The 217,412-nt window shown below is 40.3% G+C and overlaps 14 protein-coding genes across 26 annotated transcripts; 5 read left to right on the top strand and 9 right to left on the bottom strand.

Moving 5' to 3' along the window:
- Positions 1-8,527: 8,527 nt before the first annotated feature.
- On the bottom strand, positions 8,528-25,889 carry LOC121730647 (PHAF1 protein CG7083). The gene is made up of 4 exons (XM_042119790.1): positions 25,660-25,889; positions 12,980-13,062; positions 10,819-10,946; positions 8,528-9,481 (listed from the first exon to the last, which is right to left on the bottom strand). Exons 1-4 carry the CDS (start codon positions 25,721-25,723, stop codon positions 8,533-8,535), a joined length of 1,224 nt encoding a protein of 407 aa, XP_041975724.1. The 5' UTR covers positions 25,724-25,889; the 3' UTR covers positions 8,528-8,532.
- A 3,969-nt stretch (positions 25,890-29,858) lies between these two features.
- LOC121730515 (G patch domain-containing protein 1 homolog) lies at positions 29,859-37,688 on the bottom strand. Of its 3 annotated transcripts, none has more exons than XM_042119602.1 (11): positions 37,670-37,688; positions 37,445-37,600; positions 37,025-37,215; positions 36,790-36,925; positions 36,148-36,311; positions 34,727-34,936; positions 33,044-33,193; positions 31,893-32,049; positions 31,248-31,632; positions 30,809-31,012; positions 29,859-30,706 (listed from the first exon to the last, which is right to left on the bottom strand). In XM_042119602.1, exons 2-11 carry the CDS (start codon positions 37,542-37,544, stop codon positions 29,881-29,883), a joined length of 2,523 nt encoding a protein of 840 aa, XP_041975536.1. In that variant the 5' UTR covers positions 37,545-37,600; positions 37,670-37,688; the 3' UTR covers positions 29,859-29,880. The 3 variants fall into 3 exon arrangements, with proteins under 3 accessions (XP_041975536.1, XP_041975543.1, XP_041975527.1); XM_042119609.1 differs by lacking the exon at positions 37,670-37,688 and having other exon boundaries at positions 29,859-30,040; positions 30,077-30,706; positions 37,445-37,612; XM_042119593.1 differs by lacking the exon at positions 37,670-37,688 and having other exon boundaries at positions 37,445-37,612.
- A 6,886-nt stretch (positions 37,689-44,574) lies between these two features.
- LOC121730655 (divergent protein kinase domain 2A) lies at positions 44,575-46,314 on the bottom strand. Its single transcript, XM_042119799.1, has 3 exons — positions 45,583-46,314; positions 45,302-45,483; positions 44,575-45,219 (listed from the first exon to the last, which is right to left on the bottom strand). The coding sequence occupies exons 1-3, from the start codon at positions 46,189-46,191 to the stop codon at positions 44,793-44,795; spliced, it is 1,218 nt and encodes a 405-aa protein (XP_041975733.1). The 5' UTR covers positions 46,192-46,314; the 3' UTR covers positions 44,575-44,792.
- Positions 46,315-47,613: 1,299 nt separating this feature from the next.
- On the top strand, positions 47,614-76,141 carry LOC121730631 (transmembrane protein 68). 2 transcript variants are annotated; one of them, XM_042119781.1, is made up of 6 exons: positions 47,614-47,883; positions 72,285-72,423; positions 73,588-73,682; positions 74,455-74,792; positions 75,008-75,232; positions 75,453-76,141. In XM_042119781.1, the coding sequence occupies exons 1-6, from the start codon at positions 47,826-47,828 to the stop codon at positions 75,747-75,749; spliced, it is 1,152 nt and encodes a 383-aa protein (XP_041975715.1). In that variant the 5' UTR covers positions 47,614-47,825; the 3' UTR covers positions 75,750-76,141. The 2 variants fall into 2 exon arrangements, with proteins under 2 accessions (XP_041975715.1, XP_041975709.1); XM_042119775.1 differs by lacking the exon at positions 47,614-47,883 and adding an exon at positions 55,126-55,323.
- Positions 76,142-77,623: 1,482 nt separating this feature from the next.
- LOC121730530 (mediator of RNA polymerase II transcription subunit 25-like) lies at positions 77,624-88,938 on the bottom strand. Of its 3 annotated transcripts, none has more exons than XM_042119621.1 (9): positions 88,559-88,938; positions 85,303-85,461; positions 84,850-85,168; positions 83,993-84,643; positions 83,701-83,914; positions 82,833-83,056; positions 82,472-82,699; positions 82,209-82,400; positions 77,624-77,721 (listed from the first exon to the last, which is right to left on the bottom strand). In XM_042119621.1, exons 1-9 carry the CDS (start codon positions 88,678-88,680, stop codon positions 77,638-77,640), a joined length of 2,193 nt encoding a protein of 730 aa, XP_041975555.1. In that variant the 5' UTR covers positions 88,681-88,938; the 3' UTR covers positions 77,624-77,637. The 3 variants fall into 3 exon arrangements, with proteins under 3 accessions (XP_041975555.1, XP_041975572.1, XP_041975564.1); XM_042119638.1 differs by lacking the exon at positions 77,624-77,721 and adding an exon at positions 80,311-80,533; XM_042119630.1 differs by lacking the exon at positions 77,624-77,721 and adding an exon at positions 80,311-80,536.
- A 17,564-nt stretch (positions 88,939-106,502) lies between these two features.
- LOC121730549 (malonate--CoA ligase ACSF3, mitochondrial) lies at positions 106,503-124,062 on the top strand. Of its 2 annotated transcripts, XM_042119659.1 has the most exons (10): positions 106,503-106,691; positions 111,415-111,568; positions 111,690-111,827; positions 112,537-112,629; positions 112,861-113,106; positions 117,120-117,297; positions 118,589-118,694; positions 122,062-122,247; positions 122,585-122,821; positions 122,958-124,062. In XM_042119659.1, exons 2-10 carry the CDS (start codon positions 111,415-111,417, stop codon positions 123,567-123,569), a joined length of 1,950 nt encoding a protein of 649 aa, XP_041975593.1. In that variant the 5' UTR covers positions 106,503-106,691; the 3' UTR covers positions 123,570-124,062. The 2 variants fall into 2 exon arrangements, with proteins under 2 accessions (XP_041975593.1, XP_041975583.1); XM_042119649.1 differs by lacking the exon at positions 106,503-106,691 and having other exon boundaries at positions 111,226-111,568.
- Positions 124,063-124,151: 89 nt separating this feature from the next.
- Positions 124,152-149,788, bottom strand: LOC121730602 (probable sodium-coupled neutral amino acid transporter 6). Of its 3 annotated transcripts, none has more exons than XM_042119720.1 (9): positions 149,697-149,788; positions 127,717-127,930; positions 127,164-127,284; positions 126,533-126,645; positions 126,315-126,447; positions 126,025-126,187; positions 125,236-125,404; positions 124,924-125,049; positions 124,152-124,844 (listed from the first exon to the last, which is right to left on the bottom strand). In XM_042119720.1, exons 1-9 carry the CDS (start codon positions 149,760-149,762, stop codon positions 124,312-124,314), a joined length of 1,638 nt encoding a protein of 545 aa, XP_041975654.1. In that variant the 5' UTR covers positions 149,763-149,788; the 3' UTR covers positions 124,152-124,311. The 3 variants fall into 3 exon arrangements, with proteins under 3 accessions (XP_041975654.1, XP_041975669.1, XP_041975661.1); XM_042119735.1 differs by lacking the exon at positions 149,697-149,788 and adding an exon at positions 134,592-134,669; XM_042119727.1 differs by lacking the exon at positions 149,697-149,788 and adding an exon at positions 130,439-130,476.
- A 76-nt stretch (positions 149,789-149,864) lies between these two features.
- LOC121730672 (thyroid transcription factor 1-associated protein 26) lies at positions 149,865-152,333 on the top strand. The gene is made up of 2 exons (XM_042119818.1): positions 149,865-150,000; positions 151,615-152,333. The coding sequence occupies exon 2, from the start codon at positions 151,633-151,635 to the stop codon at positions 152,254-152,256; it is 624 nt and encodes a 207-aa protein (XP_041975752.1). The 5' UTR covers positions 149,865-150,000; positions 151,615-151,632; the 3' UTR covers positions 152,257-152,333.
- A 4,028-nt stretch (positions 152,334-156,361) lies between these two features.
- LOC121730621 (ornithine decarboxylase 1-like) lies at positions 156,362-158,738 on the top strand. Its single transcript, XM_042119747.1, has 4 exons — positions 156,362-156,622; positions 156,719-156,836; positions 156,922-157,803; positions 157,896-158,738. The coding sequence occupies exons 1-4, from the start codon at positions 156,436-156,438 to the stop codon at positions 158,056-158,058; spliced, it is 1,350 nt and encodes a 449-aa protein (XP_041975681.1). The 5' UTR covers positions 156,362-156,435; the 3' UTR covers positions 158,059-158,738.
- A 1,110-nt stretch (positions 158,739-159,848) lies between these two features.
- LOC121730504 (exportin-2) lies at positions 159,849-180,698 on the bottom strand. Of its 2 annotated transcripts, none has more exons than XM_042119574.1 (17): positions 180,692-180,698; positions 180,453-180,566; positions 180,080-180,225; positions 179,673-179,865; positions 178,933-179,078; positions 177,419-177,619; positions 175,619-175,786; positions 168,812-168,941; positions 168,424-168,587; positions 168,004-168,193; positions 165,311-165,411; positions 164,888-165,071; positions 163,487-163,643; positions 161,648-161,739; positions 161,277-161,509; positions 161,066-161,163; positions 159,849-160,976 (listed from the first exon to the last, which is right to left on the bottom strand). In XM_042119574.1, exons 2-17 carry the CDS (start codon positions 180,535-180,537, stop codon positions 160,349-160,351), a joined length of 2,916 nt encoding a protein of 971 aa, XP_041975508.1. In that variant the 5' UTR covers positions 180,538-180,566; positions 180,692-180,698; the 3' UTR covers positions 159,849-160,348. The 2 variants fall into 2 exon arrangements, with proteins under 2 accessions (XP_041975508.1, XP_041975515.1); XM_042119581.1 differs by lacking the exon at positions 180,692-180,698 and adding an exon at positions 180,657-180,671.
- A 4,007-nt stretch (positions 180,699-184,705) lies between these two features.
- LOC121729618 lies at positions 184,706-185,759 on the bottom strand. The gene has a single exon (XM_042118192.1). It carries the CDS (start codon positions 185,726-185,728, stop codon positions 184,706-184,708), a length of 1,023 nt encoding a protein of 340 aa, XP_041974126.1. The 5' UTR covers positions 185,729-185,759.
- Positions 185,760-187,655: 1,896 nt separating this feature from the next.
- Positions 187,656-200,413, top strand: LOC121730478 (sodium/hydrogen exchanger 10-like). Of its 3 annotated transcripts, XM_042119530.1 has the most exons (21): positions 187,656-188,820; positions 188,898-189,123; positions 189,282-189,438; positions 189,518-189,692; positions 189,827-190,062; positions 190,337-190,458; positions 190,592-190,718; positions 190,803-190,881; positions 190,947-191,047; positions 192,122-192,255; positions 192,780-192,883; positions 194,743-194,854; positions 195,048-195,223; positions 195,486-195,560; positions 195,748-195,892; positions 196,059-196,330; positions 197,280-197,433; positions 197,809-197,879; positions 198,426-198,447; positions 199,974-200,044; positions 200,266-200,413. In XM_042119530.1, the coding sequence occupies exons 1-21, from the start codon at positions 187,723-187,725 to the stop codon at positions 200,302-200,304; spliced, it is 3,696 nt and encodes a 1,231-aa protein (XP_041975464.1). In that variant the 5' UTR covers positions 187,656-187,722; the 3' UTR covers positions 200,305-200,413. The 3 variants fall into 3 exon arrangements, with proteins under 3 accessions (XP_041975464.1, XP_041975472.1, XP_041975481.1); XM_042119538.1 differs by lacking the exons at positions 197,809-197,879; positions 198,426-198,447; positions 199,974-200,044; positions 200,266-200,413 and having other exon boundaries at positions 196,079-196,330; positions 197,280-197,416; XM_042119547.1 differs by lacking the exons at positions 197,280-197,433; positions 197,809-197,879; positions 198,426-198,447; positions 199,974-200,044; positions 200,266-200,413 and having other exon boundaries at positions 195,486-195,604; positions 196,059-196,109.
- Positions 200,414-201,449: 1,036 nt separating this feature from the next.
- Positions 201,450-203,172, bottom strand: LOC121730700 (death-associated protein 1). Its single transcript, XM_042119842.1, has 2 exons — positions 202,993-203,172; positions 201,450-202,205 (listed from the first exon to the last, which is right to left on the bottom strand). Exons 1-2 carry the CDS (start codon positions 203,042-203,044, stop codon positions 201,952-201,954), a joined length of 306 nt encoding a protein of 101 aa, XP_041975776.1. The 5' UTR covers positions 203,045-203,172; the 3' UTR covers positions 201,450-201,951.
- Positions 203,173-204,596: 1,424 nt separating this feature from the next.
- LOC121730577 lies at positions 204,597-213,628 on the bottom strand. Of its 2 annotated transcripts, none has more exons than XM_042119696.1 (12): positions 213,463-213,628; positions 212,604-212,783; positions 210,832-210,912; positions 209,397-209,512; positions 208,962-209,084; positions 208,684-208,867; positions 208,477-208,597; positions 207,945-208,107; positions 207,601-207,734; positions 205,417-205,527; positions 205,046-205,183; positions 204,597-204,899 (listed from the first exon to the last, which is right to left on the bottom strand). In XM_042119696.1, exons 1-12 carry the CDS (start codon positions 213,588-213,590, stop codon positions 204,597-204,599), a joined length of 1,782 nt encoding a protein of 593 aa, XP_041975630.1. In that variant the 5' UTR covers positions 213,591-213,628. The 2 variants fall into 2 exon arrangements, with proteins under 2 accessions (XP_041975630.1, XP_041975623.1); XM_042119689.1 differs by having other exon boundaries at positions 207,601-207,737.
- Between the last annotated feature and the right edge of the window lie 3,784 nt (positions 213,629-217,412).

Genomic DNA, 217,412 nt, shown 5'->3' on the forward strand with positions numbered 1-217,412 from the left:
CCAAAGTTTTCTGAGTTTTGTAACCAAAATTAATAAATAAATTTAAAATTAAACTTACACCTGTCAATCAATTATAAATACTTTTTGTAATATCCCCATCATTTCTCAACATGACCGCCTCTTCAAAAAATCGCGGCATGCCACAATCCGCTTGGCGAGGGTATACTAGGGGATTTCTGGGGGGAAATCAAATTAGTTCAGGGGTACGTCGCCGAGACCATCTGGCAACACTGAAGTTACATGTTACAAAGATACGTCGGACGCGGGCGTAACATAGAAGCTCGCATTTGAATAGTAGGTGAGTGGTGAGTCACACGCTCCCTGACCTCCGCCTAGCACCAGTTGACCCCGACGGCCGACCTCATTGATCCAGCCCTGCGACCCGCGACCCGCGACCTGTCCTGATGAGACAATTACGGAAGTACCGGGCGTCCGGTGATGCACGAATCACGATTAGCTGCACCTGTGTCTCGTATCCCTGAGGATGAGCGTAGGGTCCAGGATCTACACGGCATACAAGGTGTAACAAAAGTAATACTTTAGGTTTAGGGTATGTACGACGTACGTGTTCCGCGCCCGCACGTCATGAATTTTTCCATAGAAAGGTGAAAAAAAAGTTACTCATTCAGAGCCGTTACTTTCACAGGGAACTCTACATTCGGAAGTCTGTGTAGTAGTTTGTACTTATTATTTGTATAGCATTGCAAGTATAGCATTACAATGAGTCATAGCGAATGTCAATATGTATTTTCAAATGACGCTTACGACGCGTAGCCTGTACTGTACATTGACATAGATAGAGTTGAGAGAAGAGATAATATGTTTGTACATGGTTTGTACGACAGTATATATTAAGTCTATGGTTTGGACCATATTCATTGGTACCATAAACCTGTATATATTAAGAGCTCACCTGACTCTAAAAATCAAACATCGTCCTTCTCTCTTCACACTCACGCCCGTCTTTCATATGCCAGGTGAAAAAGGACGGCGCGGAATCATCGCCGAGTTAGTTTTACTTGAATAAAAGACGAACTATAATGATTATGAAAAAAGTGTTTTGAGCAAATTTAGGTTTTATCAATACCTTTTTAGATATTAAAAAATATTAAAGAAAAGACAGCAAACTTCGAAGATCCAAGCAAAAATGTGTCTAAAACAAGGTTTTTTGTAAAAAAGAAACTATCGAGCATTTTTTGAGTAATCGTGTTTTCGTCTTGAGCATTTAATCTTTATGAACTGAAGTTACTTGTGTCAAAAAATCTGTATTCTAGACCTTACAGATTTTGAGATCTAGGTTAATGTATGTAGTCAAGTTAGGGTCATATGGGCTCTTAAGTCTATGATTGGTACTCTATCGCCAATACTGACAGTGACGACTCACTACTTGGTTATAGTGATACCCATGTCGTCACCAATGGCTCTTGCGGAAGACCGGCGCTGAATATGCCCCTGGGTGTACCAGCACATGCCGAGCATGAGCCAATTTGCGGCTGCTAATTGGAATTATATATTATTATCTTGTAAATCTGCACCATGTATGAATGAATGTAGTTGCAAATAAACTTTATTATTATTATTATTATTATTACTTTATATTAGGCATAGACTTATTTATATGGTTATACCATGGTTATACCCATAGACATAATATATAGCATTATATTATGTCTATGGTTATACCAGAGGTAGGTATTTATATGTCGTACAGGAACAAATTCTGAGGACCGCTTTGTATTAGGGTGTAAACTTCTTGGTATGAGCATACGCCATCTTTAATAAAACATCATTGGCCAATAGCCTTCCTCAATAAATGGGCTAACACTGAAAGAATTTTTCAATTCGGACCAGTAGTTTCTGAGATTAGCGCGTTCAAGTTTGCCCTTTCAAATAATTTTCCCCGTTTTTTCCACATTTTCCTCTATTTCTTCGCTCCTATTAGTCTTAGGTTGGGTTGCACCAGAGGCATGGTTAAAGTTAAAGTTATGGTTATAGTTAAATATGGCGTCCTTTTGCTTTAACCTTAACTTTAACCGGAAGAATTCATAGATGTCTGTTGCGTTTATTTTTTTTATTGAAGCTACAGGAAACGGAATTGAGGGTATAAAAAATTGAATTATCCGTAAAAATCGACAGGAAAAAATATAATATAACACTGTAAAACATAAGTAGTAAATTTTCAGATATACGTATGAGCGGAGGTTAAATGGGACCTTGGACGCCATATTTAACTTTAACCAAAGATTTGACATTTTGCACTGTAGTAATAGTTGAAGTTAAAGTTACAGTTATAGTTAAAGTTAGTTGGTGTAACTTGGGTTACACCAACTAACTTTAACTATAACTTATATTTTATTACGCTATGGTTGGCCATAGCGTAATAAAATATAGCCTATAGCCACGGAGCTAATACAAATTATAGTATATAATATAAATAATAATATTAACACTGGGTTGCACCAGAGGCGTGGGTAAAGTTAAAGTTAAATATGGCGTCCAAACACCCCATATTCTCAAACGACATCTGTCAATTTTTCCGGTTATAGTTAAGGTTAAAGTCAAAGTTAGTTGGTGCAACCCAGTCTTAGACTGGGTTGCACCAGAGGCGTGGGTAAAGTTAAAGTTATAGTTAAGGTAAATTTAACTTTAACTATACCCTTAACTTTGCCCGGAGAAATTGACAGATGACAGCTGATCCAACAAGGTTGTACATGCGCGTGGGCGGGGGCGCTGCTGGTAAAGGAGAACTGTCAAAAATTGCGGTTTTTGTATGATGACAGCGTTAGTTCCTTTTTTCGCCACATGCATTTAAAACCTTGTCGAGCTCTATGGTTATAGCTAAATATGGCGTCCATTTTTAACTTTACCCAAAGATTTGACATTTTGCACTGTAGTCAAAGTTAAAGTTACAGTTAAAGTTAGTTGGTGCAATCCAGCCTACCTAGCATACGCCAACGAGATATCTCACTTTCGAGATAATTAAATTTTGACATTATGAGACGAGTAGTTACTCGTCTCATAATGTCAAAATCTCGACATTGTCTCGACCAAACTCTATAAAAATGTGTTATTTCGATGATAGATCTACGCGAGAAAAAATGTTTGTCATGCTAGGGTCAATAGAGATGAAGAGACAAACCATCAAACATCGAGAAAACATGTAGAGTGAGATATCTCGTTGGCGTATGCTAGGTAGGCAGTCTTAGTGTTATTTCATTAGTCAGTGTTGTGAGTGAATTTTGCAAGACTGCAGCCTTAACAAACAGATTCAAAAACATAAATAAAATAACGGAGTCGGTATGAAATCCTTTATTCATTTTGGTATTTTTTTATTTTCTTTTTGTACCCACTTTATTGGAATAAGTATAAAAATTAATGTCATATCGATCACAATTTAGTTAAAATATTATCTCGGAGTGAACTTCTCTCCCTTAGAGGCCTTAGAGGTCTACACGTGAATACTCCTCGGGCCTCGACTTCGCTCGCCCCTCGGACGGCCGACAGATGCGGTGCACCACCTCGCCCGTCGCCGCCATCGAGTTGAGTTACCGAGTGCATCGAGTGGTCCACCAGGTCTGCTGTCGTCTGTAGACTGTACGTAAACACCTATGACACTCCTGCATAGTAAATGGTCTAGTCGAGCTTCAAAGTTCGACTTCGAACCGAACTACTCTCACCAGTGCAAATTGCGGGAAAGCGGTTCGGTTCACATCTTAACCAGAGTGACGGGCGGAATCGCCACGTGTCGACGTGCAGCCTGCAGGAGTCAGGACCGTCAGCAGACGTCCGCATCGCCAGGTCGACACTCCTGAGTCGTGAGTCGTGACTCGACCGGGCGACACCGTCCGACTGGCGAGCGTTTCAATTACTATAAAGGCGCGATTCCACCGCGGCGCACGCTGTGCACGGCGGCCACGCGGTGGGATCGGGCCCTTATAATTAACAGTAAGCGTCTGATTCTAAAAAAAAATATTAGACAATTTAAAATACTTGCTCTATTCGAGGGCTACATCTAGTGAGAAAATTTTATAAAACATAAGATAATTTCTAAAATGCCAACGTAATATTTCATAATACATATTTAATTCGCCTGCCGTAAGTACTAATTAGTTATTACTATATTTTATTTGAAAATATTCGTCGCGTATGTACACATAATATTATAATCGTGTCCTCTCGAATGCAATTAATAAAATGTTAAACTAAAACAATAATCATTGAATTCAACTATTACTTCGCATCGAAACGAATAACAAAACGGCACTCAACAATTTATAACAACGCGCTTAGCAATAAATAAACATTGGCTACTTCGACTATAACTTACACCGAGCGCGGTCGGCGCCGCCCCCTGCCCGCCCCCGCCCGCCCGGCGTCAGCGGCGGGCGGGGGCGGGCAGGGGGCGGCGCCGACGCGCCGGCTCTCCGACCTTCGCCTTCAGGACAGCCTTCAGGAGGTTCACAGAATTATGCTAGTTAATATTACGTTCAAATAAAATATATAGTTTAAGAGTGGGCGTCGTTTTCTCACTAATCATAAAGTTTTTGTATCACTAAATGCATAATATAACACTCCTACATGTGTAACGTACATACTAAAGTTATATTATACCATTCCGTGCCAGGCCCCGGCCGAAGCACGTGCAGCCTAGTCCCGGGCGGGTCGAGCACCGGCTAGTATTTTATATTTAAACAACTCGACCTTATCACCTCATATTATAAATAATAATATAGTAACATCGAACATTACATAAAAAATTAAATCAAGGCAAGTTTCATATCGAGAAGTCTAGAGCGTGCGCCGCGCACGCAGACCCAGCGTGCGGCCCGTCAGCGCGCCGCAATGGGTAGTGACTCTTACAATTTAGCTGGTATACTTTGTTGATCTGGGATCCCGGGCCGGTGCACGGTACTCGACCGAGGCGGACATGAGTTAAATACAAATAACGTTATGAGTTATGTGACAGCGCCGCGGCGGTGCGGGCCGCGGCGCGAGAACGTAAACTAATAATAATAATTATCGATACAAAAATAGCTCCCGCCGCGCTGGGCATCGCACCGGACCGACCGGCGACCGGCGAGCGATCATCATTACAGGATACTCGATCACCATACTCGATTATGATCCAATTCCATGTTAACGCTAACACAGATAACATTTCGACCGATTTATGTACTTCGTTGCACCGACAACAATTAAAATGGTAGCGGTATTGTTTCTTAGTTTACATATTTTATATAGAATTGGATTTAAGCAAAGTATAGTGGGAGAGCGCGAAAGCTCACTCGGTGGTCCGCGGGACTTCCCTGCGCGGCGCTAGAGGGCGCGGCGCGGGCGCCACCTTACATAAATACTTTTTTTTCATGTATTATTTGTCATTTTTTAACTTTTTTTTGTATGGCACCACAGCCACTTATTACGTCACTGCTTTGATAATCGATTGTGCATAACGCCGGCATTCGACGAGGTTACAGGACAACATTTATATACTTTACAGGCTAGCGTGCTTCGATCACTAATATACAAGATACACAGTCCGCGGCAAAAAACGACCTCACTAAAAGAGCACCAAACGCAACATTCTGGTGGACTTTCGATTTAGTAGTGCTGGAACGCTCTGCTGGGAAACATGTCCCAGTGCTCGTTCAACAATTGTAAAAATCATACGTTTAAAAAACGCAAAAAAGGATGGAATTTCATATTTCCGGTAAGTATTAATTTTATCCTAATATATTTCATACAATTGTATTATAAATATTGGTATTTCGTTAATAAATCAACAAAAAACAGTTTTAAAATTAAGTGGTAAATAAATTAACACTAGGTATAAACCATCTCAATTGCGAATACTCATAAGGTACTTATCGTAGTTTATCATGCCCACTTGAAATGTTCGGGTTATACACTGTGTTTCTGTTTCATTTGGTGGAGTCGCTATTAATTATTATTTATTTTATTGAGGAATATATTTTTTTCAGGTTTCCTCGAGATCCAGTTAGGTGTGGAGATATCAGTTATAGCACGGCAAAGATGCGAACAATTTTTCAAGCCGACTTTAGCGAGCGTTGTATGTTCTAAGCATTTATATTCAATGTATACACGTATATTTTAGTAAACTATAAGATTAAACATATTAGAACAACATAATATTACAAGTAAAAATAATTACTCCACACTTTATACATTAAACTTTGGAAAAATTAAAAAATGGACTATTAAAATTATTACAATCAACAAAAAATGTTCAACAGTTTGACTCCACTCATACTATTGGCAATTATTATTGAAGTGCTTTTTTGGAATTGTAATAATTTAAACTTTATGGACGATGGTTGAATTTAGTTTGAAGCTTGCGTCGTTCGTAAAAATTTATTGCTTTGTAAACACACATTGTACATTGTTTTATAAAAAGATCTTTAATAACTATTATTAAGGTTGATTTTAGATAAATGTATACTTTTTTAAACACTTTTACTCGGCGACAGATTCTCGAGAGGTTTTGTATGGAACTGTGTATCTTGTATATTAGTGATCGAAGCTAGCGTGTTAAATAAATACCGACTACCGACTTTCGATAAACTACGAATTAAACTCAATTAGTGAACAGTCATCGCCCGAGTAGTTACGATGAAATCGATCATAATAATTCATAACAATTTAATCTTCGTCGAGTACGTGAGTTGAGCGTTTTTGGATAACCGCGTTATCTTATCCGAGGATAGAGAACCGCGGTTATCTAATCAGCGGCAGCCAGCGTTGACTCGAACTCGGAAATAGAGGCGTGACTCACCGGCGCGGCCCGAGTGTACCCGGTGTCCTGCCCGGCGTACCGGCGGACCCGGGTGTCCTGCCCGGTGTACCGGTAGAGAGTCCTGCAACCTCCCCCCGCCCCGGCGCGGTCATACTCACAGTACACACACCCCCTCCCCCTTCCCGCGGCGATCACTACGCTCGACGGCACGTAGGTATAGTATAATATTATTTACATTATAATGACGCGATCTCCCTTTTGTATAGTGATGCACCAGCACTACATGTACTTTCAAATTCCATATGTACTGTGTTTAAAGCTTAGTCGTTTGAACAATAATTATTGTTATCGACAAGTCAGTCGAAATGAGGCGTGCGGCGCCATCTAGCGGGCGTCGCGAGTAACCAAATGAGTTTTCGTCGCATTTACTGCCTCGACCGCCTCGCGGCTGACGCGTGAGAGCCAGTCCACATGGCGCGTTGCGTCAGCGTTGCGTCGACGCGCCGTGTAGACAGGCTCTTACGCTCGAGGCGGGGGAGGAGGCCGCCGAATCACAAACTACAACATTCACCATGTCAATAAATAAATTGTAAAATAAATCGAAAACCTAAACGTATTGGAGTGAATCGTCCGACAGAATTTATGACCGTGTGATGTGCACGCACATTTAAATATTACAATTATTTAAAACAAATCCACAAACGTATAACATACACACCACGCTCGCGGTGGCCGGTGGCGCGCGTCGCACAACACTACCCGGCACTGTTTTTTTTTAAACTGGATCAGGTCACACCTCTCGCGCTGCGCGCTGGGACGGTGCCGCATATTTAATATTTGATTTAAATTCAACTTAAACATAATCTCTATCCCGCTGCGTAGGGCGCAGAAACATTTTACATCCTTGTAAGAAAATTAAGTGTTACATTAAACCGCTTCTTTTAGTATGTCCCGCTGCGTCGCGTGTCGGTGTGACCCTACCCGAGCCGGCCGGTCGTCGGGCGCGCGCGGTGCGACACGCACACATCTAGCACACCTCATGATTCGAAAATGATTTATAGAAAAAATACATCAATTCTTTGTAGCTCGCCTAGTATGTACAGCTTACGTCTAATATTATCCGATTTTTTATTATTTTTTCCGCAGATTATAAAACTTAAAGAACACATTTGACTATTCATTTAAAAAACTCGGTTCTACAGCTCGAGCTCCGCCCGCGCCGACCGCCGACCGCCGACCGCCGCTCAGCGACGACCACCGTACCACGACGTTATGTTCTAGTGCGGCCGACTACTAGCACGTCACTCGAGTTAAGCGGCACTCGGCGGCCGGCAAGCGGCACGGGTCGCACGCTGACCCCGACGCGAGTCGCGCCGAGTACTCGGCCGGCAGACGCGAGCGGCCGCTCGCTCCACGTATCACGTTTAAACTAAAAATATTGCGTGTGTTACGACGCGCTTACAAAATTGCCAAATTTGAAACATATCGTTTTGGAATCTTACCGAGCTGGTCGGAAACATTTTATCGAACAGAACAAAATTTATTAGACTTAATCGTAAATGAGATACCGATAAAAAGCGATACTTTTGAAGTAAATCGCTCTTGAAAAGTTCACTCGATCCGCTCGCTCGCGCTAGGCCGAGCGGGCGGCGGGCGCGGGGGCGGGCGCGGGCGCGGGCGCGGCACTACACTATCACTCGCGGCTGAGATCAGTCACTGGCCCGCCCCGCGCCGAGCCGCGCCCCCGGCGCGGGGCCCGGCGCCGCCCCCCGCGCGCCGCGTCACGCGCCGGCGTCGGCGGCGGAGGCGTGCGCGCGCGCGCCCTCCGGCCGGTACAGCGTCACGGACGCGATGTGGTTGTTGGACATCACCTCGAAGATGATGTCCTGGTAGCCGTAGCAGAAGGTGGAGCCGAAGGGGTTGGTGGTGTTGGTGGAGGAGGCGCGGTTGAGCACGACGGGGCGCTCGCACACGCGCAGCGCGCGCGACACCGCCTCCCAGCGGCTGTACGCCGTCACGGTGACCGCGGCCGCCGCCAGCCGGAACTCGCAGCGGTGGTACATGTTGAAGTTGTAGTGGCCGGGGTAGTTGGTGTGCAGCACGAACTTCTTGACGCGGTGCGTGCGCGCGTCGAACAGCACGTCCAGCCCCAGCGTGAAGTAGTTGAAGAAGTAGTCGGAGGCGGGCGGCGGGCGGCGGCGCGCCGTGGGCCGGTGGATGCGCATCTTGTCGTCGGCCTTGTAGTAGAGGCGCGCGGGGGCGGCGAGCGCGCGCGCCACGGCCTGGCAGGAGTCGCCGAAGCGCACGAGCGGGCGGCGGGCGGAGGGGGGGCGCGCGCCGCCGGCGCACACGTGCAGGCGCAGGCCGAGCGTGGCGCCGCCGCTGCGCAACACGTCGCAGCGGCGCAGCTGCAGCTCATGGCCGTAACAGGCGAGCGGCAGGTCGGGCGCGGCGGGCGCGGCGGCGGCGCCGGGCTTGTGCTGCGAGCCGGGGTAGATGGTGGTGCGCGCGACGACGGGGGAGCCGCCGTCGGGGAACTGCAGCGAGCCGAGGCCGTGCGCGTAGCCGGGCTCGAACTTGCTGTCGACGGGGAAGTAGAAGGAGAGGCCGCGGAAGTTGAGCGCGAACAGGTGGCGCGTGCTGTCGTACAGGCCGGGGTGCGTCGCGCCGAAGCAGTGCTCCACCTGCTCGATGGACGGCGTGATCTCCGGCGAGTTGAAGCACATGCCGCTGAAATGTCACATGAGACACGTTATGAAACACCATAAAGCATATGATTATATTGAGGCAATCATCGAACGGTTTTTCCATCATTTATGCCCGTCTTTTGTGGCAAACTTTAAGTTTGTTTATTTACTCATTAACATTTAGCTCTTTTGACTTGACGACTTGTTTCTAAACATTAAAATGGCAATAAATAGATAAAGTTCAACTTAACAGACAAACGCCGACCGAGTCGAACTTAGGTTATGAATTATTTAAAAGGTTACTTTTTTGTAAATTGCGGCATTAAAATATAAAAAACAAACATATCCTAAAATTTGGAAAAGTTTAATCTATTGACCACTAGATGGAGCTCTCGGGTCTCTACACCAGGGATGTTGCGAATATCCGCATCCGCATCCGTAACTGCGGAGCATCCGCATAAATTTGGACATCCGCATCTGCATCCGCATTAAATCAATGCAGATTTTTATGCGGATGCGAATGTCATACGAGTTGCGACCAGAAAAAAAAGCGGCGGGGTCTGTAAATGGCGCATGCCGTTTGCGCGTGACAAATGACCAATGGGAGCGAAAAGCCAGCCAATTAATCGGCCACGCACAATAGAGGGTTCCGTAGTACCACCAGTTTTGATAAGTTTTGTATCGTCAATGAATTTACAATCATAACATGTTTTTCACTAGTAACAACATGATCTCAGTTACATTCAAAGGAATTTGAACGAAAAATTCCTTTGTACTTCTCAATAACTTATGAAGTCTTCTTAGCCATGATAGTTTTCTTTTTAAATTTAGCATATTTTTTACTAACGTGAATTTTTCCACATATTTTTCAGAATCAACCGTTTAGCTAATAGCTGGTAGAAGGAGAGACACAGGACACTAACGATTTCTTCCACTTTAAAACTTTGCATATTTCACAAATGGATCCCTAAATCGGAAAATGATCTTGGAATACTCGTAATATTTTTAAAAACCCTAATCAGCGACACCATGAAAATAATACTTTTTCATTTTATAAACTATATTTATGTAGGAACCGCAACATCCGCATCCGCGGATGTGAACCTCAATAAATCCGCATCCGCATTCGCATCCGCGGGTGTGAAAAAATCGGGATCCGCAACATCCCTGCTCTACACCAATAAACCCACTTTATTTAGAGTCGATGAAAAACGATCAGGAACCGACGACTATACATTAAAGCCAAAGAAACGACTAAGAAACCCATATACCACCAATATCAGCGGCCTGAGATCTGCTGACTGAAGGCTTTATGCCATCTTTATGCAGTGTCTTCAAATGTTTGCCTCGTAAACAAAGCAGGTCGTAACTCGTACTCACCTATACCTAAGCTTAACTAGTTTCATGTTGTATATCTCGATGGTCTTGAGGCGCTGGGCGACGGGGTCGAACACCAGCCGGATGCCGTCCTGCGGCATGTTGATCACGAGGTCCACCGCCAGCGGGTTCTGGAACCACATGGAGTGAGCAAGTCAATTAAACTGCTCCGATCATTGTGCCTACTAATTTTTCACAATAATTTTCATGTATGGCATCGAATGAATCTCCATACTGAAAATCGCGCTATCCTCGAAACCTAAGATAATTACATCGATTAGATAAATAGGTTTTTAATTTTTTATTTACTATGGCTATTTGTTTTTTACCATAAAGGTTTATTTTCTTTCGTTGTTTTTCACCAGATCGTTGTTTCGATTTCATACACAGCATTTTTGTCCAAAAATAAACATAAAACTTACACTAAGAATTTTGGTCGATAAGCAAATCACGGATCAAAGATAAGCTTAGACGAAACCGGGTAACAAAGAAGAATTACAATGTTTTATCTGTTTCTTTGTGTCTCTATATGAGCATGACGAAGGCACCCTTCTGGCACGTGACACGTGACATGACCAACCTTCCGAGAGACGATGCTGATCACTGATGATGAGCAGAACCTCTGCCCTCGATGCATCGCAAGTCGCAACAAAGGGTGTGACTCACAAAAGATGTGCGCACTGCGCTCGCAAGATACGCGTTATTAATTGAGTTAAGTGTAACATGAACGTAACATTAAGTTTAACGATTATGTTGGGTGTGATTAACAGTCGGAGAGGCCATTATTTCCTACATTTTAATTGTTTTTTTAATGGACAGAATAAGAACAACGACCTCGCAGGCTGAACACCAGCGCGCGAGAACACATCGCGTTAATACTTGCCCGTCGATTTCCACTTTGCACACTAGGCAAGGAACTAGCAAGCAGATTAATCAGTCTTCTAGGATAAGGAAGAAATTATGTAAGACACTAGACGTTCCGCGCGGCTTCGCCCGCGTAAATTGGATATTTCACAGAAAAATCAGTCCCCAAAAAAAGCCTATGATCCTTCACGTGGTCTATTTCTTATCTGATCCAAATAACAGAAAAAATGATCTAGTAGTTCGTGAGATAAGCCCTTTCAAATAATTTCCCCCGTTTTTTCCACATTTTCCTCTATTTCTTCGTTCCTACTAGTCTTAGCGTGATAAAATATAGCCTTCTTTTATAACTGGGCTATCTAACACTGAAAGAATTTTTCAAATCGGACCAGTAGTTCCTGAGATTATCGCGTTCAAATAAGCCCTTTAGAATAATTTCCCCTGTTTTTTCCACATTTTCCTCTATTTCTTCGCTCCTACTAGTCTTAGCGTGATAAAATATAGCCTATAGCCTTCCTCGATAAATGGACTACCTAACACTGAAAGAATTTTTCAAATCAGACCAGTAGTTCCTGAGACTAGCGCGTTCAAACAAACAAACTAACTAACAAACTCTTCCGCTCTATAATATTAGTAAGTATAGATTACATAATTTCTTCCTTATCCTGCTGTCTTTTTTTAGAAGTTCTTCTTAAAAAAAGACAGCAGAGAAAGAAAGTTAAGGACTATTTTAGAATTTGTCAATTATGGTGTTAAGAGGAAACGCTAACACTGTTTTTAAATACAAACGTATTCCCCAATTTACTCCCTGGACAATGCGTCTAGACAAATGATTTTTTATACAATATCAGGATCTGTTAGATAGAGCTATATCTCTACGTTCGATTTTTTCAAAATTTACTAATAAATAAAAAAATATGACCCTTCAAAAATCTTTCTTTTTTCTTTTTTTTTGAGATTCTTCGTTAAAATTCTACTGCACCCGCGTTTATTCTTAAGCGTGCACGTGCTATATCTCTACGTTCGATTTTTTCAAAATTTACTAATAAATTAAAAAAATATGACCCTTCAAAAATCTTTCTTTTTTCTTTTTTTTTGAGATTCTTCGTTAAAATTCTACTGCACCCGCGTTTATTCTTAAGCGTGCAGGAGATTGAATATTTATAACTTTAGACATCTTTTATTTGCTCGTAGATACTCCCGCAGCCCGCCCCTACGGGCGTCCCCAAGGAGTAGACCTCATCATATGACCTGCGCAGGCGCAGCCATGTGTGTGTGTGTGTGTGTGTGTGACGTCACTCACCTGGTCGCTGTAGAGCACCTGCACGCCACGGATCGTGCCCACCTGGCTCTGTATTATCGACACCGCTTGTGAAAAGTGCATGCCTGAAACATTACACAGACCATGTTAGAACATTGAGCTGCAGAACAAGCACCAACATTTTATATGTGGAGTAGCGATGAGTTATTACATCACTTTATTACTTATTACTTATTACAAAGCCAACGTCAAAATGAATTTGGTAAAGCTAAACGTGGCTATCAATATAATATTATAGCATCATTGACGAATTTTGCCATGTGCTCTCATTTCTCACTACAATATTAGCGTTTTTTTTTTCCCATTCTTTTAATCTGCAATCAGTATTTAGCTATAAGCAGGTGAGATGTACTACGCATGGCAGGTAGAGTGTTTCTACCACTGTAGATAGCATTACTCATGGTTTACTATATTATAGTTATTTCATTTAAAAGATGTCCTTCCTTTTCAGGCGCTTGTTATAATTACGGCTGACGAGGCCAGAAGCTAAAGCATTCGGGTGGACCTCCAGCCTTTTTTTGTATTTTTCTGACGACCTCAGTATCTCTTCTTTTATGGTGGGTATGCCTAGATTTTTATGAACCTCCGTGTTGGTGATGAGCCACGGGGATTTTGAAATCGTTTTTAGTATGATGTTCTGCATTCCTTGTAGGATTGAGACGTTGGAGTTACTCGCACACCCCCATAGTTGAATTCCGTACATCCATACCGGTTTCAGGATTGTTTTATATACGAGTATTAATGTTTTGTTTTCCAGTGAGAGTCTACTGTTTCTGCCTAAAGCCCAGTTCAGTTGTTTATATTTTATTCTTAACTCCTCTCTCTTGCTTGTGATGTGTTTATTCCAGGTGAGGCGTCTGTCCAAGTGTAATCCTAGATATTTTACACTGTTTTTGTGAGGTAGAATGCTGTTTTCTAGGGAGACAGGCGGACAATCTTCCCTTCGCAGAGTAAAAGTTACGTGCACAGATTTTGTGGTGCTGGCTTTTATTCTCCACTTTTGAGGCCATTTAGTAAAGGAGTTAAGACCAAGTTGGAGCTGCTCAGATGCGGTAACTGGGTTTTTATTGGTCGCCAGAATAGCTGTGTCGTCAGCATAGGTGGCAGTCTCTATCTCTTCTAGTGTTGGGAGGTCTGATGTGTATAAATTATACAGGTTTGGCCCCAGCACTGAGCCCTGAGGTACCCCTGCCAGTATTTCGTAGAAATCAGAGGTGGAATCAGCTTCTTTCACTTGAAAACACCGGTCTGTTAAATAAGATTTAAGTAGTAGAAAGTAGCTATGTGGTAAATACTGTTTTATTTTACAGAGCAAGCCTTTGTGCCAGACCTTGTCGAATGCCTGTTGAATGTCTAGGAATGCTGAGGAAACATATTCCTTGTTTTCTAACGCCTTCCTAATTAGTTGAGCGACCCGGTGAACCTGCTCAATAGTGGAGTGTTTCTGTCTAAAACCAAATTGGTGGTTAGGGATGGTGTTATTGCTTTCCAAAAAGTGCAGAATTCGTTTAGACAGCAGTTTTTCAAATATCTTTGAAAGTATAGGTAAGTATAGGTAGGACTTGACATCTGAAAGGGCTGTGCGAGATAAGACTCTATGTCGTCATCAGTATCCACATTTGTTTCATTTGGGTGAAAAACATTCTTCAGATGGCTAGCATAGAGGTCCGCTTTTTTTTGTGAAGAACGGGCCCAGCCATTTGGCGTTCGGAGTGGAGATTTGGTTATCTGTGGTCTATTATACGATTATTAAATTTCCACAAGTAGTCTGTCTTTGCAGTAGCTGTCAGTGTTTCGAGTCGGTCTTCGAGAGTCCTATCCTGCCAGTCCCTTAATATTTTTCTAAGGTGCGAGGCTTGATTGTTAAATGCAGATTTGTCTACAGTAAGTCTACTAAGTTGCCAAACACGTCTTAGTCTACGTCTTTCTTGGATTCCTTTTTTTATTTCCAGAGGAAAATTATTACTCCTTTTGTTGCAATCTAGAGGTGGAGTGTTCTTTCAACAGGCTTCTGTTTATTATTATTATTATTATTTATTTATTTATTGGGTTATGTGTTTTGTGGCACTGTCTATATGGTCTTCAGTTTTTAAAGGTACATTTAGGTTTATATTATCTTCTATATAGTTTCTAAAACCATCCCAGTCAGTTCTCTTATTATATAGTTTTTCTGGTCCCTGATGTTCAATAATCTTATCGCTAAGGGTCAGTATAACAGGAGTATGATCCGAAGAGCTATCGGCAATATACTGATGACACATTGATGTAGCCTTTGTTATCTGCAATAGCCACTGTCGTGGCTTGAAGGTACGGTGTTTTGTATTCTGGCATGATGTGATGTTTTAGAGATTTCCTAATAATTATTGCTGTGTCAGCGTGTTCAGTGCCATCAGGATGCATGGTGATGTAGCATTCAAAGTCTTTAAATTTCAAACTGGTAGAGGCGGTGCAGTGTGCTTCAGATATGAGTAGAACTTCAAGTTTTTGTTGTTCAATTAAATGCTCTGCATCGTATTTGTTTGGTGTCAGTCCGGTAATGTTAACCTGTCAACTAATTTTGTTATGAGCATCATTAGAGTACTCATTTGTTGTAGTATTAGTTCAAACTTTTTTGATTGTTTATGTAATATCTGCTCCCAGTCGGGGGGTGGTGAAGGGGTCTGGACGTGTGTTTGTTGGCCAATTTTAGTAACATCAGCGTAGCTAGTAGTTTTACTATGTTTTGGAGATTTATTGTTACTGTTGGGCATCTCTGTCTGTGGTTTTTCTACTGCTACTGCTGTTGTTGACATAGTGGGATTCTTTGGCATGGACTTAGTTCGTCTTAGCAAGATTTGTCTATAAACTTCGCATCCTTTGGATGGATGGATGGATGGATGGATGGATGGATCCATCCAGCTGGATGTGGGCCATTACATAGGGCGCAGTGGGCTGGAGTTGACCGATCCTGTTTTTTGCAATCAGATGTTTGTGCTAGTATTTTCGTATAGGTTTCTAGGTTGACACTACTGATTCTGAGTTGATTTTTATTGACTATTTTCAGGAAGAAGTCGTCTTTCTTGGCAATGGTTTATAGTTCGGTTAATTTATTGACATCTTCAATGCCATATAGTATGATTGGAGGTGGTTTGCTAGGACGTGTCTCATAAGTAGTCGCCTCAGAGTCCTTTAGGTCGACCTGCAAGGTGCTAAATCGATAACTATTGTGTTGTTGATAACTATTACATCATCGTTGTCTTCAGAAGGCCTCAGTTGTGATGATTCGGGAACCTTCCCTCCGAGAGAGGATCTTCTTGGTCTGTTTGTAAAGAAACTCGGGTGAAATACTTGCTGCATCATCTTCTTATCTTCCCGTCTAGAAAGCAAAATTTTGCCCCCCCCCCCCAGATACGATGGGGCTGTCTGAGTTTCCCAGAGGGGTCTTCTCAGAGAAGGACCTACCTTCCTGGGGAATTGTGTTTAAATAATTATATAAAAATATTAACGTGGAGACATATTTCTTTGACGTGGGAGAGCCATGCTTCGGCACGAATAGGCCGGCTCGACCGGAGAAATACCACGGGCTCACAGAAAACCGGCGTAAAACAGCGCTTGCGCTGTGTTTCGCTGAGTAAGTGAGATTACCGGAGGCCCAATCCCCTACCCTTTTCCCTTCCCTACACTCCCCTATTCCCTTCCCTACCCTCCCCTATTTCCTTCCCTACCCTTCCCTATTTCATTCCCTACCCTCCCCTATTACCCTATTCCCTCTTAAAACGCCGGCAACGCACCTGCAGCTCTTCTGATGCTGCGAGTGTCCATGGGCGACGGAAGCTACTTTCCATCAGGTGACCCGTTTGCTCGTTTGCCCCCTTATTACTATCGTAACCTCGTCATAGGCCTTGGAAGTTGGAGTAGGTAACAGCTAATACAATATTCAGCCATTGTTTGAAACATTCTCATGTCAATCACCTGTATTTACAGCAGCCGAGGCTCTTGTTTATTGTAGTTCAAAACTTCTATGTACAAAAATGCTGTCCCAAGCCTTACAACTTTACACTCTACACCACTCTTCTCGCTTAAACCCGATTCTGATAATAATGAGATTAATGGGATATGGTCTATGGAAATACTTAGTGTTGGGATTTTCATTCCCTAAAAAAATGTTACGGTTTGATGAATTTCAACGCAAGTCGCAACGAAGTCGCGCGATATTATTTTTTTAAATAATATTTTAAGAATATTACGCTGCGGTCGCGGCAGAGGGAGCTACTACCACATACAGTAAATAATCCGACCGAACTCCGACATGTTGCACAGTGCACACGTCATATATCGGCATCTTGTTCTCAAACGTCGAACAAAAAACGTTTGTTAACTGTCTGTGCCGATGCTGCCGCCTGCCTCTAGCGTGAAAACATTGCAGTAATATTATGATATCCTATTGAGATGAAACAGTATGAACTATGAGATCAGAGTACAAGTTCCAGTCACTGATATAATGAAATAGTAGAGCAGGACACGGTGTCTAGACTCAAGTCGGTCGGGTACGGACTACAGACTACTCACTACAGTGGTCAACTGGTCTGTGGTCAGTGTTTTTTCCCATTTGTTAGCAATACAATATTTTTACAACAAATTTTTTTTTATTCTTTATAAACACCTAGCTTATAAAAAATTTGATTACAGTGCAACCACTTTCTTAATGTCCTAAAATCAATAATAGTAAACAGAACTACGATATCGAGGTACCTACCAAAAAAAAAAGAAGTTGCACTACAAGGCCGGCAGACTTAGAACCCCACAATAAAGCTCGTCAGTGGTTTTAACTCGTGAGCTAAGAAGTATCTCGGCTGATAGCACGGGGCGAGGCGGGGTGAGGCGGGTGCGGCGGGGAGGCGGCGCACGATAAGCCCAGTGGGCAGTGCTAATGACTCCCAGATATCTGTCACGGAACTGGAGGTACAACAATAAACAACTGCGAACTCTCTTCTGCAGCGATGGTGAATCAACTAGATCCACGGGCACCGAAAATCGCCTACAAAACTAGCAATACCTTAAAAACACTCAAGTGTCACGTGATGCTGATCAATATTAGGATAGGACTAATAACAGCCGACCTGGAGGTCAACGACCGCGCGGACGTCAGCTGGCATTCAATACAATCGATATCATTATAATTTTAAATTATTAAAATAGGTCTCATAATCGCGCTGTGAGCGAACGTTATTGCTCTAAAACAGAGTAAGGCGCTTATATTAGTAATAAATCATCACCGAAATGTGACTAAAAGCCGCCGCTATAATATCTACTATCTAGGAGTATATTTTATTAAGTATTATTGAATACATTATCTTAAGCAATTTAGGTACTTAATTTAAACAGAAATGTAACTAACATTTTAGTCACAATACTTTTCACACTGGACACATAGCAATATATATTAAAGCAATAGGCAATAGGAAATAGGCAATAGGCAATAGCGCACTAGCGCACTAACGGCCACCGAAAGTATGGTGTGGCCGCTTGGTGGATTGCAAGATTGGAATTAATTAAACATTGGAGTAGACACTTGTTCTAAAGTATATAATAACATTTTGTGAAATAATTCTGAAATATAAAAGACGTATTTGTAAATGTCACAATGACAGATGTTAGAAAAAATACGTCGGTTAGCATGCGGATTTGGATTGCATAGCATAATGCAATCGATAAATCGAAGTCTATGAAAAAAATCGATTTTATGTCTAATAGCAGCACTGAATCTATTAGGTGTAATGGATTAGCTTAATATTTTACTGTTATTTAACATACATAATATAGAAAAGCTAATGAATTACTTCAATAAATAATATTATCATTTGGAAATTGTTATTAAAGCAAGTAACATTTATAAAAATTGGAATAACGATTGCAATATAACTGCTTTAGTCGAATGAATCGATATAGTTACCTGTTACAATCAGGGCTCGGAACCGGTTTGAAAATACCGGTTTATTTCGGTTAAAAACCGGTAAATATATCGTTCTTTTATTTACCGGTTAAACAAGCGAACGGTTTTTACGTAACCCAAATGGTAAAGGTTACCGGTTACTAACACACAAACGATTTTGAAAACCCAAATTAACCGGTTAATTCTTCGATCGCGCTTCTTGGAAATCTATTTTTATCACTTATCGCGGCCCGCTTAGGCCGCTTAGGAGTTGATAAGACAATTTCGCAATTATTTTCACCTATCTTTTTTTAATTTTAGAATGTTTTTTTTTTTATTTTAATTTTTAATTTAAAAATAAATGTTAGATTTGACATACAGAGATCTAAGGGCTGGGACACAAAAACACGATACGACGTCGTATCGTGTTTTTGTGTCCCGGCCCTGAGGGCCAACGCTAAATCACGGGCGGATACGGGCGCGGGCGTACGCGTCGAAAGACCGCCGCGGGCCACGAATCCGCGAGCGGGCACCCGTCGTGTGCGCCCACCTCATTTAGTGCTGCTAGTATAATTTTCATCTCGAGCGTAAACAGTTGTGTTGAGTAGTGCTTTATGATAATTAATCTCAATAAGCAATAACCTTCATTTGCCTTTATACAACTAAAAAAATCAGGTCAGGGATTATTTTAGGCATCTCTGGGCTCTTAAAATATCTTGTCTACCGATTCATTCCCGTCACAAAACGGTGCATAGTTTTAAAGTTCGAAGGCTAGGCTCGCAAAAAGTCTTTTATCTTCAGAAACCTTCCAGCCTCCAGCCTATTTCACTATCAATATTAATTTTAACAATAGAAATATTAAAAAAAACTATTATAAACAATTAAATATTGTAATTAAGAAAACAACAACAAAAGGCATGGAGAAGCTTTTGGTCAATGAAACATCTGATGAAAGGGGACCTACCAATATGCCTAAAACGTAAACTCGTGGACATGTGTATCTTGCCTATTCTGACCTACGGTGCCCAGTCCTGGTCTTTGACAGCTTCACAGAAGTCCCGACTCGGAGTCTGCCAACGAGCTATGGAACGCAGCATTCTAGGTATAAAAAGGATTGACCGCGTCCGGAATACCACCCTGCGTTCCCAAACGAAGCTCGTTGACGTAGGCAGAAAGGCAGCTAGCCTTAAGTGGAGCTGGGCAGGGCACGTCTCTCGTATGCACCCGGACAGGTAGGCGCGCCTAGTTTCGGAGTGGCTACCGACTGGTCGGCGTAACAGAGGCCGACCCAAGAAAAGGTGGCGCGCCGAACTAGATGCGTTTGATAAAGAGTGGCCAACAACAGCACAGAATCGTTTTGAAGAAAACTTTGGAAGGAAAGAGGGGAGGCCTTTGCCCAGCAGTGGGACACTGTAGGCTGATAATAATAATAATAATAACAATAATTAAGAAAACATTTTGTTTCTAAAAATATACGTGGGAGAGCCATGCTTCGGCACGAATGGGCCGGCTCGACCGGATAAATACCACGTTCTCACAGAAAACCGGCGTGAAACAGCGCTGTGTTTCGCCTAACGTTAACTAGACATATAAAAAAATAGTTTTCTTTTATTTTTAATAATAAACCCCTGTAAAAAAGTGTTCCACAAAGTTTGTTTTCTTTGACTTTCTGAGCATAAAACGGGGTATATCAAGTATCATTATAACGATTTATTTTAAAAGTTTAAAATCAACCTGCGGGATCCCGCAAATACCGGAATCCAGCGGGATTGTGATGGTTCAATCCCGCAAATGCCGGGATTGAAATTATCTTGCGGGATTGCATTCCCTAGTTACAACTGATTGAGTGTGATAGATACTGATAGTCGGCACATCTCTAAAAAAATACACATGTACCTCGCCGATGAAAATCGGTGGGTTACATAATATATTATTGTCGATTGGATTGGACAAGTAAGATGGATAGTAATGGGCGGGTCCGGACCCCCAGGACCCCCCCCCCCCCCCCCCCACCCTCCTTATATACGCCCATGACGTTTTTTGGCGTATGTATCAAAGTGCTACATTAGTTTGGACATATCGCCTATATAAAATAAAATAATTATTAAATATTTATTTTATTTAAATTTTATTTTTAATTATTAAAGTATAAATATAACTAAGTATTTTGTGAACATTTCAGCCTACCTTATGCCATGATAGATATCGAGCAAAAAATTTCAAAAAAATCAAGTTTGTTGTATGAGAGCCCCCCTAAAATATTTAATTTCTTTTGTTTTTAATATTTATTGTTATAGCGGCAACAAAAATACACCATATCTGAAAATTTTAACTCTCTAGCTATTATCGTTCTTGAGTTATAGCCGGAGACAGACAGACGGACAGACAGAAGGACAGACAGACGGACAGACAGACGGACAAACAGACGGACAGACAGATGGACAGACAGACGGTCAGGAAGACGGACAGACATTAAAGTCTCAGTATAGGGTCCCGTTTTTACCCTTTGGGTACGAAACTCTAAAAAACACACTCGGCCAATTTTAGAAGCTCATAGCGAGGCAATGATTGGAGATAGATACAAAGTGTAAAGGACAAAGTTATAGAGAATTTAATTAGCTTTTATTATGTAGTACAAAAGAATTTCGTACGAAGCACCGTTTTTGATGAGTAAGCAAAAAACCAAAAAACGGGACCTTCTTTGCACAGCCCAAACCACTGGACGGATCGGGCCCAAATTTTGCATGCAGGTAGATGTTATGACGAAGGCTTCCGCTAAGAAAGGATTTTGATAAATTCCAACCCCAAGGGGTTAAAATAGGGGATGACAGTTTGTATATAATAATACTTCTTAACGCGAGCGAAGCCGCGGGCAAAAGCTCGTAACTTAATAAGTCTGAACGCCCTGTACAAGTGTACCTACATGATGTGAATTGTGACGTCACATACCATAGCCACAGGCCACAGCCCACAGGCCATAGCTGGTAGGCTAGCACGCGGGCTGTTGTTTTCTAGCGGTAGACTGCTGATTGCTGAAGCCTGCGATTTGCCCATCATTCATCAGTAGCACGGCCTACTGTGTGATACGCTTTATGTATTTAAATTATATAGTGCACAGTATTATAAATGCAAATAGCGCAGAATATTGCTGGTATTTTTCCTACAGCTGCAGAGGGCGCCTGTTGATACAGGTGTGACGTATTTTTACATTGGTCATATTATTATACTTTATCGATATCAAAATACGCATTTACTACAAATAATTTTGCAATAGCTCTAAGGGGGATATTAGATTATCATATATATTAGATCCGAGATCATTGAGTCAATGATATTGGATAATGTAATATAGACGTGATTCATTTCTTCCTTGATCATAGATTTTTGACATTTGCTGAGAGATTGGATCCAATGCGGTCATAGAAATAGGTGTTGCCAGTTATTTAATAAAAAACAGAGTTGTTAATTTCTTTTTCGTTAATATGTTTCAAATAATATAATGTTATTATTTTTCTAATTATATACTTGGATAATCTTGCTGAAATACCAAAAAACAAGCCATATTTAAAATGATGATGTCTTTTGAAAAATTGAATTCTCTGAGATCTAGTAACCCTGACGTCAATACCTGTCAGCGTTAGCGCTCTCCATTGGCTATTGAAACCACATATGACGTAAAATAGGATCAATGAAATATGATAATGTAATACGCAGATATGATCAAATGATTATATATGTTGGATCCCATATATGATCATAGAAATGATCCAATATAAATGATAATGAAATACCCCCCTAAGGGGAATATTAGATTATCATATATATTCGATCCGAGATCATTGAGTCAATGATATTGGATAATGTAATACAGACATTTTTGACATTTGCTGAGAGATTGGATCCAATACGGTCATAGAAATAGGTGTTGCCAGTTATTTAATATAAAAAAGAGTTTTTAATTTCTTGTTCGTAAATATGTTTCAAATAATGTAATATTATTATTTTTCTAATTATATATACTTGGATAATCTTGCTGAAATAACAAAAAACAAGCTATATTAAAAATGACGATGTCTTTTGACAGATCGAATTCTCTGAGATCTAGTAACCCTGACGTCAATACCTGTCAGCGTGAGTGCTCTCCATTGGCTATTGAAACCACATATGACGTAAAATAGGATCAATGAAATATGATAATGTAATATGCACATATATGATCATATAAATGATCCAATATAAATGATAATGTAATACCCCCCTTAGGAAGTTCGCAGACGACAGACTTTTTGTGCGATCGAGTCTGCGGCGCCCATACAGTCGGCATGTTCGCGCCATGCCGACTGTATGGGCGCCGCAGACTCGATCGCACAAAAAGTCTGTCGTCTGCGATCTCCCTAAAGCTGGGATTATTAGGACATTTGTAAATGTGTGTCGTGCACGGGTCGCACCTACTATTAGCCCGTAGTCCGTACCTCGCGTTATCGTCCAAGGCCACGCGTCGATATCTTCGCGAAAATATTACGTTCAAATTACGACATGAAAATAAAAACATGTTTTGGAAAAGTTTGTTATTTTGATAAAATTCTTACCCGCTGACTTTGAAATTCACATTTATATATTATGTCGTAGAAGGTAAGTAGGTACCTGAAGGACTTGTGTGACGACTTACGGGTAGCAGATATTATATTGTTAATACTTTTATACAATACTTACATGTGTTTAAGATTTATATTATATCATACACATAGACTGAGGAACATTATAAACATTTTGTTCCGTCAGTAGGTGTTCGAACCCGCTACCCCTGGCTTGAGTTACCACACGCTCAACCACAGAGCCACTGAGGGCGAGTTATACTCAAGGTTAGTAGTTAAATTACGAACTTAACATTATAATATTATGTATAGTTTGGACTGTACCTACATACTATGTATTACAAGTTACAATTATGTACAAGTACAAAGCAGAGTATAATATTTTGTTACAACAAAGGTACATTATGAATATAATTTTATTATCTACATGTGTAAAAATTACTCGTCATTGAGTAAGTTCATTGAGGAATTGCATAATGGTGCAACAGGTGGTGCAGATTGATACCATTTCTTGAGTTTAGTTAAAATAATAATGTAAAGATACATATTGTGTAGTATTTATCCAACTGTAGGACTATTCATAACTATATGACTGTATTACTTCTAAGATAAAATTTTGAAATACTTTTTATCCATAAATGCAAAAAAGTTAACCAAAATGAATCTTTTTATACTTTGTACGCATATTATTTATGTACATAATATATAATATACTTTAGCTAAATTAATAATAGTAATCTTAATGTTTCCTATTAGCATTTAAATTCATCAGTAACATTGAATGTGTTCAAAGTCAAGGGTATTACATATCATTATTAAAAACAAAATGTTTTCTTACAAACATGACTTATTAACAATAGTGGCTAAGTAGTGACTAGTGTGCTGCCGGCTGGCAGATGCCGGCTGCGTGATGCGTCCCAGACTCTACTATGTTCATGTGGTGCAGCAACCATGATGCCTAGCTTGTAGCAAGCACTAAGTCCAATAAAATTATTTTAATATATGAAAACAATTAAAATTCAGTAGCTAGTATGACTCACTAAATTTTAATTGTTCTGATTTTCAAAAGGCCAGATTCAATGTTTTTAAAATTGACTCATTGATATTTATTTTGAGGAACCACATTTTGTACATGGAGTGGGGTCTGTTCTCAGCCACAACAATTACAAATAAGTTTTTCAACCCTTCTGCTTTTAAAATTTGCACATAATATTTATGATTCTATACATATTTAAAATATGTCTCGTTTGTTAACTGCGGAATATGCAAAGTAGACATTGTTTTCCTTAAAAAATCATATTTAGAGCCACTCAATTGAAAAAGTTGTTGTTAAGTAAGTTTATAGATTATAGGAAGTTGTAATCATTACATTGGACCACAAATGCAAGACGAGTGGTAACTTCTATATTATGTGCAGTATTTATAAGTACTTAAATATTATAAATTATGATTGAGGCAAGTTTAGTCCTTTGATTGCGGATTCTTGGAAATCTATTGTTCTCGTGCTTGGGAGTTGAAGTGTTAATACTGAAACGAGCTGATAGATATTTCACAAGTTGACAGTTACGAGTACTCTGTAGTCTGTACCTATACTCAGAAGTTCAGTTAGGAACGAGCTGATAGATATTTCACAAGTTGACAGTTACGAGTACTCTGTAGTCTGTACCTACTCAGAAGTTCAGTTAGGAACGAGCTGATAGATATTTCACAAGTTGACAGTTACGAGTACTCTGTAGTCTGTACCTACTCAGAAGTTCAGTTAGGAACGAGCTGATAGATATTTCACAAGTTGACAGTTACGAGTACTCTGTAGTCTGTACCTACTCAGAAGTTCAGTTAGGCTATTTACTAAAAATAACTAGGTCGCCTAGCACAACATAAACAAAGTGTTTGCATTGCGAAAACTAATGAATATACATGAAAACAACGCCACTTGCCCGTTTTCATGGTCAAGTGTATCGAAAAAAAATAAACACTACCGCACAAAGACACCACCCGCGACCAGAAAAATCGATGGCCCCAGGCGGAGCCCCGACCGCAGCCCCGCGGTCTCCGCCTCGGCTCGGCGACCTGCAGTTGCATAAGCCCCATCCCAGGGAAATAAAACGCAAAATCTTGACGTAACGTATAAAGTATAAACACAGGAGAGCGCTCACCCAGCACGAACTCCCAGCTCTCGCAGCCCAGCGAGCGCTCGGGGACGATCTCCAGGTCCAGCATCCTGCTCGCCACACTTCACACTCACTTAGCTCACTAACTTTCACTCAATAAAACAGTTTTTAACGTTACAAAAACACTTTTACGATGCCTTTCTTTGTTTGCCAACTTTAGTTTTCGACCATTTTGTATTTGTCAGTGAAACTGTCATTACAAACAGCTGATTGTATTCAGTCAGGGCCGTATTGCGAGATGCAACAAAATAAATCACGTTCGCGGTTCGAGTAATAAAATATAAATTTGTGCAGTGCCGCGTCGCGCGTCGCGTTCTTACAATGTCTGAAAGATAATTTTAGTTTTAAGTTGTTAATCAACCGATCAAATATTTATTTTTCATATTTATAAATAATTTAATACTAATGAATTAGGTAGTTCTTATTTATACATTATAAAATGAAAATGAAGAATGTGAACGACAAAATATAATAATATTATTTTCGTACTTGATGCAAACGTGGGAGAGCCATGCTTCGGCACGAATGGGCCGGGTCGACCGGAGAAATACCACGTTCTCACAGAAAACCGGCGTAAAACAGCGCTAGCGCTGTGTTTCGCCGAGTGAGTGAGTTTACCAGAGGCCCAATCCCCTACCCTATTCCCTTCCCTACCCTCCCCTATTCCCTTCCCATCCCTACCCTCCCCTATTACCCTATTCCCTCTTAAAAGGCCGGCAACGCACCTGCAGCTCTTCTGATGCTGCGAGTGTCCATGGGCGACGGAAGTTGCTTTCCATCAGGTGACCCGTTTGCTCGTTTGTCCCCTTATTTCATATAAAAAAAATAAAAAATAAATAAAACAAAAGATGCTAAAATATTTTTTTTCCATTAAGGGCCAACCCACACGTACCCTAAACGAATACTATACTCACAAGGAGCACGTATCACAAGTCACAACCAAACAAAATGTCGTCGAGCAGTGGTTACGCGTGAATGGTGTCGCTGTAGCTTTTTGTAGTTGCGTTGTGGTACCGACAAAATGCCGACGTGGTTGCGTTGTCGCCAGTGGTTGCGATGTGGTTACGTACGAAAGTCAATGATACGGAAGGGGTGAAGAGCGCGGGCGGTGTGAGCGCACTGTCATTGCATCGACGCAAGGTTGTGCTTGCGATGTGGTCGGCAGTGGTTGCGATGTGGTCGGCCACTAGTTCGCTTGTGGTTGCGGGGCAAACGAGCAAAAAAGCAAAAAGCAACTACCGTCGCCCATGGACACTCGCAACATCAGAAGAGCTGCAGGTGCGTTGCCGGCCTTTAAGAGGAAATACGCTCTCTTCTTGAAGGCTGGCAGATCGTATAGGTCCGGAAATACTGCTGCCTGCTGGTGACAGTTCGTTCCAGAGTTTTACAGTGCGCGGCAGAAAGTTACGCGAAAAACGCTCGGTGGTAGACTGCCACCACAGACTGCTAAGGGGATACTGCGTATACAGTATACTGCCACTAATCATGAGCCGTGTTCGTTTCATTCATGTTTCATTTTGAAGAAAGTGATGTATTTACTCGTAGTAGACAGTAAAGTCTCTCAAGAAGGAGGTGTAGACATGTAGAGGAATGTCATTGTGAATATTCTGCAGGAAATAGTGAATCTGCTAAGTGCAAACATGTCTGTGTTATGGACATACTTACTTACCTATATTTACTTCTTCCAAAATAATCATCTTCTGTGAAATGAAGTGAACATAAATAAGCGTGCGGTATTCTTTCTTTGAAATTCTATGTTCACAAGGCATTTTCCCACTTTTTCTTCACTTTGGGTCTTTGGGAAATATATGAACTCTCCGGTTTTTAAAACTTAAAGCACAAATTGAGGCATTTTTACGAAAATTGATAAATAACTTATACTCTTCTTTACAAAAAGTACAGTCGCTATGATGGGACGCCTATCGGGAGAAAAAGGTAGTTTTGCTCGTCATTGGAACAACGTGTAGCGATTTTATTATATTATTTTATTTACATTATTTTCAGTTCAAAAATTAATTTTAATCTAAATGCTTGGAACTTTATATTTTAAACGTATTTTATATATTTTGTAAAACGTAGTCCGGCCCCGAAAAAGCTGTAACGCATGCGTACCAATCACGAGAGCGAGATTTGATGATGTAAAACTGTTTTCCATACATCCCTTTCTAGCAACATACGCGGTTGTGCTCTATTTCACTCTAATATACGGTTAATATTTTTTATCTCGCTTACTCTTTCGTGAAACAGTATCTGCATTTCTCTCTTTAGTCAGTCGTCACGTATTGACATTTCGTCTTAATTGTTAACAGACTACACTCTACAGAGGTATTTGTTGCTAATTGCTATATAGTTTTATGCACGTAGTCGAGAGGCGAGTCATGTTTATTTTAATGCGTCTTTATTCTTTAATGATGAATGATAATACATATTATTCTTTTAATAGGTAGGTATGTTTTCTGGGGCTTTTCGTTTGTTTGTGTATTTAGTTTAGAGCTGTTTTACCGATTAGATGTTTTGTTTACTACGGCACCGCCTGGTGAGGTTCGCACTTCGCGCTGCGATGGTCGGTCGGGCGCGGCGGTTTCCCGCCATCGCGCGCAACCTTGAAACGATCGCAACACCTACACTTTCGGCGTAACGTTCTTGTGTAATACCAATTTATAAATATAACTACGCATTTTCTGTACGTAAAAGGTCCGTTGTTTGTTGTGATCGACTGTCGACAAGAATGACGCAACGTTTTGCGCGTCGTCTCGCGGGCCGTGGCGCGACGAGCGGGTTGTTGTCCGACGAGCGGTGTTGGCGGCACCATAATACACTGCCGAGGTTAAAGTCTTGAAGAGAAATCTTATTGGTGAACTCTACTGAGTCTACTGCTATAGTATTAGTTATTATTATTATAACATTATGCGGGTCCACACCAAGCGAGCCGCCTCGGCCGCGGCATGCGCCGTACGCTCGCTTGGTGTGGACGTTGTTCGCCCGAGGCGGGTGCATGCTCACGCTCGGGTGAGCGCGCGCGGCGGGCCTCGGCCGCGGCGGCTCGCTTGGTGTGGACCCGCGTAGTCGTTTGCCGCGCGCAGTGTGGACGTCACATGTTTTGGTACCATCGTGTCTTTGTGCTCAACTGAGCGGCTCGGACTGTTCGAGCGAGGCAACCTTGCTATGTACGCCCGTCCGCCTCGCTCTCGGCGAGCATGCCTCGGCCGCGGCTGCTCGCTTGCCGCACGCGGCGGGCCTCGGCCGCGGCGGCTCGCTTGGTGTGGACCCGCCTAGTCGTTTGCCGCGCGCAGTGTGGACGTCACATGTTTTGGTACCATCGTGTCTTTGTCTCAACTGAGCGGCTCGGGCTGTTCGAGCGCGGCAACCGCCTCGCTCTCGGCGAGCATGCCTCGGCCGCGGCTGCTCGCTTGCCGCGCGCGGCGGGCCTCGGCCGCGGCGGCTCGCTTGGTGTGGACCCGCCTAGTCGTTTGCCGCGCGCAGTGTGGACGTCACATGTTTTGGTACCATCGTGTCTTTGTGCTCAACTGAGCGGCTCGGGCTGTTCGAGCGAGGCAACCTTGCTATGTACGCCCGTCCGCCTCGCTCTCGGCGAGCATGCCTCGGACGCGGCTGCTCGCTTGCCGCGCGCGGCGGGCCTCGGCCGCGGCGGCTCGCTTGGTGTGGACCCGCCTATTGAGTTACAATAATAATTGACAATGTTACAATATTAATTGACAATGCTCTATTTCGAAAAGTAGCTATCATCTGTGCCGTGTGCGTGATATTGAACTTGAACACAGTTATGTCATTGCCCACTTATAGTCACAAATAATGGTCACCAAATCTATTTTTTCAGTACTAAATCAACATCCAGGAAGTAGTCACTTCACGGCGAGTGTTAACAAAAACTCACAGTGTGCCGAGTGTGAGTTTTTGTTTCACATTCGATCGTGAGCGCGTTTGGCGTTTGCTAAGATTTTGTATGGAATTTATACAGCGCCACCTAGCGATGCTCACGGGAGTGAGCCCAGCCCAGTGAGTAATCCCATACAAAATCTTAGTAAACGCCAAACACGTTCACGGTCGAATGTGAAACAAAAAACTCATACTCGGCACACAGGACACTGGTTCCAAAATAACCTTAGTAGGTAGCTAAGGTTCTTTTACTTACACAAACTACAAAGAAAAATAAAAATTATAAAACCACAACCAAATAAGCATTCTTTATTTATCCTTCTTTTTATGTTTTGTCTTCTTGTGCTTGGACTTGTGTTTTTTGTGTTTCTTATTTTTATGTTTGTTGTTAAGTTCGGTGGCGTCGACCCACGAGTCCTCGCCGGAGGACTCGCCCCCGCTGTCCCGGCGGGGCCGCGGCCCGCTCTCGACCCCGCCGTATGGCCGGGGCCGCGGCCCACTCTCGCCGCTGGTGATCCTCTGTTTGAGGTCGTCGGGGATCTTGGGGCCGTACACGGCGTCATCTTCCCCCGCATCCGTCTTTTTATCGGTTGGTCGAGCGTCGGAGGGTACCTTTTCCGGTTCAGGTGGCTCGGCGGCGCTTCTCCTCCAGGAGTTGAGCTCGTCGAAGTCTATGCCGGCGAAGATGCCGCGCGGCGGGGAGGTGTTCCGCTCCGTGTTCCGCGGTTCGACCTCGGAGCCGTCCGGGGCTCCCGCCGCCGCCTCCTCGGGCTCGCTGTCGCTCAGGAATATGGACTTGTACAGGTCAAGCCTGTCGAACTTCTCGATGGTGTCCTGGACCTTCTCAGATTTTTCCACGGCCCTCTCGGACTCCTTCAGGAACAGCTCGGCCACCGTCATTCTTTTATTGGGCGCCCCGTCGTCGCCGAGCTCCCGGCCTCCTACGCCCGGTCGAGTGTCGGCGCCGCCTGCCGCCGCGGGAGCCGGGGGTGGCGGCGGCGCGTCCGCCAGGGACTTGGACCCGCTGAACTTGGTCTGCTCCCGAGTGAAGCTCTCCCGGTCGTGCACGGAGCTCTCCAGGTACGAGAATATCGAGTAGGACACGTCGGGCTTGTCCCGTTTCGTCGGCTCGGACCTGCGAAATGAAGTCTCATTAGACTAGCTTTCGGCTGCGACTTCTCTCGTGTTTACTTGAATTTTGAACAAGAGTTCGACTATAATTATAATATATTCTCACCTGCCGCCGCCGATCTCGGGCACGTTGAACCGCTTGCAGACGAGCGGCTCGGGTCGCCAGGACGCGTGCGTGCGCGTCATGACGCCGTACACGCCGCGCCGCGCCGCATCCGCCTGCGCCGCCGTCGCCGCGCCGCACGCCGCACTCCGCGACACCGCCGACAGCGGGTTCGCCGCGTCGTCCGGCTCCGCCGCGTGCGTAAACCTGCAGGGAGAGAGAGATGTCATCCTAGTTAAACATCAATTATCGAATCTAATCGAAGATAACTATAGTTATCGTTATCTTCGATTATACTGCACGATTACAATTAAGTTCAATCAGTAAATGTTACAATTTACAATTAAAATATTTTACTGAGGAAGTGACAGCTGTTGTTTAAATTAGTTCCAAAAGTTTCCGTAACTCTGAGCGAGCTGATAATAATGAATCTGCAGCCTACCTGTCGCTCATGGCGCCGGTGAGCGGGCGGTAGAGCTTGGCGGCCTGCTCGAACTCGCGCATCTCCCTGTCCCGCTCCCACTCGGCGAGCGCGCTCGCGCTGTCCCGCTCGCACGCGCCGCCCGCCAGGTACCGCTCGTAGCGCGCCTGCTTGGGGGGGTCGGCGACGAAGGGGCGGAACACGCGGGGCGGGCCGCCGGAGCCGCCTACGGGGATGAAGTCCTCGCTGGGGGCTGCGGGGGCGGCGCCGGCGGCGGTCAAGTCGACGACCTTGACGGGAGGTGCGGCGGCGACGGGGGGGCGGGGCCGCTCCTCCGCCCGCGACAGCGGCGTTTCGCCCAACAGCGCGCCGCGAGCCGCCGCCGACAGCTCGTGCCTGCCCAAACCTGTCAAAACTTTACCGGTTTTAATTTTTGAACACAAGAGACTACTAATACAAAGGTTTACCCTATAGCGTACCCTAAAAAGGAATCCTTTAATATTTAAATTCGTAAGGCAAACTTACGTTTTCTATACATCTAATTTGAAAGTGTTCGCGGTTTTATTCATAAGTAAAAAAAATATATTTTATTTATTTTAAGTATATAAATCTGTTGCCACGTTATGAAACAGGCGAAGCGAAATATGAATAGCTACCGAGACGTACCCTGGTCCCGCTGCGGCTTGTCGGTGGGCTCGAAGCGCGTGCGCGCGGCGGGGGCGGGGGCGGGGCGGTAGTCGCGGGGGAGCGCGGGCGGCGGGTGGCGGGGCGCGGCGCGCTCCGCCCCGCTCGCCTTCACGAAACCCTCCAACACGTTACCGCTCTGTGGTCGAGGGAATGACCATATCATGTTCTGACAATATAGAAACAGAGACCGCGCTACCCAATAATAATTAATTTGAATATTTTGCAATGTATGTAAAATAAATGTATTGTTTTTCTGAATAAAGGCTAATAATAATAAGACCAGTAGACCAAGCTGAGGGTTATAAATAACTGGGATATAACCAAACACAGGTAATACACCATAAAGACACCAAAAAATATTACTAGATAAATTTAAAAATAGAATCCATAAAATACTCAACACTCACTTGAACTCAAAAATACAATTAAAGCTTCTTACATATTCATTTGGAATAATCAAATGGACTAAAACTGACCTTAAATCTCTGCAAACATCTATTAATACGGCACTAACAAAGCATAGAAAACACCATCCAAGATCCTGTGTTCATAGGTTGACCTTACCTAAAATAGAAGGGGGTAGAGGGTTGATAGACATCACTAATTTACACAACAAACAAATCACACTTCTCCGAACATACTTTTACGACCGCTCTAAGGAATCCCCAATACATAACGCCATATGCCAGTCAGACACATACACACCACTCATGCTAGCCGATCATACTAAACCAATCACAACCACTTCAAATCATCAAAAAATTGACGCGTGGACCCAGAAGTCTCTGCACGGCCGCCATCGTATGGATTTAACCAGCGCCAATGTTAACAAAGTAGCGTCAAACATGTGGTTAAAGAGAGGCGAGCTGTTCCCAGAGACCGAAAGCTTTATGATAGCAATTCAGGACCAGGTCATACATACAAAAAATTATAGAAAGTACATTATCCGGGATAACACAGCAGGGAGCGACCACTGCAGACACAGACAACCTGAAACGATTCAACATATCACCGGCGCCTGTTCATCAATAACACAAACAGACTACAAACATAGACACGACCAAGTAGCAGCAATCATACACCAGATACGCGCACTCAAACACAACTAAAACCATTTAAACTGTATTTACCTTCGCCACTTTACGCGTGTGTTTGTCGTTGTCTGGGGGGGGCGGCGGGCCGATGGCACGGTCGTAGCGCGACATGTCGTCGGCGGCGTAGATGTCCTCGTCGTCCGCCTCGAACGCGCCCACGCCGAACGCCTGACCGCGGATCGACACCTGCATCGACAGTTACTATTATAAATATCTAGAAGAAGTTGGTTATAGTTAAATCTACGTTTTTTGTTTCACAAAAGTTTGAACAGTTTTTTGGAAACATCAGCAGGTATCGCTAACACTTTACTAACAAAAACTTTTAGGTATTAGCCATTAGGTACTACCTATCAGCTATGATCTAACTACTGGCCCAGAGCTTGTTTGTCTACCAAATATCATCAAAATTCATTCAATTGTTTTAACGTAAAAATATGATATCGAATGTACTGTAACTTCTTGGTGGAAATTCATGTTCAATTTATATCTATATTAATATTATAAAGCGGAAGAGTTTGTTTGTTTGGTCACAGAATATATTATATTAGTAGTACCAACAGAATTCCCACTCGTGAAACCCGTTTAAAAAAATAACAACTCTTGCTGCGATACTATAAAGTTCAAATTCCGACCGCGCAGTGCTAGGTGCCTACAATTATATTTGCCTACATGTGCGCTCTCTTTCTATCGCGTAAGAGGTACCCTTTCTGACGAAATCAAGATTGTCACCTTTTAGAAAATAAAATAATCTTCTTATAATTACTATAGTTACTAATAGCAAACTTTTTTATAGTAATAATCAAATTTTAGTAACCCAACGTATATTTTATAATAGTTTTATATTCGATTGTTTATTTGGTTTATTTGCGTTTATTTGCTATGTTTGTGTATTTTTTTAACTTTTTTTGTATTTTAAAGTCTTAAATTACTTTATTGAAATATTTCTTTGACTTTTTTCAATTATTCATATAATGATTCTGTCACAGCGGTTAAATCTGTACGTAGATATATGCGACGAAAAAATCTTGCGCGCGCGTCACCGCTCGCTTGTGAGTCCCTTGTGATCTGCCCCATTAAAGGGGTACTTACAGTTCGATACCTAAACGCGCGAGTGGGACAGGCCTGGTTTGGTTGAACGCGCTAATCACAGAAACGACTGGTCCGATTACAAAAATTCTTTCAGTGTTAGATAGCCCATTTATCGAGGAAGGCTATAGGCTATAAATTTTCATTCTAAGACCAATAGAAGCGAAGAAACAGAGGAAAATTATTTGAAGCCGCTTGTCTCGGGAACTACTGAATGAATTTTTAAGTTATTTGGCACAGATGTAGAGTAGACCAAGTGAAGGGACATATGCTATTTTTTGCGGGAAAATGTACGGTTTCCGTAAAATTCCTAATTTATGCGGGCGAAGCCGCGCGGATCGTCTAGTAATTATACACTTTCCTTTCACTTTTCTACTTTATTGTATAAGATTTATTAGGAAGTTATTATTTACACGACCGGTTTCGACAACACAACACCTAATGATGATGTTGCCGAAACCGGTCGTGTAAATAATAACTTTATAATTTATCTAATATAATAAAGTGGAATAAGTGCAAGGAAAGTGTATAATTATTTAATTAACGTAAAAATGTAACAAATACCCATGTATCCATTTATTTGTTTATGCCCACTAGCTTATGAGTGATATGACATTAGAAGGATATCCATACCCTTTTCCCCTTATCCTTCATCACGAGATGACTGGTCGGGCCACCGTCCCCGCCCAGCACGGAGCGTCGGCTCAGGCCGGTGTAGCCGATGCCGAAGCGGTCACTCTTGCGCATCGCCGCCTGCCGCTCGTGTTCCTCCGCTTCGAATAGGTCCTCGTACTCGAACTCCGACTCCGAGCTCGCGGATGCAGACTCCTGGCTCTCCTGGGACTAAAAACCGAATATTCTATTAATAGGGAATTGATGAAGATTATATATTTTACGTCTTTTTAGGGTTCCGTACCTAAGGCTGCGTTTCCACTGAAGCGGAGCGGAGCTTAGCAGTGCCCGAATTGACCAATCGTGATATTCCAGCGGAATGACAGTGAAGATTTCGAGCATAGTGATTGGTCAATTCGACACCGCTAAGCTCCGCTCCGCTTCAGTGGAAACGCAGCCTAAAGGGTAAAAACCGGACCCTATTACTGAGACTTCGATGTCTGTCCGTCTGTCTGTCTCCAGGCTGTAACTCTAGAACCGCTATAGCTAGACTTTCGAAATTTTCACAGATTGTGTATTTCTATTGCCGTTATGACAACAAATACTATAAACAATATAAAATAAATATTTAAGGGGGGCTCCCATACAACAAACACATTTTTTTGCCAACTTCCGCTCAATAACGATACGGAACCCTTCATGCGCGAGTCCGACTCGCACTTGGCCGATTTTACTATTTTAAAACCTGCTAGGTCTCCATGATGCTCGAGTAACAGTTAGTAGGTTTTTTAAAAGTAGTAGGTTTAAAAAAATAATAGTTTTTTTTTACTTTAGCAGTGAGTTCAGAAATTGCAGCCATTTTAAAGTTATGAAAAAGAAAATATTATGTATATTTAGAAAATTACTTTAGGTAAATTAAAACAAGCTCTAGACAAGGACTAAATAATTTAGTTTAGTGCAACATTAAAATATCTGCAAAGCTTAGTTAGGAAAATATGAAGCTTTATTTTTTTTATATTTTAAAATGGCTCACTTGACCTTTAAATTGTCAGTGCTTTATGTGGAAGCTTCTTTGGGGTATACTAAACAGTAAACATATTACCCCTCCATACTATCTTAATCTGATGACATTTCAATACTCGAAAATAACTTTTTTTAACCCACCATGTGAGAAATCTGATTTCTATACCATGATAACTAGACAAATGTTAGACGCTTATACGAGTAAAAGCTTAATCTGACACGCTCTAGCATGTCGCGAAATCCCTTCTTGGGCTCCCCTGCTATTGACCGAATTAAACTATTGCAACTTGTATTTAGTGCATTGATGACCATAAAACCTTTCAGAGAGTGACAAACAATTACTGTACCTAATTATTCTTGTTGTATGGCTACAAAAACACTAGTTTTATTTTAATATAAACAAAACATAATTATTAAACCTGTCTCATCTCCGGTGGCACGTAACATCCGTACACTTTCTGCTGTGTGGTCTTCCTGCGCGCCGGGCGGTGGGCGGGGCCGGGCCGCCAGCCCATGCGGCGCAGCAGCTTCACCGCCGCGGTCTCGTGCACCGCGCGCACCAGCTGCTCCAACACCGGCTCGCCTGCAACATCATTGTTGTTACTTCACAACTGTTAGACCGGTTGTCTTATTTTTTTGTAGTTTGCATGCAAAATGCATGTCTTTTGGCTCTCACTACCACACTCAGAGACCCATAGAGAAATGTAATAAAATTGATTACTTAACTTCTACTTCTTGTTTTGATGATAGATGCAGGGTTAGGTTAGTGTGCTAGGTTTCCTAAATAAATAAATAAAATAAATAAATAATTATACATTTTCCTTGCACTTATTCCACTTTATTTTAATATATTTATTACAAAATTGTTAATTACCCAATATATAACAATTTTATAATAAATATATTAAAATAAAGTGGAATAAGTGCAAGGAAAGTGTATAATTATTTAATTTACAACAATGTGTTACAGGCAGTACTCAGTAGGCACACCGCACAAGTAATGTGTAAAAGGTGTGGAGTGTAGTTATAGTTTCTGCAGTATTTCTTAGAATTTTATTCACCTGGTATAGGTCCATCGTGGTATCTTTGCCTTTGTCTTTTCTGGCCAGAGAACTCAGCCTGGGTTTGTAGTGTTTGGGGTGCAATACCGAATTCTCCTCTGTCCTCATCATCCATGTAGTCCTCTGGTCTTTGATTCTAAAATAATGTTATATATTTATATATATATACATATATATTTAAAGTTTAATGTAAAATATTATATACCAAGTAGTAGTAGCTAGAAACTTTGATTACCGATATTGCAGCTTTCTCTGTCCTTGAGCTTTTGAAGCTGGCTGGAGTCCACCCTTCCGGAGTTCCCACAGAGTTGCCATATCCAGCTGAGAAACCTCCCGTGAAAGCACCATGAAAGCGTCTCCGACCGTGAGTGTCCACGGCATACTGGTCAGATGGCTGTTGAAATTTACGTTTGGATGGAATTTCATCTGAAACATTATAAAATATAATGCATTATATCATCATTACACTGCATAGTAAATACCATTTGAAACAGAAACTTATATGAGGACATGCACATTGCACATTTTAAAAGGTTGTGTGAAAATTTTTAAAGATCCCATCATGAGAAGTCTGGTAACAGGTGTAATTCCTTAAGAGTGCTCTACGTTGGAAAGAAAAGTAACGTACGGTAAGCAATATTCACAATAATTGTACCTTCATCATACGGTTCCAACGGAGTGCCGTATTTGATAACATTTTCCTCATCTGACTCTGAACCACTCATGACACCTTTTCTTGAACTCAATCTGCACATTTATTCATTCGATCATATCAAAATTATAACATTTTTACTTTATAAGAAACAAACAACTGCACACACAAACTACTACCTATAGGGATACTACCAAGTATCCTGTAGTCTGTGGATACTACGTATACTGCACACCACTGCAAAGTAAATTTTAAATGATTTTAAATGACCAACATGACTTCTTCTACACAGATTACTAGTATATATGTTCTTCTACTTCTTTTTGTTTCTTATTATGGCGCTCGGCTTTTTAACCATGGCCAGTGTCAAGTAAAACATAGCGGGAGAAAAAAAAAACGTAAAATGTTTACAAAAAAGTCGTTTTTCCAGATTATTGTCAAGTCGAAGGTTTAGTAAAAGTCTAAAAAAGTAGTCAGTAAAGTCAACGAGTCAAGTCAGTTGTTTTAGTAAAGTGGTAGGCCCTTTACTAAAACTTTCAATGGAGTTTTGTAGGGAACACAAAATGGCACGTTTCTTGAAGTTGTATTCACCCGCCCAGACTTGTGCACGACATCGAATATTTAATGGTTAATATTCTACCAATAACACATTAAAAACCGAAATGACACAATTTTAGGAAAATAGGTAATAGAAGAACACAACGTCACTCTTTCGTATTCCCGGCCAAAAACCTACTTCTTTTTAAGATATTGACATACAGTATGTCAAGAACGTGAAGAAATTAAAAAGTGGTAACATCGTAATGTCATCTTTTTCAAATCAATCTGAGAAAAAAAAGGTAAGACTACGATGTTGCCACTTTTTAATTTCTTCACTTTTTTGACGGAGTATAATTAATCATAATTTTGGCACCGGCCAAGCACCGGCTCTAACTCTAGCTCTACTGAAAAGCGTGGCAACGTTACACTATTATTTTCTTAAATACACGCATTTAAAAACATCACGGGTCATTATGACCCAACCTGGGAGTCGCCGGGTTAAAACGATACCATTCTAAAATCTGTAGTATCTTCTCCACGAAGCTTCGTACGATAGACGCATGTTGGTAGCTCTAATACCATTTGTGATTAATTTGAATCACTCGATTCAAATTAATCACAAATGGTATTAGAGCTACCTACTGTAATTTGGGAATAAAAAGGAAAGAGGTCAAGCAGTATCTGACCTGATAATCCTTTTTTGCTGGTTTTCGTTCTGTAGCTTGCTTGCTTCGAGGGCCCTCCTTTCTTCTTAGCTTGACACAGATTTTTTCACACTTGGCTGATTTAAATAGTTCTATACGCTATCGCGCATAGTAACGACGTAGAAATTAGGTTAGATTTCTCAGAGGCGCGGCGGGCAGAGGTTCGTTGTAAAAGAGGCTCGTTTTACACACTGGCTCGCGAAGGCAGAACTGCTCTATATATAGTAGGGTTGGATGGGAATATGTCGTTCTCGACGCGTGATTCGAGAACAAGGATTTTTTATTTCGCTACCTTCAATTACACAAAATATGAAAATTTTAAATTCGGGTTCATTCACATGTGATAGGCGCGACATCACAGTGAACTCTCTACAAGGAACACGTACATAACAGTACCACCGCTGTACACCGTAAAGCAGGAATCCCCAACCCGCGTTTTATTTTCTAACATTGTTTTTAACCCTGAAATTTTTTTGTTCCGGCCTTTTGACAGCAAGACGACATGTTTGTGACTCGTATGAAAAAAAGGCCGTGGCGTCGGCCCTAAAGTATTATCATAGCTGGACACCGTTAATCAAATAGTTAACTTCGTTAATCGTTAATCCGTTAAAAAAAAGTAAGCTTCGTTAAACGTTAAAGCGTTATATTTCGGACGAATTAACACAAGTTAACGTTAATCCGTTAATATGTGTAATATGGCCTTGTTGTAACTTATATCATTGCGTTAGTGTACATACAAAACCTGTTTGTTTAAGGTTTTGGAAGTTAACAGGATAGGGACAAAACAAAATACTTCTATAATTATTGTATTCTAGGTAGAATACAATAATTATAGAAGTATTTTGTTATTATAAATCATTTGCATGTTGATAAAGAAGAGTGCAGTATAATTTAGTAAGGTAACTAAATTATACTGCACTAGATGTCCCGCGCGGCTTCGCCCGCGTAAATTAGGAATTTTACGGAAACCGTACATTTTCCCATAAAAAATAGCTCTTATGTCCCTACTCCCTTCACTTGGTTTACTCTATATCTGTGCCAAATATTGCCATAAAAATTGCTCCAGAAGTTCGTAATTTCTAATATTTCCCCCGTTTTCCCTGAGTTTCTTCGGTTGTATTAGTCTTAGCTTGATAATATATAGCCTATAGTCTTACTCGATAAATTAGCTATCTAACACTAAAATAAGTTTTTAAATCGGACCAGTAGTTCTGAGATTAGCGCGTTCAAGCAAACATACTCTCAAGCAATATTAAGTATAGATTTTTTTCAATTATCGCTTGACAAACTCGAGTCTCGATCTAAAAGACTATGAAAAGTACCAATAACAGGGTCATTATAGGCTCCTAAGTCATAACCATGGGACGATGTATGGACTATGGTATAAAATGGTAGTGATGATGATGATGATGATGAATGTAATTTGCATTGTAGCATATGCTTTCCGTTCTTAAAACAACGCCGAAACTCCCAAACTTGTATCTATAAAGAATCAGGAGTTCTCTCAGCACCTTCCGAACCACGGTATACCAGTAGTGCTAGCACGGCGACCAGCGGAAATGCGAAAGTATGGACAAACTGTGGAAATAAACCTAAGGTGCCGTTCCGATCTTTTTTCGTTCCGAAAAATTCAATTAAAAAGCCACTTTATGACAGACTATAGTTCTAAAAATTCAAATAATATCCTACATTATGACATATACTATAGTGTGTCATAAAGTGGCATTTTAATTGAATTTTTCGTTTCGAGTCACCACATGTTTCCATATAAGCTGCTGATGGCGTTTTATTTTTTACTTTATTGTAACATAGAACTAATCATACTTATTAGTTAGTATGTTTTTGTTTATAGTTTTTAATACGTTAGAATATTATGTTTAATAATATAATCACTTGGTATAATAATAATCAATCTATCTTATCTTATAGAACTCCTACTGCATTTCTAATATATGTGACAAGTTGACAACAGAAGGCGCTCTAAAATAAAGGAGTTCGAGTGTACCGTGTTGGCCTATATTCCATCCAGAAAAGATATCAATGCAATCAACATTTTAATTCTAATATATGAAAACAGATGGCGTTTTATTTTTTACTTTATTATTGTAACAGAACTAATCATACCTACTTTACTATATAATATTGTTTTTATTCATATCTAGCTGTTGCCCGCGACATCGTCTGCGTGGACTTTAGTTTATAGCGCGCGGTGTCAACAAAATTTGTGTCAAATTTAAAAACTTTTTAAAACCCTGGTAAGTGGTACCCCTCTTAGGGCCGCGCTACACCGGAATGGCAGCGCTGAAAGTGCTCGCCTCGCATGGCAGCGCCATTCCGGTGTAGTGCGGCCCTTAATTAATCAAAATACCCAAAAACAGCTGTGCAGTGTGCACATAATCTATACTAATATTATAAATGCGAAAGTATCTCTGTCTGTCTGTCAGTCTCGCTTTCACGCCAAACGCCAAAAGTATCTCTGTCTGTCTGTCTGTCTGTCAGTCTCGCTTTCACGCCAAACGCCAAAACTTCCGAACCGATTGTAATGAAATTTTGTATACAGATAGTCTAAAGCCTGAGAAAGGACATAGGCTACTTTTACTTACTGGAAAAAAGGGTTGTAAGGGGGTGAAAATGCGTAAATTTGTTCAAATTAAGTTAGTTCCAACAATTCATAATAGATGGCGCCGTGCGTCTTCTACATCGCGCTGACGCTTGCTCAAAAGTCTTTCTATAAGACGTGGTATCATCTTACATTTAAGTTTCGATTTTTTTCGATTGTTATATCTATTCTACGGTATTAAATAACTCAGTACTTTATCTGTGCAGTGACGTAACCTTAAATCTATCAATGATAAATAGTTTATGGGTAAAGTTGTGTAATTGGAGGGCTAAATAAGCTTTAAAATTTGGAATAAATTATAAAGTTTAATATAAAAAAATTAAATACTTATTGTGTGCACACTGCACAGCTGTATTGATTTAAGGGGTACCAGGGTTTTTTTATAAAAGCTTTTGACACCAATTTTGTTGACATCGCGCGCTATAAACTGAAGTCCACGCAGACGAAGTCGCGGGCAACAGCTAGTAAACTTATAAATTATCTTTTTAGCTAACAAAAATACCGATTGAAACGCCCAAAAAACGTTGTTCAAAACTTGCGTATTTAATGTTAAATCCACGTGTTTGAGGCATTCTTTGACCATTCTTATGGTTTATTATTTAGCGGAACCACAAAACTCAACAATATCTAGCATTAAATGTTCACTTAAAACCTTTATTAACACTTTTATTACATGAAATATTCAGACCGACTCCTTTGTTATGTCCTAGTAAGTAGGACATAACATTACACGCTTTTGACGCTTATACACTGATATAAAGCGCTTATTCCACTTGTCCTATTTAGGAAGTCCTAGCTAGGATCCTAAAAAATTTAGTCAAGTAAAATAACATTTAGAAAGCTAGGATCCTAGCTAGGATCCTAAATCGGAAAAAGGTGGCTCCTGAATGACTAAATCAGTGTTGCCAGATGGTTTCAACCTTTTATCTGTAGTGGGAACTGCTAAATTTGTATTAAAGTCAATTTATATTATGTTATAAGATCTGGAATCCATTCGTAGGTAATACCTTAAGTCTGCTGGTTCCAAGTAGTTCAGAAAGTTCATAATTCATAATTTTACGTGGAGCAAAAATTCTTTCAACCATCTTTTTCGCCTTTTATTTATTTTTATTTTCATTGAGCTAAGCCTATGAGAAGACCAATTTTTTGTTGCGAGCCACTAAGAAGACGTCTGACCAAAATGACAACTAATTTAGTCACTAAATTAGGACAAGTGGAATAAGAAGCGAACTAATTAGACTTCTGAGGTTACGATTGAGATGAGAAAAAGGTTAAACAAAAAGACGTAAAGTTCCTATGCCTCTTCATTGTAATTTCTTACCCTTTAAAATTCTATGGTGTAATACCTCAAAGATAAATAGGAAAAGATAGTAACCAATCAGAATAAGAGTTGGCCAGTAAGCAAAAGTCAAGCCAATCAGCGTTAAGAATGTGCAATGCTACTAAGGGGGGTATTACATTATCATTTATATTGGATCATTTCTATGATCATAATATATAGGATCCAATATATATGATCATTTGATCATATCTGCTTATCCTATTTTACGTCATATGTGGTTTCAATAGCCAATGGAGAGCGCTAACGCTGACAGGTATTGACGCCAGGGTTACCAGATCTCAGAGAATTCGATTTGTCAAAAGACATCGTCATTTTTAATATGACTTGTTTTTTGTTATTTCAGCAAGCAATTTAATAAGCAAGATTATCCAATTATATATTTAGAAAAATAATTACATTTTATACTAGATTTTGTTGAGTTTTGTGGTTCCGCTAAATAATAAACCATAAGAACGGCCAAAGAATGCCTCAAACACGTGGATTTGACATTAAATATGTTAGTTTTGAACAACGTTTTTTGGGCTTTTTAATCGGTATTTTTGTAAGCTAAAAAGATGATTTAAAAATTTAACAATCCCTTCATGCTATATTATAAGGCATTAGTGCTAAAAGTCACATCAAGTAATAATTTGGCTACAAAAATTGCATAGCTTTTTTTTTACGTGTGTTTAGGGATGCATATTACGTCTTGAACTATAGTTTATCGATACCATGAACTAAATGACTTTCTTTTCTGGATTATAATGTGCTTCGAAATGATCGACAAATAGAAATATTCAAGAAAATACACGCACACTACTTGTATAATACTTAATTATAGTATATAGATAGAGGAATAAAGCCGCCACCAGGGAGTTGTTAGTGCCACCACCAATAAAAGTATCACCCACGACACCACACAAGATGTTGTCAATGAAACTATGATCATTGATCAATAATTAGACTCACAAGCCAAGCATCAAGCAATTACTATGACTGAGATAAATATTATCATTTATCTCAGTCATAGACCACAATCTCAAGATTACACACACACACACAGAATACACGAACATACACACACGAAAATAACAAGTACAGGGAAATCCCCCGTAAAGTATCCAGGGTTGCCATTGTCGGAAATTTGAGATGCAATAATAAAATTTATTTTTCATACCCCAATTCTGCCAAAACCTGCCAAGTTTTTAAAACGTCAACCTATCATGCCATAGGCTAGAATGAGACGCCAATCCTGCCAAAATGGCAGGAACCTGCCACATATGATCACCCTGACAGGGAAATCCCCCGTAAAGTATCCAGGGTTGCCATTGTCGGAAATTTGAGATGCAATAATAAAATTTATTTTTCATACCCCAATCCTGTCAAAACCTGCCAAGTTTTTAAAACGTCAACCGATCATGCCATAGGCCAAAATAAGACGCCAATCCTGCCAAAATGGCAGGAACCTGCCACATATGGTCACCCTGCTGGCGCGGGCGGTGGGGTAGTGTGCATGTATAGTAGGTGTACCCGCGACAATAGCGTGCTCGCGCGGCGTTGCCAGCTCGATAAATATCAAAAGCTCCACGATACTTCGACGCGCGTAATTTAAATTAGTAATTAATGCAAAATTAGAAAAATCTTATCAGAACCGGGTCGACCCGGTTCCAGCACTTAGAACCGGTTCCACAGACTCAAAAATATAAACAGCATTATCCAATTATCCGTGTTTTCGCGAAATCCCTAGAATTTTTGCGATAATTCGATTTATCACCGGGGGAGTCAGAAAATTTAAAAAAACACCACACCAAAATATAATATATACTAGTAATCTGTGCACCACACGTAATTAGTGGATATAAAAAAACACCTTATGAATAATAAGTCTTAATTATTTTAACATTAAAATTAAAAGGGTTTCAATCTATCGATAGTTGATACAAAGATAATTATGTAGTTAAAATATATTTATTAATTATTCAGATAATTTAAAACGGCCCGTGTGCATATTTTGTATTATTTTACTACACATAAAGAGATTCGTAATTTTACCTTATACACAAACATTAAATGCAAATAAATCATACTATGGTAATAAGCTACAAATATAATGTAATATCACAGACATACAGACAGACGCTGTTAATTTAAGTTCTTTTTTTCTTATCATCTTGATTTAAATAATTTGTTGTCTGTGAGCATCTCATCAATCACATGCTGGAGTTTGCTCATCGTACCGAACCTATTGTCTCCATAAAGACACATGTGCAGAAGACGGTCAAGGTGAGGTCTGGATGTGTCTACTTCCTTTGGTATAGGGTACAGCAGAGGGTTCTCACTTCCCGCTAGTGTGTAACAGGCAGCCCACAGGTTATGGTCACTCAAGTGTGATTTACAAATATTTTCTATGGAAAATGTAAAGCCTGAGCCTAAAACCTCCCTACTGTAGCGCTCGTACCACTCGGGAAGATCTTTCTTCGGAGAAATATGTTTGTCCAGTATGATAACATCTTCTAAATCTACAAATGTAATCTCATCTTTTTCATTTGCAACTATATTATCTAAAGACCAATCCATGAGGTAAAAACGAAACCTGCAAAAAAACAATTTAGTATAATAATAATAAATCAATATAGATAATAATGAACATAAAGGTAAAAGAATATTCAGTGTACCTCTCATGCTTGAATGTAAAGTCCATTGCAGCATTGAGTATTTTTTGTGCGTACTTAAGTTTTGTGTACCAATCCACATGCATCATTTGGGACAGCGGCTCTCCTTCGTGGGCCACCACCTCCAGTCGGCCGCAGACACCCCCGTATGCAGGCACAGGCCAGCCATATGACTTCGGTATTATCTGCAGAGAAATTTACAAAATAATATGCATAATCTTTTTGTAAAAAGCAATTAAATAATGTGTATTAAAATGACTGTTACTATATTGCACACGGCACACCTGCAAAATAATAGGCTCCGGATTGATACTGAGCATTGTCCAAATGTTTAACATTTCTGATTTATAGTTGCTTTTCTTGTTATTGAGTATTGGTCTTATGGCATCATATACACTGTACGCATAGGGGCATACGATCAAACCATGTCTAGGCTCGAGGTCCGGCCAGGTGAAGTTGTATTGTACAATAGATAGGATCTTTTCATCAATATTCACAGCGTTGAGTAGATCTACCGGCTTGCAATTGGATTTTAAGCCCCATGTCTTACAGAACTCGTTGTCGAACTCCTTCAGTTCAGAGTCAGAAGCTAGCTTCTTCAGGACGATTCGTCGGTTCGACTTCGTGTAGCCGTAGTAAACGTTTTTGACATTGAACACGCTCGTCCAGTGAGAAGTGTCCAGGGCGATCTGACTCGAGTACAACTCCGGGCATACGGACACTCCGTAGCAGGCGGGACATTGGCTCAAGTCGGTTAAGCGCATAACTTGTGGACCCTTGCCGAACAACAGCAGAGATGCGTAGAACGATATCACAAACGCTACTGCCAGAAACAGCAGACGCTTACAGAACCTGCGTCTTACCAGCATGCCTTCGGTAATTTTTTCATTCATTCTCTTAAATAAAATACAAAAGCTTCCTTGAATTACCTACATTTTAGTAAAATTATGTTATGTATCATGTAATTAATATGATTATTGATTAGTAAACAAAAAATAGTGAGTTCGCAGAGGCAAAGTAAAAACTTAAAAAGGGTGTGTTCCTTTAGTCGATGCAGTATGCTCACCACTAACCACTAACCATACCATTTGACTGCTCAATCAAATCGTTTGATGTCTCTAATCAGTGTACTATTTAATGTTTAGGAACACTCAAAAATGTCACTTGACAGCTGTTGTGACTTGCGATTTGACAGAACTTACATTTGTTTTAAGAGTTCCGTACCCAAAGGGTAAAAACGGGACCCTATTAATAAGACTTCGATGTCTGTCTGTCCGTCTGTCTGTCAACTCAAGAACGGCAATTTTTTATTTTATTTTATTTTATTTAGCTAGAGAGATAAAATTTTCACAGATTATGTATTTCTGTGGCCGCTACCAACGATATCAAAATACTTAGATACGACGTATGCCGTCAAAACTGTAGCAATATTTTTGCATGCAAAATGTGCATCGAGAAAATATTGTCGTCCTTTTTTGTCTTACAGTAATAGCATATACTACTTTCTCTTTCCCTCATTTTACGCTTCAATCGTATCGAGAAAATATTGTTGTCTCTTTTGTCTTACAGTAATATCATATACAACTTTCTCTTTCGCTCATTTTACGCTTCGCCTAGATTTTTCTCTTAAAATGGAAAACAATAATTTAAATATTAATAAAATCTTAGTAATTACGTGTGAAATATTACACCTTTGGCATTATTTGTATTCCTCGTTTTGTTACTGCACTGTCGGAAGGCACATGATGGCATTCTGGAGCGAAATGTAGCGAAAAACAACGCGGTAATTAATGAATTAAACACGTCCGGCTGTTACCGCGTCCTAAGGCACACTGCTCTCAGATGAGTGAGCTCACTCATTTCGAGGGTGACTGTATGGAATGCCTTTTTTAACGTTCTAATTCTATGACCGCTACAACATCAAATACTAAAAACAAAATAAATTAAATATATAAGGGGGCTAACATACAACAAACGTGATTTTTTGCAATTTTTTGCTCTATATAAATGTTAGCAATAGATGGCTGAAATATTCACAAAATGTTCAATTGTATTTAAATTTTAATATTTAATAATAAAAAAATAAAAATAATAATTAAGGGGGGCTCCCATACAAAAAACATAATTTTTTCCTATTTTTATTCTATGGTACGGAACCCTTCGTGCGTGAGTCCAACTCGCACTTGACCAATTATTTTAATGTTTTATTTTTTTACCTACTACGGATGTTTTTTTTCTATTAAACATTAGGCAGATCAGCTGATATGTCAACTGTCACTGAATTGTCATTGATTTTTTGACGTTTCGGTCGCAGTTCACCTAGAGATTCGCCAATTTTTAATATATATTTGAAAATAATCTAACAAAACATAGGTACTGTTTTGTTGGCGCGTATAGATGAATAGTACGTATAGAATTAGCTTGTTAACTTAACGTGCCCTCCACAAACTCGGTGGTATTTAAAGTTGACGTTATTTACATGTAAACAAGGTATCGGTGCTGCTCACTGATCTAATGGACAAATAAAATGAGTTTTCTGTCGTATTTCGTCGGTAATTACACAGCAAGCATATACGATGTTATTGGTGAGTTTTCATTTTATCTAATAACTAGTAAATAAAAGTTATTTTGTATATTTGATCATGTTTTACATATTCAAACTGATGGCCATACTTAACGTCCTACTTTGTTTTTAACACGGAGATTAAGGTCAAAACTGGTTTTATTTCCTTATATTTATAAACTCGCAAGTCATTTAGTGGGAAAAAAAATTTATCAATTCTTTTAAACTCAATCATAGTTAGGTACCTGATCAGTAATTACTAATTAGTAAGCATTTTTTTTTCACTATTTTAGGTAGCTAAGCTAGTATTTAAATAATTTACCTTAGAATTAAAATTTAAAACAAATTATATATCATAACTATTCTCTAACAAGTTGATAGATAGTAATGTTGCTAAAAGTGAAAAGATATTTAAAATTTACTTACTTATATGAATACTTTGTATTTTAATGTCTCCATCTACTAATAATATGTCTTATTAGACATAATTGGACCTTGGCGCTATAGTCACTTACAGTTGGCTAAATACCATGGAATATTTTATATATTTTTTTTGTATACTTAACATTATGTTTTTGCCTACAATATGTTTGCTATAAGTAAATATTATCTAGTTATAAACAGGGGTGGTACAGTAGGGGCAGTGGGGGTTAGTGCCCAACTGCCCAACTGCCCGGGGCGGCAACATTTGGAAAGTGGAGAAAACTTTTTAGTGTCATTAAAATTTCTTAAAAGAAATCATTATAATTTAATTAATTATTATTACCAGATAATTTAAGAAATTCGACTGGTGCAATATTTACCAAATCTATATATTGTAAATAATTTTGACACCTTAAGTGAAAAATCTTCGAAATAATAATTAAGTTAATTCAATTCTTTCTTCTCTTTAAAATGATATATTATAACATAACACCCTCTTATATGTCGGGGGTTGAAAACAGCAAAACTTTTTGTTGTATTGTGGCCCACGTGATGTTAAACAATTTTGAAATTCACGCCCACCGGCGAAATAACGTAGTCTACATATGTAGTCGTTAAATTTTTTCCACTTTTAAATTGTCAATTTTGAAGAAAGTTATTTTTTAACCCTAATTTTTGTTGCGGCCCGCGACACCAAGACCAAAACATGTTTGTGGCCCCCATGAAAAAAAAGGTTGGGGACCACTGCTCTAGAGTAGAGTTAAATTAAACAGATTCGATTTGGAATTTAATTATAGCATGTTGTATCAGCTCTATCAGGGAGGAACTCTCGCATTATCTCGGGGCTGTAACGTGAGGAGTCATTATAATAATGGCCGCAGCCTCGGCCTGCGCCCTGCGATATTACCGCATAATGCATATTACTTAGCACGCCACTTTAACTAGAGGTCCTATATAAATTTGCGAATTCGTAACGCAGAAAAATGCGACGCAAATTCAATATTTCATGTCGAGTTTCTTGGCAGAGTATATCCAATATGCGACAATTTTTTTCTTAAAAAAAATATGTAACTACATATGTACCTAACCAGGGCCCCCGCTGCGCTACCAAATTATGTGCAATGTGTGCAAACCAACGGCCCAAAAAATATTTAAAAAGAAAAGTGGAGTATGATACGAAATACTCAACTTTTATTTTTGTTAAACATATCTTATGTTCCTCTTTTTTCTGGGTCCCACACCCGGCGACAGCTGGCTCCCGGGCCGTCGCGTCGTCGCGGTGAGCCTGTGAACCCTGACATCACTGTCGGCGCAGACTCGTCTTCGAATGACGTAAATGGAAATTCTAAAACAGCATTACAGCTAATTTTCACTTGCGTCATAACTCGCAGGATTACGATCTACGGAGCGACAAAGATGTGCGTCGAATGACGTTTCTGCCGAATTCGTCCGCATTGTCTCCGCGCGGCCTTGGCGGTCGGGACGGAACCGATATAAATAAATAAATAAAATATCTTTTTTATTCAAAATGGGTATCATGAATCATGAAAGAACGAAGAAACTACGTTGCCTACTACCGCGCGCCGGTTCGGGAACTACCCCGCCGAGAAGAACCGGCGCGGGCGTAAGAAACTCGCACGGGGCCATCTTTTCCTAAAAAATGGAAAATTACAATTTTAAAATATATATTTTTTTATGAAATAAGGGGGCAAACGAGCAAACGGGTCACCTGATGGAAAGCAACTTCAGTCGCCCATGGGCACTCGCAGCATCAGAAGAGCTGCATGTGCGTTGCCGGCCTTTTAAGAGGGAATAGGGTAATAGGGGAGGGTAGGGAAGGGAAGGGAATAGGGAAGGGTAGGAAAGGGAATAGGGTAGGGGACTGGGCCTCCGGTAAACTCACTCACTCGGCGAAACACAGCGCAAGCGCTGTTTAACGCCGGTTTTCTGTGAGGACGTGGTATTTATCCGGTCGAGCCGGCCCATTCGTGCCGAAGCATGGCTCTCCCACGTATAAATAAACGTATATACTTATATATACATAACAATGTTATGGCTTAGGGGGATATTATATTATCATATATATTGGATCCGAGATCATTGAGTCAATGATATTGGATAATGTAATACTAGCTATTTGACCGAGCTGTGCTCGGTATTCCATAAAACACGAATTAAATGACATTTTCTAAAAATTATTCTTAGCTAGATCGATTTATCGCCCCCGAAACCCCCTATGTACAAAATTTCATGAAAATCGTTGGAGCCGATTCCGAGATTCCGTTTGTTTGACCGAGCTTTGCTCGGTATCCGATGTAAATCGAATTCTTTGAGATCTAGTAACCCCTGACGTCAATACCTGTCAGCGTTAGCGCTCTCCATTGGCTATTGAAACCACATATGACGTAAAATAGGATCAATGAAATATGATAATGTAATATGCAGATATGATCAAATGATCATATATACTGGATCCTATATATGATCATAGAAATGATCATATATAAATGATAATGTAATACCCCCCTTACAGCTATGTAACAAAAATAAAAGTAACCTGCATCGAGCCACCCTATTCCCAAGGTGTGCTATCCTCGATGAAATCATACGATACGAGGTCATGGCTTTGATAAAATAATATTTTGTTTACTAATGTTTCAAATGTCGTAAAAACAATATAGGTGTTAAAAAATAAAAAACAAAAGGAACAAATAAAAAGTTGAGAAGTGTCGAGGGACACTGTATAAAACCGGCCAAGTGCGTGTCGGGCCACGCGCTATATATCTTCTATGTATATATCTAAATATATAAAACTCAAAGGTGACTGACCTACATGGTGATCTATCAACGAACAGCCCAAACCACTGGACGAATCAGGCTGACATTTTTGTATGGTCAATGAATGTATATATTTTATAACGTGTTGTACACTACCAATAACATCATCTCAATTATGTTCAAAGGAATTTGAACGAAATGTCCCTTTATACTTCGCCGACTACATTTTTAGTAGTTGATGGACTAACTTTTACTCAAAATTCAAAAACTTATGAAGTCTTCTTAGCCGCGGTGATAGTTTTCCTTTTAAATTCAGCATAATATTTTCTACTCCCGTGAATTTTTTCACATTTCCAGAAGCAACCGTTTAAAGGAGGGGACGACGACGACGAGTTTCTCCACTTTAAAACTTCATATTTCACAAATGAATCCCTAAATCGAAAATTGAATTTAAAAAAAAAAACCTATCCAACGACACTCCACACAATATCTGCATTCATGCCTGTAGGTCCTGTAGTCTCTGAGCAAAACCGCGGACAGACAGACGGACAGACAGATCGAAACTATAAGGGTTCCTTGTTGACTACGGAACCCTAAAAACCTGTACACAATAAAAAAAAAAGAGAGAGACAGAGAGGAAACACGCGCTACCGCACGGCTTACAACTGTAGCAAAAAGCACAGACATAGATCAAGATAGACACTGCATGTCCCGCGAAGTACATACACATGAGATCAAGATAATATATTATCTATGTCTGTGGCAAAAAGTGTCGTTACAACTTTTTGGTCTTAATTTTTTCCGTCTTTCGCAACGCGCGATAAGGAACATCGTTCCAAAATCTGCATGAAACTTTGCGCTCTCATACTTCAGCCTTCAGAAAGTTAATTCACGGTAGAGTACACTCCTATATTTTTGCGTCAGAGAATGCGCCGGTAAGCTGTAGGAGTTAGGACGGCGAGAGTGGAGTGTGGACTGTGGTCCAGCTGTGGCCCGTGGCGGTACTCCGCCGCGCCGTCCGCGCATATTCTCACGCCGCCGTCGGACTTAATAGCGCCGGCCGATCCTGGCCAATTTGCTTTGTAATTAACTCGCTAGACATAATATGCAGGGAGCTAGACACGGCCGAGTTCCCAGTCTAGATATATTCCTGACTAAGGGCAGATAGGTCCTGCTTCTGTTGCTTTGGGATTAACTGCAGCCTGTCTTGGAAGTCTAGGAACCACTTAACCATAATGTCCGCTGGGATATGTAACCCACTTGAACAGTAAAGTTACGTGTAAGTATGTGCGATATGCGAAATTTGCAAATTCACCAGAAACGCATTACGCAGCGGCCAACAGCAAAGCTCGTGGCCATGACCTTACTTTTTTTTTAATTTTCACCATCAAAGTGAAAGCTCCACCTATCTAGTGTCGTACATCGATGGGCATAGCTGGGAGGTGTGTAGTTGTATGTAACGAGGCAATTTGTCAAGTTTCCCCGCCCCGACGCCCCCGCCGCCGCCGCCCGCGTATTAACCGGCAGCGCATCTCAAACGCTCAGGAAATGCTCATAGTCTCACCTATTCCAGGTAAAACCACGATAAATACTTTCGTCTTTCTTAGAAGCTTCTAGACAGCATGTTTTGGCACAGCGGTGTCTATATTTTCCGTACTGAAGCCCCTCTAACTCACCTCTTTTGCTTTTGAACATTCTCTACCAATTTTACTATAGCGGTCTGGTGAAGGTTGCCGAGATATGTGGGACTTTGGAACTGAACCCCAACCACATCTCCCTCGCTTATTACTGAGTGCTGGGCAGCCAGTCGCCGCCGATAACAATTACAGCGCGCCGCCCTGCTCTACCATGGCTCTAGCACCTACCTCATCTAACTTTATAGTGGTTAACGTTAATGTCTAATGTCAATTTTAATAAGTTTTTAGCACGAATTTTCAATTTGATTCACACATGTGACATGAATTAAAATTGGCCGCAATAATGGTGTGATGTGTTTCTGCTGTCGGATGAGATAAGTCATAAGCTGCCAATCTAAATAGAATTCAAGTAAAACTAGTTTCCGGTGAACACAATTGTCGTAAATCGAGGACTACGAATTACACAACATTATACATTATCGATATTCAACTGCACACATGACCAGACTGATGAGAAAGAATGCCGGGAACTGAGGAGATTTCGCGACACGGACCTTGCAGGAATGTGCAGATCGGAATGTCCTGAGCTATGCCCTTTTGACATCTTCTCGTCTCCCCTTTAGCTATTGCTAGACCACTAGACGAAGATTGGTTTGTCCATTTGGGAGCTACGATGCCACGTCATGTCACATGACAGATCATAATATTATACAACACATAACACGCTGTTGTCGCCGGGAGTAAAACTAAAAAGTCAAAAGTAGCGACACTTTTCATTGACCGAAGTAAATTCGTAAACAATTAATTTACAAACCTATCCGGTGTCGTATTAATTTATTTGTGCTCGAAACGTCTATAAGAAATATATTATTCCATTCATGGCACAGTTTGAGAAATTCCCGAGGTCCTTAATGAAATCCCCATACGTGTAAACACCTGTCGGTAGAAAAACCTGTACCGTAACTGCTCTACTGCTCCTGCCCGCGTAAAAAATATAAAACGTTGCACGCGACGACGCCACGAACGAGCTGGTAAAGGGCAGGCGGGCCAGAGCCCAGACCCCACGGCCCACACCCTACACCCGAGACCGTTATCTACTCATCATTATCGATTTATCGTCCCTATGCCTATGTGCTAGCACTGCTAGCCCCCGGCGTCGGCTTCTGGAACACCTCACGAGCAGTAAGAATATGGTGGTATAGGTAGCCGCTTCGATTCCGGGCGGCGGGCACGTCCGGCGAGTGTGCTGGCTGGTCACGGGCGGTGACTGATAAAGGCCTTCACACGCGAGTCCTTATCAACTTTACTATCATAGACAGAACTACTCCAATTGTAAATTTCAAATACAATTACGGAGCTATTTTTTGGTTGGTACAACCAAAAAATAGCTCCGTAATTGTATTTGAAATTTGAATATATACCTTACAGGCTATGCAAGTATGGTCTACAAATTCTACAATCTGCGTTACACTCTTGCAATGAGCATACCCAATATAATAATTGTACATGTAATTCCAATATTTTAACACTTTAACATTCAGTGTTAAAATTAATATAGTTAATATTGATTACTTAACACTAAATTCCATTATTTTAATATTTTAACAATTAGTGATATCGTAATACAAATTAATATAGTTAATATTGATTAAAATTTTGCAAATTCGCGTATTCACCTTACCTGCATTGTTCTACCTCCTAATTCCTTCAGCAGTCGGTACAGACAGAAGCGTCAGCAGAAATCCAGTTAATTGTAAACAAACCGCAGTGACACTAATTATAAAAAGTCATTGTTTTAACATCGAGTTCGAAGGTGTAATTATTGTAGTAATTACGCGACGCGAGTCGCGAGTCGCGACGGAGCCACCCTCGTCCCTCGGTACTCCGGTAAACACCGCCGGGCGCCGACTCTACATTTGGTTATATAATACTTGACTTAAATAAGTATAACATATTAAATAACACCCGTGCTTTTAGGTTCCGAACGCTACGACTTCCAAGCACGTTTTAGAAACGTGGAGATATGAAATGTGTTTACTAGCGGGGTACTCTCGCGGGGTTCCGTAGACATTAATTACATACCCGTCCGAACTGTCGACCCGCCTGCGCCTGGACTTGGGTCGTCCTTATGTTGCGATCGGAGATCGGTCTTTCGACCCTAGAGATATTTAGGGGCTCATTTACGTTCAACGAGACTATTGACATTTTCGATGCCGCCGAATTTACGTCAGCACACCGTGCAGATCGCCCCGAAGCAGGAGCGATATGCGATAGCGAGTGCTCGTGTACCGGCAACCTAAACGTTCCGGGCGAGCAGGGTCCGCGGCGGGCGGAACCCTGCGGGCGGGCGATAGTGCTGGGGTCAGCGACGCGGCCGCGGCGCTGCGCGGGCGCCGCCGCGCGCCGGCCGCCAGTCCCGCCCGAGCGGCCGCAGCACCGCACACGCGCCGCAGACCGCCCGCCGTCCGCCGCCATGTCGACCATAGTGGACAGCCAGTGCAAGGCGCGCCCGGTGAAGGCGTACATCGTGAGCGACCTGCTCACCAAGCTCGATCTGGCCGCCTCCAGCGACGTCGTCAAGGTGGTCGCGGCGCTGCTCGGCTTCTACATCGGCATGTTCTACCGTGAGTCCACCTTCCGACTGCTGAGTCCACCGGACTGTCGCCGGCTCGTCTGTTTAGCTCCTTCTCAGTTCTCGGCCGAGCCTCATCGTCATCGAGTACTAGATAATGCTCTGAAAATGCGAGAGACATGTATTAGCTCGTAGAGAGCTTAAATCGATCATTCAAATGTTCTAAAATATTTGTAATGAATGCTAAAATGCGATTTAGTATGAAAATATTATGCAATTTTTCAACACCTTCAAACTGGTATGCGAGTGTCGCTTACGAATGGCTTTACGATGTTCATTAATTGCAGTTTTCAAGTGATAATAATTAATATTTTTAAGTTATGTCAACATATAAAACGTAATTTCGAGGGACAAATTATTATAAAATAGAGTTTCGTGATCCATTCTATGTAGTATGTATATTGTATATTATACACTACTTCAAAGAGACCTGCCGTCTGCCGACCTAAGAAAAATTGTTTCTTGTCACGACTAACGTGCATATTGTAAGTATATAAAATAATTCGGGGTTGAAAGTGCAATAATGGGAGTGCTCGGGTGGTTGGCGGTTGCTGGTGGCGAGTGGTGGCAGGCCACAGAACGTGTTACGTGACATTGGCGATTTCACGCGATTCGCGCCGGTTGAGGCAGGTCAGCTTTGGGTACTCGGGGTAATCCATAATCATCCATAATGATCCGTAATCCACGAATGTGCAAAAACGTCACTAGTAGTGCAAAACGTGCAATTTGCAAGCTACGTGCAGCGTGCTGTGTGCACTAGACGACTTCGTATTTAAGGAGGTCATACTATTATAAGTATACCAATTTTTATTAAAACCAGTCTGTACCTACTTATTATCATTGAATAATAACATCGATCAGTAATTTGGAGCCTGGCCATCAGCGTCGCGCCGACTTTTCAGCAATTACGGGTTTTTTAGGGTTCCGTAGTCAACAAGGAACCCGTATAGTTTCGGTCTGTCCGTCCGTCTGTCTGTCTGTCCGCGGTTTGCTCAGAGACTATAGGACCTACAAAGCTGTAATTTGCCATGAATGCACATATATTAATGGTGCAGACAAAATGGTAAGTATATTATAAAATCTTAAAAATATATTTTTTTAATGGGACCTCTCCTACACATCAAGCGGGGATGATTTTTTTTTCGCGCCCAGTGCCCACCCTACCGTGTAGGGTGTCGTTGGATTAGTTTTTAAAAAAAATATTACGAGTATTCATAGATCATTTTCCGATTTAGGGATCCATTTGTGAAATATGAAGTTTTAAAGTGAAAAAAATCGTTAGAGTCCAGTGTCGTCTCCCCCGCCCCTCCTTTCTACCAGTACCAGCTAAACGGTTGCTTCTAGTAATGTGAAAAAATTCACGAGAGTAGAAAATATGCTGAATTAAAAAAGAAAACTATTACGGCTACTAAAGACTTCATAAGTTATTGAGTAATAGTCGACGAGATAAAAAAAAGTATGTATCCGGCGAAGTATAAAGTAACTTTTCGTTCAAATTCCTTTGAACGTAACTGTGATGATGTTGTTAGTAAGCGTGAAACACGTTATAAATATCTTGTCATTGACCAATCAAAAATTAGCGGTACCTACTACGGAACCCTATATTGGCCCGACACGCACTTGGCCGGTTTTTCTGTTATCACCGGGTGCCGACTGCCGGGACCCGGGGGACTTTTTGTGGGCCACGTCGAATTCCGAGCACGCTCTAAATATTGGCAAAAAGTGTACAGAAACCAGTCCACGGCCGCGTATCGATCAGGATTCAGGACAGGGTCCCTTAAATTATGCCAGCGAGAGGGGATCTTAAAAATTGATCGACTTCAATATGTAATTATTGTCCAACCTGATATTGTATTTTTAGCCCGGCGGTTACGTATCTCAAACTGTCATCGAAGAACATGTCGCTGTAGGTAAAGCAGTTCTGAATTATTAACATTCTTCTCTAGGCTCAAATGGGTTAAATATGAGCCTAAAATTTAAAAGCCTGCTCATACTGAGTATTTGCCTGAAAAAAATTTTATACATACCGTCGCTGAAATCGACCTCCACTGTCCACAAACTTATTTATACGAAGTTGAACTTGCAAGTTTTTAGAGCTCTAAAAATTATTGTGCACATTGCTTTATCAACACTTTAATTTTCGTTTATCAACACTTTAATTTTCGTCATTTTTTGGCATTGTTAATGCTAAAACTTAAAAGTTACCGAAAAATCAATTAATCGGCGTTCCCATCAGCACCGGAAATTCATTTCTGCAAGTTCTGCGGCTTGATGCGTGCCCGGTGCCAGTTGCTACAGAACTTGCAGGTGTTAATCTGTATCATCGATCGGTCATCGCAGTTCGCGACTCCTTTGAAATATCTATCTAGAACTCTCGGCGCCGATGAGAACAGACTTTGGAAAATAAGCGTCTTAAATCTTAATCCGGTCTAGACTTTTTGTTGTTTATTTATGGCCACGTGGAGACTGGATCCCGATATCGTGTTTTGATCGGCGTCGGCTGTCAGCATTGACTAATGTCAATTAACGTGACGTCCTCGATCAGACGACAGACGCCTTCGACTCTCCGGCTCCGAACGTGCTTCTATAGGGGCCTAGTGCAAAAGCTTGAAATTGGCATGCCCACCTTTTGGCATACCATAAATTGGCATAGCACAGATTATGCTAATTTTTCTAGGCCTTTTTTCAGTAGGCTGCCGAATTTGAAGACAAATTCGGCAGCCTACTGAAAAAAGGCTGTAGAGCTGCCCGAGTACAGCCATAACGACCTAGGTAGGTACCTAATTTATTTCGGCACTGGACGAGCCGCGCACTCCATGGTGGCAATGTCCATCAAATCTATACTTAATATTATAATTGGGAAGAGTTTGTTTGTTTGTTTGTTTGAACGCGCTAATCTCAGGAACTACTGATCCGATTTGAAAAATTCTTTCAGTGATAGTTAGTCCATTTATCGAGGAAGGCTATAGGCTATATTTTATTACGCTAAGACTTATAGGAGCGAAGAAATAGAGGAAAGTGTAGAAAAAACAGGGGAAAATTATTTGAAATGGCTTATTTGAACGCGCTAATCTCAGGAACTACTGGTCCGATTTGAAAAATTCTTTCAGTGTTAGATAGCCCATTTATCGACAAAAGCTATCTAAGGCTATATTTTATCACGCTAAGACTAATAGGAGCGAATAAATAGAGTAAAATGTGGAAAAAAAATGGGGAAAATTATTTGAAAGGGCTTATCTCATGAACTACTGGAATTTTTCTGTTATTAGGCACAGATAAGAAGTAGACCACGTGAAGGATCATAGGCTATTTTTGTGGACTAATTTGTATGTGAAATATCTATTTAACGCGGGCGAAGCTGCGCGGAACGTTATATCTCGCGTGGTCACGACATCACCTGTAAACGTCTGGACCCATTTTGCTGAAATTTGGTATAAAGATACTTTGAGTCCCGAAAAAGAACATACTATACATTTTGTCCCGAAAAAATGTACGGTTACTGCACAATGTACTTTTATGATTTGCGCGTAAACTGTTCAATCTATTTTGATGGAATTTGGTATGGAGATACTTTGAGTCTCCAGTAAAGGACAAGAAATACTAATTTTGTCCCGGAAAATGAACGGTTCTCGCACAATAAACTTTTATGATTATCGCCTAAACTATTCAATCTATTTTGATGAAATTTGGCATGGAGATGGAGATACTAATTTGAATCTGGGACAAGGAATATTTTTTGTCCCGAAAAAATGTGCGGTTCCCACACAATATACTTTTCTGATTTTCGCGTAAACGACTCAATCGATGTACGGGAACAACTTTAGGTACTATAAACTAAAGTCCACGCGGACGAAGTCGCGGGCAACAGCTAGTCTATCCATAATGCTTAATCGTATAGTACTTCGATTAAATCCAATTTAATCTGAAAGTAAATGATAGGAAAATTTTGTACAATTTAATGTGTCCTTACTATTTTCAAAGTGTTAACATAATGAAAATAATCGACCAAGTGCGAGTCGGACTCGCGCACGAAGGGTTCCGTACCGGTATAGAGTGAAAGTAGACAAAAAATTGTGTTTTTGTATGGGAGCCCCCATACAAAAAACACAATTTAAATATTTATTTTATTTTTTATTGATTACGAGCAAAAAAGGCGAAAAACATCACGTTTCTTGTATGGTAGCCCCCTTTAAATATTAACTTTATTTTATTTTTAGTATTTGTTGTTATAGCGGCAACAGATATAAACAATCTGTGAAAATTTCAGAAGTTTAGCTATAGCGGTTCTCGAGATACAGCCTGATGACATACAGACGGACAGACGTCGAAGTCTCAGTAATAGGGTTCTGTTTTTACCCTTTGGGTACGGAACACTAAAAAGTAGGTCGAAGGTTAAATAAAGTAAACTATGTCTGTAACCGATAGGCGAAGAGTGGAGAGCCGAGAGTGGAGACGAGACGGAAGATTTTTTATGTTGTAAATGTGTTGAGAGGCTATCGGCTGCATGCCTGCACCGTGTGACTCCACGTGATTCTGATATATCATATAATACCGCTCGCTGGACTATCTTAATTGCTACACAATATTCTCCTACTTCACAAAGAATATAAGAAACAAAATAACGTCGAAAATAAGATAAGAGCCCATCGCCGAACTACCCAATACCCATGTAGGATACCTCATCGGATTCGGGAATTCGTTTCTAAGGTATAATTGCACCAGAGGCGTGGTTAAAGTTAAAGTTATAGTTAAGGCAAATTTAACTTTAACCTTAACTTTGACCGGAGAAATTAACAGATGACAGCTGGTCCAACAAGGTTGCTGGTAAAGGAGAACTGTCAAAAATTGTGTTTTTGTATGATGACAGCGTTAGTTCCTTTTTTCGCCACGTGCATTTAAAACCTTGTCGAGCTCTATGGTTATGGTTAAATATGGCGTCTTGATGGCGTCCATTTTTAACTTTTAACAAAGATTTGACATTTTGCATTGTAGTTAAAGTTACAGTTATAGCTAAAGTTAGTTGATGCAACCCAACCTTAGTATATTCCTCAGAATTCTGTAGTCTATACACTCAAAATGTAAACGAAGCTCCTATGTGTGACCCTCATTTAATTCTCAACATATTAGCCAGTATATTTGTCTGTACGTCGGCTAAAATAGTAATTGAACACTAGGGGTGAACCGGGGCTCTTACACATAGTGTAGAGTAGAGTAGACTTAGAGTGCGAGACAGCTTGCTATCGGCCAATCAAATTGTCTGTTTAATCGGTGTAATCAGGCCCTAAGCACAGTATTACAATATTCCATGTGTAATACTGTGCCCTAAGGGATGAAATGTGATCAACCCGCGTTTGTGACGCGTGTGTTGTGACTTGTGACTGTGTGTAACACGAGCCGGAGGTTTCGCCGACCGCAGCCGCAGCGCGGAGTACGGTACACCGTACAGCACGCAGGAACTAGGAAGCTGCGGTCTCTGCGGTGCTCGGGGGCATTTCTCTCGTTTCATTCACTTACGTGAAGTGAGTCCTTGGGCATTTTCAAAAAAACGTGTACCCTTGCAAAAATATGTCTATATTTTTTAAGGTCATTTATTTACCTTTTTTTGAATGTCATATACAAGGAAAAATATTGAACTAATGGAATAAGTTAAAAAGAACGCTGAAAACGTTATATTATTCTGATATTATTGAAACAAAATCGAATTTTCGACGAAACAGATTCCGTTGTGCGACTAAATGTAAAATATAATTTAATACAAAAAAATACAGCAATAAATGGATTTCTTCGTTAATTTAATCTAGTGAAATGCATATTTAATTGTTTATTAAAAAAAATTTTGATAATTTCAAGGATCAACAAGAATAGCAATTATTTTTAATCCATAGTGTGACTATGTGACCCAACCACTAGGTTATTTTTAATTTTTTTACATGAGTAAGTAATATTTAACATATTTAAAGGAGTTTTTATAACACAAAAACCTTTTATTTAAACATTTTTATTGTTGCACTACTTATAAAAGTAAAAAATTCTTTGATTTCATAGATTTAACTTCAATAATTAGAGGGACGAACATCTCATAATCATAAAGATGTGTTCACATGTCTACGAATTCCTAAGTTATTAATGACATCGGATTATATGCACGATCAAAGTGCCGAAATATCCATGCAAATATGCACGAAAAATGGTCGAAATATGCACAAAATATGCACAATCAAAAGTCACTTAATATTAAAATTTATTATTTTTTTGAAGACTTTTCCGGTAGTGACATTAATAAAAGCGCCAATTTTTATAATTTCATAAAATACAGGATTTTTAATTTCTTGAAATAAAGACTTTTTATTTATTTATTATACGCCAATAATAATTTTCTACCAACATTTTCCGATTGCAATCTTAATGCCCATGGAAGTTAAACTACCGAAATATGCACTATCAACGAAAAATTGCCAAAATATGCACTATCGCCTAAAAAGTGATTATATGCATTTGCATATGCAAGTATGCAAATGCATATAATCTGATGTCTAGTTATTATAAATCTGCAAATATCAACGACACAAAATGATTTTCAACTTTACTGATAGAAAAGTAGTGGAAATAAAATCAAAATTTTTAAAAAACATAAAACTTTTAGGTACTTAAATTTTAAATAGTATATTTGTTATTGTTAAGTAAAGTCGACGCCTTTATGATTTGGCTGTAGCGATATCGATTTTTCTCAGCAATAACTAAAGCTAAGAAATTAAAGTTCATTGTCAGTATTTATCATGTCTTTGTCTTTGATTTACCCATAGCATAACACGATTGGTCAACTTTTATAAAACAGAATAATCAATCAAATAGACCTGTGTAAAAAAAAAGGATTCCTATTTTTCCCTACAGAGGAGAGTGATTTAAGCTTCCAAAAATGTACATGGATTGGTTCAAGCATACACTTTAATTTGCCCATAGCTTATATGAAATGTATTTATGGTTTTTAAATTACGCGACAAAACTATTTTGTCGCTTACGCCCTTTCCATTTTTTGCTGTTCCATTGCTTGTTTTCTGTGAGAGGCCGGGCCGGCCTTTCATAGAAAACTAGCAATCTAAAACATATCCAAAACGGTTTTTTACTTTAACGCGGCGTCACCTTAACACATAAGTAATAAAAAATATATTTGTACGTTAATCGTACCAGTTTAAAAATCTCCAATTTTCTTAATAAAATCTGTGAATAAAAAAATAATTTATTTAAAATGTGAACTAAGCCTTATGCTTTCCGCCTGTTGTGACTTGTCCGTTCCATTATATGTGACCATACGAAAAGTCACAAGTCGGAAGTCACGTAATATTACTTTCTTTTACTTTTAAAGTGTTTGTAAATAACCGATAATAGTTATCACAATTTCATTTTTTATACTAAATACTAAACTAATTTTGCAACGTGTCAACAGTAAAAACAGTTGGAGAAAGTATAATAATGCTTACAAAATATGGTCACTTATCTGAACAAATAAACCGTTCCTGAAGAACCATCCAACCTGCGTCCGCGTCTTGTAGCAGATTTTTAACTACTAAATTTAAATTGAAGTTTCTCGATGTACAATGAAATATAGTGCTATCATTTAGTGCCGAAAATATTTTTGTAGTATGTTTATAAAACTAAAAAAAACGGTCACTAAACCGAACATTCCGGCCGGGTTGTTTTTTCATGATTATAATTTTAATTAATTTGTAGTTAAATTATGTTAGATTTTTCAATAACAAGACATTCAATTGATACATTAAGTATTTAAGAATCTAACATATGTTTTTTAAGTAACTTACTTTAAGAAAAAAAATAGTTATTAAAGATTTTGTTACAACTTCTGGGAAGGGGACAGGTGAATTTAATAGGTTTCGGTACTTAAAAACCCTTATAAATCTCATACTAAATAAAATTATATACAAACGTGAATGTATTTTAATAAAAGAAAACTTGTTTATGCTCCTACATTAAAATTACAAAATGTTAGTATGTAATTTTTTACAAATAATCTGTAGCGAAGTCAAGGGACAAGGTAAAAACCAGGGGTACACATTTTTTTGAAAATGCCCCCTTAGTCCTGAGTCGTACTCTCTCTTCAACTTCGCACGCTGGACTCGCTGGAGATGCTCTACCTGTTCAAACGCTACAATTTATGGCTTCTGACGCTTAAGGCGTGCCCTGTAATCTATAGTCTATACTAGCCGTTCCCAAAGTGTGCTCCGTAGTCCGTGTGCGATAAACAAAATGTCATCAGACACCAGCATGGAGACAATTCTTTCAAAGACAAAACTCTTTGTTTTTGGGATCCGTCAAAAATGTAACGCCTTAAGAGGGTTCCAAAAAAGTTTGAGTACCGCTGGTCAATGCAATAGAATTTCGCGTTTTTCTTTAAAATTATCTCTTTATAATGGCGATTTTTGTGAATAGATTTTTTGTTCCATATCAAATTCCACCATAATAGGATTCACATCAAAAAGATTAATTACAATAGTTAATGCAAATTTGATTGTTATTAAGTCGGTACCTACTCGGTAGTTTTCGGCGAAATATTATGCGTACTCATTATATAGGGTGTAACAAACTGTAGATAAATAATACACGTTGACATAAGCCTCGTCAGCAGCGCCTGCCGCGGCCGGCTTCGCCGCAGTCCGTGCTGACGCTGCACCCCTCTGACACACTTGACGGCACCAACCACGTTTTGAACGTGGGTCATGTTTACCACAACGAACGCTAGCGTTTCTTATAATAATATTCCACTCTGAGAGCACGACCAAGAAGAGCCAGCGACCAGAGAATGGATATTAGAAATGATACCGGGCTATAATGGTGGTGAGGTGCTAGTGGACTGGGTAACTGGGTCTATGGAAGGACTATGGCGTCTGCCCATACAACGTGGTAACATATCTGTACTAATATTATAAAGTGGAAGTGTTTGTTTGTTTGTCCGATTTGAAAAAATATTTCAGTGTTAGATAGCCCATTTATCGAGGAAGGCTATTATAGGCTATATTTTATCACGGTAAGACTAATAGGAGCGAAGAAATAGAAGATACTTCTAGCAGACTTAGAACCTTGAAATTTGGCAACAAGGTAGGTCGTTATCCACAATGACAGGGAAAATTATGGACTGGCGTACATAGAGTATGGGAGCCCCCCTTAAATCACAAGTTTATGTTCTGGGGGCACGGGAGTGCCCCTGCCAAGATGAGCCAAGCGAAGCGCGCAAGGGCACTCCCTACCTTTTCTCGCAACGTTTCATCGTATTTTTGAACCCTCGTAACTTTGGTTTGAATAATGCCAGATAGTTGAATTAATTTTTTATTTTATTTTAATATTATTATTAAATATAAAATAAGACATATAAATAAGGACTTTGAGAAAAAATCAAGTACCTACCTGTTGCCATTATTGATATAGAGCAAAAAAGCCCAAAAATCACGTTTGTTGTATGGGAGCCCCCTTTAATATTAATTTTATTTTATTTTTAGTATTTGTTGTTACAGCGGCAATAGATATACATAATCTGTGAAAATTCCAACTCTCTAGCTATTACCGTTCTTGAGTTACAGCCTAGAGACAGACAGACAGACAGACAGACAGACAGACAGACGGCCGGACAGACGGATAGACGGAAAGACAACGAAGTCTTAGTAATAGGGTCCCGTTTTTACCCTTCGGGTACGTAAGTACGTAAGTCCAAAGAATAGTCGTAGCTTAGCATTTTTTTGCAAATATGTAATTAATAAGAATATTTCATTAATTATAATAATAATAATTAGTTACTTAACTATCAATCTTTTTCAAGTTTACTTAAACTTGAAACAGATTGATTAGGAATTTTAGGATAATTAGTATAGTAGGTCTTAAAATATATTTTTAATGCAAACAACATCGGTTTACGGTTAGTTATAAATAAAAAAGAGTTGCTTTTACGAGAAGAATCTAAAAACTCTACACATTAGACAAAATCGGTGGCTTGGCCATTTTGTTATTCGTCAGGGCTTTGAACTTAATAATATACCGTAACCAATGATAAATGGCTAGGCCACCGATTTTAACTAATGTGTAGAGTTTTTAGATACTTCTCGTGCGACTGACACATTATAATATTATTATCAAATATTTTGCCGCCCTTTAGTGTAAACTTAAGGTTTTTAGATTTAGGGCTGAGTATGTACCTAAGGTTAGAAACTTGGCTCTACATGAGATCTCACTATTTTTTAACATGACGAACTATAATATTATTATGTTCTCATCTTAGCAACATTTTTACATGAAAATGTTTTTGGTGGGATCTTTTTATTACTTAATATTAAAGTTGAAATACAATTAAGTATTTTCTGAAATTTTCAAAACCTTACTTTTACCATTATGGATATAGAGCAGAAAAGGGCAAAAAAACGTGTTTGTTGTATGAGACCCCCGATTAATCATTTATTTTATTTTCGTTGGACTATTAGCTTTTATAGCGACAACAAAAGTACATAATTTGTAAAAAATTAAAATACCTAGCTATTGCGGTTCTCGAGATCTATCCTCGTGACACACGGACGGACGACAGACAGACAGCGAAGTCTAGACTCATTAGGAATATGCTCCCGTTTTCATGCTTTGTGTAAGGAAATCTAAAAACTGAAAAGTATAATATAACTTTTAATAAACTTTAAACTTTAGAAAAGATTTTTATGTCTGTGGCTTTGCAAGAACATCAAAAATGAGTTTCGACTTCATAATAATTATTTTACGTACAAAAGAAAAAATAGTGTTAACAAAGTTAACAATGAAACTATGATAATTAAATTCGATTAAAATATAAATGAAATCAGAACTGCGAATTACGATGTACACTCCATACTCGCTCGATAGATGGTGTAGCACTCCCATCGCGGTATCGCTTGTTTGCGGAGTACAATTAGTATGGTTTAAAAAAATCCGGGATAGGTCGTAATATTCAATCGAAAGTAACATCGGTGCACGAATAACCTCCTGAAAGTTCAAAAGTTGTTGGGCTATCGTCATAGAATTTGTACTTTGTAGAAGTACCTACCTGTTATTATCAATTAATTTTACGACCTAGAATATATACCTAGAGATAGAGAATGTGTGCTAAGCTAACTACAGAAAAGTTTTAACGTGACCTGAAAAGAAAAGAAACCTTAAAAAAAGAAATGAAATCCCACCAAAACATAAAATGTAAAAAGGAGGCAGGCAAAATATTGCATAGCCATTCAATATATCTATCGTAAAAAGTTCTCAGATCACATTCAAGCCAAGCCTTCAACTTATTTTGTAATTTAAATCAACATTCAGTAAATTTATCAATAGTTTTCTTTATTTTATAATTATTATAGTGGCTTGGCAATGAGCACTAGAGAAATAATCAGCGACTGATTGGATTTATTGGGTACTATCGTCCACATGCGTCGTTACATACTAAAAACACTTTATATATTTTGTTTTTCTTGTGCTCATTGTCGAGCCACTATAATAATTATAAAATAAATAAAACTATTGATAAATTCACTGAATGTTGATTTAAATTACAAAATAAGTTGAAAGCTTGGCTTGAATGTGATCTGAGAACTTTTTACGATAGATATATTACATAGCTATGCAATATTTTGCTTAGCTCCTTTTTAAATTTTTATTAAAGTTTTGGTGGGATTTCTTTTGTCATGTAGAGTTATGTCAGGTCTGTTATAATAAACAATCTTTTCTGTTAGTATCATCCTGTCCCAGTATAGTTTGTAGACAGGTGAGTCAAGTATGGTTTGTGGTGTGTATATTTTGTAGTATGGCATTTTGTCTGTGATGATGTATGATGATGTATGATGATGCTTGTACTTGCGTGCGAGTGTCTGGTGTATGATAGCTGCAGCTACCAGTCGCATCTGTGTTTGTAGTCTGTTTGTATGATGGATGAACAAGCGCTCGTGATGTGTTGGATTGTTTCGGGCTTTTTATATTATGACAACGTCGCTGCCAGCTCCAGTACTTTGTATCATGTGTTTCCTGTAGTTTTTGGTGTCGATGACCTGATCTTGTATATAGATCATGAACCCTTCCGTTTCAGGAAATAGTTCTCCCCGCTTCAACCCTGCGTTCGATGCTATGGCGGCCATGCAGGGATTTCTCGGACCATAGACTAGACACGTATTAGAAGTGATTTTGATTTGTTTGGAATGATTGGCGAGTGAAAGTGGCGTGAATGTGTCAGATAGGGATACAGGTGCAGTGGTCACGAGTGCGAGTGCAGAGTGGTTGTGGAAGTATGTTCTTGAAAAAGTGACTTGTTTATTATGAAAGTTGATAATGTCAATGAGCATTATTATTACTAATTAACGCTCGCAACCCCGTTGCACAAACATTCGTTTCGCGGGAACGTACTTTTTTCCGAGATGAAAAGTATCCTTTGTCCTTTCCCGGGAACCAAAATATCTCTATACTTGTTGGTTCAACAGAGGATAACGTAGAAATGTGGAAAGGCACTTAGGGCTTAGGCCGCTTAGGTAAACGTGAAGAGGTAACAGACAGACGGACACAGTTTCGCATCTTATAATATTTGTATGCATGGCCATGCATTTGTATTGCATGGATATTGGATAGGTCAGTAATCTCAATTCGTCAGATACCGTACAGCTACCTAATTAGGTAATAAATAATAATAATAATTAATGTATCAATCTGTGGGGCTTTTTACACGATGTTTATATTCTAGAACTTACTAGGTTTAATAACAACTAGCTATTTGACTTGTATTTGATAAAACACGAATAAAATGACATTTTCTAAAAATGATTCCTATCTAGATCGATTTATCGCCCCCGAAACCCCTTATATACTAAATTTTATGAAAATCGTTGGAGCCGATTCCGAGATTCCAAATATATGTATATTTATATATATATATATATATACAAGAATTGCTCGATTAAATATAGAAGATTAGTAAATTTACCGTTTTCATCACTTATGCAATACCTAACCTTACTAACATAATTTTTAAGATAAAATATTCTAACTAACATACTAACACTACCACTAACACTACCACATGCTACCACCCTACCAATAAGAAAAATTGTTACTAACTTAATAACTAATACTTATGGATGTGTTGTCCGAAATAAATGATTACTTATTATTATGATATTATATTTTGAAAGGACACATTTTCTTGGGTTCTAGAGGTCAAGATTAATTTAAGGCGTCCATTGATTTAATGTCCGGTGAATCACATTTTACATCGTTAAGTTCTTCAGTCTTTATAAATCGGTCATATAAATTATAATAACAATTAATGTTGGTATTGTGTCCACAATAATATTATATTGTGTACGTTTATGAATTAAGATTGTGACCACCAGCTGCTGGCATCCACTCGCCACTCGGTAAGTATTAAGTTTCGTTTGAAAATCGCGAGTCACGACTAAATAATGAAGTATGCAGAAGTGAGAAGGCAGGATCTGAATAATCGGCTAAATGCGAGTCGGACTCGCGCACGTAGGGTTCCGTACCATTATAGAGCAAAATTAGGCCAAAAATTGTGTTTTTTGTATGGGAGCCCCCCTTTATTTTTTATTTTATTTTAATATTATTATTAAATATTAAAGTACACATATAATTAAGGACTTTGAGAAAAATTCAAGCACCTACCTGTCGCCATTATTGATATAGAGCAAAAAAGGCAAAAAAAAAACACAAGTTTGTTGTATGGAGGCCCCTCTTAAATATTTATTGTATTTTGTTTTTAGTATTTGTTGTTATAGCGGCAACAGATATACATAATTTGTGAAAATTTCAGAATTCTAGCTATAGCGGTTCTTGAGTTACAGCCTAGAGACAGACAGACAGACATCGAAGTCTCAGTAATAGGGTCCCGTTTTTACCTTTTGGGTACGGAACCCTAAAAATTGTTACAGAGTGAACCCTTCAGGGCCAGAATGTCTCGAGGCCCAACTGCCAAGGCACCCGAAAGCTACGGCGCGGCGCGGTGCGGCCAGTGCTACGGCGCGGCCTACGCATAGATAATACAATATAATATGGCCTACGTGCGTAGCGAGTCCCTAGTGACGCACGACCTCATCTCTCATGACGCAATAATATTTGGGTCTCTTGCTAATTTCTCATTTCTCTGCGCTGGAGTGCGATATCGCGCGGAGATAGCGCTATCGCTCACAAAACAATCTTCGTCCGTGAACTTGCCGCGTTCAATGTCAGCGGGTTTATCGTCGTGTGAGTGTGCATCGTCGTGTGAGTGTGCGCCGCCGCCGCACAGTGTTTTAGAAATCCCCAAAATCCCCAAAATGTCCGATTTTGGGAATTTCTAAAACACTGTGCGCCGTGCGGCTGCGTCCCTTCGCCCTCTCGTCTCGCAGAAACTAATTAAGATCTAAAGAACAGTACCTTTAATCTTTATCTCGATGTTGATAAGCCTCGAAAAGCGCAAAAATAATGTCTCGCCAGTTTCGTCTCACTCCCGCAAAGATTCCGGAGAGTCATTAGAAATTATAGCCCCCATCTGGTCTGGAATAGCTGGATGCTTAGACACAGAATATAATATATTAGTGGCTTAGATGACAACTTGTGGTCTACCGTCTATGTTTGCTAACAGGCTTCCTTCCATGAGTCCAGCGGCCTTATCCCCGAAACTGATATCAATCTGATATCAGATTTTTGACACTTTAGACATCTAAAATAGCTCTATTTTGATGTCTAAAGAGTAAAATGTCAAAAATCTGATATCAGATTGATATCAGTTTCGGGAATAAGGCTCCTGGTTAAAGTTCACCCTGGGTTAAAATTTATGTCTATTTCATAAATCGAATGAACGTCACATCACCCATGTATCTTTATTTAATTGAATCTCATATTAATCATTATCTCATCAACATCATCATGTTTGCATTAGTATGTATTGTTATTATTATTATTTTTATTATTCGTAGACGTAGCCCAGGATGTGTATTGTGTAGGTACAAACCTACTGTCAAACCTTGGCCTCTTAATAAATTGAAATTGGAAGCATCAGATTATTGTTTCGAACATCATTGACCGTCGACAAGCGGCCAGCGGGTCACCGGCACCAGCCCACCCCGAGTCCCGACCTCTCGACCTCCCGACCTTCGCCGTACATTAACGTAACTTTTGCCTCGCATATATGTATAATACACAAAGAAATTAGAGTTGTTATATTTCGAGTTTTATCGTGTTTACTTTATGCCGCAATAATAGTCGGATGGTGGCATTGACATTGGTGGCGGTTGTCGCTGTTATTGTAGCTTATCGCCGCGCTCAAGGTGGCCCGGGCCTGCCTCAGTTTCATTCACAAAATTACAATAATAACGAGTTGGGACTCGATCTGTTGCAACTTGCAAGGAGGTGATAAGTCACCAGCTATCCATCCACATAGTACACGTGGGAGAGCCATGCTTCGGCACGAATGGGCCGCCTCGACCGGAGAAATACCACGTTCTCACCGAAAACCGGCGTGAAACAACGGCGTGTTTCGCCGAGTGAGTGAGTTTACCGGAGGCCCAATCCCCTACCCTATTCCCTTCCCTACCCTCCCCTATTCCCTTCCCTACCCTCCCCTATTCCCCTCCCCTATTACCCTATTCCCTCTTAAAAGGCCGGTAACGCACCTGCAGCTCTTCTGATGCTGCCAGTATCCATGGGCGACGGAAGTTGCTTTCCATCAGGTGACCCGTTTGCTCGTTTGCCCCCTTATTTCATTAAAAAAATCCATCAGTCACCACTCACCAGCTACCTACGGACTAAATCATATGCGAAAAACCCGGGCCCAGCAGTGGTGGCTTATTCGTTAAAAAAAGTGGTCTGGTTGGCATCGTGTTGCTTCCAGAAAAATACAATAGATGAAGAATGAGAAAACCCTTTTTTTTTATGAAATAAGGGGGCAAACGAGCAAACGGGTCACCTGATGGAAAGCAACTTCCGTCGCCCATGGACACTCGCAGCATCAGAAGAGCTGCAAGTGCGTTGCCGACCTTTTAGGAGGGAATAGGTTAATAGAGGAGGGTGGGGAAGGGAAGGGAATAGTTGAGGGTAGGGAAGGGAATAGGGTAGGGGTTAGGGGATTGGGCCTCCGGTAAACTCACTCGGCGAAACACAGCGCAAGCGCTGTTTCACGCCGGTTTTCTGTGAGAACGTGGTATTTATCCGGTCGAGCCGGCCCATTCGTGCCGAAGCATGGCTCTCCCACGTATAAATGAACCCTTGAATATGGCAGAATAACAAAGCGGAGGTGTTTTTGAAAATGCATAAGATTTTGCTTTTGAGTTATTCCAACCGGTTCTTTGAGCTCGAACTAGGCTCGGCCACGCTTCCGCGTGATTCTTCAGTCGGAGAATTTGAGTTTCTTAAAAAAAAAGGGTTGGGTGTATTTGTCTATTTATCTGTGTTGTGTAATCGACACGACTCACGAGTTACGCCACTCGCACCATGAACCGGGGCGTCTCGGGGCGTCGCCGGGGCGAGGTCCGCGATAACGGCATCCCGGTCGATATCTACAGGATATCGGGCCGATAGCGCCGCCCGCGCCGGCCGGGAGGGAGACTATCGCGCCGGCGACTGGTGCAGCGCCCTCAGATAACAGACTGGCCCTGGGCCCAGCTACTATCTAGGCCAAGTTCGTTGCGGATGCCGGCTACGTCGTAATTTCTGGAATAACTTATATGTAGTATTGTTTGGAAAACTTACTAATTTTGACGCGGAGCATTTTTCTTACTTAATCGTGACGTTTTGACTACTTTCCTAGCCGTACCTATTCATATTCTATGCCAGTTGCCACATAACGCAAGTCAGCATAGCACAGTGTTGTTAAATATAAAACAATAGAAACACAATATAACGATTACTGATCAATCTGTCACTCGACTACTCTATTGATCTAATAACAGCTGTCTGTTCCAGTGGAGTACGTGGACACGGAGTACAGCCTGTGGCTGACGTGGGTGCTGACGCCGGTGGTGGTGACCTTCCTGCTGCCCGCCGTCATCATCGTGCTCATCTACGCCAGCAGCGTCATCTACCATGTCTACCGTCTGTACAGGTGACCTACCATCGTCTGCAGCGTTTTCAGCACAATTCGCCGTGGCCCGTGGTGCGCTCGACGGGAAACGAAAAAGTGTGATGATGAGACAGTGAATCGTCTACCTAAGGCGCTTTTAATTATTAGATATCAATTAACCAGTCTCCCATCCAGTCTAAAATCTTATATAATGTGTAATGTCGCTACTCGCCCGCGCCATGTCGCGCTTTGACATCTTCTCATCTCTCGAGAATCGAGATTATCGCGGCGAGTGTACAGTAGCTAAATATCTATTGAATTTATATGCGAAGACATTACCCTAGGTAGGTAATAGGTATCGTGTGGGTATCGATGTATTGTTATTTGTTTTATAATACTTCATTGTAGCGTGTGTTTCCTATCGTGAATATGCAAAAAAAATGTGTATCTAAGGTCAAGCGATTATTTAAAAAATGCTAATGCAACAAATGTCACAAAAACAATCGACGCCGCAGACATAAGGATTTGTCTTTTTGGAAAAAAAGAGGAGAGTTTACTTACTTCTGTTCCTAATAAAATATATTAGTCTTCTATGTATGAGCTAATAAATAATAGTGAAGTGGGTAGAGCATAAATTATGTTGAAGGTCAAGTTCGGTTACTTGATAGTGATTTAACAGGAAGGTTGCATTTTTAAAATTTAGTTTAAACGAACTCGGCGAGTAATTAAAAATAATTGTAATGAGCAATGATTAATGGATGGTAGGTATAATGAGGTCGGTCGTCCCGCGACCGTCGACCGTCGACCGACGACCGTCACTCGGCGGCGGCGTGCCGCGTGATACCGGCCACCAGCGACTGTCGCCCGATCTGGAATGATATCGCTCATATTCTCACTTATCATGTATATAAAAACTATGAAACTACATTTGGTAGGTGTCTGCACCTTCCATTATTTTCTATACTAACCTATAAACCCTACGCAGATAGCTAAGCGTGGCCATAGTAGATAGGGCATAGGCCAAAGAAAAGAAGTGACAGTTTTATAGTCTGTTTTTCTTTTTGTGGTGAGCGCGAGTGGTTATTTTCGAGTTTGCGCTTAAGCTGTGGAACCTAAGCTCCTGGGCGGATTTTGTAATATAAATTTTGTAATACTTCTTTTAGCCTTAATTTATCTTAATAAAATAAGTACTGTTGTCGTTTGCAGGCACCGCATCGTGGACGGCGTCCAGACGGACTGGCGGCAGGCGGCACTGCTGGCCATCTGCGCGCTGTGGGACGCGCACGGCTGGCTCTGGCACGGTACGTACCTACTGCGCACACGCACCTCGAGTATAGTGGTGTGCGCACACGCCCACACCACTATACACTGTACACCTTCACTCGTAGACCTAATTCACTAAGAAAGACATAAAAAGGAGGGAGGGTTTTCGCCTGGTATGAAGTCCGAAGGATTACAGGCTTCGTACTAGAACACACCCTTTTTTGCGCCACGCCTTCTTGGACCACGTTAAGCAATAAGCCCTGCACAAGCTTGGATTCTGGATGAGCGTTGGTCGGTCTACGGTGTAGCAGTAGCTAATTCTTTTTCCCCTTAGGTAGTATAGGTACTTCCATAATAATATAAAGTGTCGAATTTACAATAATTTTAGTTTTTGAAGTTTTATGTTAATTAGTTTGAACAAAAAACTGTTGATATTATTATGCTCTCACGCCGCCGCCGCCGCGCGGTTCACACACGACCAACAAAAAACGCATAATATGAAGATCAACGTGCAAATACTTATAATTATATATAACAACACAATGAAGTGGTATTACAAGTTAAAACACTATTCACGGAGGTTATTAAAGTAATTTGTAATTTATGTTAAATTAAAAATAAAACATAATAGTTTAAAACTAGAATAGTCGCTACTCCCTTTGTTTACCTCACGAGTGACGAGACTGAATGGGATCAATATAAATTATGTACTCGAAGATTATTATGACGTTACGACGTCGGGTCAAAGGTGGTGTCAGACGTCAACTTACCGAGTACAGGGTATTGACCGATCTCTCCTCGCGCGCGCAGGTTACGAGATCCGCGGGCTGGAGCACCTCCCCGCGGGCCCGTTCCTGGTGATCTACTACCACGGCGCGCTGCCGGTGGACATGTACTACTTCATCGCGCGCATGCTGCTGGCGCGCAGCACGCACGTGCACACCGTCGCCGACCGCTTCCTGTTCCGCATCCCGGGCTGGGCGGCGCTGCTGGACGCGCTGTGCGTCATCCCCGGCACGGTGGCGGAGTGCGCCGGCGTGCTGCGCGCCGGACACCCGCTCGCCATCGCGCCCGGCGGCGTCTACGAGGCGCAGTTCGGCGACCACAACTACAAGCTCTTCTGGAAGTCGCGATACGGCTTCGCCAAGGTACTACACTCAATAATGCTCCGACTTCAGATTATAGTCGCTTTCGAGACAAAAGTTCTAATTGGCAACCTTCCTCCAATATCGCGAGAGTGACTACACGCAGAAAACTTGTCTCCCTTTATGACATTAATATGAATACATCGGCGAAATTAACCAGCCCAGTACCTAGTCGCAAATCACGCTTATTGTAGTAATAACTAATGTGGACGCCGCAGGTGGCGCTGGAGGCGAAGGTGCCGATCGTGCCGATGTTCACGCAGAACGTGCGCGAGGCGTTCCGCACGGTGGGCTGGCTGCGCGGCGCGTGCCTGCGCGCGTACGCCGCCACGCGCGTGCCGCTGGCGCCCGTGTACGGCGGCTTCCCCGTCAAGCTCGTCACGCACCTCGGCCCGCCCGTGCCCTACGACCCCGCCGACACGCCGCAGCAGCTCCAGCAGAAGGTACCGACGCGCTCCATAACCCATTGGCCATATCGCTAATAGTCTGGGGATTTTGGAACTTTTCAATCGCTTTAATGATGATGACACTGGTGGTTGCCGATTTGTATGTTAGACTCTTAAAATCGTAAAAATTAAAAATATGTACTATTATTTTTAAATGGTATTTGCTACTGTTGCATTTTGCTTTCTCGTGCGTTATCAATTTTTTTCTTGTGTGCAGGTGGCGCGCGCGGTGGAGAATCTGATCGAGGAGCACCAGCGCATCCCCGGCAACATCTTCTACGGCCTGCTGGAGCGCGTGTGCGAGCTGCCCAAGCCGGGGAGGACCAAGAAAACTGACACCAACGGCTTCTGCCAGAACGGAGTAACAAAGAGCGGCAAGGACGACGGGCGGGAAAGAGACAGCGCGGGCGACGCGAGAGCTAAAGAGAGCGCGGGCGATGCGTGCGAGCGAGACAACGCTGGCGACAACCGTGGCGTAACCACGGGCGGGAGGGAGAAGGCGAAAGTGTCGTAATGTCGCGCGGGCGACCGCAGGACCGAGTGACAGTGACGTGCTCCCGTGGTCGGGCGCCCGCCGCGGCCCGGTGTCGGTGTAGATTGTACAAATACAGCATTTTACGAATTTACGTTGACTTAGACTTAAGCGGTGATATGTAGCTGCGGTGATATAGGAGCATTTTATATTTATTATAATATATGTATCTACTGACTGAAGTACAAGAATTTCCTAACCGAGTCGGGGAAATCCAGAGGAGCGGATTTTTTCAAAGCGGGTGTAACATATAAAAACTGCTAGCGGGGTCGCAAAGACCTTGTGCAATATAATATCTACTTGCCCGTTTTGCACTCACCACAATCCGCGATGTTACAAACCAAATATAAGCCAATATATTTAATATTGTAATGTGGGGGGGGGGGGGGGGGGGGGGGCTCAGGGCGGTACACGCCGCGCTACGGCAGTAGGCGGGACGTGCGCATGTGATACAGTAAAAGACAAAATATATACTTCACAAATAGAAATAAAGTATGTACTGATTTTTTTGTAATACGTTTTATTATAGTACTTATATGAAAATATTTAGGAATAAATGGGCATTCGTGTTGCAGATGTTTTTTTTGCGAGAATAAGCCAAATCATAGTGTGTGAATGTACAGCACGAGCGAAGTCGCGGGCCAAGCCACTAGTGATAAGTTAGTCGTATGGAAACTACTTAGTACCGACAAAAACTACTTAATTGGCCAATATAACATTTTTGTAGCCGATGTAGATTAGCTCTCGTGTAGTTTAACATGTTAACAGTTCTCAAATATGTACTTATTACTGTAATAATAATATGTAAATGTTAGTGTCTATAGTCTATAACTCTATACTCTACAAGTTGTAACAAAACTAAGTGATAATTCTTAAGGGTGTGTACGTGTTCCTTGAAAAGAGTTCACTGTGAAAGTAGTAGCGCTGAAAGACCAATTTTTTTTTCGCTTTTGTATGCAACGCAGTCCCCCTCTAACAAGGAACACATGCACAATGCACATCCTAAAGTATTATAACTAAGTTTCGTTACACCTGTATAGTGAAAAATATTATAATATCTACAAAGAATAATTGCTATTGATAAGAATTTCCGGGTTTACTTAAAGTACTTACCTACTTGTAGAGGTGTAATCTGACGTTTTCACTCGATAGGTCAGTTTGCGTACGCGTACTTGTACTCTGACGCCGCAGTGCGTGCAGTCGTACGCAAGCTTTCTTTCGGTTTCTCATATTCGCATCACTATCTTAACAACAATAAAATGCTATGTATTTTTATTATCTGACTAACTACATATTCTGCTGGAAGGCTAAGGGTCAATTTATACTAGCGCAGTCGAAGCGAATTTCCAAAAACTGAACACAGAAAATTCAACCTTAATTCCATAGCGTAACGCATTTCTGTGAGGCCAATCAGCGTTGGTCGGGCGCAACGCGAATTCGCGCGCCTTTTTAAATTCTCAGAAGTAGTAAAGTGCGTTAACGCTTTGGAGTTAAGGTTGAATTTGTTATGTTCAGTTTTAATAATTCGCTTCGACTCTGCGCTAGTATAAATTGACCCTTACAAATCAGTTTGCTAAGAAATATTATTTTATTGTCTAGGTGGATGGAACGGGCCATATCTTTTAGTTTTAGTATGTGTGCCTGCCTGCCTGGTCAGACAGAGAGAGAGAGAGAGAGAGAGTATGAAATCGTGTGATAATAATGTAAATATTGTACTAAACGTGTGTATCGTGTGGTCGACGCACTCGACCTACTTATGAGTGGTATAAATATATATTTTACATTTACGCTCGTCGTTTTTTTGTTTTTTTCGTTATAAGGGGAAGAGGGGGAGAGGGTTAAATGAAAGGCGCGTATGGTGTCAGTCTATTTATTGGAAGTCGTTGTAGCCGAGCACGTCGTCGAACTGCTGCGGCGGGGCGGGGCGGGGCGCGCCCGCGCGGTACTGCGGCTGCTGCTCAACACACGCACGCTGTAGCGGCCCGCACCGTCGCACGCCCCCAGCCCGCCCGGTACGCTCGCCCGTCTCTGACGTCACTACGCCTCGCGTAGTCTACGACTCACGTTACTGTATGTCGTCTATGGCGACTCGTCGTCGTCGTCGATAGAATGTTTAATAGGACACTGCGAACGTACTGGTCGAGCTGTTGGCGCGTTTTAAACGAGGCCAGGTCGGCGGTTTGGAAATCACATCTCGAACGTAACGTACATAAAATAAGTTTGACTTTAGATTCTGTAGTAGCCGAGCTAGCCCCGCGATGCTTCTCTATACTCTTACACAAAAGTCTCAAACTCTGTACTCGTTATATTTACATAATTTATATTAAAATACTAGTATATATATTTTAACAAAATTCAAAGATAATGGCAGAAAGATTTTAGCATGAAATTATTTATTCACATAAGCAGGGGTGCCATATGGAAACTATACATTATGTGGCAAGCACCAAAATTAATTGAAAAAGAAAGCCTGCTAGTGTTAAACGGAAATTTTACAGGCCAGGGCTGATATTATGTAGTAAGCTCTGAGTTTGAGCTCGAAGTTACAAACAACAGTCGTGGCGTGTAGGTCAGAATGGTTTAAGGTTAAAAAATGAACTTCATAATATAATATACTCTAGTGTACCAAACACAATCGTTTAACTGTCACGCCATTTTTGAAAATTTTTCAATTTCTAATTACTCTCATTAAAAATCATCACAAAAAAAATGGTTTATGTTTACACTTGACATATCGCCCCACACTAATGTTGTGTAAAGTGTTGGCGGCTTTTTATTTGCATCTCTGTTTTATTGTTCGATTTTTGTAGCACCGAACATTAAGAGATTTATTTTTTTTGGTATTGCTACAACACAGCCAGAGAGTTGTGCTTTTATTTTATGAAGTTCATTTTATTCAATACACAAAATGTTTTTAGAGGAGCAGACAAAGTTTTTAAGAGATTAATGATGATAAAATGGATTAGACTACGAAAACAGTAACCGTTGAATGAAACAAATAAAAAATGACCCCCTACACCGGTGATCCATGCGAAGTACAGATCTACGTATCGAACATGTCCATCCACCAAAAACATAATGGCAACATTACAAGTGAAATGTTCTTCAGTCGCACGAGGTCACTTCACCAGCTGACTTGTACAGCCTGTACATACGAGTTACGAGTATATAACTACTACGGTGAAGGGAGCTCGGCGTAAAGGTGGCCATACACGGGACAATTATCGTAACGATTTATATCCTCGATGTTAAAATCGTACGACAAATTGTACGTGTGTAGCAATATCGCAAACGATTTTACGTTCAAAAGATCGATTGGACGATTTTCTTGACGATCGATCGAAACGACAATTTGTCCCGTGTATGGGCACCTTAAGCGTTACTCGTGTACACTGGACTTTCGACATGGTTATATTTTAAATTTAATGTTTGTAGTGTTATTTTTACATGTAAAGGTCCAGTTCACACGAGTGGGTCAGTTTACAGGAGTGCTAGGCGAGCGTTAGAATATAAAGATTACGAGCGACAATATTGTTATACATCAAGGGCCTCTTTCACCACTTCCTGTTGAGTGCCGGATGGGCTATTCACAACTTAACTTGACAGATAGAGTATGGAGCATCTGTCAAATAAAATGTGGATAGCCTAGCCGGCACCTTATCAGGAAGTGGTGAAACAGGCCCTTAATATTATACGAACTGGCACGTTGAGAGTTGAGACCCATTTGAGCCAGCCCGGGTAAAGTATAATATCGTGTCATCCCTGTTGTTACTTGTATTAACGAAAGAGAAGGCAAGATATTTTGACAAGCGATTAGCTGTAAAGGTGAGACGGCACTAGAGCGACACGACACGCTTCAAGTCCATAGAACTGAGGTTTTACGAACGTGAAATCTGACGTTCAATTCATTCAGTGTGGGCGGAAGTTTTAAACTGACACGCCGAGCCCGCCAATGGGTGGTTAGAATTCAAACTTCGATATTATGAGCAAAAAAATGTTCCAAAGAAATTGAGAGATTTTGTGGAGTGACTCCATTCACTAAAATTGATTCCTAACTAAAACGGCCTGCTAATGTGTAATAAAATGTTTTAGATAAAGTCAATTCCGAGACACGTGTTTCTGCGGAACGCGAAGTGTCGCGTCGCGTCGTGTCGCTTTAGTGCGGTCTCCCTTCTTAAGACTGGGCCAAGTAGGCCTGTAGTAGTCCGATGAGAATATGTCATTAACAGAGACTCTTCCCGAGTTGCCATCGCAAAGCACGACAAAAATTGTCGACGAGAAAAATTCTCAAGTAGGTGTCTGACATTAGACCACTGACCGCCATTAAACAAGTACGCTGGAATTATGCCTATTTGAAGCGGAATCAGCTCCACGGAAAGTTGGACGCCATATTGGCGATGATAGCAGTAGTGAGAGTACTTGGAACTAATACTAGTGATGACAACCAATAACGATAAAGCGGCCATTTGCAATTCACGTCAGATTTAGTTCTCTTCCCCCGCATTGGGGGCGCTGATTCCGCTTCGAATAGGCACAAAAAGCAGGTGGGTATCATAAGTCCAGCGTAATTGTATAATGGAGGTCAGTGCATTAGACATCGCTAGCGAGCGAGCGGGCTTAGGGATCGGTTGTTGATATTAAAGATGACAACTCGGCTGAAGGCTCCGTCGTGACAATATAGTCGCGGTGTGCGTGCGAGTTACAGGTGAAGCGGTGTGCGCGGTGGCCGGTCACATGTGCGGGCGCGGGCCGCGCGCCGCCGCCTGCTGCTACAACACACGCCCCGTCAGACCACCGCCCCCCGCCCCGCCCCGCCCCGCCCACCGGGGGGAGGGAGGGAGGGGGGGGCGAGGAGGACCATCTTTTAAAGGACGAAAAGCGACATTTTAATGCATGAATCTCTATTTAGTGCTCCAGAGTATTTCAGCAGCCGCGACACCAGCGCCATCACTGTCGGTCTCCAAAGTGGCGATATTGAGAAGTTGAGTCTCCGTATCGTAAAGTGTCACTCGAAGGACGGCCGATTCATACACACACCCTCCAGTTAATTTCTTGCAAGTCATTTAAACTAAATCGAGAAGAGCAGAATTGAGAACCATATCAGAACGAGCGATGGGGGCATTTTTTGTGACAGCCGAGTGCCAAGAGAACCTCGTAGGAATGTAGCAGTAGCGTCATCGTGTCATCCGAGTGTCGGTCCGCTTTGGGCCCGAAGATGGTCCCCCCGCCCCCCGCCCCAGTGTGAGGTGTTAGAGCTATGAGGAAGCTGATTAATATAAAATAATTTATTCGATAACACCAGATCCTGGACGTTCCGATTCGACACCTGGCATTAAAGAATAAACTGATGAGAAACGAAGATGTCGGTCATGAAGGGCGAGTTCACGAGATGGGGCAAGCTGCGAACAGGCCGAGCGGGGAGATCGTATACGGCTGGATTCATTTCCATATCATCAGCTCAGCAGGCTCAGTATGACCACCATAGAAATGATTTCTTTCGACCGAAAAATATAACTGTAGATTGATAAAGGATTTTTGAGTTGTCGTCTCTTGAATCTGGCCTTATATTTATTTATTCTCTTTATGTACAAAATTAAGACATATTTGTAAAAGTGACAATATATAGGTACCTTTTTTTCTCGTGTAGAAAAAAAATTCTACCGTGGTCTAGCTGGGCGTGCCGATGATGCTAGGAAATGGCTAGCGGCACTAAACAGGCACGCTGCGTCACGCTCGTCCGAATGGCAACTTATTTGTATTTAGTGTTTACAATATTAGGTAGAACATATTATAATATTATTCCTTCACAAATTAATACGTGAGTACTATTGCTTGTAGATATCAAAATGCAAAATTATGAAAAAAGAAACACGGACGCGAGCGTGACCGCGGCGAAAATCTAATATATTTGCCTATGTAAAAATGCGAAATAATGCGGATCCGCCCCAGCCCCCAGTAAGATCAGTGGTTAAGTGCAGCTAAGCTAGTGACAGTGACTAGAGTAACAGACATCCGGCCGCCCGGTGCGCCCCGCCCCCGTCAGACGGTGGGACGCAATCGCCGGGTCTGTTAACGCACCGTGCGGCCAGATGTGTCTATGTAAAATTTAGAAAGAAGAAAATATGAAAGTTTACGGTAAACGGGCCCGCCCACCAGCGTCGAATATCACCGTAACTAATAAACATTAGTTACTAGTTATTAGTATATTTTTTTGTAAATTTTGTGTGTATTTTAATTGTAAAAAACAATTTCTTCAAAAACATATTAATGAGCGGCGACGCCGGCGGGCGCGCACGTAAGGCGGTGAGCGGCGCGGCGTCGCTACGTACAGGTGATTTTACAAGCTCTACATGCCACGATTCCTTCTTGAAATTGAAAGCTAGACAAGATATAGTGAAGGTTAGATGTTTCAGCGCGTCAGTCGGGCGGTCGATGTCGTACCTGCTGCAGCAGATGTCTCAGGCCGGGGTTGGTGGCCATCATCGGCCGCATGATGCGCGGTGCGTGCGCGTGCGGCCCGGCGCCGCGCAGCTGCTGCACCTGCTGCTGGACCTGCTGCTGCACCTGTTGCTGCACCTGCTGCTGGACCTGCTGCTGCACCTGCTGCTGTAGCATGTGCTTCCGCTGCTGCTCCTGTAACGAAGCAGAGGGCGGGTCAGGGGGTCGTCACAGAAGGAGGGGCTAGCGATGGAGTGAGGTGATACCTCGAGCTGCTTGTACTGCTGCTCCTGCTGCTGCGCGGCGTGCAGGTGCACCATGATGTCCATCTGCGACTTGAATTGCGCCTCCTGCTGGTGCGCCGCCTCCAGCGTCTGCTGCAGGTGCTGGATCTTCTCCAGGTTCTGCTGGCGCGCCGCCTCCAGCCCATCCAGCTGCCGCTTGCCGCCACTCTGCCCCACCTGCCCGCCCATGCCGCCGCTCATCATCATACCCTGAAAAAAGGAATGTATTATAATCAATGAAGCCAATTTTGACCAAGTTTCTTTTTTTTTAGTTTTTATTAATTTTTGCATCTCCTAGGTCGGTCGAAGATTCTATGAGAATAAAAATCCTTATCATTCATACCTGTGAGGACTGCTGCTGAGGCATGTTCTGAACGTTGGTCATGGAGCCGCCCACGCCGGGCAGACCGCCCCCGCCCATGCCCTGCATGCCGCTCATGCCGGGCCCGCCCATGCCGGATCCGCCCATACCCGAGGTGCCCATGCCGGAGCTGCCCATACCGGAGCCGCCCATGGCCCCGCCGCCCATGCCGGAACTACCCATAGCCCCGCCGCCCATCGGAACACCTGGGAAAATAATTGCAAATATACGTAATAAAATTTAGTATAATCGACTCACGTCATATTTATAATAACTAGCTATTTGACCGAGCTTTGCTCGGTATTCGATAAAACACGAATAAAATGACATTTTCTAAATATGATTCCTAGCTAGATCGATTTATCACCCCCGAAAGCCCCTATATACTAAATTTCATGAAAATCGTTGGAGCCGATTCCGAGATTATATAGAGATAGATATAAAGATATAGAGAGAGAGAGCTTTGCTCGGTCAAACATTATGGTGGATTACTCGTTTAAAGATATAAGTTAAGATAATATCTATGGACGCTTCACACCACGTCAGTCTGGCCGCATGCTAAGTACTTGAAGGACTTGTGTTACAGGTACCAGACAACGGAAATATATTTAATACTTTTATATTATACATAATATATTTAAGATTTTTGTTATATGATACACATATTTAATACATATCCAAGACCCAGGAACTTTTGAAAAACTTTTTGTTCCGTCGGCGGGATTCGAACCCGCGACCCCCAGCTTGAGCTCCCAACAGCCCACCAACTGAGCCACAGAAGTCGTCAAATATTGCAGTCCATTATTGGGTATGAAACATTAATCGGATAAAACAGCGAGTACATTCTCACCGGGCATGTTGGGCTGCGGCCCGGGGGCGGGCGCGGGAAGCTGCTTGCCCATCTTCTGCTGCTGGATGACCTTACGCAGGCGGTCCACGAACGTGGCCTGGTTGTTGGGGATGAAGCCCAGGTACACCTTCTTCTCGGGCGTGTACAGCAGGATCAGCACCTTGATGTCGCACTGCGGCGGCGACGACATCGGCGAGAAGTGCACGCAGCCCGCCTGATGCAAATGAGATGAAATTATACACTCACACTTTGTAGACACGAAACGACTAGATCGAGTATGGTGAACACTCACGAAGCCGTTGATCATGACTTTGGAGAGCGCCTCGTAGGCCTCGTTCTGCTGCAGGTGGAACAGCACGGACTTGCTGTCCTTGAGGTACTGGCCGCCGATGTTGCTGATGAGCTGCTTGGGCATGAGCTGCATCAGCAGCTTGCTCGGCCACGTGTCCGCCTTCAGCTCCGCCTCGATGTCCTTGGAGTGCGCGGAGACCTGGCACGGCAGGTGCTTCGTGACCTTCTGCTGGTCGCCCGGGCCCTTCGCCTTCTCCATCCACTCCAGCGTGCCGCTCCAGATGTAGGAGCGCTGCGCGCCGGTCGCCGCGCCGGCCGGGTTCGAGGGGCCGGGCTGAATCATCTGCATGCGCTGCATGGCGGGCTGCGCGGGCGGCGCGTACGATGGCTGCGCCAGCTGCGACAGCAGCGCCGAGTTGCCCGGGTACAGCTGCTGGCGCGGCGGGGCCAGCCAGCCGCCGGGGTGGCGCACGCTGGGGGGCGCGCCCGGCGCCGCGCCGCGCGGGAACTGCGCGCCCGCCCGCGGAGCCGCCCCCGCGCCCCGCCCCTGCCCGTACACGTCCGCCTGGATGTCGGGCACGGGCGGCGGCGCAGGGCTAGGCGGCCGCTCCTTCAGGCTGTACCCGCGCAGCAGCACCAGGTGACGCTGATCCTACATAAAATAATAAGTCGTTGTATATATGTCGCAGCCGACTGGTTTAATAAAAGTTACAAGTGTTATTAAAAAGACAAAAATTATGGAGTCACATATGAGTGAATCAAAATTTCAACAAATATTCGAGGAGAAATTACGGGATCATTAGGCTGCGACATATACACATTCTAGTTTATAAGGCACATTAGCACTAGACTGCTCACTTTAGCGTAGTTCCGCTGCTGCGCGGTGAGTAAGTCGCCGCCGGCGTGCTCGTAGAGGGCGGCGAGCGCGGGCAGGCGGCGCGCGGCGACGACGGACAGCTGCGCGCCGCGCTCGCCCAGCAGCCGCGCCGCCTGCTCGGGCGTGGCGGGCGCGCCGGGTGGGGCCAGGCCGCCGGCGTACGCGGCGTACGGCGGCGACACGCCCGCCAGCACCACGTGCATCTGCGCGTCTGCGCGCCCGAGCTCCTCCAGGCACGACGCCGCCGTCGCCAGTGCCTCCGTCACGCACGCCCGGTTCTCCGCGTGACCACCCACAAACCTTCAAATAGGTAAAAGTTCAGTTTAATAATGTTAGCCCAATTTAGCTCTTTAGTCTTTACGCTATAGAGTATATAGACTGTTTCCATCGTTGTAAAACTCGATCTGACTCGATCTGACTGGGTATACACTCACTGTAACTTATCTATAGTGTCCACAACATTTTGGGGGCATGTGAATGGTCCGTAGGTGGCTACGGGCAGGCAGGGGGCACAGTCGGCCGAGTGGTAGGCCACAACTCCGTACACTGATCCACTCTCAACACCATCTTCTAATGCACCACCATGAAAGTATCTGCAAAAGGAAGTGTATATTAAGCTGTTACAAAAAAATATATAAACATTTGCTGTCTTATTAATGAAGCAAGATCAAGAAGAACTCAAACTCCAAAATATTGTCTGGAAGTCTACATGATGCCTATTGCCTACCACCGGTTCGGGGACTAACCCGGCAAGAAGAACCGGCATAAGAATGGCCTACGAATAATAAAAACTAAGGTAATGTAACTCAAACTCAAAATTTTTTATTCAGAATAAATTTTTTCAAATATTCTCTGAACGTCGGGGCTACACAGATGACTACCACCGGTTCGGGAACTAACCCGGCGAGAAGAACCGGCGTAAGAAACTCGCACGGGGCCATCTTTTTCTAAAAAGATGGAAAATTACAAAAAATCATAAACTTATAATCAAAAAATATATTATAAAATAACAGTGTCATTATGACTAAATAAAATACAACGAGTGTACAATTATTATACATAATAATATATAGAAACAGCTCTGCAGGGGGCGACCTTATTCCCATGGTGTACTATCATTCATAAAATCAGTAACTTTATAGTATGCTTTGGTACACAAACGTTCTTTAACAACTTTTTGAAATCTATTAATTGAGAGATTTTGAACTCCCATACTATTACCGTTTTAAATTTGGTTCCTTTCGAACTGTCATGTTATATCAGCGTGATACCGCTGAAGGGCGAAGGCCACCTAAATATTGCAAATGTGTTGAAATGTGTGCCTTAGGTACACATTTCTGACAAGTATTGTAGAACATGTTTTTTGACGGAGTTACTTTTCTTTAGTTTTTATAATTGGTAGTAAGGGCGGTACGCCCACTTTTTACTAAAAAAGTAGGAACATTTTATTGTATTATTATAATAATTATTATGTAAATTTTATTTTCAAAAGTTTGTCTTTTAAAAAACAATGCTGTAACATAAAATTATATACAACATCAACATAGATACTTGTAAGTTGTAAGCCATTTAATAATGTGCCATTTAATAATGTAGAAGTAGCCATGCAAGCAGCCATCCTACTCTTTGGGAGTAGGATGATGTGTCATCGTTTATGAAATCATTGACCTTATAGTGTTACGTGCTAGGATTCCAGGATTTGGAGAGAAAGACTGCTGACTCTCTTGAAGACTTTATTCACTAAGTCCAGGTCACACAAGCACACACTAGGTCCAAACACTAATCACTAGGTCCAATCACTAAGCACTATCATTGTCGTAGGTCATAGCCAAGTCGCAGGTTTCACTGGTTCACTCACTATTGATCACTTGTGTTCACTCCGAAGTCACCTTGATGATAGCTCGAAACGAACTGAATTGCCGGGCCGTCTACCTGCGGCTTTTTATATGGCGAGACGAATTCCAGAAAGTTCCCGATTCACGTAAACAAGTATGGGAACTTTCTAGGAGGCTCGAGCATGTACAACCTAGCGCCATCTAGTTTCGAGTGGGGGATTTATGTGTAGTGTGTCCCCTGATCAGTTTCGCTAGTTTGCCGCCAGATGGCTCTGTGTGTCCGTAACAATAGGCTTTGGCACACAAACATTCTTTGACTACTTTTTAGGGTTCCGTAGCCAAATGGCAAAAAACGGAACCCTCATAGATTCGTCATGTCTGTCTGTCTGTCTGTCCGTCCGTATGTCACAGCCACTTTTCTCCGAAACTATAAGAGCTATACTATTGAAACTTGGTAAGTAGATGTAGTCTGTGAACCGCATTAATATTTTGATACAAAAATGATAATTCTAAAAAAAATATATTTTGTTTATATGTACATTACTATAAAAACTATCAACGAAAATTGGTTTGAACGAGATCTAAAACAACAGATTTTTTTTATCCTACTTCCTACTATCCTACTAATATTATAAAGGCGAAAGCTTATGTCGGCTGTACACTCTCGCCGAGAGCTCTCGGGCGAGAGTCTCGTGCGAGATCCCCTTGCCCGATTGCGATCATGTATCCCGCCAACAGAACAAAAAGTTTTCAAAATTCCTGGATCATGAATGTGTATTAATAAATATGAATTATGAGTATCATATTATAATAAAAATCTTAAATACAGTTTATATTTTATGTAAGTACCCAATACAGTAACAAATGAGAAAACAAATTTAACATTTGCTTTTTTTGACTCATTCTTAACTTTCGTTGAACTTCCTACCATTGTTTTTGTATTGTTTTCTCATCAATATTGTACCCATTATATTTCGTTGACCTAAACAACGTTGTTATTTTATCGCATTCTTTTCGAATGGACTTTATTCCAATGGTAAAGTTTATCTGGTGATTGAAAAATCAGCACTTACTATACAATAATAATAAATTACAAGACCACAGCAACTAATTTTTCCCCATTGATTGGGCACCAGTCACGTATCTGGCAACCCGATTATCTACGCACACAACAATATTTGTGCATTGTTTTATACACACTACAATATTGATATATAGGATATCATGCCAATTTAGAATTATATTCACAAAAGTGGTGATCTGATGAAGTATCCATAAGTAATTGAGGGAACTCCTCAAAATTTATAGGGAAACGAGTGGTGACTTCGGTTTCGTGAGAAGTATTCTAAGCATATGCTACCAACAAGTAAGATTTTGCACCGAGGTATACCTGGTATACCGTGGTCTGGAAGGTGCTGAGAGAACTCCTCAGTATCCTTATAGATACAAGTTTGGGAGTTTCGGCGATGCTTTAAGAACGGGAAGTGAATTATAATTTATAGAAGCTAGACTAAAATTATTTATAATTATTATTATTTATTATAAAAACACTGCTGAAGGGTGGCGTCCAGGACTCCAGCGTTATACTGCACTTTGGCCAGAAATGGCTGAAAAGTTGAAATTGGCAATTTTGAAATAGGAACATAAATGTTTAACAAAAATAAAAGTTGAGTATATTATATTATAGTATCCTACTATATACTCAACTCTTATTTTTACTTTTATTTTAAAATTATTTTTCTTTTTTTTTCTTTTAAAAAAAATTTTTGGCGCCCCTAAAGGGTGACGCCCGTGTGCATTGCACACATTGCAAATTATATGGTAGCGGGGGACCTGAATATAGGTCGGTACTTACTCTAACGTTGGTATGATGTAGTTGGTTTTAAGTTCGGTGATATATGCGCTGTTGGCGGCTGTGTCCTCCACGACAAACACGACTGCTGCCTGCGCCGGCGAGTCCGGGGCGTTCACTACCATTTTCTTACACACACAGCCTGTGTGACACAGGTTCAACTTGCTATAAAATTAAATTCTCCTGTTCTGCTCACTGTCTTTGATCTGCTTTGATCAAATTAATTACTCGTTTTTATAAAGCCATAATAATGTTAAAAATTTGAGTATCATGATTTTATTGTACATCTAATCATTTTAAAAAATTATATTTTTATCTAAAACTAATTTATAAAAGAGAGAAAACCTCTGTTTTATTTTATTTACGTTTCGACCGTGTTTCGACTTTCGACCTCAATCCTTGAATTTCTTCTTCTTCGCCTTCAGGCTTCACGTAAACAAACTTTTCTTCTTCTTTATTTTTTTTTCTTATTATGGCACTTCGGCTATTTAACCATGGCCAGTGTCGAGTATATTCTAGTGGGAAAACCATAGACATAATATATACTGTCGTAAAGACCACCTGACAACTCGAAAATGCGTGACCATTTTTGATCTGTCAATGTGTGCGTGTGCTAGTGATGTATATTTTACTATCGATAGTATAGTATTTTGCTATCGATAGTTTAGTCCGTTCGAGTTATTTTACCTGAGTTTCTATAAGAAATAAATAATATGCAACTTTGATAGATTTGTATTTCAAATTAGGTATCATAAATTTTAATTGGCAAAAAAAGGTGACGATTGAAAAGTAGATACACATTTTCTTTTGGAATGATTTTTCAATCGTCGGATATGTTATGACATGAGGTTCTTATAGGGGTAAATAATATACACTTAACACATTATAAAGTTACTTATTTATTACTCAGGTAAAATCTATCTGGTAAATCAGTCCTTACATTGAAAGTAAACGTTGAAAGTAAACAACACACATAGTATATTATATTTTATTCTTAAATTAAATACATATTATATAATATCATAATATTTTATTACAATTATTTTGAACCGACTTCCAAACAGGAGGAGTCTAGACGTTCGCCTGTGGATATATTTTTATGTATGTTCAACGATTACTCCGCCGTTTATGAACCGATTTTCAAATTATTTCAAAACAAAGTTGGAATAGCTCCTTTAACCAAAATAGTATTTGTTCTAATTTTTCTTTAAAAATTTTCAATGAAATGTTTGCTACATACTCGTATTGTTGAATTTTTCTTGGGATTCCAACCAACACGCCCAATTAATTTCAGCCATTTTCCTCTTATTAGAGGATCTTGAGGGAATCTGTAAAACAAATGATTATGATATATAAATATAAACCTTTCTCTAGTTTTAGAGTCACTCTATATTATAGTAGTTATATTATATTAGCTATATTATACTATACTATATTATATTAGTTAAAATAAGATAATATGTCCTTTTTAGTCCGGCCGCACATTTTCCGAATTTCTGATCACAAAAATTCGGACGCCCCGCCCCGCTCATACATTTTGACACGTCAGAAATTCTTTTAGTATGATGGGTCTACAACAAAATGTATGAACAGAGTGCGTTCCGCCGGGCGTCCGAATTTTTCTGATCAGAAATTTCGGATAATGTGCGGCCGGGCTTAAGGTGATAAAATATATAAAGGTAAATGATTTTTATTTTAGATTTATGTTATTGTAAAATATCGATAAGCATATCGATAAATTTGATTCAAGCACTAGCGTATATGTAAGAAATTTTGATGAAAATTTTTTCTTCAAAATTTGTGTAATATAGGAACAATAGTACCTTTAGTTACGCAAAATATGAAAGTAAAAGGGAGGATTCACAATATTTTATTTGAAATAGAGAACTAAAGACCAGAATATAGCAAAAATAAACACATCGTAGCAATTAGGACATGAAGATTAATTACGGGTGAAATGTATATTTTTCAGGATTATTCCTATGATTTACACTGCAATCACTCACAGCACAAGTTATTATTGTTATATATAATAGTATTTGTTGAAAATAACATACGATTTAAATAATAAATTGCAAATACCGAAAGGGCATAAAAACGATTGACGACTTTTGACGACCTGTCAAATAAAAGTTGTTACAATTTTCATTAGACTGCCTCTCTCTTTTCATCTTGTTATAATTCCATAAAGGATTTTCTTCTCTCTCGCACTCTTTGTTGGTCTTTAGCATTATATTATGTCTATGGGGAAAACAGTATTCTATAGTGCGTCATGACTCTATGACATACAATTTACAAAACAAAGATTTTCAATTTGCTTAAATTTAGTTTTACAATGTGAACACTACATGTTACTGTGATTAATATTAATAAATAAAGTGAAAGACGTGTCATAGTGCTGAAATTTTGAAGATTTTCATTGAAGAAAAATAGTAATACGCGAAAATATCACTGAAATCCTCGCATCCACATTTCCGATTCTGATCGCACAATCGCCATAGTAGCAGGTAATTAGGTAAGTTTTTGTTTTATCAATTTTATTTGTTTATTTCATTGTATAATGCAAATCTAAGTAGCCTGAGTAAGTATTATGTGGTATATTATAACAACAATTTTACTTAAACCTTATGTTTACGTAAACAATGAACTGTCAAAGAAATCTATCATATAACGCGCCTAACAATTATTGATACTTTGACTTAGGTGCTTTGCGTTTTAGACGTAGGTATATAAAATTCTCGTGTCACAGTGTATGTGCTTAACTCCTTTAACACTTTGATGCAGCGTAATATAATATTATAATTATTACGTTTTATGTTTACAGGTAGCAGAAAAAGCGTTTAACGAAATAACCGAAACGACTGGGAGAATTTATGACACATATGACATTTGAAACACTGAAAATAAATACAAGGAGTGGGAATTAACCCTTTATTAGGATATCCTAAATTCAATATTGAAGAGCTGATTATTGAAGATGAAAGTGTCTCTTCACTGTGACACCACTGCTGTAACTACATGGACCTAGAAAGTGGCGATGATTCTGTTTCCGGCTGCATTGTAGAATACTATTTGGATGATCATATTTTATTAAAATAACAAAATCCTGTTTTTCACTTATTTATTTTTTGTATTTTCTTAAATAAGCAGTTCCATGATAAAAAAGGAGTGAGCTTCTCTCAGCTCTCACTGGTCATCAAAGTAGCTCTGCAGCTCTCAGGGAGAGGGTACTTAAATAACAGGTGTTATAAATTCATAATAATATGTAGCACTAGATGTCCCGGTGAACTTCGTGTCACTTATAAACCTTCCCTGGACTCCCAGGAATATTTAAAGACTAAAATTAGCCACATCAGTTCAACCGTTTAATCGAGTTATTGCATTTTTATATAGTCCGTCAAGAAAGTGAAGAAATTAAAAAGTGGCAACATCGTAGTGTCATTTCTTTTTAGGGTTCCGTACCCAAAGGGTATAAACGGAACCCTATTACTCAGACTTCGATTTCTGTCCGTCTGTCTCCAGGCTGTAACTCACGAATGGTAATAGCTAGAGAGTTAAAATTTTCACAGACTATGTATTTCTGTTGCCGCTATAACAACAAATACTAAAAACAAAATAAATTAAATATTTGAGGAGGGCTCCGATACAACAAACATAATTTTTCAAACATTTTTTGCTCAGTAACAATGATGACAACAAGTAGACACTTGAAATTTTCACAAGGCCATAATTATAATATGTGTTATTTAATAATTATTAATAATATTTAAATAAAATAAAAATTTCCCATACAAAAACACAATTTTGGCTGATTTTTGCTCTATAACGGTACGGAATCCTTCGTGCGCAAGTCCGACTTGCACTATATATATATATATATATATATATATATATATATATATATATATATATATATATATATATATATATATATATATATATATATATATATATATATATATAGTGCAAGTCGGACTGGCAAATTTGTGTATTTGATCACATGTCTGGCGCCCGCCCAATATCTGTCAGAACCATTGAGGTAGTATAGACTGGAGAGAGCCTTATATCGGTGTATAAGCGTCAAAAGCGTGTAATGTTATGTCCTACTTACTAGGACATAACAAAGGAGTCGGTCTGCATATTTCATGTAATAAAAATGTTAATAAAGGTTTTTAGTGAACATTTATACACCGATATAAGGCATGCGGCTAATACTACAGACCACAGACTACTTAGAAGAACTGACGTTCTACAGACTACAGCTGATCAAAGCAGCTGATTATCAAAATTGTACTGACAAGTGACAGTTGTGTAATGTGTTGTTTCATGTTTGCGCTCAAGTACCTACCAAAAAAAAATAATAAAGTAAAATTTTATGCGAAAAGTATTGGGATTTGGGAAAAGTGTAATAATGTATCTACAAATATATACTAGTAATCTGTGATAATGTATATATTTTTATCGCTGAAATCAACTTGCGCATTTTGAGTTTATTTAGTCTTTATGTAACTTTATAAAATGATCCACAGGCATTTTCAGTAATTATTGTAAGTATTTTTGTATATTCATTATTTTATTGCAATATTTAAGTATCAAGTTTTTACTTTCTATGCTGATGGATGCTACTAATTACTTTTTCACAATGATATTCTACTTTTTCATACAATATCATTGCTTTTTCAGATATTTTCTTAGATAAAGTAAATAAGCTTTATACATTCTTATTTACGCTTTCGTTCTTTGTTTACGGTTAGAAACTCATCCATACTCAATATTATAAATGCGAAAGTGTGTCTGTCTGTTAGCACTTCACGCCCAAACCGCTGAACCAATTTTGCTGAGTTTTGGTATGGATTTACTTTGAGCCCCGAGAAAGGACATAGGATACTTTTTATCCCGGGAAAATGTACGGTTCTCGCGCGATAAATGTTTTATGGCGCAACGGACTCGTCACTAGTGGCGGTGTCATCGCTCTGCACGGTCCCTATGTCCAATGAGGTTTTTATATATATTTTATATATATATATATATATATATATATATATATATATATATATATATATATATATATATATATATATATATATATATATATATATGTTTTATGGCGCAACGGAGTTGCGGGCATCTAGTCTTTTACTTTAATCCTTCGATCGCGGATCCTTGGAAATTAGTTGTTGTTCTCGCGGCCGCATGTGGCCACTTAGGAGTGTAAGTATCAAATCATTTTATAGTCTAACAAATAAAAAAATCACTTATAAACTAGCCGGGGTCATAGATAATGCGAAGCCAAAGTCACTCACAAGTTACTTCTTTTATTCGCATCGTGTCGCTGGCTCGCTGCTGTTACGACGCCCTCTATAATTTCTGCACGGTCCCTATAGCGCTTTTTCCATTTGACTAAATTTAGAAGTTCTAATTAGGATCCTAAAAAGAAGACTATTTAGAAGCTTCTGATCCCACTTGTCCTAATTTCGTAACTAAATCAGTTGTGACTTGTGAGTTGTGACCAAGCGGCGACTTCGGCCAGACGTCTTCTTAATGGTTCCAGTTCTGTCAAAGCAACAAAAAATTGATCTTCTCGTAGGCTTAGCTGTTGACTCAATAAAAATAAATAAAAGTCGTAAAAGATGGATGAATGAATTTTTACTCCACGAAAAATTATCAAACATGAACTTTCTGAACTACTTGGAACCAGCAGCCTTTAGAAATTACCTACGAATGGATTCCAGGGTCCCTAGACAAAATCCAAGCATTTTCCGTGCAAGCGTATTCCGCTCACGCTAAGGACTTGACATCCGTATAACCATGTATTATATATTTTCTTTAAGCGTATAATAGCCGTGTTCGTTTAATTTTTTCTTAGTTTGGCAGCTGACTGTCAACTTCATAATTGAGTGTCATGTTCAATAAAATACTAACAATTTCTGTCAGATTTTAGAATATGACACTCACACTGACACTAATTTTTAACTTTGCGCATGCGCAATGTGCATTGAAAAACGAAACGAACACGACTAACATAATATTTTTATGTCGGCTATACACTCTCGCCGAGAGCTCTCGGGCGAGAGTCTCGTGCGAGAGCCCCTTGCCCGAGTGCGATCATGTACATTCTCGCTTAGTTCAATCGCAGTTATGAACTCAGAGAAGATGGACCATTATTTTTCTCTATGAGATGGACGAAAACACTTCTCTTGCATCTGCCGTAGCTCTCTGTGCTATGATCTATTATAAATAATTAGTAATTACTAAATATTTACACAATAAAAATTTAAAAAAACGCGAAACGTATCTACGATCAATGATCATTGATCAACATTCACCATGCATCGAAAGATATTATCATTGCAATCCAAAGACCTATAATCATATTTAAATTTATTTGTCACAGATAATGACTTATAATGACGTTTATTATTGTTATTTTTCTATTCTGTACTGTCTATCGGCGCGACTTGTAGTGAAAAACGAGAGAGTGTAAAGTAATGCGCTCGCTTTCCTCGCGAGACCCTTTGTCTCGGGCGCAAAATACCGACACCAGACCGAGAGGGTCCGAGACAGGCGAGACGAGGCGAGCGCACCCATTTACACTCTCGCACTCGGGCCGCCTCGCTGTGTCTCGGCGAGAGTGTACAGCCGACATTACATAAAGCTTAGGCCAAACCTACGCGACCAGGCGACTGCGAAGCGGAGCGTCAAGTTGTCAAATGTGTGTTTTGTATATTATGTAGAAATGAGATAGTGGTAGGGAGCACTTAAACCACAGCACTTCTATTTAAAAGTTTATTTGAAGGAGAGGAATGGTAAAAGCACAGGCTAAAGCAAGCATAAAAATTTATGCGAAAGCCAGAAAATCAAAATACGTTCGCTATAATTATTTAGAAAAGGAAGACTTAATTTTAAGTACAATTGATCGAGAGCGTAAGGTGTCGGGCGCGCATCGAGCGATACGCGTTCCGTGTCAAGATAATATTTCTGACTGGCCGACTGGCGATCGGTGGCCGCCGGCGGCGGCCGGTCCCCGTCCCCCGCGCCCCGCGCTCGCATGAACCGGACCGGTTCGAGCGCGTCGCAGGAGACGCGGCGGAGGGGGGCCGTCCGGCCCGCAACTATATATAACAATATGTGATTGTCCGTCGCACGTCTAACAAAATTTAAAAATGAAATGTTTTACTTAAATTATTATTTAGTTGTAAGGTATAAGATGTTTTAGATAATTTTAGAACAATGTAATCTTAAAATATAACTTATGTATATTTTAAGATTACATATAGATTTTTAAGATTACATTTTTAATTAGCTTATGTAATTTATTTATTTATATGATTTTGACAATGTAAATACATATTTTTTTAGCTGTTATATAACTCCTTTATTTTATATGCACACTTAGGTAAGTAGTTAGTAAGTTAGACTAGTTACACTACATATACAAAAAACACATTTGACAACTTGATGCTCCACTTCGCAGTCACCTGGTCGCGCAGGTTTGGCCTAAGCTTTAATCGGGTGAGTGTTATATATATTTTTTTTTCAATTTAACACCTAATAATTAAAAAAATCAAATAAAAATGTTTTGTATTTTTATTATTTTTATTATATATATAATAAAAATAACTAGATGTTCCGCGCTGCCCCTAAGCAGTATTAGCCCAGGGCCCCCAAAAGGTTGAGGGGGTGACAAATTCAAGATCCGCCCCTGTGCCTAACACTGAAAGAATTTTTTAAATCGGACCAGTAGTTCCTGAGAGTTTTTCCGATTTTGTACACTAATTAGGATCCTAACTTTGTAAATGCTATTTCACTTGACTAACTTTAGATAATGAATCATTTAGACGTCTAAATTTAGTAAGGTTAAGGTCATAATCATTGAGATACTATTACTCTAATACTACTACTATAATATTTAAAGAAATAAGAATTCTGACCGTCACATCTCAATACATTTTGGAAAATCTCTTATATGTTAGAAAGAACATAAATATTTTCAAAAAGAAAAGTGATAATCATAATGTAAATACTAGAAATAAGAACAAGTTAGCAATACCAATGTTCAGACTAGCCAAAATAAGCAAATCCTTTAAAGGCCAATGTATACGCCTATACAATAAAATCCCAGAAAATGTTCAAAATCTACCTTTAAACAAATTTAAAAAAGCAGTTAAAGAACGTTTGTGTGCTAAAGCGTATTATAAAGTCAATGATTTCTTCGAGGACAGCACACCTTGGGAATAGGGTGGCTCCATGCAGGTTACTTTTCTTTTAATTTTGTTACATAGCTGTAAGCCATAACATTGTAATTTTCCATTTTTTTAGTAAAAGATGGCCCCGTGCGAGTTTCTTACGCCGGTTGTTCTCGGCGGGGTAGTTCCCGAACCGGTGGTAGGCAACGTAGTTTCTTCGTTCGACTTTCAAAAAGTGTATCATGATACCCATTTTGAATAATAAGATATTTTATTTATTTTTATTTATTTATTTATCTATGGGCATAATTATCAGGCATCTGTCAAGTGTCAACTACACTCTACAGCCGTGTTCGTTTAATTTTTTCGCAGTTTGGCAGCTGACTGTCAACTTCATAATTGAGTGTCATGTTCAATAAAATCCTAAAGCCGGCGCCAGACATGGGCTTCAAAGTTTGAGCAAACTTTGCACAAATAGGAAAATGCCAGCAATTAATTTGCACAAATAGTCAAATGTCAGTGCCACACTTGGCAAATTTGTGTATTTGATCACATGTCTGGCGCCCGCCCAATATCTGTCAGAACCATTGAGGTAGTATAGACTGGAGAGAGCCTTATATCGGTGTATAAGCGTCAAAAGCGTGTAATGTTATGTCCTACTTACTAGGACATAACAAAGGAGTCGGTCTGCATATTTCATGTAATAAAAATGTTAATAAAGGTTTTTAGTGAACATTTATACACCGATATAAGGCATGCGGCTAATACTACAGACCACAGACTACTTAGAAGAACTGACGTTCTACAGACTACAGCTGATCAAAGCAGCTGATTATCAAAATTGTACTGACAAGTGACAGTTGTGTAATGTGTTGTTTCATGTTTGCGCTCAAGTACCTACCAAAAAAAAATAATAAAGTAAAATTTTATGCGAAAAGTATTGGGATTTGGGAAAAGTGTAATAATGTATCTACAAATATATACTAGTAATCTGTGATAATGTATATATTTTTATCGCTGAAATCAACTTGCGCATTTTGAGTTTATTTAGTCTTTATGTAACTTTATAAAATGATCCACAGGCATTTTCAGTAATTATTGTAAGTATTTTTGTATATTCATTATTTTATTGCAATATTTAAGTATCAAGTTTTTACTTTCTATGCTGATGGATGCTACTAATTACTTTTTCACAATGATATTCTACTTTTTCATACAATATCATTGCTTTTTCAGATATTTTCTTAGATAAAGTAAATAAGCTTTATACATTCTTATTTACGCTTTCGTTCTTTGTTTACGGTTAGAAACTCATCCATACTCAATATTATAAATGCGAAAGTGTGTCTGTCTGTTAGCACTTCACGCCCAAACCGCTGAACCAATTTTGCTGAGTTTTGGTATGGATTTACTTTGAGCCCCGAGAAAGGACATAGGATACTTTTTATCCCGGGAAAATGTACGGTTCTCGCGCGATAAATGTTTTATGGCGCAACGGACTCGTCACTAGTGGCGGTGTCATCGCTCTGCACGGTCCCTATGTCCAATGAGGTTTTTATATATATTTTATATATATATATATATATATATATATATATATATATATATATATATATATATATGTTTTATGGCGCAACGGAGTTGCGGGCATCTAGTCTTTTACTTTAATCCTTCGATCGCGGATCCTTGGAAATTAGTTGTTGTTCTCGCGGCATTCTCCAAGCATTTTCCGTGCAAGCGTATTCCGCTCACGCTAAGGACTTGACATCCGTATAACCATGTATTATATATTTTCTTTAAGCGTATAATAGCCGTGTTCGTTTAATTTTTTCTTAGTTTGGCAGCTGACTGTCAACTTCATAATTGAGTGTCATGTTCAATAAAATACTAACAATTTCTGTCAGATTTTAGAATATGACACTCACACTGACACTAATTTTTAACTTTGCGCATGCGCAATGTGCATTGAAAAACGAAACGAACACGACTAACATAATATTTTTATGTCGGCTATACACTCTCGCCGAGAGCTCTCGGGCGAGAGTCTCGTGCGAGAGCCCCTTGCCCGAGTGCGATCATGTACATTCTCGCTTAGTTCAATCGCAGTTATGAACTCAGAGAAGATGGACCATTATTTTTCTCTATGAGATGGACGAAAACACTTCTCTTGCATCTGCCGTAGCTCTCTGTGCTATGATCTATTATAAATAATTAGTAATTACTAAATATTTACACAATAAAAATTTAAAAAAACGCGAAACGTATCTACGATCAATGATCATTGATCAACATTCACCATGCATCGAAAGATATTATCATTGCAATCCAAAGACCTATAATCATATTTAAATTTATTTGTCACAGATAATGACTTATAATGACGTTTATTATTGTTATTTTTCTATTCTGTACTGTCTATCGGCGCGACTTGTAGTGAAAAACGAGAGAGTGTAAAGTAATGCGCTCGCTTTCCTCGCGAGACCCTTTGTCTCGGGCGCAAAATACCGACACCAGACCGAGAGGGTCCGAGACAGGCGAGACGAGGCGAGCGCACCCATTTACACTCTCGCACTCGGGCCGCCTCGCTGTGTCTCGGCGAGAGTGTACAGCCGACATTACATAAAGCTTAGGCCAAACCTACGCGACCAGGCGACTGCGAAGCGGAGCGTCAAGTTGTCAAATGTGTGTTTTGTATATTATGTAGAAATGAGATAGTGGTAGGGAGCACTTAAACCACAGCACTTCTATTTAAAAGTTTATTTGAAGGAGAGGAATGGTAAAAGCACAGGCTAAAGCAAGCATAAAAATTTATGCGAAAGCCAGAAAATCAAAATACGTTCGCTATAATTATTTAGAAAAGGAAGACTTAATTTTAAGTACAATTGATCGAGAGCGTAAGGTGTCGGGCGCGCATCGAGCGATACGCGTTCCGTGTCAAGATAATATTTCTGACTGGCCGACTGGCGATCGGTGGCCGCCGGCGGCGGCCGGTCCCCGTCCCCCGCGCCCCGCGCTCGCATGAACCGGACCGGTTCGAGCGCGTCGCAGGAGACGCGGCGGAGGGGGGCCGTCCGGCCCGCAACTATATATAACAATATGTGATTGTCCGTCGCACGTCTAACAAAATTTAAAAATGAAATGTTTTACTTAAATTATTATTTAGTTGTAAGGTATAAGATGTTTTAGATAATTTTAGAACAATGTAATCTTAAAATATAACTTATGTATATTTTAAGATTACATATAGATTTTTAAGATTACATTTTTAATTAGCTTATGTAATTTATTTATTTATATGATTTTGACAATGTAAATACATATTTTTTTAGCTGTTATATAACTCCTTTATTTTATATGCACACTTAGGTAAGTAGTTAGTAAGTTAGACTAGTTACACTACATATACAAAAAACACATTTGACAACTTGATGCTCCACTTCGCAGTCACCTGGTCGCGCAGGTTTGGCCTAAGCTTTAATCGGGTGAGTGTTATATATATTTTTTTTTCAATTTAACACCTAATAATTAAAAAAATCAAATAAAAATGTTTTGTATTTTTATTATTTTTATTATATATATAATAAAAATAACTAGATGTTCCGCGCTGCCCCTAAGCAGTATTAGCCCAGGGCCCCCAAAAGGTTGAGGGGGTGACAAATTCAAGATCCGCCCCTGTGCCTAACACTGAAAGAATTTTTTAAATCGGACCAGTAGTTCCTGAGAGTTTTTCCGATTTTGTACACTAATTAGGATCCTAACTTTGTAAATGCTATTTCACTTGACTAACTTTAGATAATGAATCATTTAGACGTCTAAATTTAGTAAGGTTAAGGTCATAATCATTGAGATACTATTACTCTAATACTACTACTATAATATTTAAAGAAATAAGAATTCTGACCGTCACATCTCAATACATTTTGGAAAATCTCTTATATGTTAGAAAGAACATAAATATTTTCAAAAAGAAAAGTGATAATCATAATGTAAATACTAGAAATAAGAACAAGTTAGCAATACCAATGTTCAGACTAGCCAAAATAAGCAAATCCTTTAAAGGCCAATGTATACGCCTATACAATAAAATCCCAGAAAATGTTCAAAATCTACCTTTAAACAAATTTAAAAAAGCAGTTAAAGAACGTTTGTGTGCTAAAGCGTATTATAAAGTCAATGATTTCTTCGAGGACAGCACACCTTGGGAATAGGGTGGCTCCATGCAGGTTACTTTTCTTTTAATTTTGTTACATAGCTGTAAGCCATAACATTGTAATTTTCCATTTTTTTAGTAAAAGATGGCCCCGTGCGAGTTTCTTACGCCGGTTGTTCTCGGCGGGGTAGTTCCCGAACCGGTGGTAGGCAACGTAGTTTCTTCGTTCGACTTTCAAAAAGTGTATCATGATACCCATTTTGAATAATAAGATATTTTATTTATTTTTATTTATTTATTTATCTATGGGCATAATTATCAGGCATCTGTCAAGTGTCAACTACACTCTACAGCCGTGTTCGTTTAATTTTTTCGCAGTTTGGCAGCTGACTGTCAACTTCATAATTGAGTGTCATGTTCAATAAAATCCTAAAGCCGGCGCCAGACATGGGCTTCAAAGTTTGAGCAAACTTTGCACAAATAGGAAAATGCCAGCAATTAATTTGCACAAATAGTCAAATGTCAGTGCCACACTTGGCAAATTTGTGTATTTGATCACATGTCTGGCGCCCGCCCAATATCTGTCAGAACCATTGAGGTAGTATAGACTGGAGAGAGCCTTATATCGGTGTATAAGCGTCAAAAGCGTGTAATGTTATGTCCTACTTACTAGGACATAACAAAGGAGTCGGTCTGCATATTTCATGTAATAAAAATGTTAATAAAGGTTTTTAGTGAACATTTATACACCGATATAAGGCATGCGGCTAATACTACAGACCACAGACTACTTAGAAGAACTGACGTTCTACAGACTACAGCTGATCAAAGCAGCTGATTATCAAAATTGTACTGACAAGTGACAGTTGTGTAATGTGTTGTTTCATGTTTGCGCTCAAGTACCTACCAAAAAAAAATAATAAAGTAAAATTTTATGCGAAAAGTATTGGGATTTGGGAAAAGTGTAATAATGTATCTACAAATATATACTAGTAATCTGTGATAATGTATATATTTTTATCGCTGAAATCAACTTGCGCATTTTGAGTTTATTTAGTCTTTATGTAACTTTATAAAATGATCCACAGGCATTTTCAGTAATTATTGTAAGTATTTTTGTATATTCATTATTTTATTGCAATATTTAAGTATCAAGTTTTTACTTTCTATGCTGATGGATGCTACTAATTACTTTTTCACAATGATATTCTACTTTTTCATACAATATCATTGCTTTTTCAGATATTTTCTTAGATAAAGTAAATAAGCTTTATACATTCTTATTTACGCTTTCGTTCTTTGTTTACGGTTAGAAACTCATCCATACTCAATATTATAAATGCGAAAGTGTGTCTGTCTGTTAGCACTTCACGCCCAAACCGCTGAACCAATTTTGCTGAGTTTTGGTATGGATTTACTTTGAGCCCCGAGAAAGGACATAGGATACTTTTTATCCCGGGAAAATGTACGGTTCTCGCGCGATAAATGTTTTATGGCGCAACGGACTCGTCACTAGTGGCGGTGTCATCGCTCTGCACGGTCCCTATGTCCAATGATGTTTTTATATATATTTTATATATATATATATATATATATATATATATATATATATATATATATATATATATATATATATATATATGTTTTATGGCGCAACGGAGTTGCGGGCATCTAGTCTTTTACTTTAATCCTTCGATCGCGGATCCTTGGAAATTAGTTGTTGTTCTCGCGGCCGCATGTGGCCACTTAGGAGTGTAAGTATCAAATCATTTTATAGTCTAACAAATAAAAAAATCACTTATAAACTAGCCGGGGTCATAGATAATGCGAAGCCAAAGTCACTCACAAGTTACTTCTTTTATTCGCATCGTGTCGCTGGCTCGCTGCTGTTACGACGCCCTCTATAATTTCTGCACGGTCCCTATAGCGCTTTTTCCATTTGACTAAATTTAGAAGTTCTAATTAGGATCCTAAAAAGAAGACTATTTAGAAGCTTCTGATCCCACTTGTCCTAATTTCGTAACTAAATCAGTTGTGACTTGTGAGTTGTGACCAAGCGGCGACTTCGGCCAGACGTCTTCTTAATGGTTCCAGTTCTGTCAAAGCAACAAAAAATTGATCTTCTCGTAGGCTTAGCTGTTGACTCAATAAAAATAAATAAAAGTCGTAAAAGATGGATGAATGAATTTTTACTCCACGAAAAATTATCAAACATGAACTTTCTGAACTACTTGGAACCAGCAGCCTTTAGAAATTACCTACGAATGGATTCCAGGGTCCCTAGACAAAATCCAAGCATTTTCCGTGCAAGCGTATTCCGCTCACGCTAAGGACTTGACATCCGTATAACCATGTATTATATATTTTCTTTAAGCGTATAATAGCCGTGTTCGTTTAATTTTTTCTTAGTTTGGCAGCTGACTGTCAACTTCATAATTGAGTGTCATGTTCAATAAAATACTAACAATTTCTGTCAGATTTTAGAATATGACACTCACACTGACACTAATTTTTAACTTTGCGCATGCGCAATGTGCATTGAAAAACGAAACGAACACGACTAACATAATATTTTTATGTCGGCTATACACTCTCGCCGAGAGCTCTCGGGCGAGAGTCTCGTGCGAGAGCCCCTTGCCCGAGTGCGATCATGTACATTCTCGCTTAGTTCAATCGCAGTTATGAACTCAGAGAAGATGGACCATTATTTTTCTCTATGAGATGGACGAAAACACTTCTCTTGCATCTGCCGTAGCTCTCTGTGCTATGATCTATTATAAATAATTAGTAATTACTAAATATTTACACAATAAAAATTTAAAAAAACGCGAAACGTATCTACGATCAATGATCATTGATCAACATTCACCATGCATCGAAAGATATTATCATTGCAATCCAAAGACCTATAATCATATTTAAATTTATTTGTCACAGATAATGACTTATAATGACGTTTATTATTGTTATTTTTCTATTCTGTACTGTCTATCGGCGCGACTTGTAGTGAAAAACGAGAGAGTGTAAAGTAATGCGCTCGCTTTCCTCGCGAGACCCTTTGTCTCGGGCGCAAAATACCGACACCAGACCGAGAGGGTCCGAGACAGGCGAGACGAGGCGAGCGCACCCATTTACACTCTCGCACTCGGGCCGCCTCGCTGTGTCTCGGCGAGAGTGTACAGCCGACATTACATAAAGCTTAGGCCAAACCTACGCGACCAGGCGACTGCGAAGCGGAGCGTCAAGTTGTCAAATGTGTGTTTTGTATATTATGTAGAAATGAGATAGTGGTAGGGAGCACTTAAACCACAGCACTTCTATTTAAAAGTTTATTTGAAGGAGAGGAATGGTAAAAGCACAGGCTAAAGCAAGCATAAAAATTTATGCGAAAGCCAGAAAATCAAAATACGTTCGCTATAATTATTTAGAAAAGGAAGACTTAATTTTAAGTACAATTGATCGAGAGCGTAAGGTGTCGGGCGCGCATCGAGCGATACGCGTTCCGTGTCAAGATAATATTTCTGACTGGCCGACTGGCGATCGGTGGCCGCCGGCGGCGGCCGGTCCCCGTCCCCCGCGCCCCGCGCTCGCATGAACCGGACCGGTTCGAGCGCGTCGCAGGAGACGCGGCGGAGGGGGGCCGTCCGGCCCGCAACTATATATAACAATATGTGATTGTCCGTCGCACGTCTAACAAAATTTAAAAATGAAATGTTTTACTTAAATTATTATTTAGTTGTAAGGTATAAGATGTTTTAGATAATTTTAGAACAATGTAATCTTAAAATATAACTTATGTATATTTTAAGATTACATATAGATTTTTAAGATTACATTTTTAATTAGCTTATGTAATTTATTTATTTATATGATTTTGACAATGTAAATACATATTTTTTTAGCTGTTATATAACTCCTTTATTTTATATGCACACTTAGGTAAGTAGTTAGTAAGTTAGACTAGTTACACTACATATACAAAAAACACATTTGACAACTTGATGCTCCACTTCGCAGTCACCTGGTCGCGCAGGTTTGGCCTAAGCTTTAATCGGGTGAGTGTTATATATATTTTTTTTTCAATTTAACACCTAATAATTAAAAAAATCAAATAAAAATGTTTTGTATTTTTATTATTTTTATTATATATATAATAAAAATAACTAGATGTTCCGCGCTGCCCCTAAGCAGTATTAGCCCAGGGCCCCCAAAAGGTTGAGGGGGTGACAAATTCAAGATCCGCCCCTGTGCCTAACACTGAAAGAATTTTTTAAATCGGACCAGTAGTTCCTGAGAGTTTTTCCGATTTTGTACACTAATTAGGATCCTAACTTTGTAAATGCTATTTCACTTGACTAACTTTAGATAATGAATCATTTAGACGTCTAAATTTAGTAAGGTTAAGGTCATAATCATTGAGATACTATTACTCTAATACTACTACTATAATATTTAAAGAAATAAGAATTCTGACCGTCACATCTCAATACATTTTGGAAAATCTCTTATATGTTAGAAAGAACATAAATATTTTCAAAAAGAAAAGTGATAATCATAATGTAAATACTAGAAATAAGAACAAGTTAGCAATACCAATGTTCAGACTAGCCAAAATAAGCAAATCCTTTAAAGGCCAATGTATACGCCTATACAATAAAATCCCAGAAAATGTTCAAAATCTACCTTTAAACAAATTTAAAAAAGCAGTTAAAGAACGTTTGTGTGCTAAAGCGTATTATAAAGTCAATGATTTCTTCGAGGACAGCACACCTTGGGAATAGGGTGGCTCCATGCAGGTTACTTTTCTTTTAATTTTGTTACATAGCTGTAAGCCATAACATTGTAATTTTCCATTTTTTTAGTAAAAGATGGCCCCGTGCGAGTTTCTTACGCCGGTTGTTCTCGGCGGGGTAGTTCCCGAACCGGTGGTAGGCAACGTAGTTTCTTCGTTCGACTTTCAAAAAGTGTATCATGATACCCATTTTGAATAATAAGATATTTTATTTATTTTTATTTATTTATTTATCTATGGGCATAATTATCAGGCATCTGTCAAGTGTCAACTACACTCTACAGCCGTGTTCGTTTAATTTTTTCGCAGTTTGGCAGCTGACTGTCAACTTCATAATTGAGTGTCATGTTCAATAAAATCCTAAAGCCGGCGCCAGACATGGGCTTCAAAGTTTGAGCAAACTTTGCACAAATAGGAAAATGCCAGCAATTAATTTGCACAAATAGTCAAATGTCAGTGCCACACTTGGCAAATTTGTGTATTTGATCACATGTCTGGCGCCCGCCCAATATCTGTCAGAACCATTGAGGTAGTATAGACTGGAGAGAGCCTTATATCGGTGTATAAGCGTCAAAAGCGTGTAATGTTATGTCCTACTTACTAGGACATAACAAAGGAGTCGGTCTGCATATTTCATGTAATAAAAATGTTAATAAAGGTTTTTAGTGAACATTTATACACCGATATAAGGCATGCGGCTAATACTACAGACCACAGACTACTTAGAAGAACTGACGTTCTACAGACTACAGCTGATCAAAGCAGCTGATTATCAAAATTGTACTGACAAGTGACAGTTGTGTAATGTGTTGTTTCATGTTTGCGCTCAAGTACCTACCAAAAAAAAATAATAAAGTAAAATTTTATGCGAAAAGTATTGGGATTTGGGAAAAGTGTAATAATGTATCTACAAATATATACTAGTAATCTGTGATAATGTATATATTTTTATCGCTGAAATCAACTTGCGCATTTTGAGTTTATTTAGTCTTTATGTAACTTTATAAAATGATCCACAGGCATTTTCAGTAATTATTGTAAGTATTTTTGTATATTCATTATTTTATTGCAATATTTAAGTATCAAGTTTTTACTTTCTATGCTGATGGATGCTACTAATTACTTTTTCACAATGATATTCTACTTTTTCATACAATATCATTGCTTTTTCAGATATTTTCTTAGATAAAGTAAATAAGCTTTATACATTCTTATTTACGCTTTCGTTCTTTGTTTACGGTTAGAAACTCATCCATACTCAATATTATAAATGCGAAAGTGTGTCTGTCTGTTAGCACTTCACGCCCAAACCGCTGAACCAATTTTGCTGAGTTTTGGTATGGATTTACTTTGAGCCCCGAGAAAGGACATAGGATACTTTTTATCCCGGGAAAATGTACGGTTCTCGCGCGATAAATGTTTTATGGCGCAACGGACTCGTCACTAGTGGCGGTGTCATCGCTCTGCACGGTCCCTATGTCCAATGAGGTTTTTATATATATTATATATATATATATATATATATATATATATATATATATATATATATATATATATATATATATATATATATGTTTTATGGCGCAACGGAGTTGCGGGCATCTAGTCTTTTACTTTAATCCTTCGATCGCGGATCCTTGGAAATTAGTTGTTGTTCTCGCGGCCGCATGTGGCCACTTAGGAGTGTAAGTATCAAATCATTTTATAGTCTAACAAATAAAAAAATCACTTATAAACTAGCCGGGGTCATAGATAATGCGAAGCCAAAGTCACTCACAAGTTACTTCTTTTATTCGCATCGTGTCGCTGGCTCGCTGCTGTTACGACGCCCTCTATAATTTCTGCACGGTCCCTATAGCGCTTTTTCCATTTGACTAAATTTAGAAGTTCTAATTAGGATCCTAAAAAGAAGACTATTTAGAAGCTTCTGATCCCACTTGTCCTAATTTCGTAACTAAATCAGTTGTGACTTGTGAGTTGTGACCAAGCGGCGACTTCGGCCAGACGTCTTCTTAATGGTTCCAGTTCTGTCAAAGCAACAAAAAATTGATCTTCTCGTAGGCTTAGCTGTTGACTCAATAAAAATAAATAAAAGTCGTAAAAGATGGATGAATGAATTTTTACTCCACGAAAAATTATCAAACATGAACTTTCTGAACTACTTGGAACCAGCAGCCTTTAGAAATTACCTACGAATGGATTCCAGGGTCCCTAGACAAAATCCAAGCATTTTCCGTGCAAGCGTATTCCGCTCACGCTAAGGACTTGACATCCGTATAACCATGTATTATATATTTTCTTTAAGCGTATAATAGCCGTGTTCGTTTAATTTTTTCTTAGTTTGGCAGCTGACTGTCAACTTCATAATTGAGTGTCATGTTCAATAAAATACTAACAATTTCTGTCAGATTTTAGAATATGACACTCACACTGACACTAATTTTTAACTTTGCGCATGCGCAATGTGCATTGAAAAACGAAACGAACACGACTAACATAATATTTTTATGTCGGCTATACACTCTCGCCGAGAGCTCTCGGGCGAGAGTCTCGTGCGAGAGCCCCTTGCCCGAGTGCGATCATGTACATTCTCGCTTAGTTCAATCGCAGTTATGAACTCAGAGAAGATGGACCATTATTTTTCTCTATGAGATGGACGAAAACACTTCTCTTGCATCTGCCGTAGCTCTCTGTGCTATGATCTATTATAAATAATTAGTAATTACTAAATATTTACACAATAAAAATTTAAAAAAACGCGAAACGTATCTACGATCAATGATCATTGATCAACATTCACCATGCATCGAAAGATATTATCATTGCAATCCAAAGACCTATAATCATATTTAAATTTATTTGTCACAGATAATGACTTATAATGACGTTTATTATTGTTATTTTTCTATTCTGTACTGTCTATCGGCGCGACTTGTAGTGAAAAACGAGAGAGTGTAAAGTAATGCGCTCGCTTTCCTCGCGAGACCCTTTGTCTCGGGCGCAAAATACCGACACCAGACCGAGAGGGTCCGAGACAGGCGAGACGAGGCGAGCGCACCCATTTACACTCTCGCACTCGGGCCGCCTCGCTGTGTCTCGGCGAGAGTGTACAGCCGACATTACATAAAGCTTAGGCCAAACCTACGCGACCAGGCGACTGCGAAGCGGAGCGTCAAGTTGTCAAATGTGTGTTTTGTATATTATGTAGAAATGAGATAGTGGTAGGGAGCACTTAAACCACAGCACTTCTATTTAAAAGTTTATTTGAAGGAGAGGAATGGTAAAAGCACAGGCTAAAGCAAGCATAAAAATTTATGCGAAAGCCAGAAAATCAAAATACGTTCGCTATAATTATTTAGAAAAGGAAGACTTAATTTTAAGTACAATTGATCGAGAGCGTAAGGTGTCGGGCGCGCATCGAGCGATACGCGTTCCGTGTCAAGATAATATTTCTGACTGGCCGACTGGCGATCGGTGGCCGCCGGCGGCGGCCGGTCCCCGTCCCCCGCGCCCCGCGCTCGCATGAACCGGACCGGTTCGAGCGCGTCGCAGGAGACGCGGCGGAGGGGGGCCGTCCGGCCCGCAACTATATATAACAATATGTGATTGTCCGTCGCACGTCTAACAAAATTTAAAAATGAAATGTTTTACTTAAATTATTATTTAGTTGTAAGGTATAAGATGTTTTAGATAATTTTAGAACAATGTAATCTTAAAATATAACTTATGTATATTTTAAGATTACATATAGATTTTTAAGATTACATTTTTAATTAGCTTATGTAATTTATTTATTTATATGATTTTGACAATGTAAATACATATTTTTTTAGCTGTTATATAACTCCTTTATTTTATATGCACACTTAGGTAAGTAGTTAGTAAGTTAGACTAGTTACACTACATATACAAAAAACACATTTGACAACTTGATGCTCCACTTCGCAGTCACCTGGTCGCGCAGGTTTGGCCTAAGCTTTAATCGGGTGAGTGTTATATATATATTTTTTTCAATTTAACACCTAATAATTAAAAAAATCAAATAAAAATGTTTTGTATTTTTATTATTTTTATTATATATATAATAAAAATAACTAGATGTTCCGCGCTGCCCCTAAGCAGTATTAGCCCAGGGCCCCCAAAAGGTTGAGGGGGTGACAAATTCAAGATCCGCCCCTGTGCCTAACACTGAAAGAATTTTTTAAATCGGACCAGTAGTTCCTGAGAGTTTTTCCGATTTTGTACACTAATTAGGATCCTAACTTTGTAAATGCTATTTCACTTGACTAACTTTAGATAATGAATCATTTAGACGTCTAAATTTAGTAAGGTTAAGGTCATAATCATTGAGATACTATTACTCTAATACTACTACTATAATATTTAAAGAAATAAGAATTCTGACCGTCACATCTCAATACATTTTGGAAAATCTCTTATATGTTAGAAAGAACATAAATATTTTCAAAAAGAAAAGTGATAATCATAATGTAAATACTAGAAATAAGAACAAGTTAGCAATACCAATGTTCAGACTAGCCAAAATAAGCAAATCCTTTAAAGGCCAATGTATACGCCTATACAATAAAATCCCAGAAAATGTTCAAAATCTACCTTTAAACAAATTTAAAAAAGCAGTTAAAGAACGTTTGTGTGCTAAAGCGTATTATAAAGTCAATGATTTCTTCGAGGACAGCACACCTTGGGAATAGGGTGGCTCCATGCAGGTTACTTTTCTTTTAATTTTGTTACATAGCTGTAAGCCATAACATTGTAATTTTCCATTTTTTTAGTAAAAGATGGCCCCGTGCGAGTTTCTTACGCCGGTTGTTCTCGGCGGGGTAGTTCCCGAACCGGTGGTAGGCAACGTAGTTTCTTCGTTCGACTTTCAAAAAGTGTATCATGATACCCATTTTGAATAATAAGATATTTTATTTATTTTTATTTATTTATTTATCTATGGGCATAATTATCAGGCATCTGTCAAGTGTCAACTACACTCTACAGCCGTGTTCGTTTAATTTTTTCGCAGTTTGGCAGCTGACTGTCAACTTCATAATTGAGTGTCATGTTCAATAAAATCCTAAAGCCGGCGCCAGACATGGGCTTCAAAGTTTGAGCAAACTTTGCACAAATAGGAAAATGCCAGCAATTAATTTGCACAAATAGTCAAATGTCAGTGCCACACTTGGCAAATTTGTGTATTTGATCACATGTCTGGCGCCCGCCCAATATCTGTCAGAACCATTGAGGTAGTATAGACTGGAGAGAGCCTTATATCGGTGTATAAGCGTCAAAAGCGTGTAATGTTATGTCCTACTTACTAGGACATAACAAAGGAGTCGGTCTGCATATTTCATGTAATAAAAATGTTAATAAAGGTTTTTAGTGAACATTTATACACCGATATAAGGCATGCGGCTAATACTACAGACCACAGACTACTTAGAAGAACTGACGTTCTACAGACTACAGCTGATCAAAGCAGCTGATTATCAAAATTGTACTGACAAGTGACAGTTGTGTAATGTGTTGTTTCATGTTTGCGCTCAAGTACCTACCAAAAAAAAATAATAAAGTAAAATTTTATGCGAAAAGTATTGGGATTTGGGAAAAGTGTAATAATGTATCTACAAATATATACTAGTAATCTGTGATAATGTATATATTTTTATCGCTGAAATCAACTTGCGCATTTTGAGTTTATTTAGTCTTTATGTAACTTTATAAAATGATTGACAAATCCTTACGGCATTTAAATCTTTTTGCGCGGTTTTTTCGGAAACCAGTGCATATTTCGAATATAAGATGGTTTTCTGCAGCAGCAGTAAAAGAAGACTTAAACTTGGACTTGTTGAAAGCGTATAATGAAGACATAAGGGCTGGCAAGTTATTTTAATAATATAGGATTAAGGTTTTATGTATTGCCTTCCAGGCATATTATATGATTAATATTTTAGGATGACTATAAAATTGTAGTCAGTTTTCAATAGTTTTCACCCGCAGGAGGCGTGGTCCCGGTGTTCAAGAAAGCTCTACTGTTTCCGTCCAGAACAGCGTTACAAGATAACTTTGGTACTTACACATACAGAGAGGTGTATGATGCCGCATCTGCACTCAGTAAGAGTATTGCTAAACAGTTAAGTAAGTATTGTTTTTTACTACTTATATTATGTAATACTTTGTTATATTTGATAGAGTGTTACAATAAATATTTAAGTTAATTAGAGTTACATAATATCATAATAGGTTTAGATTTATTAGTAAGTAATTTTGCAGGAGGAAAATGTAACAAAAATATTTGTGAGATAAAATATTTTAGATAACTTTTATTATAGTTCACAAATCATGTATCAAATTGAGTACATTACTAATAAATTATATTTTACATAGTTTTTTAAGCATTTGCTGCTATCATTAACTTCTATAATATTAGAACTGCTTTAGCATCTAGAAACTTTTTATGCAATTTAATATTATCATCTGCCATAGATAAACTTTCAATATTTGAACAATATCTGAGTATATTGCACTTGTAAGGATTGTATGATTGTACTTGTTGTGTTTAACTTTTTTTATAAACCTACTTAAAAAAAGAATGTTATCAATTTGACCTGTATGTATGTATGTATCTCCGAAACTACAAGTTCGATTTAAATAATTCTTATTTTGTTGCACTAGCTACTAGGTACTGTTCAACTTAGGGAATACTGCAAGTTTCATCAAAGTTGGTTCCATAGCTTTGAGATAGGACATTTTAATTTTCAATTACATACAATTTTGGAGTTGGTATTCTTTTTTTAAAATACTATTACCTATTTTGTTTTTAAATTCAAATCTTCATGTTTTACAGTAGGTGAAAAAGAGTGTACAATATGTTACATGTGCCCAAACAATGTCACTCATGTTGTAGTGCAGTGGGCCATTTGGATGACTGGGAATATTGGTAAGTGTTTATAAGTTATTATTTTTTAGCCTTTTTTCCGAATTGTCTGTTAGTAGCACAAAATAGAAAAAAATAACTGGAAAGAGCTGGAGGAGGCCTTTGCCAACAGGCACACCAAATTAAGTGTTTATTTAAAGTACTGTAAGCATAAGTATTAATCCATCATCAAATAGATCTGTGTGTGTCGTAAGAAACACTGTAGTGCTAATGTAAGTTAAAATGTCTTTCCAGCCGTCCCTCTCACACCTCTTCACCCCCAAGAGATGCTCAAGTACTTTGTAACGGACAGCTACTCCAACTTGATCATCTGCACCGAGGACTATGAGAAGCGCCTGCAACCTGTAGCACAAGAGTTGAAGAGACCTCTGATCGTGTACAACAAGACAGACCTGGACAGAGCTGCGACGTCACGCGACGAGGGGAGCCTCTCCAACTCCTTCTATGCCAAAACGGAAGCCATGCTCATTTACACGAGTGGTAAGTAGCGCTTAAGTTATTGATTTGCAATGTTATTGTGTGAGAATTCTATGTAGGTATGTAGGCTAACTTAACAATTATATGTATGTAAAGAGAATGGAAAATTTACTTTTATCGTTATTTGCATAATGTTTACTTCATTTGAAAATGAATGCATTCATATTGTATTTGAACTTTATTTTTATTTTTATTTTATTTTATTTAGGTAACAAACAGCCATTATACAAAAATGCTTAAATATAAGTTTACAATCAAGCCTAAAGTACCATTACTTAATATAAAACTAAACACATATTATGGTGAATTCGTAGCGTTGAGTCATTTGAACACATTGTGTATTACATACAAAAGTTTAAAGTAAGTACTTAATATATGGTAATATTACAATAATAACACCTCATTATAATAATAACACCTTACAATCATCTTACAATATATTATTGTACATATAAATGTTTACAGCTGTATCTAACATGAGTCTAAAATTATTGTATAATCAAATCACGCACTTTTGATTTATATGATAATAAGTTGTTGCAAAATATGTCAACAGTGTTCAAATTTTTGTTATAGTGGTCACAAGCACGACGAACAAAAGAGTTTTTTGAGTAGTTGGTTCGTGAGAGAGGGATATGAAATGTATTCTTTGCTCTTGTTAAAAAGTTTGGGATTTTAAAAGAAATATGTTCTAATAATGAAGATGAATCAATATAATTGTGTATTATTTTAAATAAAAATATAGCATCTAAATATTGGCGCCTCATTTGTAATGGTTGCATGTTATGTCTCAATTGGGATGACTTGTAATCACAGAATTTAGTATTAGTTATATAATCTAATGATTTTAGAAATTTATTTTGGATTTTTTCAATTCTTGCAATGTGTATTTCGCATTGAGGGCTCCAAACCATGCTTCCAAATTCTAGAATACTACGTACATAAGCATAATATAAAACTTTTAAAGTTTCGGGCTTTTTGAAGGGTTTACCTAGACGTAGAATTAAGCCTAGTTGTTTATATGCTTTCGACACAATAGTGTCTATGTGGTGATTAAAATGAAGTTTGGAGTCAACGATCATACCTATATCGCGTATTTTATCAACGCGTTTGATTTTGATGTTGTCAATCACATAGTCAAAACAAATAGGGTTATGTCTGCGCGTAAACGAGATAGTGTAACATTTGTCGACATTAAGAAAGAGTTGATTAGTCTTACAGTAATATTCAAAGTTATTAATATCCGACTGAAGTTTCGCGCAGTCAGAAAGAGACTGTACAATTCTGAAAATTTTTGTGTCATCAGCAAATAAAAGGTGACAGGAATCGTTTAGTGAGCATCCTATATCGTTTATGTACAGCGTGAAAAGAAATGGCCCAAGATGGGGTCCTTGTGGAATTCCTGATGGAATTGCAAGGAAACTTGATTGAAAACCTTTAATGGCAACGGCCTGACTCCTATTTCTCAAATAGGATTCAATCCACCTAAGTAGATCGCCGTGTATCCTTGATAACTTGTTTAATAATAAATTATGATTAATTTTATCAAAAGCTTTAGAAAAATCGGTATACACGGCATCTACCTGGCATCCAACATCAAGAGCATTAGAGATAAAAGTTGTGTAAGAAACAAGGTTGGTGTTTACACTTCGGCCGCGAAGGAATCCATGCTGTTCGATCCCTATATGGTGATGGATTTGGCTTGCAAGTTCATCAGTAATAATTTTTTCGAAATTTTTTCCAAATATATTTAATTTAGAGATGGGTCTATAATTAACGATGTTACTTTTGTTACTACTTCCTTTAGGTATTGGTGTAATTAGAGCTTTTTTCCATATTTTTGGGAAGTGACCCTCACTAATTTATTTCTTATATATGATTGTAAGAGGCAGAGACAGTTCTTTGTACAGTTTTGTTATTAATATGGGGTGAATATTATCACAGCCTGCACCTTTATGTAGGGTCAAGGAGGCAACAGTGACTCATATGTTTTTCAAAAAGGTAAATTAAATATAAATTATGACGGGATTAATGTGAAACTTTTGCATATTGTTAATTAACTATTATAGTTTAATTTTGAATCAACACAAATCCATAAAATAAGTAAAAAATAAAATAAATAATAGAAAATAAAAATAAAACTTTTGAGCCACTGTGCACACCCATGTGTACACAGTGACCCAACCCTGTGGTCCACAGTGTCTCTAAAGGTACACAGTGACTCATCAAAAGGAGTAATAAAAAAATCGAGAATTAATCCAGGTTTTATTTATTAATTAAAGAAAAAACAAATAAGTTTTTATTTCTCTTACACTAAAACAAACGCATGGATCATCTTACTTGTCAGACAATCAGGTGATCAGCCTGCATTGTCCTAACCAAACTTGGAAATAACATGTTTCCAACGCGGGAATCGAACCCACGACCTCCGAGTCAAGAGCCGCGCTCTATACCACTAGACCACGGAGGCGTTAAAAAAGCTATGGTAACATTCATTTTGTAGTGTTTTTTCTTTTTTGCGTAAAGATATAAACTCTGCTTGGTCTAGGCTATTGCCATATTTTTTCCATCTCGAATGAATTTTTTCTTTTTTGCGAATTAATTTAATTAAAGCTCTAGAGTACCAGGGAGGATATCTGTTATTAATACTATTTTTTTGGGAACAAATTTATCTATTAATTGGTATAAAATTTTGTAAAAATGTGCTACTGCACTTTCTGTATCAAGATATTGCAGCTGCTCAACCCAGTTTATATCTAAAATACTACTACTGATGCTTTCAAAATCTGCCATCTGATAGATATGTTTCAGACGGTCTTTATCCTTTAAATACAATACTGAGGTTAAAGTAAAATTTATCTCGAGCGATTTATGGTGATCATCTTCGGGAGTAAGTGGTGAAGAACATGCAGTAACATTGCAGTTATAATTGCTCAAAACTAAGTCAAGAATTCTACCATTTGTATTAAAACAATTATTGTATTGTGACATATTACAAAGATTCATAAAGCCGGATAAAAGCATAACTTTTTTGTCATTTTTTGGGTTAAGTAATCTAATATTTTTGTCCGTGGGAGAGCCATTCTTCGGCACGAATGGGCCGGCTCGACCGGAGAAATACCACGGCCTCACAGAAAACCGGCGTGAAACAGCGCTTGCGCTGTGTTTCGCTGAGTGAGTGAGTTTACCGGAGGCCCAATCCCCTACCCCCCTAGAAATATAAATAATAGAAAGCTCCAAATTGTTTAAACGAGAGAATTGATCTTGGAGGTTATTTTGTGCAGTTAACTCCAATATAGTTTCGTTTGCTTGATCGAGGTTTTTTTGCAAAGCATTGATAGTAGGTATGTTTTGTTCCACTGAAGACAGTCTTCCTTCTACGCAATTAAAGCGAAAATCTAAATCGTTCCATTTTTGATGGAGATCTTGAATTCCTTGAACGGTATTTTGGATATCCGTTTTTATGGTGTTAAATTCTGTTTTCAAAGTTTTAAAGTCCTCGCGAAACGACTTTATTTCTTTGTATAAGTCAGCTAGTGAAAGGTTGTCCGCAGATGTTTGAGTTTTGCACGCAAAACAACGCCATGTTGCTTTTTTCTCAGACTCCATTTTGCGATAACTATTTTCTGTTATTCCGGCGCAGGAATAATGATAATCGCCATTACATTTGACACAAAACACTGAGTCTACTACAGTTTCAGAACACTTTACACAAACCGGCATTGTTATTATTAGGTACAGCGTTCGTAAATAAATCTGAGAAATAAATTGACTATGCGCTACGAATCAGTAGCGCATATCAGCTTATTTATGATATGCGCTACTGATTCGTAGCGCATTTTATGTTATGAAAGATAGTTGAGTTACCAATTAACATTATAAATGTCATTAATGTTAATTTCTATAAGTAGGTATTCGCTTTTGGCGTTTAAAGTTTAGTAGAAAAAACTGCTTAATTTTGAGGTTTATTATTAATCTCTCTTGTTATTTTGAGTGTTATATGGAATGTGTTGCAGGCACGACGAGCAAGCCGAAGGGCGTGGTGTGGACGCACAGCATGCTGGCGTCGGCGACGGCGGCGCTGCACGCGGCGTGGCGGTACAGCGCGGCGGACGTGGTGCTGCACGCGCTGCCGCTGCACCACATACACGGCCAGCTCAACTCGCTGCACGCCTCGCTCGCCGCCGGCGCACGGTAAGGGCGCGGTGTGGACGCACAGCATGCTGGCGTCGATAGTGATAAATCATTCGTTAAAAAGATATCTGTCTGTTTTGTCTTTTACAGAAATCATTCGCAATGCATTTGACAAAAATTGTCAAGTCGACGCAGTGTACACCGACTTTGCGAAGGCTTTCGACAAAATTTCCCACTATATCCTATTATTAAAACTCTGGAATCTTGGTGTCCATGGTGATCTGTTTCGTTGGTTAAGTTCTTATGTACAAAATAGATGTCAAGTCGTAGTATTACAGGGGTTTACATCTAATTATAAACAAATAACATCTGGTGTCCCGCAAGGATCACACTTGGCACCCATACTCTTTATACTATACATTAACGACTTAAGCAGCGCTTTAAAAAATAGCAATTCCCTCCTATATGCCGATGATACTAAAATTTTTAGAATTATAAAAAATGTACATGATTGCGAACTTCTCCAAAATGATTTAACTACTTTCGAAAATGAATGTTCTAAAAATAACCTCTTTCTTAATTCTGACAAATGCAATATAATTACTTTTAGTCTAAAACGCAAGCCAATTTTATTTAATTATAAACTTAATGGAAAAATTTTAGAGAGAACTTCAGAGATTCGGGTTCTTGATGTCTTGATGGACTCAAAACTAACGTTTGTTTCACATATCAATAAAATTCTTACTAAAGCCTACAAACAAATGGGATTTATTCTACGTGTTTCTAAGCCATTTAAAAATTTATTTACTTATAAAATATTGTATTATAGTTATGTTCGCAGTCACTAAGTTAGAGTTAGAGTTTGCTAGTACGGTGTGGTCTCCACAATATAAATTTCACTGTGAAAGAATAGAAACACTGCAGAAAAAATTTGTAAAGTGTCTAGAATTTAGAATGGGTAATGTTTATACTAATTACGAACTGTCAATTTCTAAATATAAAATACTTAATTTAGCCAAGCGTCGCATAGTTGGTGACGTTGTATATTTGTATAAAATAATTAATAATATTGTAGACACACCTGAGCTACTTAAAAATATTGAGTTTCGTGTGCCCCGGAGACAAGAAAGAATTGTAAGAAAAAGAAACCTGTTTAGCGTCCCACAATTTAATATATATATATATATATATATATATATATATATATATATATATATCTGACAACACTCCCTGGGTAAGACAAATTATTTGATTTTCGTCATGATTCCTAAAAATCTTTATAGAAAAATATCCAAAGAACTGAACTTATAATTAGTATAATACAAACCAATGGTATGTCGGCGTTTGCTAGGATCCGCATGCTGCCGTCGTTCGCGTCGCACGCGGTGTGGGCGGAGCTGCTGGGCCGCGCGGTCGTTGCCGCCGCCGGAGACGGGACCGCCACGGAGGGAGCTAAGGTTAGTTCTGAGAAAAATTAAATGCCACCTGCACTTAACAGCTTATCTGTTTAGTGTAGACATCCATCTGATAAGAGAGCCCTAAACAAAGCCTGCTCAGATCTAAAGAATTAATTTGCCACAGAGCAAAACGCTGCATTTGAAAAATTCCTAGAATCCTTGAAACCTGAAAAGCACTCTAACTACTCCCTCTGGAGAGCAGCAAAACACTACAATCAGCCAGCTCAGTTCAAACCCCCCTTAAAAAATGAAGACTCAGGTTGGGCTAGGTCTAATAAGGATAAAACTGAATTGTTCGTTTGACATCTCTCCAAAGTATTTCGATCCAACGATGCTTGTCCACAAATAGACGAATCACCAATTAATGGAGCATTCTCTCAACCTTTTAAAATGGAATTTCTAATGTCACCAACAACACCCAACAAAGTCAAAGGCATCATACGCAACTTCAAACAAAAATATCTCCGGGATTTGACTTAATCACCCCCAGGGTCCTTAAAGAACTCCCCAAGAAAACAATAGTCTTTTTAACATATCTAATGAATGGCATCCTTAGAACCTCTCACTATCCTAGTCTATGGAAAGTCTCACAAATTATAATGGTTTACAAATCTGGGAAGCCATAGAATGAAGTATCATCGTACAGACCGATCAGCCTTCTACCGATCCTGTCGAAGATCTTCGAAAAAATCGTCGCCAAAAGATTGTCAGCTGTCCTATCTGATAGAAACGTCATCCCCAACCATCAATTCCGTCGATGCCATGGCACTATTGAACAGGTCCACAGGGTTGCGATATAATAACTTCTGCGCTGCAAAACAAGGAATACTGCTCGGCCGCATTCCTAGAAGTTCAGCAGGCTTTCGATAGAGTGTGACACAACTCACAACTCACAAGTGACTGCTCTACAAAATTGGGACTGCTCTACAAAATTAAAACGCTTCTCCCACATACATATTATTTACTCCTTCCGTCCTACCTTAAAGACAGAGTGTTCCAAGTGAAAGAACGTGACGCAAGATCTGGGTTTGATGACATTAGAGCAGGCGTACCACAGGGCTCAGTCCTTGGTCCGATTTTGTACTCTATCTTTACATCAGACATACCGGTTCCAAACTATATCACCGTAGGCACTCATGCCGATGACACCGCTGTTCTAGCATGCCACCGGTATTCCTTATACGACTCTCTCAAACTCCATATATCTCAACTCCAAAGTGGACTTGATCAAATAAGCAACTGGGTGAGCATGTGGCGCATTAGAGCGAGTGCAGCAAAGTCCACACAGATCACTTCCCTCACCCTAAGAAAATACTATTTTCCACCAGTTTTACAATCCATCGTACTACTTCCTCACGCTGACTCAGTGAAATATTAAAAAAAAATAGGAAACCTCAGATTAAAGCAAAAACAGACGAATTAAATATAAGATACAAAGACCTGACTTGCTTCTTGGTAGAAATTCAAAATTGAGCTCAAAGAAAAAATAGCTAGTCTACAAAACAGTACTAAAACCCATCTGGTCTTCAGCTCTGGGGTAGTGCTGCCATATGCAACATAGAAAATATATTGTAAAGATATGAAAATATAATATTGAGCGGAATCTTCAATGCACACTGCGGGGCTAAAATGGTCGCATTGAAGAATCATGATATGAATCATAATATGATTCATTTTTCTAAAATGGCAAATGCAACTCTACTTGCAATTCATTTCTGTATTTTTGTACTGATTTGACATTTGTCAGTTTGACAGTTTTAACAATTCATTTGCTGAATTGATTGAGAGGAATTGCTAAATGTGACCATTTTAGCCCTGCTGGTATATAAGAAATAGTGAACTCCATGAAATCATAGCCATACCAACCATCAAAGAGGAAATCTCTAAAATATCATACACCAGATACAAGCTACGCTTAAATTACCACCCTAATGACCTTGCCCACGGTCTCCTCGAAGAAAGCCGTTACGGTCGTCTCAAACGCCACAGCCCACAACATATTGGACCTGGATAACAGACTCTAGCCAATTTAATATAGATGCCTAGTTACTGAACTTAAGCCTCTGAGCCGCCAAATCCACTTCGTCATATCTTAATATATATATATTCTTGTGTGCGTGTGTATGTGACTGAACTCCTCCTAAACGACTGGACCATTTTTTGTGTGTGTTCGTGGAGATTCGAGAATGGTTTAGATTTACAGTTTGGTCTACTGGAAAATGTTTTTTCAATTAATTTCTTATTTATAAGGAGTTGTTGATTTTGGAATGTTTTACATTAGATCCGGCGGACGGCGCTATCATCGCATTCAATATTATTCTATTTCAATTTTAGTTTGTCCTGACAGATGGTGCTACGATTAATTTGAAAAAAATTTTGTTATTCAATTCATGTGCTGATTAAAATATTAAATAAATAACACATAGGCTACAATTTTAACCGACTTTCAAAATGGGGGAGGTGTTATGTTCGTTTTCTTATATTCGACGATTACTCCGCCGTTTGTTAACCGATTTTCGAGGGAACTCCTCAAAACTTATAGGGAAACATATGGTGACTTCGGTTTCGTGAGAAGTATTCTAAGCATATGCTACCAACAAGTAAGATTTTGCACCGAGATATACCTGGTATACCGTGGTTCGGAAGGTGCTGAGAGAATTCCTGATTCTTTATAGATACAAGTTTGGGAGTTTCGGCGTTGTTTTAAGAACAGAAAGCATATGCTACTATGCAAATTACATTCTTCATCATCATCATCACTACCATATTATACCATTTCATAGTCTTTTAGATCGAGACTCGAGTTTGTCAAGCGATAATTAAAAAAAATCTATATCTACCTAATATTATAAACCTGAAGAGTATGTTTGCTTGAACGCGTCAATCTCAGAAACTACAGGTCCGATTTAAAAACTTATCTTAGTGTTGATTGATAGTGATGATTAGATGATAGATCATTTATCGAGTAAGACTCATCATTTATCGAGAAGGTTATATTATATTATTACTCTAAGACTAATACGACAGAAGAAACTCAGGAAAATGTGGGAAAAACGGGGGAAATATTTTTTATGGGAAAATGTACCTACGGATTCTGTAAAATTTCTAATTTACGCGGGCGAAGCCGCGCGGGACATCTAGTCTACTTATAACCTTCTGGTTGATCGCAGATAACAAGGGAAAGAAAAAAAAATATTGTTGAAAAAAACGAAATCAATTTTGTGGCGTGCCCGTTGTGTGGTGTGCGACTTTCTGCTTTGCTACCTTCACTAGACAGACAAAAATATATTTTGGGAAAAGATATACATATTTTTTAACTAAATAAATGTAAGTAAATCTCGTTGTATCATTTGTATCATCTGCACAGAGCGGGGCGCGCGTGACGGTGTTCCACGGCGTGCCGGCGATGTACTCGCGGCTGGCGGCGGACTGGAAGACGCTGTTCGCGGACGGCCGCACGCGCCGCCACGTGCGCGACACGCTCGCCCGCATGCGCCTCATGTGCGCCGGCTCCGCCCCCCTCCCCGACACCCTCTACGACCAGTGGCTCGAGGTAATTGCTTTACTGTGAGAATTAAACTAAAGAGATAAACTTTGGATCAGAAACACTGTTCAACATACACAGTATAAGGTTACCACATCCAGGATTTTGCCTCAATAACTTGAAACAGCCTATCTGGACAAGATATAGTTGTATTGTTTGATCATTACAGTTACTCAAGCAGACAGTCGGTGATTTGTTAAAAAGTGTTTTTTAAATTGCCGTCTATGCAATTACCTTACATATTTTGTCTCGACTCTCGATACAACTTTTTGAATGAAGAAAGAACTAACATTTTAAGGATTCTATGTCGGTAGCAGACATGTAAGTATTCCGCGGTCTCTTCCAGATCTCGGGTCACCGGCTGCTGGAGCGGTACGGCATGTCGGAGGTGGGCATGGCGCTGAGCAACCCGTACCGGCCGGCCGAGGCGCGCGCCGTCGGCTGCGTCGGCCTGCCGCTACCGGGCGTCGCCGCGCGCCTCGCCGCCGCCCCCGACCCCGCCCCCGGCGCTGCGGACGCGCCCCCCGCCGCCGACCAGCTGCAGCCGCTCGTCACCGTCGAGTGCGACGCACCCGACACACAGGTTACATGACATACTTAATAAGTAAATGAATAAACTTTTATTACAATTTTGACGTTTACACTATGCTATCTAGCATAGTCGTAAAAATAATAATTTATTGCTTTTTAAGTAACCTTTCAACTTTATCACTCCTCAGGTATCGCCGGAGGCGCTAGGCCTGGTGGCGGCGGACCCGGCGGCGGACGCGTGGGCGGCGCCGCGGGTGACGGAGCACGCGGCGGTGGCGGCGGCGAGGGCGGAGATGGAGGGCGGGTACCAGGGCGAGCTGCTGCTGCGCGGGCCGGCGGTTTTCTCGCGGTACTGGAACCGCCTGCCGCAGCTCAGCACCGCCGACTTCACGCCGGACGGCTGGTTTCGCACCGGCGACACGGCGGCCTGGGCCGGCGGCCGCTTCCGCATCCTCGGCCGCACTAGCGTCGACATCATCAAGAGCGGCGGGTACAAGGTGAGCGCGCTGCAGGTGGAGGCGGCGCTGCTGGCGACGGCGGGCGTGGCGGACGCGGCGGTGCTGGGCGTGGCGCACGCGGAGCTCGGCGAGGCGGTGGCGGCGGTGCTGGTGCTGCGCCCCGGCCGCGCGCTCTCCCTGCCCGAGCTGCGCGCCGCCGCCGCCGCCCGCCTGGCACCCTACCAGCTGCCGCGCGCGTTGCTCGTGGTCGACGCCATGTCGCGCAACGCCATGGGCAAGCTCGACAAGAAGGAGATCCGACGACTCTACGAGAAGGACTTGATGGCGCAGCTCAAGCGGTAGTCCCCACCTCCCATCCCCCGCCCTCTGCGACCGCGGCCCGCACACCGAGCTGTGCTGGCGTGGGTCCAAACTGCATTTATTGATTTGTCGTGTTTGTTTATTTATACAAATGTAAGTAATATTATCAGTATGACTGTAAAAAGTTATTACGTGGGTATGTAAGTATATAAATGTCTATTATTGCGAATTTTTACAAACAAGCGAACAGAACTTATTGACGGAGCCACAAAATGTTAACATGAAATTAATTAAGCTACAAATAATTATATTAATAATTATATATTAAAATTGTTACGAGCTCGAGTCGCCGCTGTCCGGCTGCGCTCGCGCACGACAAGCGACACGCGAAGGAGCAGCGGACGACGGTCAAACAGATTTTATTGACAAATATTGTTAATCAGGGTATATATTGTATCGTTGTTAATCACATTGTATACTCGTTTTGTTGTGATGTATATACTTTTGTTGAATATATGAATAAAAAACTACTCGTTTTTCGTTTATTTTAATAATATTTCAATCCATAAAACGCGCGCTCTCAAAACGATAACTCACTTCACGTTATTTAAAAAAAAAAAGATCAGCAGTTGCAACATGTAACCTATATTTACATAACGTTATAAACTTAACCTAAATGATCGTGATAAAAATTAAAGTATACGGCGGACGCGGGAGCATCCGCTGAGATATCCTCTAATCTCCAGCTGCACTGTACGGCGGCAGTGGTCGAGCGCGCGAGCGGCTAGCTGTCGGCCATGGACTCGACGAAGGTGCGCGCGGCGACCGTGGCGTTGATGAGGCAGGGCTTGGTGAAGGTGGCGCTGTCGACGAAGTCCCCCCAGCTGGAGTAGACGGCGGCGAGCGTGGCGGCCCCGCCCAGCGTCACCACGAGCGCCGCCAGCGTCACGTCGTACCAGCGCACGCTGTACTCGTCCACGTCGACGGCCGCCGTGGCGAAGGTGTCGTACTCCAGGTGCTGGCGCTCGGCCAGCAGCGGCAGGCGCGCGCGCACGGCCGCCTGCTCCCCGCCGCCCGCGCCCGCCGCCGCCCACTGCCCCGTGCGGATCTTATTGCGCAGCAGCCGGTGCCGCCGCAGCCGCGTCTTCTTGTAGCACAGCCGCACGAAGAACAGCGGCGGGAACACGAACATCAGCGGCCCCGTGAGGCTCGACCCCACCAGCCCCATGATCAGGTCGAACCGCGGCACCGACTCGCCCAGGAAGATGCCCAGCAGCACGATCGTCGACCGGATGACGCAGCGCTGGATGCAGAAACCTACGAACCGATCCGACCGTTAAAGTCGCGCCCGAAGTTGCGATTCCGATATTTAGATGAGTGTGGACTGTGGACATACTTCGGGGTATCTTGAGCAGGTCCTCGACGTGCTGGAAGAGCGCGGAGCTGCTGACGGCGCTGGAGAGGCACAGCTGCAGCGTCACCAGCAGCGCCACCAGGTACAGCGGGAACGAAGGCTCCATGCCTGAAACAGGATTCGCTGCTAATACACAGCGGGAGAAACTACTACCGTCCTAGAGATTTTTTTTAGAAATTTACGGATACCCAATTAGATCTACCGCTTATGTCATTCGACGAGTGAGAACGCATCCCTGCTGTTTTACGGCAAGCACGAGGCCTCGGCGCCGCGACTCGACACTCGAGTACTCACCCTGCAGGATGTTGCTGTGCACCTGGCTGCCGTAGCGCAGGGCGGCCAGCAGCGTGGTGACGGCGGACAGCGTGACGGTGTAGGCGAAGCCGCCCAGCAGCGCGGAGTTCACGCGCCGCCCGTCCGCCATGTCCACCTGCAGCGTCAGCAGCATCGGGTGGATGTCGAACTAAAATGTACAAGTTACTTGGTTATTTTCTTTAGACCATAAGAAAAAATTGATCTCCTTGTAATATGCTCAGAAACCGCAAAGGAAGATCTGCCGACGCAGCGAGACCGTTTGCTCGATTAGGCCGAAAACCACCGACATTCATCGTCTCGCCTTTCAGACGTTTACATGTCTCGCCGATCTCAGAAGCTTCGACAGCGCGATCCAGGATTTTGCGCGGTTTGGTTCGCTACAAGTTACAATATCAACAGCTCGCGAGGATGGGCCCCGACGGGTGAAATCGAACACTCGACTCGTTCAAGACTGGCCTTATTGATATGTAATTCACTCACTTATACTACTTACTATATCATAGTAAAAGGAGGGGAAGTAAGTTATCTTCATACAAAGGCACCGCGCGCGGCTTGTATGTGTGCGCCATAGTATCAATGCGTCGCCACGTACGGCACACAACAAAATCTCGGCCAGTTTAGCTTCGTGGGTACCGCCGAGATTTTGTTGTGCTGCTGTCTGCTGAAGATAACTTACTTCCCCTCCTTTTACTATGACTATACTACAAGCTGACGCTCATTCGAATGAATGTTACGAGCCCAATATAATTGCAATAGAGTGATTTCCACCTGAAAGGCCATGATGCCGTAGGCGACGAGGAAGTCCCGGATGGAGGGCACGTAGGAGAGCAGGCCGGCGGCGGGCGGCGGCGACGTCTGGTCCATGAGGATGCACGCCCACACGCACACCGCCACCGTCGTCACCACGCACACCGACGTCACCGCCACAGACCTGAACGGTTGAGGTCTTTACGTTATGGACGACCCTCGAAAAATATAAAGACTCCGATGTCGTTTGAAATCTTTGAATGAGAGAGTCCTGACTCTATGGGCTTATATCGCTGGAAGTAACGACTCACTTCATCTCCTTGGGCGAGCCGAGCCACATGATGGGGCAGAGCAGGATCCCGATGATCACCATCCACACGCAGTACGTGACGTTCACCGCGCCCGAGCTGACCTTCCACCAGAACAGCTGCATGCTCTGCGACGCTGCGGAGAAACAGAAAAGGTCGATTATGTCCATTAGGTAATTATAGGTGAAATTCGTCCTGACTCCTGAGATATAGCTACTGACCGAATATAAAGTTGGGGATCGCCGCGCCGAAAACTGTCGCATCGATCAGGAAAATAACCAAACTTCCCACGCGACTCCCGAATGCTAGCTCAGCTATGGCGGCGTATGGAAACCTGAAATTATAAATAAAAAGTTTCAGCTCAATCGGTTAAATATAGTTCTGCTTCAAAATTGAGTTCCAAAATTTCACCCGAACAAACATACATAGATACATACAGAGCAAGTTAAATAAATGCTTTTAAATATCGATCTAAATTCTAATGGAATCTATTATAATCAATCGAAGGTAACGTACTTAGTTACTAAACAACAAAAATATCTCTTTGCGACGTCCAGAGGCGGCGTAAGGCGTAGGTAACGTGGGCGGTCTCGCGCCCCTTGGTCCACCAGGAATATTTTTAAAGAATTTACGAGTTTTGATACTCGAATTTTTTATAAATAAAAGTTTAAGTACTTATAAAAAAATCTGTCTCTCAACATTATCCGTCCTCTTGCGTCATCCATCAGGGGGCCTCGCAAAATATATTATCTTGCCCACATCAAATTCGGCCTTGCCCCGTCACTGGCCACGTCGTACTACAAAATTAGAAAGTAGCTTATATTTTGTGTGTTTAGCGAAAGGCATCGGTACCTGTTCTTGTCTCGGATGTCGGGCTGCAGCTCCTGCGCCAGCAGCCAGCAGCGGCCCAGCAGCACCGCCGTGTATAGCTGCAGCGCCAGCAGCGCCACCACGAGGGGAATCCCGTATATCCCTGCACAGTGCATATGTCAATATTAAACGTCTATACTATACCTAATATTCTCTACGAAATGAATAAATGTGATGACACCGTTAGATTACTTCTAGAGTTGAATAGATTTTTTTGACATTAGACCGAAACTTTTGATGTTATTTGCTCCGAAATGATTGAAAAACCAGAAATTAACCAAAACATGTCGATAACTTAGTGGAAGCTCTGATACAGGGACAATTCTTCTGCCGTATCGATTATATGGGTTTACCCGGGCCACGGTAGAAAATGGGCCCTCGCCTCTCGGAACGGGTGGGACGTGCGTAGGTTAATCTTCCTCCCCCAAACAATTTTTAATACGAGGCCGCATCGAGGCACGCAACCCTGTAATATCAACAAAAGAAGCATATTCCAGCTGCAGCCTGCAGCAGTGTCAACTGTCAGCACACTCACCGCAGGAGATGATGGTCTTGGGCAGCGCGACGACGGGGAAGACGCCGAAGAGGTCGACGATGCAGAGCACGGTGAAGAAGACGGAGAGGCCGCCGGCCGTCTCCCCCGGCGTGTAGAACTGCCGGCTCACCATGACGGTCACCGGCCGCCCCGCGCTCGCCTCCAGGTACCCGTTCGCGTCCGTAGAGAACTTCACGATCTTCATCGCTCGCTGCTGCAATAATTACAGCTCCAGATGACGACATAGATGGAAAGAGCATTAAATAAATGAGGAACCTTAACAAACTTCAAGTATTAATTTCGGTTCTGGTTTAGTTGTTAAAACATGAGCAGGACATTTAGGCCCCGTCCGCACTGTACATTTTGACCGCGCGATATTTATTCATATAATTTTTTCATCGGCAGTGCGGATACTCTCAACAGATTCAATGTGTTACAGAATTGCGAAAAAAAATCCGCACTGTTCAAATTCGTGGTGCGGTCAGGATTTGTGAAGTGTGCGACCATTAAATTCTAAAACACTTGATTGGTTAGTCTTCGTAAAAAGATTAGAGCTACCTACAAGCACTGCGTTCGTAATGTGATGTTGGCGACTCAATATGTTTAAATTTTTTGGACGGTGAGGTGGTGGCGGGAACTCGGTGGACACCCCACAGACCATATAGTCCACATAACAAATGGAGCGGTTCAAATTAGGTAAGAGAAAATCGATACCCAAACCGGCTTAGCCCGGCTTTGAAATTAATACACTGACTTTCCGACTCCCAAAGATCTGCGCTACTAAGTTCGTCGAGAATATTTATTAAGATTTAATTAATGCTGTAATTTAAGTATACGAAAGTGCGAAAAAAGAAACCTGTAAAAAACTTTACCGTACTCAATGAAATTTGGCATGGAGATATCTAGAGAATTTGAGTCCAGGAAGAGGACCGTTTCCGAGTGAAAAGTTAATTTCGGCGCAACAGAAGTTACGAGCAACATCTAAGTAGTATTTTATAACAACGCTAGAGAGGTCAGCTCATTCCTAATCCATGGTCAGGTACAACGGGAAGTACTTAGCAGTAAGATGATACAGCACGGCTCATTAGCGAGGTGCGCGAACTTGCAGCCGGGATGAGCATTAGCAGCCCCACAAGTGGACTCGCGCCCTCAAAGGGTTACAGGGGGCGAGGGCGCGAGAATCACGATTTAAGATCGGCTCCCACACAAAACTGCGAATTCGCATCGCGTCGCAAATATCTGCGACAAACTTCATATATCGGCCAAGTGCGTGTCGGGCCACGCGCAATATAGGGTTCCGTAGTATCGCTAGTTTTTAGGGTTCCGTACCTCAAAAGGAAAAAACGGAACCCTTATAGGATCACTTTGTTGTCCGTCTGTCCGTCCGTCCGTCTGTCAAGACCCTTTTTCTCAGGAACGCGTGGAGGTATGAAGCTGAAATTTATATCAATTACTCAGGTCTACTGTCCCTTGAAGCTGTGAAAAAATCAAACTTCTAAGCCAACGCAATCAAAAGATACAGCCGTTTATGCCGCAAATTTTCGACACTTGCAAGGGAATCAAAACCTACAGGGTGCTTCCCGTGAACTCAGAATCTTGAAATTTGGTACGAAGCAACGTCTTATAGCATAGATAAAGGAAAAATTACGAAAACCATAAATTTTTAGTTACATCACATAATATATTTTTTTTTAATAATTTTAAACTTACTACCCATTTCCTCATAAACGCGTAGAGGTATTAAATACCATAGTTATGACTCGATTGTCGTAATGAACGAACTTTGTAAACCTTGCAGGTTTGTACGGAACCCTCGGTGCGCGAGTCCGACTCGCACTTGGCCGGTTTTATTGATAATAATTTTTGTTTGGTCAATGAATATACAATTATACATTTATAACGTGTTTTACAATACTAACAACATCATCTCAGTTCCTTTCAAAGGAATTTGAACGAAAAGTTCCTTTACTACCTAATATACTTCGCCGAATACATTTTTTTAGCAGATCGACTATTATTACTCATTAACTTATGAAGTCTTCTTAGCCATGACAGTTTTCCTTTTAAATTTAGCATATTTTTCTACTGCTGTAAATTTTGTCACATTTCCAGAAGCCACCGTTTAGCTGGTAGAAGGGGGGGACACTGGACTTTAACGATTTTATACACTATAAAACTTAATATTTCACAAACGGATCCCTAAATCGGAAATTGATCTACGAATACTCATAATATTTTTGAAAACCCTATCCAACGACACCCCACACGATGGGGTGGACGCGAAAAAAAAATTCATCCTCACTTGATGTGTAGGGAAGGTACCATAAAAAATATATTTTTAAGATTTCACGTACCATTTTGTCGGCGTCATTAATATGTGTATTCTTGCCAAATGACAGCTTTGTAGGTCCCATAGTCTCTGAGCAAAACCGCGGACAGACAGACAGACGGACAGACCGAAACTATAAGGGTTCCTTGTTGACTACGGAACCCTAAAAACTGCATAAGTTATTTGTAGGTATTTCATTACGGTGCATTGTCTTCATCATCTACATTCTAATGTAAATGCCCGGTGTATCGTGTATTATATTTCTCTAAGGTAGATATACACTGTGAGCTGAGTGAGTCTGGCGCCGACGCGATGTAGTGCGCCGGCCGCCGGCCAATACTGCATGAATGTCCACTGACCCGTCTTAATCGAATTGACACACATAGTACATACCTCCAACATCACTACCTGCCCTTCACAAACTCATCTCTTAATCCTTATTACAATAATTATACACATAACAATTATAATAATTATATTAATATTATGTTCAAGGGCGTCGCCAGCCGATGGCGCAGGGGGGGGGCAAGTTGACTTTACCTACTACAATTCATACTTTTCTCATTCTCTATAAATGAGAAAAGTAGGTATGAATTGTAGGTAAAGTCGACAGCACATGAAGCTTTTCACTTGTACTCCGAGCCTTACATCTATTACAGATGATTTTAATATTATAGTGGTCGTTGTTTGCATTATATTTGCCAACTTTTTTAGAATCTCTAGGGGGGGGGGGGGGGGAGCTGCCCCTCCCTGCCCCCCCTTGATTATGTTGTCTTTGTGTAATAGGGTCCCTTTTATAGGGTTCCGTAGTCAACAAGGAACCCTTATAGTTTCGGTCTGTCCGTCCGTCTGTCTGTCCGCGGATTTGCTCAGAGACTATGGGGCCTACAAAGTCGTAATTTGGCATATTAATGAATGCGCATATTAATGATACCAACAAAATGGTAATCCATACTAATATTATAAATGCGAAAGTATCTCTGTCTGTCTGTCTGTCTGTCTGTCTGTCTCGCTTTCACGCCAAAACTACTGAACCGATTGCAATGAAATTTTGTACACAGTTATTCTAGAGTCTGAGAAAGGACATAGGCTACATTTTGATGTGGGGAAAATATCTTATTTCCATGAAAATATCGATGAAAATGAATTCGCATTGCGCGTGGCCAGCGCTCATTCCGGGGGTCCTGGGTTCGAGTCCCGCAGGCGGAACAAAAAGTTTTCAATGTTCCTGGGTCTTGGATGTGTATTAAAATAACATTTCAAAAATCTTAAATATATTTTAAGTATAATATTATAAAAAATCCAGAAATATATCGATGCAATGAACATTTTAGTTCTAATACGATTCAACAGATGGCATTTTATTTTTTACTTCATTGTAACATAGAACTAATCATACTTATTAGTTACTAGCTGTTGCCCGCGACTTCGTCCGCGTGGACTTCAGTTTATAGCGCGCGATGGCAACAAAATTGGTGTCAAAAGCTTTTATAAAAAAACCCTGGTACCCCTTAAATCAATACGGCTGTGTAGTGTGCACACAATAAGTATTTCATTTTTTTATATTAAACTTTATATTTTATGCCAAATTTTAAAGCTTATTTAGCCCTCCAATTACACAACTTTACCCATAAACTATTTATCATTGATAGATTTAAGGTTACGTCGCTGCATAGATAAAGTACTGAGTTTTTTAATACCGTAGAATAGATATAACAATCGAAAAAAATGGAAACTTAAATGTAAGATGATACCACGTCTTATAGGAAGACTTTTGAGCAAGCGTCAGCGCGATGTAGAAGACGCACGGCGCCATCTATTATGAATTGTTGGAACTAACTTAATTTGAACAAATTTACGCATTTTCACCCCCTTACAACCCTTTTTTTCAGTAAAAAAGTAGCCTATACAGATAGTCTAAAGCCTCCTTTCTCAGGCTTTAGACTATCTGTATACAAAATTTCATTACAATCGGTTCGGTAGTTTTGGCGTTTGGCGTGAAAGCGAGACTGACAGACAGACAGACAGACAGAGATACTTTATTATGTGCACACTGCACAGCTGTTTTTGGGTATTTTGATTAATTAAGGGCCGCGCTACACCGGAATGGCAGCGGCGAGGCGAGCACTTTCAGCGCTGCCATTCCGGTGTAGCGCGGCCCTAAGAGGGGTACCACTTACCAGGGTTTTAAAAAGTTTTTAAATTTGACACAAATTTTGTTGACACCGTGCGCTATAAACTAAAGTCTATGCGGACGAAGTCGCGGGCAACAGCTAGTAAGTATATAAAATCTAAAAAAAAAATGGTACCTCCCCTACACTATACATCAAGCGGGGATCATTATTTTTTTCGTGTCCACCCCACCGTGTGGCGTGTGGGATGTCGTAGGACATGATGACATGATAGGTTTTTTTAAATATTATGATTATTCAAAGATAATTTTATTCAGATTTAGGGATCCATTTGTGAAATATGTAGTTAAGTGGAAAAACGAGCACAAAATAAAGATAGAGTCGAGACTGTCTTAAAAGTTAAATATCAAGATAATAATTATTACAAATTTAAACTATTTGAATAATTCATTATTAATAGGTATAAATTATAAACTCGTGCGGCGCGTATACAGGCTGCTCATAATATCGAAAGAAGGTTTTTATTTAAGTTGCGCCATAGCTTTTTAAGTTTTACATTAAACTAGACTCGACCGGTGTTTTTCGACCTGTTTTATGTGATACCAAGGGATGCTATGAAAAAATTTCTGCGAAGAATAATAATGCTTACATAGTTATTATTCCCTTTTGTAAAAAATCTTCTGCTTTATTTAATTTATCTTTTTAATAATTAATATTATATTATTTACTGATATAGTTCTTTCGACCTCTGGCGACCTTCTGACAGACAACCGACCTAAGAGTTTTGCGACAATTGCGACCCTCAGGGGGTCGTGAGTCGTAACTCACAGGTTGAAAAACACCGAACTAGACATTACCCGCAACTTCGTTTGCATTAATCGCGCGGAAATAGGAACCTCTGTGGAACTTGCGCAGATCAAATTTCAAAGTGTTAGTAGCTATGTACTCGTAGGACGTAGGTACATACCGAATTTAATCAAATCGGTTTAATGGCTAAGGCGTGAAGAGGTATCGAACAGACAGGCGGACACACTTTCGCGTTAATAATATTATTTAACTACGAATTTACCTGTGTGTAACAGTTTTATTTTAACACCCATCGGTTTTATTTTACGAAATAAACAATTATTTTACTGATTTTGGATGGTAACACATTTTGATACCCCCTGTGTAAATGTTATCTACTCTTTAGTACGATTTTCTTATTAATTAACATAACAAAGTAAAAAATTCAAATCAGTTAAGCGGAGGGTTCCGTACTAATATTTTAAAGCCGTTTTCGTTTAAAACATTTACCACGAGAAATATTAAAGACATTTTTAATATTTCTCGTGACAATTTTTCGTAATAAACAATGTACCTACCTATATTTAAATTTCAACATAAATAAAAGTAAATATACTTACTCAAAGAAACTTGTGGAAACGTATTATAAAACTAAATGTTCCGCGCGGCTTCGCCCGCGTATAATTTAGGTATTTCATGGAAACCGTACATTTTTCCGCAAAAAGTGTCCCTTCACGTGGTCTCTTCTTCATGTGTGCCAAATAACATAAAAATTGCCCCAGTAGTTCTTGCGAGTTAGTTGCGAGATAATAAGATATTATAATTTCTCCCGTTTTTCCACATTTTCCTCTATTTATTCGCTCCTATTAGTCTTAGCTTAATAAAATGTAGCCTATAGCCTTCCTCGATAAATGAGATATCTAACACTGAACGAATTTTTCAAATCGGACCAGTAGTTCCTGAGATTAGCGCGTTCAAATAAGCCCTTTTAAATGATAAAATATAGCATATAGCCTTTCTTAATAAATGGGCTATATAACACTGAAAAAATTTTTCAAATCGGACCAGTAGTTCCTGTGATTAGCGCGTTCAAATAAGCCCTTTCAAATAATTTTTTCCCGTTTTTTCCACACTTTCCTCTATTTCTTCGCTCCTATTAGTATTAGCGTGATAAAATATAGCCTATAGCCTTTCTCGATAAATGGGCTATCTAACACTGAAAGAATTTTTCAAATCGGACCAGTAGTTCCTGAGATTAGCGCGTTCAAACAAACAAACAAACAAACTCTTCCCAATTATAATATTAGTATAGATTAAGTATTAAGTATCGATTAAGTATAGATAATAATATTAATAAGTAGGTAGATATAGATTTCCCACAGCTAAAGTTAATGTTGAGGAAAAAATAAAGAAAAACTTGGGTGTTTTTTGAAAAAAAAATACATACACTGCAGCTTCACTAAATACTACTACATCAGTGCGACTTCTAGTACTATTTAGGAAGGCAGGATTCTGTTACTTTTGTCCAACTTTTAATTCTGTGTGACTATCCTTCTTTATTTTTGTCACAAATCACAATATGTCAAGGCCTTTGGCCGGTATGATAAATGCACTATAGTATTACTCACATTTTCTCCAGGCTACGACACGAACACTACACAGCATTAGTACATATCCCACGTCCTAGGTGATAGGTCACACGCGCAGCTCTCTCGCTGGCCGGTGGAGCGAGTGGCGGGAGACTGACCGCGGATCGCGGTCCGCGCGGACACTCGCCCCCGAAATTGCCACACGATACGTGATATGCAGTGGTGACCTATAAGCGACTTAGACAAACTCGTTTCATATTTTATTTTAGGTCAAAATTAGCATACTTTTAATGGTGCATAAGGATTGAATAGGAAACATATTTTTATATTATCACCTTGTCTAAGTGAACATAACAATTTTGATATCGAACTTGACTACTCAAGCACATCTAGCAGCTGTAATCCTGCAGTCTACAGCTTATATTTAAGGCTCTAAACGAGATGACGCCTCAATACAAGAAACCCAGGTCGTGGACCATAGGATAAAGGATTGGTCAAGCATAAAAGAGAATTCATGGGTAGTGAAATAGAAAATATTATATTACAGTTGTATGACGACTGACGAGTCACGGTGAGTCGTGAGAACTCCACGTGTGCCCATTGTAGCTGTACAGACTACAGCAGCCATTGCCTGCTCAGACTAATGAGGCGATACTACGTAGTACGTATATTGCCTGTCTATAAAATCTGGTTTGAATATTTAAAATTATATTTTGGTGGCAAAGTGAAACCAAATTAGTAAGATAACCATTAAATAGGAACCTACTAAACATTTACTAAAATAAAATATAGTTATGACATAATATGTATCTACTTTGGAACTTCATACAAAAAAAATGGGTCTTTCGCTTTTTAACCGACTTCCAAAAAACGAGGAGGTTATATGTTCGGCTGTGGATACTTTTTTTTTTTGTATTTCTGTACGGAACACCGTCGTGCGTGCGTGCGCTCGTGCGTTTAGTGACTTTTTCGAAAATTATGTTTTTGGTGTGAAAGAATGGAGAATTTCGGCTCGTCACTCAGCTCATCTACCTATACTAATATTATAATTGTTTGTTTGTTTGAACGCGCTAATCTCAGGAACTACTTATCCGATTTGAAAAATTATTTCAATGTTAGATAGCCTATTCATAGAGGTAGACTATAGGCTATATTTTATCACGCTAAAACTAATAGGAGCGAAGAAATAGAGGAAAATGTGGAAAAAATGGGGGAAATTATATCAAAGGGCTTATTTGAACGCGCTAATCTCAGGAACTACTAATCCGATTTGAAAAATTCTTTCAATGTTAGATAGCCCATTCATCGAGGTAGGTTATAAACTATATTTTATCACGCTAAGACTAATAGGAACTAAGAAATAGAGAAAAAATGTGGAAAAAACGTGGGAAATTATATGAAAGGGCTTATTTGAACGCGCTAATCTCAGGAACTACTGGTCAGATTTAAAAAATTCTTCCAGTGTTAGATAGCCCATTTATCGAGGAAAGCTATAGGCTATATTTTATCACGCTAAGACCAATAAGAGCGAAGAAATAGATGAAAATGTAGAAAAAACGGGGGAAATTATATGGAATTGCTTATTGTCTTATGAACTACAGGAGTTTTTATGTTATTTGGCAAACATGAAGAATAGACCACGTGAAGGGACATAGGCTATTTTCTGCTGCAAAATGTACGGTTGCGTGAAATTCCTAAATTACGCAAGCGAAGCCGCGCGGAACATCTAGGTATATATAATAAAGTCGTAGGAAAGTTAATTCTGTATATTGAATATTTTTATACAATAAATAATACTTGGGATGTGATCTACTACGCTAACGCGGACGAAGTCGCGGGCAACAGCTAGTATAATATACTTATGAGAGGTTTGAGATTGTGAATATATTATTGAATATTGTAGACCTGTGTTTTTCAATCTTTTTGATTTCACGACCAGCTGACCGATTCTGTATCGTACATGTGTGAGTTATTAACTGAGTTAGTAATGAAACGGAGGAGTGAGTAACCGAAAGTGCCACTTTTTGCATACAAAAGTGAGACTTTCCGTTGCTTAATCCTCCGTTTCGTTGCTAACTCAGTGATTAACTCACAAATGTACGATACAGAATCGGCCAGCCCTTTACAGATTGAAATATACTGGCGACCCCCTCGTGACATAGAAAGCCAAAGAAATAATTTTATTAAAAGGCTACCTACGTTAGGTAATGATTTATTTATAGTTTGGTATATTTATCAATTATATTTCAACTTTTTCTTTCTGTCGGCGACCCCCGATTAAGTCTTCGCGAATCCCCCTAGGGGTCGCGATCCACAGATTGAAAAACACTGTTGTAGACAATAATTTATTCAATACAAGTAATCATTGACGAAACTATAATAATATACAAGTTGTTATTAATATATAATACGTCACTACTCACTAGATGTTCCGCGCGGCTTCGCCCGCGTGATTTAGGAATGTCACGGAAACCATACATTTTTCCGTAAAAGAAGAAACCCATGTCCTTCCACGTGGTCTATTCTTCATGTGTGCCAAATAACATCAAATATTTTTCTCCGTTTTTCCACATTTTCCTCTATTTATTAGCTCCTATTAGTCTTAGCGTAATAAAATATAGCCTATAGCCTTTCTCGATAAATGGGCTATCTAACACTGAAATAATTTTTCAAATTGGACCCTACCTGGTCTGTGGTCTGGTGGTTTCTGAGATTAGCGCGTTCAAATAAGCCCTTTTAAATAATTTCCCGTTTTTTCCACACTTTCCTCTATTTCTTCGCTCCTATTAATCTTAGCGTCATAAAATATAACCTATAGCCTTCTTCGATAAATGTACTATCTACACTGAAAGAATTTTTCAAATTGGACCAGTAGTTCCTGAGATTAGCGCGTTGAAATATGCCCTTCCAAACAATTGCCCCCGTTCTTTCCACATTTTCCTTTATTTCTTCGCTCCTATTAGTCTTAGCGTGATAAAATATAGCCTATAGCCTTTCTCGATAAATTGGCTGTCTAACACTGAAAGAATTTTTCAAATCGGACCAGTAGTTCATGAGATTAGCGCGTTCAAACTAACAAACCGCTTCCTTCCTTCTTCCGCTTTATAATATTACTAGCGGCCCGCCCCGGCTTCGCACGGGTGGACATTGATTTTTAAATATTTTTTTTTCAATCTTTATTTTTTAGTCAATCTTTATGTTAAGCAGAACATAAAAATGGTTTACACTATTTAGCCTGTAACTACTATATTATAATTATTATACACATTTTTATTGTTTTTTTTTTATATTTTAAGTGTTATGTTTGATTTGTAGTTATAGAAATTAATTATAATAGCTATCAAAAATAATAGTCAAACGTAATGAATTAATGAAGCACTATAATATTATCCTTTCAATGAAGCGGCACCCGGCTGTCGCATAACTATTATATATTATAAATCTATTGTGTCTGCGATTCCCATAATAATAATTAATATTTACGTGGACTCCCCGGGCGAGCACACCCGCGCGGCGCGCCTTGACGACGGCCAATTCGCAAGGTGCAGCAGAAATCGTAATATTTTAATTTCGCCATAACATTAAAACCAAACGTCCAATTTTAATCATTCAAAGACCAAATATTATCTACATTAACTGTACTTAGTAATGAAATAATTTATTTTGATAAGAATTAATGCCATGAGTAAAATAAAGGCATTTAAATGTAGTCCAAAAACATTTCAAGATTTTTTAATAAAAAAATGGTTATTGTGCCTCACTCAACATAGATAGGTATAGTGTGTCGCGGACTTTTTTGTATAGATATTTAAAAGATCTACAATTACTTAGAACATTTTATGGTTCTATCTTTTATAGTTTAGGCAGCGTACGCTGGTAACATTTCTGGTTGATTTTTTACACCTTGCGTCCGAAAATCCCAAATATCTTACGGAACCCTATTTTTTTCCAAAATAAAATTTAGCCTATGTTCAGCAGAATTAATGTAGGATTCCAATGGTAAAAGAATCTTTCAAATCGGTCCAGTAGTTTCGGAGCCTATTCAAGACAAACAAACAATCAAATCTGTCCTCTTTATAATAGTAGTGTAGATTGACTAGACATTCCGCTTCTTATCTGTGCCAAATAACAAAAAAAAAATCTCCAGTAGCAGTTCGTGAGATAGGCCCTTTCAAATAATTTGCCCCGTTTTTTTCACACTTTCCTCTGTTTCTTTGCTCCTATTAGTTTTAATATTTTTCTTTGATTTTTATGAAATTAATATGTAATATAATAAAGACGAACACCCAAAAAAGCCCAAGCTCCGGCACAAAAGTAAGGTATCTCAGTTTTTTGTATACTTTATTAGTAAAAGAAATTTATACGTATCATTGCCGCAAAAAGTGGCATAAGTAAAAAAATTGCTATTTTATTATTTTCAGGCGTACCTAACAATTTTAGTTTAAATTACTTTTATGAAATGTTTTAAACAATCACTAAACATACAAAAACACCTACTTTTTCCTTTTAAGAATAAAGATAGGTAAGTACTACAAATTCTGTCTGCTAAAATTAATTTACAATGAACTCTCTACAAGGAATACGTACACACCCAAAACTATTATCACTTATTTTTGTTACATTCTGTATCATGGGCGCCGGCAGGGGGGTGCCAGGTGGTGCACTTGCACCCCTTGGGAATCTCGGGATCAACAGGAATTATTGAAGACTAAAATATAGAAAAATAAAGAAAACTAAAATCTGCACCCCTTGGAAATTAATTCTGCCGGCCCTCATGTTCTGTATACTTATTTTCACTAAATCTTGTCATTCTGTTTATTTTCCCTATGTACTTATACAGGGTGTAACAAAAATAAGTGATAATAATTAAGGGTGTGTACGTGTTCCTTGTAGAGAGTTCACTGTGAAGGTAGCAGCGCTGAAAGACCAACATTTTTTTTCACTTTTGTATGGGAAAACTCGTGACGCTCGGGCTCTTGCCCATACAAAAGTGAAAAAAGATTTCGTCTTTCAGAGCTGCTACTTTCACAGTGAACTCTCTAAAAGGAACACGTACACACCCTAAAGTATTATCACTTATTTTTGTTACACACTGTATAAAAAAGATCGGTATAGTAATATAAAACACATGTAATCTTATGCTTAATGGGGATGCCTCATATTGTATATGTGATTTTATTGAAAAATAAAGATTTATTATTTATTATAATTATGAATTTTAGAAACGTAATTCATTACTATTTTATAACATTTTGGAGTCGATATTGTTACGTGCTAAGGTTCGAAGGATGAGAAAGACCTGCTGACTCTCTTGAAGACTTTATTCACTAAGTCCAGGTCACACAAGCACACACTAGGTCACACACTTAGCACTAAGTCCAAAACACTAAGCACTATCACTGTCCTAGGTCGTAGCCAAGTCGCAGGTTTCACTGGTTCACTCACTATTGATCACTTGTTGTCACTTCGAAATCGCCTTGATGATAGCGCGAAACGAACTGAATTGCCGGGCCGTCTACCTGCGGCTTTTTATATGATGAGACGAATTCCAGAAAGTTCCCGATTCACGTAAACAAGTAAACAAGTATGGGAACTTTCTAGGAGGCTCGAGCATGTACCACCTAACGCCATCTATTTTCGAGTAGGGGATTTTTGTGTAGTGTGTCCCCTGATTAGTTTCGCTAGTTAGTCGCTAGATGGCACTACGTGTCCGTATACCATGTACCGTAACATTACTCCCCTCTTAGAGATGCTCGTCCCGAGCATCATTGTTACTGCCATGGTAACGCGCCACGCTGTTCCTACGACTACTCCTGGTCTGTAGTCCCTTTACAGCAGCACAAGTAATACATCTGTGGCACCAATCCTGCACATCATCTCTCCAATGCAACCAGAAGAATCGTTCTCGCACTTTCCTTAGCATCCTCTTGACACCTAGATGACTCCCTTATACGCCCTCATGTATCTCGCGGAGAACATCTGGTACTCTCGCCCTTGGGACAATTATCTGAAAATAGAACTCTCTGCCGTTAGCCTTCTGCCATTTCCGGTAAAGTATTCCGTCCTGAAGTATCAGACTGTCCCATTGCTCCCAGTACGCCTTAGTGGCAGCGCCAGTGGGTGCAACCTCACTCCAGATTGGTTTTACGTCACCCCGTTTCTTTCATGTGATGATGTGCCGAAGGTCGTCATCTCTTTCTTGAGCCTTTCTCATAGCATCATTCTTTAAGTGCCCCAAATTACTTGTTCTCTTTGTTTCTCCGCTCCGTGCATGGGAGGTAACAGTTACCGGGGCTTTCTTCGCGTCATCCAGTACTCGCCCTTTAGTCCTGGATTCTATGGGGCTGCCGTATGTCATGGCGAACAGCCTCGACCTCCAAAGCGTTTGTCAACGCTTCCTTCAGCGAGGTATGATGACCAAGGCTTATTGCAGCTCTGACCTCCAGGTCTTTGATTCCGTCGACAAATCTCTGAACAATATTTGTGTCGACCATCTTGGTGTCAGCTCCTGGGTATGCCTTCCTAACGAGTTTTTCGATTTCTAACGCCCATTGCTGAAGCCCTTCTTCTGAGCGTTAGACTCTGTCACGCAGTTGGGCACGGAACACGTGCTCGAAGTGTCGCTCCCCGTATCTGGATTCCAGTGCCTCCATCAGGTCTTGGAACCCATTTCCCGTATGTGGCAGTGCTTCCAGGACCGACAAAGCTTGCCCTCTGAGTGCAACAGTGAGAGCGGTCAGACATTGCTCCTCCGTCCATCCGTTTGCGGTAGCAACAGTCTGAAATTGCCGACGATAAGCGTTCCAAGAAGTAGTGCCGTCATACGGTAGCACCTTTACTCTTGGCCCTTGCGCCACACCAGTGGCTCCACTAGACACCGCAACTCCCGTAGTTTCAAGGCGCACTACTCTCTTCTGTAGTTCAGTGAATCCGGTTTTCAAATTCTCCACAACCGACTCTAACCCAGTAACTCCTTCTTTCATTACGTCGACATCTTTACGAAGCTTAGTCACCACGCACTAACATCACTAACATCCTTTATGGCCAGAAGCGCTTTTTCTTGGAGGACCTTTTGTTGCTCTTAGGACTCCTGCAAAGCGCCGAGCTTGCGTTCTTGTAACTCTTGCAAAGCGCCAAGCTTGCGATCATGTGACTCTTGTGACTCTTGCAACGCGCTGAGCTTACGGTCTTGTGCCTCTTGCAAAGCACCGAGCTTGCGGTCTTGTGCCTCTTGCAAAGCCTGAATTAACTCAATGTAGTCAAGTAGACGTGGGAGAGCCATGCTTTGGCACGAATGGGCCGGCTCGACCGGAGAAATACCACGTCCTCACAGAAAACCGGCGTGAAACAGCGCTTGCTCTGTGTTTCGCCGAGTGAGTGAGTTTACCGGAGGCCCAATCCCCTACCCTATTCCCTTCCTTACCCTCCCTTATTCCGTTCCCTTTCCATCCCTATCTTCCCCTATTACCTCTTAAAAGGCCGGCAACGCACCTGCAGCTCTTCTGATGCTGCGAGTGTCCATGGGCGACGGAAGTTGCTTTCCATCAGGTGACCCGTTTGCTCGTTTGCCCCCTTATTTCATAAAAAAAAAAATGCTTTCCAATTGAAGAGCCATTTGAGGGTCTGCAGAAGCTACGGGCGAGTCAAGGTGGGTAGAGCCAGAGGCCGGGTCTTGAGTAGGAGGGCCTCGGTGGGCGGGGCCAGTGGGCGTGGCCCGAGTGGTCGGAGCCAGAGTGGGTGTGGCCTGGTGGGCGGAGCCAGTGGGCGTGGTCACGCCCAAAGTGGGTGGAGCCTGGTGGGCGTGGTCAGTGGGCGGAGCTTGGTGGGTGTGGCCAGTGGGTGGGGCCTGTCCCTCAGTGGGCGGAGCTTGGTCCCCAGTGTGGCCTCCGCAGCTCGTTGTGCCCTTGTCCTGACACTCCCCTTGAAGTCTTCTCTCGGAGTCAATGGTATATCCAAATCTCACTTCCGACACCAGTTGTTACGTGCTAAGGTTCGAAGGATTTGGAGAGAAAGACCTGCTGACTCTCTTGAAGACTTTATTCACTAAGTCCAGGTCACACAAGCACACACTAGGTCACACACTTAGCACTAAGTCCAAAACACTAAGCACTTTCACTGTCCTAGGTCGTAGCCAAGTCGCAGGTTTCACTGGTTCAGTCACTATTGATCACTTGTTGTCACTCCGAAATCGCCTTGATGATAGCTCGAAACGAACTGAATTGCCGGGCCGTCTACCTGCGGCTTTTTATATGGTGAGACGAATTCCAGAAAGTTCCCGATTCACGTTAACAAGTAAACAAGTACAGTAACTCCTTCTTTCATTACGTCGACATCTTTACGAAGCTTAGTCACCACGCACCGTGTCACTAACATCCTTTATGGCCAGAAGCGCTTTTTCTTGGAGGACCTTTTGTTGCTCTTGGGACTCCTGCAAAGCGCCGAGCTTGCGTTCTTGTAACTCTTGCAAAGCGCCAAGCTTGCGATCATGTGACTCTTGTGACTCTTGCAACGCGCTGAGCTTACGGTCTTGTGCCTCTTGCAAAGCACCGAGCTTGCGGTCTTGTGCCTCTTGCAAAGCCTGAATTAACTCAATGTAGTCAAGTAGACGTGGGAGAGCCATGCTTCGGCACGAATGGGCCGGCTCGACCGGAGAAATACCACGTCCTCACAGAAAACCGGCGTGAAACAGCGCTTGCTCTGTGTTTCGCCGAGTGAGTGAGTTTACCGGAGGCCCAATCCCCTACCCTATTCCCTTCCTTACCCTCCCTTATTCCGTTCCCTTTCCATCCCTATCTTCCCCTATTACCTCTTAAAAGGCCGGCAACGCACCTGCAGCTCTTCTGATGCTGCGAGTGTCCATGGGCGACGGAAGTTGCTTTCCATCAGGTGACCCGTTTGCTCGTTTGCCCCCTTATTTCATAAAAAAAAATATGCTTTCCAATTGAAGAGCCATTTGAGGGTCTGCAGAAGCTAATGGGCGAGTCAAGGTGGGTAGAGCCAGTGGCCGGGTCTTGAGCAGGCGGGCCTCGGTGGGCGGGGCCAGTGGGCGTGGCCCGAGTGGTCGGAGCCAGAGTGGGCGTGGCCTGGTGGGCGGAGCCAGTGGGCGTGGCCACGCCCAAAGTAGGTGGAGCCTGGTGGGCGTGGTCAGTGGGCGGAGCCTGGTGGGTGTGGCCAGTGGGTGGGGCCAGTCCCTCAGTGGGCGGAGCTTGGTCCCCAGTGTGGCCTCCGCAGCTCGTTGTGCCCTTGTCCTGACACTCCCCTTGAAGTCCTCTCTCGGAGTCAATGGCATATCCAAATCCCATTTCCGACACCAGTTGTTACGTGCTAAGGTTCGAAGGATTTGGAGAGAAAGACCTGCTGACTCTCTTGAAGACTTTATTCACTAAGTCCAGGTCACACAAGCACACACTAGGTCACACACTTAGCACTAAGTCCAAAACACTAAGCAGGATCACTGTCCTAGGTCGTAGCCAAGTCGCAGGTTTCACTGGTTCACTCACTATTGATCACTTGTTGTCACTCCGAAATCGCCTTGATGATAGCTCGAAACAAACTGAATTGGTCGTCTACCTGCGGCTTTTTATATGGTGAGACGAATTCCAGAAAGTTCCCGATTCACGTAAACAAGTAAACAAGTATGGGAACTTTCTAGGAGGCTCGAGCATGTACCACCTAGCGCCATCTAGTTTCGAGTAGGGGATTTATGTGTAGTGTGTCCCCTGATCAGTTTCGCTAGTTTGCCGCTAGATGGCACTACGTGTCCGTATACCATATACCGTAACAATATGTTCAACGTAATGTAATTTTCAATTAGCGCCTGAACAAATCAAAAAGCATTTTTTTTTCTATCTTAGCCACATCCTGCGGCAAACACGCCTATCAAAAAATGTTACACATAAAATACACAAATAATTGAGATACATCTCTTCTGCGCCGGGCCTTGGGTAATTTTCTATGGAGTTTGGGTGTTCTCCTTTACTAGATGACGCCCGCAACTCCGTTGTGCCATAACTCTTGCACAACGGAATAACCGCACGGGATTCGGGAACCGTACATTTTCCCGAGACAAAAAGTATCCTATGTCCAGTGGCGTAAAATATATAGGGCTGGCAAAATGCCACGGGCCCCCGACCAGAAATGGGCAAAAATTTTTAAGTACAATAATATTGTTTATTATAAACGTGACGATTTTTACTGATAGAGCCCCATTAATTTGCCACGGGTCCCGGATCTTATAGTTACGCCACTGTCTATGTCCTTTTTCGGGTCTCTTAAGAATATAATATTAAGGAGTTATCCATGCCAAATTTCAGCAAAATCTATTCAGTAGTTTAGGCGTTAGGAGGTAACAGACAGACACACATTCGCACTTATAATATTATTAGTAAATTAGTAATATCAGTATGATAATACTATAAATGCGAAAGTGAATATTGAAGGAATTAGTAATAAATATTGAACCGACAATAATTTTATTTAAGTAAGTATATCGTTTTTTCAATTAGAATATATTATTATACATAAAACAATTATATTAAAAATAACTTGCACGTGATACTTATTTTATAAATATTCATGCGAGATTCAGATTTAAATATGATTAATAATCGGCATGTTAATTTCGATACGTTTCCCAATTCCGTCTCAGAAACAAATAAAACGTTAATTCACGAATCCGAGATTGGGAATTTTTGCACCCTATAACACAACAGTACCTCGTACCGCCCATATTTTCCTTATTCAAAGCACTTTTTAACGTTTTCAGCGTGTTTTCATTTTTAATTAGTTAACCGTATTTCACAGCTGATCGCACTCTGACACCCACGTGTTACCTAAATCTGCCACTCGCCGCGCCACTAGAGATATCCAAGAGGCCAATAGTATAAAACTATTACTTACAATACTTAATATGAAATAAAATAAACTACTTATATTTTACTTAGATATAATAAGGCAAAAATAAGAAAAAATTACAGGAGATAAGAATTTTATGATAAGTACTTAATATTGGTACTAAAGGTGGCTTTCGGATCTTTGCCGCGAGCGACCGCGACCGACGAAAATTCAAAATAAATGCCACTTTATGAAATTATGACATAGGCGATAGGTTTCATTTTGCTCTACTAACTAGCTTTTACGCCGCCGCCGCCGGCGGCAGCGTGGGTCGCCACAAAAATGTCAGTAGAAAATGACACTTTAAATATTCTAATAATTTCTATATCATAAAGTAGCATTTTATTTGAATTTTCACCGGTCGCGGTCGCTCGTGGCAAAGATCCGAAAGCCACCTTAGCATCAAAATTTTCATATTGAAGGAAATAGGTCTAAGTAGTGTTTCTTGACACGTTTCTTAAAGATATTTATGGATTCAGAGTTTTGTATAGAATCAGGTAAAGAGTTCCAGAGACGAATAGCGGAGATGGTGAAAGAAGAATCATAGAAGAATCATAGAACGAGGATACTTTTTGTCTCGGGAAAATGTACGGTTCCCGAATCCCGCGCGGTTACTCCGTTGTGCAAGAGTTATAGTAGATATATCTAGTAAATTTATTATATTACATATTATTAATCATAAAAATCAAATAAAAATTTATTTGATAATGGAATACATCTGCATTTTCCATTTTTATTTTGCATGTATGGTTGAAAAGTTGCTGAAAATATATTTGTTTAGATTATTCAATACATAGCTCCACTTTCACGTCGTACAGACCGTACAGTCGATTACTACTCTGCTCTGTGGTATTACTTTTACACGGATGATTCGTTCTCTATCATCATGGATTTCGAAGACTTCATGAACATGATTGCTTTGGAATTAGTTTGTGCTCTATAATTTTTTATTAGATAAACAACCTGTTTTTAGTAATAACTAAGATGATCTTACAAATAAATAAATAAAAAGTAAAAAATCATATTCAATGAATTTGAAAGAATATTTCATGATCGTGTATATTTAAATAAATATAGCTTTCGATAAGTACTGATTTTCCGCGGAAAAAGTCTGCGGAAATATTATGAAGTCCACAATCAATAATAATTTGGCTCATTTTTTTTTTATGAAATAAGGGGGCAAACGAGCAAACGGGTCACCTGATGGAAAGCAACTTCCGTCGCCCATGGACACTCGCAGCTTCAGAAGAGCTGCAGGTGCGTTGCCGGCCTTTTAAGAGGGAATAGGGTAATAGGGGAGGGTAGGGATGGGAAGGGAAGGGAATAGGGGAGGGTAGGGAAGGGAATAGGGTAGGGGATTGGGCCTCCGGTAAACTCACTCACTCAGCGAAACAGCGCAAGCGCTGTTTAACGCCGGTTTTCTGTGAGAACGTGGTATTTCTCCGGTCGAGCCGGCCCATTCCAATTACCAAAAAAGTGCAGTGACTTGTATGAGAATCATATGAGAAAAGCGCCCGTGAGTTTCCGCCGTCAACCGACCCGCGGCGTTGCCATAGCTTAGCAACGATATCCAAGAGGCCTATAGCCAATGGAGAGCGCTAACGCTGACAGGTATTGACGTCAGGGTTACTAGATCTCAGAGAATTCGATTTGTCAAAAGACATCGTCATTTTTAATATGGCTTGTTTTTTGTTATTTCAGCAAGATTATCCAAGTATATAATTAGAAAAATAATTACATTACATTATTTGAAACATTAATGAACAAGAAATTAAAAACTCTTTTTTATATTAAATAACTGGCAACACCTACAGTCTGTCAAAAAAGTCATGAAATTAAAAAGTGGCAACATATTGGTGTCGTCTCTTTCAAATCAATCTAAGAAAAAAGGGATGTCACTACGATGTTGCCACTTTTTAATTTCATGACTTTTTTGACAGACTGTATTTCTATGACCTCCAATCATAGTTTGTGACTTGTATTTAATTTCGATTGGGCTAAAAGGACCAGTATCCAGGCCCGTAAAATAAAATATTAAAAAAAAATTACCTCCAATCCAATCTCTCAGCTCAAATATAATATTATATAATATAACAGGACCCTCACTTATAACATCTCAGTTTATCGATATCCTCGACAAATATCAACCGAGTGTCCCATCACTATAGACCGCCATGTTTAGTTCTTGGCAATATGGCGCCGGCCACACTTTTTTGTAGTTATGTCGCTTCCATCTGTTTCCTTATTCATTGGTGCGCTGCTGCTAAGGGAGAACTGTCAAAAATGACGTTTTTGTCTCACCACGTTCATAAATAGCCTTGTTGAACTCTATGTCTATATTACATTATCCAATATAATTGACTCAATGATCTCGGATCCAATATATATATATATGATAATCTAATATCCTCCTTAGTTATAGCGGCAACAGATATACACAATCTGTGAATATTTCAGAAGTCTAGCTATAGTGGTTCTTGAGATACAGCCTGGCGACAGATAGACAGACGGACAGACAACGAAGTCTTAGTAATAGGGTCCCGTTTTTACCCTTTTGTACGGAACCCTAAAAAGTTGCAAAAAATTGACTTTCCCCTGCTAACTTGAGATAGCTCAGATTTAGTTCTCTGCCACCGCATTGGGGGCGCTGATTTCGCTTCAAATAAGCATAAAGAGCAGGTGGGTATCATAATTCATAAGTCCAGCGTACTTGTATAATGGAGGTCAATGGTTGGTAAAGACCAAGAAATTAATTGCGACAAGGCTAAATGAACGTGGCCGGGCCCCGGGATGCTGCTGGTAAAGAAGAACTGGCAAAAATGGCGTTTTTGTATGATGGCAGTGTTAGTTAGCCACGTTCATAAATCACAGCCTTGTCGAGCAATCATGGAGGTATAATCCCATTGAGGTCAATAATGTTCTACTTAAACCAATATTGAGGTACTATAGACTGGAGATAGCCTTGTATCAGTGTATAAGCGTCAAAAGCGTGTCCTACTTACTAGGTCATAACAAAGGAGTCGGTCTGCATATTTCATGTAATAAAAGTGTTAATAAAGTTTTTTAGTAACATTTAATGCTAGATATTGTTGAGTTTTGTGGTTCCGCTAAATAATAAACCATAAGAATGGTCAAAGAATGCCTCAAACACGTGGATTTAACATTAAATACGTAAGTTTTGAACAACGTTTTTTGGGCTTTTCAATCGGTATTTTTGTAAGCTAAAAAGATAATTTATAAGTTTATTAATCCCTTATTCGTGCTATATAAGGCATTAGTGCTAAAAATGTCACATTAATTAATAATTTGGCCAAAAAATTGCATAGCTTTTTACGTGTGTTTACGGATTCTCATCACTTGAACTATAGTTAATCAATATCATGAACTAATTGACTTTCTTTCCTGTATCATAATGTGCTTCGAAATAATCGACAAATATAAATATTCAAGAAAATAAACGCACACTACTTGTATAAAAATAAGCACAAAATGGCTACGCGATGACAGGCTAAGACTACATCTATACTATAATACTTTATCAATGTATAATCCTTAATCTGTGCGAGCAATAATGCGCATGCGTATAATTACGGGCCTACACAATGGCCCAGCGCTGGTCCATCAAGTGGCGCATGCGTGTAACATAGTAAAATAATTTACTTTTTATAAAACTAGCGACCCGCCCCGGCTTCGCATCGGGTATTTAAAATATGTAGCCACTGAAAAAATGATTAAAATTGATTCAGCAAACTTGTATTCATTAATAGTTTTTATTATAATTTTTTGTTTTTATTACTTTTATTATATTTAGTTATAAAGACTGTGACTCCGTCATCCCTTTTTTATTAGATTGATTTGAAAGGGATGACACTACGATGTTGCCACTTTTTATTTTCTTTACTTTTTTGACAGACTATAACTTCATTCATTATGAGACCACGTACTCATCATTTTGAATGAAATTTGTAAATTGCCATACGATGTCCTCGACTGCTGTCGGGCACAGACTTTGGTATGGGCTACGTGTAGATGCGTACTGCACTACCGCCATCGCTAGGCTAATCCTTTTAATATGCGGCCGAAAAACCGACACCGCCGCCATCCCAAGGATCATCGCTGGCGCCATCAGCCATCCACCACTACGTCCTCCACACGCTGGGCCATCGTGATGGGCCACTACGATCAACGATGGACCATCGTGTAGAGGCGCAATAATAGTTTTCGCGATCGATCATCGAAGCAAGAAATTACCCAATCGAGCCGTGCAGAGGGCGCTGTCGCGGAAATTTTTTCTCTGTCTTCTGTCATGCATGGCATAACTTCCGTCCTCCGACCTCTCCTTCGCTCCTTTTGTGTCAATTTTTGAAACGTCCACTACGTTCCTTGTGGAAATCGTCTAAAATAATCACATTAGGGCATGGTCGGTAAAGTTTTTTATCCGAGAAACCGTGAAATTAAATATCTAAACGTTGCTACGTTTTTTCGTGCCAAGTGCAACTAAACTATCAAGATTCCGCCGATAATTCAAAGCCTACCCAGTGGGTGGCTTCATTTGGTAAGTCATCATCCTATTTCTGTCCTTGGCGATTGTTCTGCTTTCAATTATGCATACGCTCGAGCCCCCAACGCATATCAATATCACGCCGAGCAGACTGCCACATATTACAACGTTGTGAAATATAACACTACATTACGCTGGAGCTGTCATCGGCTACATCATCGTCCCCCCTCGGCTCCGAAGGATGCGAATATTGTTTGAGTAGCTCTGAGATGAGGCAGCTGCGTGGCGATGAACGCAAATATATTATATATTTACTCACGAATGCTGCGACGAAATTGACGTCATACTACCTAGTTCCTGTACAAGTAATATTCTAGAACAACTCGTTTCCAAAGCATACGGCCCTCACATGACATCAAGGTGGTAGTAGTGCAATAAAACGTTGTTATTGTATTACATCACTAGCTGTTGCCCGCGACTTCGTCCGCGTGGACTTCAGTTTATAGCACGCGATGTCAACAAAATTGGTGTCAAAAGCTTTTATAAAAAAACCCTGGTACCCCTTAAATCAATACAGCTGTGCAGTGTGCACACAATAAGTATTTCATTTTTTTATATTAAACTTTATATTTTATGCCAAATTTTAAAGCTTATTTAGCCCTACAATTACACAACTTTACCCATAAACTATTTATCATTGATAGATTTAAGGTTACGTCACTGAACAGATAAAGTACTGAGTTATTTAATACCGTAGAATAGATATAACAATCGAAAAAAATCGAAACTTAAATGTAAGATGATACCACATAATATGTCTTATTGGAAGACTTTTGAGCAAGCGTCAGCGCGATGTAGAAGACGCACGGCGCCATCTATTATGAATTGTTGGAACTAACTTAATTTGAACAAATTTACGCATTTTTACCCCCTTACAACCCTTTTTTCCAGTAAAAAAGTAGCCTATGTCCTTTCTCAGGCTTTAGACTATCTGTATACAAAATTTCATTACAATCGGTTCGGTAGTTTTGGCGTTTGGCGTGAAAGCGAGATTGACAGACAGACAGACAGACAGAGATACTTTTGGCGTTTGGCGTGAAAGCGAGACTGACAGACAGACAGACAGACAGAGATACTTTCGCATTTATAATATTAGTATAGATTATGTGCACACTGCACAGCTGTTTTTGGGTATTTTAATTAATTAAGGGCTGCGCTACACCGGAATGGCAGCGGCGAGGCGAGCACTTTCAGCGCTGCCATTCTGGTGTAGCGCGGCCCTAAGAGGGGTACCACTTACCAGGGTTTTAAAAAGTTTTTAAAAAATATTTGGGACTACCATTTATGGTTTATGCCAAAATGTAGGTTCAGTTTCGAGTTCAAAAACACATTGCAGAATTAATGTTACAAGTATTATTGATCTTCAAGTAATAGGTATTAATTACTTCATTAAGCCGCAGTCCGCAGAAATGTTCCAACTCATTCTGTAATTATTAATAAGAATGAAATCAAACAAGTGTATGAAAAAAAAAATGGGCTCATACCTATGTTGAACGAGAAAAGCGTGTCTGCTCGATAATTTGAATACTTAAACTATAAATTTCCGTAAACTGCATGTGGTGTTTATATTTGTCTCATATGCAAACACGCTTTTTCGTTTCATTATAGGTCTGAAGTAAAATAATCATGGATGGCAGAAGAGACTCATTTTTCCAAAAGAAAAAACAGAAGAATGTTAATGGAAAATCAGCCGATGATAGCAACATTAGCAAAAAGAAACAGAGAGAAAAAGATTTTGACAAAAATCGTGACATCAAAGAAAAGAATAAGAATGACAAGAAACCCTTCGACAAGAAAACATACAGACTCAAAAAGTATAGCAAGAAATATAAGCTGGAACAGTGGGAGGAACAGCGCAAGAAAAGATTACTTCAAGAGTATCAGAAGACTTTGAAAAATGATCCCATGGCGGGGAAGTATAATCTGAAACCCTTTGATGAAGAGGTTGATGCCACCACCCAGGCGGGACAGTTCGTTAGACACCCAGATTTAATCGCCCAGAATGATCAAGAGTTCAAAAAGAAAGATCCTTTCTCAAAGGCAAAGGAAAAATTTGACCAAGTTAAACAACAGAAGCAGGAGAAGAAGGAGCAGGTGGAGCGAGCCAAAGCGGAACAACAGCAGAAGTTGCAGGAGTATAAGAAGAAGAAACATGATCGATTTAAGAAGCTGAGCAAGAAGAACAAGAAGGGGCAGCCCGTCATGACGGGGAGGTTGGAGCTGATGCTGGAGAAAATACAAAAAGGCTGATAGTTTTGTGATAGACATAAAATGTAATCTTTATTACGAAATATAAAGTACTCAAATACTTTTGTAATTTGCCTAAATCATAATGATTTATTTAAACATTATCACTTTGAAGAGCAGATTTGGAAACCCTGTAAAAAAATTGGATAAATAAATTAAGAAATTTTAAAAACTCCTACCAAACAACCTTAAAAAGTAATGAAATAATAGTTATATAATAAATAATATAAAGTTCAAATAATTTCTTAACTTGTGTAAAGTAATATTTAAGTCCATAAGTAAACTACAACTTTCTACCACCAAGTCACTGATTGTCTCGATTTGGTTCCCTGTGAACTGATCCTTAAACTATAATGTTATGTGAAATCAAACATCTACATTTGCGGCACACCTTCACAACAATTGTGGTAAATATTATTTAATTACTTTTTTAAGTTTTTTGGCGGGCTTTTTTTTTTAATTTCTTAATTTGGTTTTGTTGGTTATAGTGCAGCTTTCAAATAAAAAAAGCTAGATTAAAATTGGACCACCAGTTTGGATGCTACGATGCCACAGACAGATACACACACAGACAGACAAACACGTCAAACTTATAAAGACAGACAGACAGACACGTCAAACTTATACAGACAGACAGATCCCTCTTTTTTGTCAGGGGTTAAAAATAATTACTAACCAATATCAGTGAACTATAGAATATCTGTCAGCCATGATTTGTCTTCCTTTCACTTGATAGTGATGAAACAAATAAGTTTGTAAAATTTTTTAAGGGATTTGAAATATCTTTATTATACTGAGTGCTAGTGAACAATATAGCAGTTAGCACTGTGTGTCTGTGTAATCAGACGGTGAAGATTTTGTGATAGGGCTGATCCCATTGTCAACACACAGACTGTTTGAACAGATGAGCGGCTCATGCCATGTTCATGTGGATGAGACATGACTTTTCTACTTTGAACATCCACCATTAATTAGTATTATTTATTTAGTAGTCTTTAGTAGTTAAATAGTCCTGCATAATACAATATAGACCGTTTTCAGTCCTTAAATTCTTAGTAGCTTTTTTTAGGGCTTAAATTTAGAAGAGGTTTAACTTGAGATTTAATATATATATTGCTTGAATTGTATATTGCTGCAATCCTGGTCATTTATGTTACCAATCAAAACTGATTAAGAAAACAATATTTGACCTACTTTTAAATAAAGATGTTTAGTCAGTTTCAGATGTATTCAACTGAGACTGAGAGGCTAAAAGTAGATTCTTTGTCAAATAAGTTGGAAGCTAGCATACACTAATTAATTATGAAATTGGAAACATGTCCGAGTAGAAGCAGTGTCATTAACTGATGAGTTTTAATCAGAGGAAACGAGCAGCAGTCAGTTTGCAGCAGCTGAACTCAGTTCGTGTCTAGCTAGTCTAGACTAAATAAACATTATATCACTAGCGATTACTCGCATTATGTATTATAATATGGCACCTAGTTTATAGCCCTATCACAGCAGGAGACACGTGAACGCTGATAGTCCTCCAACATGGTCAAATATTTATTGTATTTTATGTTGATATTACACCTATCAATAGCTGTCCAGCGTCCATAGTGCAGTCAAAGTCATTAAACTTTTTTGTATGTATGGGACATGATTTCACTGTTTTTTTTAATTATTATTTTGTAACAATTCTATTTTCTTATCATATGTAACGTTTAATTCCTGGAAGCAATTATCTGGTGTTCTCAATCGTAGGGAGTAGGGGGGCTCGTGACAGCGCAGGGGGGCGCGCGTGCGCACTGTTTGTCCATCACTAATGAGCCGATAGCGCCGTCTCACTGATCACAATACTATTTGTACGAGGGAGTCGATGCTTCTCTAAAAAGTATCGGGTCCAAAGTACAAACGTGACCACTACATTCAAATAATGAGTTAAATTGTCCCGCGACTCGGGACTAGTTAAACCCGACCGGCGCGAGGCCCAGCAATTACATGCTAGTGTACCATGTTATATCAATATTTAAATTTTATCAGGATTGCGATGGATAAAACTCTAAGTAGGATATGCGATTTATAGCATCTCGCAAATAAAAATCTGCCTCCAAGCTTAGGTGATAACACGGCCGAACGCTTCGCGCTAATTTATATTATGTACAAGCAAACACGAATTAGCGGCGGCGGGCGGTTCGCGGCGGCGCAGGAGTGATCCGTGATAACGGTGCCGTCCCGTGATAAGCGGGCGCATATATACCGCGCGCGTCGCCGGCCCCGGCAGTCCGCAGCCGTCCGCCGCCGCGCACCACCGTCGTCCCCGCCCCCTCCCGCCTCGCCCCCCCGCCCCCGAGCGCCCGCACCCCGCGTCGCCGACTACCCGCATAGTTAGCAGCAACCGGCCGGTTGTTGCTTAGGAGTGCCTAAAAGCTTTGAGAATTACGCTCATAAAGGTGAGTCGAACTACACGAGAGCGGGCAGCGGCCGAAGCTCGTTCGTTTCCGCGTTCACGCAGATTCGGTTACATAAATAGTGCCGGAGTTCGCGCGTCACCGCCGCGCTAGCTGCGCCGACCTTGGCCGCCAATTCTCATCTCGCGCAGATCTAACGATAGCGTTATCGGTTATCGCTTACCTCACATCGACGTAACACGCCATACATACATATTATTTTGTTACTATGTAATTAAACTGTACATCTTGCTTCCTAGATTCGAGGGTTTCATAACGTAGCGCGACATAAACGATGCCGGCGGGTAGATTAGCGGAACTACAGAGTCTTGAGCATCTTCGGCCCCAAGGTCGACTAAGTATTAACATAGCAATTTCGAAGTACATCGACTCGGTTAACGATTTGCTTTAGTAATAAATGAATGCTAATGCCCGTGTTTTGACATTGGAAACTGTTTAAATATTGTATGCAGTAATGAGTCGCTCTCGCTGTGTGGTGCACCCCCGGCGCGGCGGCGGCCCCGGCGCAGCACGTAATTGCCTCCCGAGCGAACCCGCAATCACAGGGCTTGAAATATTCAGAAGTTATGTCTTTGTTAGCTAATGATATAAAGCTAAACAACAGGCTGGATCATTATTATCGATAGGGAAAGCAGCTACTCCTTTTCCACAGACCGCAGAACGGTCTATCTGCTCACCCTAGTAGCTAAACTTCTGCGACCTCGTGCGAGTGCTGTAGGTGTGACATAATAATTATTCGGCTGACGCTTTGGCCGCCGCTTATCGGCGCGAGGCGAGAGCGCGATGGCCAGCTATCGGCAGCGCACGTGATCCGTGATCGTATAGGAATCGGGCCGAACGCGTGTCCGTCCGAAGCTTTATCACGTGTTTCTAATACTACATTTACACTCAGCCCTGTTGGACAGGGAAGTGGGGAGGGAAGTGGGCAGCGTGAATATGTAAATAGGTGACTCGCGCTGCCACTGCTCATGCCGCTGCCATTGCCCGGCGGTCCCTCGAGTGTCGGTTTTTCGGGCGAAAGTCAAAGGACGGGCAGCGCGAGCGCGAGTGAGTGTTTACATTCAGCTCTCTTGCTCATATATATCGCTTTTTAAAAATAGACTGTACATACTACACGAAAAGATACACAATTTTTTGTGACTGGTCCATGCGCCAACTTAAATAATGGACTAAACATGTAGAATTTGTAGTAATAGCCTAATAGGTAGTTACGGTGTTCTATTTCTATGAATTTCCCTCATCCACAATTTCCTTTTACTACGACGACGGCGTCTTCGATTCGATCTGTTTTGATTTCTTTTTAAAATATGCATATAGTTAGATATACTCAGCAGACATAATGCTGTCGCCGCAACAGTTTCGATATCCGCCATCGTTGCGAGTCGTTACGTAAAAGAGTATGAGGGCTGAGTGTGAACATCCACTCGCCTCTATAATGCCGCAGAAGTATTTAAGGCAATATTTCCGACAGCGGCAGGAGCAGTGGCAAGGGCTGAGTGTAAACGTCCCATAATAATAGAATGACCCCGCAGGGAGCACCGGGTGAGTCCGGCGCGTCTGGCAGTGCCGGGCGCCGAGCCACGAGCCCCTCGGCCGCGCCCCGCGCCCGCCCGCGCCCCGCGCCGCGCTGCTGGCGCCGCGCGCTCAACGTCGACCCGCCGTGGCTGCGCGCCGCGCCGCCGCGCTGACACCCCCCCGCCCCCTGACCGCCGCCTAGCCCCGCCGCCCCGCCATGAGGATCGTGGAGGAGCAGCACCGGCTGAGCGTCGTGGAGGGCCCGTGGGAGCCGAACGCCGCCGCGCGCGAGGCGGTGGCCGCCGGCGCCCAGGAGGACCCCTTCTACATCATGGACCTCGGCGAGGTCGTGGCGCGCTACCGCCGCTGGACCGACCTCATGCCGCGCATAGAGCCCTTCTACGGTGAGATTTATATTTATTTGAGACGCTTTCACTGTGCGCAGTGCGACTCGATATCGCGTGAGGCCCACTAGCATAACGTTCGTCCGTATGTTTCAGCGGTGAAGTGCAACGATGATCCCGTGCTCGTGGCGGCGCTGGCCGCGCTGGGCGCCGGCTTCGACTGCGCCTCGCGCGCCGAGATACAGCTCGTCACCGACCTCGGCGTCGCCCCCGAGTGAGTGCCCGCGATCCGCCCGCCCCGGGCGCCGTTACACCGCTACGTCCGACCGAGCGGAGTTTAATCTGTGCTCTATTCCCAGGCGCATCATATTCGCCAACCCGGCCAAGATGGCGTCGCACATGCGGCACGCGGCCGCGGTCGGCGTGCGCGCCGTGACGTTCGACTCCGAGAGCGAGCTGCTGAAGATCAAGCAGTACATGCCGGAGGCGCGGCTCGTGCTACGCATCCGCTGCGACGCCGCCGCCGCGCAGTGCCCGCTCGGCATCAAGTTCGGCTGCGACCCGGTCGAGGAGGCGCCGCGCCTACTGAAGCTGGCCGCCGTGCTCGACCTCGACGTGGCCGGCGTGGCCTTCCACGTGGGGTCGGGCGCCGGCGAGACCGCGGCGTACGCGCGCGGCGTGCGCCTGGCGCGCGCGCTCTTCGAGCTGGGCGCCGCGCTGGGGCTGCGCCTGCGGTTGTTGGACGTGGGCGGCGGCTTCCCCGGCCACGCCTCCTCATCCGTCGCCGACGTGGCGGGCGTGCTGAATGCGGCGCTCGAGCAGTACTTCCCCGGGCGCGACGTGCGCGTCATAGCCGAGCCGGGCCGCTACTTCGCCGCCGCCGCGTACACGCTGGCGGCCGCCGTGCACGCCACGCGCGAGGTGCGCGGGCCGGCGGGCGAGCCGCACACCATGTACTTCATCAACGACGGCGTGTACGGCTCCTTCAACTGCGTGCTGTACGACCACGCGGCGGTGCGCTGCGAGCCGCTGACGGCCGGCGGCGAGGCGCGCGCCTGCTCCGTGTGGGGGCCGTCGTGCGACGGGCTGGACTGCGTGCTGCCGGCCGCCGCGCTGCCGCCACTGGCCGCCGGCGACTGGCTCGTGTTCCCGGACATGGGCGCCTACACGATCCCCATCGCGTCGCCCTTCAACGGCTTCCCCGTGCCGACGGTGCGCCACTTCATCGACGCCGGGCTCTGGTCAGTTTCACCGCAAGCGTAATACGCGATGCATAATTATTTCATTTCATAAGATTTGTACGACAGCAAGTAACATATATGTGACGTTACAGGGAGGAGCTGCGCGAGCGCATGCCGCTGTCGGCGGCGCAGCTGGCGGTCGTGCGGCGCGCGCCCCCCGCGTCCCCCGCGCCGTCGCCGCCCGCGTCCCCGCCCCCCGCGCCGCCGTCGCCGCCGCCCGTGCGCCGCGTGTTCGTGGAGTGCGCGCTCAAGTGACCGCGCGCCGCCCGGGGCTGACCGCACACGCCGCGCTACTCGCGATCTCCCCGCGCGGCTTCTCAATAGTGTCGTGTCCAGCGATAGTTTTCCACGAGGTTTTTTTGTATCACCATTCCGTAACATTCGGCCTGTATTAATTTTCGTCGCGGGTTTGCTGACAATAATTTTCCTAGTCGCTTGTCGTAGGAGCTTCACTTCGCAGTATTGTATTTCCGCACTTTGTTTAATCCAAGGACTCATATGAAGCTGTGACCTAATAATGTTTGACTCAATTGCACAAAGTGTATCGCCTCTGCTCGTTGACGTAATGATTGTGTGACCGTAGTGTTAGCGCTCGCCGGCGGCCGGCATCACCCCTACACCAGGATCAGCCCCAGTAATAAAAAAAACATAAAAATCACATTTTATGCAATTTAATAAAATATGTATGTTTTTTTGATTTGACTAACCGTGATTGCTTTGACGAATGTTTGTTGCTTTTATTATAACATATTTGGTAACCATTTTTTCATTATTTTTATTATTTTACATTCCTATGTTATAAATTATCATGTCCTTACTTTTTATGTGACTGTGAGACATATTATGTTATTTTTACGTTTTCTTGTTTTATTTAAATTGATTGGCCAAAACTGTTTACATATTAATTATGAAGTTATTATATTGCTTAAAATGTACTTTACTGTATTTTATTTGAACCTGCACCCGACTGATGACTCTTACAGATTTATTGTCACTGTGACCTTATAAGAGTTATTTCTTGTTGAGTATGTTATGTTCTATTTATAAAATGTCTGCTTTAGAATATATATCTGAGAGATTTTAAAGAAATTGGGATTCTAACTGCAGCTAATTTCTTTACTAAGTTAGGAAAAATGTTTAACACTGTAGGAACACTAGAAATAATCACAAGATTTTGCCAGTGATCAGACTTGGTAAAATATTATACGCCTTTACAATAAAATTCCATTAAACGTTCAAAATCTTTTCATTTATAAATTAAAAAAGTAGTCAAAGAACGTCTATATAAGTGGTCCAGTCAACTTAGGCTTAACCCTTAATTGGGTGTGAACCTCGGAATTCGAGATACCCATCTGTAAGTCTGTAAATATTTGTATATTGGCACCCTAAAAGTATTGGTCAGATTTAGTGTGAAAGCCCGATAAAAACTTAAATGGCTGCCATTTTACAACCGTGAGAGAAAGAAGAAATTTGAGAGCAAATTTATTGACAAAATATGCCATACATCACGATTCGCGACATTAAAGGATAGGACACCGGTGATACTGTGACCGCGCGCCCTCTTTATCGGAAACGGTTCACCGTATAAAATTTCTTTTTTAACAAAAGTTGTAGAGAATTTTGAATTCTACATTATGGTAGTAAATATAAATAGGAAATGAAATATTTACAAAAAAAAGTGCAAAAAACCGATTTTTGTGACCTTTTGACCTTGAAATTTAATAGTTGCGCACACCCTACCATATGTAGGTTTTGAGACAATATTTAGGGTGCCAATATACACATATTTACAGACTTTTTTACTAGATGATGCCCGCAACTCCGTTGCGCCAAAAATCGTTTATCGCTGGGGAACCGTACATTTTTACTGGATAAAAAGTATCCTATATCCTTTCCCGGGACTCAAAGTATCTCCATGCCAAATTTCAGCAAAATCTAGTATGGAAGTATGGATGGAGAATATTAAATAAATCTTTTAATAGGCCAATGATATATTATAATAATAATTAATTATAATGAGACAATTTAAAAAAAAGTTAAAAAACTAGTGTAAAATAAGAGTTTATTAGCATTTTACAAATGACCACCTACTCATATCATACAAGTCATACATCAATTCATTCAAATTACAAACATGTCTCAGTTCAACCACTTCCATTAGTTATCATAAGTTCTGAAAAATATTAACATTGAACGTTACAATTACTTCAAAATACAAGTCCATTGTCATACATTACACATCTTCCACACACTTTGACTTACACTAGACGCGTATACACATCCCAATCACTACACTCCTCAGTCACAAGCGGGCGGCGGGCGGCGGGCGGCGCCGGCACGAGCCACGGCCCACGACACGCTATATCACAAACTTAACATCCTGGGAAAATTGACGCTCGGCGTCGACGAATTCGTAACAATCACTTTAACAACGAGAATAACGTTCGACGTACAGGCTGCTCTCGGCCCGGCGAGCCGCACGTCACACGGCAACTTCCGGGATCGATCGATCTCTATCAGACGCGGCGTGGAAGTCGGCGCGGCATCAGCACAGCTGCACGCCGGCGGCGGCGAGGTAGCCCTGCAGCGCGGCGCGGTGCGGCTCGTCGAGCGCGGCGACGCGTGCGGGCACGACGCCTGGCACCTCGCGGCACAGCGCGGCCAGGCTCTCCGCCAGGTAGCGGCGCGGGTCAGGCGCGGCCGCCAGGGGGTCGGCGGTCGCGCCGCGCGCGCACGCCAGCGCCGCGTACTGCGCCTGGTAGCCGGGCGCGTCGTCCACCTCCACGAAGTGGTCGTCGGGCAGCGTGCTCTCGTCAGGCGGCAGCTCGAACAGCGCGATTAGCGCGCGCAGTAGCGGCGTCCACAGCTCGGCGAGGCGGCCGGAGCGCGCGGCGTCGCAGCACAGCAGGCGCACGCAGCCCACGGCCGCCGCCTTGCGCTCCAGCGCGCCGCTCACCTTCTGCAGCTCGGGCAGCAGCACGCGCTCTACGTACATGGCGAACATGCCGGCTTGCACGGAGTCCACGAGCTGCACCAGCCGGTCCGCCCCCGCCGTCGCCGCGTAGAACCCCAGGAAGGCGATGAGGCCGCGCACGTACTTGGTGGTCTTCGACGACGATAACCGCTGGAACAGCAGCGTCATGATCTGCTTCTCGTACGGCTGCATCACCGACCTGCGAACGACGCAGTTTTTAAAAACAAATGAACATGACATTTTAAATGTTCGATCAAAAAGCGTTAACGTCGTGCGGAGTATACTCACTCTCCAAACTTGAAGAGCATGGTTTGGATGAGATAGAAGCCCTCGTGGTCGTTCGTTTTGGACGCGATCAGCTTTTGGAATACGCCCAGGAATGCGTTCTGAAAACACAGAAATCCTTTGTCACAAAAATTTTTCCTTACAAAGTTTAGTTTAGTTTACTATTATGTCATTATAAATAAAAATTGTTTTTAAGATATTTTTGTTAACTGACCAATTTGCCGTCGAGTACGAGCTGCGGGCGCGCGGCGACGAACGCGCACAGTAGGCGCACGAGCGCCCGCACGTTGGCGGTGCGCTCCCACAGCGCCGGCGCGACGACGCACGGCAGCAGCGCCGCGTACGCGTCCGCCCCGCCTGCCGCCTCCGCCCCGCCCCCGCCACCGCCCCCGCTCCCCCGCAGCTCCAGCAGCAGCGAAAGCATCTGGAACACGTACGGCATGAACTCTGCCGCACCGTGCACAACGATAAGATAAATAAATTGTACGAAAAAGTAAATACATTATTTTAACAGAGCACACGATCGTATTGTAGTTTTAGTTTTTTAAATATTATGATAAGTGGTGAATCGTCTATAGTCTATACCTTGCACGTCGTTCTGGAGAATCTCCTGGAAGATGGGGAACAGCGCGTCCTCGAACGCCGTCACCGCCGCGGGGTTCGATTTCACCACCAACCTATAAAAAGAAAGTACCCGGTAAATAAATTGATATTTACGACATTATAGGTTTAAACAGGTAAATAAAAAAGTATTGGCCAGCAAATTGCCAACATTGGTCATATTAGCAAAAGATGGATACGCCTGGTAAGATTAGGATACAAGGTTTAACAGACACTGGTGAGACACCTAGCTTATTTTGAACATCAAATAAACTATTACACATTATCCGTCATACTATTAGAAAAAGCTAGTTTGTGTCTTTTAATACAGATAAAAATGTTGTATGATATATTATAATATACTAGCTGGTGCCCGCGACTTCGTCCGCGTGGACTTCAGTTTATAGCGCTCGATGTCAACAAAATTGGTGTCAAAAGCTTTTATAAAAAAAAACCCTGGTACCCCTTAAATCAAAACAGCTGTGCAGTGTGCACATAATATTTCATTTTTTTAAATTAAAGTTTACATTTTATGCCAAATTTTTAAGCTTATTTAGCCCCCCAATTACACAATTTTACCCATATACTATTTATCATTGATAGGTTTAAGGTTACGTCACTGCATAGATAAAATACTGAGTTATTTAATAACGTAGCAGGGCCGTCTCTAGCCCATGTAGCACCCGTGTGCAAACATTACCCTAGCGCCCCTAACAAGCGCACGCGCGGTCTAAATGAAGTGGGTACAAAGTAAAAGTACAGTTTGTCCGGCGGCTTAAGGGCGAGGACTCTAAGCGGTGGCTTCTTTCGTTCCACCAGACGAACTATAACAGCACATCAAGTTACCACATAGGTACTGTCAAATTTCTCCAATATAAAATAGATAACAAAGTCTATTGTTATTTGTTTGTAGATTGAAGTTTTTTTCGGTTTTGACCATGATCTGCTCTTGAGTCATGATTGACAAGCCTAACCCCAAAACGTAAATTTTATATCTCTTAAGTACTACAAATTTACTTTAAATTTCATGTTCTATACTTATTAAACATCACATCATCACAACATCGGTATTAATTCGATTTCATTGAAGAGCTCTAACTTCTCCACATCCGCTCCGCAACACTGTGCTTTTTTGTATCTAAAATTCTAAATCCAAATCCTCCCTATTTTGAAAAAGTGAGCGATAGGACACTCACTATTACACCAAATAATATAATCTTCATTTATGTGTTTTAGGGTTCATTTCACGTTGAAAAATAAAGATTATAATATTTATATTGCAAAAGCCGAGCCGCTCATGGCGCGCCTTGCTTTACTGTAATTCTACAAAATATATAAGAAGAGCTTCGGATATTACACAAAAATGTTTGCACACTGGAGTTCTTTTTACGTTGGTCAATAAAGCGTGGGCGCGTGCCGAGTGCGAGCGGCGCCCGTGTGCACCGCACACATTGCACCTAAGGGAAAGACGCCCCTGTAACGTAGTATAAAAATAACAATCGAAAAAATCGAAACCTAAATGTAAGATGATACCACCTCTTATAGAAAGACTTTTGAGCAAGCGTCAACGCGATGTAGGAGACGCACGGCGCCATCTATTATGAATTTTTGGAACCAACTAAATTTGAACAAATTTACGCATCTTCACCCCATTACAACCCTTTTTTCCAGTAAAAAAGTAGCCTATGTTCTTTCTCAGGCTTCAGACTATCTGTATACAAAATTTCATTACAATCAGTTCGGTAGTTTTGGCGTGAAAGCGAGACAGACAGACAGCCTTTCGCATTTATAATATTAGTATAGATCAGTGTCAGTGGCACTCACGATATGGAGAGCGACAGGGTCTCGAACAGGTAGTGGTTGAAGTGCGGCTTGCAGGGGTTCTTGGCGACGGCGGCCAGCAGCGACGCCAGCTGCGGCAGCGCCGCGCCCAGGTACGGCAGCGCCGCGTCGCGCAGCGTCGACAACGTGCGCAGGATCGCTGCGAATGCGTCACATTCGATTATATTACATTTTCCAGCTGTATTTTGAAACCTTGCAATGCCAACAGCATGACACGTAAGCCACTTTGTAGGCCTGCAGTTTTTTGAGTGGCTCAAATTTCATGTAATGATTAAATTATTAACTTATCATTTATTCAACAAAATACGAGCATTATACCACACTAGTTTACAAAAGATAAAAAAGTAAACACAGTGCTGAAGTTGGAAAGAAAAAATTTGCATGCTTTTAGCAGAATGTGTTCTCTAATATTTAATGCTAAGATCAATTTGTTACCATATTCTAGCAAATAAAATTATGATTATGATTAAAAATACATAAATAGTCCAACTAAGAATAAACAGTTAATGTCTCTTTTTAACACACTTTTATTAACTTCACTTGTAACTATGTAGGCATGTAAGAAAATCTTGGAATTTATTTTGACCTACTTCCCGGTCTTCGATTGGAATGAAATTTTGCACAGGCTCTGACTTCTGATGACAATAAATGACTAGCTAAGAAACGTCATTACAAATCCAATATGGGGGCCTCCCCAAGATGGCGGAAAGGCTATTTAAAATGCACCCCCTTGATATAGGTATCAAATAAAAGGCTTTGCTGTCAGGAATACGAAAAAAATAGTCCCGACTTAAATCCAACATGGCGTATATCCAAGACAGCGTATTAGCTTAGTGCGTGCTAAAAACGTGTTTTAGTTTTTAAAATATCAATTATTTACTATTATTATACTAACTCTAAATAATTAGTATTATTATACTAATTATTTAGAGCGTCCGTGGCCTAATGGGTCTACACCTTTGTTTCGCACTCTTTGAGGGGTGCAGGTTCGAACCCGAGTGGAGGCGTGTACCTATGAGACATTTTCTGATCTCAAGTACATAATACGGACGCTCGATACGGTGAAGGAAAACATCGTGAGGAAACCCGCACATGGTTGGTCCCAGACGTATTGACTAGTTCTTTCCTCTGGATTAAGCCTATGTTGCGAAAATGCCGTATGTGCTTGGGCAACCATACGGACATTTAAATCTTGTCCCAGGCACTACAGTATTTGAGGAGTGGTTACTTCGCTCTGAAAAATACTGTATAAATCATCCATAACGGATGTAAAGGCCTAGTTATTTTTTAATTATTTACCTAAACAACTTGAACGTCTCGGAATTTTTATTTAACTGAACTTTTTATTAAAATCTCGACTATATTAGGATAGGTATTAGGTACCTTTCATGATGTACTCGTTGTGCTCACTGGGGTCGTGTGTGTCGGCGAGCGCGGCGAACAGCGCGGTGAGGAGGGGCGCGGCGTGCTCGCGCACCGCCCCGCCCGCGTGCCCGCCCGCTATCAGCTTCTCCAGCGTGCACGCCGCGTACGTCCGCACCACGCCGCGCCCGCCCACGTGCGTTATCTGACAAACGAATGTTTTTTTTTAAATAAAGAGTACACACGCATGCACACATAAAACTATTTTTGTCTCTACGTAGAAATATAAAATAGAGTAGATAATTGATTTCATGAAGAAAATTAAAAAACCTAATACTTTACTATACGGCTCTTTAGGCTCGTGTTTTAACTTTGTATTAAAATATTCATATAATGGCTGTTTGTAACCTAAATAAAATAAAATAAAGATCATCAAGATCTCACCAGCAGCGGGAAGGCGGGGTCGAGCACGTCGGCGGCGAGCAGCGAGCGGAACGTCATGAGATACTTCATCGCGTCCGCCTTCAGCACCGGCAGCTCGTTCACTGTAATGTTATTTAACTCATCTCATTTTCATTCCTAGAGCATTACAAAAGGTCTTAAATGTAAGTCACACCCAACAGTTTACACCCAACACTAGCAAACGCTTGTAATAAAAGTATTAGGTTGGGGCAAAAGTTTTTTCGCATTTTATATAAAACTTCAAAAGGTTTTTCGATAACTTTTTGCCATCTTGTTGATCCCATTGCTACAAAAATGTCGGGGCTTCTGATGAACAAACTGCGACAAGTGGTTTTAAAGGTAGTCTTCTTGTGATATCAACCCGACACTGCCTAAGGATTTGGGATTGTCCATTTTTTTAATTGTGCCCATTATAAAAACATTTCGAGGAATAAGGTCAGTGATCGCTATTCTGTATATAAACTAAAAAAATATATTTAACTTTAGTTTGACCTTCAATGACGTCATCACTGATAGGCATAACGTTAAATTAGCAATAAACTCGACCACATTACGTTTTGAACTTTTGGTAAGTTTCTCGAATCAGCTTTCACATAAATAAGAGAACTTGCGTTTGAGGAACCAGCCACTATCTATACTAATATTGTTACGTGCTAGGGTTCGAAGATTTGGAGAGAAAGACCTGGTGACTCTCTTGAAGACTTTATTCACTAAGTCTAGGTCACGCAAGCACACACTAGGTCACAACACTTAGCACTAAGTCTAAACACTAATCACTAGGTCTAATCACTAAGCACTATCACTGTCCTAGGTCGTAGCCAAGTCGCAGGGTTTACTGGTTCACTCACTATTGATCACTTGTCTTCACACCGAAATCGCCTTGACGATGGTTCGAACTGAATTACCGGACCGTCTACCTGCGGCTTTTTATATGGCGAGACGAATTCCAGAAAGTTCCCGATTCACGTAAAGAAGTAAACAAGTATGGGAACTTTCTAGGATGCTCGAGCATGTACCACCTAGCGCCATCTAGTTTCGAGTAGGGGATTTATGTGTAGTGTGTCCCCTGATCAGTTTCGCTAGTTTGTCGCTAGATGGCTCTGTGTGTCCGTAACAATATTATAAAGAGGTAAACTTTGTTTGTTTGTTTAATTGTAACGAATAGGCTCAAAAACTACTGGACCGATTTTAAAAATTCTTTCACCATTCGAAAGCTACATTATTTGCGAGTAACATAGGCTACTGTTTTATTTTCGAAAATATAGGGTTCCGTAAGATATTTCAGTTTTTCGGAAACAACCAGAAAATTTACTTATTTTGCGTACGCTGCCTAAACTATAAAAGATATAACTATACAATATTCTAAGAAATGTAGATCTTATAAATATCTACAAAAATGTCCGCGACGCACTATACCTATCCTTGTCAAGTTAGGCACAACAACCACGTTTTTATCTAAAAATCTTAATTTTTTTTGGACTACATTTAAACGCATTTATTTTACTCATGCTAATAATCCTTATCGAAATAAATTATTTCATCACTAAGTACAGTTTATGTAGATTATATTTGTTGTTTGAATGATTATTATTGGACGTTTGGTTTAGAAGTTATGGCGAAATTAAAATATTGCGATTTACGCCCGTTTCGAAGTGGGCGCTACCAATGCGGGGGTGCGCTCGCGGGAGGGGTATCACCAAGTATTGTACACATTGAAAAGGTCTTCAGAAAACTCGGCGATGGTATAAGTATAATGTATATCTCTTATGCCTTATGGATATCCCACAATAACATTTTTTTGCCATTTACTTTTAACTTCAAATAATGGCTAATTTTCGAAGCGATTTTAACCAATACGGCAATAATCCTTATTAAATTAAATACTTTAAATACATTATTGATTATGGCCCTCTACAGCATGATATTATGATTTTAAATGAATATTTTAGAAGATATTAGAGATTTAAAAATTTCGGGACGTAGTCGCTTTTGCGGCAGTACCGACCAATGCGGGCCACGGGTAGTAATGAATATAAATTATTTATTGAAATCAAAACCACTGAATATTTTTTTTTAATAATTTTTAATAATTTTTTCAGTGACATTGGCTATAATATATTTTATACCCGTGCGAAGCCGGGGCGGGTCGCTAGTAAAATATACGATTGATAGGATTTTTTTTATTTTACTAAACAAATATAAATAAACACGAGGAGACCTAGGGTTTGGAGGTCAGTATTTCTTATGACATTTAACACCTTGTTGATATTTAACAATGCTCTTTTTTATGTATTCATATTGGCCGCCGATGATGACGTTATAGATCCGAAAACTTTAAAAAATATTTAAAAATAAACTAGCCAACGAATTTAAAAAATATTCAATTCATATTCTTAAAATACCCTATTTCAACATAAAAAATATATTAATAAAAAGTACATGTGATTCTTTTTTGGACAATGCCCATTTTGTAGCGACCGAAACAGGTGGAAATATGAAGGTGCAAGGTCAGGACTATACAGCCAAACTCCCGTAATTTTTCCTGTGTGGCTAAAGATGTGTGAGGTCTGGCGTTATCATAGTGAAAAACCACACCCCTTTTGTTGATTAATTCCGGCCGCTTTTTCTCAACTTCTTGCTTTAATCTCATCAGTTGTTATAGTCACACTACGCACCGTCGGGGCGGCGCAGCTCGGGCAGCACGTGCGCGGCGGCGATGGCGGCGAGGTCGACCAGCGGGGAGGCGCGCGTCACGCCGGCCGCCTGCGTGCCGCCGCGCGCCGCCAGCGACGTCACCAGGTACAGCGCCGTGTCCTTGCCCACCCACGCGCTGCCGCCGCTCTCGGAGTACTTGCTCAGCATAGCCTGCGGACATGATATAGAGCGTTAAATTAACATACTACATAGTTGCGTAACGCTTCAAACAAAGAGAACATAAGATGATTCGTTGCCTATCTAAAGACGTTAAGATGTCAAGGGTGTGTTAGATTAAGATGTAAACTATAGCTTTCGTAGGTCAAACCGGTTCTACATATTGCCAGTGTTTTATTTGACGACGACAGTATATTGTATATCTAGGAGTTAATTACACATACCTCGACATACTGTCCGAAGATGCTCATGATCTTCTCCTCGTAGTGGACGGCGAGGGTGCGCACGAGGTCGCAGGCGGCGCGGCGGCGCGTGTCCACGTCCGAGCCCTCGATGTCGCGCCGCACCCACTCCTCCGGGTTGTCCGTGAACACCTCCATGTCGGACTCTACGATATTACACGGTGTATTTGAAGCGAAATAAACTTAGAGAAATAAAAATGTGTAGTAGTTTAACATAAAAGGTAGACAAAGTTTAAGATTTGGGCAGTCAGTTTTCACTTTAGTGCTTACTAACAACCCGATCAGATTTTGATGTATGTGGTATCAATAATTAACTAATTTGAATGTTAATATTAGAATTTTCATAGGCGCGTTATAACGTATGTTTTACCTCGGAACTGCAGGTTGGGTATGACGACCTTCTCGCAGATGCCGCTGAGCGTGGCGGGATCCTCGAACAGCCCCTTGTACGAGTTCTTCTCCGCCACCTTCGCCAGGAACGTCAGCGCGTTCGACACCAGCTGCGAACCGTATATCGTCCCTCATTAAGCGTATTCTCTACGGCAGTGGTTCTAAACCTTTTAGTCATGAGGGACCATCTAACCTGGGACCACCCTGTTGGTTTACCTAAATTAAGGGTGGTTTGATAAAGATAACAAGCACAACTGTGAAGAATTATAAAATTAGCGCTCATTTTTCATTTGGCAAAAATCTAAAAGTTAGAGATTTAAAATTTAATGTGATTTTTGTGACTTCGTACTCTTTACTAACTTCTAAATTCTAGAGCATTATTAGGATGGCTTCGCGGACCACGCGGTGTTTCAGGGACCCCAGTGGTCTGCGCAGGGCTGTAGCTAGAGTCAAATTTGAGGTAGGGCAGCGTCGGTTACAGGTAGGGCGGAAGCAAAAAAAAAAAATCGGTCAAGTGCGAGTCGGATTCGTGCACGAAGGGTTTCGTACCGTTATAGATAAAAAATAGGCCAAAATTGTGTTTTTTGTAATTGAGCCCCCTTTAAATATATATGTTATTTTAATTGTATTATTAATTAATTAAGTGATTTCGCAAAAATGTCCAGTGCCTACTGTTGCCATTAATATCAATATGCAGCAAAAAAGGCCAAAAAACACGAATCCTTAAATATTGATTTTATTTTGTTTTTAGTATTTGTTGTTTTGATTTATCTCTAGGTCAATGATGTATTCAATTCATTCAATAGTTATTCTTAGATACTTAAAAAAATTATGTGACAAAGCATGAGCACTATATCTAAGAACTACATATTATTAAATCCTCAATTACGAAGAACAAGCGAACAATATGGTTAAACTTCTGGATGTAGCGATCCACGTGTGAGTGAGAGTGAGGAAATAATAATTAATTGTTGGGTTGGGTGATACGAGTCAATAGATACGACTAAAAATATATTTAGATTATAATTTTTTCTGCAAACTTATTAAAATAATAATTAATAATAAAATAACATAAAATATTTAAAACAGCTGAATTCTACGATTCGCCATATTAGGTATTAAAAATGCGAAGAACTTCGTTCAGATCAACTTTTTTTGTTCTTTTTTTTTTCAAAGGCCAGAAATACCATACCAGCCATTCTTTCGTGACCCATTGACAGTCTTTGAGGCCTATTAATTGCAGTTAAAGTTGAAAACGTGGACTCGCACACTGCAGTACTACATCTTTTTTTTTTCATTAAGATTATAATTAAATGGACGCATCGCTTCATGTAATCGTGATTCAAATGCCATCTATACACAGAACAAAGAATTATTATCGACGACTTCTGTGGCCCAATGGTTGGGCGTGTGGCAACTGGCAGCATAACACTTCGTGCGCGGGTCCGACTCGCACTTGGCCGATTATTGGTATTTTTAAGGTAGGGCATTGTGATTTTAAGGTAGGGCATTGCCCCACTATGCCCCCCCCTAGCTACGGCCCTGGGTCTGCGGACCACCGGTTAAGAACTACTGCTCTACAGAGATCTCTTGCCACTTCGATAACTTTTATCCTATGATTTGAGGCTGTCTATGGGCTATTCGCCCATATCCTGCTCTTCAATGACTTTGATGAGAGGGCGAGAATGTAAAATTTCTCAAAGTGATTGTAAGTATCTCTACCCTGACGTTGGGAACTCCTAAAACAGGGTGGCATACGCCAAAAGACGAAGACGCTAAAAGTCATAATCTTAATATCTTTTAGAATTCGTTTTAATGTATGTCAGTCATAACAACAGAATAACGAAGATCGCTAGGTCCTTTTGTAACTCACCGCGTCGTTAGATTAAGATGTAAACTATAAACTTTCGTACGCGAGCAAAATTACAAAAGCGACAGAAACAGGATACGGGCGAAAAGCCTATAGATGACTCAAACTATTGATTATTATTTTTAACAAAAAATTAAAACCGACTTCCAAGGTAAAACAATAATAACATCCTTATAATATGAATTATAAAGTATTAAATAATTTTTCCTATCTAATAGTGCATTTTTCCGAATTCGGCTGAAAATCAACTATTTCTGTACTCAATCTTCATCATTTTGAAGTCGGTGCCAGTTCCAAAAGTTTCAAATATTCTGGCAGACTGAAGACTCAGCTATATCTGGTACCTTGGAAGTCGGTTTTAATTTTTTGTTAAAAATAAAAATTTCACTCTTTTTAGTTACTTACCTAGTAAACCATCGCGTACGGTACTATACTTACGTAGAATAACACACCTGCATATTATTCTACGTATTATTACAATTTGTTAACAGTCACACATACAAAATATAATATCCGCTGCAGATAATTTTAAACAATACCACAGAATAGATAATAGTACAAGTACAATAATTACATTTAAAAATATTATCGAAGCAACTTACTTCTCAGAAGTAATGTCAAATGTGTGCCTTACACTCTGGAGTTAAGGTTGAATTTGTTATGTTCAATTTTTGTGACATTGGTGACCCTGTTGTGGTGTGTATGGTGTGTGATGATGATGAATGTAATTTGCATAGTAGCATATGCTTTCAGTTCTTAAAACAACGCCGAAACCCCCAAACTTGTATCTATAAGGTATCCGGAGTTCTCTTAGTATCTTCGGAACTATCTCGGTGCAAAATCTTGCGTTTTGGTAGCATATGCTTAAGATGCTTCTCATAAAACCAAAATCACCGTATTATATTTCCATATAAATTTCGAGGAGTTCCCTCGATTACTCATGGTTCTCATCATCAGGTCACCACTTTTGTGAAAATGGGACCAAATTGGAGTGAAACCTCATAGAACCTTAGTGCAAATGGGACCAAATTGGAGTGAAACCTCAAATAATTAGCCGGGCAATTAATTCTACTTTTTGCCCCAACTCAATTTTAATTATATTAATCGGGAGAAGAGGAAAGTTAAACAAAAAACAAATGTTGGATTATATAGACACTTTAAGTAATAAAGAAAATATTAGAAAAATTATTTTGTTTACCTTTCCTTATATTAAAGAGACAAGTAAAAAACTGCCACACGAGATTAAAGAAAATCATATAAGATATAAGCTGAACAGCCTACTTTGTAGTGCCACCAACCAAAATTGTATACTTTTAAGTAACAATATCCCACAAATTTATATTAATAATATTTTAAATTTTAGGTTTAATAATCTAACATATGATAAGTTTTACTTATCACATTGTTATACCAGACATATAGCCAGATGGCTATTTCATTTTTTAGTTCTAAAACAAGCCAACAAATTGGCTAATCCATCCAATGCTTTTATTGAGCATTCAACTTTTTTAAACAACTGTACAGATAACAGTTTGGAATATGTTCCAAATGATTTAAATTAGTTACTAAGACAACAGAGGCTCACTCTAGCAATGTATTAAGAAATATAAATAATATACGTGCCCACCACCGGGAAACTACCAAAAATAAAAGAAGTAACTGTAATTTTAATATTAACCTTGTACACCAGAACTTGCAAGGGATGATGGGAAAAGAATTAGATATCGAACTGTTTTTAAATGAATATAACATAGATATTATGTGTATTACAGAGCACTGGCTTAGAAATTGCGAATTAATATTTAACTTTTGTAACCACCAGTTAGCAAGTTCGTTCAGCAGATAAAATGCTATTAGAGGTGGCTCTCTAATATTAATTCTTAAAAAGCTAAAGTTTAAAGAACGAAAAGATATTGTGAAATTCTCTTCTGAACGAATAATCGAAGTGGCCTGTATTGAGTTGAGCCACCTTATTATTGTAAGTGTATACAGGCCTCCATCAGGTCTATATGACTCTTTTGAAGAAATAATGGAACAAGTTTTAAATAAAGTATGTGCATCTAAAAAAAAGATTATTGTATGTGGTGATTTCAATATTAATTTGTTAGACTTAAGCTCCACCACAATTAGATTCACATCCTTATTAAAATAGTTTAACCTAATTAATTTATTTAATGAACCAACTAGAGTTTGCGAAACAACTGCCACTTGCATTGACAATATTTTCACAAATGTTACTCCCTGTAAAAAAGAAATAATTAATGCTCTGAGTTCTGATCATCGTGGACAGTTAGCTTCTTTTGACATTAAATGTGATTATAATACTGAAGAAAAGATTGAGTTTATTCCTGTAAATACAAAACGTATTGAGAAATTTAGAAGTAAACTTGTTTCAAGTCTTCAGCGCTTAGATATGTCAAATAATCCAGATGAAGCTTTTAATACAATGTTTAAAGTAGTAAGAAATGAATTTAAGTCTGTGTTTACTTCTAAAACGGTTAGTTTAAATAATAATAAAAATAATTTCAGAAATTGGGCAACTCCAGGTATTATTGTAAGTAGGCAAAGACTGTATGAGTTATACGATGAAAAAACAATGAATACTAGTGAATCCTTTAAAACGTACGTGAAGAAATATTCAAACATTTTTAGAAAAGTCTGTCAAGCAGCGAAGGCCCTCCACATAAAAGAAAAAATAAAGAACTCTAAAAATAAAGTAAAAACCACCTGGAAAGTTATTGCAGATGAGACTGGAAGAGTCAACTGTCGTAACTCTAAACTTGAACTTTATATTGATGATAAAAAGGTCAACTCTGACCTTGAGGTTGCGACAGTTTTTGAGAAGTTTTTTGCTGACATTCCGATCTCAACTACAAAAGACTTAAATTCCTCACCTGAAGTTGCGGAAAGGTTACTCAAAGAAAATGTCAAGGAATGTGATGTCAATTTTATTTTTAAAGAAATCGACTCCAGGGATATTATTAAGACTTTCAAATCGCTAAATGTTAAAAGTACAACTGATCTCTGGGGTATGTCCACAAGAGTTATTAAATCAATAATTGACATCATTGCCCCGCACTTAGCTCTAATCTTTAATAATTGTATTAAAAATGGTGTGTTCTCTGAACTAATGAAGCATAGCAAGGTGATGCCTCTCTTCAAAGCTGGGACTAAGTCTGACCCAGCTAACTACAGACCAATATCTATTTTAATTCTAAATCAATTACTAGTTCACTTTAACTGTAATAATTAGGTAATGTAATAGGTAGGTCCACTACAGATGCAGGCATCAGTCTTCTATGTAGTATATTTGACGCTTGGGAGGGGTCGCAGGATGCACTTGGCATCTTCTGCGACCTATCCAAAGCATTTGATTGCGTTGAGCATGCTACATTAATCAGAAAATTGTATCATTATGGTATAAGGGTCACAGCCCTAAAACTGTTAAGTTCTTACCTTGCAAGTAGAACGCAAAGAGTTGAAGTTAATTCTAAAAGGTCTAATGGTAGTAAAATAAAGCTAGGTGTTCCACAAGGATCTATTTTAGGTCCCTTTCTTTTTCTCATTTACATAAATGACCTACCTTATCTAGTTAAAGATAAGCATGATGAGTGCTTTTTGCTGATGACACTTCACTAATTTTTAATGTGAAGCGACAACAATATAATTACGACGAGGTAAATAGTGCTCTCTCAAAAATAGTACAATGGTTTAATGCTAATAATTTACTATTAAATTCTAACAAAACGAAATGTTTAAAGTTCAGTTTGCCAAATGTTAGACAACTACAAACCAATGTACTATTAAATGATGAGAAAATGAAATTAGTGGACACCACTGTTTTCCTAGGTATAACTTTAGACAGTAAATTACAGGGTTCGCATATTGCAAATCTGGCGGATAGGCTCAGTTCTGCAGCATATGCTGTTAAAAAATCAGTGAAATAACTGATGTAGAAACAGCGCGACTTGTTTACTTTAGTTACTTCCACAGCATTATGTCCTATGGAATCCTTGTATGGGGAAATGCAGCGGACATTAATTCAATATTCGTGCTGCAGAAGCGAGCCATACGTTCTATTTATAAGATGTCATCGTGTGAATCCTTAAGAGAAAAGTTTAAGGAAATAAATATTCTGACCGTCGCATCTCAATATGTTTTGGATAAGGTACTGTATGTAAGAAAGAACTTAAATAGTTTCAAAAAGAAAAGCGACAATCATTGTTTTAACACTAGGAATAAGAACAAATTAGAAATACCAGTGATCAGACTTAGCAAAGCCAGCAAATCTTTTAAAGGCCAGTGTATACGCCTGTACAATAGAATCCCAGAAAATGTTCAAAATCTCTCTATCAATTAAAAATGTAGTAAAAGAATGTTTGTATACTAAAGCTTATTATAAAATCAATGATTTCATCGACGACAACACACCTTGGGAATAGGGTGGTTAGGGTAAATAGCTCTAAGTCATAATATTGTTATATAACACAGTCAAATTAACTAGACGCATGGTGATGACGTCATTACGATGCTTGTATGTACATTCCAGTGGTGCGTCAGGTTAATATAATGTAAAGATATACATTCCGGGATGTAATGTACATGAATGTGACCGTGTTGTACTGTTATATGTTTTAAATTGTAATTTTCCATCTTTTTAGTAAAAGATGGCCCCGTGCGAGTTTCTTACGCCGGTTCTTCTCGCCGGGTTAGTTCCCGAACCGGTAAAGTTTTTGTAAAAAAATTACTCCGAATAAAAATATTTTTGATTTTGATTTTTTGATTTTGATTTTGAACAAAACAAAAATTTCGAAAATCGGCGGAGTAATCGTTGAACATACACAAATTAAAAAAAATATATCCACAGCCGAACATATAACCTCCTCCTTTTTGGAAGTCGGTTAAAAAAAAACTCACCGCGTCGTACTTGGTCTGGATGCCGGCGCTGAGCAGCAGCTGCCACACGGCGGTGACGAAGGGCGGCGCGTAGGGCGCGAACTCCTCCTCGTACTTGAGCGCGTACAGCGACGCGCACTCGCACACCTCCGTGCGCAGTTGCTCCAGCACGCCCGGCGTATCTTCGTCCTGAAAACGTATTCTTTTTAATTTTCTATTTCATAATAAGAATGTTTTATTTTTAGCAAGGTTTTTGTCTAGCATAGCCTTAACCGATTCAATACGGCGCACATTTTTGAAGACTTTCAATCGTGGAGGCATACAATCTTCTCGTGACACGTTATCCGTGTCATACGCCATAGAAGTAGATGACACGGCTACCGTGTCACCCGCCACGATCAAAAAGGTTTATTGTTTTTTCTTGGTTTTTACGCGTGTATTAACTTGATTTATTTAGTTGATTTTTTTATTCAGATGTTACAAACCTTTTGTAGGTTTCAAATTTAAAAAAATGAGTATATTAAATAGATCTAGGTTTCCGATGTAAATTATACGTTCGTAGATAAATTTAAAGAAGTTCGTTGTTACTTGTTAAGTTTTTGTAACCGACTTCAAAAAAGGGGGAGGGTTCCAGTAATAAAGCTTATAGGTACAAGACCACTTTTGACCGCAGGGAAACGTTTTATTCCTATGGATAAAGAAGTTTGCGGTAACAGTTAGTTAGAAATATTTTCGAAAGAAACAACTTACATTAAAACAAAAATCGTTAGTGGATTAGTAATACTTTGATGTCAACGCAAGTATTTTTCTACATTATTGTTTTTAAAAAAATTGCGAGAACTTAAGGTCCAAAATAATATAGAATAATATGGACCCCAATATTAGTTCTTTATTTTCTTAAAAGTTTACTAATAAAAAACCCGGCCGCACATTATCCGAATTTCTGATCAGAAAAATTCGGACACTCATACATTTTGACACGTCAGAATTCTAAAAGTATGCGGGGTTCACAACAAAATGTATGAACAGAGTGCGTTCTGGCGGGCGTCCGCATTTTTCTGATCAGAAATTTCAGATAGTGTACGGCCGGGCTAAAAAAGGAGACAGTCTCTACTTTTTTTCAATTCACAGAATATTCAGAAACGAATCCTATAGGCTTGTTTTACGTGGAAAATTAAGACGGTTTTGTTCAGAGTAAAACGTTCTAAAGTGTAATTTAAGGGAGATATAATCGCTTTCTAAATGACACGGCTCATGTGTCATACGCCACACGTTAAAAACCTATAAGACGCGGCTGCCTACACGGCAGCCGCGTCTTATAGGATAAACCTTTATCCGCAATGAATGCACCTTTAAAAAAGGTTGACAGCCCCTACTTTTTTTTCAATTCACAGAATATTCAGAGGCGAAGCCTATAGGCTTGTTCTACGTGGAAAATTAAGATGACCTTCTAAAGTGTAATTTGAAGGAGATACAATCGTTTTTTAAATGACACGGCTCACGTGTCATACGCAACACGTTAAAAACATGTATGACACGGCTTCCGTGTCATCCGCACTGAATCGGTTAAGAACATAGTATGTATAATGTATATGTATAAAAAATAAAAATATAGTACAAAAAATAGAAGTCTTTGTCTGATGCATAAACTGTTTTGCAGTGTTACGAACATTTGCGTCGCACACGAATCTATAATTTGTTATGGTTGTGTACAACACACTTCTTTATAGACAAAGTAAGTTTTTCTATATAGAAATAGTGTTTCATATTTAAAATAGGTATTCCGAAAATACAGCAAAAAATATTAAAAATTATACTCACATCTGTCTCTAGACTAGGCACATTGACTTGCAGTAAGTTCAGCAAGTTGGGCATCCACGTCTGCATGCTGTCCTCGAAGAACTCGGGCAGGTCCTGGTAGTTGAGGGAGTAGAACACCTTGCATATCAGCACCAGACTGCCGTAGATCACTTTGAGGGCTTGGGGATTGTCCGCGTGTTTTGTTGTTAGATCCAGTGTCGCCTGGAATGTTACAATAAATGTAACTTTTTAAAAGTTCTGTGTGGACTTAATAAAACATTTTATGGCATTTTAAATCACACTGAAGTTTATACAATATGGCTGTTTGCTGACAAATAATATGACTTTACAATGTGATCGAAGACTTTACGGAATCATTATACCGGAAGGCAGAAGGGAAATATTTGTACACAATTAGTACAGGCTAATTGATAGATTAATGTCATTTTCATTTTATGTTTATAATCTTACAACATTTAAATATACAGGGTACAATTAAACCTTCTGGCCAAATTTGGATATCTTTGTTAAAAATACACGTATTTTTACTTTTATAATCACTCAGTAATAAAATGTTGAGAAATAACTTCAGAAAGTTTCCCAAAAAAACACCACATTTAATGGACACTACGCGTCGCCGGCGCGTAAGGCACGCGCCTCCCCTGCTCTACCCACCGTCGCGAAGTGACCGTTCTGCAACGATTTTATGTGGGTTAAAATATTATGGATAAGTGGACTCTCCAAATGATACCTAAGCTCTAAAAAATTTTTGGCCGGTAGGTTTAATTGCACCCTGTACATACAAATCTATACTAATATTATAAATGCGAAAGTATCTCTGTCTGTCTGTTTGTCTCGCTTTCACGCCAAAACTACCGAACCGATTGTAATGAAATTTTGTAATCAGATAGTTTACAACCTGAGAAAGGACATTGGCTACTTTTTTACTGGAAAAAACTGTAAGGGGGTGAAAATGCGTAAATTTGTTCAAATTAAGTTAGTTCCAAAAATTCATAATAGATGGCGCCGTGCGTCTCCTACATCGCGGTGACGCTTGCCCAGACTTCTTTCTATAAGAGGTGGTATCATCTTACATTCGAGTTTCGATTTTTTTTCGATTGTTATTACTTTTTTACGTTATTAAATAAATCAGTACTTTAGTCCTTATCTATGCAGTGACGTGACCTTAAAAGTTAAACCTATCAATGATTGGTACTACTAATATAATATATTCTGTGTCAATGATATAAATATGATTTTATAATTATGGGCCTAAATAGGCTTTAAAATTTGGCATAAAATATAAAGTTTAATTTAAAAAAATGAAATATTATGTACACACTACACAGCTGTTTTGATTTAAGGGGTACCAGGTTTTTTTTATAAAAGCTTTTGACACCAATATTGTTGACATCGCGCGCTATAAACTGAAGCCCACGCGGACGAAGTCGCGGGCAAAAGCTAGTGTAATATATTTCAGTGTCAGGTCTGGTCCACTGGGAACTGGGAGACATTATTACTAAACAAAGACATACCACAAAGAGGTCAGTGAGAGGTTTGGCAAAGTTTTCCAGCACATGCTTGATCTCCTCCCACAGCTTCTGAGACTTGAACTCGTAACGGTACCGCTTGAACAGCGAGTGAGCCGTGCGGAGAATACCATTTATCACATGAAAATCACCTGAAATTAGGAAAAATACTTTAAATAAAATGATTGAATTTACAGCCACTTTATAGAAATTACCTCATTTTTAAAGGTTATGCTTTTGAATATAACACAACATCACTCTTTCACATTCCCGGCAAAACTGTGCATGATGGTGAAAGGTACTCATTTATATTTTTGGCCTTTCTAAAATTGAATCAAATTAACCTTTCTGAGACATGATTATTTTGTATTGTTTTAGGAGACACCCTGAGCAACGACTCAAGTAAAAACTTCAGTTATAGTTAAAACTTATGTGGGTACATGATAATTCACCCCGTCAAACTAACTTATTTCTTTCCATTTATAAAGTTAAATAGAAAAATATATTGCTTTTAATGATTAATCCATCTGTTTTTCTGCTTCAGTAGTTTACTCCTTAGTTTAATGTATGTAAGTTAAAAGACACAAAGACAGGTCAGTGTATGAAAATTTAATTATGATTTTAATTAAATTTTGACACAAAATTTCATTATCTTAATAATATTTATTACACTAATATTAGGCAACTCTTTATGATAGATTGAGAATGAAAAATTTTTAATGAAATTGAATAATAGCAGAACAAACCAGTAGCAAACTTCTCCACCATCTCAGATATAAGTCCCGGCCATTTCTCGGGAAAATCAGTCTTCCCAATAATAGACACTGCGTCACTGAATTGCCTCTGGATAGCTTCCGGAGACTTCAGCATGAGCGTGACTATGAGGGACTTGATGGTGGCTCGGTCTGATGGATGTATGCGGTCCTCGTTGTCTTCCTCCTGATTTATAAATATAACAAATAAAATTATTGTGTAATATTTTATAACCTTTTATTTTCAGTTTGTGCTGTTCTTAATTGTTTGTCAAAAGATCATTCCCTCCCTTATATGAATACAATAAACAGGACAGAGAACATGATAATCTAAGTGCAAGAGAGCCTTGGTGTATGTAATAAGTAGATAGATAAAGAATATAAAATAACAAAGTTCTTACGACTGGCCAGTTTCTTTTGATATAGTTTTTGAATATGATGGCCGCTGCAACTCTGATTGTCATCTCCGCATTGTCCTTGTCGATGAGGTGCAGGAGCAGTATGGCATAATTTTGATTCACTTCCACACCCTCGAGAAATTTTTCAGCTGAAAATGGGTTTGAAGAGTCATATAAGATATAATTTGTATGCTTGCTATTAGCAGTTTGTACATGAAATGTTAGTACATTTTAGAGATTACCATAATGGAGCCAACATAACAATATTGGCTTAGTTTTAGGTTAGAATAAGTCGCCGGTTATTTGTTATAATATTACCAATGGAGGAGTCTGTAGCAAATTTGCAAATTACATGCGTACCGTATACCGTACTTACCGGGCCTTCGGACATTGGGATCGGGGTTTAATGTCTGCTGTAAATAATTCGCGAGCGTTGCGAGATTTTCGTCGGTCACTTCCATGTTAAATAGTTTCTTTTCGAGACAATCAACTGAAATAGCACAGTCACGGACACAAGCTTAAGAATAACAAAAATTCAACGCTTGTTTTATGTTATTTGAAACATAAAAGCCCAACGAACTAATAAATTACTACTCAAATCAGAATTCAAATTACTGATTACTCAGCCCCGCGGCCCGCTACCGGAGTAAATTTTTTGACAGTTGACACCTGTCGGTTTTTTTTTTTTTAATTTATTGGGAGCTGGAAACGAGTCCTTTGCTCCAAAAAAAATACAATAATAATACAAAATACAACAGATTAAAATTAAAAAAAAGGAATGTCTTTCTTCTATGTTGGTTCTCACCACAAGCTCTCACCAATGTTCACACTAAGCACTATTTACAATTATTTTTAAACTTTTTCCATCGTTGAGCATATATAACGGTATAAACATTTGAGGAAATTGTAATTAGACAGTAAATCTTCTGGGCGGCGGGGTACACTTATATCTTCATCTTTACAAATTTTATCTATTTCAGAGCAGAGTAAAATTCTGTCCAGACCTAGTGCTTTGCAATCAAAGATTATATGTTTGAGGTCAGCATCATTTTCTAAGCATTTGGGGCATTTTGCATTATCTAAAATTCTTAATTTATGGAGGTGGGAGGGGACCAAGCAATGTCCAAATCTCATCCTTGTTATTACTGATGTGAATTTTCTTGATTCAAACTGTACAGTGTAATACCATGGGATTGAAAAATCTTTCTTTATGTCACTGTACCATTTACCCTTATTAACCTTTACTATATTCCAGATTCTTTTCCATAGCTCAAACATTTCATCTTTGACAGTCAAAAAGAGGTCTGTAAATGGCACTTTTATGATGTCCTTATGATCCTCATCTGGTGGTCCTCTAGAGGCTGTATCCGCCCTCTCATTTCCAGCAATTCCTCTGTGGGAGGGAACCCATAGAAATTCAATATTAATGTTATTACTGACTAATTCATGTAGAATGTTTTTGATCTTAAAAATTAAATAATTACTTTTGAAACTTAAATTACTATTATCTAGAGCTACTAACACACTTTTACTATCTGATATTACAAGAAAATTATTTACATATGACAAAGTTTTTATATATTGTAATGCCATATAAACAGCATAACATTCGGCTGTGTAGATAGAACACATATTACTGATTATAAAACATTTGGTAACATCCAGAAATTCATCATAATAAGCCGATTTAACCTCATCTATAGTTTTCGACCCATCTGTATAGATTTTGTAAAAGTCTGTTTTCTTTTCTATAAAACTGAGAAAGTCGGTCTTACCATAGAATATGTCTCCAGTTGTTACCAAATATTTTTTCTCTAGAGAACCTTCAAAGTTGTCATAAATTGGCCATAGATCACTAGAATAAATGTCATTTGTCATATTTAAAACCAACTGTAACAAAGTCGGCATCTGTGGCAAAATCCTTGTAGAAATAATTTGTGATGTTATTACAGAAGAATCTAATAAACTAGTTATTTCCCCAGATACTTTAAGTTTTCTTACAGGAAGTGAGGACTTAATTGCAATCATCTTAACAAAGTATTTCTTAGCTAACATGAGTCGTCTCAAGAATAAAGGAGGAATATAAGTTTCAACTTCCATTGAGTTTATAGGGGTGGATTTCATCGCACCAGTTATAATGCGCAGTGCTTGATTTTGAATGATATCTAACTTTTTTAGAAGACTAGCGCTAGCATTAATATATGCTAAGCAACTATAGTCAAAGTGGCTCCTAACTAAAATTTTATACAACATTGAGAGAATTTTTGGATCAGCACCCCAAAAAACTCCTGCTAAACATCTCAATATATTGAGTTGCTTGTAAGCTTTATTACATAATATATAATCTATATGTACATTAAATTTAAGTTTGTTATCTAAAACTATACCTAGAAATTTATGTTCATTTACTAGTGAGATGATTTCATTATTACATTTAACTTGAACATTACATTGACTTTTACCAAAAGTCATAACTGAGCTTTTTGAAGAATTAATATTTAGTTTTAGTTTGTTATTATAATAATTTAACAGTTGCTTAAGAGCTAAATTAATATTACAATTGGCCGAGCGTAGTAGACGATTAATACAATAGATAACTATATCATCAGCATATTGTAGAACATTAACACCTAATACTTTTACATATTTACAAATTTGTGATGTATATAAATTATACAGGATTGGAGACAATATCGCTCCTTGCATTAAGCCTTTATGTGCAAATTTTGGACCATGTAGTATATCATTAAATTTCACATAGACAAGACGGTGATTTAAGAATCTATATATCCAATTTAAAAACCTACCAGGAATCCCCAATTCACTTAAAACCTTAATAAGTACAGACAAATTAACATTATCATATGCACCTTGCACATCTAAAAATACACAAATTGCATTTGAATGAGCCATTATAGAATTCTTAATATCATTTATAAATGAAACAAAGCCATCAACTGTACTTTTTCCTTTACGGAAACCTAACTGAAAATCTGGTAATATTGAATTAGTTTCTGTAAAATAGTCTAACCTAACTTTTATCATATTTTCAAAAACTTTTCCAATGCATGAAGTGAGTGATATTGGACGGTAAGAATTATGATCATGGATTGGCTTATCTTTTTTCAGAATGGGCAAAACACACTGAGTTTTCCACTCGTCGGGAATAACTTGTTTGGACCATAGGTGATTGTAGATATTAAGAAGAACTGCTTGTGCATTTTTGTGTAAGTTTTTAATCATTAAATATGGAAAATTATCCAGTCCAGGGGTAGAATCTCTTCTTGACATTAAGGAACTATAAAATTCATCCCAGCTAAAATCTTTCATAAAGAAGTTGAAATATTCACTATCATTATTACTTTTAAATATATCTTCTAATGAACTTTCACATTCTTCATCATTTGTAAATTTGTCTAAAAATTCTGGTACAAAACTATCACATTTACTATGTATGCTAGAATCTACACGCTTATATTTTTTGATAAAATTCCAAATATTCGTGACTGGGGTGTATCTATTAAATGTAGAGCATAAATTTTGCCAACTTTTTCTCTTTTCCTCTTTTATAATCCTTTTTTTGAGTGCATCTAATCTCTTATAATTTATATAATTTTCCATACTTAAATTACTTCTATATTTTTCCAAAGCTTCTCTACAATCCTTTACAGCCCTATCACAAATATCATTCCACCACGGAGCAGGTACCTTTTTTTTAAATTTTTTAGATGAATTAGTTATTATAATTTTTGGAACACATTCATCTCTTAAAGTGTTTAGTAGATCACATAAATGATTATAACTTTCTAAAGGATTTTGTAAATTATATTCAAAATCTTGAAATAGATCTTTTGACATATTAAAGAACTTATCCCAGTTAGCTTTTTTGAATAAATACTTATTTACATTTTTATTTATATCATATTGCATAGGAGAAGTATTAAGTTTTGTAAAAGTTGGAAAGTGATAACTTCCCAACGGATCGTCACCGACATGCCATTCACAATAGGGAGCCAACTCTGGACTCACTAGTGTAACATCAATTGCAGAAGTGTTATTGTTTGGTCTGCCTACTGTAGTAGCACAACCTGTATTTAAAATACATAAATTATATTCATCTATAACTTCATACAAGTCTCGTCCTCTTGTATTATTTATTGTACAACCAAAAGCTATGTGATGGGCGTTACAATCACCCGATATGATAATAGGTTTAGGAAGATTATTAATTATTCTTTTTAATTTTGTTTTATTAATTTTGTTTCTAGGTGGACTGTAAATGCAAAGGATTGTAATGGAACCTATACCTGTTTCTATGGTTATGGCAATAGTCTGTATATCTTGATAATTTGGAGTCGGATGCTGCACATACTTTATAGAATTCCTAATAATTATTGCCACTCCTCCGTGTTCATTTGTAGCATTTTTATAAATGAAATTATACCCAGGAAAACGAACCCGAGGACTTGAAGTTTTAAGCCATGTTTCATTTAATAAAGCTATATCTATTTCTTTATCTATTAAGAGTGATTGAAGTAAAGGTTTTTTATTATTTAAACTCTGGATGTTATGCTGTACAATTATTTTAATACTATCCATTACTTATTAAAGTTTTTAATGAATGTTTCTTTAATGTGTTGTAGTCTTAATCTCATTAGAATTTCCTATACTTACAATAGTGCTTATTATGGCTTCTAAAATTTTTTGATTATTAATAATGTCCTGGGCTGATATCTTTTCTGGAACAATTTTAACATTTTGAGGATTAGCTTTTGTAAGAGGTGGGAAAGATGTTAAATTATTTGTTATGTCTGCATAAGTAGAATTATTAACTCTCAAAGATATGTTTTTCTTAATTTTAGAAGCCTTAATTGGGCACTCCTTAGAAATAGCCAGGTGATTACCTCCACAGTTTTTACATTTTAAAACTTCTGATGTGCATTCTTTATAAGAATGATTCTCTGCACATTTAGAACATGCTTGTTCATTAAAACAATATTTTGCAGAGTGATTGAAAAGTAAGCATTTAAAACATTGTAAAACTGGAGGTATATAATTATGAACCTTATATCTCCATCCATCTAAGAAAATGCATTGTGGTAATACAGTGCCAGAAAAAGTAACAGTAATAGTATTTAACGGAACAAATGTATTATTTTCTTTTTTCATAAACCTACGTACACCAATAATATCAAGATCACTACTTATTTTTTCAAATAACTCCCTATTGCTAATTTCTTTAGGAATGTACCTGACTACCCCAACCCTTTCCACAGAGGCAGCTGGGATATATGCTCTTAAGTTATTCTCTTGTATAAATTGGGCATTGAGGAAATCATTTGCTAGTGCCGCTTGTTTGAATATTATTTTTATTTTGCGGGCGCTTATTCTAGATCTTTCATGGACCCCTTTAGCATTTTTGAAAATTTTTGATAAATTTAGGGGGTTCATATTCCCTATTTTGGTGTCTTTATTGCAATGCTCTACGAAGACTATGAATTCTCCATTGGAGGTAGTATCGGGATATTTTCTTGTGTAAGAAGGCTTTTGAAATGGTTTATACTTATCGCCTGGGCTGTCGAAAATTTTTCTTTTCTTTGATGAAGACGATTTGTAACTACTTGCATCATCTCCATCGCTTTCACCTTGCATTTTGTTTGTTTTTCCTTTTATTTTATGTAAGAAAACTAGCAAATAAAAATTTTAACAAATTTTTGTTCAAAAAAGGCGCCTTCCTCTTCCCGCCAAAAAGAGCAAGTCCCACACCTGTCGGTGTTCATTCGGTGTAGCCAGTGACAATTAAACGTCAAAATTAAAAATGTACGGTCACGGACCACGGTCGTGCATGGAAATAAAACATGTCCGGTATATGTTTATTTTTCTCAAAGCATGAAAGTATAACATTATTAATATACAAAATAATATTACTAGTACTAAGTCTAAAGAGGCCCATTCACGGCAGGACTGCCATGCCGCCTGTGGAGTCCTGCCGTGAATGGGCCTCTTAAGACGTGCTTCGTGGATCACCGGTTTTGTTCGACTTTTTCCGTATTCATTCGGATTGCCCTACCCATAAACCTATAATGCTACACACTAGCACACGTACACATTTACAGATAGAAAATGGTCACGCATTTTCGGGTTGTCAGGTGGTCTATACGACAGTATATATTAAGTCTATGGCAATACCTCACTGACCTCCATTATACAAGTATCTACGCTGGACTGATGATACCCTTTGAAATGACAGCTATTTTTTGTGCCTATTTGAAGCGGAATCAGCTCCCCCATTATTAGGGATAGGAACTAAATTTGACGTAAAAATGACGTTTGAAAGTCGCCATCATGTCGCCATATTGGCGCTGATAGCAGTAGTGGGAGTATTTGGAACTAATACAAGTGATGTACAACAGCTGTCTTTTCTATTATCGATGAAATGTTTCCAGATTCAGATAATGTCGACCATTAGGACAAAAATATTAAATTGAATAATACAGACGCTACATATTTGTATTAAAGATTACAGACTTCCTCTCCGTAATTTAGATAGGCGTAATAAATTAACAACGATTTGATACGTAGATAACGTGAAGTAGCAGTACCTATCTATAATCCATATTTTATTTTTAGCAGTTAGCACTACGAAAAACTAAAAACAAAACTGAAGATAAGCTTCTAACGAAAACTTTGTTGTATTGTATTTTCTAATTTAATTTCTAATGTAATATATTTTAATGTTTATGATCTATTCCTATCTCTAGTAGGGCAAAACCAGAGATAGATCAAATATTGGGAACGGCCGTAAATCTATTTATTATAGGTATCTAAAATTTATCTTTGTCGGTATATACTCATCCATCAATTCCTCATGGGTGGTGCTGGCGGCATGCTCTGAGCTGCTGGGCACAAAAATCAACAACGTGAGCACAGCACTGGAGCAGTTATTTATTTCATGAAGCGTCAAGATTAAAGCCTATGAAATGTTTAATATATTATATAAGCTTTGTAAATACGAAACTGAAAGTTTGTCAAATTGTATGTTTATCTTTTACCTTCCCTCGTTTAAACAGTTAAACCGATTGCGAAGTTAGCATTGAGCTACAACATGGTTACGACAGGGCCAGGGCCGGGCCATAAAGGAAAATTAATAAACATTTATTAAATATACTGGCCAGGGCCCAAACCACAAGACCGCGTTGCGTCGACGCATCGCAAAAACAATATTGCACGAAAATGCGATCAGATGTTGTGAGTTGTGACGCAAAAATTTCATCGGCTACGACATTCTACGATAAGACGCTACCTATATTATTAAGGTTTTTGCGATGCGAAGCCGCAACGCAGTGTTGAGGTCTGCCGCCTGGGCCTTGGCCCTAGCAATTAGTTACGAACTGCCGACTTATAAGTGCAATGATCAATGACCAATCTAAATGGTCATGATTACATCTCAATACATGTTGAATATTATGTTGAAATTACTACTTTATACTTTATTTTTATTATTTTTCAGGACTACTTACGCTGACGGGATAAATGTAAGTAAAAGCATAGAAGATGAACCTACAAGTTTCCCCGATGATAATGGGAGGCCATCGCTGGCCTACCCCACTACTCTGTCATGCTTATTCATATTCTCGACTATCCTCATGGGCGTCGTGGTGCGGACTGTCATGCTGCGGACGAGCACGTGTGTGCCGTACAGGGTCATCATGTTCGCGATAGGTGGCGTGGCGGGCCTCTGTGCCGGCAAGTACCCGGGGTTCAAGCCCCTGGTCGAGGTATGCTACACGGACGTCGACGTTCTGCTGCTAATGTTCCTACCGATATACGTATTCTACACCTCCTACGCTGTCGACGCGCACTCTTTTTGGAAGAGCTTCCCTCAGTTCGTGCTGGTGGGCGTGCTGGGAATGTTGATGACGACAGTCATGACCGCGTTCATGGCGTACTACCTGTTCGAGTCCTCCTGGGAGCTGGGCACGTGCTGCCTGTTCGGGGTGGTGTGCTCGCCGATATATCCCCTGGAGGTGGTGAGGCAGCTGCGGGAGCTGGCGAAGGGCAAGTACATAAGCGTGTTGCTCCTGGGCGAGGGCCTCGTCGGCGACGCCACGGTCATGATCGAATTCATCTCGGTCTACGGCTTCATGGCGATGGCCCTGGACACGGCCTCGCAGATATCGCTGTTGATCCTACGCTACGCCGGGGGAGGAGCCCTCCTGGGAGTGGTGATGGGAAAAATCATCGCGACGCTAGTGTCGTTGACCTACTACGACCTGCTGTGCTGCGTCACCGTGACGCTGGCCGGAGCGTACCTCACGTACTACGTCGGCGAGAGATACCTCTACGTGTCCGGGGTGCTCGCGACGATCGTGGCCGGCGTGATCGTCGGTAAGCGCAAATCCACCGTGGCCGGCGAGGTGGAGCAGACCATGTCGCAGTTTTGGGGGATCCTGGCTCACTTGGCCAACACGCTGCTCTTCACGATGGTGGGCGTTGTGATATTCGAGCGAGTTAGCTCCGTTATCACCGTCCGCCAGGTGGCTCTAATCTTCGTGACTTACACGACGGTGTACTGCTCGCGGCTGATGATCTACCTGGCGATGACGCCGGTGCTGCGGCGCGTGGGGTACGGCATGGGTTGGCCTCACTCGCTGGCGTGCGTGTGGGGCGGCCTGCGCGGCCCGCTCTCCCTCTGCCTGGCTCTGATCGTGCTCTACACCCCGACGCTCTCGCGTGCTGGGGAGGTAAGGTTAACGTTTTGACTGTATGTACTTTTAATAAAACAATGTGTATTTTATTGGCTAAGTAAATTTTATTCTAGGTGTTCATAATACAGACGACGGGACTGGTGATGTTATCCCTTATAATCAATGCGACGACGATGCAGAGGCTTCTGAAGATGCTGGGTCTGGCGGAAATCTCGCTTGCCAAGAAGGCCAACATGACCAATTGCGTCCGGCGCATCATATCTACTAGAGACCGCTGCATATCCATGTTGAAAATGGACAAATTTCTAGCCGATGCCAATTGGGATCTCGTGCAATCAGGTAAGTATTATTTTTATAAAAAATAGTAAATACCTACTCGTCATATTGCGATTATCAATTTTCCGCGGATTTGAAGAAAAATAATACTCAATCATTATTTCAAACGTATTTTGTAAATAAATAATATTTTGTAAATGAATGGTGCGTGTACGTTTGAGGGACGACGATCAAGCACCCGTACCAGCTGCAGATGTCCCGGCGGGTGGAGGAGGAGGAGGACGACACGTATATGGGCTACCGCTACACCGTCTGCCCCGACTGCGAGCGCGAAATACCCAACGAGCCCACCAAGAAGGAGTTCGCCGAAATGATGAGGTGAGAACTGAGAGGAGATCCGCAGAAATATCAATAATCAAGACCATTTTGATGCCATAATATCTACCGCCAATTTTAGGGAGGCCAACCAAAGAGTTTTGAAAGCTTTAAAAATCTCTTATTGGCGCCAGTACGAGCACGGGAAAATAAGCAAAGACGGCGTTAGGTTGCTCGTGCAGGCCGTCGAAATAGCTTCCGACATGGACGACGGCAGGATTAACATAGAGCAGCTCGGCCACTTGTGGAAGCCCAAGGTAATTTTAATTTCATGTATTGTAATTTAGGAGAACTTCGATAGTTACGAGTTCGATTCCCGCGATGGAACAAAGTAGAAATGTTTTAAAAGTTTTAAGAACCTTCAGAATGTTTCTGGTTGTGTTATATATAGGCGTACGCGGTGTGGATTAGGCGAAAGCTGGTCGACATGATGACGCCCGAGGCGGCGAACGCGCAGGTGCCGCGGCAGCATTGGCGCCAGCGCTGCTACCGGCTCGTCGCCAACCGCTGGTTCGACCTTGCCATCTACGCGGCCATCCTGTGCAACACGCCCGTCGTGCTGTGCGAGGTGTTCATGGCCGTGCCCGTTACCCTCACCGCCCTCATCACCATAAAGTCACTCAACTTGTTAGTATAATTTAAAATTTAAATGAATCTCTACCCTTGGAGTTCCTTCCTTCTTCCTTTCTTCGTTCGTTCCTTTTCTCACTTTTTTTGGTAAAAAAGTGGGCCCCGTACGAGTTTCTTACACCGGTTCTTCTCGCCGGGCTAGTTCCCGAACCGGTGGTAGGCATCATGTAGAGGTTCAGAGAACATTTGCAAAAAATTATTCTGAATAAAAAAGTTTGAGTTTGAGTTTATTTTTTGTTATTTCTCTCTTTTTGTCTTTCGTGTGCTGCAGAGTTTTCTACATAATTTACGTGATCGAGATGATACTGAAGATGGTGGCCTACTCGATACGCGGCTACTTCAAGTCCCACTGGAACAAATTGGACTTCTGCATCATAATAATGGCCACGGGGGGTGAGACATTATCTTCCTCTACGAATGAATATTAATGTTTATTGTAAACACGCAAGTAGCACGGGGTGGGGTACACATTACTCCTTTTTGAAACTGTATCAGTGATATTAAGCTAACGTGACTGTTGATGCAGACCTGGCGTTGGACGTGGTGGACTCGTGCACGCCTTGGGACAAGTGGACCAACCTCAACTCTAGCGTGCTGACCGCCACCAAGCTGCTACGGATGCTGCGCTTCCTCCGCCTCTGCAAGCTCGCCAGGTCTGTCAGGAATCGGGAATCTTGGTATGCTGTAGGTATGCTGTTTACTTCAAACGTGACACAAACTTAAATGATTATTTCCAGGGTATCGGTGCCGAAAATAATGTCGTACATAGACAGAGTTATTGACATACAACTGGCGTTCGGATATGACGTGGCTAAGGTAAGACAATCTTTAATTGGTGTTCTGAAAAGTGAAAAAAAACTTAACACATTGATGTTATAAAGGGTTTCGTGACTGGAGAGCAGGAGGTGTGCTCCCTGCTGCCGCAGCTGGTGGATAACGTCGTCATACAGGAGACGCTCTACAACAGGCTGGAGGGTGACAGGTTCCATTTGTTATTGTTACGTGCTAGGGTTCAAACAATTTGGAGAGAAAGATATCGACCTACTGACTATCTTGAAGACTTTATTCACTAGAGCTAGGCCCAACACAAAATTAGCGCATCCAAATCAGGCGCGGTCAGAAGGGGGGGAGGGGGGTTGGGGGGTCTCAGGGGACATGCCCCCCCCCCCCCCCCCCCCAAATCTAAGGTTAAATTGAAAAATCTCAAAAACTTGCCAAATAATAAAAGGAAATTTCTAATAATTTTCCTACAGTGATACATTTTTAGTGTAGTGACTATAGTGAGAGACCCCCTCTAAAACTTCAGGTTGTGACCGCACCTGGTCCAAATACTAAGAACTCACAATGTCCTAGGTCGTAGCCGAGTCGTAGGTTTCACTGATACCTAATTGATATCACTCTTGATCACTTATTGTCACTTCAATTCGCGTCGAAGATAGCTCAACTAAACTAAACTATTAACTACTCGCCTCGGCCCATATAAATAGCCTGCGGCTATTTATGTATATTTACGGCCGAGGCGGGTCCCAGACTGTTCTAGAAAGTTCCTTCCTAGAATGTGCCCGACTCGCGTAAACAATACAATAGTATTGAATGTTTCTGGAATTCTAACGTCATCTAGTATCGAGTATAGGTTTTAAGTTGTCTTTGTTCCCCGAGTGGTTCCGCTGGTTGACGCTAGATGGCACTGTGTGTCCGTAACATTATTGTATCGTCCATTAATAACGTCTCAGACAGCATGTAAATACAGCTTGCAAGTTTACCTGTCTATTGAATGTAAAATTAGTCAACACAACATTTTCTCGGCTATCTACTTCTTGTAAAGTATAGGTAAGTAAGTATCTTTCGATCTTTATCGACTACGAGACACGCTTTACAGTCTACGAGGTAGTTACTTAACCCGGAATATGTTTTTTAAAGATTTTGGTACTTACATTTTAATATTGTATTCAATACTTACCTATATATACCTTGTACGTGTGTCATGAGTCATGACTCATGAGATGCTTTCGTAGTTTTGCTGTCGTGTTTTGAGCATTCCCTTATATGCATGCAGACTGGCAGTGACGCGACAACTGGGGCTGCTGCAGCGCGACCGACCCTGGACCGCCATCACGGTGAAGACGCGCCAGGCCACCACCTCCACCCTCAACATCATGCTGCTCGACGCTGCTCAGCTCAAAGAAGAAGGTAAGTTAAAATACTAGTACTCTAATATATTAAGAGGGTGACTAACCTAAAAAATCATACATCGTCCTTCTCTCCTCACGATCACGCCCATCTTTCATATGCCAGGTGAAAAAGGATGACGCGGAATCATCGCTAAGTTAGTTTTTTCTTATTAACTCCATTAATATACAACATTTTAAAAATCCGCCAGGTCAGTGTCTTAATGATAGAATTTTATACAATAGAATTTTGTACATTAATATGAAATTTTCGTGAAAATTAGATGCATGTTTGTGATTTTTTTCTATCGAGAAAATTTTATGATATTATGTTTCCGCTCAGATCAAAATTTTTTAAATATAATGTAGTATCTATGTTTAGAAAATGAAACAATTCGGGGCTTATTTTCAAGTATAAAAATGAATTATAAAATCGTCAATTTCTCTATCTCTTCTGTCTTTCGTTCAGCGAATATAACCAATCGAATTATGTTTTTCAATTTTTTAAAACGACAGTTAAAACATTGTGTTCTTTACATCTTCCAGGATTTCTGGATGAGATGGAGTATCGTTCTCTCGTCAATGCCATACAAAGCAAAATCCAAATGTGTCGACACAAAGGAAGCTTGGTGGCGCCGTCGTCGCCCGAGGCGAGCAATCTGTTTTCAATCCATACTAATATTATAAATGCGAAAGTATCTCTGTCTGTCTGTCTGTCTGTCTGTCTGTCTGTCTGTCTGTCTTGCTTTCACGCCAAAACTACTGAACCGATTGCAATGAAATTTTGTATACAGTTATTCTAGAGTCTGAGAAAGGACATAGGCTACATTTTGATGTGGGAAAATATCTTATTTCCATGAAAATTTCGATGAAAATGAATTCGCATTGCGCGTGGCCAGCGCTCATCCCGGGGGTCCTGGGTTCGAGTCCCGCAGGCGAAACAAAAAGTTTTCAATGTTCCTGGGTCTTGGATGTGTATTAAAATAAAATTTCAAAAATCTTAAACATATTTTATGTATAATATTATAAAAAATCCAGAAATATATCGATGGAATGAACATTTTAGTTCTAATACGATTCAACAGATGGCGTTTTATTTTTTACTTTATTGTAACATAGAACTAATCATACTTATTAGTTAGTATGTTTTTGTTTATAGTTTTTAATACGTTAGAATATTATGTTTAATAATATTATCACTTGGTATAATAATAATCAATCTATCTTATCTTATGTAGAACTCCTACTGCATTTCTAATCCATATTAATATTATAAATGCGAAAGTATCTCTGTCTGTCTGTCTGTCTGTCTTGCTTTCACGCCAAAACTACTGAACCGATTGCAATGAAATTTTGTATACAGTTATTCTAGAGTCTGAGAAAGGACATAGGCTACATTTTGATGTGGGAAAATATCTTATTTCCATGAAAATATCGATGAAAATGAATTCGCATTGCGCGTGGCCAGCGCTCATCCCGGGGGTCCTGGGTTCGAGTCCCGCAGGCGGAACAAAAAGTTTTCAATGTTCCTGGGTCTTGGATGTGTATTAAAATAAAATTTCAAAAATCTTAAACATATTTTATGTATAATACTAGCTGTTGCCCGCGACTTCGTCCGCGTGGACTTTAGTTTATAGCGCGCGGTGTCAACAAAATTTGTGTCAAATTTAAAAACTTTTTAATACCCTGGTAAGTGCTTCCGGTGTAGCGCGGCCCTTAATTAATCAAAATACCCAAAAACAGCTATGCAGTGTGCACATAATCTATACTAATATTATAAATGCGAAAGTATCTCTGTCTGTCTGTCTGTCTGTCAGTCTCGCTTTCACGCCAAACGCCAAAAGTATCTCTGTCTGTCTGTCTGTCTGTCAGTCTCGCTTTCACGCCAAACGCCAAAACTTCCGAACCGATTGTAATGAAATTTTGTATACAGATAGTCTAAAGCCTGAGAAAGGACATAGGCTACTTTTTTACTGGAAAAAAGGGTTGAAAGGGGGTGAAAATGCGTAAATTTGTTCAAATTAAGTTAGTTCCAACAATTCATAATAGATGGCGCCGTGCGTCTTCTACATCGCGCTGACGCTTGCTCAAAAGTCTTTCTATAAGACGTGGTATCATCTTTTTAAGTTTCGATTTTTTTCGATTGTTATATCTATTCTACGGTATTAAATAACTCAGTACTTTATCTGCAGTGACGTAACCTTAAATCTATCAATGATAAATAGTTTATGGGTAAAGTTGTGTAATTGGAGGGCTAAATAAGCTTTAAAATTTGGCATAAAGTATAAAGTTTAATATAAAAAAATGAAATACTTATTGTGTGCACACTGCACAGCTGTATTGATTTAAGGGGTACCAGGGTTTTTTTATAAAAGCTTTTGACACCAATTTTGTTGACATCGCGCGCTATAAACTGAAGTCCACGCGGACGAAGTCGCGGGCAACAGCTAGTTTATTATATATTTTTAGCATTTTCCACGTGGACTCTAATCGGCTTTTCTTTTTCCAGACGCAGCTGCGTGCGGTGTCGTGGCTGCAGGGGAACCCGAGGATAGCGGACTTCTTCATCGAGAACTCCGAGATACACAACTACAACATCAACGATATCCTCGTATCTAAGGGTAAGCAATTCTGCAATTCTGATAAGACTAGCGTAAAGCGTTATGGACTGACTGAACGAATACAAATAGACAGCGCTGCCGACTTTTCTGGAGATCAATGTTCACCACCTACCTATCACCTGACCGAGGCGCTGGTAGAAGAGGTCCCAACTCCCACCAACTCATCCGGTTACATAACGGCACAGTCGTGTAGGGGAGAAGCCGCGCGGTCTGTACATCCTGGTGTCGGGGCTGTGCGAGGCGACGTACGTGCCGCCGGACGAGCCGCCGGACGACGCGCTACCCAACTACGAGTTCCTCACCGACCTCAAGTTCGCCGAGCCCCGCCAGGACTACATCGTCTCCGGGAACGCCATTGGGATTATAGGAGTAAGAAAGCGGCCTAATAGGCTAATATTAATGGTGTGGCGGTACCCACAATTAGCGTTACAATCCTGCTTCGCGCTATCGAAATTTTGTGTGCGTCGCGATACCTACGACAGATGGAATGTATCACATGGGCTTCGGCCTGACCCAGTATACCACCTCGCTCGGTCGGAAGATCTTCCTTTGCGGCCTCCACGCATTATTCCCACCGTGGTAATAGTAATGTGACTAGTACGGTGTTTGTCATATTTTCCCGGTGTCGCAGGTGCTGACTAGCCGGCCGTACAACTACACGGTGCGGTGCGACACCACCGTGCAGGCCTACTTCATCACGTTGCAGGTCATCAAGGAGGCCTTCAACTTGGCCCCGCATCCCATTTCAGGGTAGGCTTTTTAAATGTTATTGTCATTTCTTCCGTTCTATTATATGTCTGAAAAAGATGGAACTATTCGACAGACGCTTAGCAGTATCGACTAACCCAGACTGATCCAAGAGGGCCTTAGCGTATATTTAAGTATATTTACAGTCTGGAGGCGGCGATGTGGCGGGAGATCGGCATCAAGCTGGCGATGATCATCTTGCCGACGGTGCCCGCCTTCCACGGCTGGTCCACCGAGAAGCTCAGCATGCGCCTCGAGCACGCCTTCGTGCCCTGCCTCAAGGCCTTCAAGGTTTTACAGTTTACTCTCCTCATAATTATTGAAAATTCTTATTGTAGACTTCAATAGAAACGGGCGAAACACAGTTTGTGCAGATTAATCTTGTAACTTTTATGCAGGCAGTAAATTATGTGCCCTATTTTCTTAAGAGTTAATGTTTTAAATTTTATATTTCGAGGTGGACGTGTGAACTTCCAGACGTTCGTGGTGAACGAGCTGATGGAGGACCTGGTGCTGCTGGACGGCGTGTGCCAGGACGCGGCGACGCGCGAGGTGTTCCAGCCGCCCAGCTACCTGCCGCGCACGGCGCACCGCCTGCTGTTCCCGCGCTCCTCGCAGCTGGCCGTCGGCACCGCCTGCCCCGACACGCGCCTGTTGGTGGTCGGCGCGCGCGACGCTAACGAGGTCGACATCATGGAGGATGAGGTCGACGATTTGCAGTGCGAGCTGGTGCGCGCTTCACAGTTCACACAAACATAAGTAGCGACCACTAAATTGGATGAAATATTTGCAAACTCGAAAAGTGTCTATGGCTGAGATTTAAGAAGTAGTAGATACTTTTTTCTAGCTAATTATATTATACTAACCGAAAATCAAAAAACCTACAATACCAAAAGCAATGATGAAAAACTTAAAGCAGATATTATGTTACTACCGCGCGCGTTGTGAAGATTCAAATACGGCCCAATTGGGCCGTCTGTTATTTAGTCTGCATCGAGCGCAGTCACGAACGTACCGCGTCTTGTCTTACCTAAATAAATTGAAAATGACGTCGTGCGTGTTTCGAAAATGTACCAATTATGATTCGAAAGTAAACAAAACACATGGAATCTCTTACCACCACATGTCTTGATTGCAATAAATACCTCGATTTTTTACATTTTCAATTATTTTTTTGAACCATCTGGAAAAAAATCGAATTTTCGTCATATCTCAGGCGAAGAAAGAGACAGCGATACGATTCGACGTTTAAAAATAGAACTGTCTCTTTTATGTAAATTGTTTTTCGTATCTTTTGTTTCACTTATCTGTCAAATTTGTCAATGTTTGCAATTTTGAATTTGAAAATTGTTCGGAAGAGATTTAAACCGGAAAATAGTATGGACGTAACATATCTGTATAGGTAAGTAGAATATCATTGGCCAAAAGTGATTTGAATCAATAAATTTTAGTAGTTTTGGGGACATGCATGGCGGCTGCAAAGGAATCTTCCGACCGAACGAGACAGCATGCTCGGTCGGGCCGAAGCCCCACTGACGTCATTACTCGTTTCAGACGTTGTATTATATATGTTACGCTCAAAGACCGAAAACGCTTAGTGAGCGAAATTCGTGACGTGACTCGTGGCACGCGTCCTCGTTTATTCGAACCATCTCAATTGTTCCATCTCGTGGTATAGGTATCGAACGCGTCGTCGCGCTGCCTGTACCATCGCGCGGCGCGTAACCTGTCCGCCGACCTGCGCACCATCAAGAGCTCCGTGCGTGCGCGCAGGCGACGGCGCGGCGCGCGGCGCGTCAACTACCGCGACTCCGTGTGGGGGAAGAGCAGCTGTGAGCATAGCTGGGCATTAACTCGTTAATCCGTTAATTAACGAAGTTAACATTTTGATTAACGGATTAACTTTTAAGTTAAATTTAGAAAATCTTAACGGACACGTTAACTTCCGTTAATATGTAGAAGTCCGTTAATCGCTATTCCAATGCCTGCCTTAACCGCACAGCACCACCACTTTATTTACCTCTCTTAAAAAATTTAGTTTTATCAAAGTCAAACACCCAAAAAGATATACTTATATTGTGATCTATCATCGATGATTTACATCGATGCTATCTATAATTACATTGGAAATTTTCGCTTGTTGTTACCGATTGCGAATGATTCTGTTGCTAAAATGAAATGCAGATAATAGCGTATCGTTTGTGCAGCGATGATCACGTCTCTGGCGTCGCACGACAAGGAGTCAGCCAAATACTTCAAACCGAGTTTCCACAACGTGGTATGTATTTTCAATTAGCTTTTTAATTTTGATGAAAATATTGTTATCTTCTTGAATAGCTCCTATAGAGTCCTAGACGACGCTATAGCCTATAGCTCTGCTAGGAGTAATTGTGTTACGCGGTGCGATAACGATCCCGCTCCTTCGCGTGTAGCGTTGACGAGGGCATGGGGGGGTTTTAGTCGGTAAACCTCCGGTGACCCGGAGGGAGTCCGACATACCCCTGGGGATGCGTAAAGCATTTCCCCTCCTCAAAAAAGAAAAAAAAAAGCCTGTAGACGTTGTTTTAGGGCCAACCCACACGTACCACAACCACACCACGTCGCAACGACAAAATGCCATCAAGCAGTGGTTGGTCGGTATCACACAAGTGGTCGACAACGACTGCAAAACAATACATGTGAATAGCAGTTCTTTTACAATACGAAATATGCGCCCGACCACGTGGTGTGGTTGTGGTTGTCGTGTGGTTGTGGTACGTGTAGGTTGGCCTTAAAATGTTATCGTTCAATTCCATGTTACTGATACATGTCGCTTTTGTTGCAGCCTGAGAAAGTGGAAGCTGCAGGTAAGTTTAAAGTTGGGTTGCATCAGAGGCGTGGTTAAAGTTAAATTTTTATAGTTAAATATGGCGTCCTTTAGCTTTAACTTTAACCGGAGAAATTCACGTATGAGCGGAGGTAAGGCCGCCATATTTAACTTTAACCAAAGATTTGACATTTTGCACTGTAGTCAAAGTTAAAGTTACAGTTAAAGTTAGCTGGTACAACCTAGTCTTAGGGTCAATCCAGACTGCAACGCGACGTATGGATTTGACAGATTTCAAATCCATATAAATTTGGAAAATATGCATCTAGGTACGCGTCGCGTTGCGGTCTGAATCAACCCTAAGGTTGGTTTAACTTATGGAGGGTAGATGGCTATAGACTACACTCCTTTATGTTAACTACAATGCAAAATGTCAAATCTTTGGTTAAAGTTAAAAATGGACGTCATCAAGACGCCATATTTAACCTTAACCATTATCACAGAATAGATAATTAATAGTACAAGTACCATTATAGAGCTCGACAAGGTTTTAGGGCGAAGCCAAATGTGAGTTGTGAGTCGCAGAATTTCTGCCGGCCAGAATTCAGCTGCATTCAGTTTCATACAAAAGTCCTGTTTGATTCACACCGGAAATCCGGACGGATTTCCGGTTTTCGGTTTGGCTTCGCCCAATGCGCGTGGCGAAAAAAGGAACTAACGCTATCATCATACAAAAACGCAATTTTTGATAGTTCGCCTTTACCAGCAGCGCCCCCGCCCACGTTCATTTATAACCTTGTTGTTCTGTGACTAATTTTGCAAGCCTAATCTAACGAATTTATAGGTTAACTGACTCAATAAAGAAGAAAGAAAGGATAAATGAAAAAGAAAAGAAACAAATTCACGTAACGCGGTATACCTAAGATCCAATCCTGAATTTGAGTTCGTGTGCGGTGTGACCGAACGCTATGGCCTATGATCTGCCGAACCATTTATCGAACCGCTCTTTCCATCATTTTTACCGCTCATTCAGTTATTAGACTGCTCAATTACCTATTTTTAGAATTGGCATTGTATGATAAAATAACCGACTAATTGATTTTTGTTACTGCTGTACTGTTTTTATGTCGCAATAATTAATCAATAAATTTTTCTACTTATCATAAATAACATCTCAAAAAATTTGTTCCACTTTAAATCTATTTAACTAACATTAGAGTCTAGACCAGTGGTCCCCAATCTTTTTTTCAAACGGGCCACAAACATGTTTTGGTCTTGGTGTCGCGGGCCGCAAAAAATTTTTTTAGGGTTAAAAAATAACGTTTTTCAAAATTACTTATTTAAAAGTGGAACAAATTTCACGACTTTCGCGACGACCGGACGTAACATTATGTATTTTGTCGGTGGGCGTTAATTTCAAAATGGTTTAACATCACGCGGGCCACAGATAAAGTCCGGCCGGGCCGCGGGTTTATATTTATTTTACTTAAGTGTTATAATTATTAGTTTAAGTAACTAATCACAGTATTCAATTAAAAATTAAATACTTTGCTAAACTTTTTTCAGATGATGTTATTCCTCGAAGGCACATCCCCATACCGACCACGTCCACTCCGGCGCAAAACTCTGAACACGAGGTGAGAATGTTTAACGAGGTATTCCGACACAGGATGAGGCCTGTAGGGGCTGTAGGCTGTAGCCTGTGGACACCGGCCGCGGCAGTCGTTTATTGAGCAATGAATCAAGATTCAAGTCAAAAGTTACGACCTTAAACCAGATTGGTGGTGCTAATAGAACATTAGAGATAAGTATCAGTAAAGAAATCACTGACGAGTGACAAGGTATTGCTTTTCCGCAGATATACAACACAATGTTGAACAAAGGGAAGCGCGGATAGGGGGCAGACCGACCCTCTGCATAGCACAATAACTGTACTTAAATATCTGTATACAGCTTATAATTTATTCCAAAAATTTTTATTGAATTAATAAACGAACTCACATGTATTCCGTTTATGTTTTCAAATATTCTCTGGTAAAACATGCAGCAAAATGCGACACTATAGATGTATTTTTCTTTTTGTTCTTCGATATTGACAGCCCAGTACAGAGATACCGTTATAAATAACAGAAGTTAAATAAAAGAAGCGCCATGTTTTTAACATTTTTAATAACTTATTTCACTATAAAAGCAATACAACTTATGGTCCCAAATGTTAAATCATTCAACCAATTAAATTATACAATTTTTATTTACATTTTTTAAAAATTTTTTTTCATAACCACACCAAAGAATTTCCAAAGAATACTTTTTTAAATGGCTAACATTTGGACTTATTTAACATAATAATATAAAACATTTCTTATAGTAGGTCGAAACTTTGTTCACTAAAGAGAAATGAATTAAGTTTAAAAAAAAATATATGCCAAAGGAATGTTAAGTAAAATACAAACTTTTTATAATAACTGAACTAACTACTAACCGTAAGTATTAATCTTATTATCAGTCAGTTACAACAAAAATAAAAAAACAAGCTGATATAATAATTATATCTTTGTGAGTGCAATACAACATTATATAACATAGTAGACACCATAAAGTTAATATACCTTGTGGAATAGAGCAACAATCTCGAGCAGTGTTACTGATAGTGACATCTCTCTTGCTCAGGCCTTTGTTTCTCTATTCTGCTAGGTCTTAGGCTAACTTTATGGTCGACACACTTCTGGCCATTATCATTAGTTGCCAAAACAAACACAATGGGACATTGGCCTATGTTGTAAGTCATAGGGTCTAGGTGTACCAAACTTTTTTAAGTTGTTAACCCATTAATGACATCTTGCTCCTCTTAATATAGTATTAATCATATTAAATAACACTTTGAAATACATGCAATGCAATTTATTAATATAAATTCGGAATAAATAGATAACAATTTTACTCTTCTAATAGTAATATTTAAAACCACAAAATTTTATATAATTAGTATAAAGACAACTATTTAAAAAATTCAAATAAAAAAATATATAAAATATTGCCCATGTTTTTAAGTATGATAATAATATATAATTTTACAATACTTATTTCCCATTTTGACGGAAACAACATGAAAGTAAACTCCAAAATAATATGACCATATACTTACATTCATTCTTTCTGTGAACATCAAAATTTGGTAGTACACAAGTTCTATATAATTATAATGACATAGTTTTTTAAGTTTATGTTAGGTGTAGGAGTACAATAATTAATTTACTTACTCTATTTACACAGGTGTCATACAGTCTCGTTATAAGCAGTTATAAAACTAAATAGTCTCACCATAGCTAACAAGTTACGCATTATTATTTATTATTTAAACTGGTTTCAAGTAAAAATATCTATCAATACGTAAAGTTACGGAACTGCATATGCAATGCAATGCACATCAAATTAGAACACCTTTTGAAAGATTAAATGTTTGGATGTTATGGAATCTTTTACTTCTATTTTATAGAGATGTTACACACCTAACACAAGACCGATATGTTTTGGATGATATCATCTACTTCCTGGGTTGCTGGATGTTGGGGCAGGGCTTAACGTTGATGTGCGCAGGAGGCTTCGGACTGTGAGCCACCTGGGCCGCTTGCGGTGTGAAGTCGGCATTACCTTTGTTGGGTGCTCCGGAGATCGTGATGGGGTTGGTGGGCACAGGCGATGGGCCAGAGAGCCCCGTCAGGTCCTCGTTGGGGAGCTCCTTGCCGTCCTTGGTATGAGGCACCTTGTGCTGAGTGATCCTCATGCCTCCCGCTTTGACTGGAAAACGGGCACATTTAGTTATAAACTAAAGAAAAGTTACATCTGTGACATTGACTATATTTTGTTTACTCGCATCAGCTATTGATCACATTTTTATAATTATTGCATAACCATCTCATAAAATGACATCACTCTTCAATTAATGATTTAAGTACATCACAATCTCATCTCAGAAAGAAAACATATTTAATAGGTAATAATAATATTGATAGTATGTACTGGTACATCAAGTTAGAGGGTATAACAAGTATGTACACCAAAATTTAAAAAACTGTCTAGTACAGTATTCTTCTGTTACTAAATAAGTTATTTTTAGTTTTCTTTTTATTAGTTTCAGCAAAACCAACATTACAATACAGTCGGTTCTGCTGATAATAAAATTATTTCCAATGACTTCAATACTAGATAACGTCGATAGAAAGAGTACAGCAAAGTATTAACAAATGAAAGTGCCATAAAATATTAATGTTATGAAAAGTGCTAAGTAATTCACATGCTCTAATCCTGTATACGATGTACTTTGTGTATGAAAATACAATTTTTTGTTCCAACAAGATTGAGTAGGTATTGAAGCGAAATAACCTTGATGTTAATGTCTTTGTTTAATAACATTCGTTTAGCCACAGGCCCCTCCGCAGGTAAAGGATACGTACTTTCAAGGTCATATTCAGCCGTACCGAAGAAACGATAATATACGCCTCAAACATTATTACAAATTTTGTTAAGGAAATGTGGTAGAAACAAACAAAAACAGGAGCATTAAATCAAGGCAGATGAGACTCACCCGCAGGAGGGTGTCCTGCCTTCAGCTGATTAGTTTCTTCGGTTGAGGACATTTTAACACGGGTATATGAAAAATATTAAAATGTTTTAGTGAAAAATAAAACGATAAGATCAACGTAAATTACGCTTCGTAATTATTGACAACGTGTCCAATTCAATACGAACCGCAAAACAAAGTCACAAACCGAAAATGACAAGTTTGGCAACTGTCAGCTGTCAGAAACATTCAGTATTGCCAAAAGAAAAAACACACGGACTCCAGTTTATAAATCGATAATTCACCGTTCACGGCAGGCCGCCTTGCCGTCCGCGGTCCGCCGGCTAATGCAGGATCATAAACTTACGAGTTACGACAGTAATAAGTCTATGTGCGGGATAGTGAATGGTGTCGCAGGCCTGCACCGTGAATGGGCCACTTTATTAATTTTTCGAGTCATTTTCGGTCGATAATAACGCATGCGATATTGCGATATCTGTTTTCACTTGTGGCCCCGACTGGCGCAGTCGGAAACGGGCTGAGATTTTGTTAAGTGTGGGTGCGGCGAAGCATAAGATAACCTCCTTCTGGATGGTCATTTATGTTTTTTTTTATAGTTACACACTTCTGCGATAATAACGCCGCAATGGAAGTATACCGCAAAAACGCAATTTTCTTATACCGTACCTGAGAGAGATGGTATAATAATGGTAATATAATAAAAAGCGGCGCGGCGCTTTCTAGTAAGAAATATCGGACGATGGGACGCATTATCGCAATACCACATCATACATGCGTTATTATCGGCCGATAATAACGCGCCTGTCTGCTGGAGGCTTTACACTTAATAACCTATTTATATTTAGAATAAAGAACCAGCCAAGTGCGTGTCGGGTATCCTGTCAAGTACGGTTCCATAGTACCTAGTTTTTGATAATTTTTGTATGTTCAATGAATGTACATTTATAACCTGTTTTACACTACTCAACCATTAATATACACTACTCAACATCATATCAGTTACGTTCAAAGGAATTTGTATTCTGTGCACTGGACTCTAACGATTTTTTCCACTTTAAAAATTTATATTTCACAAATGGATCCCTAATTTATCGGAAAATGATCTATGAATACTCGTAATATTAAAAAAAAAAAAACAAAAAAAATCCTGTCCACCGACACCCCACATGGTGGGCCGTGGGGTGGACCCGAAAAAAAATCATCCCCACTTGATGTGTAGGGGAGGTACCATAATTTTTTTATAGGTACCATTTTGTCGACATCATTCATGCCGCATTACAGCTTTGTAGGTCAAATCCGCGGACGGACAGACGGACAGACAGACGGACGGACAGACCGAAACTATAAAGTTTCCTTGTTGACTACGGAACCCTAAAAATGAATAACCATTTACTAGTTTTATTAGTTTCGCTTTAACTCGAGAACGGTTAAACCGATTTTGCTAATGTTAGTCTTAAAATAATCGTGGAAGTCTGGAGAAAGTTTAGTGACACGAAGTTCATCGGCACATCTAGTAAGATAGGACTAAGTATAAAAAAAATCTATATTTTAATTAGGGTTAGTTGAAACTATACAATAGGCACTTAGGTAATTTTTTACGAACCACATTATTGTAAAGCTTTTATTTTGGATCTATGAGGAAGAATAACGTCTCTATCATCGGATCCGGGTTTAATGGCCTCTTTTTGTATTTGTAAGATCATCCGCAACATGAAGTTGACGACCTGCGCGCAAGTTCCTTCCCGCAGACGCGTGAAGCTCTTGTTGGGAAGTGGTTCTCCCTGGATGACGACAGTTTGTTGGGCGAGGGAGGCGATTAGGCGTTTTATTATATCTATCTTCTTATTGGCGGCCAGCGGTCGTAACCGAATTACAAATCTCAGTAAGTATTCGATTAGTATCACATCTTCCTGTGAAAGAGAAGAAAAAACATTTAGCATCTATTAATTAAATAATAATTAGTCAAAACTCAAACCTCGAGATGGAATTGCGATTATAAAAATGTATCGCTTTTACATTAGTGACATGTTTTGCTAGTGCCAGTCTGAATGTTTACCATTTTCATGGCGGGTACACAGGAGTCGACGCGGTGCGAGCGACTGATGATGGTGGCGAGATCCTCCGTGCCCAGCACCGGCGTCTTTAGCCCCTCCAGCCACTCGAACAGCAGTCCGGTCAGAATCTCAGGGTTGTCCTACAAAAAGACAAAAAAATGTAAAATTGTCTTTCCGTCGCTCAAGGGTCAACAAATAAGACATTTTTTAACCTCCTCCTACAGGCTGAAGGCCACTGTTGTTCTTTAAGATGTAGACTGTGGTATACCTAATATTATGTCGCGACTTCAGAAACATTGGATAATGCGTCGATTCAGTATTGTAAGCTGTTTGGTCCGCTACAAGTAATAATCCTGCATGCTCTGGAAGTTACCTCTTCGTCTATCCTGGCCATCGCCTCCCGCCTGTGGTCGATGTCGCCGCGCAGCTGCTTGAGGTGCCGCTGCTGCTCGCTTGGAAGACTTTGGTGATCACAGACGAACGCCTGAAAGATTAAAACAACCACGTTTAAATAGTACACAACAGATTTGCAATGATGTTGGGACTATCCATACTAATATACTAATAAGTAATATATACTAATATATATACTTACTAATATTATTATAAATGCGAAAGTGTGTCTGTCTGTCTGTCTGTCCGTCTGTCCGTCTGTCCGTCTGTCCGTCTGTCTGCCTGTCTGTCTGTTACCTCTTCACGCCCAAGCCGCTGAACCGATTTTGCTGAAATTTTGCATGGAGATACTTTAAGACCCGGGAAAGGACATAGGATGCTTTTTATCCCGGCAAAATGTACGATTCCTGCGGGATAAGCGAATTTTGGCGTTGCGGGCGTCATCTAGTCTTTAAATAAAGCCATCTTATTCGTTACACACAACATATTTTTAACCGACTTCCAAAAAGGAGGAGGTAATAACAGCCGCGCCACACCGGAATGGCAGCGGCGAGGCGAGCACTTTCAGTGTCATATTATTATGATTTATCTGCATTATTGTAATACATAGTATCGCTTGAGAAATCGCAGCCGCCGGTGGCCGCCAGCGGCCACGAGCGGCCACGAGCGCGGGCACGGGCGGCCGTAGAGTTCTGTGGTATAGTACGCGATATGACGCGATGGTTTATTAGGTAACTAAAAGAGTGAAATTATTATTTTTAACAAAAAAATAAAACCGACTTCCAAGGTAAAAACAATAATAACATCCTCATAATATGAACTAAAAAGTCGGTACCAGATAGCTGAATCTTCAGTCTGCCAGAATATTTGAAACTTTTGGAACTGGCACCGACTTCAAAATTATGAGGATTGAGTACAGAAATAGTAGAGTTTAAGCCGAATTTGGAAAAAGGCACTATTAGATAGGAACAATTATTTAAGTAATAATTTTTAGTTCATATTATAAGGATGTTATTATTGTTTATACCTTGGAAGTCGGTTTAATTTTTTGTTAAAAATAATAGTAAGTATGTCATAAAAATAATATGTTTTATAACCAAAATATATATATCCTACATAAATTATATAGAACTACTAAGAATAATTTATGAAAATTGAAAATAGCACCGCTGACATAAAACTCAACAGTGCCGGTCCTAAATTCCGAGTACTCAAAGGCGTCAAGCAGGGTGACCCGCTCTCTCCCAAACTTTTTACCTGCGTGCTTGAAGAGTCAAGAGGTTTTCAGAAAATTGAATGGTCCTTGGGAGGCACTGGGCATTGAAGTTGGCAAAAAAAGTCTCACCAACCTTCGTTTTGCTGACGACATTGTACTGTTTGCTTCCACAGCCTCCGAACTGCAAAAAATGCTCCAAGACCTGAGCACGGCAAGCCTCGAGGTGGGACTAGTTATGAATAGGTCCAAAACAAAAACAATGACCAATTGCCCGAAGCGTAGGGTTGAGGTAGACCAGCAAGCAATGCAATATTTAGACGAGCATATCTACTTGGACCAGATAGTTTCTTTTGAAAATAGACAAGGCAAGGAAGTCGATTGCAGAATCGAGAACGCCTGGAAGAGCTACTGGTCCATGAAAACGCTGATGAAGGGGGATTTACCAATCTTCCTGAAGCGAAGACTCGTCGACGTGTGCATTCTGCCCGTCCTAACCTCCGGTGCGCAAACATGGTTATTGACCGATTCGCAAAGGTCTCAACTCGGGGTATGCCAAAGAGCAATTTAGTGCAGTATGTTATGAGTAAAGCTTCTCGATAAAATAAGAAACACCATGCTGCGCTCCCAAACGGGAATCAAGGACGTAGGTGTCAAGGCGGCCTAGCTGAAGTGGGAGTGGGCGGGTCACGTTAGCCGCATGCATCCCGATCGCTGGGCAAGAGTCTCAACAGAGTGGGCACCTGAAGATGGACGCCGCCGCCGAGGCCGGCCTAGAAAAAGGTGGCGTGACGAGCTGGAGGCATACCATCCAGGCTGGCTATCGGTGGCGCAGGAGCGAGAACAGTGGAAGATCCTGGCGGAGGCCTTTGCCACTATAGGCTAATTATGATAAAAAATTATAAGTAATAATAAGATGTAGCAAATTTATTGTTTAAACGAGTAAATTACCTCGTAAACTCGCACCGCGGGGATGGCGCCGCCGCAGCCGCCGGTGATCCGGCTGACGGACTCCAGGTTCCGCTCCACGTCCTCTTCCAGTGGATCCCGCCACTCGATCATGGGAAGAGATGCTGCCGTCACCTCTGCCATGACAATTGTTGGTTAGACGTTCAACATTGACTACGTATTTGCCTATTGGGGGTTGTAGATTACTGTCTTGTAATCTGTTTAATCCGGGTCGCACCAGAAAGCGCCTGTTACGTGTCAGTTCCTACCAACAGCCAAATACCAAGAACTTCTTAGTACAAAATATGTCTGAGGATTGAAAAGTATATTAGAATCTATACACTTACGTGCAATCTCCTCAGGAGTGTCGGGGTCGGGCGGGCGCGCCTGCTTGAGATAGTACACCAGGAAGGACTTGTAAAAGGGCCTGTGCCGGAGCCCCATGTCCAGCCCGGAGCTCCGTTGGCAACCGCACAGCTGCAGCAGCCGCTCTACTATCACGTACACTATCTGACAAGCGACAATAATTGTATTTAGAGTAGTCATTTTGGCTTAGTGATATAATATTCTTCAAAATAATTACCTACTAAGGCTCACTTAGGTAAATGCGGGTTGATAGTTCGTCTAAATATTACGATCCATGATGACCACGATGATCCATGCGTCGGATGGAAATGTAAAAAGTCGGTCCTGCGCCTTATCTCTCGCCAGTCGCAGTCGTGTCGGTCTTCCGTCCCACTGGGTTACGAGAGTAATAGAGCTAGTGCTCTTGTGTACTGCGCACACACTTGGGCACTATAAAATAACTCCTGCGTAACTGGCCTGGTTACAATAAAACCGGCCACCGTCACCGAAACCGGTGTGGGAGTTATTATATACTTTTGGCAACTCTTTGAAGTTCCTCTCCTCCAGGCCGTGCAGGCAGATCCTCTGCCTATGCAGAAACTGGCGCAGCGTGAACTCCGCCGTCCGGCGGTCCCGGCGAACTGATGTGTGGTCCCTGGTAAAGGATAGTTATTCCATTTCAGGACATTAATTAAATCCAGAATATTTAGGCGTTTTGCAAAACTAAGATCCTCTCCTCACCTGGTGCTGAAGACGACGGTCTGGGGCAGCAAGTAGCACTCAAACTGCTGCACGCAGCGGATCTGGCCGCGGGTCTGCACGGCGCGCGGCCGGCGCCTGCGCACCAGCCTGATGGCATCGTTGGCGCGCATCCGCATCGAGTACACCAGGTAGCACGCTATCAGCACACCCGTTCTGCCCAGACCTAAACAGAAAGGCTTAAAAGAATATCGAAAACTTCAGTTAAGAGACACTATTTTGTCAGCATAACGCTTTGATCATAATGTAGCTATTGTTACCCGCATGACAGTGTATAGCGACTCGTCCCTGCTGCACGGCGAACGACAGCACCTTGGCCATGTCCAGCAGGCTGCTCAGCGTCGCCTCGCCGTAGTCCGGCCACGCGAAGTTGTAGTAGTAAACTGCACACATTAAGCCACATATCACTGTCTGACATTCTAAAAGTACATCAATAATTTATCTAGCTTTTAATCGACTCTACAAAATTAAGTTTATTCAAGAGTTTGGTAGACACTCATCTCAAAAATGTACTAACATCGTATATGTAACGCATATCTCATAATATGGGGGTTCTACGCGAGTTCTTAAAAATAATTTCACCCGCTTCAATCACTATTGTAGTATTTAATCTGGGATCTTCGGATTAACTTCTCCATCCTGTATCCACCGAGCACCATGTAATCTGTATAGTAGAGGTACAAGGCAATACATACTATCGTCGGCCATGAAGACGCGCGGGTCGTAGGTGAATCCGGAGGCGGTGAGCGGCGGACCGCAGCTGGCGTGCTCGCCCGCCGTCTGCAGGTTCACCACCGACCTGATACCCCAGCTGGACACAGACGGACATAATGCTAAGAGACGTAGCATCGCTATTCGCGTCATAGAATTTCGAGGCTTTAGGTCATGAATCATGATTTACTTATAAAAACTGCATGACGTGACATAAAGACCATACAGTATACTTAACATGACCATTTATCTTTTTGTCAGAACAGGACACCTACAGAATTCCCCCCCCCCCTCTCTTAATTAATTTTATTTTCATTTTATTATTAATTACGAAAGTATAGAGATAAATAATTTTCTGAAAATTTCAAGTGTTCAAGTATTTTCTGAAAATTTATATTGTCGTTTGGTCTGTTTGCAAAAGCAGGACAATTATTTCGGCCTCGCGGGGGACACCGGGATCAGGGCCCCCGTAAGGGCTACTGGCGCCTAGCCTGTGTGCAAAAAAAGGATTTTGGCGCCCCTTAATGCAAATTTTTTAGGTCCTTGGTTTTGGCGCCCCTAAAGATGGTGAATTGGCGCCCTTAGAGGATGGCGCCCGTGTGCATTGCACACATTGCACATATGGTAGCGGGGGCCCTGACCGAGACAAACTGCCCGAAAGCGGGACTGTCCCGCCCAAAGCGGGACGTATGGTCACGTTAAGTATACACGATCGTCGTTGATCATGGGCAGTAGACGAAGCCCTTCAGTATACGTTCGTAATAACTGGTATGAATTGATCTACGACGAATGACGATGTAGGGTGCATTGAAATCAATCAAAATGTCATCGTGTCACGCCTCGGGGTTGGACCCATGCGTGATAGGTCGTCGAGCAGGGTCTATGGCAGGGTTACAGTGTCATAACCTGTCGTCGGACACAATACTCAATAATGTAGCTCGCGCGTTATGGGGACTGGGGACTGGGGACTGGGGACTGGGGACTGGGGACTGTGGACTGGGGACTGGGGACTGGGGACTGGGGACTGGGGACTGGGGACTGGGGACTGGGGACTGGGGACTGGGGACTGGGGACTGGGGACTGGGGACTGGGGACTGGGGACTGGGGACTGGGGACTGGGGACTGGGGACTGAGGACTGGGGACTGGGGACTGGGGACTGGGGACTGGGGACTGGGGACTGGGGACTGGGGACTGGGGACTGGGGACTGGGGACTGGGGACTGGGGACTGGGGACTGGGGACTGGGGACTGGGGACTGGGGACTGGGGACTGGGGACTGGGGTCTGGGGACTGGGGTGCATCGTCGCAAGATCGATTATAATATTTTATAAGTCGCTTATAATATTTTATAAGCGACTTATAAAATATTATAATCGATCTAAATATGTGCAATATGGGTGAGGATACGAGGTGCGTCACCAGTGGAATTGCTGCAGCAGGTTGCGGGCGGCGAGCGCGGCGGTGCTGGGCCGCGCCATCGCCACGATGTCCTCCGTCACCCTGCACACACACACACACCACACTGCACTTAATATAGCATACACAACTGCATCGACGTTCAAGCTTTGAATTTGCTAAGTACGTTTAAGACTTTAAGTACACTTGGAAGAAAAGCAATGAATTCTAGGGAAAATTCTCCAGAAAAGTGATTCAGTGCTCTACTCGTATATATTATTACATAATATATCTATTATCTACATAATAATATAATCTAATTCGTAGATCTAAGCATACAAATCAACTTTACCCAAGTCTGATTTTATCGTGACAGCCGCGTAGTTGCTACACTGGATATGAATCCAAATGATGTATTAGTAATAACAAGCTCTCGGTTATCGGTAGGATCTTGCGACGTTTTGCTTGTTGCGAATGTTTTTACTTTTTATTACCGCATTATTTAATCACAAATTCACCTAGGTACAACTTTATAATACTACACGACGCTAATGTACACAGAAAAACATTTGTACGTCGCACTGTAAATTGCATGCTATTAAAATATTGTAATTTATTAGACGGCTGGAGTACAGTCACGCAAATCATTGCTAAGTATATTTTTACGACACGAAAATTATTATTTGACCCATATTAAAAGTGGCCGGCACCGCGCCGCAAACACCGCCGTCGCACGAAACTCCCTGATGTGAAGCTTACACGAATATTGTAAACCGCTTAATTGGGGCTTGGGCTACTGACTACTGTTACGAGTTAGTGCCACAAAATGCTAACAAGTTAACATTCTAATGTTGCAAGTAAATAGCCGGATAGGAGGATTAAATATAAAGTTAAATGTACTCCACTTGCTCTACGGCAGTTTTACAAGTTTTGCGTCTAGTTTGTGTTTTGTTTTTCTTTTGGCACGGTTTTTAGGGTTCCGTACCTAAAGGGTAAAAACGGGACCCTATTACTGCGACTTCGATGTCTGTCCGTCTGTCTGTCTCCAGGCTGTAACTCAAGAACCGCTATAGCTAGACTTCTGTAATTTTCACCGATTGCGTATTTCTGTTTCCGCTATAACAAAAAAATACGAAAAACAAAATAAAATAAATATTTAAGGATGCAAGGACAACAAACGTGATTTTTTTGGCCTTTTTTGCTCGTAATCAATAATTTAGTAGCAGGTAGGCAATTGAGATACAATATTCTTAATTATATTTGTACTTTATTAATTAATTATAACATTAAAATAAAATTAATATTTAAGGGGGGCTCCCACACAAAAACACAAATTTTTGGCAACTTTCTATCAATAACAGCCCCCGTAGACAAGTGGCAAAACGCTTACGCTAACGCTAACGCTAACGCCAACGCTAGCGCTACAAAATGTATGGATTTGACATTAGTATTCGCTAGCGAAGCGATGACTTATGTCAAATCACATACATTTTGTAGCGCTAGCGTTAGCGTTAGCGCTTCGCCACTTGTCTACAGGCCCAGTACCCTGTACCACCCTTCGTGTGCGAGTCCTTGCCGATTTTTATAAAATACATTCCGAAGTCCGGTGGTACAAGCTATAAAATTTTTGACAGATCTTAAAAATGTTATTGCATCTACTGGCACTCATTGCACTGCAGAAGATCACGTCTACGTCGCGAAGAGTTTTAGTGCGAGAACGTGTATGAGAATGCACTCGTAAAAGTGGTACTCGAAGTGGGACGGTGAACTTAAAACATCGCCTGGCTGTCTCCTACCAGTCGGAGTAGAACCCCTGCAGGGCGGCGGCGCTGGGATGCGGGCGCTCGTAGCGGCAGCGCGCACCGCCGCAGAACAGCGCGCACTGCAGCGCCGCCGGCGCCGCCAGACGCAGCTTCTCACCCAGCGCGCTGTACTGGGCTGACGGTGGATCGGCCAGGCGCCGTCGTCCGCGCCGCCTAACACAGGAAGAAGGCGACTACAGTAGACAGGCAGCTGTTAGCCAGCAAGGAAAGAACCGCTTTAGAACGGACAGCTAGACGAACATTTAACCCTGCTCTTTACCCGACCCTTATAAAGCAACATTATATCACGATATCCACTCGCTAGTCTCTATACCGCATAATATTTTTAGCTGGAATCGTGTTTCGGGGAACGGCTGGTGATTATTTTATAGGTCCAAGGCTAAGGTATTTTTCCATTACCTCTTTCAACGTGTTGACCCCTGCAGTATGTTTACCCCGAGTCGTACGCACGGGGTAGGTAAATGTCACGCGTTGCGTGTTCTCCACGCCTCCCCCTGCCCTCCCGGGGGCGAAGCGCGGGATGGCGCGGGGCTCCGGCCCTCGCCGTGATTGTCGCAATTTATTATAATGACCCAATGTCCACTCACAATTTCCCCTGTAATAACACTGATTGGAACTTGAAAATAACGCCACCAATTTCCACGCCAAACAACCGGTTTGGCGTGAAAAATTCCATTTGTGATATGGAAATATGTCCGTAGTCCGTACTAGCACTATAAAAATAAGTAGCTATTATACTGTTAGTTTTAATATCTATCAATCTCGCGTTCAATGTAGAGAACATCGAACACGAGACGGGCAGTCAGCAGCATGCTGGTATATTACAAGTTACCTGGCAGTCTTGTCAGCCGGCGGGTCGGGGGCCACCTTCCGCCGCGCGCGTGTTCGGCACAGTCGGGCCAGCCGCCAGCAGCTCAGCCTCTCCCACACGCTGCTCCGCTCCGACACTCCCTCCGTCATGGTGTTGACTATACGCTAGTTAGTCACTATTGTCGAGTCACTGACGCCCCCGATCCTCAACTTTACTAGGTATGTAGATTGTAGGTATTATGTTGTTTTCAATTTAGGTAACTAATTACGCGCTAAAATGACCAGTTACAATATTATATTATTTCAATTGCTAGACGTATTTGTTTTGTTTTAACTTTTACTGAATTATCATAATAGGTAACTATTGAAAAGGTTGAAAGGATAGAACTTCTATATTCCTTGTACGTGTGGTAGGCATCAGGTAGACATTCTGAAAAAATTTGATTCAAATTTACTCAGAAATAAAACATTTTTTTATTTTTATTTTATTCTTATTCCTTCTATGATCTATCATAGAAGAAAAAAAAGAAGGCTCTTAAATTAGGAACTATGTATAAGTGAATACTATTGAACTTTCTGTTGAGTTCTTTGTCTTTTATGTCTCCACCTACACTTTTTTGTAATATTGTTGTTTTTGTAAATACTTGCTTCTTTTGGCCGTACTCAGAGACATTATTTTAATGTTGATTAAACTCCAATTTAATAAAGAGTTTGACAGATAATGTATGGGGCTTATGTCAAAATCTTCATTAAATTGCAGTTGAGTAATTATAATGACTTACGTTTCTGAGTGCGGCAGTCAATTGCCATCGACACCATAATGATTAATGATACTTCACTCACAATAATAGAGTCGTGGACAATGAACACATAACGAGCTTCAACACCATAACATGTGTAGGTACTGATAAACATCGCATTATTAAAATACAATTATTATTAAAGACGATAGCATTCTAAGCTCACCCTTGTTAAAAAAATGCGGTATTTATGAATTTTAATGAAACTTAGAATTACACATACATAGTTTTTATCCCCCAAAACAAGTTTTATTTTTTAATTATCAAGTTCACCCTAACTTACAAAACTATAGCCTATCCAGCCTCATATTATAAATGCGAAACTATAATATCTGTCTGTTACCTCTTTCCGCCCAAACCACTAAACCGATTTTGCTGAAAGGTGTGAAGGTACTTTGAGTCCCGGGAATAGACATAAATCTCGGAAAAATGTACGGTTCATGCGCGTTTAACGAATATTGGCGCAACGTGACGGAGTTACGGGCGTCATTTATATAGCGCTCTATGTTCTATGATATCTGTAGCCCAAACCAAAGCGCGCTCTATAATTCGATTAGCATTATTATATTATCCTGATAACTGATGAGTTGCTATAGATATTATGGCGGTAGTCACAGCGCAGGTCGTTAGTGTCAGCTGTTAGTTTAGCGTGTCGAGCTATTACCGTGATCATTTAAAACTCATTATTGCATCGTGTGTGCTTAGCCAGGAGCCACAGCCGGCCGCCAGCCGAATAGCGTGGTATTAATATGTCATTTAAAATACACATAGGTAACTGTATTTTAAAAAGATAAAACCGACTTCAAAATTGTACACATTTGAGAATTAAAACTACCTATCTCCAAAACTACTGAACGGATTTTAATGAATCTTAGGTGTGGAAGGAAGTATGGGAGGCCTTTGCCCAGCTGTGGGACACAAACGGCTAATTGGAATTGGAATTGGAATTAGGTACACTATTCCCTAAGAACAATACCTAGTACAACAAAAAAAGAATTACTGAAATCGGAATGGTAGTTCCAGAGATATGCGAACACAAACATAACCACATACATACATTCTTATACACTTTTGAAATTTGGCGCATTTGTTCAGACGCTGATATAGACTAACAATATACGAAAATTGGGCAGTTCTGAAAATATTACATACATACGCGTCGAATTGATAACGTCCTTTTTTTGAAGTCGGTTAAAAAGAAAGTATAACAAAAAATGAAATTGTGTGTTAACGTTACGAGATGTTTTTTACTACAAAGGCCCCGATAGCCTACTCGATAACCTACTCCTATCTGGATTAAGGCTACAATATATTCGATATATTTTGATTTAGGACTTAGGTACGAACAATGAACATAAACATTCATAGTCTAGTTAGAGCTATTTACATAAAGTAGATGCAAATGATCAAAGTGTAGAGTTCAGGGCGCGGGTGTCGTTATTATTAAATAAGGAGCATATCGATTGACCCTGCTGCCTGCATACAGGGTATTGTGTATTGCAATTATCATTGAGAGGACCCGACAACGGTGACTCAACACCATCATCGGCCACTTAATAGCTAACTTGAGTGTTACGCACTTTTATTTAATCAGAATTGGCTAGACAAAGGATGTATCCAATCCCTTTGTTGCTTCAAGTACAAAATTGACATAAATGACATTTACGGACATTTAATTTTATTACTCCTTAATTTTAAATTAATTTGATGATAACTTTAACATGAAATGTATGGAGGTGTAGAGTCTTTACAACTCCATACATTTCATGTTAAAGTTATCATCAAATTAAAGTTAAGTAAACATTAATATATATTCCGAGTTCGCCGTGGGGCGTTTAAATCTGCCTAGTAATTTATTACACGTACAATAGTACTACTAGTATTTAAATAAACCATTTTATGTAGGTACAGATTTAAGAGAAAAATACAAAAATTGTAGGATCTAACTTTTACGAGCTACGCTACTAATTAAGGTTCAATGATATTGTCATACAGTGTATATAATTTTTAACTTTTTATAAAAAAAGTCCTAATACAAAAAGTCCGTGACTAACTTTGTTAAAAAAATATATATTTTGGAAAATTATATTTTTTATCCTGAAACTTTTATGACTTAAACAAAGAAAACTTTTTTTTAACATTAATTGTGTACCAATTACTGATTTCTTGAATTTATTTTCGAATTCTTTAACACACTTCGTGACTGCTACTTTTGAAACTTTTACTTAGTCTTTGACTTTATCTCGTTCCGGTCGTTGGGCGGGCGGGAGTCAGGCGGGCGGGCGCTGGGCGGGCGGCGCCGGCACTCCGGGCGGCGGTTTGGCGGTAACTGGGCAGGTATCGACTACACGCCGCCGTTACCGCTCTACTGTTTATTTCGGCACTACTATAAATGTTGATTAGCAACATTTTATTACAGCTTGTTTGATAATGGTAACGATTTGAGTAGCTACTCTGATTCTGAAAGTGCGATAGAATATAGATTGTAGTTACACAGTTTACTTTGTACGTATACATGCAAAAAAACAATCCTAGTAACGTGTACAATTTGTGGAAATATAATATTTTCACCCTGAAGTTTTCAGTTTCGTAGCAGCTCCGTAGCCGGCTGTAGCGGGCCGTAGCGGGCCGTAGCGGGCCGTAGCAGGCCGTAGCCGGCTGTAGCGGGCCGTAGCGGGCGGACGGCACTCGTAGCGGAATGCTACGAATTGAAACTACTTTCTACTCTAAGCATATTTGTAATATTTAATTTAAGAACCTTTAGGTCTTTTAATTGCATACGTCTTATATGTAACAGTACTTTAATATATTATGAGTGTATGTGTTCTAAATAAAGAAAATAAAAAATAAAAATAAAACTTAACACTCTTTTTATTTCATCATTTTCCTGTCATACACAGAAAACCGGCGTGAAACAGCGCTTGCGCTGTGTTTCGCCGAGTGATTAAGTTTACCGGGGGCCCAATCCCCTACCATATTCCCTTCCCTACCCTCTCCTATTTCCTTCCCTACCCTCCCCTATTCCCTTCCGTACCCTCTCCTATTACCCTATTCCCTCTTAAAAGGCCGGCAACGCACCTGCAGCTCTTCTGATACTGCGTCGAGTGTCCATGGACGACGGAAGTTGCTTTCCATCAGGTGACCCATTTGCTCGTTTGCCCCCATATTTCAT

This window comes from Aricia agestis, chromosome 1 (genome assembly GCF_905147365.1).
Source record: "Aricia agestis chromosome 1, ilAriAges1.1, whole genome shotgun sequence".
NCBI classification, from domain to species: domain Eukaryota; kingdom Metazoa; phylum Arthropoda; class Insecta; order Lepidoptera; family Lycaenidae; genus Aricia; species Aricia agestis.

Excerpts from the sequence above, each read along its gene's own strand:
- LOC121730647 (XM_042119790.1), bottom strand. The coding sequence starts at position 25,723 with ATGCTGGACCTGGAGATCGTCCCCGAGCGCTCGCTGGGCTGCGAGAGC. Across the intron at positions 13,063-25,659 it reads GAGCTGGGAGTTCGTGCTGG|GCATGCACTTTTCACAAGCG; the intron begins GTGAGCGCTCTC and ends GTAATGTTTCAG. Across the intron at positions 9,482-10,818 it reads CTAGTTAAGCTTAGGTATAG|CGGCATGTGCTTCAACTCGC; the intron begins GTGAGTACGAGT and ends GTGACATTTCAG.
- LOC121730515 (XM_042119602.1), bottom strand. The coding sequence starts at position 37,544 with ATGTGCAGATTGAGTTCAAGAAAAGGTGTCATGAGTGGTTCAGAGTCA. Across the intron at positions 36,926-37,024 it reads CAGAGAAAGCTGCAATATCG|AATCAAAGACCAGAGGACTA; the intron begins GTAATCAAAGTT and ends ACATTATTTTAG. Across the intron at positions 31,633-31,892 it reads CAAGCCGCAGCGGGACCAGG|GTTTGGGCAGGCACGAGCTG; the intron begins GTACGTCTCGGT and ends AAGTTTTGACAG.
- LOC121730655 (XM_042119799.1), bottom strand. The coding sequence starts at position 46,191 with ATGAATGAAAAAATTACCGAAGGCATGCTGGTAAGACGCAGGTTCTGT. Across the intron at positions 45,484-45,582 it reads CGGAGCCTATTATTTTGCAG|ATAATACCGAAGTCATATGG; the intron begins GTGTGCCGTGTG and ends ATTTCTCTGCAG. Across the intron at positions 45,220-45,301 it reads TTTACATTCAAGCATGAGAG|GTTTCGTTTTTACCTCATGG; the intron begins GTACACTGAATA and ends GTTTTTTTGCAG.
- LOC121730631 (XM_042119775.1), top strand. The coding sequence starts at position 55,173 with ATGTCGACCATAGTGGACAGCCAGTGCAAGGCGCGCCCGGTGAAGGCG. Across the intron at positions 74,793-75,007 it reads CGCGATACGGCTTCGCCAAG|GTGGCGCTGGAGGCGAAGGT; the intron begins GTACTACACTCA and ends TGGACGCCGCAG. Across the intron at positions 75,233-75,452 it reads CGCAGCAGCTCCAGCAGAAG|GTGGCGCGCGCGGTGGAGAA; the intron begins GTACCGACGCGC and ends TCTTGTGTGCAG.
- LOC121730530 (XM_042119621.1), bottom strand. The coding sequence starts at position 88,680 with ATGGTAGTGAACGCCCCGGACTCGCCGGCGCAGGCAGCAGTCGTGTTT. Across the intron at positions 85,462-88,558 it reads TACATCATACCAACGTTAGA|ATACTTTCATGGTGGTGCAT; the intron begins GTAAGTACCGAC and ends TTCCTTTTGCAG. Across the intron at positions 83,915-83,992 it reads AAGTCATGATCAACGGCTTC|GCGGGCTGCGTGCACTTCTC; the intron begins GTGAGTGTTCAC and ends CATTTGCATCAG.
- LOC121730549 (XM_042119659.1), top strand. The coding sequence starts at position 111,415 with ATGATTGACAAATCCTTACGGCATTTAAATCTTTTTGCGCGGTTTTTT. Across the intron at positions 111,569-111,689 it reads TAATGAAGACATAAGGGCTG|GAGGCGTGGTCCCGGTGTTC; the intron begins GCAAGTTATTTT and ends TTTCACCCGCAG. Across the intron at positions 111,828-112,536 it reads GAGTATTGCTAAACAGTTAA|TAGGTGAAAAAGAGTGTACA; the intron begins GTAAGTATTGTT and ends CATGTTTTACAG.
- LOC121730602 (XM_042119720.1), bottom strand. The coding sequence starts at position 149,762 with ATGCCATGCATGACAGAAGACAGAGAAAAAATTTCCGCGACAGCGCCC. Across the intron at positions 127,931-149,696 it reads CCTCTGCACGGCTCGATTGG|CAGCGAGCGATGAAGATCGT; the intron begins GTAATTTCTTGC and ends TAATTATTGCAG. Across the intron at positions 126,646-127,163 it reads GACATCCGAGACAAGAACAG|GTTTCCATACGCCGCCATAG; the intron begins GTACCGATGCCT and ends TTATAATTTCAG.
- LOC121730672 (XM_042119818.1), top strand. The coding sequence starts at position 151,633 with ATGGATGGCAGAAGAGACTCATTTTTCCAAAAGAAAAAACAGAAGAAT.
- LOC121730621 (XM_042119747.1), top strand. The coding sequence starts at position 156,436 with ATGAGGATCGTGGAGGAGCAGCACCGGCTGAGCGTCGTGGAGGGCCCG. Across the intron at positions 156,837-156,921 it reads GACCTCGGCGTCGCCCCCGA|GCGCATCATATTCGCCAACC; the intron begins GTGAGTGCCCGC and ends CTCTATTCCCAG. Across the intron at positions 157,804-157,895 it reads TTCATCGACGCCGGGCTCTG|GGAGGAGCTGCGCGAGCGCA; the intron begins GTCAGTTTCACC and ends GTGACGTTACAG.
- LOC121730504 (XM_042119574.1), bottom strand. The coding sequence starts at position 180,537 with ATGGAAGTGACCGACGAAAATCTCGCAACGCTCGCGAATTATTTACAG. Across the intron at positions 168,942-175,618 it reads TCCAGACCAAGTACGACGCG|CTGGTGTCGAACGCGCTGAC; the intron begins GTGAGTTTTTTT and ends TACGGTTCGCAG. Across the intron at positions 160,977-161,065 it reads ATGCTCTTCAAGTTTGGAGA|GTCGGTGATGCAGCCGTACG; the intron begins GTGAGTATACTC and ends CGTCGTTCGCAG.
- LOC121729618 (XM_042118192.1), bottom strand. The coding sequence starts at position 185,728 with ATGCAAGGTGAAAGCGATGGAGATGATGCAAGTAGTTACAAATCGTCT.
- LOC121730478 (XM_042119530.1), top strand. The coding sequence starts at position 187,723 with ATGGGCGTCGTGGTGCGGACTGTCATGCTGCGGACGAGCACGTGTGTG. Across the intron at positions 189,124-189,281 it reads TTGGGATCTCGTGCAATCAG|GGACGACGATCAAGCACCCG; the intron begins GTAAGTATTATT and ends TGTACGTTTGAG. Across the intron at positions 195,893-196,058 it reads CCTGCCTCAAGGCCTTCAAG|GTGGACGTGTGAACTTCCAG; the intron begins GTTTTACAGTTT and ends TTATATTTCGAG.
- LOC121730700 (XM_042119842.1), bottom strand. The coding sequence starts at position 203,044 with ATGTCCTCAACCGAAGAAACTAATCAGCTGAAGGCAGGACACCCTCCT. Across the intron at positions 202,206-202,992 it reads GGCAGGACACCCTCCTGCGG|TCAAAGCGGGAGGCATGAGG; the intron begins GTGAGTCTCATC and ends CCCGTTTTCCAG.
- LOC121730577 (XM_042119689.1), bottom strand. The coding sequence starts at position 213,590 with ATGACGGAGGGAGTGTCGGAGCGGAGCAGCGTGTGGGAGAGGCTGAGC. Across the intron at positions 208,598-208,683 it reads ACCGTCGTCTTCAGCACCAG|GGACCACACATCAGTTCGCC; the intron begins GTGAGGAGAGGA and ends ATCCTTTACCAG. Across the intron at positions 207,738-207,944 it reads CACTCCTGAGGAGATTGCAC|CAGAGGTGACGGCAGCATCT; the intron begins GTAAGTGTATAG and ends CAATTGTCATGG.